We start from the raw sequence: 288,358 nt of genomic DNA on the forward strand, positions 1-288,358 counted from the left end.
ACCATCATCTTGCAGGACAATGCTCAAGCAAGTACAGTGCGAGCTGTTACTGATTTGTTTGACTGATGGGGCTGCTAAGTGCTATACCACCTACAGCACTCCCTGGACTTAAGCCCTCGTAAGTTCAAATCGATTTCTAAACTGAAGGAAACACTCCACGGCATTCGCTTCAGAGCTGCTACAAATTCGTCTGGCAATAGACTATGTCGCTCGAACTGTCAACACAACTGGCACTCCTAAGAGTATCCTACGACTTCCACATCGCTGGCAACAGATTATACACAATGCTGGTGACTACTTTGAAGCTCAGTAAAGCCTTGAAACTCGTATCTATTTTGTTCGAGCTGTAAATAAATAGTTGCCACTATTAAAGATCCAACCCTCTTATGAAATAAAATTTATAGGCTAGTCGTTTTACGAGAGTTCTTTTCGAAATAAGAACATCTTCAATTAAAGTACATATGCTGACGAAATGTATTCTGGTACTGATCCAGGATTGTTCCTGCAGCTGTTTTTCCATGTTGTTTCCATTACCTCCATGTGCCAAGGAAGAAGTTCAGTTTTCTCGCCGTGAATTACAATGTTTCATACAAATTAGAATATACTGCACACAACCAGCACTCTTTTACTATTTGGGGAGTTAACTGCTAAGTACTTTTCGTAATACAGGTGAAATTAATGAGTATGAAGTTGGTACATTCTCATTTTTGGAGAAAGAAACAGAAGCAATAGTTTACAAAATTGCAATGAATGTAACATTTGAAGATAATCAGTTGCTGCTTTAATTCGTGTACAACTATACTTTGTATTTACAATAGTTTTAAGGATTCACGTGAGTGTCATGGTAATACTACATATGTTATTCTGGTGTGCAAAGCGTGTTTAATTTAGTGTATGTAACTACAGTGGCCGGCACGAAAATAGGGATTCAAGGTCATCTCGCCCTCTTACAGCATTGCTAGATTTTTTATAGTGATGATTTCAAATCTTCACAAAAATTTAAAAAAATTATTGGGCAACTCTGTTTTTAGTCTAGAATATGATGGAGTACTTTCCAAAAGAAAGTTATCACTAGCTGGTAGGAAAACAATGAAAACTAATGTTACAAGAAATTTTGGAGGAAAATAATTTTTTACTATATCCTTGTAAAAAGAGATCTATGAATCAATAAAGCTACTACTACTACTACTAGTACTACTACTACTTCAACCTGTGGTAGTAACAGAATCAGTAACTGGACTGAAAAAAAAATACGAACATCCTCAAAGTTTACAGATGCATATGCTGCGTCGTTTATTTCGGAAACATAAAAGTATTCTGAGATAAAAATATATATATATATATATATATATATATATATATATATATATATATATATATATATTGTAAGAGGTGTGAAACTGTGCCAACTGCGTAGCGAAAAATTTAGCCGCTGATGAATTTTCGTTCTGTAGGACTGCGAAGAAACTTCCCGCGAGAAAGTTGTTGAGAAAACTACAAAATTATTTTTGGTAACATTTCAGACATAATTACTGTATCGTATCATGTACAGAAGTAAATTACGTACGCAGCAGCACGCGAGTCGTTGCAGGCCGTCGCCAAGAGTTTTGTACGGACGGCTCGCTTTAATATGGCCGAGAGTATTCCCTACTTCCTGAAAATATTTTACTGGCTGCTAGTACATTTCCTTCGTAATTGAATCCATCACTCAAAACGCATTGAATCCATCACTCAAAACGCCAATATACGCTACACAGAAGTAATTCTAGTTATTTTGAAGCCAATATTTTCACTGAATGCGAGCAAAATATTTGTTCGAAAGGTTTTGTGGAACTCAAGTTTTATCTAAATTTGATGTAAGCCTATGATCCTCAGCACGCAATATGTGCTTGGTACACAAAGACCTCGTTCTTAATACTGGAACGTCCCTGTCTTGTGTTACAAATTTCGTCCATCATTGCAGTTTCTGAATTCAAAACCAAGTGGGCAGAGAAGACAGTACATTGAAGTGACTCCCCAGAGTAATCAATTTTATCACTGACATTACCCCGTATTTCTCTAGCCATCGGATACTATCCTCTGTCATACTAAAGTAATACAATTCTACGTTCTAGCTTTTTGTAAAAGTCGTCAAATATCATAGATTTCTGGGCTCTTCTCGGAGAATCAGAATAGGTACTGGGACTGTTCTGATGTTACTGCAATGTTTATACAGGGTGGTCCATTGATAGTGACAGGGCCAAATATCACACGAAATAAGCATCAAACGAAAAAACTACAAAGAACGAAACTCGTCTAGCTTGAAGGGGGAAACCAGATGGCGCTATGGTTGGCCCGCTAGATGGTGCTGCCATAGGTCAAACGGATATCAACTGCGTTTTTTTTAAATAGGAACCCCAATTTTTTATTACATATTCGTGTAGTACGTAAAGAAATATGAATGTTTTAGTTGGACCACTTTTTTCGCTTTGTAATACACTCCTGGAAATGGAAAAAAGAACACATTGACACCGGTGTGTCAGACCCACCATACTTGCTCCGGACACTGCGAGAGGGCTGTACAAGCAATGATCACACGCACGGCACAGCGGACACACCAGGAACCGCGGTGTTGGCCGTCGAATGGCGCTAGCTGCGCAGCATTTGTGCACCGCCGCCGTCAGTGTCAGCCAGTTTGCCGTGGCATACGGAACTCCATCGCAGTCTTTAACACTGGTAGCATGCCGCGACAGCGTGGACGTGAACCGTATGTGCAGTTGACGGACTTTGAGCGAGGACGTATAGTGGGCATGCGGGAGGCCGGGTGGACGTACCGCCGAATTGCTCAACACGTGGGGCGTGAGGTCTCCACAGTACATCGATGTTGTCGCCAGTGGTCGGCGGAAGGTGCACGTGCCCGTCGACCTGGGACCGGACCGCAGCGACGCACGGATGCACGCCAAGACCGTAGGATCCTACGCAGTGCCGTAGGGGACCGCACCGCCACTTCCCAGCAAATTAGGGACACTGTTGCTCCTGGGGTATCGGCGAGGACCATTCGCAACCGTCTCCATGAAGCTGGGCTACGGTCCCGCACACCGTTAGGCCGTCTTCCGCTCACGCCCCAACATCGTGCAGCCCGCCTCCAGTGGTGTCGCGACAGGCGTGAATGGAGGGACGAATGGAGACGTGTCGTCTTCAGCGATGAGAGTCGCTTCTGCCTTGGTGCCAATGATGGTCGTATGCGTGTTTGGCGCCGTGCAGGTGAGCGCCACAATCAGGACTGCATACGACCGAGGCACACAGGGCCAACACCCGGCATCATGGTGTGGGGAGCGATCTCCTACACTGGCCGTACACCACTGGTGATCGTCGAGGGGACACTGAATAGTGCACGGTACATCCAAACCGTCATCGAACTCATCGTTCTACCATTCCTAGACCGGATAGGGAACTTGCTGTTCCAACAGGACAATGCACGTCCGCATGTATCCCGTGCCACCCAACGTGCTCTAGAAGGTGTAAGTCAACTACCCTGGCCACCAAGATCTCCGGATCTGTCCCCCATTGAGCATGTTTGGGACTGGATGAAGCGTCGTCTCACGCGGTCTGCACGTCCAGCACGAACGCTGGTCCAACTGAGGCGCCAGGTGGAAATGGCATGGCAAGCCGTTCCACAGGACTACATCCAGCATCTCTACGATCGTCTCCATGGGAGAATAGCAGCCTGCATTGCTGCGAAAGGTGGATATACACCGTACTATTGCCGACATTGTGCATGCTCTGTTGCCTGTGTCTATGTGCCTGTGGTTCTGTCAGTGTGATCATGTGATGTATCTGACCCCAGGAATGTGTCAATAAAGTTTCCCCTTCCTGGGACAATGAATTCACGGTGTTCTTATTTCAATTTCCAGGAGTGTAGATGGCGCTGTAATAGTCATAAACGTATAAGTACATGGTATCACGTAACATTCTGCCAGTGCGGACGGTATTTGCTTCGTGATACATTACCCGTGTTAAAATGGACTGTTTACCAATTGCGGAAAAAGTCGATATCGTGTGATGTATGGCTATTGTGATCAAAATGCCCAACGTGCGTGTGCTGTGTATGCTGCTCGGTATCTTGGACGACATCATCCAAGTGTCCGGACCGTTCGCCGGATAGTTACGTTATTTAAGGAAACAGGAAGTGTTCAACCACATGTGAAACGTCAACCACGACCTGCAAAAAATATTGATGCTCAAGTAAGTGTTTTAGCTGCTGTCGCGGCTAATCCGCACATCAGTAGCAGACAAATTCCGCGAGAATCTGGAATGTCAAAAGCGACGATGTTCAGAATGCTACATCAACATCGAGTGCACCCGTACCATATTTCTATGCAGCAGGAATTCCATGGCGACGACTTTGAACGTCGTGTGCAGTTCTGCCACTGGACACAAAAGAAATTACGGGACGATGACAGATTTTTTTCACGCGTTCTATTTAGCGACGAAGCGTCATTCACCAACAGCGGTAACGTAAACCGGCATAATATGCACTATTGGGCAACGGAAAATCCACGATGGCTGCGACAAGTGGAACATCTGCGATCTTGGCGGGTTAATATATGGTGCGGCATTATGGGAGGAAGGATGATTGGCTCCCATTTTATCGATGGCAATCTAAATGGTGCAATGTATGCTGATCTCCTATGTAATGTTCTACCGATGTTACTACAAGATATTTCACTGCTTGACAGAATGGCGATGTACTTCCGACATGATGGATGTCTGGCACATAGCTCGCGTTCGGTTGAAGCGGTATCGAATAGCATATTTCATGACAGATGGATTGGTCGTCGAAGCACCATACCATGGCCCGCACATTCACCGGATCTGACGTCCCTGGATTTCTTTCTGTGGGGAAAGCTGAAAAATATTTGCTATCGCGATCCACCGACAACGGCTGACAACATGCGTCAGCACATTGTCAATGCATGTGTGAACATTACGGAAGGCGAACTACTCGTTGTTGAGAGGAATGTCGTTACACGTATTGCCAAATGCATTGAGGTTGACGGACATCATTTTGAGCATTTATTGCATTAATGTGGTACTTACAGGTAATCACGCTGTAACAGCATGCGTTCTCAGAAATGATAAGTTCACAAAGGTACATGTATCACATTGGAACAACCGAAATAAAATGTTCAAATGTGCCTACGTTCTGTATTTTAATTTAAAAAACCTACCTGTTACCAACTGTTCGTCTAAAACTGTGAGCCATATGTTTGTGACTATTACAGCGCCATCTATCACAAATCAAAAAATGTGGTCCAACTAAAACATTCATATTTCTTTACGTACTACACGAATATGTATTAAAAATGGGGGTTCCTATTTTAAAAAAAACGCAGCTGATACGTTTGACCAATGTTAGCTCCATCTAGCGGGCCAACCATAGCGCCATCTGGTTTCCCCCTTCAAGCTAGACAAGTTTCGTTCTTTGTAGTTTTTCCGTTTGATGCTTATTCCGTGAGATATTTGGCCCAGTCACGATCAATGGACCACCCTGTATATACAGTCGATACAGAAAAACCACAAAGTTTTGTCATTTTATGAACTACATTACTCTTACTACGAAACAGTCAGTAAATCCTTCTATGAAAAAAATGAATAAAATTTCGAATGTACGAGTAAACTGAATGCAGTAAGATTATATCCGAATGTAAAAACATTGGATACATATTTTTAGGTAAAGCTGTTGTTAATTAATGCAGAACTGACAATCTTATTTTAATTGACAGTTACTGTCGGGTAAACTAATCGTCACCACTTGTGATAAATTTATCACACGTCTACTGTAAGCGAAAAACATTCGCAGTATGTCCTCCGTAACTGAAATGAATAGACAAACGTTTAAATCAAGCCAGCTTTTGTACATAGATGACACCTAAACTGAAAGATCTTCTGGCTCCGTGGCTTCAGATTCACTGTCGCTTGTTTCAGCCAGGTGTATCATCACAGATTCCACTATGGTGTCTCTTAAAGCCTGGCTCAAGAAATCAGTTTCTTGTAATGCTTTTGCGTGTTTTAAGCACCTCTCCCAGTCCTGTTGAGTAACATTGTCAAGAGCTTCGTGTGTTAGCTTCTCGACATCAGCAAGTTTGAAAGTAGTATCTCTCTACGCTACTTTTCCCTTTACTTGGGCCCATATAAATTCAGTGGGATTGTACTGGCAGCGATACGGTGGTAGACGTACCATTTGGTGTCCCATTTCGTTTGCCAAATGATCTTTTTGGCACCTATGATGTCTTCCTTCGACAGGAGTTCGGCCTTCGTTTCATCGACTGAAAATGAAACATTCTTTCTCTTTGATCACTCCATAATTTCTGCCTTGCGCCAATTTGAAGGTGGTAGCTTTTCTGTCTGAATGGAGTGGTAGCTGACGTTATCCATCACGATAATTGACCCTTCTTCTAGCGCAGACAACAGTCGAATAAACCAATTCTTAAAAACTTCTCCATTCATTTCTGAATGGTAATCGGATTGGTAAGAACTTTTCCCACCACAAAAAAACAAGTTTGGCCTCTGGTATGAAGCCTGTGGTTAATGAACCAGCGTGGACGATGATTAATCGGCCACCTCTATCAGTATTCACTTTCAAACCGCCGTTTCCTTTGGAGTCGTGCCATATATACGTATTGGTGTGGTTCTGTGAAACCCAGGTTTCATCCAAGTACACTACAGGCCTGGTGTCTTCAGCATACAAGAATTGCGCTGTACGCAAAAACTGCGCTCTTGCTGTTGCAATGTCTCTGCGCTGCATTAAGAATTTCCGTCCGTCATTACACTTCATGAATTGGAAACCAAGTGAGCAGAAAAGACGAAGAACAGAGGTCTCTGAGCCCAAGTAATTAATTTTTTCACGGACGTCAGCCCGTATTTTTTTAGCTGTTGGATACTCTCCTCTGTCGTAATATCCAAGTACAGTTCCACGCACGAGCTCTTTGTTAAAATCGTCAAAGTCGGTTGGTTTCCGTTCATATTCGTATCCCTTTCTTGGAAAATCGAAACACTAATTCATATCTGGAGATTCTGCCAATGACACAGATTTGCTAATACGGTCTACAGTTGACTTGGAGACATCACACACTTAGCAACTTTATGAATTTGTGCAAAATTTAAGTTATTCCTCGCTTCTTCATTGTCGACCAGATCAGTAATAACCTTGAGTACATTCGCTATGATAATTTTCGATTGTTTACGAATGTCTTTCCGCCCTTTATGCACAGCGACTGGAGGATTACTACAAGTAGGCCGTTACTCCTGCATTGTTGTTCACCACCGAACACACATCAAAGCACCTTTCTAAAGACAGTAAGACACTGAGGTCTGATGTGGACACTCGATAAAGCACGGTAACACTGAACTTTCAGCTGCTCTGACCTACCGCACCGCTAACGGTACCTACATGGCCACAAAGCCCGGAGGGGGGGTGAATCACAGCCTGCAGCCCTGCTGGCGGCAGGCAGCGGCCGTGAGCTTGAGGACTCTACTTCCGTGACGGCCACTATAGATGACAAAACGTTATTTATGTAGTCCTCAAAATGAATAAGCAAATCATACATTAGTGCAGTGTGTATATTTGATGATGTCTATAAAATTCGATGCAATGTTCCTTCAGACATGTGTAAGTTCGGATATGTCCGTGAAGTGTGCTCGGATAACCTAAACTATTCAGGCGACCGCTAGCAAATAGTGGGAAATCCGGGTTCGAGTCCCTTTGTGTCACAAATTTTCATCTGTTTCCAGTAAATTGTATAGGTGTGGTGGTACAGTATTCTCATTTTGCGGATACATTTAATTAATAATCAGATCCATTAAAACGAAGCCAATAAACAGGCCAGATCGAATAAGATAGGCGAGATGTGATTTGCCCCGTTGTGCAACCTGAAAATACATTTCCATTTATTAATACAAATGTGGCGTACACAATTATTGTGCATTTGCAGACAGCATTTCTAAAATGAACGTATCCAGGTTAGCCACTCTTTGATGCTTGGAAGTAATTAGGAATTGCAGAAAGAAACCAGTCACATTATTTCTGAGAATCGTTAAGATACGCCAGCAAGTATACTAGACGTGAGCTACGTGCTGTGAGAGGCTTACAGCGCTCAGACTCAATACGACCACGAAAGTCGATAGACATCCCCGATGGTCGAAACTGGACATGTACGCGGTGTAGTGACGTCACGAAGAAGTGTCACCAGTGATCTCCATACTTACAAGGGAACCTCCCCATCGCACCCCCCTCAGATTTTGTTATAAGTTGGCACAGTGGATAGGCCTTGAAAAACTAGACACAGATCAATCGAGAAAACAGGAAGAAGTTGTGTGTGGAACTATGAAAAAAATAAGCAAAATATACAAACTGAGTAGTCCATGCGCAATATAAACAACATTAAGGATTGTGTGAGTTCAGGAGCACCGTGGTCCCGTGGTTAGCGTGAGCAGCTCCGGAGAGGGAGGTCCTTGGTTCAAATCTTCCATCTGGTGAAAATTTTACTTTCTTTATTCTCGCAAAGTTATGATCTGTCCGTTCGTTCATTGAAGTCTCTGTTCACTGTAATAAGTTTAGTGTCTATGTTTTGCGACCGCACCGCAAAACCGTGCGATTAGTAGACGAAATGACGTGCCTCTCCAATGGGCACCGAAAACATTTGCTCCCAAGGTCATAGGTCAACCGATTCCTCCACAGGAAAACACGTCTGATATATTCTATACGACACTGGTGACAGCATGTGCGTCACCTGACAGGAATATGTTGTCGACCCATCTAACTTGTACACTTGGCGAATGTGTAAAAAGATTCTTCTACCTTGCCGATTTAGGTTTTCTTGTGGATGTGATAATCACTCCCAAAAAAGTGATGAAAACATAAGAGTTTGTCACATGAACTGCAACAAATGAATGCAACAGTTTCACAGTCGCAGTTTTCCCTGTGCTCTGTCAAAACATATGTTTTTAACGTTTTCAAATGTTTCCGTGTGTAGACCGTCAAATCCTGCAGTGTGTCCAAGCAAATCTGAACATATCCTGGAATTTAGGAGAGCGAAGTTGATTATGTTTGAGTGCCTTAACTTTGATAATAGTCTGAAAATAAAAAAATTTTCACCCACGGGAGGCTTGAACCAAAGACCTTTCGTTCCGCAGCTGCTCACGCTAACCACGGGACCACGGCGCTTCGGTTTCCAGTGCCCTTGATGCTGCCTATCTTGCGCATGGACTACTCAGTTTGTATATTTTGCTTATTTTTTTCATGGTTCCACACAACTTCTTCCTGTTTTCTCGATTGATCTGTGTTCAGTTTTTCAAGGCCTATCCACTGTGCCAACTTGTAATTAAATCTGAGGGGGGTGCGATGGGGAGGTTCCCTTGTTAGTATAGAGATCACTGTCACCGACGTCTCCCACGATGTCTGCACAGATGCTACGTGCGCAGATTTGTCATTGTGTATGGACTGGTCTTTAAGCTAGGTCTTTATTCTGCAGTTTTTTTAGCATTATTTTTCATGGAGTTAGTGGCTTCACTTTTCTTGAACTCACGTATTTTATGCTTGATAGAATGCGTCAGGAGTGAACGTTCAATACACTTGTTTGTGTTAAAAATTTCTTCAGTTGTATTTTCACCAATTTTCACTGACCAGAAAGTCGAATGTATCTGTTAATCGTATAGGATGTTTTAATTTATGTTCAAAGAGTCTAAAATTATCGATTTTTAGGCCTAATGTATTATTCATACCTTAGGGCTTCAACAGTCAAAAGCTACTTCATATTCTCCCAACATTCTTACATATTTTCCGGTTACAGTTAGATCTTTTTTCCTATAGCACATTGACCGGATGTGATTCATTGCATTATGTTGTTGAGCACCATTTATAGTGCCATTACATATTGTTTGCTAGATTGTAAATTATACAGGAAATAAGTCAATACACTGTACTGTACAGCAGGACAGTTCAGTTTCGCAATTTCGTTGCCGTAACAGCACGCTAATAAAGAAAAGTTTCGAAAATTATTGTTTCGCATTACGCAAAATCTGAAGCGCTATGCGAAATCTGACAACGTCAAAAACAGCTGCACCGGACAGTACCAATAATACCGAACATGAGACTCAATTTCTGCAATATTATTTATCAGCACGTCAACAAATGATAGTTTCTTGCGAAAATCAACAGTTTCGAGCACCTGGTTTGAATGAAAACATCATGTGAAGTATTGGTTTCTTATAACGGAGTTTGGAGGAAGAAAATTTACGAAATATTTGATTGAAGATCTTTGATAAAACGCTGTACACTGGTAATAAGGACCTTAGACCGCATTGTTTTCTAAATCTCTGGAAGTATCCAGCGAGTTTCGTATAGCTGCTAACAGATGGCCCGAGTGGTACAGAAGAGCATATGATGCTAAAATAGCACCGGTTCAATCTTAGGCCGTCTATATAAGGCACAATGTAGGTGCGAAAGCATTTCCTTGGAACTTGAAGTATCTGTGTCGTAGCTCGGTGAGGGTGAGTTCGTCGTGAGCTGTGAGTCGTTGCATTACAAGTAAAGTGATATTCATTCACTGGCAAGTATTAACACTAAATTCATCATCATTCACGTAGACCTGTAACAAACAAATCATGTTGCTTCCACAGTAGTGAATAGAGCATTGTTGTTTGGTTGTTTAAAAGACAGCACATGACAACACACATACACACACGTGATTGTTCCGTCGAACTGCGCAGACAGTTTCTAGACTACTAACTTTTCTGTGTTATTTTTTGGAAATATCTTTTATCTGTTACAGTATGTTTCTTGCATTTAGATGCAAGGAAGAGACCGTATTGTAAATGAAATAGTTTTCATGAGATGCGTTTCATTTCAGACATAGGTTCACTTGCCTGATTAAAGGTATTGTTAGTGGAACCATATTCTGTGTTCTAAGGGTTTATGTTTCAGTATAAGATTTCTTTGATATTTAGGTGCTGTAGGAAAAAATTATACTTTACAAGTTATATCAAAATATAATAAGCAGACATGAAGTCACTGATGTAACTCAGTATTAATATGTTGATGTTGCTGGTGAATATGTGGAAAAGAAACAATTTGTGTTTATGTCCTTCTAATCTACAAATGTAGCAGTCATTGTGGATGTGATAATCAGTTGTGAAATTATTTCAGTTTTCTAGCAATTGTGTTACTCAACTACTAAACTATGTATTAAAAATATATGCGAATAATAACTTCCAAATTACCCCACAAAACGTGAGATTATGAATAAATAATTTGAGAAATGTAAATCACCTGCAGTTAGGCCATTACCAAAATGCTTCATTGTTCTGTTTTATTTCTTTCAAATAACTGATTCTTGAGGACAGTTACCATCCATTTAATATACTTGGCATACTTCTTTGGTTAAAGAAATTGACGTGGACAAAAATATCCAGAAACTTCCAGGATCTGAAATGTCGAGTTGCTCCTTTGCTGTAACTCCTACTGAAGGGTAGTTGTTTTGATGGAGAGCTAGAACACACCATATATTGTTAATTATGTTCTCACTGTGTTGCTTTCTTGAAAGAAACCTGATAAGCTAATTATGTTGAAAGTTGTTGTTATCAAATAACATGGTCCATTGCAAGTGGTAAAGACCTATTTTTGTTGAATATATATATATATATATATATATATATATATATATATATATATATATATATATATATATATAATTTTTTTTTTTTTTTTTTTTATGGAGTGACAGAGTACTCAAATAGATTACTGTTTTGTGTCTCAAATAAAGGCATCTCTAACCGTTCACTGATTTCCTATTGATGGTTTCTTTAGCTAGTTGGAATAACAGTAACTTGATGACAGTATCTTAATCTGATGCCATGGCATACTTTACTTTAATAAGTTTGCATAGATGAGTGATGTGAATTAAATCCCTGCTGTGTGTATGTCACACAGTATGCCCTAAATATTGGATGTTAATGGTTTATAAATGTTAAGGGCTTTGAATTTCCATCTGGTTTGTAGCAGAACAGAATAGGACCAACTAAGGCATGGAAGGTTGTTTAATCATAGATGTTTTGAATTGACTTTATAGTCTTAGTGTTCATTTTGTTTGTTTGTACTGTTGGTGATAAACCTATTTGGCTATCATGATCATACCTAGGTTTACAATTATGAAGATTGAATTAAATTTTCTGGTGTTTGCAGACTGTTTCTTGAACTGCTGATGCCGTACTATACTATCTGCAACACCATAACATTTACAGCAATGAATTTTACTGCATGGTTTTTAATGCAGCTGAAGTATATTTATCTTCAGAGGCACGCAACATGCTAAGCCTTTGTTTTTACTTCAATTGTTTGATTTCGGTCACTGAAATAAGACTACTTGGAAGTAGTGTACATTGACTTAAGTGTCAAGTTGAAATTGATAACTCAATTTCTCTGTAGTATATAACAATGCCCAAGTGTGTTCTATAGGAGAAAAGTTGTATACTGCAGGTTTTGAAGCGTCATAGAAATGCTGTCTGTGTCCGAAATTACATTTAAATACTAACATGAAAGGAAAAGTTAATCATGTTCATGTTAAGAGTTATAGCTGTAGTAGTAGTAGTAGTAGTAGTAGTAGTAGTAGTAAAGTCAGTACGATATATAATTTCTGAGACATTACTGACTTGTAAGTGTGTATCATGCATAAGTAATTATTTGGAGCTGTTCTGGTTTAATCTGTCTGGAACAGAACGTGCTCTTTAAAAACTAGAGTAAGTCATGGATGTTCAAGTCATTTGGAGATTTTAAAAAAATGTGATTTAGTTATTCCATTTTAAAATATGAAGAAAGTAAAGAAAAGTTAGTTGACGAATTGAAATGGTCTCATATTGGTATTGATTTTGGTATAATTACATATGTGATCTTTGTTAGCAGAAAAAATGCTGTCATCAATGATTGAAGTAGTAGATACCAACAAATCTGCAAAGAAGAAAAGGGGGGGGGGGGCGCAATTTGTTAAGACTCGCTGAAGACCATTTACACTTGGTTGTTTTGTTAGTGTGGGTGTTGGTAGGTGGTGGAATATTAACATGAGCGTTTTTCTAGTATGTTGCAGAGGAATGTATTTAACTAATTGATTGCTGCAGCTGAATAATAACGCTTCTTCCTTTTGTTTGGGCAGGGTAGGGGTTGTTAACCCTAGATTACTAAACCCTCGTAAAATATAAGATTGCAGTTGCTATCAATTCATTGTTCCTGCCAATCTGGTACTGGTTAGTGGCAGTTGTAAAACAGGACATTTTGCACTTATTTTGTGTATGACACACCATTGGAGACTGTATAATTGTAATTTAACTAGTGCATAAACTATAAATAACAACATCCCTTGAATAAAATATAGAGTATTAAAATTTGCGTTGGTTTAGTAACAATGTAACATTTTCCCCCATAAGTACTCTAGGCTTAAAATTGTACTTATGGTCATACCTGAACTGTGTACTAATTGTAAACTTTTCTTTCCAGATTTTACAGATATGGCAGATCTTGCAAAAAATGTGAAAATTGTAAGTAAGACTGATCAGGATAGCATGCCTGTGTGTGAACTAATATCAGTGTGTGAAACTCCTAACAATATGAAAGAGACTGAAAACAGTATTAAGAATATATTGGGTGAATCTTCATATCAGGACAGTAATACTCTTCCTTGTATAGAGGGACTTAGTTTGGAAGACAGTAATGCTGAGGTTGAAGCTAAAATTACAATAAATGTGGGAGTAGAAAAGGAAAGTACTGACACAGGTGTACTGTATCAAAGTGGGAATCAATTAGATACACCAGTGGAAACTGTTTTACTTGCTGATCCTGCCAGTGATGACTTTAGTTTATTAGATGTTAGTGATATAGTCTTGAAGTCTGAAACTGATCATTCATTAAAAGATATGCCTGGTAATGGATCTCACTTTTTTACTACCATTGTTGATGATGAATATGATGTTTACCAGGCAGATATATGCAGTACAAATGAACTTCAGGCAGACTTATTAGAAATGCAGTCTGATGATGTAGCATGTAATAATGATGCACCAGAAATTTTAGCATGTGTGTCAGTTCCTCAAGATGGTGTTTTTGATACTGATGTACACTCCCCTGAAGATGAATTCAACACTAATGACTTGCCTGGTGCAACAGGGCCAAAAAATTGTGATCCTATAGGATATGACTCTTCTGAGATTCAAAAAAGGAAAAGTGGTAATGGTGTGTGTATACATGTAACAGATTCAGAAGCAGATGTAAATTCAGAAGATATAAATGGTGATGGAGTAAACATGTACATACATGAAAATTTGCTAGATGAACTTCTTACTGATAGCCAGAATTCATTTGAACATTTTTCTGCAGTTCCAGTCTGTGATGGGACGTATGAGTACCCTATCACAGAATCCACTAATTCATTATTCACTAATGGCTCCCAGTTACCAGTGGAAAGCACTGAAGATCAGAAACTGGAAGAAATTTGTTTTGATGCAACTATAGAAGCAGACAATTTTGACACTGGGGAATCAATATCTTTCACTAGTCTTCCTGTTATTCAGAGTGAGCCATTATACTCAAATGTGCATGAAGAATGTGAAGATACTGCTGATATCTATGCAGAACATACATTAATTACAGAAAGAAAAAATGTGGGTAGCTGTGTGTGTGATGTGGCGTCTAACATCTCCCCTTCATCTTCATCCTCTGAAAGTGATGTAAGTTCTTGTTTTACAACAGTTACTATATGTGAAATGTTTCAGAAACTAGAGCATACAGGAGATGTGATCAGAATAGCTCCATCCAGTAAGCAAAAATGTTGCATGCAATTGTGCATTTTCCCTTTGTAGGTATTACTATAGATGCTGTAATTGAAGTTCAGCTTTAAGTGTTATCAGTGAACTATTTTGTCTTGAGGTAGTGGAAAACTTTCACTTTAATCATATTCTTCTTCTGTGTAACAGGATCTGCTATATCATCTTTGGTTCAGTAATACTGGCACTTTCTTCACTATGTTAAAATTAACTGTTCACTTTCCTGTGCAGATAGCTTTTATTGCTCCTCAAATATTATGGAAAAATATCCACTTATGTGGCAGTAACTGATGCTTTATAAAGCTGACAGTCAGTTATGGAACCTGTGCTTCATTTATTGAGAAATATAAATGTTCTAGATAAGCTAGGACCTGACAAATATTAGGAAAAATTAAAACTTCTGGACAGATTAAAATTGTGGCAGACCAATACTTGAACTGGAAACTTTTGTTTCCTGGTAAGTGATCTTACCAACTGAGCTACCTGGGCATGACTAATGATCCACTCTCACACCTTTACTTCTGGTAGTACCTGTCTCCTACTTTCCAAACTTTAAAGAAGGTCTCCTGTGTGCCTTACATAACTGGCACTTGTGGAGGGACCCTGACTTGATACAGGTAAATCAAGAGAGATTGAGATGGAAGCATTGCTAATTTCACTGTCTTGTGAGAAGGGATGGAATTTAATTATGGTTATTGACTCTGAGAAATTGCTGAGCATTGACATCAACATTGATTAAAGAAACTGCTAAGATTTTTGCATTAAAGCCTAAGAGGACAATGTGTAGTGTTCACTGATGGGAGTTCTAAATTGAGAATTCAGCCTGTGTGCTCTAAAGGGAAAAAAATCGTTGCAGAGTTAAGAGGAAGAGAGATGGATTTGTTAAATTAAGCTCCTATAAATTGTCATAGCGTACTAATTTTTGTACTTTTGAACTTCAATCTCACAACTAATTATGTTCATAATTTCTGAAAGTCCTTTGAGTATGCCATATATAGGAGCACTTCTGATCACATCTTTTTGTAAAACACTCATTTTTGATATTTTTTGTTTGTTAATAACTAAGTGAAATACTGCATATTCTCTGTACTCCACTTGTGGTAAGTAATAAACATAAGTGTTTCTTCTGCCGAAGCCTAATTTAGTGCTATCTACCTGTTTATGTAGTATGCCAGATGAATGTGGTAAACAAAGGAAAAACTGCAGGTGAAGGTATGCCCTTTGTTCTTTCTATTTCAACAAAACATTTTCCAGTGCCTTGGTTGCAACAGTTTTAAAAGATACATGCATACTTTCACATTTCATCATTTGCTTGCATGCTGTATATATTCTCTGGTTTTTTGTTGCATGACAATGCTGTTAGTCGCTGACTGCATGTTTAAGGATAAAAACTACAGACAGGGATTACTGGACATCAGCTGTTGGCACCTGCTCAGTAAATTATTCATAGTTGTTCGAAAGGTGCAGACAAAGAAGGAAATACCACCACTTTCTTCCTCTGGGGCCATGGAGGATGATGATGGCAGGAGGATGCTGTAGTAATCATTCTACAAAAGGGGTTCATTGTAAAATAAAAAGATAAATGGATGCATCACATAGGCAGTAGAAACTTATGGACCATATGAGATGTCCATTTCTTTAATTATTCCTAATTATTGAAAGCACCCTTGTGTTGCACTATTACAGGTGCCACTGGAAGTAACAAGTGATTCTTCTACCATTGGAAGTACTGGGACATAGTCCATGGTTGTAAAAAATTTAAGTTCTTGTATGAACTCTCTCTGCCTGCGCCAGAACTGTTAACTTATCAGCCCATCCCCCCCTCCCCCCTTTTTTTCTAAGTAAAATTACAATTTCCTGTGGATATAGCCACCTACTTACTTGGCACTGATACCAAAACATTATAACCGAGCGAGGTGGCACAGTGGTTAGCACACTGGACTCGCATTCGGGAGGACGACGGTTCAATCCCGCGTCGGGCCATCCTGATTTAGGTTTTCCGTGATTTCCTTAAATCGCTCCAGGCAAATGCTGGGATGGTTCCTTTGAAAGGGCACGGCCGACATCCTTCCTTAATCTGATGAGACCGATGACCTCGCTGTCTGGTCTCCTCACCCAAACAACCCCCAACCAAAACATTATAATGCTGCAACAAGGCAGTAACTGAAGCTGTCAGAAAGTGCTGGCTTTTTAATGCCGAGGAAATATATGAACACTTAGTAAATCCTCCCAAAACATTTTGTAATGTGTACATTTTATGCACAGTATTCTTCACTTGATCATCTGAGGCATCATTAGCTATTGGTTTAAAATATGTTCACCAGCTGAAGTGTTGTGTGACATGAAAAGGAATTTGAGGAATGTGCTCTTGTCATGATGTACTGCATATTCTATTCAATGAGAAATTTGAGGGGGTAGGCATGTGTCTTAAATAACTGCATAATATAGGTGTTTTAATTGATGGTAATGAAAGGAATGTTGCAGATTCTTCTAGTCTAGTTATCCAAAAGACACAATCTTGTAAAGATTTTCTCTGAATTTGAGCATATAAGGACATTGGATATGTTTTGATATGATGTTCCCATCCTGTTTTATGGTATTGATTATAAATTATTGAAAATGCAGTGGGTTATTAGTGATGTTTGATGAATGTGAGAAAGAAGTTGTGTACACTCTTTTATGCTTAACAAAGTAGCTAAGGCAGTTATCACATAACATATAATTTATAAATATTGAACAACTTGTGGGACAGACTCTGTCATTTCACTAGAATATACGGATTTATTTCCTTACACGATTCTTACTTCAAACAGCTGTATCCCCTCCATAATGACTTCAATGCACATAATGTGTCACAAGATAGTGGTAAATTTGTGTGCGTAGCCAGATGAGAGCATTATCGCAGCTCGTAGTTGGTAATTATATCAGCATATTCTGTTTCCTAGTCATTGCAGGCATTGTTATTTATCGATCAAGGAAATAAATTTCCTGTAAGAGTTCACGATCAGTCTGAATGTTTTGTGAGTAAAACTGTTTAGATTGCTTAATACATGTCTTTATTTATAATGTTGTTTATGCTATTGCAATCAACAGATCGGTAATTAAGATTAAAGGAACATTAAGAATTAGAGGCATTTGTTGTATATTGTCAAGCTAAAAGGGATGAAAAATCGAAGTCCACTCACTGAAACTTAGAGCTAGTAAAGCAAGTTTCATTGTTAGTCAACTTTTCAAAATTTTTTAGTATTTTAATTTTAATCTATTGTAGCTTGATAATATGTAAGAAACACCTCAATTATTTCGTCCGTTTAATCTTGATTACAGATCTGATTATGATGGTACCCAGAACAACGTTTACAAGTAAAGACATATATAAAGCGGTCTAGGTGGTTTTATTCACAAAAGATTGTTACATGTTGGTTTCATGTGTATTGGCTGATAGTGTGTAATGTACTATCACCTGGCAGTTGTATTTCTTTATGATAGGAGACGCTTCTAATTTCTTAAGTGGGAGATTTTTTTTCCTCTCATTTCACAAAAGTTACATAAAATTGTATAGTTGTATTTGTTTGATTCCACTCACTGTTTGTATAATGGTTGTAAATTGGGGGGGGGGGGGGGGTGATGTGTCCTTGTTAACTGCTTTTAAGTCAGTATTTCTTTAAAATTGATTTGTGGTGGCACAACAGTATGTTTATTACAAGATCTGCCTTCCTAAAAATGTGTATTCTAATATTAAAATTTGGGACCTGGACTCACTTTTGGGAGGAGTAGGGTTCAAAAATTTTGCTAGCTGTCCTTGATGTAGGGTGCATGTGGTTTTCCTAAATCACTTGAGGCAAATGCTGTATATACCCTTAAACAAGGTGATAGCTGATTCCCTACCCTATTCTTGTCCAGTCATAGCTCGTTCTGTCTATAATTATATCAATGTTGATAGTATGTTGAGCTGTGGACCTTGTGTCCTTTTCTAAACCAAGGGGTGTTTGCTGAGATATGTCTTTTTAAGGTAAAATGTACATGGAGAAACTTTGAAATAATAAAAGTTTGCAACCTAATTTAGGTACATTAAGGTATTTTGCTATAGGCTGCTTGTGTATGATTAATTCGTGCAGTATAATTTTTGCCTTCGGCAAAACACTACTTTAAAGCACTTTCTGAAGTTAGTCACTTGAAACTTGCTAAAGAATTGTTTCTTGTAAATTATCTGTGGCTTGTAATTTATCTGTGGAATGTTGATGTCTAGTGTGTTTAAAGGCAGAAATCTGTGGAAGTTAAATGTGTTGAATAATTTGAGTAGGTACACATGAGTAGATAAACTTTGCACTACATGTTCCATGTGACGAATGTGGCAATGAGTATTAGGACTTGAGGTTATGTTACTTGTAAAGTTTATGGCAGGTTATGTTACTTGTAAAGTTTATGGCCATTCTGGCATGTTTTAAATATTGTGTATTCATCATTAGCTTTATTTGTGGGTGTTTTCGCTATGATGAAATTGTAAGAAAGGTGTTTCCATTCTTAAATCATTAACATCTTTATTGGAATAATTGTAGCACTTTTTCAGTTCTTCTTGTTGCTGATAAATGCCTGCAGTGCATTGTAATGCTCACAATGTTTGTCTGGGTTCTTCAGTGACATTATTGTGATTTGTGACAAATGCATGATTGGTTGTAGTCATAATTATCATTCATGGCATTATATTCATTGTGGACATTTTGAGGAGGTAATCTTTAATCAAACAGCTTATTGCAGTTGTGCTGACTTGTTTAGTGGTCTGAATTACCAGCAATACAAGACTATGCCTTTCCTTAGAGAAAGTGAGTAGGATAGTTTGCCATTATCGGCAGGATATTTACCAGGAACAGGTGACATTAAGTAAAGTGCTTGCCATTGTTTGAGATGCAGCTGTTCTAACAGACTTTAAGAAAAGGTAAGTGAGATAAAAATTGGAAGAACATTAGAAATATTAGCTCTTCACACTCAAGGCATTAAAGTATCCTAATTGATTAGGCTTCTGCATGGACTTACAACTGTGTATGCAATTGTTTGTTTATATATATTTCACAATATTGTATGATGACAAATGTAAAAAAAAAAAAAAAAAAAAAAAAAACCAGTTTCAATAAAATTCCGCAAAATAAAAGTGTAGTCCATTTTTCCATATCCTAGCTCCTGACTTAATTGATGCTAATCTATAATCTGCAGTGCGCAAGTGTGTGTGTGTGTGTGTGTGTGTGTGTGTGTGTGTGTGTGTGTGTGTGAGGTGGGGGGGGGGGGTGAGAGGGTGAGAGAGAAAGAGAGAGAGAGAGAGAGAGAGAGAGAGAGAGAGAGAGAGAGAGAGAGAGAGAGAGAGATAAAGTGTTAAGAGATTTTGCAAAATACTAAGCTCTTTTTGCTTCTGTGGCATTCTGTAGGTCAAATTTTTGTACTTGCAAGCTTCTTACTGGTGATACAGTTACCACTTTATCCATTTTTATTTTTGTATTGTGTTTGTGTTTTTATAACATATTCTCTGGGAGTTAACTTAATATTTCTGTGACTATACTTCAGATAGTTGATTGGAAATTTGTACCACTTCTACAATATTTGTCGACCTTATTATGTAAGGATAGAAAGAGGTAAATAGTACACATGAGGAGACAAGTGTGAGCCATTTTCCCTGCAGATTAAGCCATATTGAATTTGTAGAGTTCTGTTGACATTTGTTTAAAAAGTTTGGTTAACATTTAAAGAATGAATCTTCTTTTGAGCCTGAATCAAAATAAATCCACTTGCAAAGTCAAATGTACATCTGTTTGTTCAGTTGTCGTCTTGGAACAGCAGCAGAAAATTTCAAGTTTCTGTGACACAGTTCTAGAAATAATGGTACCTATTGAACAAAAAATGTAGGTTTGAGAAAACAGTATTAAAGTTTTATTTGTAAATTATTTACAAGTTTTTGTAACAATTTTTATAATTAATATTTTCCTGTGCCATATTTAGCATCAACCGACTCACAGCATTCTCACTTTTTATTCTTGGCTCTTTTGTTTCATAGTGTGCATACACCAATTTTGGTAGATGATTCCAAACTACAGAGTTAAAACTTTCATCAAGATTTTGATTTTTATCTTGTATGCACTTTTTTGAGTACATTATAATTAACAAGGTCCCTAAATGTAGGTTTTGTTGTTCTCATAACTGCTACTGGTAAACAGTGTTCATGCTCATAATTTTCACCAGAACATACTGTCTGTTTATATTTGCACCAACTTTCAGGTCTGCTTGGGCAAAGGCTGTGTTGTTTGTCTTCATCACTTGATAACTTATGGAAAAATTGCCGATACAGCTTTTCTTGTATTTCCACAATCATTACAGTTCCTTCTTATATCTAACCCATAAGTTATCAACTTTTCTATTTCAGTACTTGTGAGATGTCCTTTTCGTCCAAGTTTTTTCCATCTTCTAATTTATTTCCTGCCTTTCCCTTAAGAAGCTGTCTCAGCCTTGAGCCAAGTCTTTTCTGAAAGTGGCCTGTGCATTCTAATTTTGTAATCTGAATGTCGGGGCCATATATGGTCTCTCTTCACAAATTGTTCCAAAGTCCTTGGTGTCACCATCATTGAGATATTTCATATACATGACACCTGCAGCACTGACAGAGTGCTGAAAATTTTTTGTACTTGAGACACCTCCATACTTCCAATTGGTGCATCATAGTTTTTTTCACAGGTGTGTCTTGCTCCTGGGTCATTATGACAAGCAAAGCAAAATTTGATCATCACTTCTACATACAAAGCTCTACCAGTATCAAGACGTGACAGAAAAAGCCGTTATTTGTGTGAAATTATCTTCTATGTTTACATTTATCACTTGCTGAGCTGCTTGTTCCATTTGTGTCACACGTCACTGACAGCTGACCCAGTTATTTTATTATAAATAGAAAATCAAGTGGGAGGTTCACGAACATCTAATGCTGCACAAATAATGTTTCCTGCCTGCATATATTTACCGATTGATCTAAGTTAATATAAAAGACTTATATTATTATCTTGTAACTTTGTTTGGCCTAAATTAGATGTTGTTGTCACCATGGTAGATGTACACCTAGCATATTCTTTAACAAACTGACTCACAATTCCCTTACAAATATTTCTGTTTTTACTGAAAGAAATACCACCACCTCATTCCTTACATTGTATATGCGAACTGATGAATTCATACAGTATCTTCATGTCAATTATTTCTGTATTCTGAAGGTGTTTGTAACAGACACATATGGAATCAAGATTAACTTTCAACTTCTTTCTTGATGCACCCATGGGTTGTTTTTCATCATTAGAAGCACATATGGACAAGCACTCTTCTTCTTCATTACTTGTGTTATTAACACTTGTATGTTGATTTCCTTGGACTCTTGGTTTGACTTTTTTATTCTTGGCGTTCCCTTTGGACAAATGATGAAAATTACAACAGCAATTCCTGTGTGCCAACAAACATATCTTCATCTCGTGTCATTAACAATGTTCGATTGCCACCAATGTTGCAGGTTGGGAAACCATTGAAATGTAAATCAGAGATGCTTAAATCACGTGGGGACAGCAGTCATATGCCTCAAATCTTAGAATAGCGCAAAAATGGGTGTAGTACTTGATATGCTACATGTTGTAAAATTGTCAATATTGTGGAAGATAATCATCAGATTTGTATGAAACATAGTTCATTTTAACAAAGAAAACTGCAGAGTATTTGAATTGCAAAGAAATTTCTATTTCTTGGGCCGATTTAGCATGTTTCCCCTTAAAGCATCTAATGGGAGAAGTTGTCTTGCTTTATAACAGCTCACTTGTGGCATATTTAGATATAGGTTGCTTCATCTCTAATAAATTTTAAACATTTGCCTATTTTGAATGAGTAAATGATTTTTTTAATGCAGAGTATATTTTGTGGAGTATTGTCACAGTGTTAAAGTTCGCATCCTGATGATTCAAAACATAGAAGCAGAGAGAGAGAGAGAGAGAGAGAGAGAGAGAGAGAGAGAGAGAGAGAGAGAGAGGGGGGGGGGGGGGGGGGGGTAAAAGGAAATTGTCTTTATGCTGTACTGAATTATTCTTCCTGAAGTTTGTAGTGTGCTAGAAGTTGTAAGTAGGTGAATTACCTGAATACTAATAGTTGTATAGATGTTGCATGTCTGACACAGTAACTGTAATTAAAGTGGTGGCCATTTGAAGTTTGACAAATGTATGGATTCATGTCAATGGATAGTATCAGAAGCAATTACATTAAAACAGACTTAAATGATGTAGCTGTCCAAATTCTTAATCATTATCGATATGTAGAGAAATTTTATAGCTAAGAAATCAGCAGTACTTACTTCTCAGTATTTTCTGTGAATCTTCAGGAAACTGCAACACTTTAGTGAACAGTGTGTGTATCTTTACACTGGAAAGATTTTGTAGGTGGAGTAAGTAACTGGGAACTTAATGTCATGGCACAAAATTGTTCTGGTTGTGTTATTTGTGGCAGAAATTTTTTGTGTGTTTGATGTGAATCTTGTTTATGTACATGAACTCTGTCTTCACTGTCTGTTAAATTTTCTCCCCCCCCCTCACTACTCATAAGTACTTTCATTATGAAGTGGAAATCCATATCATTTTAAGCTTAACAATAGAACAAGTTAGATGATAGGTAGAAGTGTTATTGAAAATTGTCCAGGAACTATTGTCTGTAGTTTTGTCCCCTGCATGTTCATACAAATCCTGGTAAGGTGATCTATTAATGTAGTTAGCTGCATAAACAAATAACATATTAGTTGTAGTAGTAATACAAACTTGTTAGGGCAACATTTTGTTAAACTGCCTTAAAACTACAAACAGGTTTTATGAGCACAAGGGGAAATTTTCTTGGTATGGCACAAAATCAATAAATCTTTTTTATGTAGATATTAGTTGTACCAAAACATATGCATAAATTGGTCTGTAGGATACTTTACTTTATAAGAAATTTTAAATTCATGATATTGTAGGTGTTTTATAAAAAACTGTTATGAAACGTGGCTGATTTAACATGGGTCATCCTTAAAGATGATCCACTTGGACATTTCAAAACTGCAGCTATAAATGGAAACATTATGACAGTGTACATTTCTGACAGTGTACATTTCTGATTTGAACATTTGGCTATTAAAGGTGGATGTAATAGACATATCAGAAGACTATCACACATTTTACATGAATAATTAACTGTGATACGATTGATACCATATTGGTTGGCTACTGACTGAAAGTTAATGCAAAAATGGATTCTCAAAAAGTCTAGACCATTTACAAAAATTTAATTTTTGTGGGCCACTTTGCTACTATGGATACATCACTTCATCCCAGAAATGAAGCAACATTTGAGGAAACGAGTGGAAACTGCTGGCCCTGTGCCAGTAGAGAGAGAGAGAGAGAGAGAGAGAGAGAGAGAGAGAGAGAGAGAGTGTGTGTGTGTGTGTGTGTGTGTAAACTTTGCTGGTAAAGATGTTTAGTCCAACTGCTGGAAAGATTATTGCCTGTGTTTCCTGGAATGTAGAAGGGAATATTTTTGTAGATTACTTGTAAAGGGCAAAATAATAACTTGAAAATAGCACACACATTTTCTATACCAGCTTGATTTAAAGAAAACCAAAGTGGCCTGAATTGCAAAGAAGAAAAATGAAGCAATCTGCGTGTTGATGAAGGTGGTTTCGCAGAGTGAAAGTTGGGGATTTCTACTACTAGTTCAGTATCCTCCTATTGAAAGATGTATTGGAAGATGCAGAGTGGTGCTTTGCAGATGTTATAGAGTTGTATTTCAGAGGTGGGTGAGGAAAAACATGTGACAAAGGCATTGATGAAGGAAGATGATGTCAAAAAGTGCAGCTTTTGGGTAAAAAGTTGTTTTCCACTGCCAGAAAAGTAGTTTTCCCCTCGCTCAAATAATGTTATTGCATATGACATAAATCAACACCTCTCTTGCAGATTATTGGATTAAAGTGACAAACATTTTAACATTCAAAACATAAATACATTCGTAGTAATCCTAATATCCTAGTCATATAATGGCTTCTATAACCCTATCTATTTAGAATGTTATACAAGAGCTGTATGGATGTCATGCTAAGATATGAAGTTATTGATTTTTCGCACAGCTGCCATAAACAAGAAAGCAAAATAAAACCACTAGAAAGAGATATGGCAAGACTTCTAATTGCAAAAGTTAATGATATTGCAATACAGTTCTTCTGGGTTTTTTGATGCGTCAGTATGCCTGTTATGCCTTCTCCCATCTTACATTATGAGAAAAAAATTATGGATTGACATTTTGCTAAAACTTGCATGTTCAGCTCATCATATTGCTTTGTATTATCAGTGCTTCCTATGGTTTTGTCCCATCAACATCTTCTGCTTGCTGTGGAGCTGACTTAGTGTATACTCAGTCTATACTTTGTATATTTAGTCTTTTGAACTCTCTTAATACCGCTATTGTGTAAATAGTGATATTTAGTTCCTGGCAAATACTGTGATTCCAGCCAAGCTACTGGACTTGTATTTCTGATTAGTAAAGCTGAGGTCCGTGTCCAGCCATCTTTGATTTCTGTAAATCTCTGAAGCAAATGCTAAGATCGTTTCTTCATCAATGCATGACTAGTTTCCATCACCACCCTACTGTTGTTGTGCCATTTGTATTTCTCTTAACTCTGTGCAGTCCGTGTCTTTACGTTCATCAGTGGTATGCTGGTAAATTACAAAACTTGAGATAGTTTTTGTAATAATTGTACATTGGACTGTTGATCACAAATATTGTCGTGTGTCTAATATAGTGCAGATTAATGCTAGAACACAGTATGAACCCATGTGAAGCATCCCTTCTTACACTTAGGGATTGACTTAATAACATCTTAGGAACAAAATAATCATTTTCAAAATATATATTGCGGAGTAAATAAGAGAATTTTCTGACCACCTTCTAGACAGATGTTTTTTTAGTACATGCAAATATTTGTTACTTCCACACAAATTTTAAGTTTTTAGAAGTAGGAAAAATTTAATGTGTCTACATCCACAAGATGGTGCGACTCTGGAGCGTCCGCTTCCATCTCTTTGAATTTTTACCACTAAAGAACGTTTTATATCTGATTTACTGTTACTTCATAAATGTCTTAAATATGGCTCACCTTCTTATGGCAGGCCAAGTAACACAGCACTACCCTTCTAAGTGACTCAGATACATGATGCAACTTTTCAACCTACTCACCTAATCTGTTAACAATGGTCGGAATGCTCTACAAATTATTCAGTTGTTTGACAGTAGAAATCCACTCTGTGGCCATGGAACCTTTCAAAAACTGCTGTTTGAACATCATTTTCTGAAAATCTGTTATTGTTGCGAATTATTTCCTCAGTTGTCTTAACATAGTCATCTGTGGTTGATGTTGGTGGCCTTCATTCTGTATAAGCATCACCTCCGCCTGTGCAGCCTTGGTCAAATTGTTGGCACCATTTCACTATGATTGGACAAGACATTGCATTTCGTCCATATAAGTCAGTTACCCAGTGAATCAGTGTGTGGTTTAAATGTACAGTCCTACGTACTTTTAACTATGGAGAATTTTTCCAGTTATCGGGCCCTTTCTGTTCTAAACTGTCATGCACCTGTTATCCATTCTGCAGCAGAAGTGTGTGTGTGTGTGTGTGTGTGTGTGTGTAGGGGAAACCTGGAACATTTACTTTCTTCTGATGATGCACCACTATTGTTGCACAATGTGGGGGACAATGTGTGCAACTTCATTTCTGAACTCCCCTCAGTATGTAGATTGTTGGAATCCTCAGGGTTTAAACTGGGACCAGTCCTATAGTTTTTGAAAAAAAATTGCTTGGTGTTATATGTAAGTGTGATGTAGTTTAATGAAAGACAATCTGGAGAGATCAGAGTATTCTTTGCAGACATTACACAAATTTTACATTACTGGGCATCATTCAGGTGCAATGGGGGATGCCTATTGTGGTGCTGGGACAGAATGACGTATTTGTGTTGTTACAAGTGGAGGACAATAAAAAGTACCCACAAACATTGTAATGTCACGCACAATACTTCAGAATAGTATAGTCATTTGGTGGCTTGGTTGTTTATTGAAACGCACAACTAATTTTAAGTTAGTGTACCATATGAATCTTGGCTTACAAAAGTCTTAACATACTCCAACACATTGTTCAGTAAAATCTTGGTATGTCTCACAAATTTGAAAATTTTCCTTATCTAAAAATTTAGACTGTTAAAACTGATAAATGCACTGTATTCAACAGCTTCCCACTATAACTTCCTTTTATTCTACAGTGTCTGCAGAAAACTGCTGTTTTCATATGCATCATGATTTTACGGTAACTTTTGTTTGTGCATGCCTTTTAACTGCGCAGTAGTGTTCTCATATGGATTGTACTCAGGACATTGTACTGTTGGTTGTAATGAACAAATGTGGCAGGTAAGACTATACGTAAACTTGGCATGCATTTGAAGTGAGTAATACAGTGTGTTTTGTGCAGTGGTGAGTGGTAAGTGTAACTGCTTTTTATGTGCACCTGTGCACATTCGAATGAATGAGGTAAGCTTCCATAGGCTTCTATGCAGTGGTAATATTTGACATTGTTGTTTTTTCTTTTTTTACTAATATCTGTGAGGCTATATTGTCTGTGAAATGTAGCCCAGTCAACAGACAAAGATCAAATGAGAGAAGAAAACAATTGTGTAGTCACAAATTTGTGCAGATTGGTAGGAGGGAGTGCCACTGAAGAACATAATAAAAATCCTGGCTGGTGGGGTTGTGGTGGGGCCTGTAAAGGTTGTTTTATGTTTCTCTCGAATAGCTTTAAAACTGCAGCTTCTAGTGAAAATTTTTCCTAGTACAAAATCAAACTACTTTAAATTTAATTGCTTCTGTGGCCAGAGTCAGTTGACATAAACGTTTTCCAAGTATTGTACAGCGTCATAATGTAAAAAATGTACTGGAGAAACCAGTGTTTCACCATGGTTATAGTGGCATTCTTCTGGGTCTACAGGTCACCAGTAGATGCAGAAGCAGCCACTGTAAGAGTGGCTGAAACATTGGTTTCTCCAGTAATTCTCACTGGCTATGCAGTGCACAGATACGTAGTGGTGGGGGGTTGTTAGTTTTCCAAAAAAGTTATTTAACACTGCATGGAATACAGATACAAGTTTCTTACGTTATGATGCAGAATGATACTAGGAACACATTGCCTCCCTACATTAAAGTTCCTACAAAAAAGTCAAACTCGTTTGTTCTCTATGACAAATGTCTTACCTATTGCAGGGAATGGAGTAATCAGAGATTGCTAAAATTATGCTATAAAATTGTTTTTTATTAAATGAAATGAGTTATGACAAATATTAAGTTTGTGTGTGACATTTAATTGCTCTAGAATCCTATTAAGGAATAAATTGTGTCCTAGGTGTTTGATGGGTTGGTGGGGGCAGATAGGTGGGAGGTTGACACTTGAGGTTGTGATCACGTACTTCCCTCCTTCGTACATCTGCAAACTAAAGAGCAAGCAGGAGAGTCTAAACTGTTTCTTCCCTACTAAGTCACAAGATGCCATTGCAGGGTCTTTTGCCATTGCAGGGTCTTTTACAAAATTATACCGACCTTTCCCCTGCTCACCAGTGATACTTGTCACTGGCTGCACAATGCACAGACACATGGGGGGAGGGGGGTTAGTTTCCCATAAAGTACTTTCAACACTGCAAGGAACACAGAGGGCAAATTGAGTCTGTCATCCTGTATGACAGCTATAGCATTCTTTCGGGATACTAGCCACATTTGCAAAACAATTTGCATACAGTATTCACATATACCACTGAATGCACCACCAAAATTGTTTTTTACGATACAGAGTATTTTATGGACTATAAGACCCCTTATATTTTAAGCAATTTTTTTTTTGAAAATAACGTTTTTTTTACCAGTTTCATTAATAGATTGCAAAGCCAGACTAAGCAAAATTCTTAGTTTATAGAAATGGACTGACCTTTAAAATTCCTGAAAATCGTCTCCCGAACTGCCGGCCGCTGTGGTGTAGCGGTTCCGGAACCGCGGGACTGCTACGGTTGCAGGTTCGAATCCTGCCTCGGGCATGGATGTGTGTGATGTCCTTAGGTTTAATACTCTCCTATGGCTCTATCAGGCGTTAATCCAGTCTCGTCTGGGTTATGGGAACCTGGCTTATGGGTCAGCATCCCCATCTGCGTTGCGGGTGCTGGACCCAATACTACACAGCGGGATCCGACTTGCCACTGGTGCCTTCCGTACCAGCCCTGTGGACAGCATACTTGTGGAGGCAGGTGTCCCTCCACTGCGATTACGACGCCAACAATTACTGGCTGCTTATGTTGCCCATGTTTTTAGCTTGCCCGGGCATCCAAATTACCGTGTCCTGTTCCCGCAGTCAGTCGTCCATCTGCCAGACCGTCGGTCCCGGTCGGGTTGTCCGATCGCCGTACGCGTCAAGGAGCTTCTCTCCGGGCTTGGGTTTTTCCCTGTTCCACCTCCTTTCCGGGCACCTCTGCGTACACCCCTGTGGTGTGTGCCTCGCCCTTGCCTTCGGCTCGACTTGGCACAGGGCCCGAAGGACTCAGCCCCTCCAGAGGCCTTCCGCCGCCGCCGCTTTTATTCCATCCTGGCCACGTATCAGGGCTCTGGCATTGTTTACGCTGACTGCTCGATGGTTGCTGGTCGAGTCGGTTATGCGCTAACTCTAGGGTACCATTCCGAACAACGTTCCTTGCCGGCTGGCTGCAGCGTTTACACTGCTGAGCTGGTCGCCATCTTTCGAGCCCTAGAGTATATCCGCTCCTGCTCAGGTGAGTCCTTCATTATCTGTAGCGATTCCCTGAGCGGTTTACGAGCTCTCGCCCAGTGTTTTCCTCGTTCTCGTCTGGTGCTGGCTATCCATGAGTCCCTGCATACTCTTGCCCGTCGCGGCCGCTCTGTGGTCTTTGTGTGGACCCCAGGCCATGTTGGGATACCCGGCAATGAGAATGTTGACCGCCTGGCGAAAGAGGCCACCAGTCAACCACCTCTGGAGATTGGCCTCCCGGCGACTGATTTGCGGGCACTATTACGCCGCAAAGTTTTCGATTTCTGGGACACTGAATGGCGCAACCTGCCTGTGCCAACCAAACTCCGTCGTATCAAGGAGACGACGACTGTTTGGCGGTCATCCATGCGAGCCACCCGCAGGGACTCAGTCGTCCTTTGTCGGCTCCGCATTGGCCACACCCGACTGACGCACAGTTATTTACTGTGTCGTGAGGACCAACCTCTTTGTCGTTGTGGGGCGTCCTTGACGGTGGTCCATATTCTGTTGGAGTGCACCCTTTTAACTGTGCTCAGGCAGACTTTTGCGCTGCCTGATACGCTCCCTGCACTTTTAACTGACGACTCTACCATAGCGGACTTAGTTTTGCGTTTTATTCGGGCAGGGGGATTTTATCGCTTAATGTAAATGTGTGTGTTTTTTGTGTTGATTTTGGCCTATGGCCTACGATTTTAGTCTGCTTTTTTAATGCGTTTCTCGGTGGTTGACTTTTCCCTTTTTTCTCTATGGTCGGCCAACCACCATCACACTTGGTGTGATTTTAATTTGTTTTGTCTGTTCTTTGTCGGAGTATTTCTTGTCCTGTGTCGTCTGCCCTCTTTCCTGTTGTTCGTTTTTATTCTCTTTGGGTGGTTTTAATTTTTTTTGGAAAAAGGGACCGATGACCGTTGCAGTCTGGTCCCTTTAATCCCACAAACCAACCAACCAACCTTAGGTTTAAGTAGTTCTAAGTTCTAGGGGACTGATGACCACAGATGTTAAGTCCCATTGTGCTCAGAGCCATTTTTTTCGTCTCCCGAACTTTCTTCCTCTTTTTCCTCTTTCTTATCTTCGTTTCCATCGTTGCCATCTTCATATATAAGATGGTCCACAACTGTTTTATCCACTGACATACTTGTTTGATTGCAGGTCATTTTAGAGCTCCGTTCGCTGTGAATTCGTGTTGGGTTTCATCTGTCATCCATTTGTTCAATTCCTCTCTCATATACCCTTGAAATGGTGTATTTATCGAGACATCAGGTGGTTGCAGTTGTGGAGTAAGTCCTCCCGGAATAACAAGCAGCTCTGTATTTCCCTGTTTCTCTTTCAAAGAATTTTTCAAGTGACTACTAAACTGATCTAGCACAAGAAGAGAACTGTTCTTTAATAAAGTACCTTTCCATAACTCCCACATTCCGTTAAACCATAATTTCATATTAGCTCTGTCCATCCAACCCTTGTCATGTACGGCAACACCACCACGACCACTACCTGGCGATATTTCAGAAGGTTTTGGCATCGTTTGCGCGTGAAAATGATCACTTGATTAAGCTTAATACCATCATCACACCATGAAAGGACAACAGCATGTGCATTTTTTTCATGTCGACGTGTTTTTATAGTTGCAGTTTTAGCACCTTCGGTGGCAACAGTTATATTACTTGATTCATCAAATGTCAGAGGAGTTTCATTCCTATTCACTATTTGGCTTTGTTCCACACTGGTTTTCTTTCGATGTTGAATAATAAGGCGTTGGAAAGATAATATTTTCTCTTCATACTCTTGTGGCATTTTCTGAGATATTTTGGTTTTGATTCGCATGCTAAGTCCATGACACTTTATAAACCTGAAGCACAAACCAACTCCACCCTTAAAGTCGGTTAAGTTCCACTGCAGCGCTAGCCTACGAGCGTGTATTTGAATGATTTTTGTTTTAAATAGGTTTATAACGGTGTCCTTGAATCCGTTTCGGTACGTCATCTTCTTGCATTCAGTCCTATATATTTAGTCTTCCTCTTTTTATATTTTTTTAGCCTGTCAATCGAAAATGATTTTTTTTCTGTTGGTGGAGAGCCGAAATGCCTCTGTTTCCATGTTGTTCTGCATATGTTGCTACTTTTCATTTATAGTCTGCATTTAATTTTTTCACATTACGAAACCAGCTGCTACAAAAATATTGTTCTGTTACCAATAACACAAATCACTTTCAGTTTTAAGTTCACTGGCGCTGTTGACTGCAATGACACAGCATAGGCTAGACAGTGTTCTGGGTTTGTGATGGCGTGGCGGGAGGGAGACAGTGTTAGCAAGCATGTGAATCCGTGCAATTCATGTTTTGTGCTGCCAGTTGAATCCAATGTGGCCAGATAGAGACAGGTTTCCTGAGACATTGAATATAAGGCCATTTTTAAGACCGGCGGAGATATTAAATGAAACATTGGACGTTTTTAAGTGTAGCACGCATCTGAATTTTGGAATTTCTGAATTTTTAGAAGGAAAAAAGTGTCTCGTAGTCCGTAAAATACGGCAGTTCAGGAACTAAGTATGTCATAACATTCAGCTGCAGGGCAAAGTTCGCAATAGGTGCAGGTGAAATATGTGTGTATTTACATGTGAAATATGTTAAATACATGTAAAATGTATTTGACATGTGTGTACATAGGCAAATCCACAGGTAAAAAAGCGCTACCTAAACCGCGGGAAATCCTTCAACCAAATTTGGTACACACATACAGTGGAGGTAAGAACGACCAGCCATGAGTTTGGGGGTGGGGGATTATAAGGTGGAGACAGAAGGGGGAGGACGATATGGACATACAGATAGAGAAAACAGTAGATGGACGCAGATGGGGGGGGGGGGGGGGGAGGAGGGAGGAGGAAATCGTCAGAAATAGTGGAGGGGCGGCGGGGTGTGGAGGAGGTGGACAGAGAGAGTGGAGGATATGGAGTAATAGAGGATGGCAATAAATACATAATCAGGCATTTTTTGATAAATAACTTTATACCCGGAGGCCACAATTATTGCTTCATAAAAAAAGAAAAAAAGCCCATTCATCATGCATAGACCAACTGTCAGTCAGTACTGACGGTAGACAACAGTATTTAAATTTATCAGTCAGTGTTCTACTGAAACTGTTTAGGCAATTTCTGAGACGTCTAGTTCTGCTAAAATCTGTGTACCACCTGCCATAGTCCAAGGAATGGGTTGGAGCATAGGCAACGGTCTGACCCTTCTTCCCTGTTGTTGGTTCCCGTGCACTGCTGATTACAGCGCTCTTGTATTATATTTAACACCCAATGTATGTTGTAGTCGAAACTGCCCTTGATAGCTTTTAAATTGTTATTTGATGGCTATCGTCTCAAGTATAGGGATACAGTTGTAAGTTAATACAGGGCGTTGCCTTGAAACTTTTTTAGAAGTTCTGTCACAAATGATGCCATATGCTGAATTTCGAGACAATTGATGTTTTATGAAGCTATATGAAGAGAGATCAGCAGTTTGTCTAACAAAGGAAACTGCATCATGAAACGAAAATGTTCTATCGTGGGCACATTGTTCTGTGAAGTTCTAGCTGCAGTGGTGTAACCAGTTACGTTAGTACAGATGATATTAAACAACATTGTTGATAATGTAATGATTGCGACTAGATGCTTTTCCTTTAAGACCTGTCATCTGCTCTCCAGTTTTTCGTTTCTGGGTTAGTGACACAGACGACACATTTCTGACAACCATTCTCCTACGCACTGGTAAACCATAGACAATACTACATTCGTTGTCTTCGTAGTGTAGTATTTTTGCAAGTTTCGTTTATGAGTGTGTGCGCCCCCCCCCCCCCCCCCCATATCTTCTTTTTCCTGTTCTTTTATCCAGTATCTACACAGGATCGTCTTTTTCCTGTTCTTTTATCCAGTATCTACACAGGATCGTCACATTAATAATTTTCGTACTGTGACAATGTTAGTGGTAGAGGCTGGCGCCGGGTACCTTCCCCGTGTCGTCGCTGTCACTGCTGCTGCTGCTGCTTACCCCCCCCCCCCCCCCCCTGCCACTGGGGACGGAATTTGTGTACACCAACTGTCTTCAAGTGGGTTACTGCACGTGAAAAAGTGCGAACGTTTTCAAACTGTTTATGCATCATGTAACTGAAGTGATACATGGGTATCAGTCCAGCATTCAACCAGTCGGATCTTGGAAATCGCCTAAAAAACCAAACATGGTGACTGGCCAGCACACTGGTTCGTGTTGTTAGTCTGCTAGGTGGATTTGATCTGTGGCTGGCGCTTCTCCACAAATCCCAGAAGTGATATTGTAATAGACGTGGTTATTCAGGCAGTGTGTATGAAATAGTGCTGTATATACACTTAAAGGCCAAAGAAACTAGTATAGGCAAGCATACTCAAATACAGAGATACGAAAACAAGCAGGATACGGCGCTGCGGTCGGCAACGTCTATATAAGACAACAAGTGTCTGGCGCAGTTGATAGATCGGTTACTGTTGTTACTATGGCAGATTATCGAGATTCGAGTGAGTTTTAACGTTGTGTTATAGTCGACGCACGAGCGATGGCACACATCATCTCAGAGGTAGCGACGAAGTGGGAATTTTCACGTACGGCCATTTTACGAGTGTGCCAAGAATATCAGGTATCCGGTAAAACCTCAAATCTCCAACATCGCTGCGGCCGGAAAAAGATCCTGCAACAGCGGGACCAACGATGACTGAAAAGAATCGTTCGACGTGACAGAAGTGCGACACTTCCGCAAATTGCTGCAGATTTCAATTCTCTGCCATCAAGTATCAACGTGCGAACATTCAAAGAAACATCATCGATATGGCCTTTCAGAGCCGAAGGCCCCCCCTGTACCCTTCAGTACTGCACAACACAAAGCTTTACAACTCGCCTGGGCCCGGCAACACCGACATTGGACTGTTGATGACTGGAAACATGTTGTCTGGTCGGACGAGTCTAGTTTAAAATCAAGCGGATGGACGTGTACAGATTTGGAGACAACCTCATGAATCCACGGACTCTGCATGTCAGTAGGGGACTGTTCGTTGGTGGAGGCTCTGTAATGGTGTGGGGTGTGTGCAGTTGGAGCAATCTGGGACCCTTGATACATCTAGATACGGCTCTGACTGATGACATGTACGTAAGCATCCTGTCTGGTCACCTGCATCCATTCATGTCCATTGTGCTTTCCAATGGACTTGGGCAATTCCAGCAGAACAATACGACACACCACACGTCCAGAATTGCTACAGAGTGGCTCCAGGAACACACTTCTGAGTTTAAACACTTCCGCTGGCCACTAAACTCCCCAGACATGAACGTTACTGAGCATATCTGAGATGCTTTGCAACGTGCTGTTCAGAAGAGATCTCCACCCCCACGTACTCTGCTGATTTATGGACAGCCCCGCAGGAATCATGGTGTCAATTCCGTCCATCACTACTTCAGACATTTGTTGAGTTCATGCCACGTAGTGTTGCGGCACTTCTGCGTGCTCATGGGGGCCCTACACGATATTGTTTCACACACTCACTAAGGTGATGTTGTTTCAGAGAAGCCGTTACTTGCAAGTTTTGAACTACCATTATTTGGAAAAAAATTTGAGTACTGCATGAAGTTCATGTCATTAATGTAAGAGTCAGGAGTTAAACAATGAATTAGAAGTACTAGTTGACCTGAGATATTAAGTGGTGATCATAGGTTGGCCACTGAAAGCAATTTAGATTGGCCACTGAAGAAAACCTACCAACAGCATGAAGGGCCCATGTAAATAAAAGGTCACAAGGTGCAGAGTGCCTTTGTAAGATTCTATTTCATGAAAATAGGGACTGTGACTGTGATACTTGAAAGCCTGAGATGTATCTAAGTCTGACGGGGCTCAATCGCCCAAGAACTTCGTATTAGCGGTTTTTTTCCATATCATTTAGATATTAAGTCCCCTGATTTCGAAAAAGATATGTGAGCAAGTAAGTTATCATGCTCATACTCAAGATGCCTGACTTATGGCAACGCACATTTTCCAATGTAGGTGGTTTTACGTAGCTGTTTCTAAGGCATGTCTTCACAATGTCGCAGTTAATAGGTAGGTTTGGCTGACAATTACGAAGGTTAATAATGACGCAGTGTTGCTCATCTAGTAACTTTTTGTCAACACACTGGGCGAACTGGCCACAAGATACATTTTGAAACTCAAAACGTATTACGATTTACAGTATGGCGAGAAAGGAAGGAACGAAGTCGCAGAAGCTTTGTTTTTACTCATAGTAAACGTTTGCCTCGCTGCTGAATAAGATATTTGAAACATTATAAAGCATTATATTCTCAGATTATGAGTTCTATATTCAGGACCGTACTGAGGTGGTGGTGAGATAGGCACCCCACCAAGGGTGCAGTCACAGAGGAGACAAAAATACTGATCGAGGACATGAAAGGAAGACGGTTTAACAACCAGGAGGGGTACATGAGGTTTCCAATCCCTCGCTTTCCTATCTTCTGTCTGTGAGAATAAACCTATTCCTCGATCCATGACTGTAAATCCATGCTGTTGTCACTGTGTCATCACTGCAATGTCATTTCGTCCCGGTAGTAGCATACAAAAATGGCTATAACCGAGCAGACGTCTATTGCTTAGGTGGATCATGCTGTAAAAGTGCAGTTGTTTCACATATCCAGGGCCAGTTCGAACAAACAAACGACTTACCGTTTGCACCTCTCTCTTCACATCTACTTCTACATCTATCTCTACATACATATTCCGCAAGCCACCATACGGTGAATGGTGGAGGGTAGTCTGTACTGTTACTAGTTGTTTCCTTTCATGTTCCTCTTGCAGATAGAACGACAGGAAAACTACTTTCTATGTGTCTCCGTATGAGCCCTGATTTCTCGTATCTTATTTTCGTGGTCCTTGCGCGAAATGTATGTTGACAGCAATAGGAGCGGTCTGCCGTCAGTTTCAAATGTCGGTTTTCTAAATTTTCGCAATAGTATTTGAAGAAGAACATTGCTTTCCCTCCAGGAATTTCCATTAGAGTTCCCAAAGCGTCTCTGTGATACGTGCATGTTGTTCTAATCTACCAGTAACATATCTAGCCGCTCACCTCTGAATTGTTTCGATGTCTTCTTTTAATCCGACCTGGTGCGGATCGCAACTACTCGAGCAGTACTCAAGAATAGGTCGCTCTAACGTCCTACATGCGGTATTCTTTACAGAAGAACCACATTGTCCTAAAATTCTCCCAATAAACTGAAGTGCCTACCACAGTCGTCACATGCTCGTTTAATCTTATATCGCTTTGCAACCTTACGCCCAGATATTTGTACAACGTGACTCTGTAAAGCAGGACACTACTAATGCTACATCCAAACATTACAGGTTTGTTTTCCCTACTCATCTGCATTAACTCTTCTACATTTAACGCCGAATGGCATTCATCATCCCAACTACACTCCTGGAAATTGAAATAAGAACACCGTGAATTCATTGTCCCAGGAAGGGGAAACTTTATTGACACATTCCTGGGGTCAGATACATCACATGATCACACTGACAGAACCACAGGCACATAGACACAGGCAACAGAGCATGCACAATGTCGGCACTAGTACAGTGCACATCCACCTTTCGCAGCAATGCAGGCTGCTATTCTCCCATGGAGACGATCGTAGAGATGCTGGATGTAGTCCTGTGGAACGGCTTGCCATGCCATTTCCACCTGGCGCCTCAGTTGGACCAGCGTTCGTGCCGGACGTGCAGACCGCGTGAGACGACGCTTCATCCAGTCCCAAACATGCTCAATGGGGGACAGATCCGGAGATCTTGCTGGCCAGGGTAGTTGACTTACACCTTCTAGAGCACGTTGGGTGGCACGGGATACATGCGGACGTGCATTGTCCTGTTGGAACAGCAAGTTCCCTTGCCGGTCTAGGAATGGTAGAACGATGGGTTCGATGACGGTTTGGATGTACCGTGCACTATTCAGTGTCCCCTCGACGATCACCAGTGGTGTACGGCCAGTGTAGGAGATCGCTCCCCACACCATGATGCCGGGTGTTGGCCCTGTGTGCCTCGGTCGTATGCAGTCCTGATTGTGGCGCTCACCTGCACGGCGCCAAACACGCATACGACCATCATTGGCACCAAGGCAGAAGCGACTCTCATCGCGGAAGACGACACGTCTCCATTCGTCCCTCCATTCACGCCTGTCGCGACACCACTGGAGGCGGGCTGCACGATGTTGGGGCGTGAGCGGAAGACGGCCTAACGGTGTGCGGGACCGTAGCCCAGCTTCATGCAGACGGTTGCGAATGGTCCTCGCCGATACCCCAGGAGCAACAGTGTCCCTAATTTGCTGGGAAGTGGCGGTGCGGTCCCCTACGGCACTGCGTAGGATCCTACGGTCTTGGCGTGCATCCGTGCGTCGCTGCGGTCCGGACCCAGGTCGACGGGCACGTGCACCTTCCGCCGACCACTGGCGACAACATCGATGTACTGTGGAGACCTCACGCCCCACGTGTTGAGCAATTCGGCGGTACGTCCACCCGGCCTCCCGCATGCCCACTATACGCCCTCGCTCAAAGTCCGTCAACTGCACATACGGTTCACGTCCACGCTGTCGCGGCATGCTACCAGTGTTAAAGACTGCGATGGAGCTCCGTATGCCACGGCAAACTGGCTGACACTGACGGCGGCAGTGCACAAATGCTGCGCAGCTAGCGCCATTCGACGGCCAACACCGCGGTTCCTGGTGTGTCCGCTGTGCCGTGCGTGTGATCATTGCTTGTACAGCCCTCTCGCAGTGTCCGGAGCAAGTATGGTGGGTCTGACACACCGGTGTCAATGTGTTCTTTTTTCCATTTCCAGGAGTGTAGAAATTTTAGCCAAGTCATCTTTTATCATCTTACATTTGGTCATCTTCAGCCCTTTCCTGTACACCATTGCATCATCAGCAAATAACTGCAGGTTGCTGCGCATCCTGTCTGCCAGGTGATTCATGTATATGGAAAATAATATCACATTTCCCTGGGGCACTCCTGATGATACCCTTGTCTCTGATGAACACTTGCTGTTGAGGGCAACGTACTAGGTTCTGTTACTTAAGAAATCTCTGAGCCACTCCCACATCTGTGGAACCTATTCCATATGCTCATACATTCATTAACAGTTTGCAGTAGGATACTGTGTCAAATACTTTTCGGAAATCTAGGAATATGGAGTGTGCCTCCTGCCCCTTCATCCATACACTGAGGTGACAAAAGTTATGGGATACTTCCTTTTACCCAGTATAGTGCACCAACTCTGTGTCATGGACTGAACAAGTCCTTGGAGGTCTGCTGCAGAAATTTTGAGCCATGTTACCACTACAGCCATCCATAACTACGAAAGTGTTTCCGGTGTAGGGTTTTGTGCATGAACTGGTGATGTCTCGATTATGTTCCGTAAATGTTTGATGGAATTCGTCTTGGGCAATCTGGATGGCCATATCATTCACTTGAACTGTCCATGATGTTCTTCAAACCAATCATGAACAATTAAGGCTCAGGAACATGAAGTCCACAAATGGTCGCAGTTGGTCTCCAAGTAGATGAACATTATTATTTCCAGTTAATGATCTGTTCAGTTAGACCAGAGGACCCAGCTTGCATGGTGTGTTGGTAACGACGTGGGTCCAATGTGTTGTGGTGTCTGAACCCTACCATCAGCTCTTATCAGCTGAAACTGGGATTCATCCGAGCAGGCTGCGATTTTCCATTCACCAAGGGACTAATCGATATGGTTACAAGCCCGAGAGAGGGGCTTCAGGTGAGGTGATGGAAGCAAAGTTGGCCACTGCTGCCATTGCCCATAAACGCCAAATTTCGACACACTATTCAAACGGATACATTCATTGTACGTCCCACATTGATTTCTGTGTTTACTTCAAACAGTGTTGCATGTCTGTTAGCACTGACAACGTTATGCAAACTCCGCTGCTCTCGGTCATTAAGTGAAGGCCATCTAGCACTGTGTTGTCCATGGTGAGGGGTGATGTCTGAAATTTGGTATTCTCACCACACTCTTGACACTGTGGATCTTGGAATATTGAATTCCCTAACGATTTCCAAAATGGGATGTCCCATGCATCTAGCACCAACTACCATTCTGCACTCAAAGTCTGTTAATTCCCATTGTGCAGCCATAATCACATGGGAAACCTTTTCACATGAATCACCTCAGTGCAGATGGCAGCTCTTCAATGCACTGCCCATTTATACCTTGTGCATGTGGTAATACTTCCTTCTGTATATGTGCATATCGCTATCTCATTAATTTTGTTACCTCATTAATTTTGTTACCTCAGTGTATTAAATTGCACAGTCAGCATTTCTGTTGGGATTTCATCGATATCATTTCATGTTGCTGCACTTCACAGATTTTACATTCATTGATACCATTAATTTAAAATCAGTAGATCTATTCGGCTTGTACTTTTTATCTAAAATTTCTATCCTTTAAAGCTCCCATAAATTCCCACAACATTCTTAGAAAAGATGAAAATAATAGCAACAAGTCAATAACTGAACGGATTGTGATTTCGCAATACTTGCAACTTACGTTGATGAGCCGAAACATTGTCACTTTCTTAATAGTGTGTTGGTACAATGCAGTAAAACAGCAATTGTGACTGGCGTGGATTCGACAAGTCGTCATTAAGCATACAAAACTATGTGGCATCAGACGTCTACACACAGGTCACTCAGTTCCCGTTAATTATGGGCTGGTGGTTTTGGGTTCACTATCATGCTCCTCAAACCACTGTAGTGCAGTTCTGCCTTTATCAAATGGACAGCTGTTCTGCTGGAAGACACCATCGCTGTCAGTGAAGACATCACAGAAGGAAGGATGTAGGTGGTTCATAACATTGTTCACATAGTCCACATCTGTTATGGTGTCTTGGGTTACTGCCACAGGTCCTGTGGAAGCCCACATGAATGTCCCCCATAGCATAACACTGCCCCACCAGCTTGTATCTGTGGTGTGATACATGTTTCGAGAAGTCGTTCATCTTGATGTCAGCATATCCAGAAAGGACCATCGACCTGGTGTAAAAGTAAACCAATTAGCAAGTTTTCATTGATCCATAGGCCAATCTCTATGAACTTGTGTCTGTTGTAACAGTAACTGACCATTTCGTTGGGTTAATTTGGAAACACTTCTGGGTTGTCACCTGCAGAGCCCCATGTTCAACAATTTGCGTTGAATGCTGTGCCCTGAAACCTCTGTACCTGCACCAGCATTGTAGTCTGTCATCAGAACTGCCACAGATGGGCGCCTGTAATAACACAGCTGGCAAGCTTCCAACCTACACATTCTGTGATGGGGTGTGCACATCCAGCACCATGTCGCCTGCTCATGGTTTCAATGTCCTTCAACGATATTCCATAGATGCTCACGGCAGCAGCATACAGCAGTCAGGTTGGTATGCCATTGCTGTCTGGGATGTCTCTAGAGACATCTTCACTGGTCATCAGGGCTCAATTCGAAGTCGAACTCATCACTGAAAGCAGTTCTGCTGCAGGATGGAGATGTCCAGGACAGTAGTGACATACCAATCTGATTGTCACCCACCATACAGCCCAGCAGCCAGATAGGATGGTCTGGGGTGCCATTTATTTTCATAGCCAGTACCCTTACAGCACAGCGGTGTGTCGACTATATTCTACGCCCAGTTTGTTGCCTGTCGTGGAAAGCCATTCTTGGTGTACATTTCAGCAGGATAATGCCCGCCCGCATCAGTCAAGAGTTTGTACTGCTTGTTTTCATGCTTGCCAAACACTATCTTGGCCAGCAAGGTCGCTGAATCTCATCCCAACTGAGAAAGTTTGAAGCTTTATGGGCAGGGCACTCCAACTATCTCGAGATATTGACAATCTAACTCGCAAATTGGACTGAATTTGACTCGATCTCCCCCAGAGGTTACCCAACAACTCTATCGATCAGTGCCAAGTTAAATAACTGCTTGCATAAGGGCCAGAAGTGGACCAACACATTATTGACATGCTCTTTCTCTTGAATAACTCGTCCTATTTTTCTGAAGTTGTAATCATTGTTTATCTGTACATGTACCTCACATCTACCGATTTTCGCCCCATTACTTCGTGGTGTGTCCTTTATTCTCCTCCTCCTCCTCCTCCTTCTTCCTCTTCTTCTTCTTCTTCTTCTTCGAGTCTATGTTGATACTTCAGTAACTTAATCTGCTGCATATGTATACTGTGCAGTTGTAAAACTTGCTCTACAGTGATTAGCTTGCTACCTGGATACGCATTTAAATAAGAAATAGCCATGTTGTTGCATATATCGTGACTGATTGATTGTCTGTCTGTGGATGACTTCTCGTGCAGGGACACCTAATGCAATGTGTCTAATGATAATTTATAAACTTGCTGAGTAGTTAATTTTTGGAATAGTTTGTACTGGAATAGATTGATATTTCATATCCACTGTTTTATCAAGAGTATGTGGACACACCTATGTAATGTGGCACTGACCACTTGATGCCACAAAAGGCAGACCTGGCAGTATAGAAGGAGGTGGGGAATATTGTGTTGTCAATAGAGAAGCAGTAACTGCAGAATGCACCAGTCAGGAAAACTCAGTGACTTCGAATGTGAACAAGTCATTGGATGTCACCTGAGTAACAAACCCATCAGGGATGTTTCAGTTCTTATAAAGCTGCCCAAATCAACGGTTGTTCATGTGACTGTGAATTGGAAACATGAAGGAACAACCACAGCTAAATTAAGACCATGGAGACCTTATGTGCTGATGGACAAGGACTGTCGAGCATTGCAGCAGTCGCGTGAAATCATCGGAGAAATCACTTGTGAGCTCCAGTGTGCTACCAGCAGACTATCTAGCACAATTACTGTGTGTAGGAGGTTAAAAAGAACGGAGTACAGAAGTCGAGCAGCTTCTCATAAGCCGCACATTTCTGTAGTTAGTTCTAAGTGTCACTTGGGGGTGGTGTAAAGAGCGACACAGCAGGACACAGAATGACTGGAAGCAAGTGATTTTGAGTAATGCATCATGCTGTTCCCTATGGCTATGCAATGGAAGGGTGTGGGTTTGGCAAGTGCCTAGAGAACGTTAATTGCCATCATTATGTTGTGCCTACAGTGAAGTATGTGGAGGATGTGATGCTACAGTAGGGTTTATTTTTCGTGCTTCCCATGTAAACTCCTTATTTCACTTAAGAAAACGCTAAATGCGGAATGTTTTGAACACATTACAGCAGGAACAGTTCAGAGATGATGATTTATTTTAGCAGCATGACAATGCACCCTGTTGTAAAGCGATATTTCTTAGGCAATTTTTTTTTTAACGTCAACGTTCCTGAAATGAATTGGCCTTCCGACAGTACCTTCATTAACCCAGTGGAACATCTTTGGAACGAATTAGCACATCGTCTTTCCCCAAGGCTGCAATGACCAATATCACTACCTTGTCTGGAGGAAGATTGAGTTGCTATTCGTCCACAGACATTCAGACCACATTGAAAGTGTCCCCAGCAGAGTTGAAGCTGTTATGAAGGTGAAGGGAGGGTGTACCCCATATTAATGTCTACTAATGCTTGTGCAGATACTTTTGATCACATAGTATATTTTCTGCTGGTGCTGGGTTGCACGTATATGTCACCGGTTTAGAAAGTTCTGCTGCCACCTTCTGTTTAGGTTACTTCAATGCATATTGTTCTTAATGTTACTTTTGATGGCGAATTTTGTTTGAGAGTGATAAAAGTCAGTTCCAGTTATCTTTATGATTATATATAAGATGCAGTCAAATGAAAATGAGACAGATGGAAAGAAAGTAAGTAAACTGTTAATACATTTGCCCGACTATGAGACAAGATGGTCAATGTTAGTGGTTGCCTACGGAACTGTGATTGTTCCCAGATGTGCACTTCTTTGCCCAAAGCAAATCAACAGTCACCAATGTTTGTCTTCAGGGCTTAAAAAAAAAAAAAAAAAAAAAAAAAAAAAAAATTGGTAATCTCGTGGCGAGAGATCGTGATTGTATGGAGGTTGTGTAAGGGGTTCCCACAGAAAGTTCTGCAGCATAGTCGAAACAACGTTGACAACATGTGGGCTGGCATTAGCATGCAACAGGTTGATGCCATCCGTCAATATTCCTGGACGCTTGGACTTCGCGGCATGCTCCAGTTTTTGCGAAGTGTACACATACTGCTGTGGATTAAATGAGTCGCTATGTTCCAGAAAGTCAGTGAGCAGTAGGACCTTGCAGTCGAAGAAAAAGTTCATCAACAACTTTCATGGAGCTGGCAGACACAGCTTTATATGGTGGGGTGAATCCATGTGCTTCCATTGTTGGCTCTGACACTTGCTCTCTTTCTCAGAATGTCGACTCTGTTTCATTGCTCACAACAATGTGGGACAGGAAATGAGATTCTTCATCATGATACCATCCCACGTGCTGCAATGATGTTGGCATTCTGTTCAACTTCTGCCGCCCTGTCTGACTCTGGGGAACCAACTGCACACAGATTTTCTGGAACTTCAGAACTTCTGTCATGATAGTGTGAGCAATACTGTGAAAGATGCTCAAAATGGGCTGAATGTCGTACGACATCTCTCATTTCTGACGCATTACGCGCCGCAGCAATGACAAAAGGGTAACAACAAGATGAGCCTGTCCTGGCTGACTCTTATATTTCAGTGACACCTGACTTCCTCGAAATCGTTTATTTCACACAAGCACGTGGCATACTGTGTTCGCCATACTCAGTAGACATTCGGGCATTAATTTTGCTTCCTGACACGCCTTCCATAGTCAAAACCGTACTGCATCGCGCTGCTATTATTTCCCGCCATTCAAAGTGAAGTAGGACGCACACGACTCGCTGACCTCACATCAAGCACTCTGACAAATGGTTCCTTGGTGTGTCTTCGCACTGTTGCTGCCTGATTCCCAATAGAGGGCACTTCTGTACACACACCTACTTGCATTACCAATATGTGTGCCATGCTCGTTTACATTTGACTGCCCCTTACACCATTCAGAAAGACATGAGACACCCCCATTAGACGTCTTTGATGATGAAGTTTGTGCAATTAGTACCTTACACTGTTGTGGCAGATGCTGTCTAGTCTCTCTGCAATTACATAACAGATAAGGTTTAATACAATGATTTTCTTAATGACAGATAAAAATCATAAGAAACAAAGATAACTGAAAAATCTAATTTTGAATGTTATGAAACTAAGCCAGAGCATTAAAATGGGACAAGAATGTGCAGCCCATAAAAAAATTGGAACATTTTTAAGTGTCAAAATGGACATGTCAGTTTTGTATGATACAATTAATGTCAGTATAAGTGGGTAACCTAAGCACTTCAATAACACATACAAGAATGTGGGATACTGTTCATAACAGTATCTATGAGAAAAACGAGTGATGCACTCTTATGTGCTGAATAGCTTGCCATGCTTACATAGAACAGTACCTGTGCAGTAGATGTCTAATGGAAATACGTGATCTGCACAAAGATAAGAACATTGGACCAAAAAAAAATTAGTCGCCTTTCACCCAGAAGATATCATTCTAATACTGTGTAACACTACTTGTAGCATTTAGATTGCGAGGAAGTGTGTCCACAAGTTTCTTCAGGTATGCTATATCCAACTGAAGTCACTCATTGATTAGATCCTATAGAGCTTCCAAAATGCAGGGATATCGAGCGCTGTGTTTCACCTGCTGTTCCAAACAATTGTAGCTGTTTCCTATGGGATTAAGATAGGTTGATTTAGCAAGGCAGTTGAGGTACGACGGGGTGCCCGAGTGTTCATCAAACGAGGAACATATTTTTGTGCAGCCCTGTAAACATGGCTATTCAGCTGTTGTGGTTTTGGAGGATGGGAATGTCTACAGCATGTTCATAATGGAGATGTAGAAGAAAATGCGACGGTTGGTCACCAAGAATATTGAATTTAAAAGCCTGGTTCATATTTATCCTAATCTGAATGAGTGTGTCCAAGAGATGGTACAAATAACAGCTCAATAACATTACAGAACCACCTCCTACATGATCCACGTCCTCCACAAAATGCGGATTAAACATTAAATTGTATTGTCGATGCACTCAGAGCCTTGGATAACTTTTAAAGAGGCAAAATCACGCCTCATCGGAACACATTATACTTTTCCAGTTAGCTACTATTCAGTTTCTGTGTAATTTGGCCCACTGAAAGCGTGCAACCTTACGTACCACTGTGAAAAATAGCTTATTGTAAGGTCCTTAAATCTGGATGTCCATTTCATGCAGTTTCATTCGCAAGGTTTGCTCAGAAACTAGTTGAAATGGACCTGCGTTCACCGAAAGCAGCAATCGCTGATGGGTTTGAAACTGATTTTTATGGACTATGTCTGAAACTCGTCTCTGGTCACCGTTGGTAGGATCTTTTTACTACCAGAATTCTTACGCTGTATTATTTGGTTGCCAATGATACACAGTTCCTTGTAGACATGTTGGGCCCTCTACATTGCTGCACCGACAAATCAAGCCACGTTATTCACTGTCTGGTCATGGGCATTTTCAGCTACGATAGCTCCCTTCTGCTATTCTGTCAAGTCTATTACTTTAGCGTGCAGAATCCATGCAGCTGACTAGCACATACGTACCACTACATTTCCCTGACGTATGTGAGAGATTGAGGGCCACATAACCGTTGAAACTAGCTCTACACCGTCTATAGCGCTGCAAAGTGACAAGAAAGTTATTGTAAGGGGGTGATTAATACATTACACAACAAAATTAAAGAGTTACGTGTTCGAAACCTCCTTCATTGTCTCCCTTTGTGGCGCAGAATTTCGGAATTTGGTTTGGTGGTGTCTATACATATCATATCACTAGAAGGTCTTCACACCTCACCTTACCCAACATCTCAACCTTTTTCTTTACGTCTCTCTGATGGAGGTCAGAACCACAGTGCCGAGCATTAAAACCATACGGTTTCCATATGGATGGCCAAGGACAACAGTTTGGACAAATCAGTGCTCAGAATCGACACAAAAGCCTCTGGATTTCTAATAAACGGCATGAATGAAACCACCCATTCGACCACTGCAGTGTTCTTTTACACACATTTCGCAGTAGAAAGCGACAGTTTACAGTATTATGAGCAACTGGACAACGTTCTTGACAACGTTTGACACTGCAGGCACCCTCCAGACGATTCGACCCTTCTCTAAGAACATCATGAAGCTGCCACCTAATTGAATATGATTCCCACCCCCCCCCCCCTTACTCCCCCCTTTGGAGTGCAGTGTTACCACCATTTTTGCTCTGATATGCAGTATCAAACCAGTAGGAACCGTTAAAAACCAGTTGACGAAATTTGAAAGTGATCCAGAGTAGAAAAGCCTGTTTAAGTGTTTTCAGTCCTCCTCTTTCACACTTTCCTGTGACATGTATGGGGAGAAGTGACATTCAAACTTTTGTGAATAAAACGGCAAAGGGTCCTCTAAGAGCCCACAGTTCGGCAGCATCGTCAGTGCCACTGGCACACATTTTTTGGGCACCTTAAAAATATCCATGCACAGACACGCCTATCATTGATTCCTAAGCGCTGGTGTGTAGGCAACCCTTTCGACACGCTCCCAATTCTGCATGTTGCCAGCAAACACAAGTGCAAAGGCATAGAGCCACTCAGCTGTTTTGATCTGATGAAAAATAAAATCAGTCTGTAGATAGCTTCATTGTTTTCATTGCATGATAAGGATTCTGTGAATAACGAAATGTGCCCTAAGCTCTGGCTCATTACAGTGTGGAGGACTTGGAAAGTTTGTTTTGTTTTACAGGATTATAGCATAGAGACATCGTCCTCCTCTGAGGTTAGCCAAGCCGTTGCTCTGTCTGGAGATGACAGAGCATATTGATACAATGTGTGTGGTAGGAAGGGTGTTGCAATGACAATGGGGGATGAGCCTTACCAGACAAGGTCCAGGCCAGGGCAGTTGCTGATGCGCTACGCTGTGGGAGGATCGCGCTATGGGCGGCAGCCAATCGAAGATCGATGCGGCGGGGTCAGGGATTTTCCCTGCCTCGTGATGACTGGGTGTTGTGTGACGTCCTTAGGTTAGTTATGTTTAAGTAGTTCTAAGTTCTAGGGGACTGATGACCATAGATGTTAAGTCCCATAGTGCTCAGAGCCATTTGAACCATTTTTTTGAAGATCGATGAATGACTGCATGGACTCTAGCTGATCACAGTGCTGCTGTTACTGATCAGGTGGTGTCGCTGCAAACAGTTCGATGATGGTTATGGGAACTGGACATACTTGTGTGCACTCGTCAATGGAGGTGTCAAACTTGAATTGTGCACATCATATTGTAGTTTCCCAGACAGCATGTGCAGTGGGGTGTGGAGCACTGGCCTTGGGTGCTCTTTACAGATGAGTCACACTTTTCCAGGGAGGAATGCGACGGCAGGGTCCATGTTTGAATTCGCGGTATACTCGAAGGTACCTACGACCTTTCTCTGTAACGGTGTAAAATCGTGACACACTGCAAAATGGCGTATTAACGTTGTGACATTGGCACCACAGTTCTGCCCAACGCCACAGTGGACGTATCGCCAAACCTCCCCTTAACCACATCTCTTCCTTCTCTGGATGCCACTGCATTGGAAGTCAGGACAGCGACATCCAGTGTCGAAATCGTGCGGTTTTCTCGTGGGTGATCGAGGAGGACCAGAGGAGCAATATATATTATAGACCAAAGATTTGGGTCACTCTACGCTCCAAATAACTGAGATCACGATCAATGGAGTTGCTGAGTGGTCCTATGATGCTGCACTACTGTTTGCTGGCCACATGCAGAATAAATGATTGGGAAGGGTTGCCTACCCTGCCAGCGCTTAGGAGTCGATGAGTGGTCTGTCTCTGTGCAGGGACATTTTCTATGTATCCAACAAAGGGTCGAATTGTCCAGGGGATATTAGCAGTATCACAGGTTGTGAAGAACGTCGTCCTGTTGCACATCACACTGCAGACTGTCGTTTTCAACCGCAAAATATATGATAATGAATGCCCCAAATGACCAGGTGGTTTCATTCACGCCCTTTCTTACACCTTCCGAAGTTTTTTGCGTCGATTCTGAGCGGCGATATGTCCTAGATCCTCGACCACTCACAAGAAAACCGCACGATTTCAACACTGGGTGTCGCCGTCCTGACTTCCAATGCAGTGGGGTTCAGAAAAGGATGAGATGTTGTTTAGTGGGAGGTTTGGCGACACGTCCACCATGGAGTTGGGCAGAACTGTGGTGAAATGTGGTGCCAGTGTCACAACATTAACACGCCATTTTGCAGGGTATCACAATTTTACATCGTTGCAGAGAAAGTTCGTAGGTACCTTCGAGCCAAATTTCGAACGTCTGCGTTACAATGAGAGAAAATGACTGTGTTTCAAAAAAGCGTCCCTTTAATTTTGTTGGGAAGGATAGCATTGATTTCTCTCCCTCTTTAACCTGTATTTCTGGTGCATTACTTTTTTCCACGTACTTTATTGTTTCTTCTATGTAAAAGTTGACTAAGTTCCTCTGTATCTTACAGGTATTCAGTTTACTTCTGCTATCTGTTTGACCTTTTCCTGCATTTAATAAAGGTTTTTCATTTGCACTGCAACAGTTGCCGTATTTACATTTTACACTCAAGAGCCAAATGAACTGGTACACCTGACTAATATCGTGAATGGCCCCCTCGAGCATGCAGAAGTGCTGCAACATGACGTGGCATGGACTCGACTAATGTCTGAAGTAGTGCTGGAGGGAACTGACGCCATGAATTCTGTGGGGCTGTCCATAAATCAGTGAGAGTTCGAGGGGGTGGAAATCTCTTATGAACAGCACGTTGCAAGGCGTCCCAGCTATCCTCAGTAACGTACGTGTCTAGGGAGTTTGGTGGGCAGCGGAAGTGTTTAAACTCAGAAGAGTGATCCTGGAGCCACTCTGTAGCAATTCTGGACGAGTGGGGTGTCGCATTGTTCTGCTGGAATTGCGCAAGTCCGTCGGAAAGCACAATGGACATGAATGGATGCAGGTGATCAGACAGGATGCTTACGTACGAGTCACCTGTCAGAGTCGTATCTAGACATATCAGGGGTCCCATATCACTATCAGCTGCACACACCGAGCGAGCTGGCGCAGTGGTTAGACACTGGACTCGCATTCGGGAGGACGACAGTTCAATCCCGCGTCCGGCCATCCTGATTTAGGTTTTCCGTGATTTCCCTAAATCGCTCCAATCAAATGCCGGGATGGTTCCTTTCAAAGGGCACGGCCGACCTCCTTCCCCGTCCTTCCCTAATCCGATGAGACCGATGACCTCGCTGTCTGGTCTCCTTCCCCAAAACCAAACAACCAACCAACTGCACACACCTCACACCATTACAGAGTCTCCAACAGCGAACAGTCCCCTGCTGACATGCAGGGTACGTGGATTCATGAGGCTGTCTCCATATATGTACACGTCCATCCACTCGATTTGAAACGGTCCATCCACTCGATTTGAAACGAGACTCGTCCGACCAACGAACATGTTTCCAGTCAACAACAGTCCACTGTCAGTGTTGACGGGCCCAGGCGATGCGTGAAGCTTTCTGTCGTGCAGTCATGAAGGGTACAGGAGTGGGCCTTCGGCTTTGAAAGCCCATATCGACGATGTTTCGTTGAATGGCTCGCACGCTGACACTTGTTGATGACCGAGCGTTGAAATCTGCAGCAATCTGCGGAAGGGATGCACTTCTGTCACGTTGAACGATTCTCTTCAGTCTTCGTTGGTCCCGTCCTTGCAGGATCTTTTTCCGGCCGCAGCGGTGCCGGAGATTTGATGTTTTATCGGATTTCTGATATTCACAGTATACGCGTAAAATGGTCGTGCGGGAAAATTCCCACTTCATTGCTATCTCGGAGATGCTGTGACCCATCGCTCGTGCGCCGACTGTAACACCACGTTCAAACTCAGTTAAATCTTGATAACCTGCCATTGCAGCAGCAGTAACGGATCTAACAACTGCGCCAGACACTTGCTGTCTTGTATAGGCGTTGCCGACCGCAGCGCCGTATTCTGTCTTTATATAATCTCTGTATTTGAATATGCATGCTTATACCAGCTTTTTGCCGCTTCTCTTAAGTTACGTTTAATCTTCCTGTGTATTGAGTCGACTTCTTCCTCAGTCGTATTTTATTCGTTATACACTGTGCAGTCACATTAATGGAACACCTATCGCAAGCCTGATTAAGCACCTTTTGCAGCGTGGATTGCTGCGAGACCTGATGGAAGAGTGTCAGCGAGGTCTTGGGAGGTACAGACAGGAATGTGGAGCCATGCCAACTTCGGCGCCATCGCCAGGTACACTAGGTTTCTCGATTGAGTATCCATGGCATGAACAGCCCAATCGAGGTGGTCCCATAGAGTCTGGATTGGGTTTAAATCTGGAGTGCTTGGTGGCCAAAGGAGTATGGTAAACTCTTCCTGATGCTCTTCGAACCATGCACTTACACTACGAGCTGTGTGTTACATTGCATTGCCCTGCTGGTAGAAAGCCACCGTGCCGAGGAAAAATAAACCACATGCAAGGATGTAAATGCTCTCCAGGAATAGGTGCATACTGAAGTTGATCCATAGTGCCTTCCAGAATGGCGAGATCATCCAGGGAATGCCACGAAAACATTCCCAGATCACAATGCTCCCTCCTCTGGCCTGAACCCTTCCGACAATTGTTGCAGGGTGTTTGCTTTCAGACGTTTCTCGCTGATTTTGTGTAAAATTTTCTTCATCCGAAAAGGCTAACTGTCGCCACCCAGGGGCGTCCAGTTGCGATATTGGCGTGCAAATTCCAGTCTTCTACGCTGATGAACTTGGCGCCTGCTGCAGAGACCCATACGCAACAAAATTCGCTGAACGATCGTTGTGGAGACACAGTTAGTAGCCCCTTGGTTCATCTGGATGGTCATTTGCTCAACAGTTTCACATCTATTTGCCTATACACATTTTCGCGGGCGTCGTTCACCTGTCATCTATTACCTGTGGTGCGCCACAGTTGCCCGGCGCTGGTTTTGAATAGCGCCATGGTATACTACAACTATGGTGGCTTGCAAACAGTCTACAGATGTAGCCGTCTAGGAAATGCTTCCATTCTGGTGCCAAAAGCCAATGATCGTGTCCTTTTGGACGTCAGATAAATCGCTCCATTTCCGCATTACGACAACTTCACTATTTTCTGGTCCTCAGACATGCTGTATATACTTACCTTCACTGATAACACTGCCACCTGCCGCCTGTGCATTGCACATTGATGGGTAACATGGGTGGTGGCCACATTAATGTGGCTCGACTGTGTATTTTCATGTTTCTTTCATCCTTTCTGGTTCAGCCATTTTGCATTTCTGTTTATTTCATTTTTAAGATTCTTATACTTCTTCTTTCATCCATAAGCTCGAGTATTTCGTGAGTCATGCATATTCTTTTCATGTCTACCTTCATTATACACTACTGGCCACTAAAATTGCTACACCAAGAAGAAATGCAGATGATAAACCGGTATTAATTGGACGAATATATTATACTAGAACTGACATGTGATTACATTTTCATGCAATATGGGTGCATAGATCCTGAGAAATCAGTACCCAGAACAAGCACCTCTGGCCGTAATAACGGCCTTGATACGCCTGGGCATTGAGTCAAACAGAGCTTGGATGGCGTGTACAGATACAGCTGCCCATGCTACTTCAACACGATACCACAGTTCATCAAGAGTAGTGACTGGCGTATTGTGACGAGCCAGTTGCTCGGCCACCATTGAACAGACGTTTTCAATTGATGAGAGATCTGGAGAATGTGCTGGCCAGGGCAGCAGTCGAACATTTTCTGTATCCAGAAAGGCCCGTACAGGACCTGCAACATGCGGTCGTGCATTATCCTGCTGAAATGTAGGGTTTCACAGGAATCGAATGAAGGGTAGAGCCACGGGTCGTAACACATCTGAAATGTAACATCGACTGTTCAAAGTGCCGTCAATGCGGACAAGAGGTGACCGAGACGTGTAACAAATGCCACCCCATACCATCACTCCGGGTGATACGCCATTATGGCGATGACGAATACACGCTTCCAATGTGCGTTCACCGCGATGTCGCCAAACACGGATGCGACCATCATGATGCTGTAAACACAACCTGGATTCGCCCGAAAAAATTCGTGCACCCAGGTTCGTCGTTGGGTACACCATCGTAGGCGCTCCTGTCTGTGATGCAGCGTCAAGGGTAACCGCAGCCATGGTCTCCGAGCTGATAGTCCATGCTGCTGCAAACGTCGTCGAACTGTTCGTGCAGATGGTTGTTGTCTTGCAAACTTCCCCATCTGTTGGTTGACTCAGGGATCGAGACGTGGCTGCACGATCCGTTACAGCCATGCGGATAAGATGCCTGTCATCTCGACTGCTAGTGATACGAGGCCGTTGGGATCCAGCATGGCGTTCCGTATTACCCTCCTGAACCCACCGATTCCATATTCTCCTAACAGTCATTGGATCTCGACCAACGCGAGCAGCAATGTCGCGATATGATAAACCGCAATCGTGAAAGGCTACTATCCGACCTTTATCAAAGTCGGAAACGTGATGGTACGCATTTCTCCTCCTTACACGAGGCATCACAACAACGTTTCACCAGGCAACGTCGGTCAACTGCTGTTTGTGTATGAGAAATCGGTTGGAAACTTTCCTCATGTCAGCAGGTTGTAGGTGTCGCTACTGGCACCACCTTTTCTGAATGCTCTGAAAAGCTAATCATTTGCATATCACAGCATCTTCTTCCTGTCGGTTAAATTTCGCGTTTGTAGCACGTCATCTTCGTGGTGTAGCAATTTTAATGGCCAGTAGTGTACATAAGGCGTCTTGTCTTTGCGTCCTTGTTTCCGTCTTTGTTCCACTCTCCTTTTACTGAACTACTATCAGCACTTTTAGTCAGGACGTTAGCCACTGCCAGAGAGAATTTCCACTTCGTTTCATTATGTTCAGCGCTACTGGGTCATCATCTGAGTATGCATCAACACCTGAGTATGCTGTACAGCCAAGGATTTGATTTCTAAATCTTTGTCTAAATTTTGGTGTTGTGCAGTTGATATCTCCCAGTGTCTCCCGGTATTTTCCATATATATCTTCTCCTGTGATTTTAGAAGAGGTTTATTGCGCAACCAGTTGAATCTTGTGGTAGAAGTCTCCCTTCCCTTCATTCCTTTCCCCCAGCCCATATGCTCCAGTAACTTTATTTTCCATTTGCTTCCCTGTAATAACGTTTCAGTCACCTAAGACTGTCGAAATTTCATCCTCGTTAACATACTTATCAGTTCATTTGTTTTCTAATCACCAGTTAGTGGCGTAGACCTGTGAAACTGTACAATGTCCTGGTTTTGTTTTAATCTTCTGAAGAATAATTTGGTAATTGCTTTACTCACATTAACTCAGTCTGTTACTTACGATGCTGTTCACAATGCTGCGAACACCTGTTACACAAAGTTTGCGAAAAAAGCCACAAGTCGCACTTTGTATTTTCTCTCTTCAAATGAACAAGAGCATCATCAGAATATACAGGTTAAAGTTAGCTGACAGCTCTAAAGATTAGTCTGACTGTACTATAGCCCTTAAACTTACGTTTAAAGTACAGTAGTAAATGATGACATTGACATTGACAGCATCAAAGTAAACTTAGTTTTAACAGTCTCTGCCCTGCTGGCAATGCCTGCTCGTGGTAAACCTGTTACATTGTTCATTGATGCTGTTGATGCTAGAATCGTCTGACCAATAATGTCTTCCCTCTTTTCCAGATTCTAAAGTTTCTCAACAACATTCAGACTTCTAACAAAAAATGGTTCAAATGCCTCTGAGCACTATGGGACTTAACATCTGAGGTCATCAGTCCCCCAGAACTTAGAATTACTTAAACCTAACTAACCTAAGGACATCACACACACCCATGCCCGAGGCAGGATTCGAACCAGCGACCGTAGCGATTGCGCGGTTCCAGACAGAAACGCCTAGAACCGCTCGGTCACACCGGCCGGCAGACTTCTGACATTCCGCGCTCATATTCGTGGGGCATTAGGCTAATTAATCCTTCTGATAGTTCTCTCGTGGTCAGTCCATACGCGTTGTGTATGAAGTCGTACAAAAGACCCGGAGATGCGAACAGGCAACTAGGTAACTCTGATATTCTTTGTGAAGGAAGTGAACTTCGTGAGATTTTTGTCAAGCGGTAAATGGTACACATATAGCTGACTGTCTCGGATATGTATTACGTATAAGAGGCACAATGCTTAAGAATACACGATGATGTCAACCCACCAGCGTCTGCAGCTAAGACAGACTTATTTTTATGGAGACACGTCCTGTTATTTCCATTTCGTAAGAACAAATCTCAGGTGTCAGCGCGTGTTGTAGTCCTTGTTCGTACGAGACTCAAATTTCTGATTGCTTAACATACGCTTAGAAATTGTTGTCGCTGTAGAGCAAGAGAGTGGGGGTGTGGGGGGGGGGGGGGGTGGAAATTTATCCAGCTGAACGCGTTGTGTATAAAGTCATGTCAAAAACTTTTTTCATGAACATTAAGATGCAGTAATGATTAATCTATCAAACCAGTTTGAGGCATGGAGCAGCTTCGGAAATATCGAATATCTATATCTACATCCATACTCTCTCATGTGTCCCCTGTGAAACTTCGTGCTCCCCTGTCTTTTTATGCGTTCAATAGCCCTCTTAGTCCTATTTATTATAGTTCTCACACATTTGATCAATATTCTAAGATGAGTCACATGAGTGCTTTATAAGAAATCTCCTTTGCAGTCTGACTGCATTTTTCCCAGTGTGCTACCAGTGAACCTAAGTCTACAACCTGCTTTAACTATGATTGAGCCTATATCATTATTCCATTTCATATCCCCACAAATTAATACACCCAGATATTTATGAGTTGACTGTGTAAGATTGTGACTCATTGATATTTTAGTCATAGGATACTATATCTTTTCCTTTTTGTGAAGTGCACAGTTTTATACTTCTGGACGTCTAAAGCAAGTTTCCAACCTCTGTACCATTTTGTAATCTTACCAAGATTGGAATGCATATTTGTACACGGTTTATTTCAGACAGTACTTCATTATATATAACAGCATCATCTGCAGGAAGTCTCCCTACCAAGAGAACAGGAAATTAATTCATTATTCACTGTATTCAATACCACTGAAGATGGATCATGTTCCATGTGTAAAAACCCAAAGTGTTCACTGGCAACATATTTTCTGCGAGGTCATTGATATACACCATAAACTGCTTGGGTCTCAACACACTTCCTTAACACGTTGATTGCAGCACACATAGTGATAGATGTTTCACCGCCAGTTTAGACCAAGGGAAGGCGTCAGGTGTGAGGCTCTACTGTCGTTGCCGGCAGCCTCACAGCATTCCACATGTTAAGGGATGCTTGAAGTTACCTCTACATATGTCGATTACTCCTTATCTAAGATAACATGCTGTGTTCTCCCTACCAAGAGAACAGGAAATTAATTCATTATTCACTGTATTCAATACCACTGAAGATGGATCATGTCCCATGTTTAAAAACCCAAAGTGTACACTGACAACATATCCTTTATACATTATATGGAGTATAGAGGGGCAACTGTCATACGTATCTTGTATGAGACTGTGCCACTTCTTGTCTGTCTGTCCGTCAGTCTGTCTGTCCATCCATCCATCCATCTATGTATTTGTCCCCATGGCAGCTTGCCTTATGAAAGGTGCATTGACGCCTATCACCAAATTAGTTTTTTCAGCAGTCTTCTCTCACACTCATAAAACGAATTACCACCCACTCTCTCAACTCTACTGTCGTCTGCAAGTGGGTTACAGTGGCTCTCCGGTGTATGTGGTAGCTTTGTTCAACAGTTCTGTGCTAACACAAAAAAGGGGGGAGGGAGAAAGCCTGAACAGGTCCCAAAGGCCCAATGGTATCAGCCAATGATCGCATCATTCTCAGCCGATAGGTGTCACTGGATATGGGTATATAGTGGTCAGCACACCGCTCCCCCGGTCGTTGCCAGTTTTCCTGACTGGAGTCATTACTTCTCAGAGAAGGAGCTCCTCAGTTGCCCTCTTAAGGGCTGACTGCATCCGACTTGCCAACAGCGCTCGGCAGACCTGGACAGCCGGCCGCGGTGGCTGAGCGGTTCTAGGCGCCCAGTCCGGAACCGCGCGACTGCTACGGTCGCAGGTTCGAATCCTGCCTCGGGCATGGATGTGTGTGATGTCCTTAGGTTAGTTAGGTTTAAGTAGTTCTAAGTTCTAGTGGACTGATGACCACAGCTGTTGAGTCCCATAGTGCTCAGAGCCATTTGAACCATTTTTGAAGACCTGGACAGTCACCTAGCCAAGTGCTAGCTGAGCCTGACAGCGCTTAACTTCGATGATCTGACAGGAACCGATATTACTAATACGGCAAGACCATTGGCGCTGTGTTAACAACATACTGAACTTTTGTTTCTGTTGCTTGATAGCTTTACTTAAGGAGATGGATTCATCTTCTGGGTAGTGGCTATTCAGGTCCCCATCCAGCTATCTTGATTAAGGTTTTTCCTAAAAGGCACAACCGATTTCCATACCCAATCCCTTCTCACACTTTGTAATGAGGTCGTCATTGATGGGACGTTAAACTGTTGATCTTCTTTCCTTCCTTTCCTTCCTTTTGCGTTACATATTTCCAGTAGTTTAGTGATTGTTTTCCATAATCAATGGAAACCAGTGGACACCATTCCCTAGATGTCTGCGATACTTATCGGTCAGTGATATAGGTTGGTTTTTCTGTTGATTACGTATGCATTGTGCACGGAATAATTTTTTTTTATAGGGACGGTTTTCTGCTGATTTATTTTAGTTTTATGTAAAGATGTCATCAACCCAAAGGTTGGTTCGAACACCACAGTGCTTGGCTATGCATGGTTCTATTGGAAGTGGTATGTTTTAGCTCTCTTCCATTTTTTGAAGTGAGTTAGGCAGCCAGTTATAGGGAGACATACAGTTTTAATGTGGATTCCGAACCATGGTACAGCTCGATGATTTTCACACTAAAAAACACTGCCAGAGCTCAAAGTGGTGATAAGTGACAGAAATCCCAAGACTAACGGGGATTGAATGCCTGTCCTTTGCATCTGTAGCTTTGCTCTTAAGCAGTGAGCCATCAAGTCACATTTGGATTTCATGATAAGCTTCAAGTTCTGTGTAGAATATAAGTGAGATTACATCACCCTAAAGAGTTTTATGCAGTTCTGGTTTTATTTATTTTGTTTATTTATAATTTTGGTTGTCCAGTTGTTGCCCCCCTGTGGGTCCTGGCGTAAGAATAGGCCCGAGGTATTACTGCCTGTCGTAAGAGGCGACTAAAACGAGTCTCACACGTTTCGGCCTTTACGTGATGGTCCCCTGTAGGGTTTGACCTTTATTCTTCAAAATTTTTCCGAAGAGCGAGCCAATTGGAGAAGGACACCTTACATGGTGCATTGTGCCTTGAGATCTGTAGCCCGCTTTCTCGTCATCGCAATGCAATCCTGCTCAATCTCCATCTCTTGCACGAGGACACCTTCCTAGGTGCGTTTTCCACCATGCACTATGCAGTGTCGCTTTCTGCGCGCACAATGGCCATGGACTTCTCTGCACCTGATATCCAGCACGGTAGCCAGTCCATTGTGGTGGGGCCGCCATGTACCCTGTTGGTTGTAGCCCCCTGACAACACAGGGATCGGTCTGCTGATGCCTGCGCCGTTAACTCCTCACGTATGCCAAGGAGTAGATGCCTGTCACCCTGGGGAATCGGAACTCCTGTCAATGGCCATACTGCCAGGTGGCTTTTGCTGCAGCTGGGTGGCGCCCATGGGGAGGGCCCCTGGTTGGAGTGGGTGGCACCAGAGCGGATGATGTGCGGTGAAGCATACCATGTCATCACTTGCTGGTGATCCAATACCAGTAGTCTCTAAGCGTTCTAAGTCTCAGTAGAATGCAAGGAAGTACAAACCTAAATCATTCCCCTCTCTAGCCACACCATGGGAGGAACGCCATGCCAAGGATGGCAGCGAATCTTGTTCAACCCAGTACCTCGTATGGACAAGAACTGATGGGGATTCCTTTGTTTCAATGAAGCCACAATTTTTTGTAGAGCACTTAGAGGACAAGTTTGGGGAGGTGGAGGGGTTGTCCAAAATGCGCTCTGGGTCAGTCTTGATAAAAACAACTTCCTCTGCCCAATCACGGGCTTTACTTGCTTATAACAAGTTGGGGGATGTTTCTGTTACCATCACGCCACCTAAGAGCTTAAATATAGGCCAGGGTATTACATTCCACAGGTACCTTCTTTTGCAGTCTGACGACGAGCTGCACGCCAATTTAGAGCGGTGAGGTGTTCGTTTTGTGCAGCGTATCCATCGGGGTCTGAGGGATAATCAGGTTGGCACCGGTGCCTTTGTCTTGGCCTTCAAAAGTGACACCTTACCCGAGAACATCAAGGTAATGGTCTACCGCTGTGATTTCAAGCCATATATCCCTCCCCCAATGTGGTGCTTTAAGTGCTGGAAGTTCAGCCATATGTCTTCCCGCTGTACTTCCAGCGTCACATGTCGAGATTGTGGACGTCCATCACATCATCACATCCCAATACTCCATGTGCCCCACCTCCCATCTATGTCAACTGTGGAGAGCATCATTCATCTTGCTCGCCAGAGTGCAGAATTTTACAGAAAGAGAGGAAAATCATGTAATACAAGACCCTGGAACGACTGACCTACACTGAGGCTAAGAGAAAATGTGAGCATCTACATCCTGTGGCTATGACCTCCTCAAACGCTGCCGCTACAAGAACAGTTGTAGCCCCATCAGCTCTGCGAATTCCAGTCGGCTCTCAGAGCCAGGGGAAATTCTCCCCTCCCCCCCCCCCCCCCCCCCTGTTGCTCCTGCACCACCTACCTTGGTAGCACTGCCACCCCATCCATCAGGGACACGAGTTCCCACTTATGAGTCGGAGAAACGTACATCTTCTTTGGCTCCTCTCGCCAGGAAGGGATCCCTTGGGCCACTCCCTTCTCAGGTTTCTGCTAGTGGGAAAGATGACGTCCACCAGTAGCTGAAGTAACCTAAAGCAGCTGGTTGTAAGACTTAACGATCCTCCTCAGTCCCAGAGACTGAATGAGTGAAGTCCTCCCAGCGAGAGAAATCCAAGGAACAGCGAGAAAAGTCCAAAAAGAAGACCCCAAAGACCAAAGAAATTGCGGTGACACCCACACCACCGCCACCTACAAACTCTGCGTCTGGGGATGAGGTGGAGATTCTGGCGTCTGCTGAGGACCTAGATCTCGCCGGACCCACAGATACAATAAATATAGACTGCTCAGGCAATAAGTCGGTGGCAGCAGGTGACCCTGAGGCGTAAAGTGCCCCATTGAATGTTCCATGTCTTCCCAGTCTCACAATGTCATCCTCCAGTGGAATTGCGGCGGTTGTTCCCACCACCTGGCTGAGCTATGGCAACTGTAAAGCTTTACACCTGCTTTCGGTATTGCCCTCCAGGAAACCTGGTTCCTGGCAGTGTGGAACCCTGCCCTCCATGGCTATAAGGGACATTACAGGAACCATACCGTCTATAATCGATTGGCAGGTGGAGTTTGCGTTTATGTCCTAAACTCAGTCTGTAGTGCAACTGTGCCCCTTCAAACCCCTCTTGAAGCTATGGCTGTCAGAATAAACATGACGCAGGAAATAACTGTCTGCAATGTATACCTTCCTCCAGATGGTACAGTACCTTTGAATGAATTAGCTCCACTGATTGATCAACTCCCTTAACCTTTCCTACTTTTTGGAAGATTTTAACGCCCTTAACCCCTTGTGGGGTGACACCGTGCTTACTGGCTGAGGCAGAGATGTCGAAACCTTACTGTCTCAGTTCGACCTCTGCCTCTTAGATACTGGGGCCGCCACACATTTCCATTTGCAGCCCAGGACTTCTCCCATCTATCCGCTGGCGAACACATGACGACCTGTGTGGTAGTGACCACTTTCCCATCTTCCTGTCACTGCCCTGGCGTCAGGCCCACGGACACTTGCCCAGATGGGCTTTAAACAAGGCATTCTGGAAAACTTTTACCTCTGCGGTCGCCAGCAGTAGCTGAGGCAATTCGGGAGCGTTGGCGAGCTCTACAGGGGCATAAGCTGCACCCTTCCCTGGAGCACCTCATAGCCACTCATCGTTTGCAGGTGTTCGCTCGTGTGGAATCCATCATTGTAAGCATCAGGCTTTGCTCAGAGTCTGCTAGGCACCACTTCCATTATAATACTAATAATAATAATTTCAAGGATGATAAGGTCAGAACGAGAAATTGTGCATGAGACCCACTTAAATAGTGAATAAAGGTGGATATGTGGCGTGGCAGTTTGTATTTAAAGTTGCATACGTTGTGAGCTGTGCCACTGAACTTCCCCATTAGATGAAAATGGTTTGTACTTGGAGGTTACCCTTTTGTATCTAACAGGAACCCACAAATATGACAGTTAACTCCTTCAGAATACTGCTGCACAGTGTGAGATCCTTACCAGAAAGGATTAATGGAATATATCGAGAAAGTTTGAAGGGGAGAGAGTGTCACAGACATGATACAGGATTTGGGGTGGACATCATTAAAACAAAGGCGTTTCTTGTTGTGGTGGGATCTTCTCACAAAATTTCAATCATCAACTTTCTCCTCCGAATGCAAAAATATTTCTTTGATGCCGAACTCCATAGCCAGAAACGACCATCAGAATAAAATAAGAGAAATCTGAGCTCTCACAGAAAAATGAAAAATAATAATAGTAACACAAGGTAATGTGCATCAATTTTTATTTCACCAGAAAGGGCTCATTAGATCCTTACAGACTGTCCAAAGATGTCAGGCAGCTGCTATAGCACAGAGTATGTCTCCGAGACAGCTTGCATTATCTGGAAATAGAGGCATGTGGCTGTATGGAGGTGCTACAAGTCTCCAACATGTGTTTTAAAAAGAAATTTGACAAAAACATGAATGTTCTTACCAACAGCATTCAGCAAGGAGTGGTTATAAATCGTTCTGTAGCATTGTATATGAGCACAAGTTTGCATAATCTATTTCCACGTTAAATAACGTACTAGACCTCTATACATCAAACACAGTTTAGTTGATTATCCATAACAGCAGCAAAAACCTACGAGTAAAGACTTTCACTCATGGCCTCTACGTGTGGGGGTATAATTACAATATTATTTATTTATTTATTTATTTAGAGAGAGAGAGAGAGAGAGAGAGAGAGAGAGAGAGAGAGAGAGAGAGGTGTGGTGTGTGTGTGTGTGTGTGTGTGTGTGTGTGTGTGTGTGTAGGGAGGTGCAATGCACTCTGCAATGTGGATACCCCCAGAACCAGGGTGGTATGGAACAAATTTTTTGGCATGCACGGTGTTACTCAAAATATATACTAATGAGGAAAAATCATTTTTAACGCCATCCAGATCCACTTGTGTAATTCCTTAAATAGTAATAATAAAGTTTGACATTAAAATACAAAACATAGGATGGTGAAAGGAGCTTACTGGCTGACTGATACCGATAAGGATGACCCTGAGATAGAGATATCAAAAGAGGTACATCTAAGCTACTGCACCATGACATAGTGATCTGGGCTGTCTCTGTGCTGACTGCATCTTGAACCACCTCTCTCTCTCTCTCTCTCTCTCTCTCTCTCTCTCCCTCTCTCTCTCTCCCTCCCTCCCTCCCTCCCTCCCTCCCTCCCTCCAAACATTTGTTCACTCTCCTCCAAAACAGTCAATTTCATGTGTGTTCAAAGCAGTATATATGCCACAACTGATACTGCTGAAGAGAACAATCGAAAAAATGGTTAAATGTAGGATGAATGGTTTCAAAAATTGGACAGACACCGAGCAATAGTGGTAGTGTTAGGTACTAATTTATTTCATGGAGATAAAATGCAAATGTCTGGTGATTTCATCTATAGTAATGTCAGTATGCTATGCATGCGTATTGGTTCTGGAATTGTGCCACTTTACATTCCATATGATTCCAAATACATATGACTCACAACTCACGGGTTCTGGGGGAAAATACCACGATATTCAGAATTTAAAAAAAAATCACTATTTCCTCACACACGTGAAACTAGTTGGAAAATGAAATATTCGTCTTGTCACTGTATCTCTCCAGAATACACCGCCTTTCTCCAATTGAAGCATGTATGCTGCTGTCATTCCCATTCTTCTATCTACTTGTTATAGCCCCCCTTCTACCAATTATTCCATCTGTATTAACACTTTTTTCTATTTTTGTAAGTGTATGTGTGATGCCATGTCTCTCCACCCATCTCTGTGTAACTAACAAACTTCATTTTTTTTTTCCACAGGATCAATGAGCTCTTTCAAACTTTACTGCAGATCTCTCTGTCATTTTTTGGGAGCAGATATTACTGTAGTTTTAGTAGTTCTCGCTTGTAGCTTTCAAGGAAAGTGTCGAAGATAACTTGAGGCACTGTCATCTCGTGCTTATGCCAAAACAAATTTTAGCTATTTCCTAAGTATTAGTACAGATATGCTGTATAGCCATGCCATATTCGGATTTCACGACATTTTTGACACTTTTGATCAAATTTTTCAGTGTTTTCCAATTTTTTTCCATATTCTGTAATACACTCCTGGAAATGGAAAAAAGAACACATTGACACCGGTGTGTCAGACCCACCATACTTGCTCCGGACACTGCGAGAGGGCTGTACAAGCAATGATCACACGCACGGCACAGCAGACACACCAGGAACCGCGGTGTTGGCCGTCAAATGGCGCTAGCTGCGCAGCATTTGTGCGCCGCCGCCGTCAGTGTCAGCCAGTTTGCCGTGGCATACGGAGCTCCATCGTAGTCTTTAACACTGGTAGCATGCCGCGACAGCGTGGACGTGAACCGTATGTACAGTTGACGGAATTTGAGCGAGGGCGTATAGTGGGCATGCGGGAGGCCGGGTGGACGTACCGCCGAATTGCTCAACACGTGGGGCGTGAGGTCTCCACAGTACATCGATGTTGTCGCCAGTGGTCGGCGGAAGGTGCACGTGCCCGTCGACCTGGGACCGGACCACAGCGACGCACGGATGCACGCCAAGACCGTAGGATCCTACGCAGTGCCGTAGGGGACCGCACCGCCACTTCCCAGCAAATTAGGGACACTGTTGCTCCTGGGGTATCGGCGAGGACCATTCGCAACCGTCTCCATGAAGCTGGGCTACGGTCCCGCAAACCGTTAGGCCGTCTTCCGCTCACGCCCCAACATCGTGCAGCCCGCCTCCAGTGGTGTCGCGACAGGCGTGAATGGAGGGACGAATGGAGACGTGTCGTCTTCCGCGATGAGAGTCGCTTCTGCCTTGGTGCCAATGATGGTCGTATGCGTGTTTGGCGCCGTGCAGGTGAGCGCCACAATCAGGACTGCATACGACCGAGGCACACAGGGCCAACACCCGGCATCATGGTGTGGGGAGCGATCTCCTACACTGGCCGTACACCACTGGTGATCGTCGAGGGGACACTGAATAGTGCACGGTACATCCAAACCGTCATCGAACCCATCGTTCTACCATTCCTAGACCGGCAAGGGAACTTGCTGTTCCAACAGGACAATGCACGTCCGCATGTATCCCGTGCCACCCAACGTGCTCTAGAAGGTGTAAGTCAACTACCCTGGCCAGCAAGATCTCCGGATCTGTCCCCCATTGAGCGTGTTTGGGACTGGATGAAGCGTCGTCTCACGCGGTCTGCACGTCCAGCACGAACGCAGGTCCAACTGAGGCGCCAGGTGGAAATGGCATGGCAAGCCGTTCCACAGGACTACATCCAGCATCTCTACGATCGTCTCCATGGGAGAATAGCAGCCTGCATTGCTGCGAAAGGTGGATATACACTGTACTAGTGCCGACATTGTGCATGCTCCGTTGCCTGTGTCTATGTGCCTGTGGTTCTGTCAGTGTGATCATGTGATGTATCTGACCCCAGGAATGTGTCAATAAAGTTTCCCCTTCCTGGGACAATGAATTCACGGTGTTCTTATTTCAATTTCCAGGAGTGTAAATGCACAAGTGGATATATGTCCTTGTTGCTTACGTTACCATCCAACTTTGATACAGACTCCAGCTCAGCTATGATATCAACAAACTATACTTTTCCAAATGTCATCACACATAACACTTTGTGCCAAAGCAAACACTAAAATACCCACAATTACATGTGTTAGCTGTGGAGGTATCCTGCAATTTGGGCAGATGAATCCACCCCAACCATTATCCTGGACTTTACATAGGTAGATCTGCCCTAAACAATATTCCCAGACATAGCACATTGCGGACAGACCATTAACAATATCCTAGAGCTAATGCAGGGGGATCCACCATTCAGGCGTTACTCTGAACACACCCACACAGCAGGGGTTCCCATGGAACACCATCATACACAGACACACACACACAGAATAATGTAACTGAGTGGCACTTAGTGCTATGTGTGTTGACATTTAGAAGAAGTGTAGTTTGCAGATACCATGGCTGGGTTGGACTCTGTATCACAGTTGTATCGCAGTGTGAGCAGTAATAGCATACATACACTTGAACATTCACATATAGAATATGGGAAAAATGGAAAATATGGACAAATCTAGTGAAAAATGTCAAAAATATGGTAAAACTCAGATGCGACCTTGCTATACAGGATATCAATATTAATAGTTATGAAGTAGCTGAAACTGTTTGTGGCATAAGCACTATATCAAAGTGCCTGGAGGTATCTTGGATACTTTGCTAGAAGGCTATAAGTCTGTAACAAAGAGGAGAAAACTACAAGAATCACAGCACCACCTGCTCCTAAAAAAATGACCTAGAGGTCTTTGCTAAAGGCTGAGAGAGCTCACAGATCCCTTGGGAAGAAATATATGGAGTGAACGTATTTATGGGGGCAGAGGGAAGGAGATATAGAGAGACAGAGAAAGAGAATATGTGTGTGTGTGTGTGTGTGTGTGTGTGTGTGTGTGTGTGTGAGAGAGAGAGAGAGAGAGAGAGAGAGAGAGAGAGAGGGAAATTCATTACATTCCATATCACAACAGCATGGTGCGGTATGTTAGGTCTGCCTGCCCCCCCCCCCCCTCCCTCTCCTCTCTCTCTCTCTCTCTCTCTCTCTCTCTCTCTCTCTCTCTCTCTTTGTCTCACTCAGGGCCAACATGTATCATTATCCACCAGCCAGTAGGCTCCTGGCATCATCCTATGTTTACCATTATATCGTCATACTTTTTTATTGTTATTATTATTTAAGCAGTTACACTAGTGGAACTTGATGAGTTAAAATTATTTTCCTCCAGTAATATGCATTGTGAATAATACCATTTATACGAAAAAATCACATACCCTCACCCCTGTCCCTGGGGGTATACACGTTGCAGTGTGCACGCGCGCGCGCACACACAAACACACACAAAATAGTAGTGCAGTTACTCTCCCACTTATAGGGTATGACTGACAGTCCTGTCATCTGGGATTTTTACTCACAGGTTTTTTCTACTGATATGGATAACAGACTAAACTGTGTGTTGACATGTGGTGTCTAAGACAATATATTATCCTTCTGCATGAGTGTTGTACCGCGAAAATGGTATAATATTATGGCGAACCATGCAAAAATACGTGTGTTCTTGTAATCCCCGAGTCTGGAGATGTGTGTAGAAAAGCGAGCAAGCGAAGGAGCAGGTTCAGAGCAGAAACATTAACGTGTTTGTGCCGAGGGCGGGTCTGTATAGAAATAATTCCCAGTCTATATCTTCGGAATTATGTTGCATGAGCGATCGGTAGGATGCTGCCTAGTGCTTGATATCGAGAAGTACCGCGAAAATGGTATAATATTGTAGCGGACCATGCGAAAATACGTGTGTTCTTGTAATCCTCGAGTCTGGAGATGTGTGTAGAAAATCGAGCAAGCAAGGAAGCAGGTTCGGAGCACAAACATTAACGTGTTTGTGCGGAGGGAAAACGATCCCGAATTTGTAGAACAGTTCTGAGAAGGACTTCGGTCCACTGAGGGTGCTCTGATCGCACGTTGGGGATGGATGACTTGTGATCATCAGCAGCGAAAGAATATCTAGTGCTGAGAGGAGTATATATACGGTACAGTCTGTCTTCGCGGTATATGTACGAATGATGTAAAATGGATGATGTTGTTTGGGGCAGGATACAAATTGTATGTTTACTACATCGACACGGTACGGGGTAATATATTGCTGGGTTGGAGACATTCAAGCTCTTGTCCTCGGTGGGAGAAGAGTGTAATTGAGTAGGAGTCTCTGTATTTGACGTTATGTGGGGTACGCTGTGATATATTGATTGTTTGCAAGTCGGCTTCACGTTCTAATATGCAAGCTCCTGTCCTTGGTGGGAGAGCAGTGTAATTCAGTAAGAGTCTTTCAGTATTTGACGATATGTGTGGTAGTTTGTAAGATTTAATTGCCAGTGCAATATGGCGATCTGTGTGCTGAAAGTCTCGTCTGCAGAAGGAAAAAAGGCGGACAGTGCTTCAAGATTGGCGGCATCACTGATTCGGTGGGTAAATTCCATAAGAGCCAATCACAATGCTCGATTCATTCACATCCTTTGTGCTGGTATATAAAAGCCTCTACACAGCGGAGGGAACGTTCATGTGTGTGTGCTGAAAGCAGGAAGGGTAACACATAATGGACTGGGTACCACATTAGATCTGTGATGAAGACTGCATTCGGCGTTATTAAACGTTATTTTCGTGAACAGGTTCTGTTAGGGCAAGAATTTCCGTGCATGCAAGCTGAGACATCAAGAAAGTGAGTGTTAACTATTTCTGGGACACTATACAATTTCAGTGAGGTCGACTTGGCTCTTATTTTTTAAATAGTCATGTGACATCAGTATAAGATTGAGAACATTATTAGATGCGCTTGCGAGTGTTTGTAGCTACATGTGTGCACTTTGCGGTGTTGCTTCAGTCATGCTGGGCAGCTAAGCACTGTTGGACGTGTCGTTCATGTTGCGGGAGGAACAATGCAACCTGTACTATTCTGGGAAGCATTGGAACATCTCTCTCGGTGCTGGACCGTATCACAGCTATGCGTCATCGCGTATGGGACCAGCCTGAGCGCGCCTTGGAGTTCTGTGACGTCAGTATAACACTCGAAGAATTCTAACTGTATAAACGAAAATAGACCCAACTTTCACCTGCAGTGGTGTGAGAGCGATGGCTCGTGCTAGCTTGCATCTTATGGTGGCTCACGGCAGGGGCGGCGTTGGCGTCGGGCGACGAGTGGCAGGATGTTTTTTTTATTAGCAGTCTTTTGTTTAAGCTACATTCCATCGATTTCACCACCCAATAGGATGCAGTGAATTAAGAAAATCTACCCCATACATGTGAAGAATACCGATTTAATTAATTTGCATAAATTTTATATCAATGTGGTGTTAGCAGTACAGTAGTTAATGGGAGGGAGTGCGTGAGTGGATGACATGGAGCAGAACAGCAGGTTAATCGCAGAACACTAGCTTAATTTGCATAATTTTTATGTAAAACACAGTATAAATGTTTAAGGGGGTGTGTGGCTAAGAAGAATGCGCCAGAAATGGCGTTCAAAAGCATGTGAAATTCGAAAAGTGTATCAAAAAATGGTGGGAGGACATAACTAATTACTTAATTAGGTATCAATGGCAGCAGAATATTTTAAGGAAATGGGGGTGACATGGAAAACCACTGAACCGAACAAAAGGTTAAGTGCCGACATCGGCCCAAACATTAGGTTAAGACACCCAGAGTACAGTGGCGAACATTAGGTTATGCATCATGTTTGCTCCATGTAATTACTTCTTACAAGACCTATGTGTTTCCAGACAGCAGGGAATGATGAGCAAGAGAAATCCAACTGCCACAAACTGATTTTTTTAAAATAAATAAACAGTATACCCTTTAATTTCCTGTTATGAGATCTTTCCACTCCATCAATTTCCGTATATTCCATACAATATCTTGAATCCCCTAAACTGTTTAAATAAACAATATTCCACATGATGTCTAAATTGTTTAAACAATGTTCCCTACATTGCAATCGAATACCCTCCAAATGATCGATCAACTGATTCTTTTTCCACAAATTCCTACGAAGAGGTGGCGGTTGGATGACTTAGGTTAGTGGAGGTGCCCTTTTTTCCCGCCATTTTCTTAGGTTAGTAGAGGTTGCATTGTCCTGATGGCTCTGAGCACTATGGGACTCAACATCTTAGGTCATAAGTCCCCTAGAACTTAGAACTACTTAAACCTAACTAACCTAAGGACATCACACACACCCATGCCCGAGGCAGGAGTCGAACCTGCGACCGTAGCAGTCCCGCGGTTCCGGACTGCAGCGCCAGAACCGCACGGCCACCGCGGCCGGCTGTCCTGATGGAATTTGAACTTCCCTCCAGGGGGTGTCACAGGAAGGCGTGGCACTTTCCCACCAGAGAGGTTAACTAATTGATTAATTTAATTAAGTAGTCAGTGTGACCTATCTTCTCGCCATTTTCTTGGGTTAGTAGAGGCTGCATTGTCCTGATGAAATTTGAACTTCCCACCAGCAGGGCGTGGCATTTTCGCACCAGAGAGGTTAATTAATTGATCAATTTAGTTAAGTAGTGGTGCATTGTCTTGATGGAATTTGAACTTCTCGCCAGAGGGGCTTGGCAGGGGGGGGCATAGCACTTACCCACCAAAGAGGTTAACTAATGATCAATTTAATTAAATAGTCAATCAAATAGATAAAAGTGAGAGGGGGCCTATTCCAATAACTCAGATTTGAAAGGGTACCTGTAGCAGCAAGGGGAGTGGGGTTTGGGGGAAGGGGAGGGGGCAGGGGGAACAATAGGTTAAGTGCGGTGACATGGAAAACCACTTGACAGAACAATTGTTTAATGACCTGTCAATCAAAGGAGAACAATAGGTTAAGTACCTATCAATCAAAGGAGAACAATAAGTTAGCCCCTGATGTAGGCAACCGGCACTAACAAAATGGACTCGTATGAACATAGCCCCACTACTAATGGGATCTTTTATTCTGCGCAAGAGCATTGCAGAGATGCTCAACAATCTCCAGTGGCATACGCTAGAGGCGTTGTGCATCACGGAGAGATTTACTATTGAAATTTCGAGAGAATACATACTGGGAAGAGTCTGACAACATATATTTCGCGAAATGACCACTATTAGAAAATTCGAGAAATTAGAGCTGATACACATGCTTACCGACTCGTTCTTCCCATGTGCTGTTCGCGTGTTTTGTGCCAGTATTTTATCGCTATTGATTGTCGGAATTTAGGTGTTTATTTTATTGTCAACACTCATACATGAAATGATTTCTATGCTTCTTATTACCCCTTTGCGACCGATCGAGGTGTTGCAACAGTTAAGACAATGGACTTTTATTCGGGAGGAGCAATGTTTATGTTCTCGTCCAGCAATCCAGATTTATGTTTTCCATACTTCCCCATCCTTATCTTGTTCAAGTTTGTGCTCCGTCTATAATGACAACTTCGTTGATGTGACGTCAAGCCATAATCTTCATTCCCTCCTGTTTTTAGATGTTTGAGCTATCGTTTTCTTTTAGTTATGTTTCTGAAAGCTGTACACCTTGAAGAAATCATTTCTGCATTGAAGCTCTGTGATTTATCCCGAATGAGATAACGCACTGAATTACGCTAGTTAGCTATTTGTTCCAAAAATATTTTTATCGTCATTTTTTTTAAAAACGTTGTTTATCATGGAACCCACTACATTTCATTTGTTCTCAGACGTACAGTACAGTAGCGTTATAGTTTCCTCAATACATTAATTATAATAGCCTGAAACTTTTAACTACTAGACCTGTTAAATAAGCTTTGTATTACCATTGTCCTCATGTACTGCTCTTATTCTATAAAGGACAGAAGAGGCAGTGAGAGTTGTTTGTGTGAGAGAAACGAAATGCTACATTCTGTTTCTAATTTTGAAAAATGGTTAAAATTATTGAATAGTTTTGTGGTATTAGGGCGATTGTATTACTTCAGCAGACTGTTACGTAAAGCTAAGTACTATTTCTTTGAGGCTGCAATAAAATTGCTGTTGAAAAATTATAGACGTTCATTTCGTCCTTGAAATGCTTGTTCATGAATTTGAAGTAATGGTTCTACTTTTACTGTAAGTGGAGAAAAAATAAAGGCAAGTCTCCTGCTGTGCGAAAATATTACACATTTATCAATATCTAGTTCTGTTTCACTTGTCATATCTGGAATTCAGGTGAAGAAAAAGTTGAAATTATTTGTAGATATCGTGTCACGTTATGTTGTTACTGAACCAACATATAGATTTGTACGCAGAAATTACGATTCGGTATGTTCATTTCACGTGGTGTTCAGATGAACCGAGCGTGTTTCCCTAGTAAAGCGGACTGAGTTTGCATTCCACCGTCTATTTTTGAATAAGCCGTCGCTGCCAAGAGTTAATCTGTATGTGTCATATATAGTCTACGTGGCCAACATGCTACTAAAGAACGTGGAACGAAAATGTGCCCCTGTCGGCGCCATTGTTACGAACTTTATCATTATTATATATCTTGGACCTGACATCATGAATTATTTCTTTCGTATGGTGGCTTGTTTATTTTTTATTTTACTACCTCATTTTTGTCCTTATATTTATAGAATGTGGCGCTGCCCTTTACGAACACTTAAAGAACAAACGGGAGGACATTATTTCACGAATTTTTGTTGAAAACATCTCGATTTCAGCTATTGCCAGTACGCAGTAGGAAAGGACAGGAAAATGAAAATGACTGTATAGCCGAAACATATTAACAAAATCTGATTGTTAACAAAGCAATTTTCATAAATGTAACGACATCTATTCCTCAAGGAATCAAGGTAATCCACACTCTTCTCCTGTCAAACGTATGCCGCTAACGTAACTGTAATGGGTGTGTGTGTGTTTGTCCTTAGGATAATTTAGGTTAAGTAGTGTGTAAGCTTAGGGACTGATGACCTTAGCAGTTAAGTCCCATAAGATTTCACACGCATTTGAACTTTTTGAACGTAACCGTGATCACACTTTCAAAACAATTTTAGTGGATGTTTGTCTTTAGGCATAAAACAAGTGAAACATACCCAAATCTGAGCTGTTAGACAGGTGACGAATACGAAGTGCTTCGAAACTTCTAACGGCACTGTCAGTCCCCTCTGGTATGCGTTGTTTTCTGGACGATAGGTTTTAGAGATTTTGATGGATAACGTTTTGATAATCACCCTAGACTTCACATACTTCTCCCGATGAGTACCACATTCCGGCATTGTGATATGTGCCATTCATGAGCGTTGTTGTTCACCAGACTCGGTGTTTTTGGTTTTATGTTTGACTCAACGACTTGAAGTTACAGGGATGTACAAGGGTTGGACAAAATTATGGGAACACCCATGCAGATGCTGGCCAAGCCTGCAGGTTGCACTATTGGATTTGACCACTAACAAACACCTCTGCAACGTCATCAATATGCTGCAAGTGTCAGACGTGTTCTGTGTAGTTGTGAGTTCATTATGGCGGAGATCAGTGCGTTCGAAGATGAGAAAATTATTAGTGCTCGTATGGTGGATGCCTCCATAACCAAGGTAGCTGAAGTTTTTGGTTTTTCAAGAGGCATCGTATCGAAGATTTATAGCGCATACAGGGAAAGTGGAAAAACATCATCCGCTAAGTCACGACCCGGACGAAGGTGTGTGTAGAGTGACTGTGACGGACGTTCATTGAGTATGATTGTGACGAGAAATAAGAGGACGACAGGTGGAAACGTCACTGCCGAACTGAATGTTGCATTTGCGAGACCTGTCAGCACCAAAAGGACACAAAGGAAGCTCCAGAAGTAGGGAATTGCACGACGGATTGTTATAGATGTCGCAGGGCTCGTGTGTAGTCTGGCATTGTCATGCTAAAGGAGAGAGTGCTCCATGCGTGGACGTTTTCTGCTGTTAAAAATTGGATTACAGCACGCCGTTTCTCACACATCGGCATGTTACACGCTACAGTGCGGAGCCCTCTAGCTGCAGAGGGTTGCAACTTGCGTCACCGAAGCGGGAAAGTCGGCTGAATAACATGTAATACCTCAACCGATATTAGGAACAGAATAAAAAATTCGGAGACATTACTTGTCAGCGCGAGATAACAGACGAAGGTTTTCTGTACGGTTAACGCCGAAGTGAAAGGGTCACGAACTTCCATTGATGATTCGCTAAAAGAGCAACAGCCAGCGAGACTCGAGCGAATTATTTCGAATGCGAACCGAACACGACCGAATGTACACTACTGGCCATTAAAATTGCTACACCAAGAAGAAATGCAGATGATAAACGGGTATTCATTGGACAAATATATTATACTAGAACTGACATGTGATTACATTTTCACACAATTTGGGTGCATAGATCCTGAGAAATCAGTACCCAGAACAACCACCTCTGGCCGTAATAACGGCCTTGATACCCCTGGGCATTGAGTCATACACAGCTTGGATGGCGTGTACAGGTACAGCTGCCCATGCAGCTTCAACACGATACCACCGTTCATCAATAGTAGTGACTGGTGTATTGTGAAGAGCCAGTTGCTCGGCCACCATTGAACAGACGTTCCCAATTGGCGAGAGATCTGGAGAATGTGCTGGCCAGGGCAGCAGTCGAACATTTTCTGTATCCAGAAAGGCCCGTACAGGACCTGCAACATGCGGTCGATCATTATGCTGCTGAAATGTTGGGTTTCGCAAGGATCGAATGAAGGGTAGAGCCACGAGTCGTAACACATCTGAAATGTAACGTCCACTGTTCAAAGTGCCGTCAATGCGAACCAGAGGTGACCGATACGTGTAACCAATGCCACCCTATACCATCACGCCGGGTGATACGCCAGTATGGCGATGATGAATACACGCTTCCAATGTGCGTTCACCGCGATGTCGCCAAACACGGATGCGACCATCATGATGCTGAAAACAGAACCTGGATTCATCCGAAAAAAAGACGTTTTGCCATTATTGCACCCAGGTTCGTCGTTGATACACCATCGCAGGCGCTCCTGTCTGTGATGCAGCGTCAAGGGTAACCGCAGCCATGGTCTCCGAGCTGATAGTCCATGCTCCTGCAAACGTCGTCGAACTGTTCGTGCAGATGGTTGTTGTCTTGCAAACGTCCCCATCTGTTGACTCAGGGATCGAGACGTGGCTGCACGATCTATTACAGCCATGCGGATAAGATGCCTGTCATCTCGACTGCTAGTGATACGGGGCCGTTGGGATCCAGCACGGCGTACCGTATTACCCTCCTGAACCCACCGATTCCATATTCTGCTAACAGTCATTGGATCTCGACCAACGCGAGCAGCAATGTTGCGATACGATAAATCGCAATCGCGACAGGCTACAATCCGACCTTTGTCAAAGTCGGAGACGCGGTGGTACGCACTTCTCCTCCTTACACGAGGCATCACAACAACGTTTCACCAGGCAACGTCGATCAACTGCTGTTCGTGTATGAGAAATCGGTTGGAAACTTTCGTCATCTCAGCACGTTGTAGGTGTCGCCACCGGCGCCAACCTTGTGTGAATGCTCTGAAAAGCTAATCATTTGCATATCACAGCATCTTCTTCCTGTCGGTTAAATTTCGCTTCTGTAGCACGTCATCTTCGTGGTGTAGCAATTTTAATGGCCAGTAGTGTAGTTAGCTGGCGCTCACCTACCGTTTACACATGAGAGAATTATCATTCGTTGTTGCTCGTTTGCACGCGTTCGCTCTAGTGTAAACCAGCCTTTACACTTGGAAGCGCTCACGACGTTTGCTGTTTAGTATTGGCTCTTTCCTGGAACAAAGGAGATGTGCCTCGCCCGTATTGCGGCATTAGCTGTGTCCTGGTCTGTAGCTGCTAACGGGAAACTGTTAAAGGTATTGATCAGTGGACCCGTGCGGCGTGAAGCTGTGTGCATAGGCAAGTTACGCACGTACGAGGTGCGTCTAAATAGCGGGTACCGAAGTTCTAGTTTCAATGTTGTGTGTCCGGCAGTGATTACCTGCGGTTGAAGATTGAGTAACTTGCTGATAATCGCATGTGAACGTATTCAGCGGCGGACTGTATGCTGATAGCAATGTGTTTCAAGACTCACTGAACTTGATCCTGTCGACAAATGCCACGATTTATTATTATTCACCCAATCAAAGTTACAGCTTGATACATAGGCAACTATAATGTGCAATATCAGTACAAATAAAAGTTAGTCCTATACGTAGGAAACGGGCATTGGGGAAAATGCGATAATGCTGCGTTGCTGTCCCGGGCAACTTCCTGGCGGATGTGGTTTCCCGTAGACCTATCATGACACATCTGGTGGGTAATTTTTTTACGTTGTAGATGACGGGAAGGGAAAGGATGAAAGCTGATAGCGCACATAACTACAGAGATGTGATACAACTATATTATATTGCTCTTCAGGCGTGCTGGTGGTTTAGATTTCCATTTCATGTACGATAGTGCCACTCTAAATCCAGTTGCTGTAGTGGATACACTATCACAGGTAAAAATGCTCAACGTAGTGACTGATCAACGAGGTCTTCTGAGTCCTACAGAGAACACAGGGGTGGACAAAAATATGGATACTCCGTGAGAAATACATGTTTGATCATAAATGCAGACTAGCCACGTCTGCAGGTCGCACTGTTATATTTGACCACGAACGGCATCTGTACAATCTCATCAATACTTTGTGTCAGTAGTGGTCAGAAGAGTGTCCTGTACAGTTATGAGTGCAATATGCTGGAGTTCAGTGCATTCGAACGTGGGGAGATAGTTGGTGCTTGTATGGTGGTGCTTCCATAACCAAGGTAGCAGAAGTGCTCGTGTTGCACAAGGTAACATACCGAAGACTTATATCGCGTACAGGGAAAGCAGAAAAACATAGTCGTGAACCCTGTCAGCACCAAAACAACACGAAGGGAGCTTTATAAGCAGGTAACTGCTGGTGTGGCTGGAATGCCAAAACCATTCATCAGCGATGCAAATGCCAATAAGAGGAAAACTTAGTGTCGAAGCCATAAAACCTGGGTTATGAAGCAATGGAAGAATGTCATTTGGTCGGATGAGTCTTGTTTCAACTGTTTCCAACTTATGTCCTAGCTTATGTCCCAAGGGTGAACCGTACTGTGGGTTCGGCGATGATTTGTGTAGCCATATCATAGTATTAAATGGGATCCATGGTTACTTTGCAACATCGCTCTACTGCCAAAGATTATGTGACCATTTTGGCTGACCCTGTTCATCCCCTAGTACAATGTTTGTTCCGCAATAGTGATGCTTTGTGTTCCGAGATGACAGGATGCCTGTTCACACATTTCGTATCGTCCAGGACTGGTTTCGTGAGCACGAGGATGAATTATCGCATCTCGCCTGGCCACCACATTCACGAGATCTGAATATTACTGAACCATTGTGGTCTGCTTAGGAGGAGAGGATGCCAGATCGCTATGCACCCCATCGTCGTTGCCTGAACTTGGGACTATTTTGCAGGAAGAATGGTATAAGATTTCCTTCACAACCATACAGGATATGTATCTCCCCACTCTAAGGTGAATGGAAGCTATTTTGAATGCCAACGATTTTCTTACATCGTATTCGCATGGTAATGTGTTTTATTTTTTGCTTTTTCCGTATTTTTGTTCAACCCTGTACCTCTGGATGCACTTTGGAGGAAATTGCAGCTCGTCATCCGTCGCCAAAGACTCTGCACAACTCTTTTTGAGAATGTGACCGACTGCCAATAGACCTCTTCTAACAGTTCATAGATAGCATACCAAGTTGTAGTTAACAATGCGTGTGTGTGTGTGTGTGTGTGTGTGTGTGTGTGTGTGTGTTGTTATAAATCCATTTCATTTTCAACTTTTACGAAAGTTTTTGCTCTTTTAAGCCTTATGTAATTGCTTCTTTCTTTTTATTTTGGCTTAGTTTATTTGAATTTGGGTAGAGGGGCCTATTTTATTTTGATCTCATCCAATTGAGTATTTATCGAAAGGAGCTAAGGGGGTACAGTTTCGATATTCACGTTATGGCCGAAAGAAATTTCTAAACGCCTTGGGTGGATTCACTGCTATAAATTATCGTTTTGGCATAGTAGCTTTCCCCCAACTGTGTTGTCTGTTTCTTAGTTGTATGGCCCCAATAGCTGAAGCTTTGACAAGCATGTGTGCTAACGATATTCCTTATGAAGTAATTTGATGTTGGGAAGAGATTTTATGCCCTTGTTATTGTATAGTCTGCTTCAGTAGCTTTCTGACTATATATTTTGGACACTGAGGAAATGTGCTCTCATTCCTTGACTATTTTTACATTTTGGACACTAGCATGTCTTTTTACCATTAGTGTACTCTTTAAGAAATTTCGTGTGCCAGTAATCAGTCCACAAAAATTAATATAATCATTTCGGTATTATATGCTATTCCCTAATGTGCAGGCGACAATCTCATGATAGAAAGCTGCTAAATACTTGCCTGTGAAGTAGGCAACTTGCACCGCTCGTTGTTGTGCCGTTATATCAATTGGTAAGTTGATTCGTGGAAAAGAAAACGGGAAAATTAATGTTTAGTGTCCCAGCGATGACGTAGCCATTACAGAAGCAGTAGAAGCTCGGTTTGGTGAAAAATTTGGCCGCGTCCTTTTCAAAGGAACTATTGCGGTATTTGACATAAACAATTTAAGGCAAGCACTGAACATCTCTGTACACCCAAGGGGGAATTTGAACCGCTGTCCTTCTGCTTTCGAGATTAGTGTCCTAATACTGCTCCACCTTGCTTGGTCTCACTCGTTGAAGGAAAGAAAATGGGATTTAAAGATCAGTCAGAGATATTGTTATTAGAAAAAGAGCAAAAGTTGAAACTGTATGAAGACGGTAACGGTAACTTGTTGTATCGTTTTTAAAGAACAATCCCAACATTCGCCTTCATCAGTTTAAAAAAACGCAAATCCAAATGGGCAGACGTGAATCTGACCTCTGCCCCTCTCGAATGTGGGTCCTTTGCAGTAAGCACAGCTGCCACCACGATCCGTAACCTAGTTCATATTACAGTCTTAATATAGGTAAATGGTGCTGTAATAAACGTTTCTAAAGGAGGAATCTCGGGAAAAAAAACAACGAGGGGGGTTAGTATTTTTTTTATATTTTGGAAGACGAATGGCGAGTTGTAAGTAGCCATAAAAAAGATCCATTTCCGACCCAGTTAAAAACCTGTGTAATATCGACTTCTAAATCATTTTCTTAAAAGAAAAATACATGACTGGGCTCTATTTCCTCCTTTAGCTGAGAGCTAGGGAGGGGGGCAGGGCTGCCGCCCTTGCCACGCGTTGCATTACTTAGAATGCGAAGGGCTTACATCGTTACTGCAGAGGCGCGAAATACGGCAAGCAACCACTTTCGAGGGTCTCAGCCACGGCAAGAAATATGTCGTAAATATGTTTCCTTTTATGTCACACCTTTTTTAATTCCTGTGTTTTCACCATAAACCAATTGCATACACGTCTACGTCTGTACCCTGCAAACCATTCCATAACTGCTTGACAGGGGCATGGACGTCCACAGAAATTGATCCAACAGGGGCCAAAATTCTAAAATTGCTACTTTTTTAAGTAAGTGATTCGATAAGCTCGAGAATGAGTTGTGCCCTAACAACTAAATTTGACAGGCTGTTCAAGAAACTTACTGTACCTCAAACGTTTAACAGTTATCTAAAAATTTTAAGGCCGACTTCTTTGAGCCGGCCGAAGTGGCCGTGCGGTTAAAGGCGCTGCAGTCTGGAACTGCAAGACCGCTACGGTCGCAGGTTCGAATCCTGCCTCGGGCATGGATGTTTGTGATGTCCTTAGGTTAGTTAGGTTTAACTAGTTCTAAGTTCTAGGGGACTAATGACCTCAGCAGTTGAGTCCCATAGTGCTCAGAGCCATTTTGAACTTCTTTGATACCTAAAAAAGGTAAACACCTTTCAGTAGCATATGTTCTATTGTTAATAGGAATATGGATGCCACCCCTTTGAATAAACAATCTGAAATTGCGTACATTTATGATTTAAAGTATCCAACGATTTAATAAACAGAAAATATTCACAAAAGGTATTTTCATTTATATACAGGGAGGTTACAAACAGTCTGAAAAACTTCTAAGGGTGTTGCAGGAAATATTGTGCTGATAAATAATTCTTTTCGATTCATTGTACCGTTTCGGAGTTGATTAGCATTGAAGTTAGTCCATCAGGCTGTTGCGCGCTTAAGTCAAGCGGCCCCCCAGATGAAGTTAATGTCAGCTGTTATAGCGTAGATGATGGCACACGAGACTTCTCAGCCTTCGGCTCCTTACTACCGTCGCATATCCAGTTTTTGTATCGCTCTCCTGTTCGGTTTTGGGAAACAAAACCGAAGCACACGTTTGACGACACCGTCCCTGATGGGCCGCTTGAATTTGCGCGCGCAACGGCCTGATCTGCTAAGTTCAATGCTAGTTAACGCGATAACGGCGCAACGTATCGAATTTTTTCTTAACAATGTTTCACAGCACAGCCTACCCTTCAGCATCTTTACAAGCTCTGCAGACTGTTTCTGACCACCCTGTGTAGTTACCAATAACGGTTAGATCGATACTGAAAATTACAAATCTGAAATAGAAAAAAGAAACATGATCGATTGATGAAATACTGTTATATATGGTGTTTGTTTTAGTTTGGAACAACTAAATATCTCAAAAAATTCGCATCATGCGAAAAAGTGTTGCAGATAAAGATTTAATATTTTGAAAGGGGACGTCTGATTGTGCAAAAGCTTGCCCCCCCCCTCCCCCCCCCCCCCAAATTTTAATTTTCATTGCATATTCGGATTCTACGCCAATATATACCGAGGGTTTACCGAATATATCTTCCTTCCATTCGTAGTAGATGGCACTGTAATCGATAAAATTCAAGTTTTTGCAATGAAGAAGCGACTCATTTGATTCTACATTATATCTGCGTTTAAATTTAAACTTTTTTGTTCTAAACCGTTGATATTTTTATTAAAAGTTTAGTTTTGAAAATTTGTTTGTACAACAATTGTACTGCAGTTTCATTGTTGCTATTCCCCGTAGCAGTTGCTCTACGAGCTCTTCTAATAGGCGTCACACTTCATTCGATAGTAAATTGTTTTACAACACGATAAATAGTCTTTCAAGATGGGGCCCTAACAGCAAAACGTTCGGTATAAAGAGCGACAGCAACGGCCAAATTTCTTGCTGCCTCACAATAAATTACAATTATTTCCATGTTCTCTTCTATAGATAAAACATCAATCACTTCGAATTCAGCAGAAAAGGCTCCAGAGAGTAGTGTTGCCGAGTAATTTGATATGAGGTTATTATGAGACAGCTGTGTGGCGCGTGACGTGTTGAGGCGCTGAGCGGTGGGACTTGCGTAGACTTCACCCGACGTGTTGTGTGTGTATCCTGAACATTTTTCCTTGGAATGGTTGTGGACTGTACTCCGGCTGTAGCTGCTTAGCACACGGTGCGAGAGTTACTGCGGTTGGACAGAAGAACACATCGAAATCACCCTGATGATGAGTTTCGAGGGACTCGCTGAAACCAAGCGTCCTGATGGTGTGGGGACTCACTGATATCAATCCCGAAAAGAACACAAAACTAAGTTACGTTAAAAGTAGCTTATTTATCAGACTTTATATGTATAAACATATAAAAGTTTTATTGTACAATCAAATTTGCAAAAATAAATTAAATTTTTAGCAAAAATATCAACTGTTTAGAATAAAAAGTTTAAATTTTTATTCCAAGTATATGTTGAATCAAATGAGTCGGTTCTTAATTGCAAACGCCGGAAGAATTAAATTTTGTCGATTACAGCACCATCTGCCACAAATGAAAAAAATTGTTTCGGGTACACCATAGGTATATCTTGGTGTAAACTCCGAATCTGCAGTAAAAAGGGGATGGGGGGGGGGGGTTCCATTTGGAATCAAAAAGTTCATCCCCATTGGGGCAGGGGGTGAACAACTTTAGCGCAAACGTGTGTCCCCTTTGAAAATATTAACGTTTCATATGGAACATTTTTTCGTACCATGCGTATTTTTCGAAATATTTAGTTCTTGCAAGTTAAAACAAACACCGTTTATATCAACAAAAATAACGCATCAAATGTCACTGCTTAATACTCCTCAGTGTGAAGAACAAAAATGGTTCTAATGGCTCTGAGCACTATGGGACTTAACTGCTGTGGTCATCAGTCCCCTAGAACTTAGAACTACTTAAACCTAACTAACCTAAGGACATCACACACATCCATGCCCGAGGTAGGATTCGAACCTGTGACCGTAGCGGCCGCGCGGTTCCAGACTGTAGCGCCTAGAACCGCTCTGCCACTTCGGGCGGCTGTGGAGAACAGTAAAGTTTAAAAAACTTTGATGCCATATGTAGTACTGTTCTTTTTTCATTGTTACAGAACTTAACATTCGATCATGTAAATGGACTGATGAATTGTTTTCATGTCTATTCCTGAATTCTGACTGACATAGTAAAAATTGAACCAAGTACGTCTTGAAAGCTGCATTGTCAAGGTGAAATTTAACCCAGGGCGAGCATTCAAGGAGATGAATGAGGAAAACATTCCAAATCAACACTTAAATTGGCCGGGAGAGCTGATTCGTAACAGATTAGGCCTGAACCAAGGCAGACCTTATCTTCCTAGTTTGTCACGTTATCATGAAGCTATGCCAAATGGACTGCAGAATTTATAACTATACGACGACATGTTGCGCTGTATTGCACCCCATATACTTGGGAAAGTTTCCAATTCCTAGAGATGTCATCCTTTCGACGCTGAAGTTTCATGTTTTGTTTGCTCTCTTATGATACATAAAATGATATTTCTTCTCTTTGATTACATCAGAAGTTTCATGTTTTGTTTGCTCTCTTATTACACATAAAATGATATTTCTTCTCTTTGATTACATCATTGTGGCCCTTATATGAAGAGTACATGAAAGCACCTACAGACTACGCTGATCTGATGATGGGTTAGTTCATGTATTTCTGTAATTTAGCAGCATGTTCGTATTTGGTTGATGGCAGACCTAGACGTATTCGGTATTGGTACGGAGTGGTTATGATTAAAATGCAGCTGCTGACAGAGGTAAACTGTGAGGTGCAATTATCGTATGGCAGCGGAATTTGGTACATATGCTAATGCGTTAATGTGAAACGGATTTACGATGGAAAAATAATTAGTTCCAATTTTGGACAGTAGGTGCAATCCTGGTGCTGTGAAAGCCATAGAAATCTTTCCATTGTAATGGATTAGGAACAGGACATGAGCAGAAAAGTTCAAACAAGTGTGAAATGCATAATGTTGACTTCATTATTAAGCGCCGTTTACACAATTTGTTCAGTATGAGCACCGGAAAAGTCGACGATTTGGTCCATCCGTAAGACGACGTGACCAACACTAACTCGCAGCAGTTCCGATGGAATCTTAGCAATGTGTTCCAAGCCTTCAGATCAGGTAGAGACCGAACGTGTCTCTGGTAAATGCATTCTTTTAGGTATCCCCATTGCGAAAAGTCACATGGATCCAGATCAGGTAATCTTGCAGGTCACGTATCTGGAAAACATTTGGAAATAACAGGTTCGTGGAATGTCGCATTAAGTAAGCCTCCACTAGGCGAATGTTCAAATGTGTGTGAAATCTTATGGGACTTAACTCCTAAGATCATCAGTCCCTAAGCTTTCACACTACTTAACCTAAATTATCCTAAGGACAAACACACACACCCATGCCCGAGGGAGGCCTCGAACCTCCGTTGGGATCAGCCGCACAATCCATGACTGCAGCGCCTTAGACCGCACGGCTAATCCCGCGCGGCCCACTAGGCGAGCGTCATGAGGTGTTGCCCCATTTCGCATGAAAATAGCGGTTTCCACACAGTTACGTTCTTCCAAAGCAGGAATGACATGCTGTACAAGGAGGTCTCGATAACGTGTAACCGAGCGAAGTGGCGCAGTGGTTAGCACTCAGGACTCGCATCCGGGAAGACGACGGTTCAAACCCGCGTCCGGCCATCCTGATTAATTTTATTCCATGACTTCTCTAAATCGATTCAGGCAAATGCCGGGACTGTTCCTTTTGAAGGGCACGACCGATTTCCTTCCCCTTCCTTTCCCGATCCGACTTTGTGCTCCGTGTCTAATGACCTCTTTGTCGACGGGAAGGTAATCACTAATTCCCTCCTCCTCGTCCTCCTTGATAACGTGTAGACGTCACGGTAGACCTGACATGCTCTCTAGACGTATTCTCTTCAAAGAAGAATGGGTCGAGAATAAAGGTGCTTATGAGTTCACACCACACAGTCACATATGGCAAGTGCAATGGCTCTTCGTGCACAACACGCGATTTAACAGTACCCCATATTCCGCAGTTCTGTGTATTCACTGCACCTTATTCTATAAAATGTGTCTCGTCACTCCATAGAATATTGCCCAGCCACATATCAACATCAATCCGAGCCGCTCCCTCCGCCCCCACCCCCTCCCTCCTTGCCCATAAACCAAAAAGCAAATTCAGAACGTTGCTGCGGATCGTGACGTTTCACTTGCTGCATCGCCTAAGCCCTTGTACGAGTAACAGTGTAAAACGGACCATAAAACTTTCCATAATGTTGACCATGGGATGGACAGTTCTCTTGAAACTGCACGAGCGCCAACACTACCTGGGGCACATACTGCGTGCTCAGTTACAGCAACAGTAAACTCGGCAGTAACTTCCATCAGTATAAGTCGACCTCCTCATCCAGGTGCCACGAAAACCTCACCCGTGTTTTCAAATTTCATTATCATCTTCTTCGAACCATTTAATAACATAAAGCCTCTCCTCAGACCTTTCAATCGGCCGAACTCTCTCAATGTAGCACTGTAGTTGCTGCCGTTCACATAAAACAGTTTCACTAATAGCGCACGGTCTCTTCTCGATAGCCATACTGTTCACTGTTATGCCTTGTCAAATAACACCGTGGATGTCATACCGTCGTACAACCAGTGTACAATACCTGGTGCCCAGAACTGAAATTAATTTTTTCCAGCGTAAACTGGTTCGGTATTAACACATTAGCAGATCTACCAAGTTTTGACGTCATACGATAAATGCAGCCCAAACTGGTCTTCTGTGAGTAGCTGCACTTAAGTTATAACCACGTAGTATTTAATTGACTGTGTGGGCAGTCTTCTTTAACTATAAAAATGTCTTCAGGTGTAGTGTTTCCTTGTATTGGTGTTGGTGTATGTGTTACGTGATAGCTCTTTCTCGAACTTGACAGGTACTTATGCTTCCACTGTCAAGAATGCTGGAGAAGTGGCGTCATGTATTGGTTCAAATGGCTCTGAGCACTATGGGACTCAACTGCTGAGGTTATTAGTCCCCTAGAACTTAGAACTAGTTAAACCTAACTAACCTAAGGACATTACAAACACCCATGCCCGAGGCAGGATTCGAACCTGCGACCGTAGCGGTCTTGCGGTTCCAGACTGCAGCGCCTTTAACCGCACGGCCACTTCAGCCGGCTCATGTATCGGAATAAAGAACAAGATGTTAATATCTCTGAAGGTTGAGAGACATTACTCTCGGACAATTTGTCCGTTTATACTCGCTGTACGTTTGGAAACCTTTTATCAGAATTCTGCTACAGGAGTAAATGCGGCAAGCACTGGGTGGGTCAGACACGTGAGAAGTGCTGTAAGGCAACGTCTATTTATATCGTGGGCAGGCCGCGTGATCTCTGAGGTGAATGTTCTGGAGCAACGTCCTACCTACGTCAAGACATACAGCCTGCAGCAATAATTTTATTTTTATTAATGTTTCCATATTATTTGATGGAAATTATTTCCGATACCTTGCTGGTCTCTCTTCCTGTCTGCAGATTTAATAAGTCGTCCAGATAACAGCGAGTATTACACTTAACCAGCTTGTTTTTGTCACAAAACTAACGAACCCGACAATGCTTCGTAACTGTTACATATGCGTCGGAATTCCCTTCTCCTCCCTCTCTCTGTCCATTTTCTGCCCCCTCCCCCTCTCCCCCTCTATCTGACCTTCAGCATTGAGTTTGTTATTGCAGAGGAAACCTCTATTGGGGAGGGGGGGGGGGGGGGGGGGGAATGGTTCAAATGGCTCTGAGCACTATGGAACTTAACATCTGAGGTCATCAGTCCCCTAGAACTGAGAACTACTTAAACCTAACTAACCTAAGGACATCACACACACCCATGCCCAAGGCAGGATTCGAATCTGCGACCGTAGCGGTGGCGCAGTTGCAGACTGAAGCGCCTAGAACCGTTTTTTTATTTATTTTTTTTATCGATGTGTTTGGTCGTTGCGGACGTCACATGACATACGGTCAAGTTCGTTTTCGTTGATCCTTCCACTCAGTTTTTTATTACAGAGGCCAACCAGCTCTCTGACCGAACACGCTGAGCTACCGTGCCGGCAATTAACCTAACCTAACCGCTCGGCCACACCGGCCGGCTATTGGGAAATGAAGCCAATTTAAATGAATGGGTAAATCGGTTTAGATCATTAATATAAGGGGTACAGGAGAATCTGTGAGGATAGTAGCTTCAATAACAATATTTCTTATAGTTTTAATCTGTGGACGGGTAAGACTGAAAAATTTCTGGTGATTCAGATTCCACAGTAGTACTCTAGACATAAGTCGATAAGCCATATGTACAACATTCCCCTTTCCTCTTAAAACAGCACACTGTTGTGTATACAATTTTTGTTTAAAATTATCTTTCAGGAGAAATAATAATGATAATGGCACCAATGCGCGGGGCGGTTCGGCCGCCACTCCACAAGTTCTTTAATGCCACTACGGTGACTTGCGACACCCTGTAATCTCGAGGCAGAGAAAATCCCTGTCTCCGCCGGGAATCGAACCCGGGACCCCATGCGCGGGAAGCGAGAACGCTACCGCAAGACCACGAACCACGGACAGGAGAAATTTATGTATGGAAGAAACAATTTGTCTAATGGTTTCAGTGCCCTGATATCTAAGGTAAAACTGACTGCGAGAAGAACAATGAAACCGCACATTTTCACAGCACAGAATTTTCTTTCTCGCAGACGGTTTTAACAGGAAACTGTTAATTGTTGTTTTAAAAAAATATAGCCTGTGTCCGTCTGAATGTTAGTAGATTATTGTGTAACAATTTGAAGTAAAACGATCAACAACTTTTCGATATTTTTGCTAACAACATTTCCCCATTATATATAAAATATATATCTGTATGTTACATATATTTAAAAACTATATCTACAGACAATGTCTGTCTAAATATTTGTTAGAGCATCGTAAAACGATTTGAAATTCTGCTACGTCGATCTGAAAGTTTATCAGAGAAAAAAAATAGTAGCCTACAGCCTTTTAGAAGTTTCCAATCCACTCATGATTTATTGTTGCAATAGTGCATTTGGAGTACATGAAATGATTACATTTACAGATCAAAAGCACAAGCGGTTCTGAAGTGCCAGATATCGACTCCGGCATCCAGTCGATCATACAGATGGCAAATACTGTCCTGGCTTACGTTATGCCGCGCCTGTTCGACCTGTTGTTGGTTGACGAGTCACTTCTCGTCCCATCATATCCGAAATGTGCTCCATTGGAGCTAAGTCTGGAGATAATGATGGCAAGGGAAGCTGCTGCAAGTCTAGCAGAGCACACTGTGTTTCACGCACAGTGTGTGGGTGAGCAATATCCTGTTGGAACAACACGTCACCTTTCTGTTACAAGAACAGCAAAAGAACGGATCTAACAACATTCTGCACATACCGAGTGCTGGCTAGCGTTCCCTCCAGAAACACCAAAGGTGAACGAGAGATGTAGCTTATCGCGTTTGCATATCTTGGACGAATGCACTCTACTAGACAGTGCTCACCAGGTCTACGTCGTACGCACAAACGACCATCGCTTGTCTGCAGGCAGAATCTGCTTTCATCGCTGAAGACCACGGCGCTCCTTTCCATCTTCCAAGTGATCATTTGACGGCGCCAGTAGAGTCCTGCGCGTCGATGCTGTGGCGTGAGTCTAAGAAGGGCTAGAGGCGTGCGTGCACGTAGCCCCACACTGATAATAACCGGTTCGCAACAGTTCGTGTTACCCGTCTCGACTCAAAAGCCCTCTTTATCTGTGCTATAGTAGCTGTACGATCTGTCACTGTTGCCGTTACAACACGACGATCCTGTCGCGCGCCTGTGCTGCGTTGACGTCCAGAACCTCGTCTAGGGGTGTGAGAATGTTCGCGTGGCCACTGATGGCAGAATCGTTGCACAAGTGACGCAGCACGTCCAACTTAGTTCTACGTAAGGACCATCCCGCCACTCGGAAGGCCACAAGTTGACCCCTTTCAAACTCGCTCAGTTGGCTACAGGAAGCACGAGTGCATCTCCACGGCATGGTAGCCTGCTTGCTTTACACTTCTGCAGCATACTGCGCCTTCTGTATGTGAGCTTTCCCTATTGAAGGGTAGACACACATGGCACTTTGGTTATCTGTTGGCGGACGACCTTGAAACCATATCAGTACACCTTCTATCCCCTAGGTCGTCATCGTATCAAAATCGGTTTCGTCTTTCAGAGTGTACTAATTTTTTTTGGCAGTTAATTTATATACCACGAAAATATCAAGCCTACGTCCGTCCGGACATTCATTAGGGTATCGAGCAAAAAGCTGAAGTAAATTGGTTAAGAACATTTTGATATTTTTGCTAACAGTGTTTCCCCTTTATGTATTACATACGGTGCCATATATATTAAAAATATGTAGCCTACCTCCTCCTGAACGTTTATTAGAGTATCGTTAAAAATTTGAAGTAAACAGACCAAGAACACTCCGAGATTTTTGCTACTAACTTTTCCCCTGTATATGGTATATACCGTATATGTGTATCATGTACACTTAAAAATGTGTAGCCTATGCCCATTCGAAAGTTTATCTCGTTATCGTGTCAAAATTTGAAGTAAATTGTATGCCCGTGTGTATGTTTATTACAGCATCATGTAAATATTTGAAGTAAATTGGTCACAAACGTTTCGAGATTTTTGGCAACAACGTTAAACTACGACTTGTCTTCACATAAATGTATAATTTTTATGTATATATACCATATCTCTTTAAAATCTTTGTCTGTTCGAACGTTTATGAGAGTAATGTCAAAAATCTGAAGTAAGACTGTCAAGAATTTTCTGCAATTTTTGAGTAAATCGGCCAAGAACGTTTCGGTAGCAATGTTAAACTACAGCTGGTCATTGAAATGATCGTACGGCATTGTTGGCTGGGAGACCTCATGCGGGGTGTTCGGCCGCCGAAATTGCAAGTCCTTTTTAGCTGACGCCACTTCGGCGGCTTGCGAGTCATCTTGAGACATAGAAAATCCCTGACCCCGCCGGGAATCGAACTCGGGAGAACGCTACCGCAAGACCACGAGCTGCGGACAAACTTGTCATTAGGGTGGTAATGTATACAAAATACAAAGAAACTGTCCTTTAACAATTCCACTGGAAAATTTCATTAATTAGTTTTCGTCATCAGGAGCAATTAGGAATGAATTAGCAGTTTTGTTAAATAAGTAACAATAACTGGCTTTTTACTGGGATAGAAGAGTAATTGCATTTAAGAGTGCTAAGTAAAAATTTATTAGACTGGCACAGAGAGTACAAATACACCAGTGATTTATTTTAATTGTGTTACACACTGTAAATGCAGTGTCGGTTTGACATACAGAATAATTTTGATTATATTGCTTTTTAAAGTCGTCTTGTTGTGCATGATTCGTTCAAATGGATGAAGTGGAACTCTATACAATCATAAAATTGTAAGTTCCGTATGATTTATCTCCAAAACAAATTTATGCATATTTGATGAAGGTTTATTAAAAGCATGCACCTTGATTTTCAACAATAAATGGGTGAAGGGATTTACATGTTTCGCACTTCTTTTGAAAGTATTCTATATCTGTACTCTTCGAATAGCTGTGATGTGCTTGAGGGAGAGTACTTTTTATTGTACCACGGTTTCTTCCTGTTCCATTCACAGATAAAGCTTGGGAAGTACGAATACTTGTCCTCAACTGTGCGAACTGATTTTTACCTAATTTTACCTGTGAAATATATGTGCGGTGGATACGTAAGGGGCTGAATAATGCATAGTTCCTGCCCTGAAAAGCGGTTCTACACTGCGCAGAAAAGTATCACCGAATTTGGCTCAAAGGTGCCTACAACCTTCCTCTGTGATGGTGCAAAAGCGTGGCTCCCCTGCGACGTCACCCTCGAGCTTGGCGACACTTCAAACAGCAACGTGTCAACACACGCGAAAAATAGGCTACAGCTCAGAAGTTCGTGTGAAATGTAAGGTGGGTTAATGATGCCACATTGGCGCTGAATCTCACCACAATTCTGTCCAACGCCATCGTGGACGTGTCACATGATGGGAAAGTCATTACACCCCTTCTTAGCTACATTTCAACCCTTCTTTTGACACCTTTGCGATGGGGTTCATAACCGCGACGCCCAGCGTTGAAGTCACACCGTTTTGTTATGTGTGGCCGAGCAAATTATTTCAGACACCCACCGGTCAGAATCGACACGAAAAGCCCTAGGTAGGTGGCATACAGGGCGTCAATGAAACTACCATTTCCGTGGCGCGTTGATTCCCACACATTCTGCAAGCGAAAACGAGAGTTCGCAGTGCAGTCAACAACAGGGACAACGTGATCTGACTCATAAAAAAGGTGAAAGAAACCTCCCAAATAACTACAGACCCATTTCAATAGTACCAATCATATCCAAGTTAGTGGAAAATTGTGTGCATAAGCAGATATACAGGTATTTTGAAACCAACAAAATTTTAAATGAACAACAGTTTGGCTTCAGGTCACACCTATCAACTGTAAAAGCAGTAGAAGCTTTGGTGAGCAATGTTTATGAAGGGTATGAAAAAAGGGTATCAATGTCTGGAACACTTACTGACCTAAGTAAAGCATTTGACTCGGTGTCACATGACATACTCATCAAAAAGTTAAAATACTATTAGATTACAACTTGTATATGCAAATAAGCAGAGGTCAGAAATACTCCCTATAGAAAGAGGAATACCCCAAGGCTCTATTGTTGGACCTTTTCTGTTCATTGTCTATGTTAATGACTTCTCGAATTACATACCGTGTAAGAACATACTATATGCTGACGATATGACATTAATAAGTACAGGAGAGAACTTACAGAGTGTACTGGACAAAAATAGAGAAATGATGCAAATGGCTAATTACTGGTGTCAGGCTAACCAGCTGTGCATAAATCCAACAAAAACAGAAGAAATAATATTTAATCTCAAAGTAACTAAAAATGAAAACAAAACAGTGAAATTACTTGGACTAATCATAGGCCAAAAGCTCTCATGGGAAGGACACACCAATTATCTATGTAGTAAACTAGCATGAGTACTTTTCTTATTGTATAAATTAAGAAACAGTGTGAGCAAGCAATTGCTACTCCACTCATACTATGCTTTTTTTCATTCCCAACTGCAATATGGAATATTGCTTTGGGGTAACTCCCCAGGGGCTGAATGTATTTTCAGATGGCAGAAGAAAGCAATCAGGTGCATGGAAGGGTTAGCACCCAGAGAGTCCTGCAGAAATTATTTTAAATCTCTTGGCGTAATGACAGTGCCAAGCCTGTAATATATAACTGTTTAATATATGCCAGAGAAAGTCTGAAAAAATTGAACATGAGATGTGATGTGCATGCACACAGTACAAGAAACAGTCACCTGCTGGACTTGCCTTCCACAAGACTTGCTGTAGTCCATAATAACTATAAGTACTTAAGCATAAAATTTTTCAAGTTAGCATGCTCAGCTCGTACAGTACCACTAAGTAAATATAAGAATACATTGCAAACCTGGCTAAAAAACAACAAATTCTATACAACTGAAGAATTCTTAGAAACTAATCATCAAAATATATGTTTTACCTAAGTTATGAAGAAAATGTTTTGATATTTTATAAGCTAGTTATTTACAGTGATTCTTTTCTTATGTGTGTATTTAATTCCTGCATAAAACATTGTTTTACATAATGCTGAAGTAACGGTCTTTAGTTCCTTTTCTCCCCTTTCTGTAACTATTTGAATATTGTACTGAAACTAAAACCCTCTGTAAACTTTGACGAAGCCAGTTGTATGAAAAATACTGAAAGGCTAATAAGAATATTCTATTCTATTCTATTCTATTTTGAGTGTAGCGAAGCCGCAGTTTTTGCTCTGGTATACAATGTGCAACTTCTGGCGACCGTTCAAAACTGTTCGACGAAATTTGAACATTTTCCAAAGCAGAAAAGGGTGTTTATGCTTTTTCAGCTCTCCTGTTTCGTGCCCTCATATCTCATGACCATGGAGGAGTGCAATGTTGACATGTGCATCAATAAAACAGCAAAGGGTCTCTGTAAGACTCCCCAGTTTGATAACACCCTCAGTGCCGCCCTCGTACCTGTCAGGTATTTCGACACCCATTCATCTGAGCGGTGCTAGGGAGACAAAGCAAACTTGATCCGAAATGAGTCGATTCAGTGTAATTATGATAACAGCGAATAATTTGCAGACAATTTTGTTCCCGTTAGATTTCTGATTTTTCAGGTGGTCAATTTCACGTATATACATTTGAATCAATAAAGCAGATAGTGTCATAAGAAACAGCAATGTGATTTTTCATTACAAGACCAACAAAAGTTGATAGTTACATAGTTTTCCTGTGAAACTCCAAACAGTTTCATATTTTACCTTACTGTACTGCATAAAGCAAGCTATTTTCTCTTATGGATCACAGTGATGTTATCATTAGACACTACCACCAAGGAATATATGTCTACACCGTAAGTAAAGTGATGTGAGTTTAGGTCCATCAACTGATGAGAGTATGTCAGGAGCAACATCAGCATGCAGACACACAAAGCTGAAACTTAAATGGCTGCAAGAGCAGTGCAGTGAGCACGCCAGACTGGGTGGCCTCTGCCCTCGCCTCATCACGGCACCACGTTTGATCATAGCCTCCTCACTTCAAGCATTTGTACACATGCATGCCATGAATGAGCAAAATGCCCTATATGCAGTGCCCTAATCCCTGTCAATGGTGGGTATCAGTTGGAGCTCAGAAGCATTTCATCTTGGAAGCAGTGATCGCAGCCAGGGACACACATGACACATCATGTCCACTCTTCTGGGAATGAGGCGAGGCAGTCGCTAGTTCAGTCTTGCACAGTATATCACATGAGTTACTACCAGATACACCGTGCCACTATTAGGATAACAACCCTTGTTTGGTGACTGACTTTTGATGATTTTGGCTATGTTTGCAGATTACACACTCATATCGGAAGCGGGCAGAAAACGCAAAGTCCCCTGTTAGTCCAGCCCCATATCTGAGGAGTATTCAAGTATGGGTCACACAAGTGTTTTGTTTTCAGTCTTGTTAGCGGAACAACTATAATTTCCCAGTGTTCTACCAATGTATAATAGCATGCCATTTGATTGCCACAGTGCTGAACCTATATGACTGTTTGGCATAGTAAGTCTGCACTGTATAACACCAGAATACTTGTATGTAATGACTGACTAAATGGTTAATGAATCATAACTAGAGTTCCCCACACCCACAACTCAGAAGACTTCTTGCATTATCTGAAGCAGCCACTTATCACAGAATCTGATGTAATGGTTAGTTTTGATGTGGAATCCCTGTTTACAAAGGTACCACTTAATGACTCATTGGAACTGATTTCAGAGGAATTTTATGATGCTCTGATGGTCCTGTTCAGGTGTATACTGGCATCAACATATTTTCTCTATGAGGGCCAGTATTACAAGCAGACAGGAGGAGCAGGCATGGGCAGCCCCTGTCACTGGTGATAGCCAATCTGTTCATGGAGAAATTTGAAGAGGAAGCATAAGAGACAGCTAGATATAAACCCACATGCTTCTTCAGGTATGTGGATAATACCTTCGTGATCTTGCCTCATGGTAGGAGAGGCTCTGTGAGTTTCTGGAACATCTTAACTCATGCTGCCCAAATACAAAATACATTAAGAAACTGGATAATAATGGTCAGCTGCCATTTCTGGATGTACCTGTCAAAAGGAGAGCAGATGGGTCATTTGGTCTCAGTGTAGTTTGACATCAGAAATAGAGCATCTACACTCAGTCTTCTGCAAAAATGGATACATGATCAAACATATTCAGAAGGCTTTTCGCCATATAACAGAGAAGAAGAGCAAAGTGAAGAAGGACTGCAGCTTACCTGCCCAATGCGGGATCTATGTCTGCCAAGATCAGCAGGATTCTCAAGAGCTGAGACATTAAGTATGTGTTCTGTTCACCTACTAAAAATAGGACTAGAAATGTGAAAAATGACTAGGACTTTTAAAAACCAGAAATTTATAATATTCCTTGCCAGTGTGGCATATCACACATTGTAAAAACAACCAGGACAGTGGACATCAGATGCCAAGAACATTGGAGGCATGCCCAACTGGGACAGGCCACTAAATCAGCTTTCAGTGAGCATTGTCAGGAACTTAATCATTCCACGAACTATGAAAAGATGAGGGTTCTGACACAGACCCCAGATACTGGGGCAGTGTTATAAGAGAGTCAATAGAGATAAAGGTGCTCAAAAACCACATGAATCATGACATTGGCTACCAACTCAGCAAAACCTGAAATTCTGCACTGCAGTTACTTAAAACTAAATGGTGGAAGCAAAGGAATTCAACAAATAGAAGAACAGAGAATGTGGACATGGAGAACAAATCACAGACAGAGCAACAGTGCACTGAACCAAGAACAGAACATCGGATTGCTGTCAGGTGCACTGGACCAAAAGCAGAACACCAGCTCATGACTAGGTGCAGCAGACTGAAGACAGAACATCTCAGGATGTTCCTAGTGAGAATGGAATGCCCAGAACTAACCATAGAGGGTGGGAGGCAATAAGTGTAAATAGTAGACCCATTTCATACTATTAGCAGTCTCAAGTAGTGCACGATGAAGACAACAAATCACATTGTCAAAACACTGTGCATGGGTGATACCAATATCTTGCAGAATACTCAACACCTCAAGATGCCAACACGTCAATGGGAAAGACTTAAGAATAACAACCTGATTATTGATTACTTTTCTTGAGCAAACCAACAATCTAAAAGAAAATTTGCCTACAAAATATATGCTAAATATAAGTTCTTATTTAAACAATTATGAATTCAGAGGAAAGGAAATCATAAACTGGTTGCATGTGAGCTGTCAAATACCATAAAGAGAGACTGAAAATTCTTTTGGGGTAATGTTCTTAAAGGGGAATTTGGAGTGTAAATTCTTAATATTCCCATTAGTAAAAGAATGCATGCATTTTAGTAGTTTTGGTCAATTTGATAATGTGTCTGCATTCATTTATGATGATGAGTGGCTACTGGTTTCACAGTGGCTGTTGATGATGTGCACACAAATTTGGACATGATAGGAGAGTGCCATATTGCATACTCAATCAAGTTTATTGATTTGCTGCCGAAAGAAACCTTGAATGAATCATCATTCTTCAAATAAATAAAATTTAATGTAATTTTGATAATCCAAGATTGATCCATATAAAATCTTATAAATGATTGTTCCTTTCTCTTGTATTTGTCCATTCTGCAGGAAGTACATAAGGAACATGCATCTCATGTTTTGTTCTATATAGAAATCAATAAAAACAGTAATAATATGTTTTATTTATACAACAAAAATCCTTATGTGACAGAAATATATTATTGATTTTTCACGAAAAATACAAGATGATAATTTTTCACAATTTGGGTATTTTTCAAGTGCTGTCAATCAATGTGAATACACTGTAAATTGTTGGCACAGTATTACAGAGTCCAGACTGTGATATTTAAAAGTACAGAAAGAGGGACCATGCCTTAAATGAATAGCTTTTTCAAAAATTCTAGAAAAGAATATCAGTATCATACCTTTTGTGCATATCTGTAAGTAGCCAGATTTATTCTGTACATTTCCATGTTTAGAGACCTAAGGAAATTAGATTTGTGTCTACCTAGAGAATTGCACTATGAAAAAAGGTAGACAATTGTTTTACCTTATAGAAAACACTTAAGATTTTAAACTTTCACACACATGTGCTGAAGTTTCACCAGAAAGTGTATTACATTACATTATCCTCAAATTATTTCAAATATCTTTCAATGTACATTTTCTGAGTATGATTTGAGTACTAGCAATCATACACTGAAGAGGCAAAGAAACTGGAACACCTGTCTAATATTGTGTAGGGCCCCTGCAAGCACACAGAAGTGCCACAACATAATGTGGCATGGACTCAACTAATGTCTGAACTAGTGCTGGAGGGAATTGACACCATGAATCCTGCAGGGCTATCCACAAATCTGTAAGAGTAAGAGAGAGTGGAGATCTCTTCTGAACAGCATGTTGCAAGGCATCCCAGGTATAATCAATAATGTTCATGTCTGGAGAGTTTGATGACCAGCAGAAGTGTTTAAACTCAGAAGAGTGTTTCTAGAGCCACTCTTTAGCAATTCTGGACATGTGGGGTGTCACATTGTCATGCTGGAATTGACCAAGTCTATGCCTTGCATAATGGATATGAATGGATGCAGATGATCAGACAGGATGCTTACATATATCTAGACATATCAGGGGACCCTTATCACTCCAACTACACAGTCCCCATATCATTACAGAGCCTCCACCAGCTTGAACAGTCCTCTGCTGACAGGAGGGGTCCATGTATTCATGAGGTTGTCTCCATACCTGTACACGTCCATCCACTCCATACCATTTGAAACAAGACTTGACCAACCAGGCAACATGTTTCTAGTCATCAATAGTCCAATATCAGTGTTGACAGGCCCAGGCAAGGCATAAAGCTTTGTGTCATGCAGACATCAAGGGTAAAAATGTGGCCCTTCAGTTCTGAAAGCCCATATCGATGATGTTTCATTGAATGGCTTGCATGCTGACACTTGTCGATAGTCCAGCATTGAAATCTGCAGCAATTTACATAAGGATTGCACTTCTGTCACATTGAATGATTTTCTTCAGTCCTCATTGGTCCTGTTCTTGCAGGATCTTTCCTGGCCACAGTGATGTCGGAGAGTTGATGTTTTACTGGATCCCTGATATTCATAGTACACTTGTGAAAGGTAGTATGGGAAAATCCCCATTTCATTGCTACCTTAGAGATGCTGTGACACATTGCTCATGTGCTGACTGTAACACTATGTTCAACTCAATTAAATCTTAATAACCTGTCATTGTAGCAACAGTAACCAATCTAATAACTGTGCCAGACACTTGTTGTCTTATATAGGCCTTGCCAACCACAGTGCTGTATTCTGCCTGTTTACATATCTCTGTATTTGAATAAGCATGCCTATACCAGTTTCTTTGGCTCTTCAGTGTATATATTTCAGAACTGCAAATTATGACTGAATAATTTTGTTTTCAGGAAGTGAAAGAATCACATAGCTCTAGTTCTTCAGACAAAAATGTGGTGAAGAAGAAAAAAAGTGAGCAAGGTGATTCATTGAAAAAGAAAACAAAGAAGAGCAAGAAATCAGAAAAGGAAAATATATCTGTAGTAAGTTACCCATTTTAATCTTAATTCCAGTTTCATGTTATAAAATGCTATAAATCTGTGACCACCACTTCTGTTGTTTTTTATACATTAAGTTATAAATTCAAATGTGTCTCTGTATACTTGTTGCTTATATAAAAGCAGTCACAGTAATGAGTATGTTTACATTGCTGCATGTGTGAAATTTAAGAGTAATATCAAATCAAAATTAGTGTACAGGTGATTTTATGTTTCTGAAATGTTGTTATTAAAGTGTAGTTTGATAATTTCAATCCTTTCGACATAGTAATCCTTCTAGTTTTAGCATTCCAAAAAACACTACTTTATGTTGGCTAGTCTCCTTTTATGTTGCATATTTCCTGATGTTTCCCATGTTCTCACTTCTTGACCCTTAAGATGCAGATGTCTGTTGTTCCTAATGGAACTAAAAATTCCCTTATACCTCATCTCTCTGATTTTTACAGTTTATGTCATCTATAATAAAATGATTATCATTTCTTTTAAGTATCCCCCGTAGGTATTTGAACTTTTTTTACTTTTTCTGTTTGTAATTGTGATTTTATTGTTCATGTAAATTACAATTTTTATACACACACACATGTGTGCGTGCACGCGTCCACCCACCCACACACACACACACACGCACACACACGCGCGTGCATACACACACCTGTGCACCTACATTGTGCTGGCTGGTCACAGGATGCTGGGGTTGTAGTTCGTCAGGTGAATAGAGAGTGAGGGCTATATCAGGTGGAGCAGCTGGAATGAGAAAGAAGCAGGAAGCAAGAGGACCAGTTGGAGATAGGTAGCTAGCAGCTCAGAAGGGGCGGCAAGTGTACAAGATGGGAATGCAGGAGGGAGAGTTGGCAGGTGTGACATGCAGATACCAGATGATTGTAGCCTGGAGGCATACATTGGCGGAGGTCAACAGGACAGAGGGACAGGAAACTGTTGGGTAGAGAGTATGGGGACAGTGGGTTAGCAGAGATTGAGGCCAGAAGAGTTACAGGACTGAAATATGTGTTACAAGGATAACTCCCATCTGTGCAGTTGAGACTACTTGGTGTTGGAGCGATGCAATCCAGATGATATAAATTGTGAAGCAGCCATTGAACTTGAGTATGTTTTGCTCAGTGGTGTAGTGTGCCACTGGATAGTCAATTTTGTTCTTGGCCACAGTTTGGCAATGGCCATTATTCTGGTGGACAGATAGTTGGTGGTAATGCCTAAATGAGATGCAGTGCAAAAAACTGGTATATGATATGGCTGATTTCACAGGTGGCCCTGCTTCTAATGGAATAGGCTAAGCCTATGACCTGACCAGAGTAGTCTGTGCTGGGTGGGTGGATCAAACAAGTCTTGCACCTGGGACATCCACTGGGGTAGTGCCCCTGTGGCTGGGGGTTGGGAGTACGGGTGGCTTATCCTATCCCATTAGAGGTAAGGTCACCTGAGAAAGCATCTATGTCATATGCCAGCTGCACTGCAGTCACTGCATGGCATTTTATGTGGGTATGACAAACAACCAGCTGTCCACCAGACTGAATGGCCACCACCAAATTATTGGCCAAGAACGAAGTTGACAATTCAGTGGCACATGTCATTGAGTACAATATACTTGATTCCAATGGCTGGCTTCACAACTTGTGCTATCTGCATCCTTCCCTCCAACAGCAGCTTTTCTCAACAATGTAGATGGGAGTTATACTTGCAATATGTGCTTTGCTAGCGAAACACTCCTGGTGTCAAACGCCACGAACCCACTGTCCCAGCACCTTCTGTCCTATAGTCACCCCTCTCTCTGTCCTGTCCACTCCTCCCAATTCTTGTCTCCATGTCATCTCCATTGTGTGCTGCATCTCACCAGCTCTGGTACCTGTGTATCACATGGCTAGCCCATGCACATGCCACCTGTCCCTGCTCACGTGACAGAGCCCCCGACCCAGTCCACCTGCCAAACTGGAACCCCGACATTGTTTCTACAGCTGGCACAATGTAGGTGCACATTCTTTTGCCACTCCCTTCACAATGCTTCGCAACATAACATCACTCACACAGTAATCATTGTTACTCTTCATCAAGTCTCCTGCTTACTCCTACTCCCGCCATATTCGAAGTACATAGTCATGTGGTACTATGTGAAAAATTCCTTTCATGTGAATAATTTCATATCTCATGTACAGAAAGTAGAGTGCACAAGGTCATGGTCCTGCATTAAATGGTCTATTTGTATGTTTAATGGCACTTCTACAATGGAATCCAGACTATAAGATGGTTACAGCACATTTCAAGTACTGAAATCAATGTTTGTTATATATGAAGGTTATGAGAAAGCTTTTTTGATTTTGGATATCCATTGATATTGAAGTAACTGCTGTGATATTTGAAATCAGGCTTCTGATAATTAATATACAAGAAATTTTGACTTTTTAAGCTGTGATCTTTATTTTTGATGCTGTAATAAATAAATTTGGATGGAATGTAAGCAGACATATGCATAACACCACCATGAGCACTTGCTTCATACATTACTATGGTATCACGTTGAACTGCAACATACATGAATCCTTCCTAGTTACTCGAAATCCTCAATTCATCATCCTGTTCTTATTCAGTGACAATCTGTTCATGATTTGGATTCAGGAACAAGATAGCCTCTCGTCATCCTTCTGGAACCTTGATATCTTCTCTCCAGGCTATTTTATTTGCTCATCTTTTGCAAAGTAAGCTGTCATCCTGATTGTTACTCTTCATGTCTCTGAAAGATCCATAAAACCCTTTTCCATGTTAAACCAACTGATAATATCTTAACTTTGGCACCTGTGATGCGACACACAGATATAACACTGCAGTGACAATAAATCCTGCTCCTAATAAACTGCACACACACATCCTAAGCAGCTATGGAGGAGCACCCATTATTAAATGGAATCATTCAGAATTGGAATACCTGAACCCCACAATCTGCCAATGCTTGGACTGTCTTTTGGTACCCTAAACTGAAAAATAGGCCCTTAACCATTCTTACTACTGGTACACCTATGAAAGTAGTATTCCACTGATAAACTATCCTAGAAAATACCCTTGTCCATTATAATACTTAACCTGTTTCTAACCCCATCCTCATGGGCCATAACTTTTCGTGTCCCATCTTACTACCTCTCCCTCTAGTCCTGCCCCTGATGTAAGGCACTGGGGGCAAAGCCACTTGTGAAAACCGCTGTGTCTTATACTATTTTATCTGCAGAAAATGTGCAGCATAAAATATGGCTACGAAGATAAACTAATTTCCATTTGTATGAGTGGTCAGAGAATGGTGAAGGATGTGTTGTGCTATCCAGTTATAAAGCAGGTTGATCAGCACAGTCTAGTCCATTTCAATAGCTATATCTTTCACCTCCAAAATATTGGCTGCTCTGAATAAAGTTTCAAATAAAGTGTCAAGTGTCATTTTGCTTCAATGTGATTATCATGTGATGTGGCTAACATCCTACCAGTAATCAATTACTTCGACAATCATTGCAGAAAATTGGGCATAACTTGTTCAGCTCCAGTGTAGATTCAGTTTTTCAGATTGGCCAAATTGTTTGGTAGGTGAGGAACATACACACGGTCTTTAATGAAACTCCAGATAAAGAAATTCAGTGGCGTCAAGTCTAGAGTGCACCTAGGAAGCACTTATCAAGGAAACCGTGAACTTCCATGAGGAAATGAGGAAGTGCACCAACTTTCTGGTAGTAAACCATCACATCTCAGTCATCTTCATCAATCTGTGGAATTAAAAAGTTTTCAAGCATATCCAGATACACAATCTGAGTGACAGTTCTCTCCATGAAGAAGGAAGGCCATACACTTTCAATTTGCTAAGAGCAAACTTTGAAGCCACAATTGTAGACCTGCTTGTAGGTTCTTTAGTGTATTCAGTGTGGGCAGTTGTTGCAGAGTTTGTTTCATGAAATCCACACACACAGTGAGCAAGCTTCACACCAGTGAAAGCATCCAAATGGCACTATGCTGGTGCTCCGGGTGGCAGAATGGGGTACTGATGCACTACATGAATCAAACTTGAGGTTGTTTGCTACAAAATGACACATCTGCTGATTCTGTAAGTTATCTCAATAAATTTCTATAACATTCCAATGTTGTAAAGTCCTTTTTGACTCACTCTCCATATTATGTATCTTTTGCTATATTTTACACCTCTGTTTCTGAGAATTTCAAACATCTTGCATAATTTCATTTGTCAAATGCTTTTTCTAGGTCAGCAAATCCTATGAAAATTTCATGATTTTTGTTAAGTCTTGCCTCCATTATTTAATGCAATGTTAGAACTGCTTTTCTGATGTCGTTACCTTTCCTAAACTCAAACTAATTATCATCTAACAAGACAACTTTTTTCTCTATTCTTCTGTATGCAATTCTTGTCAGCAATATGCATGCATGAGGTGTAAATCTGATTGTATAATGTAGTTCTAATATTTATCTGTCCTTGCTGTCTTCAGGATTGTCGGGACAATATTCTTACTAATGTTTATTTATTTATTTATTGTTTATTTATTTATTGTATTTTTTTTTGCATGGAGACACCAACTGGTGTCTTTTGCAAACGTCATAGCATTTTTTTACAAGTTTAGTACAGTCATATATACATATGTGATTACATATACATGATACAAATGTACCATTGTACCTAATAAGGCACAATATTGGGTGTTACATCGTACCTATTACAAATATTCAGATTTTACACAACTATATATATATATATATATATATATATATATATATATATATATATATATATATGATGTGACTTACCGAACGAAAGTGCTGGCCGGTCGATAGACACACAAACAAACACAAACATACACACAAAATTCAAGCTTTCGCAACAAACTGTTGCCTCATGAGGCAACAGTTTGTTGCCAAAGCTTGAATTTTGTGTGTATGTTTGTGAGTCTATCGATCTGCCAGCACTTTCGTTCGGTAGGTCACACATCTTTGTTTTTAGATATATTTTTCCCACGTGGAATGTTTCCCTCTCTCTCTCTCTCTCTCTCTCTCTCTCTATATATATATATATATATATATATATATATATATATATATATATATATACAATAATTTATTTTAGTTTAATATTAATATTCACTTAAAGAATATAAACACTTCTCAATCAAGAAATATTTCAGTTTCACTTTGAATAAGTTCCCTTTGTGGCACCTTATAGAGCTCGGTAATCTGTTGTACCATATTTGACCACTAATGCATGGACTATGGTCTGTTGTTTTTAATTTTGTTCTTTGTCTGTAGTAGCAGTCTTTATTTCTTGTATTATAGTCATGCATATCAGAGCACTTAGTTGCTTTGTTTTGATGTGCCACAAAAAATATAATTAATTTGTAAAGATACAGTGAGTAGACTGTGAGGTATTTATGATGAACAAAGATTTTCCTGCATGAATCTCTATACCCAAATCCATGGATAATTCTGATTGCTCTTTTCTGTAGGCTTAATATTCTGTTCATATGTATGTCGGCAGCACAACCCCATATCTCTATCCCGTAATTAATCTGTGCAAAAATGGTTCCATAATAAATTGTTTTTAATGTCTGATGTGGGACTACTTTTGATAACTGGCTGATTAGATGTAATGAACTGCTGATTTTATTGCATAAAAATTTGATATGGTTTACCCATGTTAGATTTTCATCTAGGTGAATACCTAGAAATCTGCAGCCTTCTGTGTCCACTACTTCAATTCCACCTATGTCACTGATAGAGGTTTGGTGTGAGTTTGTAAGTTTAAATGGCAATAACTGAGATTTACTGATATTAACTTTCAAACCTTGATCTTGGAAATAAGTAGTTATTTGACGTAGGCCCTCAGTTGCTACCAATGTTAACTCATCATTACCAAGAAATAATAGTGAGGTATCGTCTGCCTTATGGTATGCCTTGTGTGTCATAGATTTGACACTTTACCTTGAGTGGTAGTATGATTGCCACATCCTACAATTATTTTAGAAATTCCATAGTAATATTATACCTCCCTTCTGTCTTGTATGTTTGCAAGTCTTCAAAAGTTCTCTCAGTCTCTTACTCTAATATTGGATCCCCCATGCCTTCCAAATAGACATCTGTTTCTTTTTCTGTCACATCAGCAGATACGTTTTCCCCCATTTAGAGGCCCTCAATGTACATTTTCCATCTATCTGCTCTCTCTTCTGTATTTAACAGTGGTTTTCCTGTTGCACTCCTAATGTTGACACCCTTGCTTGTAATTTTATTGAAAGTTATTTTGAGTTTTTTATGTGCTGAATCTGTCCTTTCAATGACCATTTTTTCATCTTGCTTCTGCTGCAGCCATTTTATTTTAGTTTCCCTGCAATTCCTATTGATTTCATTCCTTAATGGTATATTGCAGGATTTTGTCCTTCTCCTGAACATTTTATATTTCCTCCTCTCTTTGATTAATTAACATACTGCTTCTGTTACCACAGATTGCTTCATAGTTTTTTTCTTGTGCCTATATTTGTCTGTCCAGTTTCTGTGATTCCCTTTTTAGAGATGCCTATTCCTCTTTGACTGAACTGCCTACTGTGATATTCATTACACATTATCTATAGCCTTAGAGAACTGCAGATGCAAATCTTCATTCTTCAGTAACACAATAACCTACTTCTTCACACAATGTGTCTTCCTGATGAATCTCTTAAAGTTTAGCCTACTCTTAATCATCAATAAATTGTGGTTTGGGTCTATATCTGCCCCTGGCTATGTCTTACAATCTGGTGTATTGTTTTGGAATCTCTGTCTCACCATTACATAATTCAAACATACACACATATAGCCTGTCTTGCAACAGCCATGGGTTTGTATATTTTGTTGTCTGTGTGGTTGTATGTGTGAATGTGTGCACTTCTGCTAGAGAAGCATAAGAACTTGAAAGCTAGTGTAAATATTGTTTTCTGTTGCATGTTTGTGTATGCCACACATTAGTCAGCTATATGTGGGTGGTTGTCTGTCCTTCATTTTATGTATTGTTCCATTCAGGAATTTCCGTTGTTGGTATACATTATGTAATTCAGCTGGTTCTCTTTCTGGGTCTCTTGTGATTCTTGAAAAAAATATCTGCTGTTACTGATTGGAATTTATTGTAGAACTCATTTTGTTTTAATTCTGCCTCCTATTCCTTCCCCTACTATGGTGTTCCAATCTTCCATATCACATGCACATTGAATTTAATTCATTTGTGATAGTTATTTAATTTTCTGTGATCTTATTGAGTTCTGTACCTCAATCAGTAGAAACTGGAACCCTTATAGAATCACCTCATTGTCTGTGTGTCTGTCTGACTGTGAAGAACCCATTTTCTCAGAAATGGGTAGAAGTATCAATTTCAAATTTATAGCAGATACTGAGGTCTATAACCCCTTGTTGGTGTAAAAATCTAAGCTTCTATGCCAATGGAGGCAAAAGATATTGCCATTTATGTCACATATTTTGATAGTTACAAGTGTCATTTGTTATCCTTATTTCTGTTAAGACCCCTTGTTCTCGGGAATTGTTCTCGGGAATTACAATAGCAGATGCGAAATTACACAAAAAAGTTAAACTTAAAATTAAAACATTCTCAAAAGGTTTGAAATACCTGGGATCAATATCTTGCCATTATCAGTATTGATAAGAGCCAATAATCATAAGATTCTTGATTCTCAGTATGAATGAACTATCTATATAAATAATAAAGTTAGTACAGAACCCTCTGAGCATGAGTTGTATCTGCACTTCAGCAGCTTTTATGTTTAGTATCTCTGTTCCTTAGAGGAGATGGAAGTCCTAATCCCTGCAGGCGACATTGTTATCATTTAAGACAGAGCGTAGTCAACTCATATCTATACTCGTGAGTAATTTTCTGTATTGAAAGCAACATATAAAAAAGTAAGGCTATGATTTCTAGAACTACAGAACATGTTGTTTTTCATGGGACTCTTGTATTAAAGAGTGATAATAAATGTACATGTTGTCTTCATTCCCACTCTGTTTATTTACAGAAATCAAGTTTCAGTAAGTTTGACCAGTTAAGCAAGAAGACAGTGCTACATGTTCGTTCAGTGGATGCATCAAAAGTTCAGGAGCAGTTCAATCAGGTAGTAACGATATTAGGTAACAAAAGAAAGTTATTATTTACTTATATTGATTCATGTTCCCATTACATCATGTACAACTCCACATATTTTATGATATTGGACATCTGAAATCCACATCCTAACTTATCAATTATGAATTAAAACATTCATACATCATCATTCAGATATTCACCACTTATTAAGTAAAAGGAGTGGACTGTAAGCATGTTCTTACTTTAGTTTGTTTGTTAGTTACTTGTTCCATAGATCATAGTCACAATAAAAGTTATGATGTGGAATGCATCAACAGAACAAATGTAGAAAATATACTAAAATATCTGCTACATATGAACTGCCCTTTCCAATGTTTCTGTTCTTTAACAGAAATAATGTGAACTTCTGCTCCTTTCCATGTTTCTCTTTTAACAATATTCCATACTGATTTTATTTTGTTGATTGATCAGTTTCAGAGAAGATGTGAATAGTTCAGGATTCTTTATAACTTTTATTAATATGTTACTGTACTGTTTATAATATGAAGTAACATCTGGACAACTACTTATTCTGGCTATTTTGAACATGTCTCTTCTTCTTGTCAAAGAGACTCTGATACCTGTAGTAGTCTAAAGACTCATTAATGACTTCCCATTATTACTTTTAATTACTTTTTTTTTTCAAAACTACTTACAAAAATGGATACCAGTTCATCAACAAATTTGTTGAATTTAGCGTTTGCATTGAGCTCATTGCAAACATCACCCCAGTCAACATTTTTAAGCTTTCTTTAAAATATTCAGTAGTTTTGCCATTAATCAGTCTCACTGTTTTCTTTGAGTGTTTTTATGAACTGTACATGGAGCTAAGTTATGTAATGAGACTAACTGTGCCTCATGATGATAATCCATTTACCAAAGGATAGGCTTGTGTTTCTTTATCATCTGCTTGTTGTATGAATACAATATCTATAAGTGCACTTGGGAAATTACAGTAGACAAATTTGTGACTCATACCAAACCATAAGTGGCTAACAGCACCTCTAGATCACTTTTTTCAGATTAAAGGAACTTACATTAAAATCACCACGAATTAATAATTTCTTCTTTCTCTCTGACAGACGGCACAATAAACCAACAAAACATTTTATGAAATGTGCCCAACTATCAAGTGGAGATCTGTATACTGTAACAATCACAAGAATTACATTTCCCAACATCGACCCACTAGCATGTGCTTCTGTATCTTGATCTATAGAGAATTTACTTGTTTCTATATTTTTTATGTATACATATCTGTGACAGATTTTATGTTACTTGTTGTATAGTACTATCCCCATGTAAGAGGTTTCTTTTTGATAATGCAAGTTATCTTGCCATCTTTTATAGTGACTGTGGACATCTGTTTCTCTCTTTTTTCATGTTGTCACTGCTAATTACATGTTTCTTAATGAGTAGTGATGATTCCAATATGTACATGGAGGACATTGGTAAAATTTTCAAACAAATTTCTGCATGAAAGCCTAGTTCTCTTCTCAATTATAACTGTAACAGGAGAGAAGCTGGAATATGATTCCATATTTTAGATTTGAAAATGTGATGATGCTGTTTTACAGTTAGTTGAGTTAAGTGGAACCAGTTACTGAGTTGGATAGTAGCAGTGTTTATTTTTTCTTGAATATTCTCTTTTTCTCAAGATTCATTATAGCATTTATGTCATCAGCAAATACTATTGTCTTGTGCAGATCAACATTCAAGATAGATGAGAAAAAGACACTGTTCTGGTTATGTATTTAATATATTATAGTAACAAAATACTGTCCAAACTAGGATGAGTGATGCACCTGGTAATAGTTCCTTGTTACAAAGGTTAGTTGAGTGAACCATTTTATCAGCTCTTTGTGACAGCTGTAGTGCACTTAAAGTATTGTAGTACATTTTCTGTAGCCATTTAGATTGTAACAGTGTACAACAAACAAATATTATCTATGGTTTGAAGGTTATCTTTAAGATCTATCATTTTTAGAAAGATAGAAAACAACAATAATCTCTAGCTTAAATTTTCCAATTTTGTGAGGAATATGTAGAGGTATTACGAAATAGCACTATTATGGTTTGTCATGTTATTTCAGCACCATATTTATTGACACGATGAATTACATGATGTAGGCTGTAACTCTTATGATATCATCTGACTTACTGAAACTCTTTTAATATACATCATTAGCCTAACCTGGAAAAAAACTATTATGGTCAACTTGAAGCATATTAACTGGTTTATGTGGCAGCTGTTGTAAGTTGTTGTTTTTAAAAGTTTAGATGAAACACTGAACATTTCTTGGATGTGTAGTGTTATGAGTTAATAAAAAATATGTTACAGAATGCAACAGACTCACTTGAAAAGACAAACAACTGCCGAAGCTGCGGGAAACAAGTATTTCAAATGGAACAGATTAAAGCTGAACGATCAGTGTGGCATAACAATTGTTTCAGGTGTAAAGAATGTAACAAAAAGTTGACGTAAGTAATATTCTAATGATTGACTTCTTTAAAATATAGTGTTTAAGTTATGAAAGCACACTACATTTTGTAGGAAACGTTGATAATAAATAGTATAAACTAAATGATGTTTAAGAAGAAGGATAACCTTATATTTACAGTTGTTACTGTTACTGTAATATTTTTTGCATCTTATGTAAGGGTAAAATTAATGAGGTAGCAAAATGCACTTCATTTTACCCAGCCTCTGGACCACAGTCTACTAAAGTGTGACATTTACTTTCTATTTCTGTTAGTTTACCAAACCAAATGCTATAAATGTTAGGATAATTGCCAAAGAAAACTGTATATAAATGATAGCTAGTAGTTAGAAATTTCATAACACCAGCAGGAATACATAGCAGATTGGCTAGATGTGAATACTATCACAAAATTCTCATCACTAGCAGAGGATGGCAACATTTAATGGTTTCTTTGCATGTCACTTGAAAATCTACCAAATGGTGATCCCAACTATAATAATGTGACATTATGATGGCAAAATGTACTGCAAGATATTTAGTGCATAATTTTCTCAAATCACAGACACATTTATAAGGGGAAAATATATGGGAGTCCGACTTTGTAAATTAGTTTCCTGTGACAAGAATCATCATGTAAAGAAAGTCTTTCCCAATGATATCTGTCACATGTTGCGCTTAGTTTCTAATCAGTGAACATATGGTTTTTGTGTTCTAGAAATTGCGTCTGTAGTTAATGTGACTCGTCAGAAAATATAAAAAATTCTTGTTAATTTAATATCATTGATCAAAATCAATAACAACCATAAATTCTGCTGTATCCTGTTTAATCATAGGTACAGGATATACAACTTTACCAACATATGCAGAAAATGCTAATTTTATATACCCATGATAAAAGTATAATTACTCACCATGAACAGACACGGAAGTCTGTGCTTGCAACAGTTGTATGTGATGGCAAATAGTCTCACTACAGTGCTTCAAACATGTAAACATGTAGTATATCCACTGTCAACAGCAATACTCTCTGTAAAGATTCACAGAACAATAAAATTCCCCTGTGATACTTGGATAATGATTCCATTCACACCATGACTGCACATGCACTGGATTATGTCATTGTCATAGACACAATAATGATTTAAAATTTCTGTTTTGTTTTGGATATGATAATATGATTCTCATTCTTGTGCCATTATTTGGTGCCTAGAATTGCATGTTATTCAAACTATGACCCATCTGAGACAATCAGAATCACCTGTTGTGAGTGGTGCGAATCACAATTCCCAGTACATTACTGAAATTAGGAAAAATTATGAAAACACATAAAAAAGCTTTCTGTGCATACACCCAACTCTGTGTAATTGTTACAAAATAGTTATAAGGATAATGTGTGTTTCCAAAGCAACATGATGAAGTAAACAAACAAGGATGAGTTGGAGGAAAGGAATCCACAGATGCAAGAGAGAGTGAACCACATGGCATATCATCCAGTCTCATCACAATGTTGTTTCCTGTCTTTTTGCCTGTATTTTTAGGTGAGGGATGAGCATGTAGCATTGACTTCTTTGTTAGTGTGCAGTTGGTAATGCTTGTTTGTTTTTACTGTTGGATGACCAGCAATAAACACACCCGGTGTTCAACACAGTAGTGAGAGTGATAACATTCCATGCTACCAGTTTTTCAAAACATAACCAGAAAGATCAGAATCTTCACATACAACATGTTTCAGCACTAACAGTTCTACAGTTTTCAGAATAAAGAGAAATTGTAACATGTTAAGAAGGATAATAACCTTATAATTACAGTTGTTATTGTTACTGTCATATTTTATCGTGCGCCAACATTCATTCATGTATGCCCTGCTAGCAATGACTTGAAAGAACTTGTTTAAGAGTAGTGGACATTTTCATTTTTGCTAATTGAACTATTTACCAGTATTATCACACTGTCAAGTGTCTTCCACAATCTTTGGTTGTAGTAGATTTATATAGTTTGGAGACCACTTCTTTGCAACAGTGATGATATTTTCATCCACGTTCAATAAATAATCTTCTCTTCCATATCATAATCATTCACCTAACACCTAGCAACCATCCCACAACAGGATTATTTACTGTGGACAGCAGTATCTGCTTGAAGCTGATTCTTTCTTCCTTCAACAATTTCTGGGGGCTGTGGCCTGTGTACTTAATGCAGCCAAATTTCACTGGTAAATGAACCTAAACTCCAATAGTGCTGTTACAACTGTCAGACTAGTTGTCAGTGTCCTTTGCCAGAAATGGTGTTCAGTAACATTTGTTAAAGCTGCAACACAAATAAGGATCCATGTGACTGTCACCAACTTTTTACAACAAATTAGACACATGACAATAAACAAGTCATTAGATCTTGAAGAACTGTACTTTGAGAATTAAATGTTGTGTGAAGCCTTCATCTCTTTACATTGAATAAATGATGGTTTGGATATGTTGCTGGGAAATCTCTCTCCATGTGATTTGTTTTGGAGCCCACAAGGCATTAACAGTTGGCGCTAAAGAACTATGATGGAATATGTTGCCAATCAACTATGTCCTGGACGTGTTCAAGAGGTGAGTATCAAGCCAATATGCGGGACAGGAAAACAGTGGTACTCATCATTTTTTGGAAAAGGTTTGGACATAACATGCCACATAGCACTCAGCATTGTCCCACTGAAATATGGTATGCAAAGTTGCTTAAAATAGGGTCGACCCTTTGGACTCTACAACCCTGCCAATGTAGTGACTGTTGATGAGACTGCTGTCAATATGTGCATTGCAAATCATATTACACCAAACTCTCACCCTTGTGATTTTGCCACTCAAGAATACTGACTATCAAACTCTGTTCATCATAGTAGCATGTAAAATGTATGTGGCCTCTACCGTAAAACATGTTGAAGCAGGACTCATCCAGAAATAAACACTACAATTGGCATAACAATGCAAGCATTCACACGACAATTGCTGCTTTACACATTGTGGTTTTTAAACAATGTACAGAGGAATAATACAATGGCATGCATGCCACCAGACTATCCTGCAGCATACTATCATTGCAGGGAGGTCAACACCCATTACAGTGCTTGAACATTGTGCCAGCTCTGTAGATGAAGTTAGTGTATAATCCATTATTGTGGAGAAGACGGCAGCCATTCTGTGTTGTGGCCACATTGTGTGGTGCAATATCCACTGATCACTACATATGGCTGTCTTCTATCCACTGGTTCTACATACACATCACTGTCATAACAATGTACCCTGTTCTAATAGTGTGTAGGACACACCCATTTCACCTGAATGGCTATTCTGCCCCATTCATTTTCACTCAAATTCCAATGAACGATGTTGAGGGGACATAATGGCATTTGTTTAACGTTTTCACTTTATATGGTGGCTTTTCAGTGACTGAGTTCAGCATAAACTTAACCTTCCTCCTCACATAACAGAGAACATTGCCGGACACTTGTTCACCATCTCTCTGCAACATAAATCACTTATTCATGGTACACTATTCACCACATCTTCCAAGTTTGGAGTAATTTGGGGCACTCTTTCTAGATGTTGCAAGTTTCAAAACTGACTGAATAGAGAGAAAAGAGAAGAGAAAATATGAAATGATGAAAGCAGGTTGTTTATGACAAATATATAAAAAATGAAAAGTACTTTACTGCTCTCAGTTGTATCCTTCAGGATGAGTAACGATAGTGTAATCACAAGATGGAGCAATCCTGATTTCACTAGCTGAATTTGTTTGTATCATAGCCCTATTTATTACTTGACTCACTGCCACAGTTGTTTGAGACTCTCTTTCTCGTATCACTGCAAGTCAGTTCTGAACGAAGAAGCTGGCTCTGCAGAATAGTTTAGACACCATATCATGTTACATGATTGTTACGTGCTTGGTACTGCAAATGTACATGAACCACTTTCATACTTTCTCCAGACAGGTGTTGGTTGTTTACCAGTTCTTGCTGCTACAGTCTTAAAATGATTCTCTGATTTGGCAAATTATTTCAACTTCTGCATTTCTCAGATAAAGAGTTGGTAGCCCATGTAAAAGTAACAGCTTGTGAATGGAAGTAATAATCTTGCAGAATTAAGCATTGATGAGAAAACTCAGTAATGAAAAATAATTCGTGGAAAAATGCAAAAACACTTTAACAGTACACACCTGACTGAAAAGAAAATTTGAAAAATGTGGAATATAACAGTCAACTTTATGCTGTACTTTACACAGTAGCTTAATTAACATAAAAATTCATGTGAATAGAAACTGTTTAAATAGGTAGTAAACCTAGTCATGGGAATGAAAAGGGGGTTTATCATGAACTTCTTGGCCTCTAAAGAGATCTTTTAATTTGTTTATTTATTTATTTTTTGATCTTTAAGTATGAACACGTGTTTAATGTTGTCATGAGTAATTTAAAGTAGGTTATACATAATAGGCTCGACAATTTAGAAATCATAAGTATATACAGTATGGTATGCATACTGTATGTTGAAACATACATGATAAAAGGACACACTATATATTCAATAAACTTTCAGTGAAAATAGTTTCTCAGTTTCTACAATGTGATTTATAGTTAAGGTGGAAAACATAGTTAATAAAATATTATATCCATCAAAGCATGCAATAAAAGGACAAATATAAAATATTTAGAAAGATGATACATTTAATATTATGAATTATTCACTAACTAAGATCGTCTTTTGAGCAGCTCTCAGCTTCATACAACTAAAATGTTGTTTCTATCAGTTTTGTCAGGTTTTATTTTTTGTGGGATTAATCCAGGCACTGCATGCTTATAGAGGAAATATACTGAACAGTTTTATTTTTACATATTGATTAGTGCAATGTGTTTCTTAAGTCAAGTTGTATTTACATCTACCTTCAATTTTTGGCAAATATTATGTTCATGTGCAGACTAATTTAGGTTATACTTGTTATGGCAACTTCATCCAAATAAAGGAGATAGGACTCTTTAATTCTTTGCAATAAGGTGTAATGATATGTCAGTTTATATAATCTCATAAATGTATCTGATGGTCTTCTTCGGCCAAATATTTTTTCTCTGGACTGTAGAGAAATACCCCACAGAAATTCTGTATTTTACATGGAAGTAAAAGAAAAACTAATAAATACTAAGCTTTTCTGTAGGTCATGTGTATATTGTAATCAACAGATATGTAACATGTGGCAGCTTTTTAAATAGGTTGTGTGCATGTCTGTACCAAGTTAATTTAGAATCCAGTTATAAACCAAGGATTTTAATATATGTGCATTAAGTACCAGCAATGGGTATCCTGAATGTGATGTTCACTGCTTTTCATGTTTAACAGATAACTTATTACTTTCAAACTATATATTAGATAACTTAAGGTGTTCTTTCTTTTGTACCTTCAGTTTGTTTACATCAATTCCAGAACTTCCAGAAGTCATCTCTTCTTTGTAAAGCACAAATTTACATTGCATGTAACTGGACAGGTCATGCAAAGATATTATAAATAGTAGCTGAGAGAGCACTGAACCTTGTGCAACACCTAGAGTAACAGTCAAGAACTGTGAGTTTGTTGCAGTTTAGAATTTGTGTCATATTAATGATGCAGAACTTAATGAGGGCAGTTCAATGTCTGTAATCCACAACACTACAGTTGCTCTAGTAATATTTGTATAGTTTACAGTTTAAAACACCTTTTGCAGTTCAACTACTGTGGCTTCAACAGATAATTTTGAATCAAAAGAGGTTTACATAGAAGAAATAACACTCTCAGTTAATTGTAACTGTTGACAGTTGAGATCTAAAACTGTACTGCATCAGGATATTATTATCTGACAAATTTGTACAAATTTTGTGTTTCAGCATGTATAATATTAAATTATTTTGGATAAAAATATTTATCAGAGACTTCAGATAATTATTACAATCAGATTTCTGACTCTTTTTATATATGGGAACGGCAGATGTTTTTACAAGACAGTTTGGAAAATGATAACCAACAAATGAAATGAAATTAAATGAGCATGTGGCACTGATGGCCAGGAGGCTCCATCCGGGGAAGTTCGGCCGCCGGGCTGCAAGTCTTATTTCAGGCGACGCCATATTGGGCAACTTGCGTGTTGGTGATGAGATGATGATGAGGACAATACAACACCCAGTTCGTGAGCAAGAAAATATCCAACCTTGCTGGGTATTAAATCTGGGCCCCCTGCATGGTAGGCAAGAAAGTTACCATTCAGCTAAGCAGGTGGACAATCACTATCAAGCATCCCATTTACAATTTGGGAAAGGGGGAGTGGTATTAAAACCATAGTTTCAGTGATAGGTGTAAAGTTACTTCTGATATGGAGCAGCTTCTTTCTTTCTCAATGGCCACTCAGTTGTAGCCACCCAGGTGCATTCAGGGAACAGTTGAAAGTCGTGTCTGAATGTCACATTCCTGATTGAAAATTGATTGTTGTGTGGGAGAATATGTTTATGGATACCTGTAGTGTGAAGAAAAAGAAACCAAGGTCATCAGGAACCACCAGGACACCAGAAAACACCGAGAAAGTAATGCTGGTGATTCTGAACTCCCAAAGTGATCTGCACGTAAACATGCAGCTGCTTTAGCAATTTCTGATTGTACAGAAAGAGGAAATCTTCATCAAGACTTGAAATATCATCCAAAAGAACTGGCAGTAATGCATGCTCTTAATCCATGTGATTCTGTTTCATGAAAAAATGCATTAGAAGCCTTGATCGAAAACCTGCCTAATAATGTTCTTATATTCTTCAATGACAAGTCATGCTTTCATTTGTCTGGATTAATGAATAAACAAAACATGTGATACTGGAGTGGCATGAACTCCCCGAGAACTTCTCAGGCTACCCCTCCATACAGAAAATGTGACAGACGTGTGTTGTCCAAAATTAGCATTATTGGCCTCTGGTTTTTCAAAGAGAACAATAGGGCTGTTACAGTCACTTCTAAGCATTGTGTCCAGATGACTGAGGAATTTATTCTTCTTGAACTTGAAGAAATGGATGTGAGGCATGTCTGGTTCCAACTAGATGGTTCCAGAGCTCACATGGCATGAGTATCAATGACTCTCTTCTGCAAACGCTTCCCCAACCATCTCATCTCTTTGAGGGGGACTCTTCAGTGGCCAGCATACTCATGAGATTTAGCCCCCTGTGACTTTCTCCCATGGGCCTATCTTAAATCCATGGTGTATACCAATCATCCATGGATCCTGGATGAACTGCAGAACAATATTTGCACTGCTATTGTCAACATAGATCGGGACATGCTGGACAAAGTGGACTGAAATTTCCAATTTCAACTCTCCAAATGCATTGAGCAAAACCTTATATAGTCAAAGGCATTATGAATTTCAGGCAGAGCACAGATGAGTCTGTTGAAGCCTTCCACAGAATTTCTTACTTTACTCCAGATTAGAATGTTCATTTTCCCCATGAAGTTGTTGATGTATTATCATATACTAGCCAAACATACTGAATTATTACATAGTCTTTCTTAACTTTCTTGGCTATTAATTTTATCCATATGCCTTTGTTATTTGACAGATGGTCATTGCAAAGTATTGTAAGTCAAAACCATTTTTATATATATCAGTAATAAAATTATCAAGGTACGAGTGGCGACTTTTAGGGATGTATTGACACAGAAGATATATGGAATTTTAACATGTTAAGCAAATTATCATATCTAAATCAATTTTTTGTATAAATTAAAATTTGATAAAAATGGCTGACGGAGGAAGTTCAGGATATGTGAAATCATCCATATCTGGGTAATCTTACTGCTGCTGACACACAAAAGACCATGTGAAAACGAAATTTTCTGATGGGAATGTGATTATTAATTTAATAATAATAATAAAAAGGAGATGGTTAGCAGATATGAGACAGAGGAAAAAATGTCAGATTATCAGTACTCATAATGAACTACAGATCTCAGGGGGAATGTAAAGTTGTAAGAGTGAGATTGTGTTGGACAGAATAGATCTAAGACCAATCCATGATCAATGATACAGTGATACACTAGTATAAAAATGTATATAAGTTATTTCATTGCGATGTCAGATACAACAGCAAAATACATAGATACTCAATGTTTGATAACCAACTGAAGTCGTCATGATGAATCTGTGCTACAAAATTTACATAGGCTCTTGAGAAGACAGTAGACAGATTTCATTATTTAGTTATTCATAACAAAATGTCATTGATTAATACTGGAATGTTTGTCATCTTTGAAATAATTTTTAATTTTGTGTGTTTTAGAGTGGATACTTACAGCAGCCATGAAGGCCAGCTTTACTGTAAGCCACATTTCAAGGAACTCTTCAAACCAAAAGCAGTACTTGAAGAGGAAGTTGATATACGTAAGTTGAGATATTATGGGACTCATACTTTATTTGTATTACATGAACCATATTCTATAGAGAGTAGTCAGTTTGGTGTGGAAAGGTATCGAAAATGTACATTTTGTTCTAGTGCAATACAGCAAAATGCCTTAAATTTATGAAACATTATATAGTATTACAGTCCTAATATTAATATTATGACCTAATATATTAACTGCGAGGATACTTGTGAAAATATTCTCCAGTGGAGCTGGTGTTGCCTAACAGAGATTTCTTTAATGTTTTCTTAAATTCCAATATATTGTATGCAAGATATTTCATATGCTCTGGCACCACATCGAGTGGCCGAGCAATTTGAGGCGCCATGTCACGGATTGCGTGGGCCCTCTCGCCGGAGGTTTGAGTCCTCCCTTGGGCATGGGTGTTTGTGTTGTTCTTAGCATAAGTTAGTTTAAGTAGTGTGTAAGTCGAGGGACTTATGACCTCAGCAGTTTGGTCCCTTAGAAATTCACACACATTTGAACATTTGAACATATGCTCTGGCAAGTTGTTAGATACTTGATTGCCCATTATGACAGCTTCCTATATAAATGTTGTACTTTGTGGAGGATGTTTTTGGTTATAATATTATAATCATGGGTGTGCAGTATTTTGAGAAAATAAAAATATTGGTAACAAGAAAAATATTTTGAATGTATATGTTGTGAAACCTATGTCCAAATTCTAGAACTGACACCAGATATAATTCTTATCACACACTTATTTAACCTGAAATTTTTATTCCTGTAAATGATTTCATAGCTCATTAGCAAGTGGAAATATGCAAAATAAAACAATTTCTTTAGCTATTAGTGACCAATACCTGCAAATGTAGCTGCTTTATGTTTATAATGTGAATTTTCAATTTCCCATTGTGATCTAACTTCTTACTTATTTTGTTTCGTTGTTTGGATAGATTATTGTTATAGGTTCTGGCATTCTCCTATGTGAAGTACTGAACTACATTACTGAACTGTGTCAAAATTTGATTGCAACCGATTTCTACTGAATCATTAGTTGACATTTGCAAATATCACTGGATACTTTTTGATTTAGAGAGCTCTCACTAGCTGTTACTTTTGCACTTATTATCTCACCTTCAAAGAGGATAAATCTCTTACTTTGTGGTAGTTCAGCTGAAAGATTATTAGTGAGTGTTATAAACAACTAATGACCCAGACAAAACCCTCTAATAAACCATGTCTGACTGCCTCAAATTCAGAGTGCCTATTACTATGTGGTAACTGATAATTAGACCACGGATTTTTAGGTCGTAAAAAAGTGTGTTTTAGGCACCTAAAGTAGGCTCCTTCAGTAGTTCATTTAGGCTATATAAAACCTAAAATAGGCTCTAATAAATATGATGCAGAGAAAATAAAAATAAATTAAAATACACAGTGTTGACAGTATGAACATCTTATTAGTCATTAAAACAAGGAGAAAGAATATTTACACAGTTACAGAGCACAGCAATCTGCAACATTAATATTGAACATAACTCCAAATATTTTTGAGCTCCTGCAAGATAAAGATCTCCGTAAAAAAGATGTGGCAATGGTTTAATTAATACATTCGTAGTTTCACATATTCTGACCATAGTTGGCTTCACAATAAATAACCAAAATCTTTTCTAGGTTTTCTAGTGAAAAACTGTGATGCTTGTCAGCCAGAATCAATTTATATGCTGAAAAAGAACGTTCTGCATCAACAGATGTGACAGGGGCGTACTTCATTTTCGGCACATGTTGGACAGGAATGCTGCAGTCAGGAGTGCTGGATTTTCCCCTAAGTACATCGGCAGCTGCACACAACTCCTTCAGGCCAGTGTTCTTCTGCAAAACCGTTCGCATTTTTGCCCGTACTTTTTCCCGTGCTTTACCTGGCGCTTCATTAATTTTCATTTTGACTTCGTCAAGCAAAGAAATATTATGGTAGATAGGTCTCCCTGAGCCTTCTAATTGTTAAATTATTCTTGCCATAAATGTGTAGTGGGCCCTAATGTAAGATAAGTCCCGTTTTAAAGAAGAATCTTTGAGTAACTCCATTGCTGCAGTTATGGATGCAGCATCCTCCGGTATATTTTCAACCACCTTCTGGACAGCTGAGAGATGCGTACTATAGTATTCTGCTGCTATCAGCCACATGCCCCAGCGGGTGACAACAGGCTCTGGCGGCAATGGGACATCTGGAAGCTGTTCTTTGAATGCCTGTATTCTTGATGGTGCTTTAACAAAAATTTTCTTCACCATAGATATTACTTTATTTATTTTAGGAAATTGTAGCCTTACTTGCTCTGCTATGCGGTTGATCCCATGCACTACACAAGTTACGTGCAGCATCAATCGGTAGAATACTTTTAATAGTTGAAACGCTGCTATCATATACGCAGCAGCGTCAGTGACGGCCAGAAGCACCTTATTCTCATCCACTCCGTTAGGGGATAGCACCTTAAGCCCATTGTTCACAAACTGTGCTATTGTTTGTTGGTTAGTTTTTGCAAGCTGTCTTGAGTAAATCAAATGAGCCCTGGATGGAGCATCTGGATCTAGCTTGCCAATAATCAGGTTTACAATGTCAGTCAGTAGTTTCATCCACAGAAATCCATATACAAGATTCTCCAACACCTTCTCGGATTCTGTGCAATGCAGCATTGTAAGCTGAATCCACATTATTCTTACATAGACTCTGCAGGAATAGACTTCGCAAGAAAACCTCTGAAAATAAGGTTTTCTGGTTTCCGAAAGGGGATGTTTGCTGCCACAAGAGCATGACACAAATCACTGCAGAACTTGTTTTTTTTGGAGGATTCACCAGATTTACTGGTTAAAAGAGTTTGCTTCAATTTTGACTTTCGTTCAACATTAGCTTTATCTGCGATTCCATCTGCATGCTGAGTTAAGTGAGATTTCTTAGCACTCGAAACCTAATACGAGAGAAAAGGGAAATGCCGTTTAGAATCGCATATAAAGATCATTTCGTATTACTAAAGGATAGTAATAAAAAAGAATCCTAAGTGACAGGAAAATAAGAAGTCTAAGAAAACCATCAACTAACCTCCTTATTGCATGCTTGGCAGAAAATAATTTTCCCATCTGTTGTATAATGTGGAAAATCTTGCAGCCACTGCCTTATATGAGTAGACTTTGAACTAGCTGTTTTCAGCATGGCGTAGTATTCTCACACAGAAACTAGAATTTATTTTGCACTTAGAACATCAGTAACACTTACACACGTCGGTTGCCACAATGTACTGATTTGTTTTCGCTGGGAAAAAGTGAACGATGACCTGTTTTTTTTTTTTAAATGTGGTGCATGGGAGCGATAGGGGAAGTACCGTACTCGTTGCTGGACATATGGCACCTGACAGATGGCCGCCCCTTCTGAACAATCTACCAGTGCTTCAGATGAAAACATCTCACTACTGGCAAATTATTTTTCGAACCGGAAAATTCACGTATAATACCTTTCACGAAACAGAGTAGTTTGATAGGACTGCCTGTAGACAGCAGCGAGAAAATGCGCGAAGGGCAGTAATTTAGCTATAGAGGGCATCTACGATTAACATTGTGATTTTTTAATCCGTGCTCAGCTTAAGGCCTATGAAACCGTTTCTTTGCGAAAATACACAGCTGGCCAGAATCCTACGAACGAAATATTTTCAAATATAACATTTAGTACTCCCACGTTTGATTTTAATGTGTAACTCAAATCTTTGACCTGTTCCCATTGGCTCACCGAAGTTAAGCACTGTCGCGCTCGGCGCGTACTTGGACGGATGACCATTCAACCGTGCCGAGTGCTGTTGGTAGTAAGGCAAGCAAAGGGATTGTAAACAGTCTCTAACGACCTTCGCCTCCGACAAGACGTAAAGCCCTAAGTTTATTTCCTTTTTCTAATCTTTGAAAACACAAGAACTCTATGTCAGATTAACGAAATAGGTACTTTTTAGGATTTTGATGCCGAAATAGGCAAAATTAGGCATCAACGTCGAAATACGTCATTTTAGGTCCTATAGAACTAACAGTATTCAGTTTAGTTAGTCATGAACCCCAAGTACCAACTTATATGCAAATTGGAGCTTAGGAAAAAAATAGGTTTTAACCTAAAGATCCGTGATCTATTTTTTACATATGAATAATAAAACACCTATGAAGAGTATTTGGTATTGATAGGGATAGCGATATAAAAAAATAAAAAAAGACCAAAGTGTTAGGCAAATACGAAGCATGAGCGCATATCAACTAGCTACCTTGTTGCACGCTGGGCAGAAAATATTTTTTTCCATCTGTCGTATAGTGTGGAAAAACTTGGAGCCACTGTCTCATATGATGAAATAGGCACTTTTTAGGATATTAAAGCTGAAATAGACAAAAATAGGCACTAACGTCGAAATAGGCTTTCTTAGGTCCTATAGAATAAACGCTATTAAGTGTAAATAGTCATGAAACACATAGGTACAAATTTTTATGCAAATAGGAACTCAGGAACAAAATATGTTTTTACCTAAAATCCGCGGTCTACTGATAATTACTGCTTTCTGTCATGCAGGTAACCTCACAACTATGAAACTGTGTTGATTATTCCATTATATTTTAACCCTTGCATTAGGATATTATGGATCACACAAACAAAAGCCCTAGATGAGGCACATAAAATTGACAATGGTAATAACGTTTTGTTTACTGATTTTAATATATCATATGTCAAGGTGAATATGGCCTTTTTACAAAACCAAACAGTTTGCATTATAATGTTTTTCAGTAAAAAGCAACAGTAGATTTTAAATTTTTGAAAATGTAGACAATAATGAGATTCGATGGTGATTCTTTACTATCTTTTGAATCAGTCCTTAACAGCATATATAAGATCACCTGGAAAAATATCACTACTGCTACATCTGCCTGTATATATACATACCTACTCTGCAAGACTGCAGATTGCTGCTCACACTGTCTGTCAGACCATTAATGTGTGTAAATAGCAAGAGCAATCTTGCCACACATCCCTACAGTGCATGGTAGAGGGTACCTTGTACCACTGCTAGTCATACTTCTTCCTGTTCCACTTGCAAATGGAAAGAGGGGAAAATAACTGTTTATTTGTTTCTGTATGAGACGTGATTTCTGTTATCTGTTCTTCATAGTCGTAATGTGAAATATATGTTGGTGACATTAAAATCATGCTGCAGTATGTTGGCAATACTGGTTCTCTAAACTTTCTCAATAGTGATTTGGAGAAGGAACATCTTCTTCCTTCCTGTGATTTACATTTGAGTTCATGAAGAATTTCTGTAGCTTGTTGATCAAACTTACCAGTAACAAATCTAGGAGCATTCTTCTGAATTGCTGTGATGTCTTCCTTTAATCTGACCAGGTGGGGATTCCAAACACTCAAGCATTATTCTAGAATGGGTAGCACTAATTTTCTATATGCTGAGGTGGCAAAATTCATAGGATACTTCCTAATATCATGTTGGACCTCCTTTTGCCCAGTGTGGTGCAGACAACTTGATGTGGCATGGACTTAACAAGTTGAGTTGAAAGCCTGTGCAGAAATATTGAACCATGCTGGCTCTATAGTTGTCCATTATTGCAAAAGTGCATGAGCTGACCTCTTGATTATGTCCCATAGAAGTTCAATGGGATTAATGTCATGCAATTATGGCTCATTTGCTCGAACTGTCCAGAATGTTCTTCAAACTGATCATAAACAATTGTGGTCCAGTGACATGGTGCATTTTCATCCATAAAAATGAAGTCCATGAACAGGTGCAAATGGTCTCCGAAGAGCTGAACATACCAATATCCATTCAATGATCAGTTCATTTGGACCAGAGGACCCAGTCCATTCCATGTAAACTCATTGTGATGTCATGCTGTTAGGAAAAGCACCCGCATTTGTCATCTTCTGCCTTGGCCCATTAAGGCCAAATGTCACCAGACTGTCCTATGTTCGTTGTATGTCCCAAGTCAACTTCTATGGATATTTCATGCAATGTTACTTGTCTGTTAGCACTGACAACTCTGCGCAAACACCGCTGCTCTTGGTGATTAATTGAAGGCTGTCACCCAGTGTTGTCTGTGGTGAGAGGTAATGCCTGAAATTTAGTATTCTTGGTGCTCTCTTGATACTGTTGATCTCAGAATATTGAATTCCCTAATGGTTTTTGATGGAATGTCCCATTCATCTAAATCCAACTGCCATTCTGTATTCAAAGTCTGTTAATTAGTGTGCTGCAGCCATAATCACGTCGGAAACCTTTTCACACGAATCACCTGGGTACAAATGACAGCTTTGCCAATGCACTGCCCTTTTATACCTTATGTACACAATACTACTACCATATGTACATGTGTGTATCACTATCCCATGGCTTTTGTCACCTGACTCCTTTACAGATGAATCACACTTTCTTAAAATTCTCCCAATAAATGAAAGTCGACCATTTGCCTTCACTACTATCATCCTTACTTGCTAATTCCATTTTATACCACTTTGCAATGTTACACCTCAAATCTTAACCAACTTAACTGTGTCAAGTAGCATACTACTAATACTGCTTTCAAACTTTACAGGATATTTTTCCTGCAGATGTGCATTAAGTTACATTTTTCCACATTTAGAGCACACTACCATTCATCACAACAAATATAAGTTCTATCTAAGCCATCCTGTATCCTCCTACATTCACAGAATGACAGCACTTTCCCTACACTTCATCAGTATCAGCAAATAGTTGCAGAGTGCTGCTCACCCTATCCATCAGATTTTTTTATGTGTATAAAGAGGAGGAGCTGTTCTGTCACACTTCCCTGGGGCACACCTGACAATATCTTTGTCTCTGGTGGACACTTCCCATCCAGGACAACATACTGGGTTCAGTTACTTAAAAAGCCTTTGCACTACTTATATATCTGAAAATCTCTGAGACTGCAGATGTGTGTGCAAGTTGCGTTTATGTGTGTGTGTGTGTGTGTGTGTGTGTGTGTGTGTGTGTGTGTGTGTGCAAGTTGTGTTTATGTGAGTGTATGTGTGCATGTGTGTATGTGTGTCTACTGCTGACAAAGGCCTTAATGGCCTAAAGCTTTAATTGTGTGAATCTTTTTCTTGTGCCTATCGCAACTCAGCATCTCCGCTATATCGTGAGTGGCAACTTTCCTTCTCTGGTATTGGTACATTCCATCCTGGATTTTCCATTGTTTGAAAATTTGTTCAGTATCCTCATACCTTCATTAACGGTCTGCAGTGTGACACTTTTTCAAATGCTTTTTGGAAATCGAGGAATATGGAATCTCCCTGTTGTTCTTCATCTGCAATTCACCAGATGTTGTGTAACAAAAGGGCAAGCGGAGTTTCACATGAGCAATGCTCTCTAAATACATGTTGTAGAGAGAAGCTTTGCTCTCTCAAGGAAATTTACTACAGGTCCAAGTTAGAATATGCTCAAGAATTCTAAAGCAAACTGATGTTAGGAGCATAGGTCTGTAATTTTATGTGTCTGTTTTTTCACTGTTCTTGTATGTGGTAACCTTGCAATGGATGAGAGATTCACAATAAAAGCAAGTGAATTAAGGTGTCAGTGCTTAAGAGTACTCTGTGAAACCGAATTGGGAATCCATCTGGACCTAGCAATTTGTTTGTTTTCAACTCTTTCAGTTGCATTTCAGCTATGTCCTTCATACAGGAGTTTGTATTGCAGCCAGATAATGGTATAAATGTACAATCCTGCTGTGTTAGTGTTGTATTAAATGCAAAATTTAAACTTCAAGTTTTGTCTCTCCCATTGCCATATCAGACTGGTCATAACATGCTCAGTGATTTTATGTAGGAATAGAATTCCCAAGGATTCTCAGCAAGATATTTTGCTGATGTATGGTGTCAAAAATTCTTGTATGCTTTGTGCATTGATATTTTTATACACAATCAGATTTCTACTAGCTTTTGTCTGTTGACATTTCTGCATTCTTTTTTGAACTGAGAGTGCAATGATCAATGTTTTCTCAGCATTTTCCAAATTTTGTTGTTAAACCATGGTGGGCCTCTACTGTCCTTACTTGACATGCATTTCCCCAGAGCATGATTTACAACTGGTTTAAACTTTGCCCATAATTCCTTTATGTCCATCACATTGGGAGTATATCATGTCTGTTCATTCTCCAAGTTGGATGCTAGCAACTGTTTATCTGCCCTTTCTTGGCTTTTTGATAGATTTATTAACTTAAGTAACTGTTGTGGCTATCTACATCCACATACATACTTTGAAAGCCCTGTATGGTGTGTGGCAGAGGCTACCTTGTACTGGTCCCAGTCCTTTCCTTTCCTATTCCTCTTGCAAATGGAGTGAAGGAAAAACACTATGTATATGCTTCCTTGTGACCCTGATTTCTCATACCTTGACTTTATGATCCTTACATGAGATAATGTTAGTGGCATATGCTTCCTTATGACCCTGATTTCTCTTATCTTGACTTTATGGTTCTTACATGAGATGTATGTTGGTGGAAGTAGAATTATTCTGCAATCTTTAGAAAATACCAGTTCTCCAAATGTCATCAATAATGTTTTGCAAAATGTAAATCTTCTTTCCACCAGGGATTCGAAATTTAGTTCATTGAGCATTTCTGTAATATTTGTATGTTGAGTGAAGCTACCAGCAATAGACCTATCAGCATACATCTGAATATGCTCTGGCGGGGATCCCAAATGTTCAACCTGTACTCAAGAATGGGTCATGTGAGTGTTCCACACATAGTATTCTTTATATATGAGGTGCACTTTCTTAGAATGCTTCCAAAAAACTGAGGTCAACCATTCACCTTCCTACAATTGGCCATATGCGCAATTTGATTTCATGTTTCTTTGCAACATTATGCCTGGATATTTAACCTATGTGACTGTGTCAGCCAGCACAGAACTAATACTGTATCTGAACTCTACAGGATTGTTTTTCCTACTCATCTGCATTAATATGCATTTTTTCCACATTTAAAGCAAGCTGCTATGATGATATTGTAACCAGTAACCATTGCCCCTGTACTGTCATTGTTGATAAGGTCAGGCCTGTTCGTAATTATGAGGTCTAAAATATTTCCACTGCATGTGGGTTGATGAACTAATTGTGCAGTACAGTTTTTGGAGGAAGTGTTCAGAACCACTTCATAGGACTGTACCACCTGCAGTGAATCCATAAATACCCCAGTCAATACTTGGTATGTTAATGTTGCCTCCAAATAATACTTTATGATCTGGGTACTTTTGCAGTACATGTCATAGACTTTCTTTGAATGATTTTACAACTGTTACAGCAGAACTGGGTGGTTGGTAAAATAATCTAATGATTAATTTAAGTTTAACTAGGCCATTTCCTGACATCAACATAACTTTGCAGTCAGACTCACTTTTGACCTTGATAAACATATTTTTTGTTGACTGTAATGAATGATGACTCATCTGGCTTTCTGATATACATTTCATATCTCTTTAAGTATTTCTGAGCTTTCTAACTTGGATTTTATCCAGCTCTCAGTTATGACAATAATTTGAGCACAACAGCTTCCGTAGACAGTAGTAAATTCGGTGACTTTGTTTCCAATTCTTCATCTATTTTCTGTTGAAATCTTGACATTTGAAGTGTCTTTACTTTGTAAATGATCTGATTGGAGGACATCAAACTCTTGCCCACCCAAAAAAAAGTACACTACAGATGTACTGTGCTATTTTTTCCTCTGTTTATTGCACCCTTGACCTATAAAGGGGAAAGTATCAATACTCCACCCCATAACATGGGACCAAAAATCTGTTATAGAGTTGATGGAGCCTCTGGTTGAGACCCCTTACTCAGCTTCAAACCAAAGGGACATGATCAATCCTGGGTACAGTACTGCAAATAATAAGCACTGCTTGCACCCTGCAAGCAAGGCTAGCAGTCTACACCACTTCTGCCAAGTGACTCTAGGAATTGAGGATGACCTCAGAACTTAAGCAACATGCATCATTGATGCTGACATGAACCACAGCTTACAGATTTATGCAGCTGGCATCCTTGATAGCTACAGGCAGAGCCTTCTGCACATCTTGGATGAGGCCCCCTGGCAGTCATATCAAGTCTACATTGGACTTCTTTCTAGCCCTGGATGCTATGTCTTTAAGGGGCTCCATAATGCAACCAACATTGGAGTTCCTAACAATTAGCAATCCCTTCCCCTGGGTGAGCCTGCTGAGGCTCTGCTGAAGGAGTGGCCACTTGTGCGCTTATAGGGTGAATGGAGGAAGCCAGATGTCCAGTCCCCACATTCACTCTACACCTTGAATGGTGCAAACATATTACAACCAGCCAGGTACCCTGAAGTAAGCATGGTGCCCATGCTCTGGGTATGCTGGAGGAAGCCTTGGCAGCAGAGCTCATGACCTCAAGTGACAGTTGAGAAGTCCTATGCAATGTGCCAGTTTCTCAGCCAGAAAACCCCTCGAGAGCAGCTTACAGACTGCTGACTGTGGTCAATAGTTTTCATCTGTTTGCAAACTGCACCCAGCTCCTTCTGCATTTGCCCACAGCAGCCACACTCCTTATCCATCCTAATGCTAAAATTTGAATGACAATAAATAAAAATGAGCCATGTTTACTTTTAGACATGAATGTGCACTCCCAAACTTCTTAAATCACAAATCCAAGCTACTACACTGAGGTAGCCATTGACACTGATTCACTGTACACTGGTGAACATAGAGACTCATTACAGAGGTGGTGGAGGAGGAGGCGGAGGAAGAGGAAGTGGTCCAGGCATCTTGTCCTCATGCTGCCTGTCTATTTCATCCACTGCCTCTATTGCTATCACATCAGAACATTCCTGGTGTATTTTTGCTAATGCTACATTCCATGCAGAGATCAACTGAAAACTGCTTTCCTGATTGAGAAGATCATCATGTACTTGCATTTCCACTGCCTTTTTTCTGACCAAATCCCAGATCTCATTTGAGTGTCACACCATCTTCTTATGTACAAAAACAAACATGTGTCCTTCATTGATACTGTGCTCTGAAACTGCGGACTTGTCAGTTTAGTCGAGACAGATGCATCTCACATGCTCTGAACAGTGCTGTGAGATGCATCACTGCATCTGGCTGATGTACTGCTCATCACTCACAACTGACGGTGGAGATACCAGGTGCCCATAGCCTTAATTGGTTTTTTGAGCCAAGCATATTCTTGTTTCAGAGCATTGACCAGAATATACTTTTTATGTTGTGTTTCTCCATTATCCTGCAATCTTTGCTGTGGATTTCCCTGTGTATGGAAGGAATTCCAGGTGATTGGTTTCTTCTTCTGGGTCACTTTATTTCTTCTTCTTGTTTGATTGGCGAGCACATCTTATGTGTGTCTCTGAGAGTAGCCATTCTTGCAAATGGTTTTGTGCAGATACCATAACTCAGTAGGCAGACTTTCCTTGTCACCTACGGCTCACATTCTGTGTGCCACAATGGTGAGCCCTGACTTGTATCGCTGTGGACAGTAACAGCTGTTGATGTTTAGGTACAGATCCTTGTGTGTCTTCTTCAGGTAGACAAAATGTCCCAGCCAACCACCAAGGTTCTTCTTTATCAGAATGTCCTGGAATGTCAAGGAATGGTAGGATTCCATTTTCTTCCATCTTGACAGTGAACCTAACATTGTCATGTATGCTGTTAAGAAGGCACAGGAATTCCTCTAGGTTTTCTTCACTGTGTGACCAAACCACAAATGTGTTGTCCACATATTTGTAGAGCTGCTTTGAAAGCTATTTCCTCTTAAGTGTTTTGTATATAGTTTAGCAATGCCTAGAGAGGATCTCATGATGATTCCATCTATCTGTTCATAGAAGTTTTCACTACAGTGGAAGTAAATGGTTGCGAGTACAAGTAGGAACAGTTTCACAACATCATCGTTGAAATGACTTTCTAGTAGTACCGCAGAATCTTCTAGTGGTATCCATGTGTAAAGAGATGTCATGTCAAAGTGGGCTGATCTCCCTTGTCCAGACATCTCTCTTAAAGCATTTTCACAAATTCTGTTGAGTTCTTGACACTGTGTGGACAGAGACCCATGAGAGGTTTTAGTAGATTTGCCAAGTGTTGGGCTGTGGCAAATTTATAGTGTTCACATTTGGACATAGTGGAACTCTTTGTTTGTTTATTTTCAGGAGGCCGTCAAGTCATAGTGGTACCGATGTTGTAGGGTACTGCATTCTGATCATATCCTTGTCCAGAACTCAGTTGTTGAGGAGTCAGATGGTCTTCCTTTCACAGCTAGTGTAGGATCCTTCTTCACTTGCTTGTATACCAGATCCTGTAGCAGCATCATAATCTTCTGCTAACAGTCATATGACCATAACAGCGCTGTTGTATTGCCTTTGTCAGCTACCAAGATGACTATATCATTGTATACAGCCTTGCGTTCTGCCACAAAGACATCATTATTTAGCATTTTGGCATTGTCAAGAATCTACTGGTCTCGCTAGTCATCTCTTCTGCAGTATCAGTGGGGAGCCCCCAGATTGATTGCTCGATGCTGCTGATGATTTAGGAAATGTTCTTCGAACAGGTGCAAAATTCAGACCTTTTGACTTCATGGATGTTACTGCCCCATCCATTGCCTTCATGGTAAAATTGATGATAGTCCTCAAATCACTAGTGTTGATATTCTGCAGGCAAATCCTCAGATGTCAGTGGAACTGGTTGCATTGCTTCATAGTAGCTTTCCACTTACAGAGTACGGTGGTCGTACCTACTCCCACACGCAGGGTGAGAGACTGGATTCAAGGTGCAGGTGGCAAGTGAGTGGAGTTTGTATGATTTTTTCCAGTTCTAGCCTTGCAACATGGGTTTGTTGCTACACAAAGGCTGAACTAACACACTGTGGAATTTGTTTTGTTCACATAATGTTGATGGGATGTCATAATTAAGCAAACTGTGGCATAACCTCTTTATCCTTATACCACTGTAAGAAAGGCAGTCTACTGAGTGGACTCACTTTCTAGATTTGTAGCTTTTGCAGCACCCCAAAGGGAAGCCTATATTCCCATATATTCCTGTTACCTGATAACAGAAAGTCCTGGTGGAATGTAAATAATTCAAGGGGTAAAGGTAGCAACTCACAAAGTGTATAAGAACCAAGTCATCAAAAGTCCTCCATCTTTGCTAATCCCTGCCCCACACCAAACTCTACCCTTGCCCCAAGGCTTTAACTTCACTAATCCTGCATTCACACGCCCTCTTCCACTCAGTCTCCTTCTTCCTCCATTCTTTCTCATCCTTCCAAACCATTCCTCCATGTTACTGTGTGCTGGACACAACTCCCCATGTCTGCGGCCAGAACAAGCTCATTGGTGCCACCTTCCTGTCCAGTGCATCTTCTGAGCACCCCTACCATTCCCTGCCAGCTTTCTTCACTTGCAACTCCACTCAACATAACCTGTGTGTGTGTGTGTGTGTGTGTGTGTGTGTGTTTGTGGGGAGGGGGGGGGGGGGTAGGTAGGTGTGCAGGTGTGCAGTGTGCATGTACTCTGTAGCTCTGAAAAAAAATTGACCAAAAGCTAGAAAAGATCTGTTTTGTTTACAAGCCTTTCAAGAACTCAGCATCTCTATTATTCACTGAATTGTTATATTTACTCCTTAAAGTACTTACATTCCTTTTGTCTGTTGCACATGTTGTTGCAATTTCCATTGCAGATGTTCTTCCTTCTTCAGCTGTGAATATAGATTACCTTTGTAATGGTTTCTGTGTTGCTACTCATCTGTTGTTGCTGCTTGTGTGTGTTCCTTTTCTGATCCTGCTCTGCTTTGTGATTTCTCTGTCACCTCTGATATTAGACTTTATGGTTGATGTTTTTTTTTGTGTGATCCCATTTCACTTCTTTTATTTCCACACAAGGTACAAAAATACCACAAACCATCATTGTCAGCATGAATGTAACTATATGAGCTGACACTGACTCAACAGCAAAGCCACAGAGCTGAATGCTGGAAGAGGGAACATAACTGAATGTGAGAGTCAGTCTATGGGGGACAGTGAGTCTGAACACTGCATTGAGAAGAGTCTAAGGATAAACACAAACATGACCAGCACAAACAACTGACACTAGCACCTGGAAACAAAGAACAGTGTGCGGCAAAGGCCAGGTCTGAGGTAGCTGAAATCAATGGAAGAACTGCTGGGCAAGGCCTACCACCACTGGAAAGTAAACTCTTAAGTCAATGGGTGTGCCAAAGCCACACTTCCTGTGTGCCTTCCATGACAGCATTCTGTTCTGTAATGCTGCAGTATCCATACCAACTCATCTATATCTATCTTGATGACCAAGCACAGGGACACTAAACCACTCCCCCCTGAAAAGGCCACATAGAGGTGTAAATGGCCTTATTTCTGCCACGACCTCTGTCATAAAACCAGTGATGGTGCAAGACTCTGTGGCAGTGGATCAACCACTGATGGAGATAATGCAGATGCAGCTACCTCTGCCATATGGTGGAAGGTTCTGGAGACTGGGTGATAGTTGATCTGCTAGCATTGGTGGGGGTGAGGACTCAGCACTGGTGAATGGGGGGAAGGGGGGCACCAGATCAAATTCCATGAACTCCACCTTGGCAGTCACCAGAGCTATCCCCACCAGGGCCCTAGTTGCTGTCATAATTGGGAACCCCTCATTGGATCAGTTCTGTGATTGACCCCATCATCTAGCCGGTGTAGAGATGGCAGTTGTGAGGGTCCAACAGGTTGCTAACACAACTGCCCCTAACCAATGTCCACTAAAAACAAATTCCAATCTTTGTGGCCTGCCACTATACCTGAAAGTCATCTTTGCTGTCGGCAGAAAGACCAGGCCCCAATGGCAGCCCTGTGAGGCAAAAGGGTTGAATCATGATGGTCTTGGGTATATGGCTTATGGTGCAACAAATTCAAAAGACCCTGCAGCTGGCACTCATGGAAATGTTCCACCAGACTGCATCATCTAGCAAGTGTGGAGATGGCAGTTGTGAGGGTCCAACAGGTTGCTAACACAACTGCTCCTAACAAATGTCCGCTACAAACAAATGCCGAGCTTTGTGGCCTGCCACTATACCTGTAAGTCATCCTTACTGTCGGTAGAAAGACCAGGCCCAAATGGCAGCCCTGTGATGCAAAAGGGTTGAATCATGATGGTCTGGGGTATATAGCTTATGGCGCAACAAATTCAAAAGACCCTGCAGCTGGCACTCATGGAAATGTTCCACCAGACTGCACTCATTAAACAATGTCAGCTGGTATGTGGCAAGAAAACTAGACAGTGTATCATCACAGGAAAAGGCAAGTTATTAAATTGGTAAAGCCCAATGATAATGTTGAGCACCAAGAAATTCTGAGAAGTTGTATCCAACAGCAACTGCAGGTATCCATCATGCAAGTTTATGCATAAAAAATACTGGCCCACAACTTCACCAACAACTTCTCCAGCTGTGGAACTGGATACAAAACCAGGGCACACTGTGCACTGACTGACTGTTTCAAATCACCACAAAGGCATATGGCACAATCTGGCTTCTGAATCACCACCAGAGGGGTGGCCCATTGACTAAATGACATAGGAGAAACAACAACAAGATCCTTCCAATGTTGCAACTTGGCCTTGACATTGTCAAGCAAGGCAAAAGAAATGGGGCAAGGGTGACAAAGTTCAGGTATCATTGAAGACTTCAGGAAGACATATGCCTCAAAGTTTTCTGCATGACCCAAGGCATTCTCAAACAGCTAATTGTATGACCACAGGAAGGAGCCTTAATCTTGAAAGTGGAGCAGTTAAGACACTAAATGTGCTCAAGATACTAAATGTACTCTGTCAACCACCTGGAAACAAAAAACAGAAAAGGGGTCTAAACCAAAAATATTTCTTACCAATGATGAATTTACCACTAACAATGTATGTTGCCATTCCATATTCTTGTAATGCACAGAGATGGAGAACTGCCCTCGCAAAGGAATGCATTGTTTATTGTAAGACACAACTTGACACAGTGGCCATTGCAGCAAATGGGGTGGAAATCAGTAGATGTGATTTACATGTACAGACAAACAAATGAATAAAATTTCAGAAAAAAATTGGATTATTTATTCAAGATAAAGAGTTTCACAAATTGAGCAAGTCAATTATGCATTCATCCACTTCTGGCCCTTACATAGGTAGTTATTTGGCTAGGCATTGATAGAGTTGTTGGATGTCCTCCAGAACGACATCATGCCAAGTTCTGTCCAATTGGTGCATTAGATTGTCAAAATCCCAGGCTGGTTGGAGAGCCCTGCCCATAATGCTACAAAAATTCTCAGTTTGGGAAGAGATGTGGCAACATTGCTGGCCAAGGCAGGGTTTGGTAAGCATGAAGACAAGCAGAAGAAACTCTCATCACATGTGGGCAGACACTACCTTGTTGAAATGTAATTCCAGGATGGCTTGCCATGCAAGGCAACAAAACGGAGTGTAGAACATCACTGAAGTACCAATGTGCTGTAAGGTTGCTGCGAATGACAACCAAAGGAGTCCTGTTATGAAATGAAATTAAACCCCAGACCATATGGTAGGTGATAACCAGGTTGGTATCCCACTATGATCTGGGGTGCCTCCAGACATGTCTTTGCTGGTCATCAGGGCTCAATTCAAAGCAGGACTTATCACTGAAGACAATTCTACTCTAGTGAACAAGATTCCAGGCCGAATGTGCCTAGTACCACTGCAGACAGGCTTGTTGGTGTACAGAGGTCAATAGCACTCAGTGCAAGGGGCACCATGAGGTCAGCCTCCTTTCTGTGAGCCAACTATTAATGGTCTTTGAGGTTATTGAAGCACCAATTGCGTGTGAGATCAATGATAATGACAAACTCAGGGCTCTGAGTGACTCTCTGATGATTGCTTGGTCCTCCCGTCCTGCCATCTCTCTAGGTTGATTGGTTTGTTCTTGACTCTGTGTTTGGCCATAGTTCACCCATTCCTGCCAACATAATCAAAGAATGGCATCAGTCCTATTCAAATGTTGAGTGATTCACCAAGTACTCGAAATGTCCTTTCTCAAATGCCCACGTCTGTGTACACCATTCACACACCTGTCTGGGAGGCTAGTTAATGTGCAACTGAGTACACAGAGAATGAAATTTGGAAATAGTTTATGCCCTGATATTGACATGTCACTGTTTACTGTCTTTCCCAGCTGTGTGGTGAAATTGCACTGCAGTGTCACACATTCATCCATCAGCTGCCAAAGTTTAGAATTTTGCATTTTCTGTCGATACCTGTATGAATATCAATTTGTGATCAATTTTCATAACTCCTTCATGGTGCATCATTTCTTTTTCTTAGCGTGTATGGTGAGTACTTACCTTTACCTCTTGCATTATTTGACCTTGTTGCTTACTATCAGAGAGATAACAAACATTAAATTCTCTGGATGTTCAAGACAAGTTACCATAACCTTATGAACGGATTTCAGCAGAACTTTGCCCATGAAATAAATAGTGATATTCCTCCTATTGATTTCCATTCCTAAGGAATGTGTGACACTTTCTGGTTTCTTTCAGTTTTGATTTGTGTCAATTATTCAGTTAAGGTAATTGTTCAATGAAACATACTGATTACAAAAGTTCTAAATATGATGACCTGGCCAAAGTAATTATAAATGAAAATTATTCAGCAACAGTAGTAATGTAATTATAAAACATTTTTGAAAGTTATATGATGCCTAGATCTTTCAAATAATCAAATGTACCTATGAAAGATAATGTTAACATCATTTGTGAGAGTAGTTTGTTTTGAGTGAGTGATGTGATTAATGAAGTTTATTTCATAGACAATAATATTTACTGCTGTAAAAGCAAAGGTTAGGATACTTCACATACACATTACAAGCACAGACAAAAATTTGTGATAATTTTCAAGTACAGCAGAGGCAGTTAATAAATTTGTGAACATGTGATTTACACAAAATTAATAATTGCAGATATTTATTAATACATACTTAAATTAAAACTTAGCCTTTTTTAAGTTGCATAGTCAAAACAAATTTCTCATTATTCAATGCACATACTTCTTTGACATGGACCAAAATTGATACAAAAGTTTTGCAGCTATTAATTTGTATATAAAAAAAGGGGTAGGGGTGGGGGGGTCGGGAGAACCCAAACAATTGATTTGGTTGGTTCTATAAATGCTTCCGTATGAAATTATAGTTCTAGTGCAAATAATGATTAAAGGGAAAATAAAATTAATGATACCCTTTGTATTGAATATCTTTGATACTAAATTCCCAGGAAATAAAATCCCAAACACAACATTACAAATCCAGTCATGTTTGGATATTTACATTGTTGAAATGAGCATTGGTATTTTGTATTTCAGAATTATTTTACTCTGAACCTCCTTAATTACCCCTCCCATTTTCAGTGTTTAAAAAGTTTAAAATACATTTACACTCATCTGGAACCGGGAAGTGTGATTTCCAGGAATCTCAAATATAGTGTTATGATAATAGTTCTGGAATTAGTAGTTGTGCTTGAGATTAAGATTAGAATTTTAAATTAAGCCTACAGAAGAAATTCCTTGATGCGCCATATACAATTGGAATCAGAAATCATGCAACAAACTAAGGACAATGGCACCCCTTGCAATGGAAATCATTTCTTCTCAAGTAACTCATCACTCCTGAAATCTTGTTTTGGGTTTGTGTTCATTTGTTCAAGTGTGTCATACATTGTAGATGTAGTCATTTCAGAGGTACAGTCATCAAACCTAAAATTTGTTATGGTTATGTATACAGTGTTGAACCAGATGACAATGCTATTTTCTCAGTCTCTATTCTCCTTATTTTATGTTGATATTTCTACAAGCAGCTACAACCAGTCATTTACTAAGCATAGGTGGCTCACCAACATAATGATGTGTTATTGCAATGTTAGAAGAAATGGAAAAGGTGTCTTCAGTTTCTGCTGGTGCCAGTTTCTTGCTGACACTTTCTACAACACACCCTGTTAGCTAAACTTCAAGAAACATACATTTTTCATATTTGCTATATTGGCATAAGTACAATGTAAGCCTGACGATGTTTTTAAGATTAGATTAGATTCATTTTTTGTTCCATAGATTCACAATGAGGAGATCCTTGTGCACATGAGAGTTTTCAGTCAACTCTCAACTAGGACACATAACATTGTCCCTGTTATGAGCTCAAGTCAAACATCAAAAATCTGCAAGCATAATACAAACCAGATACATTAAGGGGAAGGAAATGTTGCCATATGGCTTTAACATGATGTTCAATTTGTATAATGGATTTTGTTGTGAAATGCTGATGACAATACCTTTGCAACACAAATCTCATTTGCTGAACAGATGGTTCATTTAAGATGGATACTTCTACATATAGGGATAGTCATATCTGAGATGATAAATGCCATGCAGTGTTTACTGGCAGATTTGTTGTGGAATTGTTTGTAACAATCTGGTGGAGACTATCATTTTGACATCCCATTTCAACAGTGCAAGTTACTTTGATGTCCTTTAGAACATTACTATGCTGATTCAGAAGAATGTAATTTTGATAATATGCAGAATCTTGTGGTTCTAGACCCCACTGTACTCCAGGCAAATTTTGTAAGCACATCCCAGCAACACGTCTTTGGGGCAATGTGTAGTCGAAGAGGGGCTTGGGGTAGGCACTGTAAAACTTGTTAGATAAGTTTTCCTCAATGGTGTGTAAGGATGAATATGTGGGAACGTTAGCATCACAGTCCAGAGAAAATGACTTGCAGTTTTATTTCTGATATTTGACAGCAGCAGTTAAGTTCACTCTGTGACTCAAGTGTATTATGTCTTGTATTTTGGTATGTATTGAGTTTCTATAAAATAAAGTGTGTTGTGTAGTCCATACCACTGTGTTGTCTGTCATTCACTATCACAACATACTGGAGGTCCACAAATATATTAATCATTTACTTCACTATGTCAACCATCTTGTCTTCCTTTGCCCATTACCAGTCCGTATTCTACACCAGTGAAAGTTTGTAGCTTGACAAATTTGATTTTCTGCTCAACTTTGTAAACATATAAATAAATATACAGGCCTTAAGTTACTGGATTTATATATCCATAATTTGAGTTAGACTAAATTTACATACTCTATATGATATGCTACAGACAGGAGTGCATAACTTCATAGTAATACACTGGATAATATGAGTTACTAAATAATTCTTATTATTATATTTCTCATTTTGCTGCTTAGTTTGTGATGTATCCTGTATGTATTTCTGTTAGAAACTGAACTTCATGGTGAACTATTCGTGAATGTTAGCGATTTTCTTATTCTATACAATACATTCTCAGAATTTCTTTAACTTGACATGAAACTATTTTGTTGTAAAAACAAGCATAACACTTTAAGTTTCATAAATATGCCTCAAGGGAATATTCGTACTGTAATATGTGCAATTCCACTACATAATGGATAAAATAATAACTTCTAAAAGTCATAATGCATAATTTTACCCATAATTTTGTTTTTGTTGTCCTAATTTTAGGTCAACTTAGGAAACCAAAATTGATCATCTGTGAGAATGAGCCAGTAGAACTACCACCAGAAGTGGTTAGAGGTAGGATAATGGTTTGTGTTAAAATTCTGTGCTCTAACAGTCTGTTGTTTACTAACAAATGTTATGGCTTCATATCAGTATTTCTAAGTGTCATTTTGATGAAGATGATAATTGCTTCAGCATAGTCACTGCCAGAAATGTAATGTTTCTGCCCCACAGAAGGAGGTATCTGTGCTTATGAATTACTGGAAAATGGAGTTCAGATTTGAAGTAAAATGGAACAATTTTTAAAATATGCAACATGGAACGTAATTTTTTTTAAAAATATGCTATTAGTGAGCAAAGCAGTTATAAAGTAAATAAATACAGGTTTGTTGCTGAGTGCTTGTGGGTACAGAAAAAGGGGATAAATGTTTGTTAAACCAGTATACATCACCCACCATGGCTTGCTTTATCAAGACAGTTTTTGAGAGGCATTAAAAGTGTAACATAATCAAGTTGTTTTGAAGTCTTGTGATTCCCAAATAATGTATTATGAAAATACACATTTGACAAGGTATAAAACAATGCAAGTAGTATTCAGTGGAATTCCTCCCTAGGTTAAGTAATGGTAGAAATCAAACTATGAAAATCTGTTACAAAATAACAACATGAGTTAGGGTAGATTGCTACTCATAACATAAAGGAGGCATTGAAATGGGATGGAGAATAGCAACAAAGAGAAACAGCACTGAATTTTAGAATGGAAGATAAGCCACTGGATGTTTAATGTAATGTGATGGAGAACAATAACAAAGGGAAACAGCAGTGGATAGAAGGATGAAAGAAAAGCCACTGGGCATTTAATGTATTGGGACAGAGGACAGTAACAAAGGGGAAACAGCACTGGGTTGGAGAATGGAAGGGTAGTCACTGAGTACCTTCTCTATGTGATGAGTAACAATCTGTTCTAATTAATATTGTCAAAATAATGGTAGAAATGTTCACTTTAAAAAAATCAAAAGCAGCATGCCAAGACATGCATGTTGATAATTAATAACAAATCAATAATCCCGAGAATTGAGCACCTAATGATATTTAGCTTCAACAAGAGTATACACTAATTGCATTTTTTGAGTGCACATATTGCTAATCATTTGCCTTATATGCCATAGAATGCTGCCATGGTGTAGTTTCATGGATTCAAGTACAAATGTAGCAATTGATTCTTCCATTGCAGCTGTTAATTTGCTATAGAATGAGAGCCTTATAATTCTGATTGTATTAGTTTCTGTTGGATGCTGCTTTTTATTATTACTTTTGCCCTTTATTTTCTTAATACAGTGATATAAACCAATATAAATGGAATTTTTTATTGTGTGTGTGATCGTCTTTACACAGGTGGTATCTAAAAATGTTTGATGACAATTCATCTACTGCTTCTTTCTGAACAGAGATTATTTGCTATTATTTTCATTTATCATTTAGTTTACACACTTTCCTTCTTCCTAATTAAAGACTGGCATCTAATTTGTTTGCAGTTTTTAGAGTTTTTATATAAGGCTAAAAGAGTCACTACTGCAGCAAACAACAACAAAAATGTTTGCTGTGAATTTCTCATTATGTGGTATACATTTTCAAGAAGCCTCTTCATCTGAGCTATAATCAACAGTGTAAAAAAATAACTCAACAGTTTTTGAAATATTTATCTGCTTTTTAGTCACTACTTATCATTTCTAAAAAATCTTTGCCAGTGCCTGCAATGTATTACTGTAATCTTGGAACTTCTTTTCGTTTAAAAGTAAGTCCTTCTTGCCATTCCCTTAATACACCACTGTCAGAAATTTTTAAGCACATACTTTAAAATGTTGCAGTATTAATAGCATTTATTGGTGTCAATGTAATCACATGAAGCATGCATGATCCCCTCTTCTGTATCAACCATGAGGGGAAACCTGGAAAGTCAGCTTTGCTGTCCAGAGAAAGGTCCTGTTGGAGATCTTAATTGCTACATTTCCCTGACCAGTGAAGTTCATGCCCCTACTAGTAATCATTTGCAAATGTTGTTGCCTCAGAGTTATCCAAAGAATCCATGCAAAAATGCTAAAGAAAATGATAAAATATCCACTTTTTTACATTTGTGATAATAATGACCCTTCAGACAGTCGTAGGTACCTAATGCTGAAGCCACATCAGTTTGCTTTTGTGTTGTTGTTGTTGTCTTCAGTCCAAAGACTGGTTTGATGCAACTTTCCATGCTACTATATCCCGTGCAAGCCTCTTCATCTCTGAATAACTGCTGCAACCCACATCTATTTGAACCTGCTTACTGTAATCACCTCTTGGTCTGTCTCTGCAATTTTTACCCCCCCCCCACACACACACACACACTTCCCTCCAAAACTAAATTGATGGTTCCTTGACATTTCAGAATGTGTCCTATGAACTGATCTTTTTTTAGTCAAATTATGTTACAAATTCCTTTCCTCCCCAGTTCTCCTTCAGTACCTCCTCATTAGTTACACAATCTACCCATGTAATCTTCAGCATTCTTCTGTAGCACCATATTTCAAAGGCTTCTGTTCTCTTCTTGTCTGAGCTGCTTATCAACCATGTTTCACTTCCCTAGAAGGCTACATGCCAGTGTTCAGAGAACACTTCCTAACATGTAATTTTATATTCAATGTTAACAAATTTCTCTTCTTTAGAAAGACTTGCCATTTTACATTTTATATCCTCTTTACTTCAGCACTCATAAATTATTTTATTGCCCAAAAAGCAAAACTCATCTACTACTATCAGTGCCTCACTTCCTAATCTAATTTCCTCAGTATTGCCTGATTTAATTTGACTACATTCCATTGCCTTTGTTTTGCTTTTGTTAATTTTCATTTCATATCCTCCTTTCAAGACACTATCCATTCCATTCAACTGCAATTCCAAGTCCATTCATATCTCTGACAGAATTACAATGTCACTTGCAAACTGCAAAGCTTTTGTTTAATTCCCTTTCTAAATTTCTCGTTGCTTTCCTTTACAGCTTACTCAATGTATATGTTGGATAATGCTGTGAATATCCTACAATCCTGTCAACTCCCTTCTCAATTATGGCTTCCCTTTCATTATTTTCGGCTCTTATAACAGCTGTCTGGTTTCTGGATGAGTTGTAAATAACCTTTCGCTCCCTGAATTTTACCCCTGCTACCTTCAGAATTTCAAATAGTGTGTTCCAGTCAACATTGTCAAAAGCTTTCTCTGAATCTACAAGCGTTATAAATGTAGTTTTGCCTTTCCTTAACTTATCTTCTAAGGTAAGTCATAGGGTCAGTGTTGCCTTGCGTGCTCCAACATTTCTCTGGAAACCAAACTGATCTTCCATGGGACCAACTTCTACCAATTTTTCCATTCTTCTATAAATAGTACATATCAATATTTTGCAAGAATGACTTTGTAGTGACACAGGTCAGCCAATGCCACTATGGGTCAGGGAATAGAGCTGTGGTGCAGGAGTGGTGCTCCACATGGAGGCTTCAGTAACATAGTGATACGTGGAATGTCATTTTGCTACCAGGATGAATACACCTTAGAGTAATGTAGCTGCTTCATAGCATTGTGCAGTATGTGTGGCCTCTGGAGCACACTGGAGAGACCTGCTGATGCTTCTCATCAGCAAGTCGTGACACTGGTGCCACAGGTCAATGAGTGGTGGCCTGCGTATGGTGTTCAGACTGCAACACAGGAGAGAGTAGGTACTGTCGATTACCAGATGTTTTACACCACACATGGTAGCTCTACACCTTAATGCTCTTGTGGACAGTCCATCATGCACTTAGGTGAGTGTAGCTGACTGCACGGTCCAGGACAGTTGTTGTTATGAAAGACTGGTCCTGGTCTCCCAACACTGGATGACCAAGACTGCAGTAGATGTTCACAGAAAAGCTAGGGGGCTGTGCAGATGTGCCGCACCTGGATGGTGTGGGGATCACAGTTTGCAGATCATCCAGGAATGCCCCTTAGTAGGTGGAGGGCTGGCAGCACACCAGTCTACTTCTCATTTGTGATGTCCAAGTAGGTTGCAACAGGAGACAATAGCTGTGGCTCACATCGTAATGGCTACATCATCTAGAGATCAAGATCTGCAAACAGGTACGACGCAGATCATCATCGATCAGCTTGTTGCAATTTCACTAAAACTCAATAGACCATCATTCAACCTGGCATTGGTGACACAGACAGAATGGCAGCATGACTGAATATGTCTGGGAACTCCAAAAGCCTGATTATTTAAGCAGCAGAGCATGCACCTACTACATAGTATCTCTAGGTGGATGAGCAAATTTGCCCTGGTTTATTGGACTCATCAGCATTCCTTGCCTCTATTCTTGATTTTTGTGCTCAGGTCTTACTGCACCGTTTGACTATTACAGTGGCACTCTGGTGCTTTGAGTTACAAAGTGTTACTACAATTGCCCTGTTATGTAGTACTGCAGTATTCGCTAAATGCATCCCTCGCTCTGAGGTTGCATGGCAACAGTCAACTAGTGCCTTGCCTTCTGTTACATTGGCAGTATGCCATGTTGACATACCAATTGACACACCAATTCTGAGCTGGCCTGCTTGGCTCTGAGCTCACTAAGTAAATCTTCATGAAATTTAGGCATGCACACTGAATTCATCATGTGGTGCAACAACTTATTAAACTGACAGTTTGATAGTATCCACACCTGTCAACACCTTCTTTCTTTTGAATTCAAATTCTTGCAGTCTTTTTTAAGTCTGAGTATATTTCCCCTGTCTCGTAAACATTGCACACCAGATGGAATAGTTTTGTCATGGTCGACTCTCCCAAGGACACAAGCAGCTCTGAGGGAATGTCATGTGCTCCAGGGGTCATTTTTCAGCCTAGGTTTTTCATTGCTCTTTCAGATTTTCTCACAGTATCATATCTCCCATCTCATATTCATCTACTTTCTCTTCCCTTGCCTTCAAGTTAATTTCCCTTGTATATAGTCCTTCCATGTTTCAGCTCTCTCTTCTTTGCTTAGTACTGGTTTTTCATCTGAGCTCCTGATATTCATATAGCTGCTTCTCTTTTCTCCAAAGGCCTGTTTAATTTCGCTGTTGGCAGTATCAATCTTTCCCCTAGTGATACATGCTTCTATAGATTTACATTTTTTGTCTAGGCACTCTTGCTTTGCCATTTTGCACTTCCTGTTAACACCTCTTCATCTGCTGCAGTTTTATATTTTCTCATTTCATCAGTTAAATTCAGTATCTCCTGTGATATCTAAGGATTTCTACTAAGCCTTGTCTTTTTTCCTATTTGATTCTCTGATGTCTTCCTATTTCATTTCTGAAAGTAACCACTTGTCTCATACTGTATTCCTTTCCCCTGTTGTAGTCAGTTGTCTCTAATGCTGCCTCTGAAACTCTCAACAATTCTTGTTATTTCAACTTATCTAAGTCCAATCTCTGTAATTTCCTAACTTTCTGCAATTTCTTCAGTTTGAGTCTACAGTTAATAACCAATAAATTGTGGTTAGAATCCACTTTTGACCCTGCAAATGTCTTATCATTTAAAATCTAGTTCTGAAATCTCTTTCTCGCCATTATATAATCAATCTCAAACCTTTCAGTGTTTCCAGGTCTCTTTCATGTATACAACCTTTTTTTATCATTATCAAACAGCATTAGTGATGATTAAATTATTCTCTGTGAAAAATTCTACCAGGCAGTTTCCTCTTTCATTTCTTTCCCCCAGTCCATATTCTCCTATTTGTCATTCTCTTCCTCTTTCTTCTACCAAATTCCAGTCACCCATCACAATTAAGTTTTCCTTTCCATTAACTTTGCACTTACTTATCTGTAACTGTTTTTAATTGTACAATACGCAGAACTTTTAATTTTATAATTCTCAAAGTTTCATTGACATATATAAATAAAGGCAGGGCTATTTTTGTTAAATCTAATTTAGAAAGTGCTGTGCAGGATTTCATTGGGTAGCTGAAAGAAAATATAAGAATGCAACTTTTAGTTAGTAGAGCTGCTTCGCAATAAAGGAAATTTTCATTACAAATTCAGGTCTGTAAATGATGATTGAAGAGGAATTAAAAATGCCATTAACATAGCTATGTTTTTGTTTTGTAAATATTCACTTTGTTTGCTGCCATACAGCTAAGTGCTTACTTTTGTAATGGCATGTGTTGTTGTTGAAACCATGTTGTGAAGAGAACCACTGGAAAATTTCAAGATCTGTCTACAGCTACTTTTTCTTGTTTTCTTCGAATGACTATCAAATTGTTCATGATTAAGGAACTTTATTGAATCTTGTTGTATGTGAACTCTTAATGTCCCATAGGCAATGTGTACCTTTCATTACAGTTTTTCAATAACTGCAGGAAGTCGTTTATATGCTGTTGTGCCTAGATACTGTATGACAAAACACAGTCTTTGCCATGATAGCTTTTTAAGCTGTTGTAATCTATAAATCAATTACTCATTTGTAGATGAAACTCTTCTAAGCAGATCAAAGATTCATAAAATCAAAGTACGCAGTTTTTTAATCATCCGTATCAGGGATGGGTGCGTGAGATGCCTGTGAGGCTGACCATGGGCACTGTATGCATTTGTATGTGCTGTGTGGGCACAATGCATGCGCAGCTAACATTCTCTTAATCGCTAACAGGGTCAAAGACTGCCAAAAATACATGATCAACAGCTTACACTTGAGTTTGTAGGCACATTAGATTGTTAACATTCCTTTCATTGCCATAATTATAACAGGACAATACAAATATAACATGTGCATAGTATTTGCAGAAGTATAGCCTGCCTTGGGTTGCACAAAGGTGCCATCAAACGAAAATGTAATAACACTTAGCTTATATCAATTCTGTTGTAAGGAAAAGCAAATGGATTTATGCTACTGTGCGTGCTTTTATGTGCCATTTCATGACATAAGGCTTTGCATGTCAATTATAAGGTTGTAAAAAAGTCATGTTGTTTTCCTATGTCTGTCAATGAGGTGTTCAGATGACAGAAAATGAAATGACTGTCTACAGTTCAATAGAGGCACAACACAGTGACAAAGAAACAGATTAAGAATAATGTTTTCCCAGTGTAATGCCGTAATGATCCCAGCAGGCTACAAAGTAAGAGCAGGTACAAGCAGTAAGATACATTCTAAATTCTGCTGTACTGTTCTGAGGAGAACTAGGGGATTGGTGGCCAGGGATCAAGAAAAAGAGAATAAACTATCACTCTCATCAACTTAACTTTCTGATCACAAGTACAACACTGACTTAAGTAATAAGCAATTTTTTTTCTAACATGTTGATTTTTGAAGTGAGATTACTGGCCATCAGATGCATTGCCCCAGTCAGGTGAAAGTCAGTAAGGGTACACCTAAGCTTCAACTTTGTACTTTCATTGTTGAGAAAACAGTTTCACACGTATATGTGGTTACAGACATACTGCAGGAGCTATTTGAATCATCTGTGGGAATTGTTCTTGAGGGAAGTTCTTTTAAACCATATCAATATTTTCTGCAGTGCAAAACCTCTCACTGAGCACATGACTACACTGAAATTCAGGGAGTTCCAACTGAATTCAGGAGGTATGCTTTCAGTGCTCACTGCAAAGAATTGCAAAATCACTAAAATTAAGTTCCAATTGATTTTAATCACTAAATCTACAATCAAAGTTTTGTAACAAAGCCTGTACACAGTAATAAATTCAGTGTCTCCTTTTCAAAATGTAGTTAATTTGTAACTAATGCAACATTTGAAAAGTGAACAAATGACACTTCTAGAAGTTAGAATCCAAGATGTCATATCCACAGCCAGCCACTGTGGCCGTTTGAACCGTTTTTGTCATATCCACATGAAGGTCATGGAACTCTTTAACTGGCATTTCTGTCATGTCCATGAATAATGCTATGTCTTAACACAAGCTGAAAAACATTAGAAAACAACACCTCAACTCTTGTCAGGATACTACAAAAAAATATGGCCAGTGACCATAGTTACTCTCTAGCTCTGCTAGGAAAGACTTACACTGTCGATGTCCCAGACAATGCCATCTCAGTTTATTAATGGTTTTTACAACAGCAACCATGACACCACTTATTTTGGCACATTTTGCCAGCAGATTAACATGATGCAGGACACTTCTTTTATCATCTCTCTTTCTCTTTCTCTTTAACAACACGAGACTTTTGACAAACAAATCATTACAGGAGCTCTATCTGTCGCGAACAATGGAAGTTTTTCCTAATAGAGGTCATATTTGTCAATAATGTTTTCTAAGAAAGAAAATGTATCATTGGCTGTAGTTGTATTGAGCATTGGCACTTAATTAAGGTGTTCCTCCACGACGTTGAACTCAGCATCAACACCTCTCACAAATACAGTAATCTGAGAAATGTCCATTACATCTGTGGCTTCAATCAAAGCAAAAGAGAAAAAAATTAGATCTTTAGTCCTATCTTTAATTTTTCATCTCCATGTCATTTGCCATTTCTTCAATATGTCTGCAAACTGTTCTCTGCAAAAGAGGAACTGTTTGAAAAACAGAAAGAATCACTGGACACATGATTGTTGCAGCAGCAACAAAACAGTCTTTAACATAGTCTCCATTGCTGAAGGGATGAACTGTTTTGGCTATTTTAAGAGTTATGTGATAGCTCACTGTCATGTCACCACCATTGTCAATGATATTGTTCTCTTCCTTTAAATATTTTTTGGGGAAGAGGTAAAACTGAGGGCAAAACCACATAATGCTTTTTAAATAATAATAATAATAATATTTTCAAGAAATGAAATACATCTGTATGAATTTCTTTCTTTCTTTCTCATCTAGAGAAATTTGTCCTTGCTTTCCTCAGTATCCAAAGTAATCACAAATTTCTTATAAAGGAGCTGAAAATGTCACTTCATGTTGCCTTTCTTCCACCCCAATAGAATATCTTCACAAAAGAGGCATTGTGAGCCATTTTGTGTTTCAATAAATATGTAATATTCTTCCTACAGTAGGTTGAAGCATAAGGAGTCTTGGCATAAAGTGACTGCAAAATCCTACTTGGATTTTCAGAACAGTATTGATAACAACTGTGAAACAATATGTTCTGTAATTTCCTTGATGAGATATCATTGCCTATTTCTTTCACTATTACAACAACACTTTCTTCACTGGCCCAGTCTTTGTATGTAAGTTAATAGTGTAAACTTGGCGTTTGTAAAAAAAACACGTTTGTCCACACACTGTGTGGTGAGAGCTTCTTGCTCACACACCTTTCTAATTAATGTTCCCATCATTTTGGGTAAATCTTACTTTTCTGTACTCTTCTTTTCTAAAACATGAGCAAAGTACTGATTTCTGAAATAAGCATTGTTTGGCACATAACAGATCAACCAGATGGGAATATACCACTGTATCTAAATTTCTACAACTCAGTATTTATTTAATGTTGTAAAATGATAAGGTTTCTAGGAAATGGATGATATCTTCTGTATACAGAAATTGCTTGTTGCTTCATAATAATAATAGTAGCAATAATCAATACTTATTATTATTAGAAATGATAAATGTTGTAATTGCCAACTTGTAATTTGACAGAAATTTAAAGACAATGATGCCTGCTTTGTAATTGAGAGACAAATCATGGGTTCTCTAGAACTTGCATAACTTGTGAATATAAATTTTGTGTGTGCTAATGGTAATCTAAATCCTTAGTTCAGAGGTATATTTTTTTTACATTACAATTCCTTCATTACTGTTTGGCTTTTATTTCAGTTTGTTGCTTCTAACTTACAACTTAAAGTTTTTGCTGCTTTTATCAAGGAAATGGGAGCTGTGGTGATCTATATGACCACTCAACAGTCTTTTGCACCTCATGAAGATTTATCAGAGTAGGGTCTAACGTGTGCATAACGCTCTCCGTAGCTTTCCAAGATCGGTTCAATATTGTTGAGACCAGATGATCAAATGGATGGGGCAGGTACTTCCTTGGCTATGAGTCCATCAACTACTCTCGCAGTGTGAAGGAGTGATGTAGTCACATCTGCTGAATTTACTGATATGTATGGGGTTGTTTTAGATGATGTAAATGACTGTATTAGATATGAAACAGGTTCTTGCTACCAGCATGTAGCATTGTGCACCACAGTTCATAAAACCAGACAACCTTTTCATGCGCTTCAACCATTCAAAGTACACCCTTGCATCACATGTTGCTTGTAGCAAAAATGTTGTATAGGGTAGTGATCTGTGTACCTTATAATGAGGAATTGTTGTAATGGTATGGTTGTGCACTTGTTTCTATTATCAAGCAAAGCACTGCCAAGTAATATGTTGCGCTATAGCTCATTGGTGGTTACAAGGGGCAGGAATACTGTGGCTTCAACACAACAGCTTTCTCTAATTAAATTACTTAGCAGCTTATATCAATGTATTTCAGTCTGTCCCTTTAAGCACCATTTTTCCCTCTAGCATTACCTTCGTCACTAGCCTATCTAATTCTACTAGCTATCTGTTATGGTGACAATGGTTATGCTGCACGTGTTTTCCTCACCTATTATGTGTAGTCCAGTTTTACTTCATCTTTTACATGTGCATTTCACTTTTAATTACTCCCATTCTTAAACCTTTGCATTCGGTTTTTATGTGTAACATTTAAAAGTTTCTTTCTTAATCACTGTTCAGTGACTGTCATTAGTAGATTTATTTTAGTCGAGAAAGATTTCTTAGCCAGTGTATTTAAAAAGTTTTCCTTCTTGAACATTAAAACCAACACAAACTGTGTACACATCTGTACTAAGCAAACTACCACATGCAGTGTCTAGCAGAGAGAGCATGGTGTATCAGAAGCACTACATGTTCGTAGCACCTATCACTGGAGTTTTTTTGTATCATTCCTACGCAAACTAAAGAAGGCACTCCTATGCCAACTAAAGAAACCTGTGATGGAGTGTGCAGGTCTTTTTTCAATCTTCTATATCTCTCCTCTCATTGCAGTTTGGTAAGTATACCCCAGTGATCAATAGTACTCAAAAATTGGTTAATAAGGATTGTGTAAGTGACCTCTTTCTTGTGTAAATTACACTTCTTTATGATTCTTACTGTAAATTGCTGTTTGGTTTATACCTTCCTCTCAACCTTATTTATATGGATGATTCACCTTAAATCTCTCTGGACAGCTACTGCTAGAGACTTGATGGTTATGAATGAACTGTGAATTGTGGTTTACTTGACTCATAACATCAATATCTAAATCATATTATTCGGTAACAGGAGATATGTTAAAAATTTATAATGAAACTTCTCTACAAACAGAGAACAACTAATTCTAACAGCAGCATCCTAATACTAATTCAGCATTGATAAAAAAAAGTTACTGAAATCTAATACTCAGTTACATGTTACTCAAATTATCAGTTCATCCCACAGAAAGTCCTATAGCCTTATTTATGGAAAACTTTGCTTCCTATTGAGTATTTTTTGCCTGTTAATTTATTTTAAATTTTCTTCCCCTTATTCTGTGGAGACAGTGCACTGAAGCCAGTGGCTTATCACTGATAATGTATTCAAACAATGTTATGTAGTTTATCTATTTATGCACATTATGTTACATTTATTTATGTTGAAGACACTAAGCTCTGATGATCTGCAAGTCTTCCTGCATTTCCATTAATTTTCTAATGATGTGGTCTTCTTGTACACACCTGTGTCAACTTTGAAAAGACTCAGAAAGTTAAAAAAAACAGTAAGCCAGATTGTTTACATCATTGACAGTAATGGCCCTATCACACTTGCCTGAGATAAACCAAATGTTTCTTTTGTATCTCCCCCTCAATTATGCTACTCTGGGTTCTGTCACGTAGTAAGTCTTCAGTCCCATTTAATTCCTTTTTCTGTTGTTCTGTAAGCACATAATTTATTTACTAGGCAACAGTGTGTAGCTGTAGCAAGGAATTTCCAGAAGTTGAGAAATGTGGCATCAGTCAATGATCTCCTACGTAGACCCTTTCTGGATCTCATGAATGAACTAAGCAAGCTGGATTTCATACGGTCACAGCTTGTTCAGTCGATATTGATTCTTAAAGGGGATATTTCTGGTATTATATTAAGCTTTTATGATGATATCAATTTATCACACTGGCTGTTATTGTTAAGATTAAGTGATCCTTTTATTTCATATTGTTCACTACTACATAGTTTTGGCTGTGTAGCCATACTCAAGTGTGAAGTATAGCCCATTAAAGACACATACTTGGGTTACACTCAGTGTACTTGCTTATGCTACACAAATGTAAAAGCCAAATGTGGCTGACTGAACTTTAAAGTTAAGGGCTTGACACCAGACTGTATGAAAACAGTAGTTACACAGCTCCTACAAGTAAGTGCTACAATGTGTAACTACTGATTTCGTAACACTTGATGTCATGCCTGTAACTCTACAGTCTGGCCAACTATAACATGCTTCTTCAATTGTGTGATGTAGATGAGTAAATTGGCCAATTATACTTCACACTTGAGAATAGATATACAGCCAAAACTATGTAGCAGTGGAATATATAAAATAAAATCATAGCTTAATACTAACAATACCAGCCAATGTGGCAAACTATTATCATTCAAAAAACTCATTGTGACTGTAGATCCCAACTACAAAAAGTCTTATCAAGTGTTCAACACAGTAAGTAAAATAAAAGCCAGCACTTACTGTGAGGAGGCAAAATGTATAGCACTGCCAATAGACACTACCGCTTCAGATCTAATATGTTTTTTCTCAAAGAGCAGAGAGGGATAGGTTGTGGTAAGTTAAAAAGGAAGGTCAGAGATGGTATGGTTAGCATAAATGGGACTAGTATTGGTTACAATCAGCCTCATGATGCCAACTGAGGAGCCACTTGAGTAAGAAGTAGTAACTCCAAGATCTGGAAAGTTGGTAAGACAGCTGAGAGAGGGGTGTGTTTGACCACATGCCCCTCTGTACCACATGATGCCACATGGCAAAGGGTGACATGGTAGCTGTTCAGCATTACTTGGGCCTTCAGGGAAAAAAGAGAGGAGAGGTTAGTTAATGGAGATTAATTCCAGAAGGTTGTTGGGATGCAAGGATGTGTTGAAGGGCAAGCTCGCATCTCTGTAGTTCAGGGAAACTTGTATCAGATGGGAATGTTAATAGGGCCATGTGCTGTAGCAAACACTCAGGTCTCTTGAGTCATGCTGCAGTGCGTATTCAGCAAATGAGTACTGGATGTCCCTGGGGTGGGCAGTTCTTCTATGGCCATTCATGTATCAGCCAGTTTAGTGGTGCTGTGGACAGAAATTTGTTGATAAATAACATGTGAGGTTTCACCAGTTGGTTGCTGTGCCTTTGATATTGTAGGATTTACCAGTGGTGGGGCTGGAGTTGGTGTTAGTGAGTGAGTACATGGGGCATGTTTTACAGTGAGGACACTTGCGTGGATAGGGATGATGGTTTGGAATGTCATAAGCTTTGACTAGGATGTTACAGAGGCTAGTAAGGTTATGGAAGGTGACAGTGAGAAGTATGGGGAGGGTATCAGGGAGAAAGGATATCATTCCAAGGCTAGACTTGAGAAATTCAAAGCCACATTAAAGTAAAGTATTGAGGCATTCTAGGCCTGTGTGGTACATATGACAAAGGAGTTGCTTCTGAGTTTTTGGGAAGTAGGAACTGTATTAGTCAGAGGGTCAAATGAGGATACTGCCTGGGAGATTTGTTTGTAAATAAAACTGTGGGGTATCTGCAGAAGAAGAAAGCTGGGAGAAGTCGTTTGTGTTGTTGTTGAGGGATTCAGTGGTGGAGCAGATATGTTTGCCACTCGGAGAGGTAGTAGCCATTGGGAGAGATAGTATTCTATGGCTGACACACTGTTGTTTGTGGGAGGTCTGTGTAAGGTGAGGCCACATCAATTCTGACAAGGAGGATTCCAGGTGGGAGAGATGTGATAAGGAAAGAGAGAGTTTGACGTGGGAGGGGTGGCAGCTGTCAAAATGTAGATATTATTATTTTCAGAAGTTGGTCCCCCACATATTGTAGGTATTTGAAAAATGTCATGATTACCACATCAAGAAGTTGATAAAATTCTTTATTTAACAACCACTTTTCCATCATCAGGTTCTTAAAAGCATTTACAGCATCATATTAGGTGAATATAAAATCACTGACATCAGATAATAGAACCCTGAATTTGTCACTGTTGTTTTATCATAATATAAGTTACATTGTCAGTATATAAACTCTGATAGGCAGTACACTCTTTCATGTTACATGATCAATCACTTTTAATGCTACGAATGAATGCATATTACATACCACGTAGGTATGTGGTATGCATCCATTCATAGCATTAAAGCCAATTGCTAACAATTGTTTAACATGAAAGAATGCAGCACTGCTTAGTACAGTTAATTTATTGATAATGTAATTTGGTCGGCTGCTGTGGCCGAGTGGTTCTAGGTGCTTCAGTCCAGAACCGCACTGCTGCTACGGTCACAGGTTCAAATCCTGTCTCGGGCATGGATGTGTGTGATGTCCTTAGGTTAGTTAGGTTTAAGTAGTTCTAAGTCTAGGGGACTGATGATCTCAAATGGTAAGTCCCATAGTGCTTAGAGCCATTTGAACCATTTTGATGTAATTTGTATTGTGATTTGACGACAGTGCCTAATTCATGGTTTTATTATCTGATGTCATTTCATTATGAGTGCAGATAACAAAGATGTCATCGATAAATCTGTACTAGGCCAGGGGGCCAAGTTTCTGTGCCTCAGGAATGCCTTTTCCTTGTGGTCAATGAAACGTTTGGCATAAGACAGTGCCCTCTTGGTTCCCATAGCAGTTGTAGGTCTGGCCTTCAAAAGTGATGCAGGTATGGGTAATGATGAAGTTAGATAGAGTGATAATAAATGAAGTTTTAGGAAGACTGTCAAGTGGCCGTTGGGAGAAGTAGTATTCTGTGGCTGAGAAGTATTATTCTGTGGCTGTGGCCTGTTTAAAGTGAGGTTGCATCAGTTCTGACAAGAAGTGTTCCAGGTGAAATGGAGGTGGTAATAAATTTTAGATGTTTCAGGAAAGACTGTCTTCTTTTGTGTACGATGAATGGCTCTGTTTGATTGACCTTGTTCACTAGCACCTCCAACTCAAATCTGTAACATTACTCATTGCCAAAAGATCTTCCTGTGAAGTTTATCTTTACCTTCTTTCGCCCTTTATGGCAACAGTAGCTATTATACAGGAAAAAGGTTCTTTAGCACACCACCACACATCATTGCACAAACTATAGCTGACAAAAAAAGAGAAGGCTGAACTTGAAATCAACTAGGATTTCTTCTCTGAGTGGAAATTAAAGTCTGTTTTGTTTGTAAAAAAGAATACAGCCTTCATTTCCAGCAGTATTCAGTATGGTACCCTTCATTAACTGAATTCCTAATCCAAAGAAATCTTCCTGGGGTTTTTTGACAAAATTTGACAATGACAATACCATGTCTCTTGAAGGGAATCAAAGAATTCCTGTCTTGATAGTATGAAAGTAGTTTTCACAATGTGACACTTACCAGCTGAGTGGATAATCCTTTTGAGTAGATGATTAGCAGCAGTCATGTGAGTGCTCTGCAAACAAGTAATACTTTGAGTTACTTCCAGTTTGGAGATGCAATTTCTTTTGTCACCTTTATAACTATGGATTCCCACTTATTAAAATCCTTTCTTAATTAACTATACTTTAGACATATTACAACTCATCAGCTTCAACTGACACTGAAGTGGCTGAAGGTATGGACCAAGAATACTGGTTTGAAGTTTATCATGGACAGATCTGTTTGTGTAAATGTTAATCATATATACGGGTACTGTATTTTTAATATTCTTGACCTGCACCCACAACTTCTAAGAAGTCAGTGAGATTCCTTGGTTTTATATTTTATGAAAACTCTCTTGGCTGCCTTATTTCAGTGACCATAAAATTAAAACTTCAAAAGCACTCGGCTTATTTAGATGTTTAATTGATAAAATGTTGTTGGCATTAAATATTTCGTTTTTCAGCTAAGTGTTGAATGTCACAAAAATTCCAGCATTGCAGTAATGTGACCTCATTTTTAAAAATTATCGTGCAATGAATGTTTACAAATGTTTTGTCAAGAAATTATAGAAGTTTCACGGTCACAAATGCTATTGATGACTGACACTTTAAGAAATGAAATCCTCCAAAATTTGTCACTGTTCTCATTTTCATTCGCTCACTGAAAATTATGTCTTACAGGAAAAAAACTTTGAAATAACTGAGATAAGCTAATGTTTACTGTCAGTAGCTCATTAAAATAATTTCTTTAACTTTAACATGGTTCAAATTGGCACTGCCCCTATCTGTGTGCTGGTGTTGGTGAGCCTTACGATGCAATATGCATATAACTTTTGAACTACTGTGCAGTTTCCTGTTTATGAATTAGGTGCGAGGTTTTGTACGTAGTGCTTACAAACATAAAATCCAAAAGCTGTAATGCCTTTTGGTACTCAGACAAGGCAATATCTAATGGACTTAAATGTCTAAATCAAAGTAATTTCATACTCAGGAAATGAATGCAGGGGAGCAGATATAGGATTAATCAGTCACTACTCTTGGGTGGATGTGGTTTATCATTGTCTTCCTTCAACCTGTTATGCAAGTGTGCATCTGTGCTGTGTAGATGACTGTGTTGAGTACATGGCAGGGAGTGTTTGGTATGTGTTTTTGTGGATGAAGGAAAGGGGGAGGGTGAAATTCAGTCCCAGCACATAGCATACACCTTCCAAACATCACTAAGGGTGCTGCTGAGCTTAACATCACCATCTGACAGACTGATTACCATCAACAATGTCCTATACCCTCACTTTATTAGATACTGTGAAGAAGTCTGGAATTTAACCCAGGATGTTGCTGTAAAGACTGGTGATCAGCAAGCATGTCTCCTCCCCTTGTAGCCAAATATTGACCATGATAATTATCCACCACCAGGATTCAAACTCACATACCTCAGAGTTGAGTGCCTTCTAACAGAAGTACATTAGTGATCTTGACTACAGAGACAGGTGGACTTTAATGTAACATCTCAGAATTTGATTCGCTCCATAGCATTATTACTAGAAGGACTCTGGGTATTTTAAGTTTACTGTGGTACAATAAAAAAATTATTCCAAATCTTTTTTCTTGGTTAGATTTTATGTTATTTTAAAAGAGTATCTTGATTTGAAAATTGTACACACAATCAGTCTTACAAGGGAAGTAGCCTAGACTGTGCAGTAGGTCTGCCTGACTATGTAAATTCATTAGGAAGATGGCTTCTTAAAAGTCTTTAACCCTGAATACCATGTGATACTGAAATCACTGGATCAGATGAGGCATGAAATTCTTCATTTGTTCCAGTTTCCTTAGTACTGTGCATTACATCAACCTAGCAGAGAAAATTGTTCAAAATATTCATTACGTAATTTACCAGTTATAATAGCTTTGAATGGCAGTGACATTCTGTTGGTTGCTGATAAAGCAACAAAAGAGACTTTAGGCAAATTGACAACAGGAGAGCATGCTACCACTTTGTATGCTCCTATCTTTCTGTTGTGCCAAAGGGTCATTTGTCAAAGGAAAAATATATTGTTGGGTGTGAAGTACAATAATATTTGAAACATGAAACCTTTTACAAACACATGTGCTACCTTCCTCCAGCCACAAAAAGCAGTGTTGTTCTGATGTAGCTACATATTAGTCAAACTGCACTGACATCTGATGCAAAGGTTCTTGCCCTAGTGGGAGGTCAAATCTGCGTGTGGTACTTGTGATATACTGTTTTCAGTGAAACCTATTTTAATTGTTTATATTTTATGCACTGACAGAGGGCTATCCTTGATCTAAACAAACATATTGACAGAATCCCCTATATAATAGTGAAAAAGAAAAGCTTTTTTAAAGCTATTGTCAAATGGCAAGTTTACCCAATTATTCAAATGTAAGTGTATGGTTTATCACACAGATCAACCATACAGTTACATTTGAATATTAACTGTTACAGTCTCAGTTGCAAATTGCTGCATGTGATAGCTAGTTTCAATCACTCAGTGATCATCTCCAGATCTAAAAATAAAATTAAAACATCTACCTGAGTAAATAAAATAGATTGAAAATATTCATTTTTTAAAAAATTCTATCAGGTTAATCATGAGTTGTCAAAAGTTTTGTAAATGACCATAGTCAGTAGCTGTAAAATAAGAGGAACAGCACTATAAGAAGATTTGTAGCACCATTCAGTGTTATACAACTCTGGGTTGTATAGGTCCCACCTTCCCTGCCCCCCCTCCCCCCCCCCCCCCCCCCCTGTCCCCTTCTGACCCCTTGGAAGTCTGCTATAATGCTGTCCCTCTTATTTTACAGTTTATGACTCTTCAACATTTCATAATTCATGCTTAATCAGGTGAAATTTTAAGAAATTTAAATTTTAAAAATTTACAGTCTATTTTATCTACATGAAAAGATACTTATTAAAGTATTATTTTTATTTTTAGAACTGGAGATGATTATTAGGTGATCAAAACTAATGATCATTTGTGATGATTTGCAGCTGAGACTTTTACAGCAGATATATATATTTTTAATTATACTGTTGCGGGATCTCTCAAGACAATATGTCATCTCATATGAATACTAACTCTTAGCATTTTGTTTAGATTTGGAATGTTCTGTATGTTATGATATATCATAACCATTTATCAACTAAATCTTCAATGTGTATCTGCATGCGTGTTCATAGTGGTGATGTGTGTTTTAAGACTTAATTTCATTATTTTATAAACTGTGAGTTTTAATTATTACAATAGAAATTCCAGAGAAATCTGCAATGACAACCAATCACCTATAGAGGTATGTGGTACACAGAATCATATAGTAGGACAGACATGATACTAGGTTTCATGGTACCACTCTTTTTCTAATGTAAGTACACACTCTCACAACAACCATGTAGAAAGCAAAAGTCACCCACTTCTTCCCACAGGTTTACATACCCTTAAGCTACAACTGAGTGGCTGCTTTTTCTCATTTTTGTTTACAAATTTAATTTATTTTAACTGCTCTCATTCAGAGATATTTAAGGATGAATGCTGATGTCCTCCATGTTGAGTGTCCTAAAACATAACACAATTCTCGAATACAGTGGATAGAAAAGGTCCTTTAACATTTCAATAAGAACCAGCACTACTTCTTTTGATTTGTAGGAACTCTATAGTCCTAGATCCAAAAAGGCTGTAAATGGTTTGATTCAGTTTGACACTATTTCCCTTAGTGTTATGTACATCTGAATTTTGAGGCCTGACTACTCAGTGACTTTCATGCATTTTTCATGTAATTATTGTTGTAAATGCAAGGTATACTCATGATGGCCACAGGATTTTTGCATTTTCTAAAAGCTTCCGCTTCTTCCTTAAGTTGTTTGGATATTATTTGAATTTCCTCTCTTTATCAGCAATTACTTTGTTCCATAAATTAACCCTTCACTGAGAGGCTCTTCCTTTTTGTTTACTATAGAATTTTATTTCATTCACTTAGTATAAAAGTGCTTTTTCATAGAGAGAACTTTTCATAATGTTGCACCACAAAAATTTTGGTGCAATATTGTTTTGAAAAAAAAAAAAAAAAAAAAAAAAAAAAAAAAAAAAAAAAAAAAAAAAAAAAAAAGGAAACAGGAGGACTCCATAATTCATGTAATACTGAATTGTATTTGCAAACAAATAATCTTCTACATGAAGATTTAAATTAAAAGTTATTTTTCATTATACCTATTACCTATAGATAATGTAATAGGCTATAATATTTAGTTTTGTATGTGCTCATTAAATACTGCAGTTATTACTTTCTTCCATCAAATTGTAAATTCAAATTGTCAATTCATGCCATGTACAGAAACCATAATAACATTTTTTTTTTGTCTCTTGCAAGCTTCTGATAAGCCTGATCTTGGACTGGAAGAGCTTGCTGCTTTAAACCTGAAGTCCAGGTACCAAGTTTTTGAGAGATCTGAATCTGAATCAAATGAAATTGAACGTTCTCCAAGCAATGTGAGTGTGAAGAGGTCTCCAAGCATTTTGAGCAAACTGGCAAGGTATGTTTATTATATTATATAATTTTTTGAGAATATGAAGGTTACCCTTAGTTGAAAATCCAGGAATTTCCATAATTTTATGGAAAAGATAATTCCACAAACATTAAATTGCACCTTACGATAACAAATATTGTGTTTCTTTCTCTAGAAAACTATACTTTATGTTTGAAGTTTTGTGACTCCAGTTTTTTTTGTGTGTGTGTGTGTGTGTGTGTGTGTGTGTGTGTGTGTTTGTATCTTTTTTTAAGCAGAATATAAATGAATAATAATAGTTTTCTGTGACAGTAATACTTTTTCTTTTGTTTTAAACAGTTGACTTCCATCATAGATATCTTTTAAAAGGCATATTTTGTTTCTCTTCTGCTTCCTCTCCTTCATTCTGTATGCAGCATATAACTAACTGTTATTTTTGGATTTGGATGTTGAGAACTGTTTTGTATTTTTGTTCATTGTTGTCTCTGTCAGTCTCTTAAAATTAATAGGTATTCAACATAGTTTAACATCCATAGAATGAATTTGATGGTGAGTTTTCACAAAAACCTTCTTTGATTCACTGTCTGAAAATAATCAGATGCATTCAGTTTTCTCTTTTTCTTCTTCTTCATTTATTTTGTTGTTTAATAGGTCATTAGTAAGTACCCTCACAACTTCAAATCCATGTAATAATCCCTTTGAAACCCCAAGGGCACTCCTGAAACACACACACACACACACACACACACACAACACACAAACACACACTCATTCTCCCTGCTTCCTCTTTCTTTCCATAAAAATCACATTTTTCTGTACAAAAGAGCTGGTAAATTTTGTGTGTGACATTGTAATACTGGCTGTTTACAGGCCACCAGTAGAGATGATGCCACTTTCAAATTATTGGCCATCAAATTCAAAGATTAATTCCTTACAGTGGCAGCAAACTTTGCGCCTACTAATAAAGAACCAAATGATGGTTCTTGTAGAATACTAAAATCTTGTGCTGACTTGACTGCATTACCCTGAAGTGATCTTTTGTGATTAATCAATGACTCCGGACATATTTCCTTATGGACTTAAATATTCTGTAGTAACATCCATCTATAAAACTGGACATAAGCAAAAGAGCTCTAATTACAGACCTATGTCACGCTTTCTATTCTTTTCAAAAGGGTTAAAAAAAAGTGACCTATGATAGAATACTCTCTCATCTAACTGAGCAGAACTCATTAACTCCTTCTCTTTTTGGTTCTTGTAAAGTATTCTCCATAGAGAAAGCCTAAAAGGCTTCACAAATGAACTTCTAGCAGAGACAAACAAGAAAAATTATGCTGTTGATATATTTTGTGATCTTGTCAAAGCCTTCAGATACATGGATCCTAAAATTACACTTGGCAAACTGAAGTGGTATGGCATTAATCACATCTCTGTTGCATGGATAGAATCTTACCTTAACAGAAAACAGAAGGTCTGTCATCCTGACATTCACCATGTAAATGCTGGGAATATCTGCCAAAACACGGGTGGCAGGGTGTCCATCCAGCGGCACAGCTGGGTACAGCAATGGTGCTGCCAGTATGCATAGCATTGATGCTGCTGGCGATGCCACAGACTTTGATGCTGAAACAGGCTTGATTTCCATCATTGAAATTGCTGTGAGCGGTAGTGGGTGGGATGGCTGTGACACAGGCATGCAAGGTTTGACCTCCATTGAAGAGTCGACCATTGAAATATGGATCCGAATGTCAGGCACAGGCAAAGGCTGCTCAGGAGCAGCAGGTAACATGTCAAAATGAAATTGATTTTGTCACTGTCGATGGGTGCTTGTTTTGCCACGAACCATATACTGAGCTAGGCCAGATGTCTTAAGTGATGATGCCAGAGTCCCATTTCTGGGGATTGTTATATACATGATAAAAAGTTGTCATTCATGTGAAACTTCACTGCAAAGTTTGCATCTGAAGCAAAGTGCCAAGGGTGAAATATGCAAAGCAAAGAGCAATGACAATGACTATGTAACAGTTCCACTGACAAAGTGTCAGGAAAACACATAGTGTGAAATGTGCCGAGAAACAATGAGTTTTTCCATCAATGTGAAACATTAAGTTTAGGTGTCTGAGTCTGGAAAGTGCAAACAGAATGCCTGGCTGCACTGTTTGATAGAGGATAGAACGGAACTGTCCGTATATGTTAAATCCCATTTTGTTGGCAAAATTGTTGGAATTCAAATGAGGAAAACTGCAGAAAATGATTGTTTGAAGCAAGCGTGCTAAACAAAAGACAAAAGTGGGTGCTTTTTAGTGCTAGTTCAGGTTGTTGAATTCATGGGAATGATAAAAGGGTATTTACTGTAGGCATTGACAATAATTAGCCACCAGGTGTTCCAAAAAGGAGTGGCAAGATCAATATTAATTTGTTGCCAAGAACCACCGGATGGGATCAGTTGAAAAATTCGTGGTGCAAAATGTGAAGTGACCACCATTGTAGCTCATGCAATTTATGATCAGGAACATATTTCACTAAATGAAGGAGTGCAGTTAAAGGCCTATGATCAGTCATGAGAAAAAATTTCTGGCATGCTTATGTTGATGAAATTTTGTGAGGCCATATATGGTGACTAAGGTTCCTTTTCCAGCTTACTGTAGTTGTCTTGGACCTTGTTCAATGTTTTAGGTGTGAATGCTGTGTGGTGTTCAGTGTTTCCAACATTGTGAGATAAAACCATCCCAATTCCATGTGAAGATGCATCAACTGCAAGCACTGATGGTCTGTGCATATCATAATGAATAAGACAAGAGTGAGTGAGCAATGCATTTTTCAACTTCTGAAATGATTGTTCACATTCCCCAGTCCATTGGAAAGGAAAATTTTTGTGTCAGAGGTAATGAAAAAGAGCAGCAATTTGTGCTATGTTTGAAATCAATTTAATGAAGTAAATAACTTTTCCTAGAACAGCTTGTAGTGTACAAACATTTTTAGGGAAAAGTAATTTCCAGATGGCCTCTAAGTGCTTAGTTGAGGGATTAGTACCATAGGCATCAATGACATGTCCCAAATATTCAGTTTCTGAAGTGAAGAATGAATATTTCTACAGATGCCCCTGAGTCCTGCATTGGTTAAAACACGAAAAAGATAATTTTAGAGATGCTGTTCTGGTGTTTGTCTGGACTCAATGATGCATCCACATAATTTGAATAGGATGGAACTTTTGGCATCACATGTTTGAGAAAATGTGGAAACAACACAGGAGCCGATGCACTTTGAAAGCAAAGGTGGTGGAACTGCCAAAATCCAAAGTGTGTATTGATCACTAGAAATTTGTTTGTTTCATTATCCAGCAGAAATTGAGGGTAAGCATCTGCTAAATCAGTTCTGGCAGAGAATCATCATCCTGCTAGGCAATCCATAACCTCCACACTACAGAGTAGTGGCAAAGAATCAATAACTGTCTGAGCATGTTTCTTTAAGGTCTGTGGGAAGTCAGATTGCTCCATTTGATTTTCAGGTGATGATGAGAGGAGTTGCCCATTGGCTTGCAGAAAAGTGTTACAAGACACCAGATTTTTCCTATCTGTTGAGTTCAGAAGTGACTTCATCATGAATAGTGTTATGTACCAAAAGTGCATAGTAGAAAATTGGTTGAGCATTGTCTTTGAACTTGAAAATTCTTTGTGTGTTCCAGTGCACCATTAAATGTAGTTATTAGTCACACAGCTGCTGAATACTGACATGGAAACTTGAGAAGTGATAACAAGCACATTATCTTGAATATCCAGATCAAATGAATCAAAAGCATCCACAACAAAATTTTTGTGACTAGACCATGATTGACCCACCATGACTGTCACTGATGTGCTTATCCTGAGAACAAGAAACTTTAACCATTGTAGGCTTTATGATGCAGATGTAATTTCTGTAGTGTAGGGTGTCCTAATTGCCTGTATGTATTTTGATTAATTAATGTAACTAAGCACCAACATCTAACTGAAATGGCATGGTTTAATTGCAAATCTGTAAAGATATGAACAGTTTGTGACTAGTCCACTGAATATGACTGTCAGTTCCAAATTTTGTATAACTGCTTTCATCTTAATTGTGACTGACTGACATTGTGGTGTTTGTCCATTTGAGGAGAGCTGATGCGACTGAGCAAAGTTTTCCTTCCCCCCCCCCCCCCCCTCCCCCCTCTCTCTCACTCTCTCGCTCTGTCTCTCTTTCTCTGTCTCTGTCTCTCTCTCCCTCTCTCTCTCTCTGTGTGTGTGTGTGTGTGTGTAGCATTGCGATTCTTGCACTTGCATTTATTGTTATTGTGAGTATTGCCAGGAGAAGTGGGTGGATCTTGGAATGTGAGATCATATAGATTTCCATTATCTCAAGTTAAAGACTTATGTGGGACAGGAATTACATATTTTTTTTTTTTTTTTTTTTTTTTTTTTTTTTTTTTTTTTTTTTTTTTTTTTTTTTTTTTGCGAGTACACTTGCTGTGTGTGCCCTGACTTGTGGCAGTGTCATCATTGCATTTTGTGGAAGAAGCAATATATGAAGTTGTGCATTACACAATACTTAACACAAGATTTCAGAACATGTGAATTTGTAGATGAACAGGCTGGTTGCCTCATGTGCTGTGTGTGACACTGTTTGTGGCTGTTGTCACCATGAACCGTGGAGAACGGCACCTGTTCAGAACTGTCCATGGTCAGTGTTGAAGCAACAGGCACAATTAAGTCTAGTTCTATGAAGTCTTGCACTTCCTGAGATTCATTCACTTTCATTACATCAGTGAGAACAGTTTGTGATGCAATATCTCACTTCATATTCTATTACCACTCAGATTCAGAATCACTGCACTGCAAAGCTCTTCATCTTCAGTAGAAGCTCCACAAGTGCAGATAAATCTACAGTTTCTCTTCATGCCCTTGGGGTCTGTGATCCAATCCTTGTAAGTTTAATTGTTATGATGGCATGCATGAAAAAATTTGAAATGAGCAGCAGCTACAGGAATATGAGCATCAAAAAATTCATCTAATTTCCAAACAACTTTCTCATAGGGTAGGGTGTGGGGCTCAAACTGGATGAACAGCTTATAACATAGCCTGAAAATTGACACTCCTACCCAAGAAAAAAGGAAAGGACATTGTGAATCACCTGATATTTGGTATCCTGAGAAGTGCTGCTCAAGTTGAAGCTTGTACTCCATCCAATCCCTGTGTTTTGCATCAAAGGAACAGAAGAAAGGAGGCAGCACTGGGCCTGCAGAATTTGTGCAACAGTCACTGTCGGCAACAGGCTTGCTGTGCATACTACAGTTGGGTAAAAATATAGCCTGACGATTAGTAGCATCATGCATTGTTCATTTTAATCTCACTGAGATTCCAATATCTGAAAGAACTTGGTGAGCAGTATCTTAAGAAGACACACTGATGGATACAATGATACAAAGTGAATGGAAACAATAGTGGCATCCTATGGTGGCATCCATAGCAACAGCCATAGGAATGCAATGAACCCTATAGCTAATGTGACTTACGGGGATAACTGTGGGTGGCTCATGTAAGAGCTGCGTCTACATCCACGAACTGGGCAGCACACAGTGCACTATGTATAGTTGACATAGATACTGTTGATACAGCACTTCACATGTTAAAAGAGATTTATATCGAAGTATACAAATATCAAAAGAAAATTGTCTTGATTATTTCTAGTGATGTGTGCCACATCCAAGGAGTGGGAAGTTTCCTGACCAGTAGAAGAGAGATTTCATCCATCCTGTTTCTATGTGTCTTATGCAAATGTAATATGTAAGGCACCAGAACACTGCATACTGCTTCAACCATTAGAGACATTGTGTTAGCATGACCAACTAATTCAATGTCAACCTAATTATTTACATTTACTTGCAGATTTCAGTCAAAAGGGATGGACATTGGCGTCACAGATGATTCATTAAATGGTGTTCCATATGAGGAATCTTCAAGTTCCAGTGAGGAGGAAGAAGAAGAATCAGGAAAGGAAGGCACCAAAGATTTGATTCGTGCAAGTAGGAAGCAGAGAGAGAGACCTGTTAGTTTTAGTAAAATGGGAGACATAAAATGCAGGTAAATATTGTGGGCTCATTGCTGACAATATTAACAGCAGTTGTTTCATGTAAGTTTAGGTATTTTCTGTTGCAATTTTAATGTGGACCATTATCCCAGGTAAGACAACAACTTGTTTGATTCACATTCAAGTTAAATAAATACTATTGGTTGCTTACAGAACATCATGTGAACATTCTTATTATAATATGTATTTATAGCAGTATAATTCATTCTATTTTTGATGAAATCTGGAATAAAAGTTAAAATGTATGTGGTGTTAATGTGCAGGTGGACTGAAGTTTTAATTTAATAACCCAAGAGTCATATAATTATCAAAATAATTATGATACATAATTCTATCTTCTAAGAGCACAATGTGACATCAAAACCTGATTTTAATAGTTATTTCTACTTCTTCCAGAAGCTTATAGTGAGAATATAGATATAATAGAAACTAAACCACATTTGGGATTGAACTGTGGCCTTCCACTCCAAGAACATGCTTTATCTGTCACCATCTCGTATATTACAATACCAATGGCAAATAAATCTGTATTTCAAAAAGCAGTTGGTTGAGTCTGACAGAAGCAATGAATTAATGATGGAGCATATGGATTGAGGTGTCAAACTGAACTTTTAAGTCTGAATTAACTGGCAGTCCTGCTGAGGTGAAAAGATGGCTGCACAGGACAGTGAGACAAGTAACTTACTGTATTTGAAGCAGTTAAAAGTTATAAAATATCAACACTTCAACATTAAAATTTAAATAGTATTAGGCTTCTAAAGATTCCTCAAAAAATAAAGAAAAGAAGTGTGACAGTGTGTTACATAGAACAGCATGTAAAAATACGAAAGTAGAGCAAATAGACAATCAAACTGAGAAGATTAACAGTTCATTTGGGAAGGTAGAATAACACAATTGAATGGAACACAGGAAATGATGTTTATTCACAAAAAATTCTTAATGATTGTGGTAAGAGTATTTGTAAAACAGCCTTTGTGATTACTCATAAATTAATGAGACCACATTTCGGGAAGGAGCTTATCTTGCGAAACAGCACCAATATCTTGCTGTGACAGCAAATGGACCCATTTGAAACAGGATAAAAGAGTAGCATCTACTTACCAATTTCTCAGACATAAACAACTGAAAAAGGAAGTGTAGAGTGAATATGTGCTGCAAGTAAACAACAGCTGTTGTCAGTCAATTTACATCATCGAGCTGGTAATCAAAATGTTGATCACAATGTAACTCACTCTTTCTTTAGTGAGTGGCAAGTTTAAAAAAATATTAATGTAGGCCATATTCATAGCTTGTATTACAATTTTGGATAGTATTATTCTGTTTGAACTGTGATGGATTATTTAGATAAAAATTCATTAGATAAGATATATATTGTGAAACTGATCTATTATTCTTTAAAGAGATATCTGCAAGATGATCGTGAAAGAGCATCACAAATTATTACACAATGCCTTTGCATAATGAGAACTTTACTTCTAAAAGATGAGTGTCTGCAATATTTTCATACACTATTTGGTCAAAAGTATATGGACAGCTATTAGTGGACACTAACCAGGGGTGTTTGCACCTTTCACATTTATGATAGGTTGAAGTCTGCTGGGGACAATTTCAGTGAGGCATCTAAATGTCTGTGCATGAATGACAGCCCATTCTTCCTCAAGAGCCAAAACAAGAGAAGGTAGTGATGTTGGACACAGGGGTTTGGAGTGAAATCATCATTCTAATTAATATTCCATTGGGTTCAGGTCAGGACTCTTGGCAGGCCAGTCCATTTCTGGAATGCAAACCATTGCCTCACAGACACTGCTTTATGGTAGGATGTATAGTCATGCTGATGCAATCAGTTATCATGTTGAACTATTGCACTGCTATATGCTGTACACAGTGCTGTGAAATGTGTGCAATAAGGGGTCCACAACCTAACCACAGTAAACGCCCCATTCTGAAACACCACTAAAAATGATGGCAGTTGATGCTCTTCAGGCATTCATCAACCCCAAATCCTTATATTGGTTTGCCACAGGTTTAGAGTGATTCATTACTCCAGATTGCTAATTTCCAGTCATCCACTGCCATTGGTGTTGCTCTTTACACCATCTCAAGCATTGTTTAACATTGGCTATAGAAGTGTGAGGATTATGAGGGGCTGTTCGACTATAGGCTGTTTTGCTATGTTAAAAATATGGTTTTAATTATTGTTATTCAGAGTGATATAAGATTTAAATTGCATTTACAGTCAATCTTCTTGCAAAATTCTCTTATTTCTGTGTAATTAAACCTTAGAAAAAACCATTAAATATTAAGATTTGATCGTGTGATCAAAAACACTCTGTTATTGGCTGACACATTGGAAAATGCATTTATAACAGTAGAAAGAATTATGTGAATGCTGATAGTGGAAATCTTATGAAAATTGATGCGTTTATGCTCTACTCATTTAGACCAGCTATATGTACAAGGATAGACATTCTTTTCCCTGCTCCCTGCAACATCATTAAACCCACTCAAAACTAAGGAACTGTTGAACATTTGTAAATGACTCTGTATTTTAAATATAAATTGTCGACTATTGGTCATGAAACACAACCCAAAGCACAGTAAATTATTCTTGGCAAATGTTAATGCTGAATTCTGCTCTAAAAGATACTCAGCAGATGGAGGGCAAGAAGCATGGACTCTGTGATGCAACATATGGCACTTGTAACAATGGAGTAGAAGAACTCAGGTTCGAATCCTGGGAGGATCATAAATTTTTAAAAGTTTTATATGAAATATGAGAATAGCGTTAGCAAGAACTCATTTTAGCAGTTGTTTCGATGGTGGAGTGTATTGTATGTAGCTTCACATTAATCATAGTCTGAGAAATGAACAACTTTGCTTGCAAACAATTACCTTTTATGGAAAGTATTGCTACTAATGAAGACATCACCATGCTTCCACAATACAATGATGTGTAGGACAATAACTTTTGTTGAGAAATATAAAGCGTTTACAACATGCAGCTAACGTAAGGGCTGTGTTGTTTGGCTCAAATGGCTCTGAGCACTATGCGACTTAACTTCTGAGGTCATCAGTCGCCTAGAACTTAGAACTAATTAAACCTAACTAACCTAAGGACATCACACACATCCATGCCCGAGGCAGGATTCGGACCTGCGACCGTAGCTGTCGCTCGGCTCCAGACTGTAGCGCCTAGAACCGCACGGCCACTCCGGCCGGCACTGGTGTGTTGTTTGTGAGTGTAAACTAATATCGGTGTCTGAAGCAGACATAACTTCATCATATGTATGATGATTAAACTTCAAAAGCTGAATCAATAAGGATGCTATCTGGACAGTATGAAGATAACAAATAACAATGTTTCTAATAAAGTAAAAAGTGTGCAGTCACATTAACTAGAAAATATTGTTTTTGAACATAACATGTGTGATCAGCTTTTGCAAATGTAAGCACATGTAAATGTGAAGGAAAACATAATAATACTCTGTTCCTAATCGGTGCAGTGAAGTTTTGTAATTGTGATTTGACTTTCATATGAAAGTACTGTTGATTTGTTTTATAAAAGTTAAAATACTGGTGCACGGCAAATTCGAACCAAGGACCTCTGCATGTCATTTTTCACTATTTGATAGTCCACCACTCAACCAACTGAGGTACCAATGATATGTGAAAGAAGTGGCTATAATAATAATTTTTACTAACAGTGTAATTTTGTCGAGTGATGTTATCCTTCTTCGTGAAAGTGGGAAAGTGCATCTTGGAGGTAAATTAATGTTTACTTCAGAGTTCAAGATATTTTTAATTAAGTAAGAGAACTTAGGCATCAATGTGGTGGCATTTTGCCTGTGCAGTGCAACAAATTTTTACGCATCTTCTCATTCTCTGAAATGCTCGAAAACAATTTTTCAAGAGTTTTATGGATGTGTTTGTACATCTTCTGAAATGTTAATTCCAAAACAAAACATCTCCATGAATAAGCTTTATGGCAGTAGAAGCTGCAAGCTAGTCAGTGACATCACAGTCATCACATGACTTGAATGGAGCATTTAGCAGGCTTTCAAATTATTTAAATTTAATTTCTGTTTTTATAAAAGAATACTGAAATTCAAGAAGGAAAAAGTGTGTTATGAGCATAAAATAACATAATTAACCATTTAAGGCAGTTTCAAAAAAACAGTCAAATAGCCTACTGTAACCCATTCTTCTTAACTCCATAGGCACAGTCATTGTGCTAGCTGGACTTTGCAACTCATGAGTGACTCGTTCCACTGATTTCGTATGATTTTTTATAACCATCCTCCATAATCCTTGATGGTCCCTGTCCATCAGTACATCAGGTCTTCTGGTCTTGGGTTAGCTGTGGTTGATCCTTAGTGTTACCATTTCACTATCACATTACACTTCACAGTGACAGAACTACCTTGTCAGTTTCACCTACCTACAAAAATGTCTCTGAATTATATATTTGAAAGATCTTTCCGTTCTGTTGCTATAAAAATTTCCACTGAGTTCCATACACACATTAGGTTTTCAATGTTTTCTGGAAGTTAACATTTCTCATAATTTTTTCTGACTTTCACATTTACATTTGCTTTTTTAGCTAAAATAGATTTGGCATTACTGACATAAAAAATTCATTATTACTGAATTAAAAACATAACACAACAAATTTTCTCATAAAGTTTTAGTTAACTTTGGCTTGCATCCCCTTATACTCTACTAGTATCTATTTCCACTCAAAAATTCCTGTTAATGGCATACTACATGTTTATGTATACTTGAAGATAGTGGAGGATGATTGTCTTTTTCTTCTTATGAAATAAGGACAGACTAATCAGAGAAGAGAGTGACACCAGAAAATAAGAATGAAATCACACAGCTCAGTGAGGCATTACTCGCAACATAATGTATTCACTAAAGAGCAGTGAATCTCGTACCTATTCATTGTCTGCAGTTACAGTGCCCCCTCTTTCCCCTCTAGGTTTGCGTCATTGTGTCAAATTCCACATCTACTTTTCAAAACTTCTGACATTCCACTGCAAAACACAACAAAACTACTGAACATTTGATATTTTCAACAACAATTCCTTTAACCGTTGCAAGCACACTAAAGTTTATTTTACACCTACCTTGAAAAATACCTTCTGTACATTGCACTGAAAATCACTTTTTGCAAACTGTATTTCTGTGTCAACTTCAAACAATTTGGACATAGCTGCTGCTGGTAACTTAGCAACAGGCTTCTTTAATTTAGCAACTTGCACCTTCTTTACCCTTTCATATTTCATGTTAACATTACTTACATTAACTTTTACTAATTACTTCTCATGTACCTTAGTATTACATTGCCTTTCAAATTGACACTCATTCTCACTGTCACCTACTTTGTCAGAAGTTCATTCATTAATTGTGCATACCCTGTTTCAACATCATCAGAAGTATCAATATTTACAGCAACAACCTTCTGCTCAATCCCCAGATCTCAAATATCAACACAATTTGATTGATTTGCCTCATAAATAAGTTCAGTATGATCATTACAAGAACAGAACTCAATTACTCCTGACTTATCCTGACAAGAATTAACAAATTCGACTTCCCTCTCCTTATTACATAATTTTTCTATCTCATCTTCACTATCTCACAGATTTTGAATCCAAGTGTCCAGTGATGATCCCCTGTTCATACACTTTTCATCTACCCTATTTTTGAAACATTTTTTCACTGAGTCTGTCTTCTTGTCCAAATGTGATTTTAAGCTAATAATTTCATCCTTAAAAATTCTTTTTAGCTCCTGAACTTAACATTTTTTTTCAAATTATGTTCCAAAAATATTTTTTTACTAATTAAAAACTTCCTATAATGAATGACATTACCTACAGACATATAAAGACAGCTTTTAAGGGTCAAAATAACGAGTTACAAAATTTTGGAGATAACCAGTAATAAAATCCTGAGTAAATTCGCACAGTGGACTTTGACTAAAATATCCTGAAACTTGAAGACATTTTGTAGTTTCTGTGTAGCTGTGAAGTCTGGCCATGTATTCCACAGTTGTTTCCTGTGAACATAAATCTTGAAGGAGCTGGGTGGAACACAGTGGATGCATTTATCTCATACCACTGGTGAGTAATTGGTACTAAGCTGACAAAATGTCATCACTTTCAGTCTCTAAAGAAGTAACATCTCATTCTTCTTCACTTTCTGATCCACTTTTTCAGTGTCAAACTCAAAATCACTACATCCATCCTGTTTTGAAAGCATTGCCTAAACAACAATACAGGAGAGAGTCTGAAAGCATGCATTTTGTTGCTGAGTATCCAAAGCTGCACACAGTAAAAATGATATCTGGTGGCAACCACCTCAACCAAAACTATGACAGCCAGGCCAAAAATGTAGTACCAGATGCTCTGTAGCAGCTAACACTGAACTATCAGTGCTTAAGTGGATATAAGCAGGATTTTATTTTTCCGGTCTTTTCTTAAGTCACCTGAGTATTCTCTGAATTTTAAGTTTATGTCAGAATAATAGAAATGAGACAACTCGGGATTTTTATTCATTTCTACCCTTAAACTACTGATGTTACTCTTATTACACATATTCTCATTCATTAATTCCATCAACTGTGTCTTTAAGTTCTCATTTACTGATACTGTCTTCACCTCTTACTTTCTTCACACAATTCCTTTTCAATTACTCTTGATCTATCCTGTTAACTCTTCACATTACAGTAATAAGCAAGTAAATTGACAGGGTGAATTGACATTTTGTCTATAACTTTATTGTCATTTACTTCAACATATACAGCTGAATCTAGCCCTTATCCAAGCCCAATTCACCATAAAATTCACTTTGACTTACAACAACTTTTTCCTCTATCAATTTTAGCCCTTCTTCCCTGTATTCATACATACTGTAATTGAAAGATTCACTTTTGATTTTTCTACCCATTCCTCAACATAAACACATCACTTTTCTCTTTGTCATTGATGTTGACCAGATAGTACACCATACCTTGTAACAAAAAATACTTCAACCTGTTGTTTGTTAATGCCCTCTGAATGCCAGTTGCCTGTCAAGTTTGTCATCTGCTGGATAGCTCATTTATCTGCCAGTGCTGACGTGAAAGTTATATATGCATTCCATGCTGATAGGCTTCTTTCCTCAGAAAATAGCACTGTGGGACCTCATCCTCACATTGTCTGAAGATTTTGCATCCAATATGGTAGTGTTTGTGTACTTTTTAGACTGCATAGTCCCATGGTTAGCCTTGATATTAGTACTATCTGCATTGTCCTATATACACTGCTGTCACAAAAGTGCCACACAGAATGTTTGTCTGTTCTTCACCAGCACTGATATTCACACTTAACTCATCCCATTGTTTTCCTACCATTAACATCAGTGTATACAATTTTCCCATTTATCCCCAATCACAGTTACACAGTCTGTAGATTTTGTCACACATCACTGTTATGGTACATTTCTTTATTACATGCTAATGTTCTTTGCCACAGTGTTCATCAGTTTGTAACTTTTGCCACAAGTCACTGTCTTTTAACCATGTGAGTTCTTTAACAAAATGTTTCTACTGCAATGTGCTGCTCACCCATGCCACCAAATGGAACATTTCCCTACATTGCTCTTGGCAGTCTCAAAGTTCTTTATAGAGTGACTACAGCTGAAAATAGTACTCAGATGTTGTTCAATTGATGGACACTACAGAGTTTATGCTTTTTAAATGGTCTCTTCCACGTTTATTGCCACCCTAAATCTTGCAATGACTGGTTCAGTTGTATGCCACTCTGATTACACAGGTAGTGAAACTCTAATATCTCCCCACTTTGTTCTTTGAACAATACAGTTCCAGTGACAGAACAGCACTTAAGCTCAGTCCTTGTACTGAGCAGTGGTATGAAAACACAAGTAGTGGTACACTTAGAAAAACTGTTCATATTATCAGGTTAATGGACCAACACTTAAATGCTTCACAGTGTTGATTTAGCATTTAAAAAGCATTTGACTGTCTCTGTCTAAAGTTTTGACATGAGATGTTACACCTTTAACAGGCAATCATAATCTTTCTTGTGCACTGTATCTATAGAGGTGTTAGCAATATCACTGTTAGGTGTGGATTTTCACAGATAGGTTGCACATAGATGTTTTGTGGTTGCTAGTGCCTCTGGGACTTTAAGCTACATAGATTTTATGTATGTGACTAATGGTAGCAGACTTTGCTATGTGATGTTACATACATGAATGCTAACAGTTGACTGAAGAGTCTGGGTATGCTCAACTATTTAAATATTGGTGTGAAGATATTTCTTGATTTTAGAAACAATATAATGTTTTGAAAAATGACTAGGTTGTATTTTACCACCTTGAATGGCTGTATGCTAAGTAAGTAATGAGTTTTATGAAATATATTACAGGTTAGTATATCAAAAAGTTTGGAGAACAATAATATGCATCCATGTTTGGAATACCCTAATTACAAATATGGATTCCATCTTGAAAGTTATTTTACATTTCATAAGTTATGCAAAATCTTAATCAGTGGCTTAATGAAGTATGCCATCCTGTTAATAAAAGATTCTATAAAGATTATGTGAAAGAACTTGCTCCCCTTCTAGCAGTAATTTATCATAGATTGCTTGAGCAGTCAAAGGTACCTAATGGCTGGGAAAAGGCACAGATCATTCCTGTTTTTAAGAAGGGGCATAAGACAGATCTACACAATTATAGACCTATATCATTGATGTCAATCTATTGTAGAATTATGGAACATGTTTTATGTTCAAGAATTATGACATTCTTGGAAAATGATGAACAGCTCCTCTACAAAAATCAACATGGCTTCCACAAACAGAGACCCTGTGAAGCTCACCTTGCTCTGTTCCTCCATGAGATCCACAGTGCAGTGGACTATGGAGCTCAGGCTGATGCCATGTTCCTTGATTTCAGTAAGGCATTTGACACCATCTCACATTGCCATTTAAGGAAAAAAATATGAGCTTATGGAGTATCAGAGCAGACCTGTGATTGGATTCAAGACTTTCTTGCAGACAGAACTCAACATGTTGCCCTTAATGGAACTAAATTGACAGATGAAAAGATAATATCCGGAGTACCACGGGGAAGTGTGATAGGACCATTGCTGTTCACAATATATATAAATGATCTAGTAGAAAGTGTCAGATTCTCTTTAATGCTATTCGCAGGTGATGCAGTTGCTTATACCAAAATAGCCACATCATAAGATAGTAAGAATTTGCAGAATGACCTGCAGAGAACTGATGAATGGCACAGACTCTGGCTGTTGACCCTGAATTTAAATAAATGTAACATATTGCACATACATAGGAAAAGAAATCCACTACTGTACAGCTACACTATTGATGACAAACAGTTGGAGACAGTGTCTGCTGTAAAATATCTAGGCCTAACTATCCAGAGCAACCTTAAGTGGAATGACCATATAAAGCAGATAGTGGAAAAGCAGACACAACACCCAGATTGATTGGAAAAATCTTAAGGAAATGTAATTCATCCATGAAAGAAGTGGCTTATAAGGTGATTGTTTGCCCGATTCTTGAGTATTGTTCATCTACCTGGGATCCCTACCAGAGAGGACTGATAGAGAAGATAGAGGAGATCCAACGAAGAGTGGTGCATTTTGTCACAGGATCATTTAGCTGGTAAGAGAGTGTTACGGAGATGCTAAACAAACTCCACTGGCAGATGTTACAAGAGAGACGTTGTGCACCACAGAGAGATTTACTATTGAAATTTCAGGACAGCACTTTTCAGAAGGAGTCAGACAACATATTACTTCCCCCCACATACATCTTGCATATTGAGCACGAGGAGAAGATTCGAGAAATTAGAGCCAATACAGAGCCTTACCAACAATCATTCTTCCCATGCACTATTCGCGACTGGAACAGGGTTGGAGGGATCAGATAGTGGTACTGAAAGTATCCTCTTCCTCACACCATTAGGTGGCTTGTGGAGTCTGATGTAGATTATTTCATAAGTTAATTACTTCCAGGTAATTTAAAATATGCTATTAAAGAGTTGAACTGCCAGCTTTTCAATGATATATGTTACTTTATTCAAATATGCTGATTACCTCACTAAATATTGCAGATGATGAGCTTATGAGTATTAACTTCAGTTAGTTGTATTTTTCAATTAACAGACTTCTCACAAAAACTAAGTTCACTGATGTAATCAGCTCATTCAAAATAGTAATCTGGATAATAAAATTAAGTCTAATTTAGCATAATTACTGACCTGAAATATTTATGTTTATGTTATTATATATTATGTAGGCGACTGTGTGAAAGGTGAATAATACTCAGAAAAAAAATAGTTATTTAAGAAGCATAGAAACAAAATGGATGGAGAGTTTATACCTTGCTGTGTCACATCATCACCAATGGTTGACTTGGGCAGCTTGAAAAGAGTTGAAATGTCCCTGATGGACTTGTTACTTGGGTGACATCAAATGAGTCAAGGGTGCCCATGCCCAGGGGCAGGGCCCCCCCCCCCCCCCCCCCCCCCAATACCCCCTCAACTTTTTCACAGGTTCGGAACTATATCTTTTTTATGGCTGCTTAGGAGTATATTCATCTTCCAAAATATTAAATATACTCCAGACCCACAAGTTCTAGCCTGCCCCCCCCCCCCCCCAATCATACTATTGTATGGGTGCTCTTGCAATGGGTAGTCCACATTCAAAGTCACTGAGCTTCCTGACTAGTCCATTCTGCTGTTGCTGCTTCTCTACAAACAACAGAATACTCCCTACCTTCTTTTGTATTGGGTGAGTGGGGGGGGGGGGGGGGGGGGGGGGAAGAAGGAGAGGGGTCCACTTGTCATGACGTCTAGTTTACAATTCTGCATTATGTAGGGATATGTGGACACTTTTGATCAGGTAGTGCAAGTGTGACCTATCATTCATATTTAATTCTTAATATGTTAACTTATTTTTTCTTTGAGACTTTACATGACACCTAGTGAAAAATTATTGCATCTAGCTGCTTAATAAACTTGTGGATATGGTTTTATTTTTGTTTAATTCTTGCCTAGATCTACAATAACAATTACTGACACATGGACAAGTAATCAGTCTTTTTTTGGTTTTTATTGTGTTCATTTACATGTCGTACTCCATACATCCCTTTATGAAGAATGATCTTAGGATTGTTCAGTGAAGATAAATCACCACTGAGATGCAGTTATAAAAAAATGCTTCTGTAGAATTAAATAATAATTATTGTTAAAGGTGTTGGCCATACTACCATTCCCTTATTACATGGCATACTCTATTTATACTTACTTAAGTAGACTGCAAATTAACGTCATGTCTTGTATGGAAATAGATTATTATTCACTATACAGAGGAGACAATGAGCATCAGCCAGACGTAAGCAAAGGATGATTACCAGCTGAGCTCTAGACCATATCCCTGCTTCTGATAACTAACAAAACATGCAAACACTCAGTGTTTACACACTCAGCAACTTATTGTCTCTGCACTAGGTATTTCGTTTAAAACTAGGTATTTTGTTTAAAACCATCACTGGTTTTGGCTCCCAATGCCTTTGTCTAGTGGTAGATATCAAACATCCAGAGAGGACACAAGACAAGTGGCAGGATGCCCTCTCAGGATGCCTGACATATACCACTAGATAATGGCCTTGGGGATTAAACTGGTCATGGTTTTAAATAAAAAGATAAGTGCAACTGGTGGGGATATTTTCATCAAAACCACAACAAAGTTGCAGAATTGGCACCAAGATGTTCCGCATGCTGGACAAGAAATTAGGTTATTAATGTCAGCCACATTCAGCTAAGTAGCATTGTTGATAACTTGATGGTTCTGTTGGTCCATAGTCACAGGTGGTGGTGACCACTTTGACGAATAGATAATTGGTTCATGGTCATACCCATGTGCAATGCTATACTGTGTAAGCAGCACTGTTGGTGGACCACATGACTGATTTCACATGTAGACCTGCCTGATGGAGTAGGAAGTATTGTAACCAGGACGAAATAGGAGAAGGCAAGCAGATATATGGAACAGGACTTGTGCTTGGTTCTGCTGCAGACACATGACTCATGGGGTTTGGAGCAGGAGTAGCATAGGAAAGGCCAAGGCTCTTATATCGGACAGTTGGGCAGTTGAATACCACTTTGAGTAGGGTGGGAAGGATAGTGAGGAAAATGGTGGAAATCTTGGCAGAAAAAATATTTTAATGGTTCCAGTTTTGGGTGGTGAAAGGGGTGCTCCTTTGTGGCTGCTCAACAGTGGGGGAAGGGAACAGAGAGAATTTTGAAGGTGGTGGGGTGACAGAGGCAGAAAGTGGGGAGGAACCAGGACCAGAGTTAGGAGGAGAATAGGGGACAGTGGAGATTTAAGCCAGGAAAATGTGGAATGAAAGGATGTTTTGCAGGGACAGTTTCCATTTGTGCAATCCAGAGAAGCTGGTTTTCTGTGTGTGAGGATTATGATTGCAGTTTGTTTAATTATACGTCTATGCAGTAGTTTTGGTAGAGTTAATATGTAGTGTGCCTGCTTTTGTAGCTGTATTATTCTGTAGTTCTCAATTTTTAATTTACCTGTGTTCAGATAAAAATTAATGCCATAGAGGGCAATGTGTATAAAATGGGTATAAAATTACATTTAAGGTATTCACATGGAGTATACATGTTACAATTAACATCAAACAAAGTGATAGACTATAGAAAGAAAAAGTATACAGGGAAAGAGTGGTTTAGTGTCAGTGTAAATATGAAATAACTGTTTCTCAGTTTGATATCAAAACCTTACAGCTTTTATAGCTATAACTAATAAATTAGTAGACAGTGTGTTCCTAAATGTAACTATCACCATTTATTTACCTGTTGTTCACCATTGTTAATTCACTGGTTGTATAGTAAATTTAACTGATGCAATGTGATTCCATACTTTGGCAGGTGGGAAACTGGGCATACTACAAAAAAGGAAGAAATGCGTGAAGAGAGAAAGCAGGAAATACAGAACATACGGTCAAGACTTTTTATGGTAATATTATTATCTATTAAAAATACATTTCTCTTTCATATGTAATTGTAAATCAATAGTTTGTTTCATCTAGTAGCGACTGTGTGTGGTTATTTTTAAAAAAAATGCAGGGAGCATATGTTGGATTAATCAGAAATTTGTAGTTAATTCTGTGTTCTGTGGATCATTTTCATGATAAATGTATGCTGCTGAATATGTCAGTTAGCAAAAGACTTTCAAAAAGTATTTTAAAATGGTTGGAACATCTTTAATCAAATATAAATAATTAAGGACTTAAAATGACAATACAACAAATAATTGAGGTTCTGAGTTGTCGACTGTCAAATAGCTATATTTCAGGTGAATCCTTTTTCAGAGCTGTAGAGTACACATTCACACACCCACATACACCTGGAGACCTACAATGTTGCAGCCGACTACATAGTACCACCACTGCATCTCGACTGGGGTAATGTGTTGCAAGGGGAGAAGGGAGGTGAGGAGTGGGAGGGAGGGTTGGAGAAGGGTGATTGGCAGTGGGGAGAGAAAGGCAACAGGCTAACAGGCAGGGAATGTGGTGCTGGGTAGCTCACTCTGGCCACAGGCTGGTGGAATTGTGCAAAGTGCACAGTGTGCTTTGTCTTTGTTATGTAAACAACTTCGGTCTTATCTTAGTCTCTTAGTTTTGACAAACTGCCTATTGGCTTCTGTCTCTGGTTCCTCAGCTGATGTTCATCTGATGATTTTACTGACATTTTGCCGGCACGAGTGGCTGGCATTGTCAAAGCTTCACCCTCCATTGCTTCACCACCAGCAATGGAGGGTGAAGCTTTGACAATGCCAGCCACTCTTGCTGGCAAAACATCAGTAAAATCATCAGACAAACGTCGGCTGAAGAACCCAAGAGAGAAGCCAATAGGAAGTTTGTCAACAAGTGGCCATGAAAACCTAAATAATTTCTCTTAGTTTTGATATGTAAACACACAGTGGTGAGTTGTGAAAAGCTGTCTTGATGTAAATAAGTGACAAAAAAGGCAAAGAAGTTTGTTTTCAGTCATCAATAATGAAGTCAACTTTGGACAAAGATGGAAACATTTATCAAATATAAGTAAAAAGTATTTTGTTTGCAATTATATTTTCCTGATATTAATTAAGTGGTGCAAGAATGGTAAATATTAATACCTAAAATGCATAGTACCTTGTAATTTTGCTGCATACTGATATGGAAAAAAGTTATTCCATCCTGTCTCCTGCAGAGCAGAATAAGATGCTCTGGCGAGAGGACGAGAGGGAGTAAAATGTAGTAAGGGAGTGCTTTGGACAGGTCTTGCACCTGTGTCTTCAACAGGGGTGTGAACCATGTAGCAAAGGGTTGAGAGTAGGTGCAACATAAGGTTAGACTAGGATAAAGTGTACATTTGGTGGGTGGTGGAATACCACCTTGGGAGTGCGGGGACAGATTGTGGATATGATGTTCCTGATTTCCAAGAAAAATATGTATTCAAAATCCCATTGAAGAATACATTTAAACTGTGCCAGTGTGCAATGATACTAAGTAACTAGGGGGTGCACCTTTGCAGTTGATTAGTGGGGATGGACAGAGAATCAGAGCTCTGTGAGGATATGGCATGATAAATTTGTTTGCAAGCTATTACTAGGGGGAGAGGGATTGAGGTCCATCTGTGAAGGCTTTAGTAAGATCATCAGCATATTGGGCAAGGAATTGCTCATCACTGTAGACTCTGGTAAAGATTTTCTAGTGTAGAAGGGACTGCAGCTTTCAAAATGGCTAATGGGCTTGATATGGACAGAGGTTTGTATGGAGCAATTGGAGAGGTGGAGATCAACACCCATTAAGTTGGTACAGTAGGCTGAGGAGGAATAGGTAGAGCATGTGGGAGAAAAAATGAGGATGGGAAGGAATGGAGTAAAATGTCTTGGCTCTGGGTCCAGATCATCAAGATATAATCCATGACTCTAAACCAGACAAAGTGTTTGGGGTTTTGTGTAGCTAGGAACATTTCCTCTAGATGTGTCATAAAGAGATTTACATAAGAGAGTGCCATTGCAGGTGTTTATGGCCATGCTGCAAATTTGTTTGTATATCTTTCCTGGAGTAGTAATGTGAAAGCATGTAGTTTGTCCAGTTATAAGGAATGATGTGGTGTTTTTGAAGTTGGTAGGATGCTGGGAGAGGTAATATTTGATACTGATAAGGCAATGGGTGTGAAGAACTTTGGTTTAGATTAAATTAGATTTAGATGTGTATGGATGTGGTGTTAACAGTGTTGAGTAGGGATGTAAATATTAATAGTGTTGGGATGGTTGAGAGACTATGGAGAAAATGGTTCATGTCTTTCATTTGGGTAGCTAGGCTGTGGGAAATGATCAACAAGTGCCAAGGTTCTATCCATGGGAGTGCAGTAGCCAGCTACAATGGGAAACCTAGTATTATGAGACATGTATAGGGGGTGGTTGGGGTGAGGAGGGAGTCAGATTAAGGGGAGACATTCTGAGATGGGAATGTATGGGATAGGAATCACTATGGCAGGTCTGGTGGGTAGAAAAATCAGACAGTTGGTGGATGCATTCTGTCAGATAAACACTGTGATTCATCACAACAGTGGTGGAACATTTTTCTTCAGGGAGGATGACAAAATCAGCATCTTTCATAATGATTGATGTCAACAAGACATTAAACACTAATCTTTCAACCCTAAAGGTTGTTGATGGCTTTTCTTTTCCTCATCAAGAGGTTTGTGTCCTTGGGAAAGGACCTAGGAAAGAAGAATGAGGCCAGGCCAAGCTGGAGACATGGAGGGAAGGATACCTGCAAGGTAACCAGGGGGTGGTTGGGTGGGAGTGAGGTAAGGTTATGGTTGGATGAAGGTATGACCTAAGAGGTGCAAGATTCAAGGACAGATTTTTATTGCCTTTAGTTGGAGTGTTTTGTAGCAAAAAAAGATTTCCATTTTAGGAATCTGGAGAAGCAGAGTAGATCAGTAACAAGTCCTGTATGATTAAGCTTGGTTGTGGTGCTGAAAGTGAGGCTGTTGGATAGGACTGAATCTTCTATAGGATTGAGAGTTTTGCTCTGCAGGTTTACAACAGCAATTTGTTTGTTTGGGATGTGTTTTATGTGTGCTCTACAGCTCTGAAGGAGGAGTCATCCAAAAGCTAGCAACATTCTGAGTCTTTTTTATGTGCATGTCAATGACTCAGAGCATCAATTATTCTGAGGTGTTACATGTACTCTTAAAATTGGTTATAAATAACATTTTGATTTTCAACTTATTAAAAAAAAGTAATCTGCAATTAATTCCTGTTATTAACAATGTAAGTAAGCACTAGTTTTGACTGGTTTTTAATATACTTTATAGAAGTAGCTTGCTATGGCTGCTTCTGCCTGTTAATGTATAACATGACTTATTCTGCTTCCCTGAAGACCCTGCTACAAAATAGGATGAATTGATGAATGAATGAATGAAAGGAAGTTCACATTCTTTCCATAAAATTCTGCACTCAGAATTTTGCATCTGCCTTTCTTGTGATGGAAGTTATTTGAAATTACTCTGTTAGATCTGTTTCTTGATCTTTCTCTTTTTTAAGGTCTTTATTAATGTTTATGAATTGATACTCTGTTTTATTCATGTACCTACATAACTGTGAATAACAATTTTTTTTATATTTCAGATTCAAATAACTTCATAGTGGCTTTAAAATGGACAAATTATGTTGTATCTGTTTTATATTTTGTGTAACCAGCTTCAACATTTGTTTTTTTGCTAGTATTTAGATTATTACAAGAGCATGCTGAAAAGTAAAGAGTCCAAATTTTGTATGTGAAAACTCTTAAAGGCTATTAAATAAAATAAATGTTATTAACATTCTACATCTTTATTCTTCATGTCTACATATTTATTTCTATCACCTAGGCAATTAACACATTTCTCCCAACAAACTGTTGATACCATCACTGTAAAATGTTTCACTTTCTTGACAGAGTCACATCCTCACCTCTGCTTGAACTGCTTTATTACTGTCAAAGTGATGTCCTTGAAGGTGTTATTTAAGTTTTGGAAAGAGATGAAAATCGGATGGGGCCATGTCGGGACTGTATAGAGGATGATCGATCACAGTGAATCCGAGGTGTCAGATTGTTGAAGATGTCGTAGCACTCATGTGGTTTGGCATTTTCGTGCTCAAGGAGAGGGTGCTCCATGTGTGGACGTTTTGTGTGGTTTGCACAAACTCTTCAAATTTGAATCTAGATTGCAGCACACTTTTTCTCATGCCCTCACATGGTCATGTTGCACACCGCTGCATTACACGCCCAAATGGCAGAGGGCTGCAAATATGTGTACATAAAGAATAAAGATGTAGAATGTGAATGAAGTTTGATGTATTTAAATAGCTTTAAGAGATTTTTACATAAAAAATTCAGAGGCATTACTTTTCAGCATGCTGTCATATAATTCTGCCCAGTCCTGTAGGTGTTAAGTAATTGATGTTCATGGTGCACTCACTTTAACAAGAAAATCTATTTCACTCTCTATTCCTCAAAAAAGAAATAACTAACATATTAATTTAGGTGTACAAAATTGTCTGTAAATAGGTGATTGGCATATTGAAAAAATGTTACCATAAGTAACAGAAACATTTTTTTTAGATGTGTGCAGAGACTGAGTTAACAATTAAGATGTATCAACTATTTTCACTTTTCTTTACTAAATTAGATAGCACAGTGGTAAATGGCAGGGCTCTTGCTCTTGAGGAATGTACAAGTCTAGTCTAATCATCCTAATTTTCAACTTCTTTGATTTCCTTAAATTACTCATAAAGGCACTGAAATAATTCCCTCAAAAAAGTTATAACAGATTCCTCTCTTCAGATATGTCCAACTGGGCTAGTACTCCAACTGCTTAAATCCCATAGCCACTCCATTGTCAAACTAAATTAAGAAAAAGTTAAGATATAGAAAATTATTTTTAATGCTTTTTCAGTAGTTACCTCAGTAAAGTGTAAAAATATATAAAATTATCACATTTCATTTAGGGAAAACAAGGAAAAATGAAAGAAATGTATGAACAAGCTGTAATGGAAAGTGAACGCAGTACCCAGAAGAAAGGTGTTGACATATGTTCTGAGAGGGCAAAGAGCCTTAAAGAAAAATTTGAACGTGGTGAAGTTGTACCTGATGATGAAGAGGAGGACATAACTGCAAGAGAAGAGCAACACAAGAAAGCAAAAGAACAAGAACTGAGTTTAGTAGAAGCAGGTATATTTATACATCAATTTTTTCATAAAGAAATCTATCACTATGACATACAATCTATAAAATACAAATTTTCTGTACCCACTTGCAAAAGAATATTTTCCAGTTCATACACAAAGAGAATATTATTCAGGAAACAATATTGCCATTTCCTGAAAATTTGTCACTGTTGTGTGTAATTTGTTGTTTGTTATTTTATTGACACACACTTTAATAAGTCTGTGTTGCATCATCAAAATACTTACGTAAAAAGAAACAGCATTGAACACTTAATGTAACTGGAAGAGTCTGTATGCAACAGTAGTTTATTTGTGTGCTCTTTTCATTGATGATATTTGTTATATCTTGCTATTATGTGGAATGAGTCAGTTGGTTTATGAATATAATACATTTTCCTCAGTGAAACTGATCAGTTACGTGATTAACTTTTATGCTAATCCTAATCTACATTGCATTTTAGTCACTGGACCTTTTCAGAAATAAATTTGTGAAGTAGAAGTAGTTATCAAACAAAACTGAATTAAATTTGTTTCCAATTTCTTTTTTGCTATATGTTATTAGCTACCTCGAATTCTTAAGGGAAATGGCCAGACATTTTAATGGCTGAATACTTTGGCCCCTGGTGTGTAAGAGTAGCATTAAATTGTGGGTAGTAGATGTCATTTTCATACCTAATTCTGTACTTATTATTCTACAAAAATTTTCAAATTTTACCAGTTCTTAAAACAAATTCCATTATCAAGTAAATGTACTGTGAAGCTTTTTCTTAAACAGTTGGGTACGTGATGTTTGAGGATGTACACTATCAGTGTCCTAACATTGTACTTCCATACAACAAATATTTTGTCTTTGGGCTTGGGCTGGTTCAAAATAACTGTTCCATCTGACATTTTAATCAAAGTTTGCAGAGAAAATTAACTTTCACCATGAAAATCAACAGTTGATCATCCAGGTTCATTTCTCACCAGGCTCTATTGCCATTGGTAATGTTATATCTTCCTGTATCTACAAAGAATTTATCAATCTGTGTTCTTTCTAAGTTAAATGATACACTGTTTAAACCAAACAGTAGTTTTTTATTTTTTTGAAGATTTGTTTTATTATTTCATATGCTAGGCTTAGTAATGAAAACTGCATTGTAAACAAAGGAAACTTTTCTGCTTTATCTGCATAAGAAGGAAGATAACTTATGTAATGTCCACCTCCATACTTTAGTGTTCAACATGTATGACTGTCATGCTGAGGACCTTGGTTCAATTGAGGGTACTAACATGACTTTTTGTTAGGTCAGAGGACTGAAGCAGGGTATATTCAGGCTCATTATACCAACTGAGGAACTGCTTGAGTAAGAAGTAGTGGCTCTAAAGTTCAGAATTCTGACATCAGTGGGAGAGTTATGTGGTGATCACATGCTCCTCCATAACACATCCAAATGATGCCATTGCCAGAGTATGCCATGGCAGCTGATTAGTACCATTTGGTCTCCTGTGCTTGATCACATAACACCTTTTTATCATTTATACTTAGAAATAAAGGGAGTGAACACAATAGTGAACCTTGTGGAACACCACAAGTGACTTGTCCCCACTCAACATATGGCTCAGCATGAAAATTCCCTGTGTTGTTGAACATGACTCTGTGGTTTAAGTTATCAAAATATAAGTGGAATATTTACCTTGCAGCCACGAACTTAACATATCTCCATTGAATACTATAGACCGCACTGTTCCAGCTCAAGGTCACACAGGTGCTCGTGGGTGGGGTAGGCAGATGGCTAGCACTTGGGTTGTCAACATTTTTCCACAACAGTATCAGCTAGTGAATTACCATTGACTAAGCAAATAAAATTGTAAGAAAATGTGTTTAATACAAACGTTTCAACAAAAGTAAAAAATATTAACATTTTATTGTATTATTGGAACATGAAATTTATTTTTGTACACAAGTCACAAAAATGTTTGATTTAAGACCCAATGTTGCTACAAATGCAGGATTCTCTTACATATTGACCATTCTGCAGTTTTTCCTGGCGGAAAATAGTTGTTCACAATGAAATGTGGACCCAAACACAAACATGATATTGACCAGATTTCTGTGTATTTTTGGAAACTGCTCTACATATATACCATGGAACCATTGTAGCAAATTGATGCTGCTGTAATATCTGTCCTTGAACAGAGTGCAACAGCTGTTAATTGCATTTCTGGATGTACAGTATCTGGTGCAACTGAGAACTGAGTGATAAATAAATTCAATTCATTTTCTGTACTATATGGGTCTTGACCCCTTGTGTTGAAACTCTGATGAAGTTGAACAATCTTTCCTTGACATACCATGAAACATGTGTCTGAAGGTAACTATAGAAATGAAAGACATTCCAAAAGTGTTATGTTAGCTGTCTTTCAAATACCTGTAGATGAAGTTTGTTCATAAATACATTAATTTTATTGTACATGGTGATAACCAGTAACTCTTTCTTTGACGTGTCATGTCCTGTTATTTAAATGTCTCATAATATGAATGAGATAGGCTGTGTGCAAACTACATAGAACAAAGTGTGAATATGGTGCAATAGAGCCCCTTGGATTTAGCCTACTTACCTATGCCTGGCTCACTGGTGAAATGTGAATGCTCATGAATTGCCATGCTCTGTGGGGCAGAGTAGGAACAGACTGCTGTAGACAGATCACAAAAAATACTAATATTTGAAATTTTGTTAATTAACATATTAATAAATTTCAGTAGTTTACAAGAAAAATGCAGCACTCAAAAGGCGTTTTTCATGTAAGCTACTGCAATTTATATACAGCTGCTGCAAAAATGGAATGGAACTGGTTAACATTTAAATACACAGTAATTGGGATGGCAGAAGGCATGTTTGGTGACAAGGCCCTCCTGGAGTCAAAATTGTGTTCAACTCAAAATCTTGTATTTGTAGATATGCTCAATCATTTTCTGAAACGGTTGAGGATTATATTAATAGTGAAACTTTAATACCCATTCTGATGCCTTTCTTAAGAAGGAATGTTACAATGTCATACTTCTGTGTTCCAGGTAAAATACTTTGCAATGGAAGTGGATTATGTATCTGACTCAGTACAACTACTGTCTTACTCTTCGCAAAAAAAGAAAAAGAGAATACTAGTGCAGCTTGCTGAGCTTGTTCTGTGATGAAATATTTGGTCATTTTCTTACTAAATAACCTTGTTCCTTGACAGACGTCTCTGTCTTTACTTCTTACTACTTTCCACATTTTTTTAATTTTATTTTTTGACATTATTAATTTGCACAACATACAACCTTTTTGAATTTTCGACACCAAAATAAGTATTTATGCTTATCATGATCATTTTGTGTACTTGTCTCTACCTACAACATGAACTTTAATGCCTTTGTTATCTGAGGTCTCCACTGTACCACTGATACTGTATTTTGCAGTTTTCATTGGGAAGCAACAGTTCAACTGTTTAAGTTCTACATCTCCATTTGTTCTCTGCAAACCCCGGGGAAGTGTATGAAAGAGGAATCTGAGTGTTGTATGACATGTAAAATTTCTTTCACATTCCGTTTGCATATGGAGCATGGGAAGAATGTCTGCTTAAATGCCCCTCTGTATGTTATAATTAGTCTAATTTTTACAATGTGGTCACTGCAAGAGTGATCAGCAGGTGCTTAAGTGTATTTCAAGGTTCTTCAGTTAATACTTGTCCTTGAATATTTGTAAGTAGGCTTTTGAGGGATAATTGGCATCTATCTTCAAGCATACGCCAGTTCAGGTTTTGCAGCATTTCTGTGACATTCCTCAATGAGTTAAAAACTCTTCTATGTACATGTTCAGTATCCCCTACTAGTCCTATTTGGTGGGGGGCCTACACACTTGAAGAATATCCTAAGATTGGATGCACAAACGTCTTGTAAGCAGTCTCCTCTTTTTTCCGTCTACCCTGCCAATGAACTTAAGTCTGCTTTACCTATGTCTGAGCCTATGTACCTATTTCACATCTTCACAAACTGTTACATCCAGATATTTGTATAAGTTGACTGATCCCAGTTGCGACTCATTGGTATTGAAATCATAAGGTACAAGGTTTCTGTCTTTCATGCAGTTGCACAATTTTATGTTGCTGTATTTATTTATTTATTTATTTCTTGTTCCGTAGATCCAGTTAGTGAGTCAATCACAAGGATATGGAACATGTCAAATTGTATAAAACAAATTACAAATCTTACTACTACTTTGAGATCATAAGATCAGTGTGGATATTTGTGAAGCTTGTTTTTTCTAAACAGTACTTCATTATAGATAACTACATCATTTGCAGAAAGTCTGAGGTTACTATTAATGTTGTCTGCGAGGTCATTAATATATATCATGAGCAGCAAGGGTCTCAACATCCTTCCCTGGGGCTCTAGAAATGAGTAAAATTTAATGTTCACATGGGGACTACCATGTAAAATATTCCCCTGTCTCTGTAGTTGGCAGTTATACTTATGGCAAAAGTAGATGATCTTAAAAAAATTTTACAAGTTTTCAATATAGTTTCCATAATTAAAGGGGTGTTCCCTCAAAATTCTATATCAACTTTGAGAAGAATGATGATAAATTCTGCATCACATCATAACTGGAGATGAGACACGTGTTGTGCACCAAATTCCAGAGATGAAGAGCAATTCTTAAGAAATGGTACAGATCTCATTTTGATCAAAATAAAACTAAAAGTGTGTACATACACTTGGCATTTCAAAAATTGTTTCACTGCATTTTGCAGATGGAAAATGCTCTTAACTTTATGTAAAGACATAAACTAACCAACTCTTATATTTACTACCATATTTGTCAGTGACTCTGGTGTGCTCAAACATAAATAGTTTTGTCTATGACATTATTCACGAACAGTTCACAACATCTACACACTGAGGTGTTGGACCACCTGTTGCCCAGAATATTGCAGCAACTCAATGTGGCATGGACTCAACAAGTCATTGGAAGTCCCCTGCAGAAATATTAAGCCATACTGCCTCTATAACCATCCATAGTTGTGAAGGTGTTGACAGTACAGAATGTTGTGCATGAACTGACCTCTCGATTATGGCCCATAAATGTGCAGTGGTATCCATTTTGGGTGATCTGTATGGCCAAATCACTTGCTCAAATTGCCCAGAATGTTCTTCGAACCAGTGATGAACAATTGTGACATGACATTATTGTTTGGGAACATGAAGTCCATGAATGGCTGCAAATGGTCTCCATGTAGCCAAACATAACCATTTCCAGTCAATGATTGGTTCAGCTGGACCAGAGGACTTTGCCCATTCCATGTAAACACAGCCCACAACCACTATGCAGCCAGCAACAGTTTGCACAGTGCCTTGTTGACAAATTGGCTGCTTGGCATCATGGGTGTGCACCACACTCAAACAATACAATCAGCTTTTACCATCTGAAATTGGAATGCATCTGACCAGGCCACAGTTTTCCAGTTATGTAGGGTCCAACTGATGTGGTCATGAGCCCAGGAGAGCCACTGTGGGTGATGTCATACTGTTAGCAAAGGAACTCGCATCAGTCATCTGCTGAGATTGCCCATTAATGCCACATTTCGCCACACGGTCCTAATTGACAAGTTTGTTGAATGTCTCACATTCATTTCTGTAGTTATTTCATGCAGAGTTGCTTGTCTGTTAGCACTGACAACTCTAAGCAAACACCATTGCTTTCGGTCATTAAGTAAGGCCCGTCAGCCATAGAATTGTCCAGGGTGAGCAGTAATGCCCAAAATTTAGTATTTTTGGCACTCTCTTCACACTGTAGATCTTAGAATATTGAATTCCCCAATGCTTTCTGAAATGGAATAGCCAATGCATCTAACTCGAACTACCATTCCATGTTCAGAGTCTGTTGATTCCTGTTGTGTGGGCATACTCACATCAGAAGCCTTTTCATATGAATCACCTGAGTACAAATAACAGCTCTTCCAATGCACTAGCCTTTTATACCTTGTATACATAATACTATCACCATCTGTAAATGTACACATCATTACCCCATGACTTTTGTCTCCTCAGTGTAAACGGCCTATTAGGTAATGTCAGAAGCTCCTTGAATCTGTTTTTACTATTTTGTGGCAGTTCCATAAATCATTAACTTTGTGTGCTTTGCATACTTTCTTTCATTTGCATTCATATGTTTGGATAACATCTCACCTACACAAAAAGTATTCCAATTTGAAAGATGGCTTTGATCCAGCAACCAGACCAGGACATGATCTGTATAATGCAGCCAACCAGTTACAATAGGATTGAACTTGACCTGATTTTGACACTGACTATTGGGGTCTTCATCAGAAAAACCAAAATCATTTACATATAACAGATTAAAAAACCAGTAATATAGAGGAAAAATCAAGACTAGATGGTTATTACACTGAACAGATTTATGAGGTGATTATACTCACATGTAGTGACAGTTGAAAACATATTTACAAGCAAACTGCACTCATCATGTAAAATAACTTCTTAATATTGTATTTAAACCCATATAAAAATTACAGATCTCAAAACTGACGTAACAATGGTACTTGTCTGTAAAAATTACAGCTACGTGATATAGCTTACTACACACAGCTGAGGGCTGTTTGACGAAACGAGCACTGGAGGTGGCATCAAATTAAGTGGCTCACAGGTCAAAGTTTCAACAAGAAGAACACAAAATAAATTAAACCATCTATTGATAATGGAAGAAATCAGCTGCTTACGGTAACAAAAATATTTTAAATAGCATATAAATACTCACCTCACAAGTCAACAGCCAGCATTATGGAAAATAAAAATTTATACACAACAATGCAATAGCAGATGTGCTATACATTTTGTATGAAAACAAATGAAAAGGAAAGAGGAAGATGATATTTTACAGTCTACTCAGAGGAAAGTGATGAGTCAATTTTAGGTGCTTCTAAGTAAGGGCTTCATACCATTAAAGAAATTTTTATTATGTAGCTGTAACTTTTCATTCAAAATGAAACCCTCATTAAGAGAAAAGTTTTTTGAAAATTTGTAATCCTTCAAGAACATCAAATCCAAAGCCTTTCCTTTCTGCATGCAGGATACAGACATCATGAACTTCTTTAGGCTATGGCCTGTAATTAATAAGTGATCAGAATGGACAAGTTACATATACTTGTATCTTTCTTTTCCCCACAGATGTTCTTCAAATCTAACAGCAGTTGCCCATCCTGTCTGTCCTATGTAATATGCTGGAAATATGTCATAGCTAATTTTATAGACACCTGAGTTTTTCACGGGAATGCCCTGGTTTCAAACTATTTTTGAAGCTATTCCTAGTAGAAAATGCTGATTTACAGTCACACTTGTTTTGGAGGAGACACTGATCCTGTGAGATAAGGATCCTCAGATTGGTATTTAGAAAAAATTTTCCATTTGATTGTATTAATTATTAGGAGAAGTGTCAAGAGTGGTGATTCTGTTATTGGTTTTATTTTTGAGAATATTGTGTCCACTATGGTTTGTTAATACCCATTATTGACTGTGATAGTTTTAATCTAATTGATCTCAGCATCAAGATTTTCATCAGATAATGGAATGGAAACAGCTCTATATGTGGAAGTATGAAAAAAGGTTTTTTGTGAGAATGAGGGAGGGAGTGTTGAACAGGATGGTACTGTTTAATCAGTGCAGGTTTCTTTGCAAAATATTGAAAGAAATTTTGTTGTCAACTATTGTTAATTTAGATCCAAATAATTTAATTGGCAGAATTCGTTTTCAAGCTCACATTTGAAAATAATGCTGTTATGAGGCACCCTGTAAATGATCAAAATGTCATCTACATGTCTGTATTATGAATGAATACCTAGAATGGTAGCTGAAAATTTTTTTAAAAATATTTCTTCTAAGAAATTTATGATTGTGCCTGCAAGAATACCAACTAATGGGTTATCCTTTGGAAGACCATCTTATTGCTGATGCAGCTGTCCATTGAACTCAAAATAGTTGTATTTGACTACAGTTTGAATTAAATTCATGAAGTCAGTAATCTGCTCAGCAGAAATCTCTTTTTTATGAAGATGTATTTTTTTTCCTACTGTATCTAAAGTTGTTTGCACAGGCATGCTCATGTAGAGATTTTTAATATTGAACAATGGTAGCTTGGTGTTTTGATGAAAATGTAAATCTTTTATTTTGTGAACGAGATCCATAGAGCTGTTTCCACTCCTTTATCTGATGAGAATCTCAATGCTGAGATTAATTTGATTAAAACCATCACAGTCAGCAATGGATACAAACCAACAATAGTGGACAATATTTTCAAAAACGAAACCAATAATAGAATTACCACTCTTGGCACTTCTCATTATAATGGATATAATCAGACAACAAAGTTTTCCCATACCATTTTTAGGACCTGTATCTTACTGCAGTCAGCATCTCCTCCAAAAAAAGGGTGATTGTAAAGCAGCATTTTCTACTTACAATGGCTTCAAAAATAATCTTACTCATAATTTGAAACCCCCATAAAAAAAACTCAGGTGTCTTTAAAATTAGCTGTGACATATGTCCAGCTTATTACAGAGGACAGACAGGATGAGGCAATTGTGGTTACATGTAAAGAACATCCCTTAATAAAAAAAAGGTGTATATATAACTTGTCCTTTTTTTGATCCTTCATTAATTTCAGGTGATAAGTGTAAAGAAGTTTGTGATGTGAGTACCTGCACACAGAAAAGAAAGGCTTCAGACTTGATGTCCTTGGAAGAAATAGAAACTTTCAAAAAGCTTTTCTCTTAATGACAGTTTCATTCTGAATGAACAGTTGCAGCTACTTAATAAAAGTGGTATAAAGTCCTTATTTAGAAACACCTAAAACTGACTCCTCATTTTCCTTGGAATAGACTCTACAATATTGTCTTCCTCTCTCCTTTTCATTTATTACACTGTAATTAATTTTCACACAAAATGTATAGAATATCTCCTATTGCATTGCCCTGTGCAAATTTTTATTTTGCATAATACTGGCTGTTGACTTGCAAGGTGAACACTAATATGCTATTTAAAATGTTTTTGTCAATGTAAGCAGCTCATTTCTTCGATTGTTAATAGATGGCATGACTTGTTTCGGTCTGTGAGCTGTTTAGTCTGGTGCCATCTCCAGTACCTGTTCTCTCCTACAGTCCTTAGTGGCGTACAATGTGCTACATAGCATAGCTATAATTTTTACTGACAAGTATCGTTGTTATGTCAGGGGCAACACCTGTACTTTTTGTATGGTTTTAAATATGATTTTAAGAATTTATTTTATATGGGGAGAGCATTTAGCTCATAAAACTGTTTTCAACTGTCACTACATGTGAGTATAGTCACCTCATAAATGAATTTTTATGAAATTTGTAGTCAGCAATTAATTTGAGTTTAAAAGTAACAGAGATATTCACAAATGAAGTACTAGAAGAAAAACTGATTTGTACTACCCTCTAATGAATCTCACTGTTGCACATTAAGGAGTGAAATATACAGTTTTAAAGATCTTTGATAATCTACTCTCACAAATGAAATGTCTAATTATTTTCAAATAGAGTTGAATCTAGTTTCTTCTTAACAATTCCTTCTATACAATAGAGGAATTTAGTTACTTACAAACATATCCTTCAGAGCATGTAATGACTTAAACATATATGTTTTATTTGAGTATGAGTGAATCCTTAAGCTGCATTTAAAAATCTAGCCTTATTTGCTATAGATTCCATTGCTACACTACACCATCTTCAGCCCACTATACGAAAAAACAGGTAATGATGGAGATAATTTGGTAACCAGCATAACATGATGTTATAGAGTGTACGATGAAATTAATATTCACTATGATGAATTTTTTCCTTCCTGCTTAGGTATTGACATTACCAGCACATGAATAAGACTCTCAAAAAAGATTTTCTGGTATTGTCAGTACCATAAGCAGGAAGGAAGGAATTCATCATGATGGCCATCAGTTTGACTGTGCTCTCTGTTGCGGTATATTATAGGAGTTACCCAGTCATGCACATGAGTCTTTGAATGTGTGGTCTCTGTTCCTTCGAAAAAACAGACGCCACACAGATCCCACAGCCGTGCAACACTGTATGTGAATTGAAGAGGGATCACTGCTGTCTGCTGCAGCAGGACATTAAGCAGAATCAGTGGCAATGAGCAAAACTGTGTACCAGACTGGGATTCAAACCCGGGATCTCCTTCTTACTAGGCAAGTGCGGCAACCACTGTGCCATCCAGGACACAGTGTTATTGCAACTACATGGACTACTGTGGTAAACCTCACTGCCAATCCACATTCCCACCGAGCACCACCTATCTGCAGCCCCTCTCCATTTATACTTCCATTTGCTACTTAGAGATTCCTGCAGGAGGTCGGCCATATTTGTGCATTCGCACTGAAGAAGTGGATCTATTGCCCAGACAGGTTTATCAATGCATGGTGTCTGTTCCTTCGAAAGAACAGACACCATGCAGTTACCACAGCTGCAAAACACTATATGTAAAATGAAGGAGGATCACTGCTGTCAGCTGCAGTGGGACATTAAGCAGAATCAGTGGCAATGAGTGAAAATGTGTACCGGATTGGGATTCAAACTCAGGATCTCCTGCTTACTAGGATTTAAATGCCAGTCCTGTACACATTTTCACTCATCACCTACTGATTCTGCTTAATGTCCCACTGCAGCTGACAGCAGTGATCCCCCTTCAATTTGTATATAGTGTTTTACAGCTGTGGGACCTTTGTTGTGTCTGTTCTTTCGAAGGAACAGACACCATGCACTTAAATAATTGATAAGCCTGGCTGGGCAATGGATACATTTCATCACTGCAAATGCACAAATACATCTTACCTCCTGTGGGAATCTCTAAGTAGTGAACAGGCTTATAAATGGACAGGGACCGTGGATAGGTGTTGCTTGGTGGGACTGTGGCTCGACCGTGAGGTTTACCGATGCGGTCCATGAAGTTGCAATAATGCTCTGTCTCAGATGGAGCAGTGGTTACTGCACCTTCTTAGTAAGTAGGAGATCCTGGGTTTGAATCCTGGTCCAGTACACATTTTCGCCCATCGCTGGCGATTCCACTTAATGTCCTGCTGCAGCAGACAGCAGTGATTCCCCTTCAATTTACATATCCACATGATTACCTGGTTTATCATAGAAGGAATTGAAGATGGTGAATTGTAATGCCATAATCAATAGCAAAAGTGCATTGTAGTGCCATAATCAATAGCAAATGAAGCAAGACCTTTGAATACAAGTGAAGGATGCATCTGTACACAAATAAAATCATAGTAACAGCTGGCTTCCTCTGGTCCATCTAAGGCTGACATATGAAGATCAAATATATTTCTGTAAGAAGAGTGCACATTCCATATCATATATTTATTGTAAATACAATCTATGAAACAGAAAAATAGCTAGAAAACTAACTAAATTTGCATTAACACTTCAAAACACTGTCAGACAGAGTCTCTGTTTGCTATTACTTCATTGTAGAGTACCTCCTCAATATTATTCACAAAAAATTATTTGAAGTAATCTCCAATGGCAGTCTGTATTATGTTAGTAGTGAAATAATTCTCTTATATGATTATGAAACAAACATATGGTACAGGTTTGGCAAAGAAGTCAAGAAGTCTTTTCCTAGAGCTAGATGCAACAGCTAAGAACCAACAGCCACCTCTTCTTTCACCTGCCAAATCACCTGTTCTAAAGCAAGATCCCAAGAAGACTAGGGAGGTGAGTATGATTACTACATAGACTGAATGCTCATAGGTGTTCACTATCTCTTACATGAGCCCTCTGCCATGCACTGTAAAGTGGCCTGCCAAGTATATATGTAGATGTAGGTTTGCTTTGATTCATTCTTTAGTCATTGAATTTTTCTGTATTATAGGCTCTATTTGCACAACAAGTTTCAAAGGATATTGTAAGGGCAAGTGATACAGTTGAAGATGTGAAGGTTGAAACATCAGATGTCTCAAGTAAATTCAAGTTTTTTGAAACCTATAAGGAGCCTGAAAAACAGAAAAAACCTTTCCGCATAACACCTCCAAGAGAAGGTCAAGTTAAGGCAAGTACTCTTTTGCTGTGCATATTTTGGGGTGTGATAAATCAAAATACTTGAATCATATCTTAAATTTTTGCACACACACACACACAGAAATAAGAAAAACATTAAAAATTGAGCAGATTAGGGGGAAAGTCAATTTCTGTCATAAAAATTATGATATTCTTTATGTTGCTGTTGCAGTATCAGTTAACCACTCACTAAATAATTGCTTCAGTGACATGATGGCTATATTCTCTGTACCCATCATTGTTCAAGTGAGCTATTACTGCAGCTTTAAGTACACTGTCAATGGAACATTGCGCCATAAGAAAGAGAAAAATCTCTTCACTCCATTTGCAATATTTTGCTCAATAAATCTCAGTTCATACAAAAGTCTGGCATGAACTCTCTTTCAGTTGTCATGTATCACTGTTTCTTTAGATCTTTCTCCTGTTGTTACCTTACTCTAAAAACTTACGTTGCTGTTCTGTCATCAGTTTAAATCCAAGGAATTTGCATGAGGTTGTTGTCCATTGTAGGTGAATTTATGGTAGCATATTTTCTTAAATTAGTTTTTGAATTTCTATATCCAGAACACACATGAAAGCAAGTTTTTGGAATCGACTTGTAAAACATTTTGCATGGAGAGGAGAATACTTTTTGCAAATATACTAGACATGCACTTCTGCATGTGAAAGTAGTTCATTTGACAATATATAGTTATGCTTTATAAAGTGATTAGTTTTATCTACTAATATTCATTTAATAGAAGTGATTTTATTCATACTTATTTATAACAGTGTTTTTGGGATGTCACATCCAAATTTAGTCTGGATATTAATTTTTCATACAGTTGTGCCTTTTAATATATGGAAATTATCTCTGTATTTCTGTTGCATGTTCTGCATGATTCTGCATCCATAAAATGTGTTGGTGGATGTGGTCAAATTAGACTGTTTAGATAGGTTAAATGGTGGGTGTGGGAGAATAGAGTACAGACAATGGTATGATTAAAGATAACCGGTCATAATGTGGAAGAACTGTTGAGCAGTAGACAGAGTGTGTGCGTGTGTGTGTGTGTGTGTGTGTGTGTGTGTGAAGTAAGTAGTAGTCAAGATGTAGCCAAGGTGGATATCAGGAGGATTGTGGAAATGTGAGATTCATTGCAGAGGCATAGGTTGTGAGACAGCCATTAGGTTAATCACATTGTGTCATGTAACATGCTGTGTATCTGGGTTGTCATACTTAACCTTGCCAACAATTTGACAGTGGCAATACATACATTTTGTTGGAATTGTAATACATTTATATCGGATATCGAGTATGTTCGAGAAATATCGATTGTGGTGACAGATGTTTGTGTATATATGTGGGTGTGTTGAGGCGCATTAGTCAGTCTTCGTGCGCCTATTTTAATAAAGTCAACATGTGTATATTTTAAATAAAGTGTTTTAAAAGTAAAAGTGAGAACTTGATTTGAAACATGGTAGCAGAGCGTGGTTCTTGAAAAGAAAAGTAGAAGTTAAATATTATATTGTGGCCGTCGCGTGTTATTCAGAAAGTTCGACATGGCTGATATAACTATTCCTGTATTTGATGGCGAAGACTATGGGAACTGGAAGCAGCGGATAATCATGTACCTAAAAATGAAGAAATGCTATACAGTGACTACGAGGGCAAAAGTGAGTTCAGACAACGAAACGTGGGATGAAGAGGACTTGAAGGCTATCAACTATATTTATGGTGCAATCACAAATAAGCAACTAGAATTCGTGAGTGACAGAGAAAGTGCTTTCGAGATCATGAAGAAATTTGATGAATTATATTCGAAAGAGTATACAGCCCTTCAAATATTATGCAGAAACAAGTTGGACAAATTGAGGTTAAGTGATTACAGTGATACGGGGACATTTTTCAGTGCATTTGAAAAAACTGTAAATGAGCTGAAATCTGCAGGCGCCAAAGTAACGGAAAAGGAGAAGTTAAATTATATGCTGCGAACGTTACCAGAGTCAATGAGCTATATTGGGGACTTAGTGGACGTCTTGAAGGAAGAGGACCAGACAGTTGAATACGTTAAAAGTAAGATTCAATTATTGAATGCAAAAACTGGAAATGAAGAGGTAAAATCAAATGCATTTCACACAGAAAGAAAATTGAATTCAAGAAATCAGGAGCAAGTATGTTATCGATGCAGCAAAGCAGGTCACTTCAAACGTGATTGTACCCAGGGAAGAACAAGTAACAGAGGCACATGGCATCGTGGAGTACATTTTCAAAGCAGCGACAGAGGTAATGGAAATATGCAGCGTGGAGGCTATAGCAATGTACAGCGTGGATATTACGGCAACATGCAGCGTGGAGGTTATGGCAGCAGGAAACGTGGTCGAGGAGAGCAGCATGGTTTTAGCAGCGGTCGGCATCACAGCAAGCAAGGTTACCATCAGAGTGATCATGGTATGAGTAGTTTTATAACAGAGGTTAATTCTATGATAGGTCAAAATAGAACAGTAGAGTCAAGTAATAACAATCAAATTCAAATCAATTGGTTATTAGACAGTGGCTGTACTGATCATGTTATTAATAATGAGGAATATTTTTCTAAGAGTATAACTTTAAAACAACCTATAAATGTAAAAATTGCTGATGGAAAAATTTTGCAAGCTACTAAAGTTGGTAATGTAATTAGTAATTTTCCTGTCTATGATCAAATGGTTCCAATTAATATGCGAAATGTTTTCTTTGTAAAAGACATAGACAAAAACTTGATCAGTTATGCTAAAATTACAGATAATCACAAAATTGTATCGGTAGGGAATAATGCAAAAATTTTTGATAAAGCTAATGGATTGATTGCGATTGCATGGAAAGAGGGTCGGTTGTATAAAATGAGTAGTACTATTAATAAAGGAGAAGTTAATGTTAATGTTATGAGTAAAGACAATAATATGACAGCAAAGGAAAAATGGCACCGCATTTTGGGACATGTTAATTTCAATTATCTAAATACTTTATGTAAACATCAATTGTTAGATGGGGTTCCTTCAGAACTAGAATCAGAATTTATGAAATGTAAAATCTGTATCGAAAACAAAATGCATAATGTTCCTTTTAAAAATAATAGAACCAAAGCAAAAGAAATCTTAGAAATTGTTCACACAGATCTAAATGGGCCTCACTCAACTACTGGAATGCATGGGGAAAGATATTTTCTTTCTTTCATTGATGATTACAGTAAGGCAGCTCGTGTTTACACCATAAAATCTAAAGATCAAGTATACAAATGTTTTGTAGAGTATATTAATGAAGTTGAGAATCTCACTGGGAAAACTGTTAAAAAGATAAGATGTGACAATGGGAAGGAATATTTAAATGAAAATGTCTATGAATTTGTGAGACAAAAAGGAATTGTATTGAATGCTTGTCCACCTTATGTGCATGAGCTTAATGGTACTGCTGAAAGGTATAACAGATCCATCATGGACATGTCACGGTGTCTGCTAGCCGAAGCGCGAGTAGACAAGAGATTTTGGCCTGAAGTGGTTTGTGCAGCAGCATACCTCAAAAACAGAACTTTAGCTAACACCATTGAAAAGAAAACTCCTTATGAGATATTACTGGGAAAAAAACCTAATGTTAATCATTTGAAGTTGTATGGGAGTAGAGTTTTTGTAAGAGTACCTGAGCAACTGAGAAAGTCGAAATGGGATAGGAAAGCCGATTTGGGGGTTTTAATGGGTTATTGTGAAGTAGGCTACAGAGTGCTAATAAATAATAAGATAGTTGTTGCTAGACATGTGGACATTGTTGAAAGTGGTGTTAAATGTATTGGGTTTAAAGATTATGATTCAGTAAGTGAATATTCTAGTGATTCTGAACACGAAAGTATAGAAAATGAAACTGAACTAATAGAAAAACAGAAGGAAATTGAGAAAAATGAAAAGCTTTCTGATAATCATGAATCAGAGAAAGTACTTGAGTTGAGGAGATCATCTAGAGAAAGAAAACCAAAAATATTAAATGATTATGTTTACAGCAATTTTATTTATGTAAACTTTTGCAGTGCAAATAGTCCGGAAAGCTTTGAGGAGGCGATTAACAGTGCCGAATCAAATTATTGGGAAAAAGCGATGAATAAGGAAATTGATTGTTTGAACAAAAACAAAACATGGGAATTAGTAGATAAACCAGTTGATAAAGAAGCCATTGATGTAAAGTGGGTTTTCACAAAGAAATCAGAGGGTGTTTACAAAGCAAGATTAGTTGTCAGGGGGTTTCAACAAAAAGAAATCGTTGAGGATATTTATTCTCCAGTAACCAATATGCAAACATTAAAGATTTTGTTGTCATACTGTTGTCAAGAAGGTTTGGTTATAGAACAAATGGACGTAGAGACTGCGTTTCTAAATTGTAAAGTTTTATCTGAAGTTTATGTAAAGCAGCCAAGAGGATATGATGATGGTACGGGTAGAGTCTGTAAATTGTATAAAGCATTGTATGGTTTGCGAGAAAGCTCACGAGCTTGGTACAATTGTCTTGACGAGTTTTTAAGAAGTTTAGGTTTTAAAAGGAGTAAATATGATTATTGTCTTTATGTATTGAGAGATGGAGATGTCTTGATTTATTTGATTATTTTTGTCGACGATTTGCTCATTTGCTGTGTGAGAAAAGAAAAAATTGTTAAGATTAAGAACTTATTGTCAAAGCGATTTAATATGAAAGATTTAGGTGAGGTAAAAAGATATCTTGGCATCGATATTAATTATGATTATGAAACAAGAGTTATGAGTTTGAGTCAAGAAAAATACATTGATTCGTTAGCTGCGAAATATAAAATTGAAGATTCGATCTTGTACAAAACTCCAATGGAAGTAAATTTAAAGTTAGAACCAGCGTATGAAGATTGTAATGACGTTAGATATAGAAACTTGATAGGTGCACTCTTGTACATAAGTTCGGGTACTAGACCAGATATTAGCTATAGTGTGAATTACTTGAGCAGATTCCAAAGTTGTTACAGTAGTACTCATTTTAAATATGCTTTGAGAATTTTGAAATATTTATATTTAACTAAAGATTTGAAATTAAACTATTGTAGGAATGAAGGTGCTGAGATATTAGATTGTTTTGTGGATTCAGATTGGGCAGGTGATAGTGTGGATAGAAAGTCAACTTCTGGTTATGTAATTAGATTATTTAGTAATGTTGTATTTTGGAAGTCAAGAAAACAAGCGAGTGTCACAAAGGCTTCAACTTTTGCAGAATATGTAGCATTGTCTGAAGCTGTTAGCGAGGTGAAACTTGTACATGATATTTTAGACATTTTTAATGTTAAATTTGAAAAACCTATTGTCATATATGAAGATAATTCAGGAGCATTAAATATAGCGAAGTTTGGTAATTTCACAAAGAATTCAAAATATATAGAAGTACATTACCATTTTGTGCATGAGTATTATTTACAGGGACTCATTGATATTGTTAAAGTAGATTCGAATGAAAATGTTGCAGATATATTCACAAAGTCGTTATGTAAAGAAAAATTCATTAAAATTAGGAATATGTTAAACATCGCGATATAAATGTAAGGAGGCGTGTTGGAATTGTAATACATTTATATCGGATATCGAGTATGTTCGAGAAATATCGATTGTGGTGACAGATGTTTGTGTATATATGTGGGTGTGTTGAGGCGCATTAGTCAGTCTTCGTGCGCCTATTTTAATAAAGTCAACATGTGTATATTTTAAATAAAGTGTTTTAAAAGTAAAAGTGAGAACTTGATTTGAAACACATTTGTACAGTGTTAGTAGTCATGTCTACAAGAAGTAGCTGCAGCAAAACTGATAAGCTGTATGGCTGCTTTGATTGGCAGCCCTGCCTCTGATGGGATGGGATAAGTAAATGAGAGGATTGCAATAATATTTGTAGGCACATGGGGTAAGCCCAATAGTAGGCGTTTCACTTTGGCATGACCTGCCTGACAAAAGATGGGAAACAGAACTAGTGGCACAATATCACTTTGGCAGAATGGGCAGATTTTTGTGAAAGCTATTCATCATTCAACACTTTTGAGATCAAGCCCAAGCATAGCTCAGGCCACGACTTTTGTGTTAAAAAGACTGCACCCGAGTATAGGTCATCACTCAAAAATTGGTCTCACTACATATGAGAATCTGAAGGTACAAAAAGCAGAGAATCACAGTGTCAAACTACTGGGACTAAAAATAGACCAAAGGCTCTGATGGGATGACCATATAAGCTATCTGACAGGCAAACTTGCATGCATAATATTCCTCCTGTATAGAATAAGAAATTCTGTCAGTAAAAGTTTATTGATGCTTTGCTACTATGTATTCTTTCAGTCACAGGTGCAATATGGGATTCTGTTATAGGGTAATTCACCAGGCACAAACTGTGTGTGAATAAAAAAGGGCAATTAGATTGGGTCCAAGAGAAAGCTGTAAGGAGCACTTCAGTATATTAAACATAATGACACTCCCAAATCTCTACATGTATAACTACTTGATACACTAAAATAAAATATACAACAATTTATACAGAGAAAGTATTTACATTTGCACAGCACTCGAAACAACTGCATGCTTGATATAGAGTATTCTAGGCTGTCACTGACACACAACAGCGACAAACACCTAAGTCCAAATTTATATAATAAGCTGCTACAATCTGTCAAAACCCTCACCCACTTTAAATTTAGGGAGGTATTAGACACATGGCTCAAAAATAAAGCATATTACTCAATTGAAGAATATCTTGGAAGTAATTTGAAAGGAATGTATAAACAATGAAATAATGTAACTATCTTTAACTAAATGTGTAAAACCATATAATTAATTCTTGACTGTAAACTGTATAATTATTATTGCTGAAATTGTCTGATTAGTAAGAAGTTTATGTATTTATGTATACGTAAAATGATGATGTGGGTAAAATGTACAAATTACTAACTACTAAAAAGATGTATGTATATATATGCATAATGTATCATGTAAAAATTAGTAACAACTATACTTATATCAAATATGTAAAATGTATTTTGACGAAGCCAATTGCGTGGTAAACATGCTGAATGGCTAATAAATAAACACATGAACATATGAACAATGTACAGACATCTTGCCACTTGTCCCTTGACTGGTGCTGCCTTCTGTTATCAATTTCTAAAATTATTCTGAAAGAAACGTTAGTGAATGTAACAGCTGCTCTCACAAATTGCTGAGCCAATATGATGCCATTGACATAGTTTCACACATGTGCTCATTAGGTTTCACAGTTTGCTCTTATTCTGCTACAAATATGCCATGTTTGTTGAGTGAGCAAGAAATTTTGGAAATGGACGTGGAAGAAATTGTTCAATAACTCCCCTCACTTTTTTAAGGCTAATTATACTATTTTTAAATTTTCAATCTCTCAAAGAACTAAAGTAAATATGAAAAATAAGTCTTGAAGTGTGGTCTTTTCTTTAATATGTATTACTCTTGAAGATACATCAATTACATGTGTGCCAGTAACTCTTTAAATAACAACATAAATGGCCAGTTTCCTAGGCCCGATATTCTTCTAAGCAGCTGGTCAACACAGTGTCAAGGCATGACAATAAATATTCAGATAAATGCAGTTCTGATGATATTGAGTGATGTGCAAGGGAGACAAAGGTGCAGAGATGCTTTGACACAGAAAATCTGCTTTTAAACCAAGTTTCAAGAGGAATCTTGTCTATCAAGGACTTGAGCATAGCTGGAGGGAGATCACTCAATATTAAAAATATGCCATCTGCAGGTGGCTGGATAATAGTGAAGATGTGTCAAGTGGAAGGGGCTGTAGCTATCAAAGTGGAGGTATTATGGGAGGTTAACATGGTTCATATCGACAGGGTTTGCCATGGTGAGCAAAATTTAACTTCACGGATGCGTAATGTGATTCACTTGCACACTCTGGGGCTCAGCCTGTCTCGACACTATTTGGTACATCTCAGCTTTGCTCGGTCCTTCCCAGAATTCCTTGGTGTGCAGGACATTTCATTTCCCAGCTCAGTGTCTTCTCATATTTGGTGTGGCATTTTTCAGTCGACATGACTTTCTTCAGTTCAGCAGAATCATAGTAGCAGCACTGTTTATCCTTCATGTTTTGTTGTGGTATAAAGGAAGTTGAAAGGTCCAGCAGCTCTTTACTCAAAAAGAGGGAGTCTAGCAAACTGTCATCACAGCCTTTAAAAATGAATCGAAATCAAGGTTATTTTTTAAAGAGAAGGATGAGAATTTTCAGTATCTTTTCTAGAGTCACGTAACTGACAGGTATCACAAGTTGGCTGTAGAATGAGATTACAGTACCATGGATCAACAATTTAAAGATATAGTTGACAATGAAAGAGAAAAAAATTACAACAATCAATTGATTATTTGTGTGTGGTATAGTTTTGCACATCAAGATGCTCTTTGTGCTAAATTTGTAGGCATGGAGAATGTTATGAAATTGATGGTATGAATAGTAAATTTTCTGAAGTTTTACACATTATACTTTGTCAGTTTCACCAGTTTTGGTAGAATTGAATGAAAAATATGGAAACAGTTTATATTACTGTGAAGTACAGTGGTTAAATCAGGGGGCATGTCAGGAACAATCTTCTGATTTAAGATCCATTGTTGTTGAATTTCTGAAGGAAAACAGAAAGCAAGAACCATAATTAGAAAAACTGTAATGAAATGGACTGCAGACCTCACATTTTTAATTATACAAGTCTGCAGTAAAACATTTAAGAAAATATTGAATTCTAGAAGCAGCAGCTTTTGACAAAGAACACTGTCAATTTTCCGAAGCATTCTGTCATTAAAGAAAATGTTAATTTTGAAGAATTGCTTGTAGCATTCAAAGAACAGTTTTCTAAACATTTTTAGGACAACCAGTCTGTTTTTGAGTGGTTTTTGAAACTTATTACCATTTCAGTTGTGTGTGTGTGTGTGTGTGTGTGTGTGTGTGTGTGTGTGTGTGTGTGTAATTCCCATGTAAAAGACAGAATCAAACAATGAAAAGTCCAGTATGGAAAAAATAGGGGTATGGAAAGAATAGATTACTACTTGCCACACAGAGAAGGCACTGAGTTCCTCACAGGCACAGTAAAAAAGAACACTAGAAATATTTGAACTTTCAGACAAAGCATTCTTTTTCATTGTGCCTGTCTGCAATTCAGAGCCTCCTTTGTGGTGAGTAGCAATCTATCCTTTCCATACTGCCACTTAAAAGACAAATTATTTTATGTTGTATGAAGTTTTCCTTGAAAACCATATCCACATCTCCATAACAAGTCTGCAAATGTGATTTCAGTGTTTCACTCAATATATATGTGTGTGAAAGATGTTTCTTGATTATGAAACTAAATAAGTCATGATTATATGGTAGCCTAATTGATGAAAGTCTGCCAAATTCTCTGCATCTGCCTGTGTGCCAGCAGTTTGCACCAAATATAAATTTTATTATGTTTCCAGCAAACCAAAAATAAATAAGTAATCATTAAAATTTGTTTCATTTATTATCTATGTTGTCAGAAATATGAAACCAAGCTGCATGCAAGCTGTTCAGTGTTGTTTGAATGACTAAATTGTTATATAATGTGTTGGATCATAGTGTCCCCATCTTCCCACTAAGACAGCATGGTGTGGTTGTGGGAGATGTGTGCAATCAGATGGGAGAAATCCACATGTGCAGTAGCCACCAGAAAGATTGCGGGAGGCGCACATCAACACGGCGCATCACGGGCGGTAGTTGCCGCAAGTAGAGTCCTGTCCACCAGAGGGCACGCGAGAATTTGGACGCGACCTTTGCCGGCATAACAACAACAACAACACCGGCAGCACGGGCCGTGCCCAGTCAGTCAACATCGGGCATGTCTAGGACACAGTCCCGGTCGACGCTAAGTGAAGTGCGACGTAAATGTTAACAGTGTTACTACACAGTTGGCGACGAGTAGGGTCGTTCTTTCGTGTGTTGCGTCGTTGTTCCAGTTTTGCAGCTTCTCCACGGCATGGAGGATTTAGTGCGGGTTTTGGTTGAGCAGCAGAAGGAGCTCATGGCCACCATGAAACAAGTGCTTCCGGCGTTGCTCTCCACGCCATCTGTTCCAGCGCTGTTCCCTCCTCCCTTTCTCCCATATGACGAGACGGCGGAGGATTGGGACGCATATGAACATCGCTTTCGGCAGCATTTCCAGGCGTTTCATGTTTCCGATGCGGAGGTATGTCGTGCTCTCTTCTTGTCTTGGATATCTCCCTCGCTGTATCAAGTTTTGCGGCAGCTAGCGCCGTTGCAGGAACCCTCGTCCTTGTCTTTTGACACATTGTGTTCATTGCTGTCTTCATATTATCGCCGCCGCATGCATGTTGTGGCGGCTAGGGTCGAGTTCTATCAATGCAAGAAACAGCCCCATCAGTCTTATTGGGCGTGGGCCGCTACCCTGCACGGTCTTGGTCGCAAGTGTCATTTTGTCACGGAGCAGTCGCGAGAGTCGTATGCCCACGTTATGGTACGCAACTTCATTGTTCGTTCGGCCCCTGATAGGGAGGTCTGGCAACAGGCCCTGCAGTTAGAAGACCCTTCCCTCAAGGAAGTCCTGTCCATTGGTCAATCGTATGAAGTCTCTCACACCGTAGGTCAACAGATGGAAGCGTGGTGCGACGTTGCAGCGGTTCAGGGCGGCGCGGCCGCGTCCACTGTGTTCGGGGTGGACGACGTGCGAGTGGTACAATCCAGCCGTTACGGCCGCTCCCGCACGGTGCGTAAACAGAATTCCGGCTGCCGGCCCCTGTTGTCGTCCTGTGCGTCGTGCTATATACATCATGATCGGTCAGCGTGCCCCCAGTGTTGGGCCATTTGTTGCAAATGTAATAAAAAAGGTCACATTGCTAAAGTTTGCCGCTCAGCCGCAAAAGAATCGAAGGAAGCAGGTACAGAGGACATGGACGTTGACATTCAGGAAGTTTCATCGGGCCAGGCTTCCAACGCATCGGCATGCAAATTCTTTATCGAGGTGTTGGTTCGGTCATGCCGGTTACAACTGCAAGTAGATACGGGCGCGGCAGTTTTGTTGTTGAATGCACAAACTTATTCCGACCTTGGATCACCCCCGTTGGCGCCAGTTTACCGGCGTGTACGCGGTTATGGTAAACAGTTAATTCCCCTCCTGGGTCAATTCACTACCGACGTGACTTACAAATCAATCACTCGGCCTATTACTTTTATTGTTGTCAGTGTTGCGAGCTCCGCTAACCTTTTTGGCCTGGATGCCTTTCAAGCTTTCGGTTTTCTATCGCTGACACCATACAGTTGGTCTCCGAAGACGTTCCCTATCAATCATTGGAATCTTTGATCCCAGACTTTCCAGATATTTTTGAGGAGGGCCTGGAGCGTGTTTCAGATTTTGAAGCTCACTTAACGTTGAAGGCATCGGCTCGCCCGCGTTTTCTATGCGCGAGGCAGATTCCCTTGGCTCTCCGCCCTCAGGTAAAGGAAGAGCTAGACCGGCTGACAGCCCTAGGAGTCGTTCTTCCCATTTCTTCTGGTGAGTGGGCTTCGCCCCTTGTTATTGTAAGGAAGCCCTCAGGAAAATTACGTCTTTGTGGCGATTTCTAGGCCACCATTAATTCCCAATTGGTGGTGGACACCTATCCTTTGCCTCGTGCTGATGAATTGTTCTCCGCCATGGCTGGAGGCCAATATTTTTCGAAAATCGATCTTTCGGAGGCTTATCATCAGATACCACTTGATGAGGTCTCCAAACGGCTGGCGGTTGTCAACACCCCATTTGGCCTTTACCAATGCCAGCGGTTGGCCTTCGGAATCTCCAGTGCCCTGGCGATATTCCAGCGTTATCTTGAGCACGTCACGTCGACAATCCCTCATTGTATTAATTACCTGGATGACATAATTGTCACAGGCCGCAGCACGAAGGAACACTTGCACAACCTTCACACCCTCTTTCTCAAATTCAGGTCTGTGGGCTTGCGTTGCAACCTGCATAAGTCAAAATTCTTCCAACCATCCATTGAGTATGTGGGCTGCACCATCTCTCGGCACGGCATCCAGCCACTAGGAAGTTTGGTCCAAGGTATCGTCGACCTTCCTCGGCCCGCTTCGCTGAAAGAGTTACAAGCTTTTTTAGGCAAGATAGCCTATTACCACCGGTTCATTCCCAGGGCTTCCACCATAGCCCACCCCCTGTACTGCCTTCTGCGCAAGGGTGTTCCTTTTGATTGGTCGCCTGCATGCGAGCGAGCATTCACCTCGTTGAAGGGCCTCCTCACGTCAGCGCCTTGTTTGGCTACTTTTGATCCCCATAAGCCGTTGGTCCTGGCTACAGATGCTTCACAGTATGGGGTGGGGGCGGTCCTGGCCCATCGCAATGCAGACGGTTCCGAGCAACCACTGGTGTTTGCGTCTAAAACTCTTAGTCCCGTGCAGGCCCATTACTCCCAGGTGGATAAAGAGGCTTTGGCCATTGTCTACGCTGTTACCAAGTTTCACCCTTTCTTGTATGGCACAAAATTTCAGTTAATCACTGACCATAAGCCGTTAATATCGTTATTTGGCCCTGCCTCTCAAATTCCGGATAGGGCGGCCCACAGACTACAGCGCTGGGCCTTGTTCCTCTCTAAGTACCATTATGACATTCATTTTCACCCTACCGGACAGCATGCCAACGCCGACGCTCATTCCCGTCTTCCGGTGGGCCCGGATCCTACGTTCAATCGAGAGGAGATTATGTGTTTTCATTTGGATGTGGCGTCCCGCCAAGCGGTTGATGGCTTCCCGATCACTAGTTCTCAAGTCACCTGGGAAATGGCAGCTGACCCGGTTCTCCGGCAAGTAGTTCGCCTCATTCAGCAGGGGTGGTCATCCTGCCCTCCGGGCCGGGCCTCGGACCCTCTTCGTAATTATTTTATTCTACGAGACCGCCTCTCACTCTTGGAAGGAGTTCTCCTTCTGGCTACCGATGATACAGCTCCTCGGGTGGTTGTTCCTGCATGTTTACGAAGGGAGGTCCTCACATTATTACATGCGGGGCACTGGGGTGTTTCCCGTACTAAAACCTTGGCTCGCAGACATGTGTACTGGCCCGGTATTGACAGAGAAATTGAGCACTTGGTGGCCGCCTGTTCCCAGTGTGGGAGCCAACAGGCATCTCCCAGGGCAGCGCTCTCTTAATGGCCGCTGGCAACCCAAGCATGGGAACGTGTTCACATCGATTTTGCAGGCCCGTTTCTCAATGGCTTTTGGCTCATTGTCATTGATGCTTATTCCTGATTCCCATATGTGGTTCGCTGCTCCTCAACCACTTCAGAAGTTGCAATCCAGGCACTAGCAAAAATCTTTTCTGTGGAAGGTCTGCCAATCACCCTGGTCTCGGACAATGGACCGCAGTTTCTTTCGCAGACCTTCCAGGATTTTTGTAGGCGCTTCGGTATTCGGCACGTTTGCTCTCCCCCCTTCCATCCACAATTGAATGGGGAAGCCGAGTGCATGGTGCGCACATTTAAGACACAGATGAAAAAGTATGTGCATGAATTTCCTGCAGAGGAAGCATTGACATTTTTCCTGATGGCATACCGGACCACACCAATGGGAGAACGTAGCCCCGCAGAGCTCCTCCATGGGCGTCAACCTAGGACTCTGCTGCACCTCCTCCGACCTGGTCCTCGCCAGTCTTTGCAAAACGGAGTACCTGGCTTTCCACTGGGTATGTCGGTCTGGGCCCATGGGTTTGGTTGCAATCCACGTTGGACACCGGCGGTGGTCCTGCGCCGAAATGGCCGCCAGCTCTATACCTTGGAGGCGGGGGACCGGGTGGTACGTCGTCACCAAAATCAGCTACATCCACGTTTGGGCACCCACCCTCCGACCTCTCGGACACTGGCTTCCCCATTGCCGGCACCTGTGTTGGTTTCGCAGGGGACATTACCGCCTCTCCCCGCTGTGACTCTGCCGCACTGCGCTGGTTCTCAGCCTTGGCAGCCTCCAGTAGCTCCAGCACCGGCATTGCCATCGTCCGCGATGCCCCAGCGAGAGCCGGCCCCCCTCGCAGGCCCAGTTTCTCAGGAGGCTGATTCACCTGTGGTCATCCCTTCCCCATCGTCCCCGCCACTGGGTCTTGCCCCTCCAGAGGTGGAACAGGATCTGGAGTTCGACAGCTTGTCACCCGTTCTGTCCCGGGCTCCGGTTGTGGGACGACGGGGGCCTCTTCATGTGGGTCACTTCCAGCCGTATTCGAAGGTTCCGGCTCAAGGGTTGGCAGATCCCCTCGACTCCGGCCTTCCAATGAATGTGGAGGTCATCGCTCCTGCCCGACGCTCAACCTTCCGACGCAGTGGATCACAGTGGCTTCACCCCCTCGAAGGAGGAGGAGTGCAGTAGCCACCAGAAAGATCGCGAGAGGCGCACATCGACACGGCGCGTTACGGACGGTAGTTGCTGCAAGTAGAGTCCCGTCCACCAGAGGGCACGCGAGAATTCGGACACGACCTCTGCCGGCATAACAACAACAACAACTCCGGCAGCACAGGCCATGCCCAGTCAGTCAACATCGGGCATGCCTAGGACACAGTCCCAGTCTACGCTAAGTGAAGTGCGACGTAAACGTGAACAGTGTTACTAAACATGCATGCGAGACCTCTGCACGCATGTAGAGGTCTTGTCCACTCCTGATACAGACATAAGTTTTCATGTAGTCACCAGAAAGGTTGAGAATGGCATTCAGGAAGCTCACTTACTGGGCAAAGGAGGACAGAGGGAAACAGATTAAAATTAATGTGCTGAGGTTGTATAAACATAAAATAAGTATCTATTAGTATATTTTCTGTAGACACTTTTAAAAATTAGGGAATATGTGAGGAAACAGAGATTAGACATGAAAATGATTCTATGTTTTATGATATGGAAGTGAATTGCTGACACAGTATATTTTATGCATGATATTGAATATCCAGTACCAAAGAAAAATGAATAAGACTGCTTAGCTGGAGAAGGATAAAAGTTTAATAAGATTTTGAGAACATATATAGCGAAATCCAGAATTTATGGTCATATTTATTTTTTGTACTAAGACCATAATTATTACCAATTGAAATGTTTGTTAAAACTAAACATGTTTATCATTAATTTATGAAATTATTACCAGCTGAATCTAATGAATAGAAGTAATTCATTTTATTTAAAGTGTCTCAATAACTGTATTTTTTGTAAATAGGAGGACTATCCTGAAACAGAAGTTTATCGTGATCCAAATATTGTGAGAAGTGATGATAAGATTGAGGAAGAAATTGTCCGAAGCAAAACAACAAGCAAAATGTTGTCACTTTTCAGGCAACTTGAAGAAAATGCATCAAAGGAGGACATTCCTGAAGGTGAGCTTTCATTGCTTCATCTGTCTTGTACCTCTTCATCAAGCATACTGATGTCTCATTAATGTCATTTGCTACATACAGATTTACCTGCAAAACATAACAGAAAATTCTGTGCAGTTTTAAACTTCTTATATATCACAACTGTACCTCATTCCTATTTTATCAATAGTCTCTTTGAAAAGTCTTAAATCCATAATACATGAAATTAACTTTGAAGAGTCATTATTATTGTAACCATTCAGTTTCCATCCACTGCTGAGTAATGCATCTTTCAGATTCATTATACCATGATCTTAAGCTTCACGTGTAAAAATATACCTTGCTTTTATCCTCATGCTGATATCCCATGTTCATTTGGTTATTGTCTAAGTTGTTTCTTATCATAAGGAATTTCTTTAGTCTATGCTTGTTGATGTCTGGTTATGTGTTCTGTCCACATTTATTTTAATTTCATGATAGCTGCAATGACATTCTCAATTTCTGTTTTTCCTCTTACTAATTTATGTCCTTACTATCAGATTTCATTGTGGAGTATGTATGAAGATGTAGATTATACTCAAGTTCAAAATGGTTGGAATATTTAAGTTTCATGTTTCTGCTGTTGCCTCTAATTCCCAGTGTTCATTGGCTATAGGCTTTCTTTCATGTAAACTGAGATTTTATTTTTTGTCATTTAATTTCCCAGATGAACACAAAGCCATTTTTATTTTTATCAGTGCCAATCAATTTATCATATTTTGGTTGCTCTAGGTACATAAATTTGTTGTCTGATACTATAATTTCATAGTTAATCTTGACTGTCTTCCCGTCTTTTTTCCTAGCGTTCTGTCTGTTTACAAAGAAACACTTCAGTGGTTGTTCTTGAATTTTGGCATGGAAGCCACTTTTATGGCATCCATCATTGTTTCATCATTCCTAAGTGATTTTCTTCTTACATATGTTAAACTGGCTTTAGCTACTTATTATGGCAATATTTCAGAAGGATATACACCTATCCATCTTTTATCCACATGTCTGTTTCATTGGATGAGCAATCTGCTACTGATGTTTCCATTTCATTGTGTGAATTACACAAATTGGTAATGTAATATATAAACACTCTTTAGTCAGAGTTTTCTATTGTTTGCAACTATGCCATCTGACATTTTGATCAACAGACTGTTATGTTTGCCCCTTTCTTTCATTCTTTGGTCATTCTTGACTGTCTCTCTTATAATGTACTTTTTATATTTTCCAGTCTCTTCTTGTAAATGATTCAGAACAGTGTTTTTATTCAGAAAACTACACATCACTATAGTTTGCGTACTCTTAATTACACCAATACTAGTGGCGAGGCACCCAGAATGAATGGCCCTAATGGTTCCAAACACAGAGGATGTGCATCAAAAATAAGCAATAAAGAGTTCAGAAAGGTGACACACATGTAGAATGATCAGTATTGGAGGTCCTTTACTGCAATATTTTGTCTTGAACAGGACAGTTTGTAATGCACACATAATGGTGCGTATGTGAAAACAGTTTAGAAAAGAAAGTTGTATGCAGTAATGAGCATGTCCTGATCCTCAGAACACACTCACAGCACTGGAAGGCCACCCTAAGGTCCAAATGGCCATACTGATACATCCAATATGTTGGCTTGATGTAGGAGCACAGCAACAGGTTTTTGCCTCTCTGTTTCATTGATAGGACATTTCTTCTGTTGATTGTACTGGTGGCATACATAATACATCTTCAATTTCCATTGCCTAAAAACGCCCAAATGCCTCAGATTGCAATAGGAATGTGAATACCTCTGCTGGTATGCTTATTTGTAAAGTGTAGTGGTTTTTTTTTATGAGTCTCACTTTTTGCAGTTGTTTTACAGCAAAATTCAGTGTCAGCATTCCACCTCTGGGCAGGAAGTAAATGTGTAGGAATGCCTTATCTGTTACAATACCATGCACATCATTTTCCCTACAGATATTATCAATTTAAATTTGCATCAAAATTCTGCTTGTTTTATCAGAAAAACTGAACAACCTAAGTTTCATCACCTGTAATGTTTCTCTGCAGGAACTCAGTCTGGTTGACAATACCATCCAAAAATGAATAGCTGTCACCATGTACCCTTGCAGAATTATCATCAGCTATTATGTGTTTTATTATTTCCACATTTTTTTTAGGAAGCATCTACTGTGTTCCATAAACATAATGCAACATTTAATTTGTACCGTGCCACTACACTCATCAACATGATGAACAGTTTGATAACTTTTAAAAATTCTACTGGACCAACTGTCTACCAGTCACTTTGCACAGGCAGGGAAAGCAATAAATGTTGAGCAGAAGTACTTTCTGTACATTTAAGAATTTTATTGTAGATTTAGTCAGGCAGTTGACAAGAAGCATTATAAAGCAATAAAGAATTAGTATAGGAGGGATGGAACATTGTGTGGCAAACTTTGTCTTGTTCATTTTCTATGTCCTGTATACCTTGGAAGTTCATAACATTCAGATTATTTGAGCTATAGAAGCTCTGCACACACATAAGTAGATCTATACTAAAGCAACAACACCTGAAGAGATCTCAAGAGTATATTTTTGTCATTCACCCTTTAAACAATTTAAGGTTATTTTTGTATAATTAATTTATAAACACCCTGTGTGTGTGTGTGTGTGTGTGTGTGTGTGTGTGTGTGTGTGTGTGTGTGGCTGGGTGGGTGTCAGAAATGTTTTGACAAACTTTGACGAGGAGTAGAGGGTGTCTTGAGGAAATCGATGATAGGAGCCTGTGTCCGCAAATGTCATCTGATGACGCTACAGAGCATTGAAGTTATAGGCATTGGTGCCTGCCACTAGGTCACATCTTTGGCGGCAAAAGTAGCTTTGTATACTGATGGCTTTAGGTGGAATGTCTCACAATGTCATTTGTTGTCCAGTGATTGTGACCGATTGCCATAATCAACAGTGGAGTAGGTGGAGCTAGCTGCTATGTAAAAAAGCTTTCTCCTATGAATGTGATGCTTTGTTGCCTTGGTGAATGATGGTTTTGGACACAGGTTTCCACCCCCAGTTTATTTTCCTCCCATATATTGAAAAACAAGGTTCCAGGAGAAAAATATGCTGCAGATGAAGACCTGTGTTGAAAACCATGATCCAGTGAGGCAACAGAGCATCACATTCATAGGAGACAAGACCTTTCTATGCAGCATAAATATGGGAAATAGACATGGGAAATGGACAAATGAAGGGGTTAGATGGTTGTAAAGGAAACTATGGATATCAAGGTGTGGGTCTGGGGAACGAAAGTGCAGGAAGAAATTGTGCTGAGGGCTATAGGATAGCTCTGCAATGCGAGAGTATTTGTTCGCACATTAGCTATCAATGCAAGGGGGGGGGGGGGGGGGAAGAGAAAGGACATCGGAATGTACAAAATTCACGAGTAAAGGAGACAATTCACTGTACAGTGCAAGCATTGATTCCTCAACAGACATGCAAAAAAGGAATGAACACTTTCCTAGCTCCTGGATGGGTCATGTAACGGGAGTGGCAGCAGGTGTGTGGGACAGAAATGTTGGAGGGAGAAGCAGCAAGTGTATGGGATAAGGACATGACATGCAGGCACCAGAGAGGATGAGTTCATGTAGTGCATGATGATGATGATGTGGAGGAGTGGATTGGGGGAGTTGCAGTGTGGAGGAAGGGGAGACCGTTGGGTAGAGGTTGTGGGTGTAGTAGCTTAGTAGAGACTGAGTTTGGAATATGATGATGAGAGTGAATGGTAAGCTGCAGAAAGCTGCCACTTTCATGCTAACTTTCATTTCACCTATCTTTGAGATCACATCAAAGTTGGATTTATTCAACAGAAGGTAATGCCTTATGTACCGAGTCCAAAGTGGTGCTATAAAGATGAACGATATGATCAAACTGCATTAGAATATGCTGGCAAGGAAACATGTGATAAATGCAGAAAAGACACCCATGAAGTAGGGTCACTGTGCTCAATGCCAGAACTGCTTGAGTAATCACTTTGCTTCGAGCAGGTATTTCCCAGTGTTTTTAGAAGAAAAGGAAATTCTGGAAATTAAAGTGTATACCAATGCAAAAGGAGAATATAAGGCTCTGAACCCTCTTGCTTTCTCAACTTTCTTTACTCCCACTCTCAGTGAAATGAAGCTCAAGTCAGCACAGTTTAAGAACGTAAGTGGAAGAGGTAAACTTTTCACAAAGGATAGGCCCTTGTGCCTATGCATAAAAAAGATACATTTCAAACCATCAGACTATGATATAAATGGTGGGAGGGCCATGCATGGAGTGGCATTATTCATCAACAATATATGCTGTTCTGAACTTGTAACCCTCGCCATCCACCTTCAAGCAGTAGCTGTTCATTTTTACATACTTTTAAGAATAACTGTGTGCACCCTGTATCCCATCTCATGAACTTGTGGATTATGAAGTCTGTGAGGACCTCATCTACAAACTCCCCCATCTCTTCCTCCTCTGCAGTGGGGCTCTATATACAGATGCACTAGTGGTTTAATAGTGGAGAGGTTCCCCTTGTTAAGTGATGTCTGCCTCCTCAACAGAGGGAAAGTGACACATTTCATTGCTAAAAATTGATTATTAGCTGCTATTGACCTTCCACCCCATGTTAGCTGATACTGTCCTTTGGGAAGAAGTGGAGAACTTGCTCCCTAGTGACCATTTCCCCTCTTTGGATTCATGTGCAAGATACATCAGTATCTGCCACCAAACCACTTATATGGGTAATAAATAAAGCCAATTGGACTCTTAACAGAATCTGGCTGCATTCCAACATCCAGAACATGGTACAGTACGTAACTGTGATCACTCACAGGGCTGTATCTTGAAGTCATCCATTAACCTTGGTAAATGGCCAGTCCCCGTGTGGAGCAAAGAAAGCCATTCAGCCACCAGGGACAGGTGAGTGGAACTACATAAGCTCCAAAGTAGCCCTTCTGTAGACAGCCTTGGCCAATAAGGCCATTAAGCCATCAGGGACAGGTGAATGGAGCTACAAAAGTTTCAGTGTAGCCCATCTGCTGACAGCATTGGTCAAGAATGTCATTTAGCCATCAGGGACAAATGAGTGAAACTACAAAAGTTCTGATGTAGCCCATCTGCTGAGACAACCTTACTGTCTTTCACATTGCTCATTGAGAAGTTCAGAAAATTATCATATAGAGTAAAAATGGCTTTTTAGAGTCCATTAAACATATCTCAACATCAGCAAAGGTATGGAAGTCAAGGAAAAGGATTGATGGTAAAGGTAAGGTATGCACTGCAGTGGCCATACAGGGCAATTGTGCTCTAAGCATTACACCAGAAGCTGTGGCCCAGTGAATGGTGCAATACATTGTACAAATTACATCAAATGCCAATAAAAGAGTCCATATTGTGATGCAGATGGAAATTAGCAGAGAGGATGTGGTTGGACTTAAGCTCCAGTAACATCACCTCATTTGTATGGAGTTAGAGCATTGCTATCTGTGGCTCACAGTACAACATTGGAACCAGACAAAGTGCTCTATGACATGTTGCAAGATTTGACTATTGAGTCAGTGAACTACCTCCTCACACTTTTAAAGAGAATCTGGTCTGAGAGACAGTCACCTGATTCTTGGAGGTAAGCAACCAAAATCAACCTCCAGAAATTCTCCAAGGATTGCACCAGCCTAAATAGTTTTTGCAGTTTTGCACTTAGCGTTTATACTGGGAAGACACTGGAATGAATTATTAACTGCCACTTAATACAGACTGTAAAAACCAGAAAATTTCTCAGTCAGCTTCACTATGGCTTCTGTAAGTACAGATCTACACTTCACAAGCAAATGCTCCTGAAGGTGGTGATACAAAAGGGCTTTTTTTTTGTGTAGCCAGCACTTGACAGGAATGTTTTTGGATATTGAAAAGGCCTATAACACTACATGGAGATATAATATCATCTGACAAATGCATGAATGGGGCTTTCTGAGGTGTTTTCTTATTAGAGTCTGAGCCTTCCTTTCGGGACAGTACTTTAGGTTCAGAGTTGTTTGTATATTCTCAGACACACATAACAAGGACAATTGTGTCCTTCAGTGAAGCATGTTAACTGTTACTCTTTTTGTAGTAGTGATCAACACTGTAGTGTCAAAAGTGAGGAGCCCTGTCCAATGCTCTCTTTTTATGGATGTCTTTGCAACATTTTATTCATCTTCTAGTCTTCAGATGACTGCTTGAAATCTGTGATTAACGTTAAGAAGACTAGAATTATGTGTTAAAAGCACAGACTTCTGACTTTTCCCTAGATAAATGTGTGTGTGTGTGTGTGTGTGTGTGTGTGTGTGTGTGTGTGTGTGTGTGTGTGTGTGAATTTTAATGATGTACATCATGTTTTTAATCAACCTGAACAATGGCTGAGGGCACTACTCTTAATTGTAAAGAATCAGTCCCTGTTCCTTGTCTTCAATGAGAAACTCACATGGTTGCCACACCTGAAGTATCTCAAAACAAGAAAAGCAAGAACTCTGTCAGCTCTAAACATCTTAAATGCCTTAGTGACTGATACTGAGGGACAGACAAATACCCCCTTTAGTAATTTTATAGAGACTCCATTTAGTCACAGCTGAACTATGACTTCACTATATATTGTTCTATGTGATCATCCTATTTAAAGACACTGGAGTTGGTTCACAATGAGTGCATTAGTTTGGTGGCAGGGGCCTTCACAACAAGGCCTATACCCAACGTCTGTGCTGAGGTTGGGGAACTGTCAATAACCATCCAATGAAAGTTCCTAATGGCACAACATGAATCTAACATGTGCCCACTCCCTTAGTTTGTGACATTTAACCTTCTTGTCTGACTATCAGCAAAACAAATGTGAGTAAACTATATAAGAGCAACAAGACAGTTTGGGATCAGAACAAACAAGGAGCTTGTAGAGTTTGGTGGGGCAGAAATGAGTGTTCTAACACAGGGTTGGAACAAGTGTCTTTCCTGGTTACCAGGGAAGCCAAGGCTGATTTAAATATGACAAAGTACAAGAAATCTTGTAAACTAAATTTTATTTTTAAATAAGTCTTTTATAAATTTTCGATGGACACTGAAATTTTACAGTTATTACATTGATGAAGCTAAGCAGAGCTGTACTGTCAACTGATAGGGTCATGAGGAATAGACTTCCAGGCAAATTTAATGAAAAAACTCTATGCGTATCCTAAAAAGACTGGAAAAGGTGAGGTGTAATCAATGAAGTAATTGCTCTGATCCTTAAGTGCCCTCTGGACCATTCAGCAAATCTACCCAGCAGATAAACTGGCCCAGAACACACAGCATACACTAGGTACACTACAACATCAATGGAAGGAAGTATCATTTTGCTGGGTACCAAGTCATCTGGGAATTTTGGGAAATGAGCAAGCTGACAAGACAGGAAGGGTTGCACATAAGGAAAGTAATGCAGTACCCCATGTTCTGCACTTGGTCCTATCACCTTATTGTTGAGGAAGAAAATTGTTTATCAGCTGGAGACCATGTGGCTGAAAGTACAAAATTAAAAAATTAAGGTGATAACCCTACAGTTTTGCATAGGTGAACATTGTTCCAATTTCAGACATGTAAATAAGTGGCTTTAACATGACTGAGAGTATAGCACTGTCCTCTGACACACAAGAAACTCCTCTGATTCTAACAGGAGGACCCACCAGCAGAGTACAGTGTTTGTGGTGTAGCAATTTAAATGTGTCACATCCTATTGCATTTTATATTCTAAGAAGAGGGCAGCAGTTGTTATTGATAACAATTTTTCCATCATTTTAAATATCGATGAGATGAGTGTGGGAAACATTTCAAGGTTTTGTGTACTGTTGGACCTCCTGTTCAAACTATTAGGTAGGTTACTTTAATTATCTCAAAGTGGACGATTCATGATTATTTAGTCAGTAATCAGACCAGCTGCTGTTATTCAAATCACAGTTTCACAATTTTTACCATGTGTCAGTTTCTTTTTTAATGTACGTTTTAATACTGAGACTGAGGATTTTATTTAAGCACTTTAAACATCCATGATAGAAATGTTACACTCTTACTTGTTCCTACTGTGGCTGGCTGTATCCTTGTTTTTAGGAGTGGTCAGCCAGCCACATGTATTGAATAACTTTTAGTACTTTTGTGCCTAATTCTAATTTTAGTTTTTATTTTATGTACTGACTATATTATAATTTTATTTAAACATGAGGAAAGGTCATGAACTTAAGTGTAAATGTGTAGCTCCCATTGATGGTTCTTTATTGTTCATTTTAATACACTGATAATCAACCACTGTCTGTGTCTCCATTGCCATACACTCTTTGAAGTCTCTAATATGTGTTTATGGTCCATTTCCCCAAGAAGATTGCTTATGAGGAAAGACTTAATACTCACTAAGCATTTAATTAATACTCTGCACTGAGTGAGGTGGTGCAGTGGTTAGCACACTGCACTCTCATTTGGGAGGACGACGCTTCAATCCCGTGCCCGACCATCCTGATTTAGGTTTTCTGTGATTTCCCTAAATCCCTTCAGGCAAATGCTGGGATGGTTCCTTTGAAAGGGCACGTCCTTCCCCATCCTTCCCTAATCTGATGAGACTGATGACCTCGCAGTATGGTCTCCTCCCCAAATCGACCCAACCAACTATATTCTGACAAGGTGCTAATAACTCTGCCAATGAATAATCTGAAACCTGTATCATCATCTTCTTCTTCATCACAGCTTTCTGACATAGCTTAAAATGCAGAAGTATCTTTAAGTAATGATCTTTTAATAATTTTACTAAATTTGTTTTATTATAAGTAAATAAGAATAACACACAGCAATTTAATGATAGTTGATACAACATATAGAATTGGTTTTCAATTAATGTGTGTGAGTTATCAGTTGCATCAAGAGCAATTCTACAACACCCATAATTTCCATGAAGAAAGTAATTCCATAACATAAATGACTAATTTGTTTGCCAATAAGGACCAAAGCCACTGAAAAGATTTACACCACCACCTGACTACACGCGAGACTCTGAAACCTCACCAGAAGAGTCAGAGGATGAAGATGATGAAGAAGAGTCAGAGACTGATGAACAAGAAACAAACACAAATAAAACAGAAGATGAAATTTTAATCCAGGTAATAGATTTTGCACATTTCTCTGTAATCAGTACTTCATAAAACCTACGTATAATAGGTCAGTGAAACAAAACTTCTGTAATGGAGAAATTTGCAGTATAATGACTAACAAATTAGGACATAGCTGGCTTTCCTTCTTTTGTAACAACTTTGGCATCTGGAGAAAAATCTTCTGTAATTTCAGCATAGGATTATACAGCCAACTAGTTATAAATAACTGGTAGGTACATTGACCTAGGTTTTGACACGTACTAGGGGTGTCTTCATCAGAATGGAATTTTGATAAATCCTATAAAATAATACATAAAAAATTAGGTATTAACCAAAATGACAATTTTTCATGATGTACAAATGTTACTTATGTAAAATTACTTTGCTAAAAAGCAGTGGTCAGAGTTTAGAGCAGCTATGCTCAAGTCAACAGCAAAATAAAATGTTCTAGCCTTTGTCACATGTGCCCTGCTGGGAAAAACATCTGGCTGTTCAGCCCAATGGATTTCATTGCTGACACAAAAACAATACAAGTTGTACAGCCTATCAAGTGCAGACAGTGAAATGTGCCCATACTGAAAAAAATGACAGTTAATTTTAAAAACAAAATAGAAAGAAAGAGAGCTTAATGTCTTTTTGAAAATACACAGTAGTCAAGCAGGTTAAGTATAACAGAGACCTCTGTTAGGCTTTACAGAAATTACTATTACATAAAGGACAGAATGATATAGAAAAAAATTTACAGACAGCTTTGCAATCCAAAAAATATTTGCATGGAGGTAACTTTACAAGCACATATATATGAGATTCAAAGAAAATGATGTTTTCAAACCATAGGCAGGGAAAAATATAGTAAAAAATAGAGAAATAAAAATTTCACGAGCAGTGGATTGAAACCGTTGAAAAAAGTTTAGTTTTGTAGTTGTAACTGTTTGTTGAAGATGAGACCATTGTTCTCAGAAATATGCTTGAAAATCTCCAGCCCTATGAGTACATCAAGCCTATATGACCTTTCTTTTCTCTATGTAAAATGGAAATTTCTTAAACACATTTCAGTTTGTGTCCAAAAATTAGCAGATGATCAGCAAAAGTGGAATTGTGTACATTAGTGCCTCTCTTTCCCAACAAATGTTCCTTGTACCTGAGACAAAAGACCTTCCAGTTTGTCCTATATAATAAACAGGACACATATCACAGGTGATTTTGTACACTCCTGAATTGTGTATTGGAGCAACTGTGGTCTTGAGATTGTGAATGAGATTTTTTTGCAAGTTATTGTTCATGGAAAAGACAACTCTTAATCCATATTTTTTAATCGCAAGATGAACCATTTTATACAAAACAGGGCCTAAAAATGGAAATGAGAAAACATTTTTGTACTTGTTACTATCAGGCATAGCGCTGCTGTCTACAGTGGTCACTCTAGTGCCAGTTTTAACTTTGAAGATCATTTCTAGTAATGTGAGATCATAGCCATTATTAATTACAATAGTTTTTATTATGTTCATCTCTTCATTAAGCTTGTCAGGTGGCAAAGGTACAGAGACTGCATGATGAATGGCTGAATGGAAGAATACTCTCTTATGGGAATGAGGATGCACTGAACTAGCAGGCACAGTTTGATCTGTATTAGTGGCTTTTTGGAAAATACCGAAAGACAGTCTGTCATTGTCAACAGCAATACTTAGGTCCAAGTAATTAAGCTGACAGTAATTATTTTCTAATTCATAATTGAAACTGACTTTTTCATGAAGACTATTAAAAATTTCAAACAAATAACTGCAATGGGTAACCTACTGGCAAGCATCTTGGCCAATATTTTCATTAATTTTTTGGAAAAGAAACTCTTCAGTGTTTTTTCAGCTGCTAGTGTTAGTGTTTTATCTTATGCTGAGTATGTAGATGACATGTTGATCATAAACAATGGTTCCTGGGAAGGAATACAGCATTTATTTGAAATTTTTAATAGTTTTCATGAAAGAATCAGCTTCCCTTGTGAATTAGAATGCCCATCAGCTTAATTACTTGGACCTCATTATAGCTGTTGACAACGATAGATTTTCTTTTGGTACTTTTTCAAAAGCCACTAACACAGATCAAACAGTGCCCGCTAGTTCAGCGCATCCTCATTCCCATAAGAAAGCATTCTTCCATTCATCGTGCAGTCTCTGTACCTTTGTCACCTGACAAGCTTAATGAAGAGATGAACATAATAAAAGCTATTGCAGTTAATAATGGCTATGATCCCACATTACTTGAAAAGATCTTCAAAGTTAAAACTGATGCTAAAGTGACCACTGTAGGCAGCATTGTTGTTCCTGACAGTAACAAGTATAAAAATGATTTGTGGATTTGATTTTCAGGCCATATTTCATATAAAATTGCCATCTTCTGATTAAAACATATGGATTCAGAGTTGTCTTTTCCACAAACAAGAACTTGCAAAAAATCTCATTCTGTCTCAAGGCCACAATTGCTCTGATACACATTTCAAGAATGTATAAAATCACTGTTTATTATATACTACCAACTGAAAGATCTTTTAGTGTCAGGTACAAGGAACATGTGTTGGGAAAAAGAGGCACTAATGTACACAATTCCACTTTTGCTGATCATCTGCTAATTTCTGGACACAAACTGAAATGCTTTTAAGAAATTTCCATTTTACATTGAGAAGAAAGAAAGGTCATAGGCTTGATGTACTCAAAGAGCTGGAGATCTTCCAGCATATTTTTAAGAATGATGGTCTCATCCACAAGAAACAGTTACAACTACAAAACAAAATTTTTTCCAGGATTTCAATCCATTGCTTGTGGAATTTTTATTTCTCTTTTTTTTGCTATATTTTTCCCTGATTCTGGTTCCAAAACATTGTTTTCTTTGAATCTCATAAATACGTGCTGCGAAAGTTACCTATTTCTTCTTCTTCTTCTTTTTTCTTTTTTTTTTTTTTACATCTGTTTGTAAATTTTTTTCTGTATCATTCTGTCCTTTACGTAATAGTAATTTCTGTAAGGCCTAACAGATGTCTCTGTTGTACTTAACCTGCTTCACTACTGTGTATTTTCAAAAAGACATTAAGCTCTATTTCATTATATTTTGTTTTTAAAATTAACTGTCATGTTTTTCAGTATGGGCGCATTTCACTGTCTGCTACTGATAGGCTGTGCAACTTGTATTGTTTTTGTGGCAGCAATGTAATCCACTGGGCAGATCAGCCTGATGTTTTTCCCAGCAGGGAACATGTGACAATGGCTAGAACATTTTATTTTGCTGTAGACTTGAGCATAGCTGCTCTAAATTCTGACCACTGCTTTTTAGCAATGTAATTTTACATAAGTACCCTTCGTACATCATGAAATTGTCATTTTGGTTAATGTGTTTCTTGTCATACATATTTTTTATGTATATTTTATAAGATTTATCAAAATTTCATTCTGATGAAGACACCCCTAGTAAGTGTCAAAACCGACCTAATGTGTGCACCAGTTATGCACAGCTGGTTGGCTGTATAATTCATGGTTGCTGAGTAACAGCCATATTTAAAAATGTACTCTTTTGTAAACAAATTTTGTGAGCAGGTTTTTGGTGAACGTAAAAATATACAGTGTATTAATAAAATATAGCATTTTATTTCTTTTATGTTTTGTATCTACATAATTAAAACAATTTTCAGTAGTTCATTGGCCAGGTTTCAGTGTAAAGCGCTTATTCGTAGTAATCAAACTTTATCTTAGAAAAGTTGCAGATACTTATGCTCAGTATATCTTTTATATTTTGTCCTCTAAACTTCTGTTTCTGTTTTACAATCCTCTTGCAGTTCTTCTTCTTCTTACAGACAGCTATTAAATAAAGCTAATGTTAAGTTACACCTTTCATTGTCCACAAATTTTTCCATTCAGTACTAATACTTCTCCTGCGGCATGTCCTTACTGGACGTAACTAAATTTTGAGTGTGTTATGCCATTGTGCTTAATTTTTGTAGATCTTCATTCGCATACAACTCCAGCTGGCACAAGAGAAGCATTTTCTTCATTTCTTATGGTGTATTTCTACTACTCTTAATCTTCAGTTAGATGGTGTGCTGTCCTTTTTGACAAATCTGTTTCTTGCTTTCCCCAGTTGGAATCCAAAATGTATATTTAGAACAACATATTTTCCAATAAAATTTTTCTCCTGGCTTACAGTTACCTGGATAGATTTTTCACTTCTACACTCTTTCAGTGTGGATGATTATTTGAGTTAGTTTACTACTAAGTTTTAAAGTGCTGTAAGTACATTGGTGGAGATGCCAACCTACCCTAAGATTTGTTGTATATAACATAGCTTATTTAATATCTTTTGTTAAAATTTTCGTTTTAATTCTGTGAGACTGCTAAGTCATTGATCAAGTTAAACATCACCATTTTCTTTGCTCTGTTAACTTGCTACATCAACATTTTCTATGATTATGTCTGTGGACAATTTATTGATGCATTGTGATATTTTTGGATTTACAATAGTTTTTTATCATCAAAGTTTCATGAATGGAAATTGTGTAGCAAATTTTAATTTGATGACAAACAACACTGCCATTGTCATATTTTATACCCTAAAATTAACTTTTTGTTTGTTAATTTGCCCCCCCCCCCCCCCCCCCATAATTTGCTAAATAAAAAAAGAACTTACTTAATTAAATCCTTATTTTTGTTGTATTTTAATTTCCTGTGTAGTTTCAGCTATACAAAATACAGCAGTCAAAAAGCCATCCACTGTCATTCAGCTGATTACTAAGTATGATCACATTTTACTGAATAAAAACTGATTTCCCTGTGGCTTTTCTGACTTGAACTTCCTTGCCTGTTTTGGCAGTTCATTGGATACTGCTGAGTTATCTTTGATTCCTTAACTTCAGCATAGCTTGTGATGATCATCAATCATGTGATTTGTTAAATTATTTGCCATATTGTTTGCTGAATGGGTATTTACTCTAATTTCTCAGGAGATATTTAATTTGAAGTAATGTTTATTTTTGATAAATCAAGGATTTTTATTGTATCATAGCTTGACATTGAAGTTAGCTTCTGTTACAATCTTTTATCCTTTCTCTATGTAGATGTTTTTGAGCTGGCACTGGAATTTAGCTAAGAAAAATTCAGTTGTTACCTTCTTTATGCTCCTGTAGATTCAAACTATTAAAACATTTAAGTGTCCTAATTCTGTATAGAAGTTAAAATATAACTATTTATTAAAATAATTAAAAATGATTTATCATTGCATAATTTATAACAGAAACAAGAAATTGCATGTCACCATGTTACAGTACTTATTTCTTGTACAATTTCTAACTATAACAGTTGATATAATACAGTATTCTGTTCAATCTGGAGGAAAGGACATGTGTTTGTTTATGAGGAATTGAGGACAAAATATCTCTATTTTTTAGTCATTCAAAGCAATATACCTCTTTTTTCAGGCAAGAAATGCTGCAAGGGCCAAGACATTACGTGCAAAGTTTGAGCGCTGGGAGGAAAAAGAAAACAAACTGAACAGTTCCAACAGCAACTCATATTTGGCTGATCTAAAAAATGAAGATACAGACCAACCAAGTATTGAATCAGCTAAAGTATTGAGAGCAAAATTTGAATCCCTGAAACATGAGACTGAACAACCTAGGGAACGAAGCAGGCCAAAAGTTAATAGATTTGTGGTAAGTTTCAGTTACCTCTGATGTTACTGCCTGTAGCTATTCATTGGTTGAATTCACTGCTGAATTGTGATAGTATATACCTGTTGTTGGAAAACTTCTGTTTTGCCGTCTCAACATGTAATACCTCTATGCAAATATATCTGTTTGTACACAAAGTATGAAAATAAATTTGTGTGTTTTATATGCCACCTGTTAATGGTAACAGTATGTGTTCTCCTCCTGCCTTAATGGTAAAACAGTTATTAGTCTAACACATTCTGTTACTATATTATATAGGAAAAATCCACAAGACACAAAAAACTGCTGTGCACCGTGCGATGGGAACACAATAAACTTGAACTTTGAAGAGATCAGTTGTGCACTAGTCTTCTTCTGATACACACACACACACACACACACACACACACACACACACACACACAAACTTAGAGGTATCACAGAATGTGTGGAATGTTTATGCATTACTTTTCAAATTAATTTCTTAGTAAATTCATATTTGTAACAGCAATCTTTATCCAACTGCTGCACAGCTGATCAGAATCAGACTCAGCTAAGTAATCTTCTTCATCTATTCTCATTCCTTTGTAACAAGTTATACTCAAAACACAAATTAAATTTTCTTGTAGCATACATTAGTGAGATAATTCAATAAATAAAATAAATGCACAGAAATCATCTTTCATTACATTACATCCCTAGCTTAGCCTAAGTACTATGAGGGCTACCCGTAAAGTTTATAACAGCAAAAAAAAAAATAAAGTTATGTAATTAATGTTTTGTTTGTTAGTGAGAACATGTCGGCATTTCTTGATACTTGAAATCCCTGATCCACAGTACAAAAGCACCCCACTGGAGCAGCCAAAACAAAATGATTCAGACTATTGATAAAGTTGAGTGTAATGTGGTAATTCAGTTTTAGCAGCAGAGGAAATGTGTCAGTTGTGTCAGATCAATCCAGACAGGTAAAAAAAATCATCTGGATTGGCCTGACACAACTGCAGCATTTCTGCTGCTGCCAAAACTGAATTACTGCACAGTACTCCACTTCATCAGAGGACTCCACCTTTTTTTGGCTCCTCTAGTAGTGTAGCGATTTTAGTGTTACTAGAACTGCAGTCATGTATCTGCAAATAAACAAAAAATTAATTATATAACTATCTTTTCAAGGTAATAGTTAATACTGAATGACTGCCACTTGTATTTAGTGGAACATGCTATACTGGTTGTAAATATTCTTGTACAGGGATGTCTTTAACTAACACTTTCATAATATTGTCATTATTCCATCCTGAATTTTGCACTATTTAAAAGAAGCTTTATTTACATATCATGCATGAAATATGATTGTAATCACAAGATCATGCACCTATGGACACATGCTCTTTGACAACAATTTCAGTTTTTGTATATAGCTTCCTCTAGTGCTATGCATTTATACGTAGAGGTTATCATAGTGGTTTTAGTTGTTATTTTGGGAGATGTTGTTGTTATTGTGGTGGTTTTCAGTCCAAAGATTGGTTTCATACAGCTCTCCAAGGTAGTTCTCCTGTGAAAGTCTCTTTATCTCTGCATAACTACTGCAACCCACATCCACCTGAATCTGCTTTCTGTGATCAAGCCATGGTTCTCTACACAATTTTAGCCATCATACTGCTCTCCCATACCAAACTGATGAATCTGTGATGGCTCAGGATGTGTCCTATCAACCAGTTCCTTTTTATAGTCAAGTTGTGGCATAAATTATTCTCCTCAGTTTGATTCATTATTGATCTAATCTATTAAAAAGTCTGCTAAACAAATGTCCCAAAATGAGATATGGGCAATTCAGTCCTATAATAAGCATTTGTCAGTTGAAATTACAGGAGGTGCTCAATGTGCTTACCACTCATTCTTACACTTTGGTCAACCCTTCTCCTCAGGGAATCAGTATTTCATGTGAACACATCTGGCTGCCATCAGGTATGGTCGCATGGACAGTTCATGTGCTGCTACAATGTGTACAACTTTTCAATGAGTGTGAAATACATCAAAGACATCAAATATTCCTGTAGTCAGAAATATAACCAATCTAGGTCAGCTGAATGGGGAGGCCATGCTACTATATCTCCAATCCATCCACTGGTTAGTAAATTTTTATGTTAGGTGCTTTAGTATCTGACAGAAAATGGGATGGTGTTCCTTTAAGCATAAACCATACCTATTGCCATTCTTCAAGGGCAACATTCTCCAACAGAACGTGTAATTTGTTGTGCAGAAATTGGTGATAAACAGCATTTGTTAATGTCTTCATAAACTACATGATGCTATGAGCAGTAAAGTAAAATGACACATATCTCAACTTGAATTTATTTCAGAACATGTGTTTACAGGACTTTTTTCTAGTTTTGTCCATTATTATCTTCAGTAAGAATATGGGACATTTTTCTGTAAACACCCTGAATATGCTTTCACTACCTGCTGCTCGTATAAATCCAACTGAGTTTGGTTCTGTTTAGTCATTTGCATGTTCCCTGGATCACAACTACACCATCTCACTGTGATGTGGAATGAGTCAGTTTTATAATACACTTTCTCAGTGAAAAATAGGGCAACTTGCTCACCTTTTACACAATTATCTTCAGGAAGTTATCGGTATGCCAAACTGTATAAAGAGTTGTCTACAAGATACTCTAGAATGGACACCTCATATGAATATGACCCTTATTACTTTGGAATTAAATGGAATGTTTCCTCACTGTAACTTCTTTGAGATGCCTGAGGAGGATATTAGCATTCAAAAGTTTTCTGTAGTTAAACATATTATTGTGTGTTGTGGTTAAGTCATGTGTAATTACATAGTGCATACAACACACAATACACTATGTACAAGGTATACTATACTATACTATATTGTATTATATTATAGTATAGCTTATTGCATTAACTTTTGGAAACTGTCCCAGTGTAATTTGGTACACTGCCATGCTTAAAATGTATACTATAATGTACTGATATTAGTTTATTTTATTATTATGTATGTACTACTATATCTTGTATGATGGAGCCGATACCATGGCAAAATAATCTATGGTGAATAAAATTCTTGATTCTTGATAAAATAGGAAACAGTGTTAACAAATGTCCCACTGCAGTTTCATGGCTATGTCATCATACACAACACACACTAAATGCAGTATTCCATGATGGTGCAACTCCTAACAAAATTAGAAGTTTTCAGATCAGATGTTACACAGTCAGTCAAAAGTTCTGCCGTCTGTGTCAGTACTCAGCAAGTCATTTGGGGGGGGGGGGGGGGGGCTGCATCTCAGGTTAATTTTCACATTTTCACACTAAATGTGAAAATAGTTTTGAGATTTTATGACAACTCTGAGTACACTTAATAATAATGACACTGTCTGTCTGGAGGGGCAGGATATAAAGTTTGAATTCTGAAGATTTTTTTTCCCCCTAGAGGAGGAGGAGGGGGTGACAAATTCCCTCCATTCCCTTTCACTTTGTATGACCTTGAGTCAATAGAAACTAGATATTTACTGACAGAGTGAAACATGCTTAATCAAGTTTAACAACAAAAGTAGATAGGTATGTGACATATTATTGTATATATTTCTGCTGCTCGTTGTTTCTAAGGTATATGGGAGATAACTGTATGACAAGATGTGTGACTACATTAAACAAAAATATTACTAACCCCTTTGTAGCATGAATGTGATAAATAGTTGTCCTCAGTGAGGGAGAGCTATATTCAACCTCACTAATGAAATGTTACATGAACTAAACTGCAGAAGATATTCATTGTGGATATTTGTAACTTTGCGAAGACTTTTGCCTGTAAGGATCATAACACATTGTTTTATAATTTTCCACATTAAGGCATCAAATACATACCAGTTGCTTGATTAGAACCTTCCTAATAAAACATGAAACAATCTTAACAGATATACTTTTAAAATACGTGCTGAATTGGAAACTGTTAAGTACAGTGTCTGTCAGGTACTTTTACTAGTGATTTTTCTTGGTTGACACTAATGAAATGTCACTGCCAATAAATAAAAGGTACTGTTTGCTGATGAAAGAACTGAGTTGATAAAGGGGCCAACTACAGAATTTTTCATTTATTATTGTTCCAGTTGTAAGGTGCAAGAGTGAAATTGTCATGCTGAGTGACAGGAATGAAACTGTGAGAAATTTCTTTCTCCCTAACCTTGCACACATGGTCCTATGGTACACTAGTACATAGGGGCATTAGTGAAAAAATAAAGCAAACAGGACATGGAAAGTACCCTTGATATTCACTTCCTCTCTTGGAACAGGACACAATTACATAAAAATTAACATGGGACATTAACACAGTAAAATTACATAGCGATAAAAATGGACACAATGGAAATAGTTCCCATAGCACACGGCAGCCTCACAGGAATGAAGGTTTTAGCAAATGGCAATAATAAATCATAAACATTTAAAAGTGTACACAGCTGTTCCATACCTAGCAAATACAAGAAAAGAAAAGTTGTGGGTACGCACGTGGTAGGCTACTGCAACCATTCAACATGCGGTACACTATCCACTGTGATACAATTATTACTGAAAATCCTGTGATGCAGAAGTAGCCTACTGATCTTGTGAGGGCCAGGGAAGGTGTGACAAATGTTAATCTAAAATTGGTCTGTGTGAACAAAATTCTTACGCTCTGCCACTAGCACTCAGGATGTCTGCAAAAATTGTTTAGCTAAAGCATGCAATACAGACTCGCCAACATCACCCTCTCTGCAACTGTACATGTCCAGGATACCATCACTGCACCTCATGGCAAGTCCTGTCTTTATATCCACACAGCACAAAAGACACTCACTACATCACCAACTTGCTCGGGCAGACATGTCAGTTCTTTGACATTGTTGTGGAAGTGGTGGTCATGGAACTCTTTCCATTGCATGCTTCTCTCTGGAATAACCCCAGAGCTACCTCAAGGCAATGCATGGTGGAGAGAGATACCACTGCTTTGGTTCACTTTGCTCACAGCCGATCCATGTCATCTAATGAAGCAGATGGGCAGTGAGCATGCATGCACTGCAGCATGTTACCTCAAAACTAACCTCAAAATATGGGAATATAACATGTGGGATCTTACAAGGTTTGGTACTGTGACTGCTGTTATTATCTTGAAAATATGTTCTTCCAGTGATTTAAGGAAGTCAACTAATCAAGAAACTCACTTCAGCAAGTTATACTTCTGGAAATACCTCTCATTGTGTTACTCGAAAGACAAGGGTGTCTTTACACATTTTCACCCCATTGCCTTATGTAATTATCATCTGGGGTTATGCACTACAGTAAATAAAGTATTTATTCTGTAGAAGTGACCAGTAAGAATATTGTGTAAAGTAGATAACCGTACATCTTGCAGATTCGCTGATAATAATAGAAGTCAATTTTAGTGATAGTTTATTGTTAACACAGTGTGAAGTTTAAGTTTCTTTATTTGACTGTCTTTTGTTAATGCATACCTCGAACCACCCCATATCTCAGAAGCTGTTTTGATGAGATCTACAAAACAGAATTAATTAATTAATTAATGAAAATGAATGAATAAACAAGCATACAAATAATCCATATAATTAGTTTAACTTTAAGTCTAACAAAAAGAAATCTGAAGGTAGTTTCAGACAGTAAATAATAATCTGAAATCTCTTAAAATAGCTATTAATGGTCAACTGCTCAAAAACTAACAGTCAGCCCATTTTCAATACTGGTATACTGTTAGGGAACTAATATTGTTCACATGTTATATCCATCAGTGGTATGATATTCAGGACAATTGCTACAGGAACTGAAAAAAAAGTTGTAAACTATACAATGAGCAGTGAAATTGTACCACAGAATTAATAATAATAATAATAATAATAATAATAATTGTTTTTCAAGACTTTTGGTATATTTTTAGACTTACAGATCAATATACTGATTGTTAGGCAATAAAGGAAACTTTTCACAAGAAGACTGTGTCCTTCACAACTATGATACAAGAGAGTAGCCAAATTTACACAAAAGCACTGCACTTTCAGACAAGTACAGTAGATGGTTATAATTTTTGGATAAACACTTATAACAAGTACAGTAGATGGTTATACTTTTTGGATAAAAGTTTATAACAAGCTTCCTGTTAACATGATACAGGGGTTTAAAATCCTTCTCGTATTCCAACAAGAACCTATAACATTCGTCTTGCACCATACACCTCAGTTATTGTTAGAAAGTCCATTTAACTTTATATAACCTTTATTTGTAAAAAATGTCATGTAAATGAAGATATTTTATAAGATTGTATTCTCTGTATCAATAAGTATGTTGACACTTAACGTTCACCCAAATGCACATGAAATGTGACTAAAGAAATACCAAATTGTAAAAGTTCTTATTTAGAAAATATATTCATCATGTTTTTATTGTTTGATCTGTCCTTTATTACAGCAGCATTCTTTGTACAGAATGTAATCTTCAGGATGAAGTAAAGATCAAATCAAATGAAATTAAAGCAAATGGTTTATTGGAATTTTATATAAGAAAAATCATTATCTACTGTCCTTAATGCAGTTCCTGTTTTTACCTGTCCTGTTTCCCTTCATCTGTTTCTCACAGCATGTTTCTTCCATCCCATTCCCAAGTCTGTTTCCATCATTCTATATAACATAAAATGCTTTTGTGTGTTTTACTAGCCAATGTTGCTAATGTTAATTTGTCTATGAAATATTAATCAAAGATGTTTGCTGTTGCTTTTTTATATTTAAAAAACACTGCAGACATACTCTTACTATGCACTCAAAAAAGCCACTGCCTCAAAGAAAGCCACTGCATTTTCAGTGATAGTATTCAGTTCCTCACTATTTATTTAGCACAAAATACTTTTTTATGCATACATATGAATACTTGTCAGTGTGGTGTAAAAATGAAAGCTTATTTTACCAGGAACATTGTTTACTGCAGCACTAATAGAAATTTGCAAACCAAGAACTGAGGTAGGCCTAATGTAAAAGGAATAGCCACTGAGCTCTGCTTTTTTTCATATCATTGCACATCTTTCTTGCTTAATTAATATTAAAGTTTTGTATGCACTTTGTCTTTTTGTATCCTGTATGTATTTGCACAAATTTTTATTAAGTTGCTCTGATTTTGCATTCTGTGTGATTAATTTTGGTCCTTTATATTTACTAGAAGTAATTATAAGCTGAATACATTACACACATTTGCTGACATTTGCTTTTTCTTTTACAGTGAAAATGTGACTGATGAAATAGAAGGTGCAAATTCTCTCATTGAACCTCTCTGCACAGACTGCAAATATTGTATAAGGAATAAATTTTCATACTACTTGATGTAATTGCCCAAAAAATGTTAAATTAATATTAAGTGTCATTAATAAATTGAAACCTTTGTAAGGTATTTAATTTCTATGTTTATAACTTTTCAGTGGCTTTTGTTGAAAACATATTTGTGTAGCCATGTAATGTTTCTCTTACTTTCAATTTAATATGTTAACTAATGGAATTACTTAACTAAATAGCATTGTCTCTCCTGTCTCACTGTAGTTAAATGTAGATGTTACTAATATTGGTGCTGCTACTGTATTATTACGGCTGTTTAAACTGCTTAAACTACCTTTTTGTTAATAATTTTTTCTACTTTCAGAAATATTGTGTACCAAACTACCAAACGTTCTAAAAAGCATTTAATGGTAATATACAGTAGCAAAATTGTGCCATGTCATGAAATGAAACTGCTGTGCTATTCAAACTGACTTGTGTACAGTAATTATTCCTTTTTAATTCTCTAACATAGCTAAATTTTTGACAGCTATAAATTTTCTTCATATATTGCATACTGATATACAATTTTTATTGCACTGAAACTGGTAATAATGTATACATATGGATTATTACAAATGTATTTCTTGGCATTTTGTTTAATTAGCATAAATTTTTTGTTACTCCAATATTTTCATAGTTTTTTTGAGGTGATTGTGGATAAAGTCACAAGATCTCTCACGTATGTATATCATAGACTTTATTGCTTTGTTGGATATAATTTGTTAACTAGTTTTGAGATGTACATTTAAAAAAAGTGTTGTCATTTGCAACAATGAATTTGAATATTTGATAATATCAGGTGTAGCTGATACCTGCAATTTTTAAACTGTGTTGTCTCATTGAGAAATTGTTATTCCTTACAATACTGCTGTAGTTATTAGTAGTGTCTTATGAACCTAAGGTTCCATGAAGTTTTGTTTTATAAATGTTTAAATATGTTTGAATACAAAAAAATTTGCATAGTTTTATACACTGTCATTATATCACATTTTGTTCATTATATCACATTTTTATGATTTTAGAAATTATTGTAAATCATCATCATTTGATGCTAGTGGGTAGCTTGAACACACTGCATTGTGCAGCAATTCATTGAAATAACACAAACACACAGTGTGTTTCTAAATCCCACATGTTGCTATTTATTGCTCCTTCAATCAAGAGCTGTAGAAACTAATATTCTGTCTCTGAAATGGAAAGATGGAGGAAAGATTATGAGGAATGGAGGTGGCAGATGGATGGTCAGGAGAGACGATGGTGGGGGACAAAGGCATCCAGACAAATTGTGTACTATATGTCAATATATCTAGATTTTTTCTTCTAATTTCAGTGAATTGTTTATGTAATTCACACAACTAAACCAAGTGAATATTCATGATCTTATTTTCTTGTAGTTCCTCACATCAGTTACAGGAATAGCACTTCCTGTTCTGAATTCACTCGTATGTATGGTGCTGATATTAAAATGCCAAAAGTTGTGCAAAGTGTCAACATATTATTTTCCGTCTCTTTTTGCCAGTTTTTAAAGGCATGCATAAGATAGGTAACTATAGTATCTTCAATTTTAGAAGACCGAGATTCTGTGAATTTCAATGATTTTTCATTTCATAAAAGAATTTTTCCAAGACCTCTAAACAAATTTGGTGCTGTATGCTTTATGAATAGCTTTAGAATTTCATTGGAACATTCACGATACCATCACAATTAAAAGTGATTTGTACTGATGTACAGAGCTCATGTTCTTTGAAACATAATTAGTATCATTGTGAGTATCAGTTGTGGAAGTGACTATGTGCATTTTCTAGGAGCACATATTCTGAGCATATGAACAGTCTTCCCATCTGTTTATATTTTTTTGATCTTAAAGTTTAATGTGCATAAATACTAAAATCTGTTATACTGATTTTCATTTATGTAGTTGTGTAGTTTTCAGATGTTTTTCATTTTGGTATACTGATGTCAATATATGATACGTTTGTATTATTAATTATTAATTAAACAAATGTTGAAGCATATTACTGTGTAGCCTATTAGCCCTCTGTACTGTGAATCAGTCCTCTTTATATGTTTATGCACATTAGTCTGTGTATTAATGACAGTACAGAATTGTCAGTATTCAGTTTTAAGTTCTCCGTTTACTGACAATACCATTTACAGTAAAATGTCATTTTTAACTGTCTGCTAAATTTATTTTGCATACTGTATAGAGAGTATCAATTAAATAATGGTACAAACACCACGAGAGTGTCCTGGGACTGAGATGAGAAGTAAGGTCCATGGAAGGACATGGTGTAAAACCTATCTATGTTGAGATAATAGTCTTGATGTGTTTCAAACATGCTATTTCCACAGATTTTTATCATGCATACCATTTTAAGTGTCTGTATGACATGTGTTCCAACCCTTTCAGGGCAACAACATGGATGACAAACATATCAGACAGTAGTTTTGTGGATCACTTCTGCTACCTTTCTTGCAGAAAGAATTGGCCTGGGCTTCCTTGCATCTATTGGGCATAGTTTGTTAGAGGACCCTACATCATGATATGGTGAAAGGAGGGGCTAATTGAGCAGGAAATTCTGTATAAAATCAGATAGGGATTCCATTGTACCCTGGAGCTCTGTTCAATTTTAGCACCTCGTGCTGTTTCTTAATGCCACTGATAATCCCTACATCATGATATGGTGAAAGGAGGGGCTAATTGAGCAGGAAATTCTGTATAAAATCAGATAGGGATTCCATTGTACCCTGGAGCTCTGTTCAATTTTAGCACCTCGTGCTGTTTCTTAATGCCACTGATCGTAATATCACTTGTCTTTGCAACGTTGTGAGAATTAAAATGGGGCTGTACTAATATATTTTCATTGGAAATGAACATTTGAAAATGAAGTTCAGCATTTCTGCGCTTTTTTTTTATACCCTCAGTTTCAGCTCCTTTGTCATCCATGGGTGTCTGGACATGAACCTTAGAGCCACTAACAGCTGGGTCTGTGAATTATGTAAACATTGCTTCATATGTAAAAATAGATCAGCTAGGCATTTGTGTAGACAAGTATTTAAAACTGCCAAACTGAGCATTGTTCTTAAACTGTGCTTAGGTTGGTAGCAGATCAGTTGTGATTAATCTCACACAGATTCAATCTAGAAGTAGCTCACAGCCTTGATTCACAATCAAGCAAACTGTGCATTAACTTATATGAGCAGTTGTCCAGTGAGAATCTTTTGCAACTCCAATTTTAATTTTGAATTACTTTTTCATTAATCACTGGAGATGGAGCAGATATGTGGATAAGGCTTATTCAGTTTTTTAAATTTGTTGTTGTGGGTACTGCATTGTATAGTGTAATAAAGTGTATAAAAACTCCAAATTTAGAAAGTGGCTAAAGATAATGAAACAGAGAAAATATACAGTAAAACCGATTCTCCAACTGTAAATTGTTTGGTCTAGCTTAAACTAAATTTCAGTTGAAGAGTTCAGATATCTTCTCAGATAAAATCATACTCAACAACAATACATATCAAAATAGGGACATTTTACTAAGAGCTCTCTAACCTTGTTAGGGTAAATACCTTTATGGAGGCATAAAAACTCTAATGGTTACAGCCTTTTTTATCATTCAAGCTATTTTGTGACTGAGATGTATATTACACATTGTCCTTACGTCCTGTAAAAGCCTCATGAGAATTGCTGATAGGGAAATTCCTCAAACTTGTCCGCAGCTCGTGATCTTACGGTAGCGTTCTCGCAAGTCGCCGAAGCGACGTCAACTAAAAAGCCCTTTCAATATGGCGACCGAACTTCCCCGCATGGTGCATCCTGGCCAATAATGCCATACGATCATTTCATTTTTCCTCAAACTTTATTAAAAAGGATATGACATAGCATCCTGGTGTATGTAAATCGAGTCACAGTGCTAAGAATTTGTTTTCCAACTGAATTTAACAACATTGTGCACAAACTAAGACAAGTGATTATTTTTCAGAAGCAGCTTTTAATATAGTGTCAGAGGGAAATGATGTAATGTCCCCTTTTTTTCATTGTATTATTGCATCATTGAAAAAACAGAATATGACAAAGTCATGTCACAATCTGCTATGTAACAGTTATAGCAGCAAGTTATCCGTTGTAAATATACTTTAACATTTCAGCCTGCATTTCGGAAGCTGTCTGTGGCGGTCAGTAAAAGAGTCATACTCATGCTCATGTAGTGATGTAAAATAGAAACAATATTTTCAAGACAGAATGTCTAAAAGTGAAGCCTAATTGTTGTGAACCCCTTACATGAGAATGAAACATGTAACTGTAGACTCTGATGCAGCAGAAAATAGCTCTGATTTAAGACTTGTACATTTTCAATTAATGACAACTACCACTGAAAGGCTGTATCCCACTACAGAGTGAATGCACTGAAGGAGAGTGCATTAATGTGTACAAGAAATAGCTTAGAAGTAGTCTAGTCACTAAATACTTTTCAAACCACTAGGATAAAGAGCACAACAGACTATGTCAACTTCAGACTAATCATATTGTGCATAAATGGTTCAAATGGCTCTGAGCACTATGGGCTTAACATCTGCGGTCATCAGTTCCCTAGAACTTAGAACTACTTAAACCCAACTAACCTAAGGACATCACACACATCCATGCCCGAGGCAAGATTCAAACCTGTGACCGTAGCGGCTGACTGAAGCGCCTAGAACTGCTCGGCCACTCCGGCCGGCTATTGTGCATAGCCATTGTGAAAAATTACTGTAGTAGGTGCCTCTTCTGTTACAAGTATGGTGGACAGAGCACTGTCAAGCATTGGAAATGACAGAATGTGTTGTGTCTAGACAAGACTGCCTAGACACAATGAGAGGAAGCCGAAAGGCATGCGCTTAAACTCACGCAGGCTGGCGTGAGGTCTGAAACAGGATACGTAATGAATGCTATAAAGAAAAGTACGTAGCTTCTGGAATACTTAACTTTAATCCATAATTGTAGAACATCGCTCTTGATGATACATGCTTCATATAATAAATATCAATTGAATACGGCGCCTTGCTAGGTCGTAGCAATTGACTTAGCTGAAGGCTATGCTAACTATCTTCTCGGCAAATGAGAGAGTCTTCGTCAGTGTAGCATCACTAGCAAAGTCGGCTGTACAACTGGGGCGAGTGCTAGTATGTCTCTCTAGACCTGCCGTGTGGTGGCGCTCGGTCTGCGATCACTGACAGTGGCGACACGCGGGTCCGACGTATACTACCGGACCGCGGCCGATTTAAAAGCTACTACCTAGCAAGTGTGGTGTCTTGCGGTGACACCACAGAATGTATCAACAATTGGCAACCATATTGCTCCCTTTTTGTGAAACTGATGCTTGGGATGGGGCCAGGGGTTGAAACACTGTGCCAGAGGTGCCTGTTTATGGATGCAGGCCTTTCAGTTCTGGAAGGTATGCTCTATGGTGACATCAACATTTGGCCAGTAAATGAAATGCTGCACTAGTGCCTTCATTTTGCATATCCCCTAAAGTGATGTTTAAAGAAGCTAGTGAATTGTCAGGTGAAGTTTGGGTGAAATAAAAACCCAGCATTCTGAGTCTTCTATTGCTAATGGAAGTATACTGTCAGTTACATTAAAGCAGTGTCATAGTAAGAAAAATGTCTGCCTTGCCATGTCTGTATTCTCAGATGAAATGCTTTGGCCAACTACACTGCTCTGCAGACAACACGCTGCAAAGTAATGGGTTGCAGGAGGTTTATATCACACGGGGTCAGACATGCACCACACATCAGAGGCTGCTATACAGGTAGCTGACTGTGTGTGGGGTGTACACAAGGGTTTTTAGATTAGGCAACTCTCCACCTAGTACAGGTAACTATAGTTGTAGGAGACCCAGAAGAATCAGTGAAAGATCCAAAGAAATACCCTACACAGGCAAGAGTATTAAAATCCTAGTGGTTAAATGCTGAGTCATTTGCAACAAATTGCCAGAATTTGAAGTGCTCCTAAAAAGCAGTGGCGCTCACATATTAGATACAGAAAGCTGAGTAAAACTTGAAGTTGACAGCAGTAAGATTTTTGTGGAAAATTTAAGTGTATATTGAAAGGGTAGGGCACTGGTAAATAGATGTGGTGTATCTGTCACATTAGACAAGAAACTGAGATCTAAATTGAAGCTGCATGTGAGATTGACTTAGTATCAGGGGTGGGCATAAAACTGTAATTGTATCATTCTGTCAATCTGCAGACTCAATCCCTGATGAAACTGAAAACTTTAGATAAACCCTGAATTCACCTTTACATAAGATCCCCAGTCATACTGTAACCATCAGATGTGACTTTAATCATCCAACAATTAATTGGGGTTATTACAGTTTTGGTAGTGATGGGCATGACAACACATCCTGTGAAACATTACTAAATGCCTTCTCTGAAAACTACATATAACAGATAGTTCAGAACCCCCCCCCCCCCCCCATGGTGGAAATAGATTTAATGGCAAGAAATAGACAAGACCTCACTGTTGATGTCCACATCAAAACTAGTATCAGTGACTATGAGGCGGTTCTACAACAATGATCACCAAAGTGTAAAGGACAACTAAAACAAGTAGAAGGGATTATATGTTCAGTAAACTAGGTAAAGGAGAAGTGGTATCATGTCTCAATGAGGAACTTGAAACTTTTAGCTAGGAACAGGGGCCTGTAGAGAGATTGTGGCTTAAGTTTAAAAGAATAGTTGACCAAGCACTGGACAGGTATGTGCCCTGTAGAACAGTTCATTATGGAAGGACCCTCCATTGCACACAGTCACTGTAAAGAAACAAGACTACTGCATAATAGGTGTGAAAGAAAGGATAGCATTAGAGATAGAGAGATACTGAATGAAACATGTTTGGCTGTCAAGAGAGCAATGCATGCAGCCTTCAATGACTGCTGTTGCAGAATACTGCTGAAAAATCTCTCACAAAACATAAAAAATTCTGATCATATTTAAAGGGTATTACTGGCACTGAAGTTCATGTCCAGTCACTCACTGAAATGATGGGAACTGAAACTGAGGATAGCAAAGTGAAAGTAGATCTACTTCATTCAATTTTTGAATGTTCCTTTACAAAGGAAAACCCAGGAGTAATGCCACAATTTTTAATCATTGTACCACTTAAAAGACGACTGAAGTAGATATTAGGGTCAGTCTTGTCGAGAAGCAACTGGAATCAAAACTGAATAAAGCCTCAAGGCCCAATTGAATCCCCACCAGCCCATCTCCTAACTCAATCTGTGGTAGATCTCTGGAACAAAAAAATCATGCCCAGAGGTTGCAAGAATGCACAAGTCACATCTGTGTACAAGAATGGTAGCAGAAGTAGTCCACAAAACTGCCGCACAATATCCTCGACATCCATTTGTTGTAGAATCTTAGAACATATTCTGAGTTCAAAGGTAATGAGGTACCTTAAACATAATGACCTCCTACATGTCAACCAGCATGGACTCCAAAAACATCGATCATGTGAAATCCAACTTGCACTTTTCTCACATGATATACTATGAAAGCCATATGTCAAGGCAGTCAGGTAGATGCACTATTCATTGATTTCAGAAATGCATTTGACTCAGTGCCACATCTATACTTATTATATTGTAATGGAGTATCAAGCAAAATTTGTGGCTGGATTGAGGATTTCTTGGTGGGGAGGGCACAGCATTTTATCTTGGATGCAGAGTCATAAACAGATGTAGGAGATAACTTCAAGAGTGCTCCAACAAAGTGTGTTGGGCCCTTGCTGTTCATGTAGTATATTAATGTTCATGTGGACAGTATTAATAGTAACCTCATACTTTCAGCAGGTGACATATTCATTTATAATTAAGTGCTGCCTGAAAGAAGCTGTACAAATATTCAGTCAATCTTGATACAATTTCACAATGGTGCAAAGACTGGCAGCTTGCTTTAAATGTTCAGAAATGTAAAACTTTGCACTTCATAAAAATGAAAAAAATGTAGTATGGTGGGATTATGATATGAAAAAGTCCCAGTTCGAATTGGTCAATTCATACAAATACCAGGGTGTAACACTTGTAGGAATATGAAATGGAATGATCTCATAGGCTCAGTTGTATGTAAAGCAGATGGCAGACTTCAGTTTATTGGTAAAATATAAGGGAAATGCAATCAGTCTACAAAGGGGATTGATTGCAAATCATGTGTGTGACCCATCCTACAATATTGCTCAACTGTGTGGGACCTGTACCAGACAGGACAGACAGTGCCACTGAGTGTAGACAAAGAAGTGCAGCACACATGGTCAAAGGTTTGTTTGAACTGTGGGAAAGTGACCCATCCTACAAGGTACACATCCCTCAAGTGTGTGGGACATGTACCAGACAGAACTGACAAGGGCACTGAGTGTGTACAAAGAATGGCACCACACATGGTCAAAGATTTGTTTGGTCTGTGGGAAAGTGTCACTGAGATGGTGAAAGAACTGAACTAGCAGATGCTTGAAGATAGACATAAACTGTCCCAAGAAAGCCTACTTACAATATTTGCAAGAATAGGCCTTAAATGATGACTCTAGAACTATACTACAAACCCCTACTTATCACTCTCATAGGAATTGTGAAGACAAGATTACATTAATAATAGCTCACAAAGCGGCATTCAAACAGTCATTCTTCATACACTCCATATGTAAATGGAATAGGGAAAAGCTCTAATAACTGGCATAATGGGACATACCCTCTGCCATGCAATTCACAGTGGTTTGTACAACACTAAAATATGGAAAAACGCTGAAGGTCACAATTGTACCTAAAACAGGAATGACCTTAGGTTGTATACAGGATTATTAGCAATAGCCATAAAAGTGAAACCAAAAAAAACTACCTTGTGAAGGTTTACAGTAATGTGGTAATAAAAGACAATGCTCATGTGGTAAGATCGAATGTGATTTTTAAAAATACAGCACAAAAAATCATCTGGGGAAGAAAAACAACACTTTTAAAATATATAAACCATGACGTCATACAACAGGAGGAAGCAAACTGCATGTCAAAAGAGCTTACAATAAGACAGACACATTGTTTGACTTACCATGGGGAGACAATTCCCTTAAACACAAAATATGGTCTGTTCACATCTGTCATATATGCACAACCTTACAAGCTAAGAGAAACCAAAGGCCTATGGTGATGTTGTACCAGGAAGCTTGCCACGTGGCAACACTACGGATTCTAACTATGGAAGGTTTTGTGTGAATAATTGGGACAAACACCCATTGTCTGAACTAATGTAAATTCATAAACTCATTTGAAGATGCACATCATAGAATCAAAAAATGCCTGCTTTTTGAACAATAACTGTTCATTTAAAAGCTATGGCGATTTGAAGTAAATATGTTTTGGAACCTCAAATTCCTCAAGCAAATTTAATTTTTCCCCTTTTTTTTGTATGTGCAGGATTATAAGATTTTCCATACTAGGGGACTGATCGCCTGAAGCTTTCCAGTGTTCAGGAAAGGGGGAATACATTTTAATTTGCCCCTTTTTTGTTAGCAAGTGTTCACTGAATCTGACTGTAAATGACCTTCCTGTCTGTCTGATATATTTGGCCAGACATTCTGGGCATCTAATTTTATAAATCCCCAATTTCAAAAATAAATGGTTAGTGGGTTGCTCACTATGAGGTAGAGCACACTGAATCAAACTACCCTTAGAAAAAACAATTTGGACATTAGTCTGTTTAAATAACTTTGCTAAATTACAAGAGCAAGGGCCTGATCCATGTAGCACATGTGCAAGTGTGGTGACTGAACATGCAGAGGCCCATTCCTGCATATACTACTTATTCTGATTGACTCCTTATGCTTTTTCACAACTATCATTGGAATTGCTCACTGGATTGAGGATATTGAAGATATTACTCTCATAGTACTTTATAACCTGTCTACTTGCCCAGGTAAACGAACTCTTCCTTCTGGGACACAGGGAGGTGCACTGGCCCCAGACTGAATGCACTTCACAGATTAATGATGGGTATGCCAGTGTGCCAGCCAGCCTTTATGTGAGTTTCTGGCGGCTTTCAACATCCACTGAGGTAAATACTGGGCTGGTGACCACATCCTGCATCAGATACACAATTCTCACTTCGAAAAACATTTTCACATTTGACCACACAATTTACAACAGCCACAGACAGAAGGGTACATGGATTTCCCCCCCCCCCCCAGGGGGGGGAGCTGGCAGAAGCTTTAAAATGCCTTTGGGAGTGGTAACTGCATTGTAATGATAGTATATATACAGGTTTTGTTGGCTCTCCAGTTTCTGGAGTCACACCATACCAGATCTGACCTGGCAATGACTGTATAAAAGGCATTGGAATGGATGGATGGACTTCTTGACCTTTCTAGTTATGCCTTGACTTGATTCTACATGGCAAATGACACTGAATGTGCTCCGTAAAACTTGGGTATTGCTGATTGTTTCAATGATATGTATGTTTCAAAAAGATTTGCACAATCTAATTTAGGCTCAAACAGTTGCTTGTACTGTGCAAATATTGTATCAAGTTTTTGGAATGAAATAATGGTTGAAACTATATCTACTTGATGTTGAACTTAGAAACCAAAAATCATAAAAGTATCTAAGAAGAAAATGTTATTTGTCATCCACCAACTTATTACAAACAGGGTTAGTGGTCTAACTACGTTTTTGTACTTAGCTTGGAGTGCAATTGAACCCCACAATGGGATCAACTACCTGGTGCATGTCACCACTCTATGCAGAGCTTGCTGCAGCAGTGGTGAACTACTGCACCAGTACATGTCCTGATTAATCAGACACACAGCTGCATCTGTGTCCAGCTAGGAGTGCACCACTGCACTGCTGACTTCCACTACTAGTGTGAGGTTCTGCAGATCTGTTGGCTGCTAGGGCACTAACTGGATAGCACACAGAGTGCTGGTGGCTGGTGCTGTTGACTGCTGACCATGGCAGATAGTTGCTAATAGCTCTGGACGGTAGCATGAAAAATAAGTAAGTGACATCATAGAATGGACAGCATTGCCTTTCACACCTTGTGCCATGGTCAGGACATGATTTATTCACTCTAGCTATTCTGGGGCTTGTACACAATGTTGGCAACAATGTGAGCTTTCACTTGATTTGAGAAATAACAACAGTTAACTAAGCACTTTTTCTGTTCACCAATCACAGCCTCATAGCCCACAAGTATGTGTTGCTGAATAGTGCCAAGTTGTAGACACAGCCAAACAAACTGTAACCAGCAACATTGGTGACACACAGGAATCGCAGCCAGCATGTAGTCCACAAATGTACCTTGCATTCCTGGCCAAGGAGATAGTCAGTTGAACCCATCTGTTGGAATGGGAAGGATCAATTAAAGGGACTGTGGAAGTCATAATAGGTCAGTCTTCCAGTGCTACCTCTAATTGATGGTATCTGATTTTTAGATTCATCTTGGTGATGTATGAACACTGCCCCAGGTTGTGTAACACCTCTGTTGTATCATATACAGTGATTTAAGTGATAGTAATCCATTTGTGTACTCTTCAAATATCCGCACTTTTGCTGAGGCCTTCAGACCTGTGATTCAGGTGATGCAGGTGCACAATTGCTGGCTGATGCTGTACTCCCCCACTGGACTTAGGTGGTGTGGAAGGTGATACAGCTTCCAGTGAACAATCATTATGTTCCCATTCACTGTCCAGTTCTGTGTAACATGAGGAGATGAATAATATGGACCTTACAGTTGAACAGCTCAGCATAGTTCAAATTATCCCTTTTCCATAAATGTGTGTGTTTTTCCTTCAATGTGGTGTCATGGGCAAGTTTCTCCAGTGGTGAGCTTTGTGTATCTGTCTCCTCTTCAAGTCCATTCACTTCTACTTTTCTCAAACTGGCATCAGGATACTATTTGATAGCTTTACTTCCTCTACAGCAAAACTATCAACCCTGATGTACACTATAAAGCCTCTGTTCTCTTCTAGGGAACAGGATACAATTCATTACCCAAAATGTTTCCCCCTATGCAGTTTCTCATGCTGTGGCAGGGGCTCTTCTATAAATATTGAAGCTTAGTGTTGACAGCCATCCAGAATATCTTCCCTGTTCCCTGCAGAATTTTATCCATGGACACAATCTTAAGAAACTACACAGTTTAGTTTGGTTCCCAGGGCCTTTGAAATACCTTGAGGCAGCATGGTAATCTCAGTCATAGCTAGATGCAACTATTATCAGTCCAGTATCACCATATGCTGCTTTAAGAGGATCATGCTCTGAAGTCATGCTAGGAAATCTACTGATATCCAGATGGACAAGTACTTTCATCAGTGTCTGGAAGCTCTTCCTTTTAAACTCAAAATTTATTTATTTATTTAAGTATTTACATTTTCTTAGTGTGGAGCCATCGTAATGATGGCTTTTTCAAAGATAAGATTTAATGTTATGGTTATATTTACACTTATAAAATACACTATATTCTGTAGCTGTTGCTTCTTATGTCTATTTTTTTACATTTGTCACATTAAAACTGATATGCTAATGCCTCATGTTGCAATCACTATCTTAAAATTCGTTGAAAGAATATAAACAGTTTTATATTAGAAAAGATTTTAATTTTGTTTTAAAAACATTTCCCATGTGTGTTCTTAGAGTGTTTGGTAGCTTTTTATACCAAATCAAACCACTGATATATGGACTTCTATCAGTCATTTTTAACGTTGTTCTGTTATGTAAATAGTTACACTTTGTTCTAGTGTTGTGATCATGTACATCACTGCCCTTGATAGCTTCTGTTGGTTGACTTATAAAAAATGCAACTATTTTGAATATGTACAGAGAATATATTGTCAGATATTTGTGCTGCACAAACACTTCACAACATGAATCCCTATGTCCCATCCCATGCATATGTCTTATTGCTCTTTTCTGTAGTAGTAGTAGTAGTAGTAGTAGTATTTTTAAATGTACATCAGCTGCACAGCCCATAGTTCATTCCGTAACTGAGAAAGGAGTAAAGTGTTCCATAATATACTAATTTCAGTGTTTGGCTAGGAACTATATTTGCAAGCTGGCTGAGGAGATATATGGCACTACTGACTTTTCCACGTACGAAATTAATGTGGTATGGCCATCACAAATTTTCATCAACATACACACCCACGAATTTACAATTACCATTTTCTGTTGCAGAGATATTACACATACTATTCATATTGTTGTGGCGAGAACTGCCTGATTTAAATGTCAGTAGTTGAGATTTGGTGACATTCACATTGAGTCCCTGATCACTGAAGTATTTTGTTACATCTGTTACACCACTAGTAGCAAGGGATTCTAGCTCATTAGATCCACTCCCATAGAATAAGATTGATGTGTCATCTGCATAGTTTACAATAAGGGAGTTAATGGGTTGTGCAATGTCGTTAATATATATAAGGAAGAGAAAGGGTCCAAGGATTGAGCCCTATGGTACACCTTGTAATACAGGTTCACTGATGGACTGGGAGTTCATGATTTTATTATCTAGTTTGTATGACAATTTGGTGCTTTGCTTACGATTCAGCAGGTACGTGGTTAGAAGATTCGTGGCTTGATCCCCAATACTATAAGATTTTAGCTTTTTAAGAAGTACCCTATGGTTTACCGTATCAAATGCTCTTGTCAGGTCCAAAAATATACCTGCAGTCTGCATCTTCTAGTCCAACAGACAGTAAACTTCATGGATGAACTGTGTAACTGATGTGGTTGTACTTAGCTCTTTTCTGAAGCCATGCTGCGAATCTACAAGCAGTTTATGTTTTGTGAAAAAGGCAGTTAGCTGAAAAAGGATAATGTTTTCGAATATCTTACTAAAAGTGGGAATTAATGATATTGGTCAACAGGTGGAGACATCTTCCTTACTTCCCTTTTTATACGCTGGTTTCACTACACTCATTTTTAGAACTGTTGGATAGACGTTTTCTCTAATGCTGCAATTAATCAGGTGAGTAAGAAGTTTAGAGATTTCTTTTAAGCACACTTTAGTAATAGCACTGGATACGCCATCCCATCCAGATGAAAATTTTTTCTTCAGCACGTATATAGCCCTGCGAACCTCCTGCTCATTCACTTCCACAAATTCAAATTTGGCACATTGGGTGAGATGGCATCGGGTCTCTACCTGTGAATCTATAATATGGGTTGATTGTTCACCAGAAAAGTAGTAGTTATTAAAAATATTTCATATAGTATTTGGGTTTTTGTAATGGTACCATCATGTCTTATGCTGAGTGGTTCCATGTTCATCTTGTTGGGACCTTTTCGGTATTTGTCAATCAGCTTCCAAGATGCTTTGCTTATGTTGTCAGACTGTTCTATTGTTTTGCTGTTAATCTGCTTCCTTGGGTTAAAAATTTCAGTTTTAAAAGTTTGCTTGGCCCTATTGTATTTTTCCTTGAAAACCTGTATAGTAGTAGCTTTATAAGGATGGTTTAGATCATGTACTTGCTGCCTGGGCCTAATCAGATTTAGTGGGAGTTTTAGTCTCTGATTACTTCCATTTTGACAGTGTTTAACTACCTTCTGGATTTCTCTGACTGGACAACTATATTCACAATGATGCAGTAGGGCTGAGTAGAATTCATTCCATTTCTCATCAAACCCTTTTACCTGGTACACAGAATCCCATTTCTCATTTGCTAGTTTGTCTTTAAGAACATTAATATTTGAGGTATTCAGCATTAATTTCTGTAGCACAATTTTTGTTATTTTAGGCATAATTGAATTTATGTATTCTATCAGCTGACAGAAGTGGTCAGAATAAAGAAAATCTAAGTTACTGTAATTTACATTCTCTAATACCACAATCTATTCTAGTGGAACATGTGTCCATCACTCTGGTGTCAGAGTTAACTATGTTTACAAGATTGTATGAGGTCAGTACATCACTGGGTTTCAAGTTTACTATACTATTTGAGTTTGCATCTATATTAAAGTCACCTAATATAGTAAGGTCATTAGAACCGGCCTGGCCAACAATAGTACTAAGTTTATTCATAAACAGCATTACATCAACATTTGGTGGCCTATATACTCCAATCACTTGTTCAAGAAAGGAAATTTTTTTAGCTTCTATCTCCTTATTAACATAAACTGCCACACCATCACCTTTATAATTTTGCCTACAATAACTATTTGCTAGTATGTAACCTTCTAATGTATAATATATTATTGCACTGCATTTTAGCCCATGTTCCATTATTACTAGTACATGTGTCAAATGTTCCTCTATGAATATTTGTAGTTTGTCTAGTTTGTTTCTGAGGTATTGCACATTTAAGTGCATTAACTTTAAGAGTGTTATCCCTTCTTGTTTATTTGCCATCTTGCACGAATCAAAATTGTTTGAGTTACACTTTTTATGACCTTTTGCATACACTGGTTTTTTAAAACTGTCGTGCAATGACTGATCACTTATTTCAGAGCCTAGCTTTTCTTTGCATGAATGGGACATATCCGAAATACATCCCCGAAAACTATTATTATGGTCCTTTATTCTAAAAAAAAGTCTCGTAGTTGTAGCCCAGAGCAATTGGAGCTTTCTCCACACTGTCTTTCTTGCACAGTTTGCTTATGTGGGAAACTAGCTAGGCCTTCCCTTTCCTGTTTAAGTGGAATCCGTGTTTTGTGTGTTCATCATGACTCATCTTACTTAAGTCTATCAAATGTACATGGCTAAATTTATCACACAGTTTCTTTAGCTCAGAATTGTAGTGACGAATCTCTTTGTTTACACACGACCACAGTGGTAAATCATGTTGCACTGGCACGTTTGTGATGACAATGTTCATATTCTCAGGCCTGAACAATACCAGATACCTGAAATTCTGTGTCCAACACAAATCTGCAAAACGTGCACTATACATCACCATTTATACAAATTACTGCCATTTCCACTGCAGTGTTTGTAATGACTGGGAGCACTGTTCTAGTTCCAATTTAATAACATCAGGTCTGCTGTTTGACTTACTCTGTCACCAGAAATGGTTACCCTAATGCTCATGTTTGGCGTGTTCCAATCTCGCACATGTATTGAAGTGGGGAGTGTTACAATCTGTCAGCATTTGTTCCATTCATCCTCACCTACAACATGCCACTTTATTATGAAAATGCTCCCCCTGTTCGCATGCAAAATCAACCTCTGCCAAAGCTGTGGTATTCAATGCAACTGAAAGTAATATTTTGGGTAATTCATCTCTAATTTAACACAATACACTCATTAGCAACACTTCCAAAAATGCACCAAGAGCATGCTACTCCACTTTATGGATAATGGAATCATTCACACTACCATTATTCATGAACTTATAGCCATTGCCAATTATTCTTATTATCTGATCCGTGAACTTCCCAATACTTTCTTTCAATGCTGTGATACTGTTCAAATATTTCCTGCAATACATACTTGTATTCTTGGATTGGCAAGTCTCCAAAAATCCCTCTTGTAATATTTCAAAGGCGTCTGTTTCCCACTATTTCTCATGGCACCTGATAAATGTTCACACCTAGCCCACCAATTTTAGACCTGTTATCTTCAATAGCTGTTACTCACTTCCCGAAGCTGCTGCCACTTCAGGTTTTTCAAAAAACACCATGTCATCTTCCCCATGCCTTTCAAAAAACTGGAAGACCACAATAAGAGCACTACAATCCAGGGGCAACAATTACAAATCAAGTCTTACCAGAATTTCCAACTTCTCTCCCTGTTTCAAATTCACTAGCTCAATTTATGGGGATAAAGTATCACTACACAATTGTGTTACTTCATTGGGTGAGTGCCGAGCCCTGTTATGGATACCAACCCACTCTGCTGCAACATTTGCTCTTGTAGCCTTACTGCAATTATTTACACCATAGCAAAGGACTCAGAGAACTACAATACATGAATGTGTGTATAGACCTGCAATGCTCCAATACTGCTACCAATTATGCCTGGGCTCAGTTCCATATGCCACTTCTGTTGTCAGATTATAATGGCCCAAGTGGCTGTAAATGTAGTCAGGATAGACAGCTGATATCAACCAAGCAGCCTGTAATGGATTCCATCAGCAGTTGTGTATGAATGACAGGGTTGCAGCTAGGACTAGTTTGGTGGTACCTCCTCAGAGCCAGCAAGGAGCTACTAATGAACCCAGTCTTCAGTGGGTGCTATTTTAAACTGGGTTGGAACCCCCAAATTTTTTCACCTATTCTATAGACTTTCTCTATTGGTAGATCTGGTTGGCTTACAAGTATCTGAAATCTGTACCTGCTACAAAAATATTTTCAGTAAGAGTGCACTGTAGTAGTAACATACCTCAAAAATTTAGTGTGGGCAGCTAACTTATGCAGCCTCAGCAACATGTGTGATTACATCTGTTGAAACCCACTACATGAACAGTCATATGTCACGTCCTTCATTCCCAAAGTGAGTGTCCAATTTATGTCAGTGCAGGGTGTCCAGAAAAGGACTCCCTGATTTCAAAATTAAATATCTCAAAAACAAAGATCGATAGAGGAATGCAGTAAACGGTATGTTTATTGTGAAAGCTGTAAGAAGTTTATACAGCAGTTTGAAATAATAGTTACAAATGCTGCTAACAGATGGCGCTGTAATTGCCATACGTAATGCCTAGTATAAATAGTGATCCGAAGCCCAGAGCGATCAGTTCCAATATTAAAACGTGAAAGGAGGTTAGCGTACCGAAGGAAGAGATTAAAACCATGTACTCCATTGAACAACACGTTTTTCTGGTGCTAGAGTACCACAGGTTAGAAGAGAGTCCTGCAGCAACAAGGCGAAGTTTTCAAGCACGATTTAATGTTCCAAAAGGACCCGATGCGAAAACCATTCGTACGCTCTTCGCAAAATTTCAATGAACAGGCAGCATAACTGATGATCTAGTGGGGCATGTTGGCCGCAAGCAAACTGCAGTTACGCCTGAAAATATCGCCACAGTTTCTGGAATTATTGAGCTAAATCCAATGTCATCCATCCGTAGAATTGCATCTGAGACTGGTTTGAAGCGTTCCAGCATGCAGAAAATACTGAGAAAGAGCCTACACATGTTTCCATTCAAAATTCAGACGCACCAGGCCATACCCGTACGAGCTGTTTAACAAAGGGTTGCCTTTGCAAATCATATGCTCACAATGATTGATAGCGAAGGATTTGATGTTGGTTGCATCTGGTTTACAGATGAAGCACACTTCCACCTGAATGGATACGTGAATAAGCAGAACTGGCGATTTTGCGGTTCTGAAAAGCCATATTGGTGTGAAGCGAAACCCCTGTATTCTCCTAAAGTTATTGTGTGGGATGCAGTATGCAGCAGAGGCATTATTGGCCCTTTTTTCATTTGAGAATCGATCACTGGTGCACGTTACGTTGCAATTTTGGAACAATTTGTCGCCACACAGCAAGCGTTAGAGGATCGACCAGGTACTGAATGGTTTATGCAAGATGGAGCCCGACCACATCGGACCAAACAAGTGTTTCGCTTTCTTGAGGAATACTTCGGGAATCGAGTCATTGCTTTGGAATATCCCAAATTTACTGGTGCAGGCATGGATTGGCCTCCATATTCGCCGGATTTGACTCTCTGTGACTTTTTTTTGTGGGACACAGTGCATGGTCTACCCGAAGCATCCCACCACACTGGACGAGCTTGAATCGGCGATCTCTGTGGCATGTGAATCCATTTCGGTTGAGACACTACGAAATGTGATGGCGAATTTCATTCTTCATTTGTGCCACCTCTGTAGTGCCAATGGTGAACATTTCGAAAACATTGTGATGTGATTGTTTGCAAAGATTGTTTTCATATGATTATTTCACTTATGTATGCTGATATGAGCTGTACAGCGTACAGCGCCATCTGTTAGCAGCTTTTGTAATTATTATTTCAAACTACTGTATAAACTTCTTACAGCTTTCACAATAAACATACCGTTTACTGCATTCCTCTATCGATCTTTGTTTTCAAGATATTTAATTTTGAAATCAGGGAGCCCTTTTCTGGACACCCTGTATGTTCTTATGCTGTCACACCCCATTTTCAGAGTTCCTAGTATGAAATGGCATTAGAGCTTTGTTGTAGTCTCCCAGGTCCTACAAGCTAAAATTTTGGGTCTCTCTCACTGCATCCTTTGTGGATGACCTGGAAGAACTTGTCCATCAAGTGCTTATTGGTTGCATATCAATAGCACTAATAAGCTTGTCATTCATAGTAGTGGGAAATGCACAAAAATCAGGCTGTACCATAAGCACACACACTTTTACCTCCTGGTGAAGTGGACATATTATACGGTTTAATATTCAAAATTCAAGCTTAGTAATTATGTTGTTTTCATCAATACTGTGCTTAAGTACCAATTCTAGTGTAAGCATGCTCTGAGGAAGGTTGATAGTTGAGCAAAACACGTTTTTATCCCATATTGTTGCAATCAAGCCCCTTAAAATTTGTAATAAAGCCATTTAACATACTGAGTCAGTTTAAAACAAAATATGACAATAGTAAAACATACTGATAAGCAACTGAATCATAGATCCTTCCCTAGTTGTATGTTGCACACTCCCTTGCTCTCTGATTATGGCAGTCAGTCATTACTGCATGGACCCAAGATCATGGAAGCTCTAGGGTGGAAGATCATAGAAGCACTGGATTTACATGTTAGTACATTATCACCAAACACCGATGAACAACTGGCCTGGATGGTCAGATCACAATGTAATTCACATGCAACATTGCCAACAGGACCTGCTACATGCCCAGTAGGACTGTGGTGAGGGGATTTAAGGTACCAGACAAATTTCTGGAAATGCAAAGTGTTAATAATCTTCTGCCACAACTGAAGTGTAACACATTGTCTGATTGAATAAACAAGTTTCCATAGGGGAACTGTAGGCAAAGAAATTGCTGCAAATGATCCCAACAAGTACTTTTATTGTTTGACTGTGAGGGGAAGTGAAAGACATACAAGAGGTTGTATCTAATTCTCCATAAACATTCTCTATGAGGATACTACCATCAATCTAAAATTTACTCTGCTTTTCCACACATTTGTACCTTGTTAATTGAATGTAAAAACTTAGATCATGCTTGATCCATTTGAAGTTCTATTTCCCACCTCAAGTGTATAATGGCAGCACAGCTGCATACAGTCCAAGCTCAGCCTCCTACAGTGGACTCATAGAAGACAATGCCTTTGATACTTTGCACAGAAGATGTTTGGTGAAATGTTGTTGTTTATATAGGGAATTATGGCATGTCTATTTACTTTACAACTGAAATTAACTGATGGTGACCTTTATCATCCACATATTTTTAGTACCTAGTAAAAATTTAACTGAATTGGGATAATTATGGTAGATGCTTGACACAGAGCAGCTCATAAAATGCCCAGTAGCTCTCCAACTTTGGAGATGAAATCTATCATGATGGTGTGGTTACCATAATATCTGTTGAAATCTAATGGCTTGGCCATAGTGTGCATGTGTGTTGCTTAGATGGCCATTATATTTATTAATTTGCTTGTTCATCCTGGCCAGATTAGCCATGCAGGCTCTCTCTTATATCAAACCAGATACCTCATAGATCACAGTGCTGACACACATATTTTACGAGAAAATTAACCACCATGTTCCTAATAATATTTATTACTTATAATAACTATAATATAATCAGAATTTGTGAAGATAGAAGAAAAATATAAAAAGCATAAATGACGAAAGAGGCAATGATTTTAAACATGTCTAAACATTATGTTAACAACACCGAGACTCTAGATTATTGTATGTGTCAACTCAGTGAGAAGTCAAGTGAGAACTACTACTGTTTTGAGAGGTAAGCCATCAATTGATTTTTGAAACTGAGGAAATTTGTAACTTCTCTCATATCAGAGAGAAGGTTATTGCACATCAAAACTGACAGCATCACACTCTCAAATTCAAGATATTTATACCTCAATGAGCCAAAACATTATGACCACTTGCTTATTAGCATGTTGGTCCATCTTTGGAACACAATACCTCAGCAATTCTGCATGTCATGGATTTGACAAGTCCTTGGTAAATTTCCAGAGGCGCATAGCACAAGATGTTTATACACAGGTCACGCATTTCCCATAAATTACAGGCCACTGGTTTGTCAGTGAGGAGCTGACACCTGATAAATATTCCAGATTTGTTTCACAGGCATCACATTACGCAAATTTGGCGGCCAAGACATCAACTATCGTGCCCCTCAAAACCACTACAGCAAAATTCTGGCTTTGTGACACATACAGTTATCCTGCTGGGAGATGAAGTTACCTTTGGGGAAGACATCAAGCATGAAGAGATGCAGATGGTCCACAATAATTTTTATGTTTACCAGAGGTGTCATGGTGCCTTTGATTAGTACCGCAAGTCCTGTGGAAGCCAAGGTAAATGTCTCTCCATAGCATAATACTCTCCCCACTAGCCTGCATCTCCAGTGTGGTGCATATTTCAAGCAGCCTTTTATTTGGGTAATGGGGCATTGAGGCATGATACAGACCTGGTATAAAAAGAAACAGAATTCATCTGACCGGAAAGCACATTTTCATTAATCCTCACTCTAATCTCAATAAACTCATGCCCACTGCAGTTATAATTAACAATGTCATTGGGTCAACAGGGGTACAAATAAGGGTTCTGTGCTGCAGAGCTTCATGTTCTGTAATGGGCTCCAAAAGACTTGTGCCTCCACCAGTCTGTCATTAGATCTGCCAAAGACCACTGCCTGTCTGGCTGTACAGACCCATGAAAGCCTCTGACCTCCACATTCTGCAATAAAGTGTAGACTCTCAATACCTTGTCATCTTCTTGTGCTTTCGCCATCCTTAAACCACTTTCCACAATTGTTCATTACAGTAGCAAGCATACAGCTGACAACCTTTGTCATTCCAAGATACTGATTCTCAGGTGCCAGGCCATAATCTACCCTTTGCAAAATCTCTCACGTTAGTGACTTCTTCCATTTGCAGCCTATATACACTCCTGGAAATTGAAATAAGAACACCGTGAATTCATTGTCCCAGGAAGGGGAAACTTTATTGACACATTCCTGGGGTCAGATACATCACATGATCACACTGACAGAACCACAGGCACATAGACACAGGCAACAGAGCATGCACAATGTCGGCACTAGTACAGTGTATATCCACCTTTTGCAGCAATGCAGGCTGCTATTATCCCATGGAGACGATCGTAGAGATGCTGGATGTAGTCCTGTGGAACGGCTTGCCATGCCATTTCCACCTGGCGCCTCAGTTGGACCAGCGTTCGTGCTGGACGTGCAGACCACGTGAGACGACGCTTCATCCAGTCCCAAACATGCTCAATGGGGGACAGATCCGGAGATCTTGCTGGCCAGGGTAGTTGACTTACACCTTCTAGAGCACATTGGGTGGCACGGGATACATGCGGACGTGCGTTGTCCTGTTGGAACAGCAAGTTCCCTTGCCGGTCTAGGAATGGTAGAACGATGGGTTCGATGACGGTTTGGATGTACCGTGCACTATTCAGTGTCCCCTCGACGATCACCAGTGGTGTACGGCCAGTGTAGGAGATCGCTCCCCACACCATGATGCCGGGTGTTGGCCCTGTGTGCCTCGGTCGTATGCAGTCCTGATTGTGGCGCTCACCTGCACGGCGCCAAACACGCATACGACCATCATTGGCACCAAGGCAGAAGCGACTCTCATCGCTGAAGACGACACGTCTCCATTCGTCCCTCCATTCACGCCTGTCGCGACACCACTGGAGGCGGGCTGCACGATGTTGGGGCGTGAGCGGAAGACGGCCTAACGATGTGCGGGACCATAGCCCAGCTTCATGGAGACGGTTGCGAATGGTCCTCCCCGATACCCCAGGAGCAACAGTGTCCCTAATTTGCTGGGAAGTGGCGGTGCGGTCCCCTACGGCACTGCGTAGGATCCTACGGTCTTGGCGTGCATCCGTGCGTCGCTGCGGTCCGGTCCCAGGTCGATGGGCACGTGCACCTTCCGCCGACCACTGGCGACAACATCGATGTACTGTGGAGACCTCACGCCCCACGTGTTGAGCAATTCGGCGGTACGTCCACCCGGCCTCCCGCATGCCCACTATACGCCCTCGCTCAAAGTCCGTCAACTGCACATACGGTTCACGTCCACGCTGTCGCGGCATGCTACCAGTGTTAAAGACTGTGATGGAGCTCCGTATGCCACGGCAAACTGGCTGACACTGACGGCGGCGGTGCACAAATGATGCGCAGCTAGCGCCATTCGACGGCCAACACCGCGGTTCCTGGTGTGTCCGCTGTGCCGTGCGTGTGATCATTGCTTGTACAGCCCTCTCGCAGTGTCCGGAGCAAGTATGGTGGGTCTGACACACCGGTGTCAATGTGTTCTTTTTTCCATTTCCAGGAGTGTATAATTGCTAGCCCTCCATCACCCCCCTCCCCCCCCCTCCCCCCTCCCCATGAACCATAGACTATGCCATTGATGGGGTGGCTTTGTGCCTCAGTGATTCAGATAACCGTACCTTAAGTGCAACTGTTGAGAGGCCAGACAAATTTATGGTTCCTAAAAGGATAGCGACCTTTCCAGTAGCTGCAAGGGCAACAGTCTGGATGATTGGCAGTTCTGGCCATGCAACATCAACCAAAATGGCCTTGCTGTGCAAGTACAGCAAACAGCTGAAAGCAAGGATAAACTACAGCTGTAATTTTTCCCAAGGGTATGCAGCTCTGCTGTATGGTTAGATGATCCTCTTAGATAAATATTCTGGAGATGAAATAGTCCTCCATTTGGATCTCTGGGGAAGGATTACTCTGAAGGATGTCGTCATCACAAGAAACAAAACTGGCATTCTACAGGTCAGAGTGTGGAGTATTAGATCCCTTTATGAGGCAGGTAGGTTAGAAAATTTAAAAAGGGAAATGGGTAGGTTGAAATTAGATGTAGTGGGAATTAGTTAAGTTCAGTGGCAGGAGGAACAGGTATTTGTATTTGTATTTCTTTATTGGTCCTGTAAATTGTGTTAGGTACATATTTTGCACAAACGATGTAGGACAAGTCAGTTTCGTACAGTATATACAACATCATACACATTGTTATTTTGAAAAGATAAATCATTAAAAATTATTCAATACATTTTGAATATTGATGACAAAATTAATATAATGAAATAAAATGATAGATTGGTTAAGAATATTTGAGCAGTTACACTATACTTTCCTGGTACTCTAAAAACTTAGAAACAGAATAGAAGCAGTGGTCAAGCAAGTACTCTTTCAGTTTCACTTTAAACTTTTGTAAATTTTGCATCTGTTTCAAATAGGATGGTAATGCGATTTTACAGCATTATGCCAGTATGATACACTCCTCTCTTACAAATGTTTGTACTTACTCTATTGACATGCAAATAATGCTTCTGACTAGTATCATGAGGGTGGAAATCACAGCTATACTTGAAGATATTTCCATCTTTTAAAATACTTCCTTTTGTGAAATTTAATATTCCATACATATATAAGCAAGGAAGAGGCAGTATATGGGGATTTTTAAATATTGGTCTACAGGAGTCTCTGTACTTAGCATGGTTTATTATTCTAATAATCTTTGTCTGCAGCCTAAATGTTTTGTTTGTACTTACAGAGTTCCCCCAAAAGATAATGCTGTACACCAGCAGTGACTGAATACTGCCATGGTACATTGTGATCACTGATGTATGGCTTTTATTTTGTGAGAGGATTCTTACTGCATACATAAGTATGTGTCTCCCATTTTAGGTGTTGCTGAATATGTATAACTAAAAATTTTGTGTCACTCACAGATGAGACAGTTTATCCATCAATTTTAAAAATTGGTCTTGCAGGATGTAGTTTCTGTGAATTGTGGAAATTGGCTGTCGCTGTTTTTTCATTATTTATTATTAGCTTGTTTGTTCTGAACCATCGTGTTAAATTTTGTATTATACCTGTACCTGTTTTTGTAGGCTTTCTTCATCACATGATTTGATTAGGATATTTGTGTCATCTGCAAAAGTACTGTTGTCCCTTTAGTTATTTTTTTCTGACAAATCATTAACATTAAGAATGAAAAGAATTGGCCCAAGGACTGACCCTTGAGGAACTCAATATGTAATTTTTTGTGCATTACTGAAAAAATAATTTTTTTTTTGTGTTTTTATGTCTTTGTATTTTATTTGAGTGATCTGTTAATGATCATGAAAGTAGGAACGAATCCACTTGCTTGGCAGGCCTCATATTCCACAATTACCTAGCTTCTGCAACAGAGAATTATGATCAGTTACTTCGAAGGCTTCACTAAGGTCAAGAAATATGCCAGATACGTGTTGCTTATTATCTTCTGCAATTAGAATTTCATTTAATAAGGTATAAATAGCTGACTGTGTTGATCTGCCAGTTCTGAATCCATGTTGCGCATCACTTATTATGTTTTCTTTATTTAGAAAGGCTGTCAGCCTTCTAAGAAATAGTTTTTCAAGAATTTTGCCAAAGCCTGACCATACTGATACAGGTCTATAATTTGCAGTTTCATGTTTGTCCCCTTCCTTGTACAGTGGTGTCACTTTTGCCATTTTCAGATTTTTCGGGAATATACCACTCATGAATGACGAATTGAAAATATCCGTTAATGGTTCTACGAGAGATGTTACACTTGCTTTGATGATAATATCTGGTATTTCATCAGTACCTGCTGAATACTTCTTGGATAACCTATTTATAATGATAGATAATTCACCAGATGTTGTAGGAGACATGAATAGGGTTCTTCATTATTAAACTTCCTGACAATAGCTCTACTTTTCTGGGCTTTTGTGTTTCCTGGAATAGCGATTGTTAGTATTTGGGCATTGTGATCACTAAAACCAGTGTTTGCAGTCTGTGTGTTGCAGGTATATTTATCTGTATTTACAAACACCTGATCTATGGTTGTTGCAGAAGTAGTGGTTATACGAGTTGGGTTAGTTACAGTTGGTTTTAGGTTAAAGGACTTCAGTAAATCTTTGATTTCATCTTTAAATTTACTGGGTTTGGGGAAATAAACATTGAAATCTCCACATATGATAATATTTTTTTTTAGGGTGTTGAAATCCTCTAACGGCTCTTTCATATGATTATAAAAGACTTTTTATCACCATCTGGTGACCTATATACACAGATGATTACAGAATTTCTAGTTGTCAGTTCTACTATTGAGAGTTCTATGAGTCTTTCTTTAAATAAGCTGTCAAATTTGGTTATGTTAGTGAAGTCTATATCTTCTCACACATATATGCAGCTACCACCATGCCTGAGTACTTCTCTACAAAAAGTGCCAGCTAATTTAAACTGAGGTAGGTGTGCTAGTTCTATCATGTCTTTATTTATCCAGTACTCAGTAAAGCATAAAACAGAAATATCACTCATATCATTTAACAAGATTTGTATTTCATTCAGTTTATTGGAAAGAGACTGAACATTCTGTTGGAAAAATTTAAAGTTTGAAGCAGGGACTATATTATGTCTTTCTTGACCACTCACCTCCTTTTTACATCTGGTATTGTTAGCTGTAAAAAATCCTCTTTGTTTTGAGGTGTGGGTGGCGTCTTCTTGCTAGCTGATTCCCTGGATTCTGGGCCCTGTCTTTTGTGTGCTGTGGTACTTCTAATGATAATCCACTTGTCAAGTAGCATTTGTTTCATTTTAGGCACTTGTATTACACTGGTTTTCACATTGTATTTATTTTGGTGAAACACTGATGTCTTCTGGTAGACTGGTCAATTCAGAGATAAATGCAACTGGTTTGTACAACTGTTAATTTTAATTAACGAAGACAGTCTATTGCATCCTTGCTCCTTTCCCTGTCTGTCCAAGTGGAATCCATGATGCGTGAATTTATCACGAGACAGTCTTTCCATTTCAAAGTTTATGGATATTCTACTTTTGTTGCAAGATTTTGAACAGTTCACTGTTTGCACTAAATGATGATTAACCATGTTGATTTTTTTGTTTATATATTCTTTGTCGAATCTTTTGGGAATTGGATGAAAAATGATATTTGTCTTGTCACTGAGTTGGAGAACACTTGGTAAGACATTATCAATGCTTTCCACAATGTTGTTGTAGGAGTCTTCAGTATTGTTCAACCCAGCCATTAATATAAGAGTATCACTCACATTCATGTCTTTTGCTAATTTGTCAATTCGATTAAAAACTTCATGGAGAGGAGCATTTGGTTTAATAAAACTTTGAATGTCATATTTTGCGTCTAGTTTTGTCTCCAGGATGTTTCTGCAGTACCTGCCTTGGCTGTCACTCACTATTAAAACTTTCGGATTCCATACTGCATTCCTTAACTCGTAACTTTGCTTCATACATTCAGGTGCTTTATCTTCTGGAACACTATTGGTATCGTTCATTACAGTTTTGTTTTCGCTGATTGCCATGTAAACACTGCCTACTGTTACACTTACACATTGCACTGGCTTTTTACGAGCTGGTATCAGAACAGTTTCTTTATCTGAAAGTGCACTTACTTGTTTAGACACACGTTTTCTGGATATTGTTGGTGTTGCAGATACATTATAACATGAGTACATCTTTAGTTGCGATTTTAAATTGTGTGTGCTCAACGCACTTTTTATGGTACACCACTTTTCATTGTTTACATAATTGCTTAGTTCTTGTCCTAACTCGCTGATTCTCACTAACAGAATGTATCTATCCTCTTGCAACACTTTAATTATTTCATCTTTCAATGCTGGACTTCTGGTCAGGTGAATACAGAGCTATAAATACAAAATCGAACGGAGTTAAAGCAGGAGTAGTTTTACTAATGAATAAGAAAATAGGAATGCATGTAAGCTTCTATGAACAGCATAGTGAACACATTGTAATAGCCAATATGGACATTGGAGCCACACCCAATACAGTAGTACCAGCTCCACAGATGATGAACGTATTGATGAAATGTCTGATGAAATAAAAGAAATTATTCAGATAGATAAGGGAGATGAAAATTTAATTGTAATTGGAGACTGGATTTCAATAGTAGGGAAAGGAAGATAAGGAAAAATAGTAGGTGAATATGGACTTGGGGGAAAGGAATAAAACAGGAAGCTGCCTAGCAGAATTTTGCACAGAGCATAATTTAATCACTACCAACACTTAGTTTAAGAACCAGGAAAGGAAGTTATATTTGTGGAAAAGACCTGGAGACATCAGAAGGTTTCAGTCTGACTATATAGTGGTAAGACAGATTTTGGAACCAGATTTTAAATTGTAAGACATTTCCAAGAAGAAATGTGACCTCTGGCCACAATTTACTGGTTGTGAACTGTAGATTAAACCTAAAAAAATTGCAAAAATGCAAGAAATTAAGGAGATGGGACCTGAGTAAGTTGAAAGGCTGAGAGTTTTTAGGGGGTTTCAGAGGGAGCATTAGGCAACGAGCAGTGGCTAGAACAGGGGAAAGGAATCCAACAGAAGATGAATGGGTAGCTTTGAGAGATGAAATAGTGAAGGCACCAGAGGATCAAATTGGTAAAAATACAAGGCCTAGGAATTCTTGGATATCACAGGAGTTATTGAAATTAATTGATGAAATGAAAAAGTATAAAAATGCACTAGATAAAGAAGGCAAAAGGGAATACAAATGTCTAAAAAATGAGATTGATAGAAAGTGAAAAATGGCTAAGCAGGAATGTCTACAGGTCAAATGTAAGGATACTGAAGCATATTTCACTACAGGAAAGATAGATATCACCTACAGGAAAATTAAGGCGGCCTTTGGAGAATAGTGAAGCAGCTCTATGGATATCAAGAGCTCAGATGGAAAACCAGTATTAAGCAAAGAAGGGAAAGCTGAAAGGTGGAAGGAGTATACAGAGGATCTATACAAGGCAGATCAACTCAAAGTCAATGCTACCAAAAGGGAAGAGAATATAGATGAAGATGAGGTGGGCAATATGATACTGCAAGAAGAATTTGACAGAGAACAGAAAGCCTTAAATCTAAACAAGGCCCCTGGAATAGAACAAATTCTGTGAAAACTACTGATAGCTTTTGGAGAGCCAGACAGCACAAAACTTGTGTGCAAAATGAATGAGACAGGCAAATAAATAGCCATCAGACTTCAAGAGGAATGTAATTATACCAGTTGCAAATAAATCAGCTGTTGATAGGTGTAAATAGTACTGAACTATCAGTTTATTAAGTAATGGTTACAAAATATTGGGATGAACTCTTTACAGAGAAATGGAGAAATTGGTAGAACACACCCTCAGGGAAGATTGGTTTGCATTCCAGAGAAATGTAGGAACACACGAGGCAATATTGACTCAATGACTTCTCTTAGAAGATAGGATAGGGAAAGGTAAACCTATGTTTATAACATTTGTAGACTTAGAGAAAACTTTTGACAATGTTGACTGGAATACATTCTTTGAAGTTCTGAGAGTAGGAGGGGTAAAATACGGGGAGCAAAAGACTATTTACAACATGTACAGAAACCGGGTGGCAGTTATAAGAGTCAAGATGTATGAAAGAGAAGCAATGGCTGAGAAAGGAGATTCCTTATACTCAATCTGTACATTGAGCAAGCAAAAAGAAGAAATAAAACTTTGAGGTTTGCCAATTACATTGCAATTTTGTCAGAGTCAGAAAATGACTTGGAAGAGCAGCTGAACCAAATGGACATTGTCTTGAAAGGAGGATATAAGATGACACCATCAAAAGCTGAATAGGGATAACGGGATGTAGTTGAGTTAAATCAGGTGATGCTGAGGGAATTTGGTTAGAAAATGAGATGCTTAAAGTAGTAGATGAGGTCCGCTATTTGGGTAGTAAAATAACCAATGATGGCCAAAGTAGAGAGGATATGATATGTAAACCGGCAATGGCAAGAAAAGAAATTTGTTTAAAATTGAATATAGATCAAAGTGTTAGGAAGGCTTTTCTGAACGTATTTATATGGAGTGTAGCCATGTATTGAAGTGAAACATGGATGATGAAAACAAAATGAAATGACTATGTGGCATTGGTGGCCGGGAGGCCCCATCCAAGAAAGTTTGGCCGATGGGTTGCAAGTCTTATTTCAGGTGATGGCTACCTGGATGTTGGCGATGATGAAATGATGATGAGGACAACACAACACCCGGTCCACGAGTGGAGAAAATCTCCAACCTGGGCAGGAATCGAACCAGGGCCCACTGCATGGTAGGAAAACCCATTACCAATCAAGCAGGCAGACACATGGACAATAAACATTTTAGATGAGATGAGAATAGAGGCTTTTAAAATGTGATGCTAAGAAGAATGCTGAAGATCAGATGAGTAGATCATATAACTAAGCCGGAGGTACTGAACAGAGTTTGTGAGACAAGAAATTTGTGCACAACTTGACTAAAAGAAGAGATGGGTTCATAGGACACATTCTGAGACATCAAGGGATCATTAGTTTGGGAGAAAAAGAGATGAATACAGTGATCAGATTCAGAAGGATGGAGGTTGCAGCAGTTTTTCAGAGATGAAGAGCCCTACACATGATAGAGTAGTATGGAGACCTGCATCAAACCTGTCTTTGGCCTGAAAACAACAACAACAACAACAACAACAACATTGCTAGAATGACTCCCCATTTGTTTCTGCTTCAGTTAAATACTTTCCTTACTACATAACATGCCCACAACGGCACCAGCTGCCATTCAGTCACACAGTGGGCAGTTGTCATAATGTTGTGGGTCATCAGTCTATACTAGTTACTGCTTACTGACTCATTTGTTTAGCAAACATTGATAAAAGTCACTTTATAAATGAAAATTTACTCCTATTACCAGTAATTCATATTTACTTTTATGTACATCCTTAATACAATAAAAAACTATGTAGTGCACATAGCTGATGAAACATTGGATAAAAAAAAGTCTAATACATATGTAAATTATTTAGACCAATTTGCTCTTCCTCAAAGGTTTGCACAAAACCCATGTTAGTTAAACAAACATCATACAAGGTACGTCTTAAAGGTTCTTTGAGATGTTTAAGATCTCAACAGCTACATGGAGCCTTTGCATGTGCACAGTTATCCAGAGACAAACTGAAAAATATTGCCTAATGTGCAGGATATGTGAGTATTGCATTAAACTTGTTGTGATCACCTGAACATAATCAACTCTACAAAAGAATAGGCTTTGCCATCACAGGATGTCCCTTGCATTCAGGAACCATAAATTTATATAGAAAGTGTTTTGGGAAAACTGCTTCTAAAGCCTCAAACCAAAATCATTCTCTAGATATATGGTTTGCAAGCAATGGAAAGAGTAAATAATACTTGTGTTATAACGTCAAGTTGAACACACATATTTCAAAACGACACAAAACTAAGCAAGTTGACAAAGCACAACATGTGAACACGGTGACATTCAAATGAGCACTGAGTCCAAGTCTAGCGGCCGCTGGCTGGCTGGCCGCTTAGGTGGTGCAGCTGCTGCATGGCTGGTAGACAGCGCCGCATGTAGAGGATGCACGTAATTGTGTGGCAGCACTTTGAATGATCGGCGAGTCACAACAACCTGTGACTGTATAGCTAAGGCACTGGGCAGTAGATGGTCACACAAACATCATTTAGAACTTGCAGCTAATTTTTAGACAATTTCTTCTTTCCGAGCCAACAAACACACACACACACACACACACACACACACACAAATCTTACTTATATTTTTATCTCAAAAAATATTGTTTAAAAGCACATGATTATATTCAGTTCAATTATTAATATTTCTAGATATCTTCAATAATATAATCTACAAAGCTAGTATGCACAACATTGGTGAGAAAATTGCATTTTTTTAAACTCCTTATTCTTTGATAAAGTCTCATTTTATACCCTGAAAACTTATCACTGTACTCAGATACAACCTGGGGGTGTGTACTGATTCTGTTTTGCAGTTTTTGTTATTTATTTATTATAGTTTCCCATTTCTCAACTGGGTCAATTACAACTTTCTGTTTAGTAACTAATTGTAGAGCTTTGATAAAATCTTAATTTTTCATGCTGCTGCAAAGATCTGCCTTAAGTGATGTGTCATTCAAATAGTGAATAGTGAATAGTGTTTTATTCGTCTCATAACATACAATTTCTAATCATATGATTAGTGTACAGGAGACACGTCAAGAAAATGGATAACACAACTTAGGCCTAATTGGTACAAAGAATTTTAGCATTAATATAAACTTTTATTTTTCTTTTGCTCCCTTTTGTGAAGGACAGCTACATTTACACACAAGACTATATGTAAATTTATCCTGCTCAAATGTTCAGTTCATCCTTCACGAACTCCTCAACAGTGTTGTAGCAGCGTTTGACAAGTATACCATATAACTTTGTTTTCAGGGTCTTTAGGTTCATATTCAGAACATTCTTTCCTTTTAGCTTGTTATGAATTTTCATTGCCATATACTGAGGAGACTGCGCATATAGGTTTAAGCGATGAGTGGGAAGCATAAAATTGTGTTTGTTTCTTGTGTGATACGTGTGATTGAAACAGATTTTCTTGAATAACTCTTAAGTTCTGTGTAGAAAGATGATAATATCATAGTTGTATAAGGAGGGGACTGTTAATAACTTCTGTTTTTCAAATAGTGGGCAACATGATGTCGTTGGATGGGCAAGTACACATGTTCCTTATTATTCTTTTCTGTAACTTTAGTATGCGCAATATATTGCTTGAATTTCCCCAAAAAATAATACCATACCTCACAACTGATTGAAAGTAGCTGTGTTATGCAATTTTCCTTGTATTCATGTCTGTTGCACCAGCTAATATTTGCATAGCAAATGCAAAGCTACATAATTTGTTTAACAGGTAGTCAACATGTTTATTCCAATTTAAATTTTTATCTAGGTTTAACCCTAAAAACTTCACAGAATCCACTTCTTCTATATCCTGATTTTTATGAGTTGTTTTAATTTCTTGGGGCTTTGACTGTTTAGCTCTGAATTGGACCATGTGGGTTTTGGGGATGTTCAATCTTAATCCATTAAGTTGGAACCATGTTTCTAGTTTGTTCATTGTGTTTATTATGTAGAGAGGGATGTTTTCTGGCTCCTGGTTTTCAATTAATGTGTCATCTGCAAATAAAATCGATGGAGCATTTATATTGTTCGGTAAATCATTAACATAGAACAAAAACAAAATAGGTCCTAGAATTGAGCCTTGAGGGACATCTTGGGCTCCTGTTTTCCTTTTTGAATAGTAATTTGCTGCATTTGATGCTCTAATCACTCTTTGTTTCCTATTTAATAAGTATGAAGTAAGTCAATTTAGAACATTACCTTTGATCCCATACTTGTCAAGCTTATAGCTGAGCAGTACATGACTTACAGAGTCAAAGGCTTTTGTGAGATCACAAAAGATTCCTGCAACTTTATTAGGGTTGTCTAATGATGTGCTGATCTTGTTGATAAACTTGTTAATTACATTAATAGTACTTTTGCTACGCTGGAAACCAAATTGGTTTTTCATAATAATATCACATTTCTCCATAAAATTTTGAATCTGCATAGCAGCAGCATTTTCAAAGATTTTTGATAGGACTGGAAGGAGGGAGATGGGATGATAATTCCCCATATCCTCTCTTGACCCTTTTTTGAGCAAGGGTGTTACTTCTGCATACTTCTAGGAAGCTTCCTTGTTCAAAGGATTGGTTTATTATTTTAGATAGTGGGTATCCTATTATTTTACACACAAATTTAAGGACTTTTGCTGGTATTCCATACCAACCTGCAGAAGTTTTGCTTTTTAGTTTATATATAATTTTTTCTACATCTATTGTTGAAACTGTTTTGAATTTTGCGAGACATTCAGAATTTTGATTTAGTCCAAAGGGACATACATTGTTCTCATAATCTGCAACATTAACCTCTGGTTTCACTACATTAATGAAGAACTCATTGAAGCATTCTGAAATTTGAGCTGGATTTACTATGATCTCATCTTCAAGCTTAATTGTACTAATTCCATGTCTAGAGGCTTTGATACCTAATTCGTGTTTTACAACTGACCACACTGCCTTTGATTTATTCTCATGTTTTAAGATTAATTTATTATTTGTCATTTGATTTGCTGCTTTGATAACTTTCTTAAATGTACTTTTGTATCATTTAACATATTCAATAAATTCATTTTTTTATTATGTCTTAGTTCCTTATGTAGCTGCCTTTTCTTAGCACTGGAGATTTTTATACCTTTAGTGATCCATTTTAATTTTGTCATTTTATTAAAATAAGTTTTTTGTGGAAACATTTGATTGAAAACACTTAGAAAATCCCTTAGAAATGCTTCAAAATTTGCTGTGCATGAAATATTTTTATCAATGTGCCATTCTGTCTCCTTCAGCTTATCATGGAATAGAGTCAAAGTTTCTTGGTTGAAGATCCTTTTTACATAAGCTTTTTTACATGGGGCTTCTCTACCTGCTCTGGGTAGCTCAATGAATAATGCTGAATGATCAAAAATTCCTAGATCTAGACAAAATTTATATCCATCTTCAAATACGTAATTCATTAAAATATTGTCAGTGCATGTAGCTGACTGAGCATTTTCTCTTGTAGATTCAGAAAAATTTAATTTGAAGCTATATTTCTTTATTAAGTCTGTAAATTTTGATACCTGACATGTTTCATTCAACACATTGATGTTGAAATCAGCAGCAACTACAATTTTTTCCTCTTTTCTTTACTGAGGTATTCTAACAAACTCTGAAATTTACTTAGGAAATGCTCAGTTGTCGCCTTCCCTGGGATTGTATAAATTGATATTATAACAACATTTAAGTCCTTTAACTCAACACAGCAACCCTCAAAAATACACTCTTCATTAAAACAGTTGAAGTCACATCTTACATGGTAATCTAAATCAGAATTAATGAGTATGTATGAACCTCCTCGTGACTTATTTATCGTACAAAATCTGGTAGCTACCTTGAAGTTTTGAATTTTATTTAAGATTTTTATGGTATCACTACTAAGCCAGTGTTCGTTTAAACAAATTACTTTAACATTTAGAAATACAGATAAAAAAACTTGTAGCTCATCGAACTTAGAGCTTCTGTCACATGAGTATTCAGCACTTAAAACATTTATATTACAATGCATTGTATAGTTACTACTAAGATCATCAATTTTATTCTTTAAAGACCTAATATTTAATAATAAGGCATCCTCACAAAAGGGTAGGTCTGGATTCTTCTGTAGCAGCCCATCAGCTTGCTCACTTGACTTGTACATTTCTTTGTCACTTTAATATTGTGTACTTACATCCATAGTTACATTCTTGATGGCACTGGATCTGGACGGTGCTGAAGTGATTTCCCTGGTGCCAGCCATAAAAAATCACTGTTCCTCTCTGGAGCTTTCCTTTTTCTGGAAGACACACATACAGCAGCTTGTTTGTCTTCCAGTATTTTTGGAGCTTGCAAAATTTGTGCTTCATTTCTTTTTGGCTTGAACCATTTCATAATTTGAGTTTGTTTCCCAGCTTGAATGTTACTTTCTCACCTAATGGTTTTAAACCATTTCATGATTTGAAACTGATTGATGGCTATACTGTTCGCTGCATGAAAAGAATGCTTTGTTACTTGCGATTGATTTCCACTTGTCCTGGGTACTTCATTGCACTGCGTAATACAAGTAAACATTTTTTCCATAAGTACCTCCTTTTCCTAATGCATGCAAATGAAGACCATGAACCGTAAAGTGAATCAAGTCCAGTAAAAATACTCTTGTTTTATTACAAACCAACTGCTCAATTAGTGATAATTTCTGGCATTTGATCTATTCCTTCTTTAAGCATTTTATTATTTCCATCTGATGCATCTGCCTCACCATTCAATACATTGACCATTTTCACTTTGTTGTTCAGGGGACTAATTAGGATCGAAGATGGCCAAATGTGTTGGGACGGAAGACAGGAACCATAAATTATTTTTCAATTTTTGTAAAGCAGTAGGAGAGATGTCACAATCAACAGTCAGACATTTATAAGATTTTAACAGAATAATCAAATATAAATACTCTGCTTTGGTTCCACAAGTGGCCCAGAGGCATCAAAATAGGCTTCAACACATACAGCGACAAGGAAAATACAAATATAAAAAATTATATTTTCTTCTTGTAAACATTCAAATTCATCATGAATTTACAAATTTTCAAGCAACAAACAGCTTTTGCCATTCTCCTTGCATGATGGATAGCACATGAAGCATGCAAAGATTCTCTATGAGGTGGTGTTTTGATGAAAAAGATCGCAGACCATTTTAAAATTTCAGAATAATCCTCTTTAGGCTGCTCTTCATTCAAAGTACCTTGAACAAAACTGAGAATTTGAGACATGTCAGCTTGATCAAGTTTCCCCAATCCTTCAATGATCAGTTCCAATTAGAATTTATTAACATAGATTCCAGGCCAAGTATTTTGAAATGTTTGCAAAATGTATATAGTTGGACTTGTGTTTCTACAACTCTCCATTCCCTTGGAAATGCTTCTCAGAGTGATTTCATATATCTGATGCCTGCAAGATAAATACAATAGGTCTTTTCATGAAAATTTTTAAACTCCAGCGAATTCCCTGATAAAAATGCTCTTGTTTCATGCAGTTGTATGAAAAATCTAATGTTTCAAACACAGGAGTTTCATTGACGGCTATTGCCTGCTCTTCTCCACACCAGATAGAGACTGAAACATGCAAAAGATCACCAAGGTTGAATGAGTTGTAGCTTTTTCTTTTAATTTATTTTCAAATACACTGTGTAACGTTTCTATTCTATGTGCATAAATATTTAGCCCTTTGGCTGCTACAGACATGCTAGCTACGTGCTGAAATGAGTGCTGTGTCTTTATTGCCTAATGCATCCATCAGTAAACACACTGCAATTGGACTTCTAACTGGGCTGGGGAAAACTGAGCAACCTGTATCACACTGTGCTGAATATTTATGGAGTGCTTTCTGTGAAGTCTCCTTCTTTTGCTCTATGATTTGTCACTGCTGAGACAAACACTATTGTACATATAAGAAGTAGTTAGAATTGGAGCTTTTCTGTGAATTTAAAGTTGTTACAAATCCACAGAGATTTAAAGATGGCTTTTCTTCAATAGTTTCTGATCTAATTTTGTTAATCCACACTGAAAGTTACTATCACTTTCAGATCATTTGGATTTGGAAAAACTATCAATTACATCTCTTGTTGGAATGTAAGACTACTGTATTACACCTCATGACTGTTGCTTTCAGAATCTGTGGGAAAGTTATCACTTATATCAACATTGAGTAATTCATTTTCACTGTCACTCTTTATGGGTATCTCCATGATCTCTTCCCCATTGCAGCTATGATACCTTGTTATTTTCTTTGTTGAATGGATAAAACAAATTCAAATGCAGCAAAACAAAATAACAACAACTTACCTTATAGTATCAACACTGTTTCACAGTGTACCATGAGCGACACACATTGATGCGGAAAACAAGACTATAAATAGCCTGCCATTGTACCCCTGTAGGCCATGCTCTCTCCAGAGCTTCAGTCCTCTGATGGGTGGCTCCAAAAATTCGACCAGAGGACGCCATCATCACTTCAACTTACTGCAAGCAAATGTAGCCCTCCGCATGTCTTTATAAGTTATTATGCACCACGTTCCAGTCCACATTCCAGAAGACTGACAGTGAGAACAGATGGACCCAGCATGATGTTACTAATTTGATAATAGTCAGAAAGTGATAAAAATTATACTGATAGCCAGTGATCTGCAGCACTATCAAATTATCAGAGTGTGGAACAGTCATACACAAGAATAACAAAATTATGTATATGTATTATTCATCTGTACATATTACAAATAAATATCCTCATGTTTTAATCATTTAATCAATTGTCTGTGCCACCTCATTCACATATGGACACACTAGATATTTATATTTGCTTGACCAGGATTGAGTATCATGAAACTAATCAACACTTTTTTCCCGAGTTGTATCAGAGTTTTGAATTTTACTCTTTCTCTGTTGCTTGTGTACCAAAGTGTATTAATTTGTGAATGAAATGGAAATAACAGGAGAGCAACCACTCACTGCACTCATTCAGTTTCAGAGCCAATAAATTCAGATATTATAATCAGAAATAACTAGACTGCTAGATGCACAGCAAGCAGACCAGCAGCCTATGACTGAAGTACAGAATTCTGGAGGACAGGTGCCACTTCCTCATTTCTGTCCCTTTGATGAAAGACAAGAGAACTGGACAGAATACAAATCACACCTCAATGAACGTTTTGCAGCTTACAAAATCAAAGGGGGGTGTCCCATGACATCTTTTCTTGTTTCCTTGGGTAGGAGTGTCAGTTTTTGGGCTGTGTTGTAAGCTGTTATCTGAGGTTGGACTGCATACCCAACCCTATGAGGAAGTCATTCAGAAATTAGACAAATTTTTCAATGCCAAAATTTGTGTAACTGCTGCTTGTTTAAAATTTTCCCATACCTGTTGTCATGGAAATGAAACTTACAAGGGATGGGTCACTGACCTCAAGGGCATGATGAGAAGTTATAAATTTAGCTGCACTTATGGAGCTCCTTTTCAAGATAAGATGCTTCATGATGCAATTATTCAGTACCTGACTGATAATAAAATACAGGCTGAGATTTTAAAGCATCACAGTGCTGCTTTCACTGATGTACTAAAAGTGACTGATTCTCAGAAAGTGAAAGACTTTGCAGAACTAGACTTTAAACTGCCTGTTGTTTCAACATTGACTGTGGACAGATCCAAACAGTTGCAATCCTGCATGGCTTATGTTGACTGCAGTCACAAACACCAGTGCAACCAGCGCATGAAGCTGCCAACCTATTCGTCTGCAAATTCACATGCTCTGAAGTCTTCTGTTAAGTATTATGTAATGCATGACTACAAACATTGCTTCTTCCATCAAGTGGAATGGCAACAGGTTCAGAGGATGAGACACACACAGCAACTATGTCTGGGGAAAAAAAATAAATAAAAAAAATAAAAAATCAAAAAAATAAAAAAAAAATCAGCAAAATGCTCTGTCACTCACAGATGGGATAAATACAGTCTTAAGAATCATAGCCAGAGGAATAATCAAAAACTGCTCATATCTTTACAGATTGGCAATCAAAAGGCACTGATGGTTCAATCACATTGATTAATCAAACTATTTTCAAGCACTTTGGACACTCTCAGCTACAGAAATCACTTCTGCGCCTCACAGTCTACAACAGCAAAAATATATCTGCTCCTCGGATGTGCATTTTGCAAGCAAAATATAGAAATATGAGTACATCAATGCCATTCACAGTACTTCATTCACACCTGAGTCCCAATATTTTTGGTATGGCTGCATGTGACTCATTTGGTTTGGACAAAGTGCATGCTATTGATAATCAGTTTTCACATGCCAGCACTGATAAACTGGATGAAAAACACAAACATTTGTTTGATGGTACATTAGGACATTTCAAGTGCACATTACACTGAAGGACAACAAAAAACCAAAGTTTCACCATGCCCATCCAGTATCTCACACCATTTGTGATGAAGTTGCTTCTCAACTCAACAGACTGTAATCCATTACTGGAAGTCAATGGGCATCTCCCCTTGTGATTACATGAACTTCAAACAGGAAAATCAGACATTGTGCCAATTTTAAAGTTACAGTTAACACACAAACAGTTATTAATTCTTTTCCACTTCGCTGTACTGAATAGTTTATGGATCACCTAGCACATTGATGATTCGTTTCTAAAATTGATTTAACTGATTGTTCCATAAAAACATGGGAGAACTGCCGGATATCAGTAACGTCCTGCCACGATATTTCGGCGCAGAGTCTTTTGGCCATCTTCAGGTGAGTACACTGTAGTAGTACTGGAGAGTACGCACTGAGCTCCGCTATTTAAAGCCATACTGAGGTGACATTGTGCATGCGCTGCTCAGCATGCGCGTTCATAACAACTCCGTGCGCTGCGCCTTGCGCCATCCATGGTGAAAGCTTGGCATATCGATATCAGGTCGATTTTCATCTTTAAGCAGATAACTAGGTCGACTACGAAGTTTCTCTATAACAGGATTCAAAGCAGAGTTTAGCTGATAACCGCTATCTTGATTGATGAGAGTCTCATTGTCAGACAATCTTATTTCCTCAGATTCACTGATAATCGAGCTCCAAAAGTTTCAGATATGGACCAAAATTTTTGTGTCGTCGTAATTCATGGAATGGTCTGTGTAAATACAATGTTCGGCTATTGCAGACTTGGTGGGTTGAAGAAGGCAAGTATGCCCTTGGTGTTCCACAATGCGTTCCTGCACAGTTCGTGTTGTTTGCCGGATTCACATGGAATTTTGTAAACACCTGATTTACACAGGCCCAGGTCATCTTTAACAGATCGCACCAGTGATGAAATTTTGACACAGGAAATAAGGTCTTTCTCACTATCAAATGTTTTATTGCACAGGTTGGCCTTCAGTTGATCAAAGAGGTAAAAATCAGACAGAGCCAAGTCTGGACTGTAGGGAGGATGAGGAACAATTTTACAACCTATTTTCCTGATTTTCTCCTGAGTCATAAGGGCTGTATGGGGTTTGGCATTGTCATGGTGTAGTCTGATGAACTGACTGTACCAGTGATACCACACTACCCCATGACAAATGAGTCATTTCAGCAAGCTGTCATGTTGTCACACACCTGTCATTTTGGATGATTTGATCAATGGTCAACTTATTTACATCACTTGCTGTTGATGGTCTACCGCATTGTGGATTGTCCAGTAGAGAGAAATCACCTTCTTTAAACCTCTTCAACCACCACTGGATACTGCTGTGATCTGCTGCATCCTCCCCATGAACAGGGAGAAACTTCCTGTGAATCGATGTGACAGAGTCACTGCCGGTCCTGAAGAGGATCTCCATCACTGACTGTTATCACAACCTGACATCTACTTCACCTGTAAATAAAATAAAATACTTTTATATACCAACTTATAGCTAAATGTTCCAAATACGTTCACAAAAAATTTCATTCTCCTCCTGCAAAAAATTAAAAAAAATTACAGATGACTGTGCAAAACTTTTTGAACGCCCTTTGTACGTAGTTGCTTCTATGACTGATGCACAACTTTTAATTTTGGTATACAGTTTCTGAGCTCTTGTGTCAGATTTCATGCTTTGCTCAATGAACCATTACTTACTACACTGTTAGTGTGACACACTCGTGTACAATTGATTTACACACATACAAATTATAAAAGAAAACCATTAATATTTGTTTGAGATATGGGAGTTCACTTCTAGTTGCTTAATGTGAGTCATACCCTATGAAAAGTGAAGACATTGTACTTTATATAGATGTTGAATTCCCTCAAAAGTGAAGGGTTTCTAGGGTTATCTGGGATGGGTTGAATAAGGAATGTCATGTTTTCTCTGTCCTATCTATATCTGCCTTGGACTTCATTGACCTATTATGTCACCCAAATCACAATCCAAACCACAATCATGTAGAAATACAAAAGCAGGGTTGTCAGTGAAGTTCAACACTCAGAACTGAAAGCACATTTATTACTGACACCAAAGGACAACTACAACAGAACTGACCTCCTGGACACAGAGGGAAGTTATTTATATAAGCATAAATTATTTCAAGAACATTCCAGAAATTATAAATACAAAATAACAAATAACTGCTGATGGTCAGGCTTGCACCAGCAACCCACAGCATTCACTGGTCGTGATTTACTTCCTCTTCACTTTGAGGAGTGTCGAAGGTAGCGCCTCCCCCCCCCCTCCCCCCCCCCCCCTGGCGAGTGATAACTGCATCTTATTTGGTTTAGAGTGTTCACAAATCTCAGGTGTCCAGATGCCACAGCGTCATGGAAATATTTCTGGATTGCTGAGATGACAAGCAACCATTTCCACCCCATCAGATCATAGTTGCTCTTATATAATATATCATTTATTAATTGGAATCATACTTTGGTCAGTTCCTCATTCTACAAGGCTTCTACTGTTTTCAGCAATGCTGGATCTTCTCACTGTTCAGGAGCAGTATCATTTAATGCAGCAATGATTGAGTTTTCATCCATAGTCCTGTGTTCTGCCAACAGGTTCCTTGAAATGCAATCAGTGTTCTTACAATCGTGTCCATTTTTGTATACTATTGTGATATCATTCTCCTGAAGCCTCTGTTCTCATCTCACCAGTTGAACCAACAGATCCTTCAGGCTAGTCAGCCAGCACAGAGAATGGTAGTTCTTGCAAAGGACATGTCTTGATATAGAAGTCTTTTATGAATGCCTGGTAGTATTCTGAAAAAGTCCTGAGAGACTGGAAAAAAAAGGGCAGGTCACTCCTGGTAATAGAACAGACCTACAAAATTACAGACCAATATGCTTAACATCGGTTTGCTGCAGAATTATTGAATGTATTCTGAGTTTGAATATAATCAGGTTCCTTGAGACTGAAAAGCTTATGTCCATGGATTAGTACAATATTAGAAAGCATTGCTCATGTGAAACTCAGCTTGTCCTTTTATCACATGATGTACCATGAACTATGGATGAAGGGCGACAGGCAGATTTCATATTTGGCATACTTCCCTACTGCCGACTGTTCACAAAGGTACGAGCACATGGAATAGGTTTCCTGATGTGTAAGCAGCTCTAAGACTTCTTAACTAACGGAACCCATTGTGGCGTCATAAGCACAGCACACACCACAGGTGTCAATAGGACAACAACCTTCTCTAGAAATGGTGTACAGCCCAGTGATTGCTGCCCCAAAAGTTGCAGCAGTGGCACCATCAGGGAAGTGATATGCACTGGTGCCACAGCAGAGGGGTACTTCCAAGTCAGCTTGACTAAAGACCACCTTCTACTTGTGCACTTTGTGCAGCATCATCTGCTTCTAGTGATCCCACATCAGCCCTTCTTCAGTGAATATTGTAAGGGGATGAGAATTTTTTACTATCCAGCCTTAGTTTCTGGAATAGTAGATGAACTTCAGGAACTGCTACCTGAGTGATTTGTACAAAGTTCAGTATTTTTCAATAAAAGTATGTGTCCTTGTCACTAGTCATTATCAGAGTTTCAGCGTTCTCCTCATTCTCCTCTCATAGTGTTTCCCTTGGCACACTATAAATAGTTGAGGGTGGCAACAAATAAAATCTCCTTCTGTAGTTATATCAAAAGTATGATACAACAGCTGGCACTGATGAGAGATAGGATCTGAGCAAGTTACGGGTTTAATTTTTGTTTTTGCCCACCCACCCTTGTTACTTGCTATTTCTTTTTATATGTCTAGTGCATTACTGTGTGGATTTTTGACTCAGGACAGATATTAGTACTGAGATGAGTATGTTATTTTGTGTGTGGCATCTAATCTGAATTCCTTGTAGTCATTGCTTCAGCATCACAAGATGGTTCTCTAATGTGTGTTATTCAGTTACAGAGAGAACAAATCCAGCAGTAGTTGCAAGCTATGATGCAGCTAACACAACAACAATGACAGAAGAATCTACAAGCAGCTCAGCAGCCTCAGCTGCAGCCTCCATCAGCCATTCCACCATTCCATACTTTCAACAAACAGCATGAAGACTGGTCGTAATACTTAGCTCAAGTGATGAATCATATGGGTGCATACCAATTACAAGGTATGAAGACCAAAGCACTTTTCTATAAAGAACATAGAAGTTTACAGGCTCATAGTGAAGTTGTTTCCTCACAAACAACCAGAAGTTTGAGGCTTTAGTTAGCAAATTAACCACTTAATTTGATGAACAAACACTCATGGCTGCTGCAAGGTTCAAGTTTTTCAGCCTTCAGTGGGCAGCAGGTGAAACTCAAACAGTGTATCACTGAATTAAAAGGTTTAACTAGGCATTACAAATTTTTGTGTCACTGTGGACATGTGATGATAGAATTCATAATGCTATTTTGAAACAAAATGATCCTTCTTTAGATACAGTGTTACAGTCAATTGAGGTTCAGGACACTTATAACTAAATGAGAGATGCAAATGTCAAATACTAATGCTGTGCCCACCCAGCCTGTGTGACACAGTGTGTGACATCACATGCAGACACAAACAGTGCCCTGCTACACCGGCAGAATGCCGGTAGACAGAAAAGTATTGCAAAGTCTTGCCAAAAGTGCTGTAGTCACCAGAAGAATCCTCAGTGCCAAAGTCACCATGCTATTTATTACTTTTGCAATGTAAAAGGTCATGTTCAACCAGCGTGCATGAGAAAGCTGTGTGGAGGGGAAAAAATCCAAAAAAACATGCCAATAAACCAGTTCAAATCATTAATGTTGTCATGGCACAGCCATCCACTAAACAGTGTGACCTGGTAAAAGTTGTGAAAGGTTGCCCAAGTACAAAACTTGGCAAACACCAGTTGGATGATTTTCATGTGCCAAACAAGTCAAGCTGATGTGCAGTAGCTCACAGCAATAGTCAGGAAGTGATAGTTCACTCTTAGATGTGGAATGTAGTTGAGACAAGGGGTTTGTTACTTTGACAATAGCTAAGAAAGTTGTCAAATTGCAACTGGACACTGCTTCTTCAGTAACACTTCTGAACAAATTTATTTATGAATGATTAGGTTCACCAATACTGAGTCCAGCTATGCATATGTTGTCAGCTTATAACAGTTTTAGGAACTTTCAGAATGACAGCTGCTTTTTTAGGTTTAACAAAGTTATTTTATTCATTGTGCTTTCTGTCAAATCTTCACAGAATATGTTTGGCTTAGATTCCTTTGAAATTTTTGGATTGTCAGTCCACAAGTCAGTGTTGCAAATTTCAACAGCTGTGCCTACAGACAACCTTTAAACTGCATATGACAAATTTAGAGAAATTTTTAGTGATGGTATCAGTTGTGTGAACAATTTTTGAGCTCATTTGTGACTCAAAGACAATGCACAACCAAAGTTTTGTAGAGCCAAGCAAGTGCCCACTACAATTAGAGAATAGGTCACTGAACAGTTATGGCAATGGCAAGCTGATGGATTCATCAAGCCTGTCAGTGAAAGTCATTGGTCTTCCCCACGAGTCACCCTTCACAAAATTTGAGGATGACTTCGACTGTGTTGATATTAAGTTGACTGTGAACTCTCAAACAGCAATAGACATGTACCCTTAGCCCCACCCAGAGGAACTAATGGACAGATTAGGTGAGAGTCATTATTTTTCCAAGATAGACTTGGTGGATGGTTACCTCCAATTGCCTTTGGATAACTACTCAAAGAAATTTTTGGTTATTAACACTCATCTCACATTATTTGGATTTCAGCACCTGTCCTTTTCTAGTGCCTCAGCACTGGCAATCTTTCAGTGCTTTTTAGAACAAGTGACTGCCAAGGTGTCTCAAATTACATGGATGACATTGTCATGTCTGATGTCCTGCAGAAGCTAATCTCAAGTGCCTTGTTCAAGTACTATTATCAGCAGGCCTCAAGTGATGCAAAGACAAGTGTTCTTTTTTCCAGCTGGAAATAGAATATCTGGGATATGTCATTAATGTGCAGGGTATTCACTCCATACAGACTCATTTGTGAGCTATCAGAGATTTTCCAGCTCTCAAAAATTTGAAGGAGCTGCAAGCAGTGTTAGACAAACTGATACTACTCCAAATTCAATCCCCATGTCTCTCAGATTGCAGCTCCCCTTAACAGGTACACTGTAAGGATGTTCTGTTTCCATGGACCAGGGAATGTCAGTTGGCTTTAGATCAATTGAAACATATGCTACTTAGTAAAATGCGCGACATACAGTTTGCTCTAGCTAAACCAGTGGTGTTAGTGGTTGATGATGATTCTTCTGTTGGCCTAGGCACCATTCTGTCACATTATGTCAGATCAACAGATCGTCCAATAGCATTGGCCTCCAAACTTTTGGCTAGGACTCAGGCAAATTACAGTCAGATTGGAAAAGAAGCATTGGCAACCAGTTATGGTGTATCCAAGTTTCATCATTACTTCTACGGAAGGAAGTTCTACTTGGTCATGGATCATAAGCCACTCACTTCAGTCTTTCACCCAAACAGCTGTCCCACTGCACATGGTGCAGAAATTTCAATGATGCACTTTATGGTTGTCAAACTACAACTACAAAATCTTGTACAACCCTATGGCTCAAGATTCCAATGCCGACATGATGTTGAGGTTACCAGTGGAGAAGGATAATCAGTTCAATTCTTCTGATGCATTGTGTTGTCAGATAGGTGCTCTGGATGCTTCCACAGTTCACAATTTTCCTGTGGACTTTTGTTGCATTGCACAGAAGACAGCTGCAGATGCACTGTACTGAATTACATGCACACAGGGTGGCCAAGGAGAGTGAAAGACATTGTTTGGCGGGAAGCACGTCAATACTTCGCTCACCATCTAGCCTTGTCAGTACAGCACAGTGTTTCACTGTTAAACACTCAGAATGACCAGACCTGAGTCATCATCCCATGCACCCTTCAGCAGGATGTTTTTAGGTTGTTTCATCAGGGATGCTAGGGTATTGTGAGGGCAAAGCAGCTTGCTTGACGCCATTGTTCTTGGCCAGGGACAGATGCCCAGATTGAATACATGATGTCCTGCTGCACCACTTGCATAGAGCAAATGTGGTTCCGATAAACTCTACAATGTCGCCCACTACTATCAGAACACTTATTTCAGTTTTTTGTGTTGATGGCTTACCAGAAGTGTTAGTGTCTGACAATGGACCACAGTTCAACTGACAGGAATTTGCATGGCCAACAGTACTGAACATGCGACTACAAAGCCATTCCATCTGCTATCAAATGGTGAAGCTGAACATTTTGTGTGAACAGTCAAGGTACAGATGAGTAAATTCCATGGAACTCACACATGGGAGCAGGCCTAGCAACTGTTCATGTCCATCTACCACGCAATGCCTCAAGGTGGACCTTACCCAGTCAAACTCCTACACAGCTGCTGGCATCATACCCTACTTCATCGGCTGCACCCACCAATGAGGAATACTGCTCAGTACAAAGACCCTCATTTTCAGATCCAGGACACAGTACTCTTCAGGACCTTCTGGCCTGGACAGCTGTGGCAAGAGGGGACCATTCTGTGTGTCCTTGGACAAGACATGTTCTTGGTTTCTTGTCCTACACAATTGCTGCTCAAAAGACACTGGAACTGGCTTCACCCTCTGAGACTCTATGATCCTGCCACTGCATTTTGTTTTACAGATTCAGCATGCAGCCATGAGCCAGGGTTGTGGCCATGTGCCATGGGCCAGATGGCATCTCAGCCTGAGGTGCTTCCCATGGAAGTAGATGCAATCTCATCCCCGATGCCATCACCATACCAGTCCATGCCTCTGCGCACTGCCACTACCACTCTGCAGGGGTTCTTGAGCATTCATAATTCTGACCCTGGATGTAGGCGTGCACCCTCCCTGCAGTTTTCCAGGCATTCCCCTGGGGGGCTCAGGCAAATGCTGGGACGCGGATGGTCGCCAGCTTCAGTCCTGGTTCACGTCCCATCTGCTGTACCTGCACCCAGACCTCCCCTCACTGTCAGTTGGCACCACAACCATATACAACCATCAGCAGGAGATTGTTGAGGAGGGCAGGAGGGGAGGGGGGCAGGGGGGGGGGCAAGTGTGGTGTCATAAGCATAGCACGCACCACCAGGCAGCATCACAGGTGTTGACAAGTCGACAACCCACTCCAGAGATGGTGTATAGCACAGAGATTGCCATACCAAGAAGTTGCAGCAGTAGTGCTGCCAGAGAAGTGATATGTGCTGGCACCACAGCAGAGGGGCACTTCCAAGTCAGCTTGCCTGCTGAGAAGATCGCCTTCCACTTGTGTACTTCACACGGCATTGTATGCTTCTAGCAAGTCCATACCAGACTGTCTTCAGTGCACATCGCAGTGGGACAAGAACTGTTTACTATCCACTCTTAGCTTCCGGGATAGTAGTCAAACTGCAGGATCTGCTGCCCAAGCCGATTTGTACAAAGTTGAGTATTTTTCAGTAAATGTGTGCGTTCCTGTCAGTAATCACTATCAGCATTTCAGTGTTCTCCTCTTTCTCCTCAGCGCACTATAAATAGCTGAGGATGGTTATGAGTAAAATCCCCTTCTATAGTTGTATCAAGAGTATAATACATCACCCGGTATGTTCTCCTCAATGGCAAGTGTTCATCAGAGAGAACAGTATCATCAGGAGTGCCCCAGGGAAGTATGACAGGATCACTATTATTTTTTATGTACAGAAATGGTTTGGTAGGCAGGATGGGCAGCAATCTGTAGTTGTTGCCTGATGATGCTGTGTGAGTTGGTATGGCTTGCTATTTAAATTTTTGTTTGTTTTTGATATCATCCGTCTTCTCAGTACTCAATGCGATGTCAATATCGTGATTGGATTGGAGTCTATAGTAGCCGCATATCTTTGGCGAGTTGGCTTCCCACATGCTGTGAGATGTCAGAACGAGGAAGAAGGGGGTTGCTGTGAGTTAGCTCTGGACAGTGTGTGAGGAGCAACATCGGTGTCAGAGGGCAAGACCGTTTGTCAGTGGGTCCCATGGAAGCAGTTGGTTGGGGACGGAATGCCGTGGGCTCGAAGATCCTAGTGTGGAGATCCAGTGTCATCCCGATGGTGGTCGTCATGTGGTCATTCAAGGGCTAGGAAGTGATTTCTTAGTTCTGCCCTTTGTTTCTGACAAAGAATTATGGCAAGTTTGGTGTATGAGCTGAACATAAGAACTCTATAAAGGTGCACATTGGATGCACAGATATCATATTTGTGAGTGGTGTAAGCTTTGCTTCGGTACTGCAGTCTCCAGTTAGAGCACTGCTTGGGAGGAGTGTATTGATATCGGCATTGTCATCTATTTAGCTACTTTAAAGTAAATGACTTTTTTGGATCGAAGGTGGGTCCTAGTGAGGGACCGAATCATTACTTGTCTTATTAAGAAACCTAAGTTGGCCCCCAGCATGTTAAACCCTGTTATCTACAGTTATAATCAGTAATTTAACAGTCTGGTAGTGTCCACAAGTGAACTGTGGCGGTACTGTTAAGTGTTTTGTAGTAATGGAAAGATTGACTGTGGAACTTTTCAGTCAGACGCTTATGAATCGTGTTAATTGCAGTTCACTTATCATGATATTTTACGGTTCTACTTCTCGTGGCAAAATTGTCAATAGTATTTTCATAATTAGGCTTGGGACATCATTCTGTGGTTTGGTGTGGCACTCCCAAGAGTTTAAGGCCCCAAATATTTTCTTACTGCCTTTTCTGAGGTTGCCTTGCAACAGTTGTTGATTTGTCCCTTGTCTATCCCACCATACTGCTGTTCGGTGCAGCGCAGTATAGTCGAAGTGTTCTGTAATACTGCATCTACTCCCTCGCCCGTTTTAAGATTTGCGAGTCGCATCCATATCGACGTATAATCCCACTACACAATTTGTGTAAGTTGGTTGCGCCCTGTTAACATTTTGTACACAGTGGAAAATTTTTCCCACGCTGCATGTGATCCTGAAGGACAGCATCGTGCACAACAGAGCATGACCACAACGAAATCAAAAGATATTTATTTTACATTACTTTTCAATGGATATAACCTCTGAGCTTAAGAGTTCATTTGTGTATTTTTTAAATTTATTTTGAAAGGAAAAGATTTACATACCTGGTTAATTACAACATCTATGCTTATTTGTGTGTCATAATTCATTGGGTGTTGTATGTATCACATGTAGGTAGGCTTATGGTGTAAAGTGTTTAAAAGGAAGGAAAATGTTTTGTGATATGGTGCACATCATAGAGGCTATGGGGTTTGAGTGTACGTTAATAGTAATCAGATTTTATTGCATTTAAGTTGTTGATTTAATTAAAATTTTGTGATCAATATCTTATTGCCTTTAGAGATCACAGGTGATATCTAGGAAAATTTTGGTGTTGCCATGTGGTGTTAGAATCTTTTATTTAATCTTGTATTATGCAATTTGTATTTTTTTTTTTCTTTGCTTGAAAAGGGATTTTGAGTTTTAAGCATTGTAAATTGATTCTGAGGTCTGTTATTATTCAAGAGACTGTTGGTTAAATAACACTTCAGGAACTTTCATTAAGGAACTATATTGAGGATCTTGCTGTTCATGATAACAAATGTTCACTTACTATTTTAAAATCAAATTAATAAGGTTTTAAAATTTTAAAGGTAAAAAAAAAAAAACTTTTATTAGAGAAATGGTGCCTGCCCATACTCCCCACAACTTCCACGTATTCAAGGTATTGGCCTTCGAGTGTTGTCTGATGTTTTCCCTGGTATCTATCCCAGTTAATGCCTCCAGGGTCATGTCACTGCGGTGTATGGGAGGGGGGGGGGGGGGGTGCTGAAGTTCAGTGGCTATAGGATTGATGTGATGAAGGGTAGCTAGCTCCAAATCTAGAAGAATGTAATTCAGTGTGGATGAGTAGGAAAAACAAACCCATAAAGTTTGGATGCATTGTTTAAATATCTGAGCATAATGTTGGAATGAGGATATGTGTATTATGGTAGGGAAGGCCAACTTCGGTTAAATCAGAGATTGGGAAGGAGACTGTATATAGGAGGCTAGTGCAATCTGTTCTTGAATACTGCTCCAGTGTTTGGGATGTGCACCAGGTCAGAAAAAGGAAGATATTGAAGCAGTTCAGAGGTGGGCTGCTAGATTTGTTACCAGTAGGTTTGAACAACATGGAAGTATTATGGAGATGCTTCAGGGACTCAGATGGGAATCCCTGCAGAGAAAGCGACATTCATTTTGAGGAACACTATAGAGAAAATTTAGAGAACTGGCATTTGCGTAAGGACCATGAAGATAAGATATGAGAAATTAGAGCTGATACAGAGGCATATGGACGGTCTTGTTTCCCTCAGTCTATGGGTGAGTGGAACAAGAAAGGTAATGACTAGTAATAGTAAAGGGTACCCTCCACCAAACACCATACAGGGGCTTGTGGAGTATCTTTGTAGATGTAGATGACAAAACTTCTCACATCACAAATGTGCTGAGGAGATGGAAAATCTGTGACTCTGCTCAAGATTTTTATTTATTGGGCAACGGAGAGGAACTTTTTGGATTCAGGCAGAGACCTCCAGTTTGAAAAAGAAGGTTGTCCACCATGCATTCAAAGGCAGCTAGTGTGTTACATAGTCCAAACTGCAAAACTTTAAATACACAAAAGCCTGGCAGGCGTTATGAATGCAGTATTCTCCCAATAAGCCTCATCAACCTTGATCTGCCAGTAGGCCAACCTTATGTCCATGGTTTAGAAATACATTACTCCTTTCAAGCAGTCCAGGATGTCATCATCACGTGGAAATGGATAGACATTTTTATTTGTGATTTTCTTCAGTCATTGGTAGTTGATGCAGAAGTGCCATCTGCCATCCTTCTTCACAAGAACAACTGGAAAGAATCATCGACTTTCTCAGGGTTCAGTGATGTCATCTTGCAGGATTTTCTCCACTTCCTCCTGGGTTATCCATCATTCAGCTGAAAATACTCTATATGAGCACTAGCTAATTGGTGTTTGGTCCCCTGTATTGATACAGTGTTTTGTCATGGGCTGCTTGGTCTATCTTTTCTCCAATCTGGATTGGGATGCATACAAAAACTGATACAGAATGGCTATTACTCACTAAAACTGTTCATCAGTCAGGCCATGTCCTATTGGCAGTTCAATAGCAGCTTCCTCCCATGCACTGTTTGCAGTGATGGCACAGCACATTTCTTTGTCAATGACACTAACCTGCCCTTCCTTGACTGGTTCAGCTGTCCCTACACACACATACCTTTAGAGTTGTAGCTGCTCGTGACAATTTGTAAACCAAAATTCTTCTTGACCAACCACAGTGTTTACGATGCTACATGATCGGTAATAATTGACCTAGCTTCAGCAGAAATAAAACAAACTCATTTCCAAAGATACCAAAGAAAAATGACTGTAGAATCAACTTGGGTGAAAGCGATGAATCTATGCATCACTACTGTCAGTAAAGACTTACACCTCTTGGCAAGAACAATGAAGGACATCAATCATACAATGAGAGAGAGAGAGAGAGAGAGAGAGAGAGAGAGAGAGATGGAGTGTGTGTGTGTGTGTGTGTGTGTGTGTGTGTGTGTGTGTGTGTGTTGAATACAGAAAAGTCATTGGGGTAATTACTTGAGATAACTCAAAGCTTCAACAGTGAGGCCCAATGGGTAAACAAAGAACAAATATGCAGCAAATAATTTAAAAAACTGAACTGGGAATCCCCTGCAATTGATAAAATACGAGTTTTTGGATTAAAAAATGACACATTGTATCTACATTTAACTACGGCAGTGTATCGTGTCTTGAACAAGGACAAAGACCCTCTTAAGTGCCTGACCTCTGGTGTGAGACACTTACTTCACAAAAGTGATGACAGCAGATTATGTAATGACAACAGATATGAAACTTATCCACCAGTGTTGTACAATGTGACCACAGTGGCCAAGAAGTAAAATTTACAAGCATGTGCTCCAATATGATCTTCTACCAGTCGAACAGAAAGGCTGTCATAAGGAATCATATGGGTGCAAAGGGATGGCAATCATGTATAAAATAATACTTCTGAATGCCACATAACATGGGTAAAATCAAGTGTGACATAGTAAGATTAGGGAAAGGCGTATGGTAATGTACCAAATGACTGGATACTGAAATGTCTTAAACTCTATAATGTACATCCACAAATGTTATGGTTCTGAAGAATAGCACGGAAAGATGGAACACCAGGCTGTAAATAGATAGCGAACAAAAATGTTTACACTCATAAATAAATGCAGATAACAATGAAATATTTTGCAGCATTTTTTTTTTTTTTTTTACCTGATTTCACTCTTCATACGGCTAAATACACACACTTTTAGTTACAAGCAGCATCACAAGATATTATTTAGTCTTTTTTTTTTTTTTTTAAATGAATGACTACCAACTATTTGTAGAAATGACATGACCCTAAATGAAATGCTAAGTATTATTAAAACATTCAATGACAACATTTTTATGCAGTCTGGAACTGACAAATTAGAGAAACTATGCACAGTTAGAGGCAATCTGTGATGGCAGAGTTCTCTTGGATGAAGATACGAGCATTAGAAATTTTGAACCTGCAGAGGATTACAAGTAACTTTGTATAGAGGAAACTAATGAAAGTCCACAAGAAGCAGTGAAAAAAAAGAGTTTTTCAAGAATACTATAAGAGAATAAAACTGGTGCATAAAAACAGAATTCAACCGAGGACAAAACTACAGCAAGAGGACCACTAGCAGGTCATGTAACTGGTCTAATAGACCTCATGTGGTGTACTGCATGTCAGATCTGAGAGCAAAGGACTACATGTAGCACATACGAAATGGCAGCAAAGTCTTAGACAAATAGAGGCGGTATGTTATAAAGTCATGGACGGATTTGGCAGTTAAATGACCCATCAAATGAATGACCCACCAATGCATCAAATAATAAAGACTGAGATGCAAATAGAAACAGAAGAATTAAGCTCAGAAAGTTGCATGAAAGATCTCATTTGAGTGCAGAAGGTACTGTTACTAATTACTTCTGCAAAGAAATATCAAAATGGAAACTTGGAATGAGCTAAAACAAACCTAGAGAGAGAAATCTCTGTAGGATCAGTACCCAAACCACCCGTAGAACTTGAATATCGAGGAAGCAACTCTTATAGTGGATGCACAGGATAAGGCCCTGCAGACAGAACTATGGCAAAGTTATAAAGGAAACTACTCAAGACAATAGATGTTGACTTGGTTTGCACTGTGAGGTAGCCCTGTCTCGACAAAATACCTCAAGAGACGCAATGAAGTATGCTCTTGCCAAGTTTTAGGAGTACAAGATTTCTCCGACAAATGGTACAAACACATCCTAAGTAATCCTGACAGCTGTATGTAATATTATCCTGTATGATGAACAAATATGTAATGATTGAACAGTTGGAACTAAAAAGCCCAGTGTTCTTATATGTCAACCAGATGAAAGAGCATACCTCTTTTACTCAATGTCTCACTGTCACGTGATAGAAGCATCAATGAGAAGACAGCTCAGGAGGGGGGGGGGGTTAATAATAATAATAATTAGGATCTGAGCATCAAGTCAGTAGAAGGTGCAATGGTGCAATGTTGAAACCAATGTCATCATTGGTGCCCTTGGAACAATACCACATAACCTGAACAGTGCTCTGTCTAGTAACAGAATATAGTAAAGACAGTAAAATATGATAACTAGTACAGTTTGCAACTGCCCTTGCCTGTCATAATGTATTATAAAACCACTTACTGATTGCTCCTTAGGAAGCTGAAAGTAACCTATTATCATCATCATCATCATCATCATCATCACCACCACCACAACCATGACATGTCCAGGTCATAAAAATGTCCAGACTGCAAGTCTTGCAAGTACTTAAAGGGCTGCTGCCATCTTCAGCTGTCATTATATCAGGAAGGGTGTTAAGAGGTGGAGTGTGGAATGTTAGAACTGTTAATTATGCAGGCAGGTTAGAAAACTTCAGAAGAAAATGGACATGATGAAGTTAGATATATTGGTATTTAATTAAGTGCGCTGATAGGAAGTCACTGGGTTACCACTGCAAAATTAAATAGGGGTAATGCACAGATGGATCTAATAATGAACAATAAAATAGAAATGCAGGCAACCCCACAGTAGTAAAAGTATACGCATCTATGAGCTCTACAGATAAGGAATAAATAGAAAAAATGTATGATGATATGTAAGAACTATTCAATGCAAAATGAATTTAATTGTGATGGGGGGCCAAAATATGGTACTAATAAAAGAAAGAAAAATGGTAATAGTACATGGACTGGGTGAAAAGAGCGAAAGGGGAGGCCATCTGATATAATTTTTTACAGTACAATTTTATCATTGGAAACGTTTTGCTTAAGTTTCATCAAAGAAGGCCATGTATGTGGAGTCCTGGAGATATCAGAATGCTTCTGATAGATAATATAAAGGGGAGGCAAATTTGGATATCAGATTTTAAATTATGAAAAGATTTTATGGGCTGATGTTTCCTACAGCCATAATTTATTGCAATGCAATACAAACTATTGCTGAAAACTGCACAAAAAGATAAGAAATAAGAGGTTGGAATAAGATGAAACAACCTGAGACTGTCGAGAGTCTCAAGGAGAGTGATGGCAAACAACTAGCAGAAACAGAGGAATCAAAATTTGGCTTAGGTTGCTTTAATCCATGAAGTAGTGGAGCCAACTGAAGAAAAACTATGCAAAAGACTAGTCTACCAGTAACCCTAATATAAGTCAGAAGATATTGAATTTGACTGATGAAAAGAGAAAATATAAAAATGCAGCAAATGAAAAGACAACATAGAATATAGGCATCTAAAAAATGAGACTGACAGGAAGTGCTATGTGGCAAAGCAGCCACGCAAGGCTGTGGAGACATGCAACACCTGTAGGAAATTAAAGAAACCTTCAGAGAAAAAAGAAGAAGCTGTACGGACATCAAGAACTGAGATGGGAAGCCAATACTAAGCACAGACAAAAAGGCAGGAAGACTATATATAAGGTCTGCACAAAAGATACAATTTAAAAAAAAAAAATATTATGGAAAGAGGGGAAGAAGTAATGAAGATCTGTTGGAAGATATGATACCACAAGGAGAATTTTCCAGAGAAGTGAATCAACAAAGTCAAAACCATGAACTTGGAATAGACTATGTTACTACGTATTATAAACCTAAAAACCCTTTGCTGCATTTTTCTTTATGTATGTGAAAGCTAATGCCAGGAACTACTATAGGGCTCTTGATACTTTTTTCACTAATAGACCGATTGATTCACAAGGAATGTTTGTGTACATAATTTATTACCATTATGCTGTCCACCTGTAGATACTTCGTGCTACCTGTATGATGCTGGGGTGGGTCAATAATTCCCTAATAATTATTAAGATCCTTGGGAGAACTAACCATGAGAAAACTGTTCCACCTGGTATGCAATATTCAACAGACAGGCAAAATACTATCAGACTTCAAGGAGTATTTATAATTCCATGGCATATGATGACATTTGTTCGTATTACCAATACATCAGTTTTATAACTAATGGTTGCAAAATACTAACACAAGTTATTTGAAGAATAACAGAAAGAATTATAGAAGCCAACCTGAGGAAAGACCATTTTGGTTTCAACACGAATGCAGACACACATATGACATACTGACCCTAAGTTTTACCTTCGAAGATAGACTGAAAAAATGAAAAAGCTTTTTATACTGTTGAGTGGAATACACGTTTCAAAATTCTGAAGTTATAAAGCATAAAATACATGATAAAGGGGTTATCTACAAGTGGTCAGAAACCAGAATGAGTTGAAGAACATAAAATGGTGGCATTAACTGAGAAGGGAGTGAGACACTTCAAATGGCTCTGAGCACTATGGGACTTAACTTCTAAGGTCATCAGTCCCCTGGAACTTAGAACTACTTAAACCTAACTAACCTAAGGACATCACACACATCCATGCCCGAGGCACGATTCAAACCTGCGACCATAGCGGTTGCGCGGTTCCAGACTGTAGCGCCTAGAACCGCTTGGCCACTCCGGCCGGCAGGGAGTGAGACAGCATTGTAGCCTGTCCTGCATCTTATTCAGTTTTTAAATGGAACAAAAATATTAAAAAAGTAAGAGAAATCTGGAAAAGGAAGAAATAAATAAAAAAGGTTTGCTGATGATATCATAATTCTGTCAGAGACAACATCTAACTTAGAAGAACATTTGAATAGAATAGACAGTCTTACAAAGATAATAAGATAAAAATCAACAAAAATTAATTCAAAGCATGCTGAAGGAATTAGATTATGAAATGTGGCACTGAAAGTAGATACGAGTTTTTAAATTTGTGTACACAAATAACTGATGATAGAGACTTACAGCAGAAAGAAATTACTTTTTGAATAAAAGAAATTTGTAAACACCTAATATAAATTTAAGTGCCTGTAAGACAATTCTGAAGGTAATTGTTTACAGAGTAGCCTTATTTGGAAGTGAAACAGTTGATAATGAGTGCAAACAAGAAGGGAATATAAGTTTTTGAAATGTGGTGCTAAAGAGGAATGATGAAGATTAGAGGCTTAGACCCAATAACTAATATCGAGATACTGAAGCAGATTGAGGAGTGAAGAGGCATATGGTACAACTTGACTGAAAGATGGGACTGGTTGAGAAAACACATCTTAAGACACCAAGAAGTAGTTATTTTGTTACTGGGAAGAATTGTGTGTGTGTGTGTGTGTGTGTGTGTGTGTGTGTAAAAATGATTGAGATCGAGGCTTGAATACAGTAACATGTTCAAACAGATGAAGAGCACAGTAGTTATCAAGGTACGAAAAGACTTCTGCAAGACACACTTTGAGTTCAGAGCTGCAACAAAGCACTCTTTTAACTGATGTGCACAACAAACTTAAAAGAGAAAGTCATTAAGTTACAAATTAGTATGAGGTACCATGCGTTTGAATAAAGATCAATGATTGTCACCATACATGACAGTATAAGCACAGTGGCAATTTATTGTACCTGACAATAGTAAACAGATTTTTACAAATGTGAGAAAGCAGTGGGAGGTGGC

At 39.1% G+C, this 288,358-nt stretch overlaps 1 protein-coding gene across 5 annotated transcripts; it reads left to right on the top strand.

Moving 5' to 3' along the window:
* The first annotated feature begins 10,426 nt into the window (after nt 1-10,426).
* LOC124556772 (LIM domain and actin-binding protein 1) lies at nt 10,427-232,606 on the top strand. Of its 5 annotated transcripts, none has more exons than XM_047130782.1 (17): nt 10,427-10,589; nt 13,526-13,566; nt 96,557-96,688; nt 104,746-104,841; nt 107,194-107,333; nt 115,650-115,750; nt 136,341-136,412; nt 156,320-156,482; nt 162,359-162,553; nt 175,545-175,632; nt 180,667-180,889; nt 192,548-192,672; nt 192,830-193,006; nt 208,242-208,398; nt 217,390-217,547; nt 222,994-223,227; nt 230,500-232,606. In XM_047130782.1, exons 2-17 carry the CDS (start codon nt 13,537-13,539, stop codon nt 230,500-230,502), a joined length of 2,094 nt encoding a protein of 697 aa, XP_046986738.1. In that variant the 5' UTR covers nt 10,427-10,589; nt 13,526-13,536; the 3' UTR covers nt 230,503-232,606. The 5 variants fall into 5 exon arrangements, with proteins under 5 accessions (XP_046986738.1, XP_046986739.1, XP_046986740.1 ...); XM_047130783.1 differs by having other exon boundaries at nt 10,433-10,567; XM_047130784.1 differs by having other exon boundaries at nt 10,475-10,530.
* The last annotated feature ends 55,752 nt before the right edge of the window (nt 232,607-288,358 follow it).

The sequence above is a fragment of the Schistocerca americana genome, chromosome X (assembly GCF_021461395.2).
Source record: "Schistocerca americana isolate TAMUIC-IGC-003095 chromosome X, iqSchAmer2.1, whole genome shotgun sequence".
Taxonomy (NCBI): Eukaryota; Metazoa; Arthropoda; class Insecta; order Orthoptera; family Acrididae; genus Schistocerca; species Schistocerca americana.

What these genes read in the sequence shown, in the direction of transcription:
- LOC124556772 (XM_047130780.1), top strand. Translation starts at nt 13,591, where the DNA reads ATGCCTGTGTGTGAACTAATATCAGTGTGTGAAACTCCTAACAATATG. An exon ending in TACGGTCAAGACTTTTTATG is followed by an intron (nt 175,633 to 180,666) that starts GTAATATTATTA and finishes CATTTCATTTAG; the next exon opens with GGAAAACAAGGAAAAATGAA. An exon ending in CAAGAGAAGGTCAAGTTAAG is followed by an intron (nt 193,007 to 208,241) that starts GCAAGTACTCTT and finishes TTTTGTAAATAG; the next exon opens with GAGGACTATCCTGAAACAGA.